The sequence below is a fragment of the Hippocampus guttulatus genome, chromosome 9 (assembly GCF_054856545.1).
Source record: "Hippocampus guttulatus isolate MCC_2025c chromosome 9, RoL_Hgut_1.0, whole genome shotgun sequence".
Classification (NCBI taxonomy): Eukaryota; Metazoa; Chordata; class Actinopteri; order Syngnathiformes; family Syngnathidae; genus Hippocampus; species Hippocampus guttulatus.
Genome location: NC_141269.1, coordinates 21,073,649 through 21,362,006, shown reverse-complemented (window position 1 = coordinate 21,362,006; position 288,358 = coordinate 21,073,649). Strand labels below are relative to the sequence as shown.

Sequence of the window (288,358 nt, the reverse complement as noted above, 5' to 3'; positions counted from 1 at the left end):
TAGAGTGTTCATTTAGCCCAGGGGTCGGGAACCTATGGCTCGCGAGCCATATATGGCTCTTTTGATGATTGCATCTGGCTCGCAAATAAAAATATATATATTCTCGCTTGTTTATTAATGCATCGATCGATCGATTTTTCACGGGTCATTTCCTGTTTGGGCTGCAGTTGGCTCCAGGAGCCATTTTGATTGGATGATATTGAACAACGTTGCCATTGCTGTGGAAACAGGTATACGCCCCCTTTTGAATCAACCCGCTCGGCCATTAGCTCAAAGCTAATCCTAAGTGAATAAGATGGCGAAAAGAAAAAAAGATGACGAGTTTGGTAGACTTCAGGACAAATGGACCGAAGGGTTCGCCTTTGTGGAGAGAACAGGTTCTGCGGTGTGTCTGATTTGCAATGACAAAATACCATCGATGAAACGGTCGATTGCAGAGTGGCACTTAGACATGCCCCATGCTACGTTCGTATCAAAATACTGTGCGAGAGATAGCAGAAAGGAAGCGTACAAGCTACTGAGCAGTGTTCAAGGTAGCCAGCAGTAACTTTGCGTATGGACCCGGCAAACTGACTTTCATTTCGATTGTTTTGCTGGATTTTTAGCAATCGTGAGGAACGGAAAACCATTCACATTAATGGTGAGTATTATCACAAACCTATTTTGAAAAATACATTCAGAGGCTTATTGTACTGAAATTTTGTTGAAATCACTTTTAAAATACGGTTATATATACAGTATATATATATATATATATATATATATAGCTCTCACTGAAATACATTTTCAAATATTTTGCTTTTATGGCTCTCTTAGTCAAAAAGGTTCCTGACCCCTGATTTAGCCTGTCATGCATGTTTTTAGAATGAGGACGGAAACCAGAATACCTGGAGAAAACCCATGCAGGCACGGTGAGTACAGTAAATATTCCCATCCCCGGAATTCTATGAAAAGGAATATCCTTCACCCGTAATAAAAACCTATGCATTAACATTTTGACTACGATATTACGTGTTACCGGAACTTACGTAAGCGGAAATTCCACTAGCCGTAACCCGGATGGAGGCGTAATGCCGCGGGAGCTTAAATACATGCAATGCCCACCCGATGCGACGGAAAAAACACAACGCTGAGACACATTTTCACTTCGCGTTTTTTGATCATCAGATTCGAAACGACGATGTGTAAGTGAGTTTTTATTGGCGTGCGCTTTACTGTAATTGTGAATGATTTTAACTTTATTCACTTACGTCCTGTAGAACGCGGCACTAGCTTAAGAGCAGCACCCACTCGACACGACCGAAGAAACGTGTTCGCTTCGCCGTTTTCATTCATCAGATTCGAAACGAAGACGTGTCAGTGACTTTTTATTGCCGTGCGTTTTACTGTAATTGCGAAAGATTTTAACTTTATTCACTTACGTCGTGTAGATCATGGCATCGATACGTAGAAGAACTGTAATGACTGGAGCGGAGCGAGTGAAATGCATCCGTTTGAGCTAGGCTGGACACAAAGTTAAAAACATCCAGCAGACACTTGGAGTCGGAAAGATGCAAATCTACGAAACTTTAAAAAACAAGGCATCGATTCAACTCCTGATGACAAGCCACCATCCAGCAAGGAAGCAATGCAAATGGCAACAAAAATCCTTCAGTATGCACAAGAATGACCAGACATCGGTGATCAACGGGACAGTTACTTGCAACTAGCAAGAAAACTGTATGACACGCAGGCAAACATTGTCATAAACCAAAGAATGCATCCAACAAAACAATCCAAAAGACACATTTTTTTCCCAAGACAGAAAAAAATAAACATTAAAATACTGTACGTATTTTACTGTTGTGATTCTTTTTGGATACACCTGTATTGCAGTTTTTGTTATATAAACAGGTTTTGGACAATATATTTTTGTATTTTATTGATTGTGTTGTCAACATACTTGCAAGTTCATAAAGGACATGTACCATGCTCATTTCCCATATGAGGAATTTCTTTTATCAGGACAAATTGGACAGCGCAAACACGAGTCCGTACTAGAGAATATTTACTGTACATGCAAATTCCACACAGGAAGGTCGGAGCCGGGATCGAACCCACAACCTCTGCACAGTGAGGTCGACGCGCTCAACACTCGACCACCAGGCTGCCAGTCTTAACATTAACAATATATTAAAGTTACATTATACTTTGGCTAACAATCTGTGTGAGTGAAAAATATTTGCAAACTGTATACAGCATTGGTCCCCAACCTCCGGTGCATGGACCGGTACCATGCCTCAGCCCATTTGGGACCGGGCCACTAGTGACAGACCTGTAAGCTGTGAGGAAATTTACTCCATCAGATGAGGCATAAATGTGTCTGACTCTCACTCATCGGAGTCCCCATTGTAATTGGTTTGCAAGTTGAAATAAACAGAAACCGCCAATCAATGAAAGAAGAAGCAGTACACAAAAGATAATAATAAGAAATTGACGATATCTCCAGAACGATGTGGAGGTAGAAGCTATTGTGGATTGAATGTCGTCAAAAACAAGGCAATACAAGAAACCTCTTGAATCTTCCGAACAAGTAGCACCCAAGGAAAGCATGAAAAAGGGAGCAGTTTGCCACCCACTTTGACTCAATGTCCCCTACTTACCTTGGGATTTGGGCAAAGTTCAAATATTTCCTGACAGGGGATTCTATATGTTTGGGCCTGCCAGGTCGCAGGGGCATCTTTCCGATTTCTTTATCAGTATGGTATGATCAACGGTATCAAAGGCATTTTCATTCAATGCCTGCCATTTTTCTCAAACTGGGAGAACCATTTTTTACCAGTTTGACTAATTTCTGAAGGCCTACAGAAAATTGAGTTCTTGAGGGTTTTTTTTTTTTTTGTTTGGCGCTTTTGGGATACCTCAAAGCTGTAAACAAGGCTTTCAAACTAAATACAGTGAAATTCCTCTACAACGAAATCATGTTTGCAGCATGAAATTTTTCACAACAGGGGTCTTTTCACTGTAGCAACATAACACGATGAGGTCACTTTAATTGCAAAATAACACTGCACTGATGCATGACCTAAGCATGAAGGTTTCATGAACGTTGAACTTTGTGTGTGTGTGTGTGTGTGTGTGTGATTGTTTTGTTTCTATTGCAACCAGAGACTCACGGTACACAAAATCAAAGTGACAAAAATGTACAAAAACAAGAGGCATTGTGTGGTTGAAAACATTTAGTCCTTCAGCTATTACTGTAGTTTAGAGAACAGAGCAGATGAGGCAAATTAGACCCACTTTCATTTTTTTATTTTTTTGTAATGAATACTCATTAGACAGTGCCCAGAGAGTTAAATGTGGTGATCACAGTGGGCACTCAAGTAGAAACTTAGATAACTACACCGAATGCAGGTCTGTGTCACATTTGCTCCAACTAATGAGGTCAGACCGAGTCTCACGGTTTCTGGAGTGGTTCAGCTGCCATATAATAAGATTTCGTGTTTGTGTATGCTAATGATCCCACTGCTAATAATCTCATTTGAAAACTGCCAACATGTCATCTTCTCAGATTGTACATTCTCAAATTATCTTTATCTATCTCTCTGTAACTCATCCTTTACAGTGTATACAGTCTTGGCCAATGAGATCATCTTTTACATGTCAAAATGTACAATTTGACGAAAACCCTGTGCCACAAATTTAGCAATTGATAAATATTGATCCTTTGTAAGCAACGAATATGTGTAGATTCGGGCTTTGTTTGTATCCTACAACTGATAAAGAAAAGTGCGCAACAGTACTGCATGTAGTGGGCCACCTTTAGATTTCATGGCTGTTATTTTCATTTGTTTGTACACAAAAAAAGAGCAGCTTTATGAAAAGAAAAAAAGACAGATGACACAAGAACACATGACATTTATAAAATAATCTGGGTAAAGGTGTGGCTCCAATTATTGTTTTCAACCTTTTTTTTAACCTTTTCATAGCACGATTGAATCAGTGCACGTCCCTCTCCACAGTACAGTGATGACAATGTCTGATCATCATCTTCCAAGTAGCAGGACACAGACTGCTTCCAAAAAGATGGACAAGCACAAATACAATGTTCTCATACTGTATTTGTTTTATTTTTGTTAAGTCTGGTTGAGGCTTTGGCAGACACTTAAACTTTGACTTTTCATGAACTTGACTGCTTCACTTGTGTTCAAAGTGCGTTACATTGCTTCGATAATGTTGGACAGTTAGTTTCCTTTCTTCAAAATCCCGATGCATGAGCAAACAACAGACGTGTAAAATAGTATTTCTTTTTTTTCTGACAAATACATTGCGCTGCTAACGCAAGCTGGTAGAGTAGAATCACTTCCAACGTGTGCCAAAGAGGTAAGTAAGCAATCATAACTGGGATCCTGGTCACAAAACACAACACACAACAGTGTTTGCAGTGATCCGGCCAAATAGCTATACGCTGGTCACTGTCCAGTTTCAGTTGACATACTGTTTGCTCTGCTATTTCAATACAATTTAGTAGATTGGACATACATCCAGGAGAGAATTCAGGCGGTGGAATGGCGTGCCCTACCTCTGTAAAATCTCGTGCATTGCAAAAGATCCTACAGCACATATAAAACATGTTTTATATGTTTTCCAAGATGGCGCCCGAGTAGGCAACCTTCGGCAAGTGCTCTTCAAGAGCCTTGCTTTTTTTGTTCTTTTTTGTTGTTTTTGTCTTTTGTTTTGTCACATGTTGTTTGATTTTTCATCGTGTGGACCTGATATGGACTGTTTTCAGTGTTTTTTGGCCACGACATTCGTCAAAGGAGAAGTATCTGTGCTTGGTGGTTGCGCCTTCTCGGCAGCACGCCTGTACCAGCACAGATTTTGATTGGGAGGAATGTCGGCGCCATTGACTGTCGGTGCTGGACAGACCTAGGGCGCTTGTGTTTTTTTGCGCCTGTAATGGGCAGCATTTTTCACAACCCCATTTTGTTCAGTGGAGATGTCGGTGCTGTTGGACAGTCGGCGTTGGTGCGGCTGGATGGATGGCTGCTGAAGTTGAGGATGAGGAGAGTGGAGCGTTGGCCCAGAGCGCCGATGCGTATTTGGAACCGAGAGTCGCCGCTTGGAATTGAAATGGATTTCCATGGGACAGGAGAAGTGAACCAATCTCTTTTTTCGTCAATGGATGCTACAGCTTCATGTTGACTTTGAAACTTATCTTGTAGCCGACGTGTGCACATTTTGAGCATGACGTCTCTGATCCACTGGTTAAAGGACACTTTGATTCTCTCCTCTTTCGTCTCAATCTGCTTCAAACAACAAAGCGTGTGACGGAAAACTTGTTAGGACTGCACGACTGTCCGTGTTTTATGTTATGTGTTGTGTTTATTATTTCACTTTATGTTAACTGCTTTGTTAAGCGCTTTGTTACAGCTGCCGCTGTTGTGAAAGCGCTATATAAATCAGCATGTATTGTATTGTATTGTATGTCACAACAGACAATAGAGAATGGAGCAAATGTACTTATCAATACCGATATCAGTGGTGTCAAATTTTTTTGTCAAAAGAGCCAGATTTGGTCAGTTGGTCATCTACTCACCTCCCAGGGGCTTTAATTTTTTGCAGCGTTTTTCCAATATACCTTGTTGTAGTATGCATGTTTTGTCTGGTTGTGGCTCTTTTGAATTCCAAAACAACAGTCACAGTCTTAGCAAATTAGGACAACAGTTGTCTCATATTTCAGTGAAAAAAATATGGCCATTTCTACATGTCCTGAAAGCAACAGCACTCTCTGTCAATATTCCTTTTGTTTGCAGTAGTCTTCATTTTAGAAATTGGCTCACTTTGCAAGTGGCAATTATGCAGCTTTTGTGGATGGAATTGCATCATACGACCTCTGTGAGCGAAAACATCAAATCTGTCCTCATCAACTCCACCAGCTGTGCTTCATCCGTCATACATGCAAATGACAAATATTTTCTTGGACCGTTGACCATAGAAGGGCAATGACTAAGTTTGATGAAAATATCTGAAAAAGAATCAGGCACATTCCTTGTCAGACAAGCTGTTTTCTTTGCTTATTTAACACATACAGTAATAGGGCTAGTTTTGAGAAGTAAATCGATTTTTCATGTTAAATTCATTTGCACTTATCTTTGTTGATGCTGAACCACTTTGTATCAGAGTATCATCTCACCGGTTGCTTCTTTACGTTTTCACCGGGAACTGTCACCCGAACATTATTCTGGGGAGGTAAGAGCTTGTGGCTAATTCCTGCTGAACTTTTCCTTAGTTTAAGAGCAGCAAGCTAGCATGTATTCAGACCATTGCACTGACAATTGGTCCATGTCATCAACTTGCTTTGGGGAAGAGAAGGGGGGTGGTTCAACTCTTTGTGAAAATCAGAGTCAGAGATGTTGGAATTGTGTAGTCTTGTATCAGGCCTTTATTAATCCGTCATCTGGCAAACAGCTATTGGCATTACGTCATGGCCCACAGTTGGCTGCAGACTATGTCATTAAATTTAAATTCAGGATTTTAGCCTCTGAGCTGGAATAAAGCCAGAGGAAAGAACACTTTTGCTTGTGGACTGAGGAGCTTCAAGATCAGCTGTCAACTCGAGATGTGCCTGAGACTCTCGAGTTACTCTCCCTGGTGATACAGATTGATTGTTGCATCACACATCGCTGCCAGAACACCACATCTACCCACCTTTCCTACCCTTGTGCCCCTGCTGCTCGATTAGACACCCAGCCGTTCACAACCCCTGAGACACGTGCTGTTGTGGGGGAAGAACCAATGCAATTCAGCCAGGCGGGTTGCCCAGGGTCTGTACAGGTTTTATGGAAACTCCGGGCATTTTATCAGTCAGTCCTTCCTCCAACCCAAGAGTCTCCATGCGACCACAGGAGCCAGTCTCCAGACTCGCTCTGCCCAGTAAGTGCCATTGACTTGGACCCTAGAGACTGTGGCATAACAGACTCCCTTTCCATCACCCCTTCCTGTTCTGGACGACCTGTGGCCTCCACTTGTTCCTGATCCTGTGGTGCACAGCATGCTGCATCCACCCGTTCCTCTTCCGGCAGCCCAAGACATGCGGCTGACACCCCTTCCTGTTCCAGCAGCCCAAGACATGCGGCCACAACCTGTTCCTCTTCCAGTGGCGCACAAACTGCAGGCACCAGCATTGCCTGTTTTTGCGTTGGAGGACACCCGAGTAACTATTTACAGTCCTGTATGCTCACCTTTGGGGCCGCCTGCTGGACTTGCCCTCCCTTTTCATGTCTCCTAGTCAGATGAGACAATTTTTTTAGCAAGACACATCAGCTCTATGCTTACAAATTCAAGAAAATGAAGAGAACACTGTCCTTACGATGAAATTGGATCTGTGTAGAGTACGATGAAATCTCAAGACTATCAAGGTATTCGACATAAAAATGTGCTTTGTGGACTTGGGGAAGGTGGTTGACACTGTCCCTCTGGGAATTCTGTGAGGAGTACCAAACCCCCTGATACGGGCCCATTTGGTCCCTATACCACTAATGTCAGGTTTTGGTTCGCATTGCTGGCAGTAAGTCAGATTCGTTTCCAGTGATGTTGGACTCCGCCAAGGCTGCCCTTTGTCAGCCTTCCATTAATAACCTTTATGTACAAAATTTCGAGGCGTCTGATTAGGATGCCTCCTGGACACCTTCCTTGTGAGGAGTTACCTACCGATGGGACATGATGGAGAGACTATGGTCAATGGTGAAAGTGTTGCCTCCCTGTGTAGAGTTTGAGTGTTCTCCCCGGGTGTGCGTGGATTTTCTCCGGGTACTCCGGTTTCCTCCCACATTCCAAATACATGCATGGAAGGCTGATTGAACACTCTAAATTGTCCCTAGGTGTGAGTGTGAGCACGGATGGTTTTTGTCTCTGTGTGCCCTGTGATTGGCTGGCCACCGGTTCAGGGTGTCCCCCGCCTACCACCTGAAGATAGCTGAAATAGGCTCCAGCACCCCTCGCGCTCCTTGTGAGGGTAAGGGGATCAGAAAATGGATGGATAGATATTTTAAGTCTATTTGTTCATATGACTTTGCTCAGCTACAGGTGGAAAAGAAAATTTGGCCTCATGGTTCCACTACTCAGTCTCCGATTACACGTTCCACACATTAACCTTTTGACCACACCCCCAACCATGTCAAATGTATGAGTAATTTGGAAAAGACTGCAGCACCTGGTTAGTGTGATATCACTGATGCACCCATTCTGTCGATGAGCTTGACATTTACATCCGACTGACAAGATGCGCTAATTATCAAGTTAGTTCATTTCACCACGATTAATCAGTTTTGTTCCAGACTTGATGAATGTACAGTGAAAAAAAACCTGTGCATCAAACAATGAGTCCTCATTGACTCAGACATTCATTAGCATAGTTTCAAAATGTTTAGAAAAGTAGCCAAACAAGGTGATACAAAAAATCATTTACAATGTTGACTATCATTCAAGGAAATTGAACACACTTTGTGATGTTTCTTCTTTGTGTGTCTATTTTGTATCTATTTGTTCTCTTCGACTGTTTTCCGTCTCTGAGAGCCTGTGTCTGCATAGGTCAGAGCTGTGGATTTGGTTTCCGCCCTTCTGTGGCTGCAATAACTTGGTTTGTATTCAGCGGGGTGACGTATGTCTGGCCATGCCTCGTGAGATGAGGTAGCTGGTTCTTAGGTTGGCTCATCTCAATTTTCTGGTTTACCGTGCTTGTGTGCTTTGTTAGCAGCTATTGTTAGCGTCCGTCTTATTTGCTATTGTGCTCTTCCATTGTTGGCTTTTCTCCAGCAAAGTTGCTTTGTGCTTGGCTGTGTGCGTTAATTTTTGATGTCCTTGCGCCCTGTCCCAGCTTTGATGAGTGTGGTGTTGCATCTTAAAGGCAAACGGTGCTGCATCTTTAAGGCAAACGGTGCTGTGTTACACAGCTTGTCTCTTTGTGCCTTAATGGCTGCCCCTCCCATATTTCCCAGCAATTTGCCTTGATTTGCCTCTGCTCTTTCATTTTTCACCCCTCTCCTCGCTTCAGGCGTTACGTGGTCGCCCTTGTCTCTTTTTGTTGGCAGTTCTGCTGCAGGCTCTCGCCAGCAAACTTGCCTTGTTGTTCGCTGCGAGCCTCGTCTGGTGATGACTGCATGCACGTCCTCTCTCCTGCCTGTGCCATTCCAGCTTCCAACATGGAAGTATTGCGTTTCACTTGGCATCTGCAGCACAGGTGGAATCTATACCCCCTTCCCTCAGCTTAACGCCATCTATTTCGTGTCAGGTCGCTTTCGGCACCTGTTGGCCGTGTGCCGCTAGTGGGCCTGTCTGCGTTTGGCTTTGCATGTCCTGGCCCTGAGAGCCATTTTCGCTATGGAGTCGACCCCACGTGTTCACTGTAGTTCTCTCGCTGAAGGCGTGGGTCACCGGGTTGAAGGTGCAGCATGTCTGCCCACGTTGATGCTTGCCTGTTTGTTTATTTGGATGTTGTCGATGATGCGCCTCAGGCACAAGAGGTTGCAAGGCAAGTATCTGCCTACTCCAATTTTGGGTACACCCGTTCCGCACACACTGGTGCTGGCCCGGGATGTTGTCGTCACCTTTTTGGCTGCCTCAGTCTTGTTTCCAGAGTTCGGGGGTTGAGTTGTCCTCCATCGTTTCAGAGATTGACCTTCCCACCCTCTCCGAGGAGCTCATTGTGTGGTGTGGAGCATGGCTCGATCGATGTTGGCTATTTTGCAATGTGCCCTGCAGAGCCTGCTGCTGGACATGCCTCAGCGGTCTCAGTCGCATCCTGAAAGTCCTTGCTTCTGGCCTTTTCTGTCCCTGCATCTTGGGATGATTTGACCAAGTGCCATTCCTGCTTGGGGGGGTAATACTGGGTCTTTCTCGTGGCTCATGCTGGATGGCTGGGATTTGGCGGCTCCATATGATGCTGGTGCTCCCAGCTTGTTTCGAATGCTTGATTTTTAGCCTGCTGTGGCATCGTTGATTGTTTTCCCAGAGGAGACTTGTAGTGACGGGGCTCTGCAAGCCTTTGTCCTCTTGTCTAGGGAACACAGCCGTGGGCTATACTTACTGATTCAGGTGCATCCCCAGGTTTAGTTGGCCATAACCACTGGCCCTCCATTGTGTCCCTGTGGTTCTTGGGGAACTTCTTGGTTCAGCTGTGGTGCAGGTGCTGGAAATGTCGGTTCACGCTCGAGAGACCAGACGACAGTATTCACCACCTGTAGTGATTCCATGTGCTTTTCTGCTGCTCCCCGTTCCCGCCCTACACTGAAATTTACGATGCCCAGCGGCCCCACTGAGACCTGTGTCTGACTTTCACTCGTCTGCCCGCATGCCTCCCAGGCAGTTCCAGCCTGTGGGTTCTGTCATTCTTCCAGGGCCCAGAGTGGCCGGAGGCCCAGGAAATGTGGCTGTCGGTTACTTTTTCCCGTCAGTACCTCAGTTGCGTGCTTCGGACGCCTGGGTAATGTCCACCTTGACCCATGTGTATAGGATTCAGTCTTACACTGGCCCCTTGTCTCCAGCCGGGTCAAGGAGACCATCATCAGCAACTCGGCAAAGCCATGGATCCTTTGGTGCATCCAGGAGTTGGAGCGCTTTGTTGTATATTTTTAACCCAACGTACCGGTAAGAGCATTAGAACATACAGTTTACATTTTTACCAGCACATACTAAAAGTTGGCAGCATTTGAGAGAATAATGGTTGTAGTGTCGAGCCCTGTAAAGGGGAAGTCAAGCCAAAATTTGTCTTTACTTGAATATGTTCTATGTGCCTCCACTTGTCTAAACACGGAATTCTAATTAATATTATGTTTGTGGAATATGAGTTCAGAAGCAAAATCCAACCGTTTTTGGCCATTTCAGGGGGGGGGGCACATTTTGCCACTTCTTGCAATCGGCAGCACAGTTGCTCAGGCTCACAACCAATCATGGCTCACTTGTTTTTGTTTTTTTTAAGCTGAGCCATGATTGATCATCGAAGAAGAAGACATTTTGGGCTTCCCTTATGTGTGTGCAGTTAAATAAAAAAAGGATTTTCAAAAACACTGTTGCTTTATTCATTATTTAATAGTGGCCCACTTCAGGGGAGAGACAAGGAGGAGATTGGTTACCCGGGAGCAGCTAACTCAATGATGCGGAAGGGTTTTTCTGTCCCTGATTCCCGGATTTTAACCATCTGTAAACCTTTATTTCAATTAAAACAGTTGGACTCGGTCGAGTCAATAAAAATATTTCCCGAGTCAATTGGCCACGTTCAAATGCCAAGGGGTCTGAGTCAAGTCCAAGACAAAAGAGAAAAATAAAAACGTGCCCAATTTGAGTACTACAGCCCCTGGTTGTAGTACTCGGTGAATTGTACACGAAGCAAACTGAATGAGAATAGTGACGATAAAAGATAGAGCGCAACAGCTCTGATCACAAGCTGCAATTGCAGACTGCTGAGAGCTAACAACTTCCGGGGATGTAATCACAGGCCACCGTAAATTCAAGATTTACCTGTTTTATTTTATTTTTTAAATATTTTTTTGTGAAAATGAGACTGATAGGATGGTTAGGGTGCAGCGTACATTAACACAAAAAGATATATTACTAACATGTACAAAGACACTCAAATGGTTGTTTTGTTTTTCTCCTCGACACTCCTCGGATCTACTTGGGACCTGTCTTAGATCTACTGGTAGATCAGGATCGACGTAATGGGCACCCCTGGGTTAGCACATCCACCTGGCAGTGCGATTTCGGGGCCCGGCCTTCCTGTGTGGAGTTTGCATGCTCTCCCGGTGCTTGCATGGGTTTTCTCCAGGTACTCCGGTTTCCTCCCACATTCCAAAATAAACATGCACTGTAGGTTAATTGATCACTCTAGATCAATCTAGAGTCTAGATCAGGGGTGTCAAACTCATTTCACATTGTGGGCCACAAATGGCCTCGATAGATGTCAAGTGGCCCGGACCATTAAAATTATACCATACTCTGCTATAAATAACCAAAATACTGTATTATGCCTTTCCTTTGTTTTTGTAGAAAGAATCACAAGAACATTAGGAAAATGTTGAAATTTAATGAACATACTGTATCTTTTACAAAACATTTGACAAAATGACTTGACTCTGTTTCAATTGTCTTTCTAAATCTGCTGATAGGTCCGAAATCCTTTCTGGTGTAGTATTCCTCATCAGGCTAATATTGGCAAAAGCTTGTCGCTTCTCGGGACATACAAGTTCAGCCACCTTCATCATGCATCGTTTAATTCGTCTTTTTTTTTTGTTAACTTCTTTTGATAGCAGCGCGTACGCCCGCAGCGGCTCCTCTTGTTTTATGTTGAGAGGGAAGAAATGTCATCTGTGCTGTATGTTACATGTTACACATACAGTACGTTTCACAATAAAGTTTTATCCAATCCAATCCAAATCCAATTAACAAAGTCACCGTCGGAATATGGCTTTAATGCTAATGCCCTTTCTCTAGCAATTTGGTCGCTGGCTTTTACTGCTGTGTTGGGTCTGTCTCAGTGACAGACTGAGACTGCTGATGTCTTCTTCTCTGATCAAAACAATGCTGTCTTCTACCGTGATCAAAACAGTATTCCCCTAGCAGATGATCCATGAATTTCAGCTCATTAAAAATATTCATTCTGTTTCTTTTATGTATTTTCTCACTTTTAAATTATCCTGCGGGCCTGATAGAACCTTCTTGGGGGCCGGTTCCGGCCCGCAGGTCGTATGTTTGACACCCATGGCCTCGATTGTCCTTTGGTGTGATTGTGAATGTGGATGGATGTTTGTCGAAGTGTGCTCTGCGATTGGCTGGCAACCAGCTCGATGTGTACCCCGCCTACTGCCTGAAGTCAGCTCGGATAGGCTCCAGCAAACCTGCGACCCTCGTGAGGATTAAACGGTTCCGATCATGTATAGATGGTCAGGTGTGAAAAACTATTTTTTGATAAATGAAGATTTATTGAAGCGCTGTGCGGTGCTATCGAACTTAGAATTGAGACGTGCTGCCTCATTTACTAAACAAGATTTTGAAAACAATGCATTGTAATGTCGTCCAAGGTTCACAAGAGACATTAAACTATTTTATTTGCAACCCAACACACACAGTTTTAATGCTGTGGCACGAGATATGATGCTGCGTGCACGGAATGTCGCTCTCTCTCTCTCTATTTCTCCCCCCCCCCCACTCATTGCCAAACTCATAAACGTATTCATAAATACAAGTACTCATTATGTTTGATGTTTGTCACAACCTCTCCACCTGACAGCAACACATAATAAAACATCCAGTTCATTACAATATATTGTTTTGTTACAGTGAAAAACGTTCCTTCAAATCTTTCAGAGGTTTTATTTCAGTTTCAGCGTACACACGACATTTGGAATATGTTGATCAATATTATTATTTTAATTTACACATACTAGTGAAATGAAGCAAACATTTTGTAGAAATAATGGTGTATACAAGTGTTTTAGTTTGGTTTGGGACAGTTCTTTCTTCTAATTTTACTCACCTGATTTCACTGTCCTCAGCATTAAAAACATGCCTGATACTTGAGAAGAGTTCAATATGTTTACGAGTATTTTTTTTTGCATTCATTTTATTCACAGTGCAAGTGTGCATCGTGATTGATTCCATTTTGAAATGCATAAGGTGAAGGTCACAGTCACGCCTTCAATTGAAGTTGCACCATCATTTAGAAACATGTCATGAATGCTTCGACAATTTGTTTTATCAAAGTTGAATGTACTATGTTCTTAATTGTCTTTAGTATAAATTTGTACATACCTGAAATATTTGGAGATGTAAGGTCATGATTGTTATACTGTACAAGAGCACCTGCTTGCTGGAGCAATATGCTGTGATTTACAGAATGAGACCCGATTAGACAACTAATTGCAATTATTAATAAGTAGTCAACAACTGAAATAATCTTTTGTGGCAGTCCGAATTGAGAATTGTTATTGAACAGCCGACACAAACCGGGTTAGTGCTCAACATTAAAGGTCGAGCATGAAGTAATTTTAGAAATGTGCAAAGTACAAACAAACAAAATACATTAAATAAAGAAAAAAAATAATTTCTGTTTCTTTAATTCGACAAAGTAATCATTTTCCCAAAGTGAGATCTGACAAGCGTCAAACTCGGAAGTGTGATGTCGCTTCATGGATAACAATAGGGCTCATGATGTAAAGTGTACAAAGCCAGTCAGAAATCGATTCGGAAAGCGATGGTTCAAAATTATCTGAGGGGGTCCAGTGTTTGAAGAGTTGGAGGAAGAGGAGGTTGTTGGCAAGAAGTATGCTGGACCAAACTTAGCCTCGCTTGGTGGGATGCCTCCACGTGGCGCGAGGGGGAACGCCGGGGGTCTCGAGCCCCTGCTGCGGCTAAAGACCTACCAGCTGACGGGGAAGGAGAAGGGACCTCACCGGAAGGAGAGACACCCGATGCTCGCCCCGCCGGAACGGAGGGAAGTGGGAGTAGCCGCCCCACAACCCTCCTTAAACAAAAGTCAGGCGAGGGCCCTTTCAGGACCCGCACGTGGCGCGACGAGGGGGGAAAAAGGTTCCCCAGGGGGTGAGATGGGGATGGTGAGGCGGGAGGTGTGGGAAGGAAATGTTGGCGGGGAACCTTGCAAGACACCAACGGGATTCGTGCCGGGTGTGGGACCCGGGAGGGGGGGCAAGTCCCTGACGGGGGCCGATTGCCCAGGATCGGATCGGACCAAACTTAGCAAATTGCTAAGATATGTCCCATTTTGACCCCTGGTGACGGCGAAATCGTAATTCATGCGTTTGTTAGGTCTTGCCTCGAATATTGCAACGTATTGCTCTCTGGTCTTCCCATGTCCAGTGTTCAAAGTTTGCACTTAGTACAAATACTGCAGCCAGACTCCTGACGAGGATGAGGAAGTTTGATCACATTACCCCAATACGAGCCAACTTGCATTAGCTTCCGGTCCATTTGAGATGCAATTTCAACCCTATCCGGTGGTGTCCTGCTCATTGGTCCCAGCACCATTAAGAACAGCACTTTCCTACTACCACCAACTCACGATCCACTTTTACAGAAGTATCCTTCCACCAATCCATCCATCCATCCATCCATCCATCCATCCATTATCCGAGCCACTTAGTCTCTCAGCTGTCTTGGGGTAGTGGGTGGGGTAGACCCTGAACCGGTTGAAGGCCAAACACAGGGCACACATAGACGAACAACCATTCGCCCTCACAATCACATCAAAGAACAATTTAGAATCAGAATCAGATTTATTGGCCACGTATGCAAGAAATACACAAGGAATTCACTTCCCAGTTACAACCCGTTCAGAGGAACATAGACAAGATTGACATGGGCGAGACAGAACGAGGAGTCTGGCAGGTCGCTGTTAAGCGCCTCGATATCATAGATATGGAAAGAGAACAGTTGGGAATATGAGGGGGGAAAAAACATTCTCTTAATGGGAGAGAATGTAAAAACCTCAACACATGTAGCGTACATTTAAAAATAGTACAATAATTCTCAAGACATAACATGAATACAGCAAAGGCTTTGAGATTGCATCTGCAAGGCCAAGACTTTATGAGTCACAGGCAGTGAGATGAATCTTTTCCATTTTGCGAAGCGACCCCAACACCACATCCACTTTGCGGTGGAATTCGGTCAACGCATGAGTCTGAGTGTTGATTACCTGCCACATACTCTCCATGCCGGCCACCAGGTTGTGATCTTCCAATGGTAGCTGCTCCCACCAGCTGAATTTTGCAATAGATCAGGAAACTGCTAACACCAAACAGCAGGATACCTGTGATCAAAAGTCCAATAATGTAGATGCCTTCCACATCCTCTACGGAAAATATTCTCAAGCACACCATTCTCCACTTCAGCCAAGGTTCTAAAGCAGGGGTGTCAAACTCATTTCACATTGTGGGCCACATACAGCCTTGGTAGATGTCAAGTGGGCCGGAGCATTAAAATTATACCATACTCGGTTATAAATAACCAAAATAATATGTCTTTCCTTTTTTTTTGGTCTAAAGAAGCACAAGAACATTAGGAAAATGTTGCAATTTTATGAATTTATATTCTACTAAACATTTCATGAAGCACCTTAGATTTCCTTAAACAAATGTGCAATTTACTTTTATCATTCACAAATATGCATTGCAACTGATCCCACTGATTGTACAAAGGCACAAAACTTAACAGTAAATGGTATTGAAAATTATAGTAATGCACATTAAGATTAAACGAGATTCATAAAGAAAGGAATTTTTAAATAATTTACACATGTGCATATATAATCTAAATATAATCCCTGCCTACACCTTACAAACTAAGGAGAGTGCTATTAAATGTGTAAAGCAGTGGTCCTCAACTACAAATGCTGTAGGTCCACTTTTTTTTTTTTAATAAGACCAAGGTGCGGTCCCATGCACGGGGAGCAGGGCTATATGCCCATTTAGTATGGTCAAGCCAAGCTTATACAAATCAACACTCCTCACAACCAACCAATAATGGCATGCATGAAAATAACAATTATTCCCTTTGCCAGTACACAGCAAATAATGAGAGGTACTGTATTGTGTTGAGGCAAAGGAACTCTTTTGTTTTGTTAAATTGTGCCTGCTTAATGATAGAGATAGCCCTTTTAGGGAAATGAGACATTTTTACTTTAACTTTGTTAAACAATAGTTGTCTTTTTTTTCCCTTAATTTAACAAAAACAAAACAAAATACTCCTTTTAATATTTTGACTCTTCACCAGAGCTACCGTCTTTAGGCATATTAGACACGTTGGCTTGGTGCTCGACAGAGGTAGAATGAAAGCATACTTGTCAGTCCATTCTTCATTGAAACGCCGATTTTCACTGTGCACCTTTCTCTTTGTAGCAAATTTAGAGGACGCCATTGTGATGTTCATTTACCATGTTGCGGTGTTCTGCTGTTAAACAGCTGCAAAGATCCCCGGGTAGACGGGAGCAAAACTGCACACAATCGAAACCTCCCGCGATTCGTCTTGTCTAATTGTCTGTGTGCGGCTCTCCTGTGCTGAAGCTGTGAGCACATCGTGGCGTCACGCATGCGTCTGTTTCTTGACACAATCATCCATTTTGAATGTGTGTGTATTGGGATAGACGCATGCTGAAGCTTATGTGTGGGCACACTTTAAGTTCAGAGGAGCCAATCAGCCCATCGTTATCGCCGACATGCCCTGCTCAGCCAGGGTCTCCAGTTAGTCAAACATAAAACACGCAGTCGCGCTGCTGCGGTCCTCTGCAATATATCTGTTAGTGCACGCAAAGAATACAACGGATAATTTTAACAAGTGATCGCGGTAATGCGCAGATTATAGTCCACAAATATAAAATGTATAACGTAAAAATCACTTTGTAAATTATTATTTTATACAATTTGCCGAGGGTGCGGACAGAGGAGGTCGGCGGTCCGGTAGTGGATCGCGGTCCGCCAGTTGAGGCAGGTGGGTGTAAAGAATAAAGTATTCACATGTCCTTGACAGCGTCTGCTGTGTTGGGTCTGTCTCACTGACAGACTGAGGCTCTTGTTGTCTTCTACTCTGATCAAAACAGTGTGTCCCCGAGCGGATAGTCCATGAATTGCACCTTATTAAAAAATTCATTCTGTCTTTTATGCATTTTTTCACTTTTAAATTATCCTGCGGGCCTGATGGAACCTCCTTGGGGCCCGGTTCCGGCCACGGGCTGCTTGTTTGACACCTCTGATCTAAGGTGTACCCAGCAGCATATGTCCCAGAGGGGCAGGAGGGCTCCCCACTGCCTGCTCTTTTTGTTGAATTTTTTTTATGCTTTAGTTTGGTTTTCAGAAGAAAAAAGAATAAGATAAGATAAGATAAGATATCCTTTATTTGTCCCACACTGGGGAAATTTACAGCCTCCAGCAGCAAGAATGTAGGCAGAAAGAAGAAGAAAAAAAACAAACAAACACCGTTCAATTAAGTGCAATATAAATACAAAATGGATAAATCGCAGTGCTATTTACAGTTGTTTTCCACATCATTTAATTATTATTAATATTATTGTTGCTATTTTTTATTCAGCAGCCTGACAGAAGTTGGTAGGAACGAGCGTCGGTATCTCTCCTTCTTGCAGCGCGGGTGTAACAGTCTCTGGCTGAAGGAGCTACCTAGTGCTGTCAGGGCGGGCTGGAGAGGGTGGGAGGGACTGTCCATCATAGCTTTTAGCTTAGTTAGCATCCTTCTGTTGCCCACCTCCTCCAGAGTGTCAAGGGAGCAGCTCAGGACAGAACTGGCCTTCCTGACCAGTCGCTCCAGTCTCTTTCTGTCCCGGGCTGAGATGCTGCCTGACCAGCAGACAATGCCATAATGGATGGCCGAGCCCACCACCGAGATATAGAAAGTCTTAAGGAGCGACCCCTGAACCCCAAAAGACCTCCGTTTCCTGAGTAGGAAGAGTCGGCTCTGTCCTTTCCTAATCTGGGTGTCCGTGTTTGTAGACCAGTCCAGTTTGTTGATCAGAAGAACACCTAGGTACTTGTAGGAGGTCACCCTCTCTATGTCCATACCCTGGATGTTCATCGGTGCTGGTGAGGACTGTTTCCTGCAGAAATCCACAACCAACTCCTTAGTTTTCCTAGGGTTGATCTGGAGGAGATTCTGCTGGCACCAGTCCACAAAGTCCTTCGTCATTCCCCTGTACTCCCGATCGTCCCCCTCTGTAATGAGGCCAACAATCGCAGAGTCATCGGAGAACTTCTGAAGGTGGCAGTTTGGAGTGGCGTGTCTGAAGTCCGAGGTGTAGAGGATGAACAGGAATGAAGCCAGAACAGTCCCCTGTGGCGCTCCAGTGCTGCAGAGAAGCCTGTCTGACTCACAGCTCTGCAACCTCACGTACTGCGGCCGATTTGTGAGGTAGTCTGTAATCCATGCTGTGAGATGGTGGTCCACTCCGGCGTTCTGCAGTTTGCCTCCCAGCAAGTTGGGCTGGATGGTGTTGAAGGCACTGGAGAAATCAAAGAACATGATTCTCACAGTGCTCCCAGCCTTCTCCAAGTGTGACAGCACTGAGTGGAGGAGGTAGATAATGGCGTCTTCCACGCCGATGCCAGGCTGATAGGCAAACTGCAGCGGGTCCAGTGGTCGAAGGTGTGCGAGGATGAGTCTCTCCAGCGTCTTCATCAGATGAGATGTCAGCGCCACCGGTCTGTAGCTGTTCAGCTCCTTAGGGTGGGGGGTCTTGGGCACTGGGACCAGGCACGAAGTTTTCCACAGCTGTGGAGCTCTGCCCAGCTTCAGGCTCAGGTTGAACATGTGCTGGACAATGTCACACAGCTGGCCAGAGCAGGTCCTGAGGAGCCGGGAACTGATCTTGTCTGGACCTGCTGCCTTCCTCACATTCATCTTCCTCAGTTGGTTCCTCACCTGTTCTGTTGTGATGGACAGGCAGGAACCAGGTGACAGACTGGGTTGATGAGAGCTGGTCGAAAGAGGAGGGGGAGGAGAAGAAGTCCTCAGTGAGAGTGGTTGCAGTTGGTGGTTGGGGGAAGGGACAGACGACTGGTCGAAACGGTTGAAAAAACGGTTCAGTCCATCTGCCCAGTTCTTGTCCTTCTCAGTCAATGTCTTTGGGCTGTCATGGCCTGAGATGGTTTTCAGGCCCCTCCAGACACCAGCGACATTGTTGGCCTGCAACTGGTCCTCCAATTTCATCCTGTATATTTTCTTCCCCTCCCTGATCTTTCTTCTCAGCCGAATCTGCACGGCTTTCAGCTCCTCTCTCTCGACATAAAAGCTCTCTTCTTCTCCTTCAGGAGGGCCTTTATGTCGGGATTAATCCATGGTTTGCTGTTGGAAAAACACCGCACAGTTCTGGTGGGTACGGTGTTCTCCTCACAGAAGTTTATGTAGTCCGTGATGGTGTCAGTGAGTGCATCAATGTCCTCCCCGTGAACCTCGCTGAAGAGTTCCCACCTGGTCGTGTCGAAGCAGTCCCGCAGAGCATCTTCAGCTTCCGTGGACCATTTCCTGACCATTCTGGTCACAGTTGGCTCCCTGTGCACCAGTGGTTTGTACACAGGCTCGAGAAATACCAAGTTGTGGTCTGCTCTTCCAAGAGCAGAATACGGAGGCTATACAGTATCAAGACAGAGGACAGCACATAAGACAAAGTCAGCAAAGCAGAGGAGTAAAAGGGAGGGAAGGAGTCGAGCAAAAATCGTCCGCCTTCGCCGAGAGCCAAAGCAGAAAGTGTATGTCCAATCAACCTACCATGCATGTTATTGGAATGTGTGATGAAACTGACGTACTCAGAGAAAACCCACACAGGCACGGTGAGAACATACAAACTCCACACAGGAAAGCCGGAGCCTGATTCAAATCCTTGACCTCTGCACTGTGAGGCGGACTTGCAAACCAATCAACCATCGTGCCACTTAAATGTATCCCTGGATAAATCAAAATATATTCCTCTAAATCAAAGGGGAATTCTGGGTTGCCGGGCGACTCAAATTGCTTTTTGTCAAGATGTATTTATTACTGTAGATGGCAAATGCTGATATAGTTAGCCCACATCGTGGAAAATGTATGACATTTGATATAGGTGCTGTCCCACAAATTCAAATTGAGTTGAAAATGTTACTTCGCCAGTTGCTTTAAATCTCAAGCATATTTCACTATTTTAATAAAAATCTCAGCAGATAAAAGTACAATTACACCAATCTGTGCTGCACTGTACAATATGGTCTCTGCATGGGTTTGAAAGAAGTAGAAATCAATACAGACAACCTCATGTTTACCTCTGGTGGTGACTTTCAAGATATGTTATGATACACAAAGACGTGAGATGACTCAGCGAATGAGTTTCTTGCACGTTACAAGAAAATTAATTCCCAATCCTACAGGACAAACTAACACACGCATGCACGCACGCACACAGACACACACACACACACACACACACACACACACACACACACATTTCAAATACACACCCTTGTTATTTGCATCCATCCATCCATATTCTAATCCGCTTCATCCTTGCAAGGGTCGCGGGACGTACTGGAGCCTATCCCAGCTGTCTTGGTGCCTGTGTGGGTTTTCTCCAGGTACACCGGTTTCCTCCCCCATTCCAAAAACATGCATGACAGGCTGATTAAACACTCTAAATTGTCCCTAGGTATAAGTGTGAGCGCGGATGGCTGTACGTCTCTGTGTGCCCTGTAATTGGCTGGCAACCAGTTCGGGGTGTCCCCCGCATACTGCCCAAGGACAGCTAGGATAGGCTCCAGCACCCCCCGCGACCTTGTGAGGAGAAAGCAGATCGGACAATGATTGAATGAATGAAAGTTACATCATTATACTAATAATATTGTGGTACTTGGATTACATTATGAAATGTATTTTGTGACAGGTAACTAGTCTCTGTACAATACATTTTTATAGTAACCTTCCCAACCCTGTACCAAGCAATGTCAACTTTTTATCGTCTACGTAACCCATAGAAGCTTTATCTTTCAGTCACTAAATATTTGTTTCTTTGTCTATTTTGCCCTCTGTGCCAGGATTCAGGCTAAAGTGCCAGTGATCAACAGATTCACTGCAAGTGTTTTCCTTTCAGGTGCTTTGCCTCCATCTTATTATGGTTGTATGTGACCATGTCCAGAGTGAGGGTAAAGGAATCCTTTAGTCCATCCTTCTTGGTGGGCTTTGAATTATTAAATGACAAAGGTGGGCGAGTGTGTTTGTGTGTGTGTGTATTTTAGTGGCCTTTTAAGTCGGAAAATATTTGTGTTGTATGCGAATTAAATATGAACCCAACAATTTTTTTTAAATCCAAGACCAACTTTTAATTACGGAATAAAGTAGAATTAACCCTCAAAAAAACATTTTCACCCTAACACCATTTGGTAAGGAGCAGGAAGAGACACAGTCATCACATTGTTGTACCACTAATACAAAGTGAACTCATTCTTGTGTTGACCACCTGACATTTGTTTGTCACACGTGCATGTGACTGTCCACATCAGTCTTTTCTTCTCTTATTGAGACAAAATACTGTATACTTAGCTAAGTCTATAATTTAGGGATATTGTTTATAGCTGTTTGAACGCTCACCATGTTTGTACTTCCCATCCATGTGCTCGCATATTCAACCTCAGCATTTGAACGGATGAAATGACCAACCACTGCACATACACTCACTCATGTGTGCTTCTCTAAGAGATGACTTATAATATGCCAACAAAGCTGACATTTTCAGTATTCAACTGTGATATTTAATGTCTAACTAGAAATTTGTTATGCCTTTGAAGGGCCTTTCAATTAATCTGCTGTGTCATATACCAGACAACTGAAATCCCTGTCTTCTCTCTGAATTATCTGCAGCCTCAAGTGCTTGTGAAGGCTGTTAGAGACTTTAAGGTGAATAATTTCCTCGGACCGACCCCATTAGCTCGATCTATCATACCTAAACGTGTCTTGTCAAAGGCCATTGGTTGACGGAGAGCCACAGTCAGCTTCTTTTGCTAGTTTTCATCTTGCATGCGAAGACCCTTTCAATCTGTTTTTGATCTGACCTGCTGCAGACATGTTATAGCACCTTGTAATTTCCTGCTTCTGAGGTATGTAGTATTAGATGTGCTCTAAGTTGGCAGCAGTGTGAAAGGGAGGAGCAGATGGACCGGGTTGTAAAGTTGACCGCCTGATACTCACTTTTCCCTCCCCTTTGAGGGTAAAGCAATTGCTGCTTGATTGTCGACAGTGCATGACACGAGAAACTGGAGTGGACTTCGTCACGCATCTAAAAATCGTTTTGCAGAAGTCATTTTGCTGTCTGAATGCACACACGGACTTGGCAATGTCAAGCTTTGTTGTGTGTGTGTGTGTGTGTGTGTGTGTGTGTGTGTGTGTGTGTGTGTGTGTGCGTGTGTGTGTGTGTGCGCACACGCAACGCACTACGTTTACGTGTAATTCAGGCTCTACTGTTACACCTCTGACAAATCACTTTTAAAGGATTTCTCCTGCATGTCCTAAAACAAAATCCAGTTTATCAGCATCCTGGAGCGCAAAGCTGGAAAGGTTTTCAAATTTTCAGCTACTGTATATTTAGAAAACAGACGTTCCTTTAGTCATAACTGCAGAATTGTATAGATCAGCTATTCCAGCACATATTTATCTGTCAGGGAACTCAAGTATGCAGAGGTGTCAAAAGTATTTGCATTCATTACTCAAGTGCAAGTATATCTATCCATCCCTTTTCCGATCCGCTTTATCCTCATAAGGGTCGCGGTGCTTGCTGGAGTCTCGAACAGCCGTCTTCGGGCAGTAGGCAGGGGGCACACAGAGACGAACAACCATCCACGCTCACACTCACCCCTAGGGACAATTTAGAGTGTCCAATCAGCCAGCCATGCATCTTTTGGGAATGTGGGAGGAAACCGGAGTACCCAGAGAAAACCCACGCAGCCATGGAGGAATGCCAGAGCCGGGATCGAATTTACGACCTCTGCACTGTGGGGTCGATGCACAAACCAGTCAACCACCACGCCGCCCACAGGTATATATATATATATTGGGATTTAAAATCACATTTGTAAAAGTTTAAGCTTTTTACTTTATTTTAAAAATGACTTAAGATATAAAGTTAAAAGTAACTACTTAAGGTACAAAGGTAAAAATAATTCAAGGGGTGTGGGGTTGGGGAATGTTCTTTTCAATGTGTTTGCCCAGATAAAACACGGTTTCAAGATTAATTTTGTGTTCCAGGAATAATAATTAATCAATCCCACCCCAAAATTTTAATTTAATTTTTAAGTTCAAGTGTGAAGTAAACTTTGCCAACCATCGTTTCAGTAATACTTACAGTGATAATTTTTGTAAAGTATGAGTCCCATTATGCATTTAGAGAGTCCCAAATTTCGAATTCTGAAATTTATTCAATTGCATATGATAACACAAACAAAAACAATATACATTGATAATAGGTTCATTTCTTACAAACAAATGCTGCAAAAATTTTAATAATTCAGGCATACAGATTTGCTGAGAAATAGGTTCTTATTTCATCCCATGAGTTCATATCTCCGCAATAAACCTCCGCAACACTTGTTCGTAACACTTGTTTTAATGTTACACAACTAACAACGAGGTGAAGGCCGATTTTTGCCAATCTCGTCACGCGAGATTACTTAACGCGAGAACAAAACAACAATGGCGGCGATTGACAAACTGCGTTCGTAGCGGGAAAAAAGATTTACCGTAGTTTTTTTCAACTGAGGGATTTCCTTGCGTCTCAAAAACGCACATTATTTGGAACTGTGCGTCTGGCGGGAAAATTATGCGTCTCGGACGCGGGACGCAGAGGTAACGAGATGGCTGTACTTATAGCTCAAACTATTTCAGGCACACTTTTAACATAACCCATCCAGATTCAAATAAGACCCATAGCAACGCCCTTAACAATGAATATGGTTTTGTTAGCAATATCCTGCGAGTGATGTTATTTACAAAATGCCGAGTTGCCAGTCAGCCATTGTACTGCATTGTTGATTGTCCCGTAAACTGCTCTTTGCTCTTTGTTATTGAGTTATTCGGCGAAATGCCTCAGTGTGTGGCGATGCACTGTTCACATTCAGGCAAGCTAATATATGAGTGCATGTATGGAATCCTCTCTCATGATTTGCAACAACAATGCTGCTGATATAATGTGCGGAGTGGCCGACAACGCAACAGAACTACCTGAGTAATGACAATTTAGGACACCAACCCACTACAACGTGTGCTATGAGTGCTAGCGGGAATACGTGGAAATTTTAGGTAAACATCGAATTGCAAATAATAATGCTCGGATAATGTCTGCAGCCTATACAGTTTACCGTTCTTCCAACCCCGATGGCTTTTGTCTCCACTCATGTCCGGGCGTTTGGGCACTACATTTTTCGCATCCTGAACACCTGGCTCGAACATGTATGGCCCAAGATAGATCTTGCCACCAACCTCATCTTCCTCCAACTCTTCAAACACCTGGATCCTATCAGATAAATGTGAAACACCGCTTTCCCAATCTATTTCTGACTGGCCTAGCACCTTTTCCATAATGACCACAGCTCCACAGCTATTGTTGTCTTGATGTGAGGTCACACTTCCAGGTGTGTCGCTCGTCAGGATCTAACATCGGGAGAACGATTACCTTGTCAAATTTACGAAATAGAAATTATTTTTTCATGCTTTATTTCATATATTTAGTTTATTTATTTTAATTGTGACATAAAAATATATAATTTGCGATTGTCTAAAACTACACAGTTGACATTGAAGGACAAAAGCTTGGGCCTGATAACGGGACATATTGTGTACTACCCCACTCAGGTGTGATTGAGAAAGAAAAAAACAAAACGATGCTGAGCCGTCAGAACCCTGTATTAGACAGAGAGACTTGATAGCAGTGGTGTACATACTGTGTGACATTTTGTGAGGGTGAATGCATCATAAGGATGTGTGTGGGTGTTCAAACTGTGAGGGCTTCTCATTGTTTGGTTCAAAGATGCAAATACCTCCATTGATAACTGTGTGCCTATGAGAGTGAAATGTGTGGCCTGGCGAAAGTTGAAGTGTGTGCGTGTGTGTGTGTGTGTGTGTGTGTGTGTGTGGGGGGGGGGGGGTGAGACAGAGATATCACTGCATAAATTATTCCAATCGAGGGTGCACAATCTGACTGTTGTTTGTGCCTATGCACCCAAAAGCAGCTCAGCGTACCCATCCTTTTTGGAGTCATTGGATGGTGTACTGAAGAGCGCTCCCGCTGGGAACTCCTTTGTTCTGCTGGGGGACTTCACTGCTCACGTATGCAATGACAATAAGACCTGGAAGGGTGTGATTGGGAGGACCGCCCACCACCCTCCTGATCAGAACTCGACTTTTGTTTTGTTATTGGACTTCTGTGTGTCATGGATCTGTTTGTGACCAACAGTTGGCACTGTAGGGCTCCGCCTGCAGCTGCACACCTGTTGATCATTGTGTCGTTAGTTGTCACTTTAAAAGACTTGATGCCCGACCGCCCTGTGTCGGGTCATTGTTTCTGTTTGTCTCGGTCATGGTTTAAGTTGCTGTGTCTGTTACTGTTAGGTTTTTTTTTTGCTTCAGCCATGGTTTTTGTTTGATACGTTGGACTCTGTTTGTGTTCAGGACTTTGTTTGTTTTGGATTTAGTTTTCTCAGCATTTTATTAAATACATTTTCAAGGTCAAGGTCATCTTTATTGTCAAATATGCCATGACATGCAGCATAGATGAAATTTCTTCCTCTCAATCCTCAGTGCAAACATGCTGTGCATTAAACAGACACAGCTAAGACAAGATAGCAGCTACACTGTATAAAAATATATAATATGTAATCTGAACAGTATAAACAGTATAAACAATATAAACAATATAACAACATAAACAATGGCACTGTGGCTATTGTGGGTAAAGTGAGGCAGTGCATTGTGCAATACGCAGTTGTCGGATGATGAGGAGAGGGTCATAGTCTGTGACAGGAGGCAGGGGTAGCACAGAGGCAGAGGGTGGGGAGTGTGGGCAGAGCAGGGAGGGAGTTGAGTCTCCTGACCGCCTGGTGGAAGAAACTGTTCTTGAGCCTGCTGGTTCCAGCACGGAAACTCCGCAATCTCCTCCCCGATGGCAGCAGGCCGCAGAGGCTGTGAGATGGGTGGGTGGGGTCACCTGCGATCCAGATGGCTTGGTGGGTCAGACGGGAGTAGTAAATGTCCATGAGTGGGGGGAGAGAGACACCAATGATCTTCTCAGCTGCTCTCACGGTGCACTGCAAAGTCTTTTGGCAGGACACAGTGCAAGCGCCATACCACACAGTGATGCAGCTGGACAGGATGCTCTCAATGGTGCCTGTATAACATGTCTGCATGATGGGGGGTGGGGCTCTTGCTCTCCTCAATTTGCGGAGGAAGTACAGGCGCTGGTTGGCTTTTTTGGCCAGTGATGAAGTATTGTGGCCCCAGGACAGGTCTTCAGAGATGTGCACTCCCAGGAACTGGGAGTGCACACAATAACCTGCTCTGCCAAAACATTCAGAAGTTTTTCAAAATTCGAGAAAGCAGCTATGATTTAAGAGGTACCAACTTATTCAAAAAACTCAAAACAAGAACAAACATCAAGCAAAGAAGTGTATCTATCAAAGGTGTTAATCTGTGGAATAATCTCGAAACGGACCTGAAAATGAGTAAATCGCTTGTTCAAAAACAAATTTTAAAAAATAGTACAAATAACCTACATCAATCAGAGTTAAAGTGATAAATTCAAAACATTAAATATAATGATAAATCAGAACTAAGTTGTTAAATAGAGAAAGGTATATAAATATCCATTATGAATACAAGAGAAAATTGACACAAGAGTGTCAGGGTGTGGAAGTATATAATCCCGATACAAACCAAAAGTTGTAAAAATATCACGGTTAAGGGTAAAGTATGAGCCTTAATGGAGACTTCTTTCTTCTTACTTTTTTCTTTTCTGATTGATATAAAAATGATTTATTACATATAAACACATAACGGGGTAGGACTAGATAAGTTTTTTACTTCTTCCTACTCCCTTGAACATAATAACTGTGTTGAATGAAGATTGATTTCTTTCTTTTTACTTTTTTTATCTACCTTATTTTCTGTCAAATTGCTACTGTATATATGTTTTATGTTCAATAAACAAACAAACAAACAAACAAACAAGGAACTTGGTGTTGCTCACCCTCTCCACTGTGGCACCGTTAATGGTCAGTGGAGCATGCTGCATACTGGGAGTGCATCTTTCTGAAGTCCATAACAATCTCCTTTGTCTTCTCCACATTCAGGTGGAGATTGTTGTCTTTGCACCACAAGGCCAGCCTGCTCACCTCACTCCTGTAGATTGTCTCATCGTCGTTGTTGATGAGACCCACTACAGTCGTATCATCCGCAAGCTTAACGAAGAGATTAGAGCTGGACGAAGGAGTGCAGTCATGCGTCAGCAGTATGAAGAGGAGGGGGCTCAGCACACATCCTTGTGGGGCACCTGTGTTCATCATGATGGTGCTGGAGGTGTTGCTGCTGACCCGAACTGCCTGTGGTCTCTCCGTCAGGAAGTCCAACAGCCAGTTGCACAGGGAGGTGTTGAGCCCCACGTGGTCCAGTTTGCGGATGAGCTGCTGCGGGATGATGGTGTTAAATGCTGAGCTGAAGTCGATGAACAGCATTCTGACGTGTGAGTCCTTGGTCTCCAGGTGGGTGAGGGCTGAGTGAATGGCAGTGGAGATGGCGTCTGCAGTCGATCTGTTCTGCCAATAGGCAAACTGGTAGCGGTCCAGGGTGGGGGGGGGGGGGGGGGGGGGCAGACGTTATGTACTGCATGACTAACCGCTCGAAGCACTTCATGAGGATGGGGTGAGTGCGACCGGGCGGTAGTCATTGTAGCTGGAGGGGAACGACTTCTTCGGGACCAGGATGATGGTGGTGGCTTTGAGACACCGTGGGAACACCAGCCTGGCTCAGGGAGGTGTTAAAGATGTCTGTGAAAACATCTGTGAGCTCCTCAGCACAGTCTCTCAGGACGCGACCAGGAATTTTGGTCAATCCACCCTGCTCCTCCCTGCCTCCCTGCTTTTTAGGGTCCTGCAACTACACCACCATCATGCAAACCGTGACAGAATGACCCGACCAACTTCTGGACCCCGAAGGTATAAAGGACTGGTCCCAGTTCCATCCTGTGCCTGGCGGAGCACTTCGGCAGCTGACACCCTTTCCCCTTCAGGCAGCACAGGTCAGGCAGCACAGGTCATGCAGCTGTCCCATGTTCTTCGTCTGGTCAAGCCACGTCCACGTGCACGTTTTAACTGAGTCACATCCACGTTGAGCCGAGCCACGTCCACATCAGGCCGAGCCCCATCCACGTCAGGCCGAGCCCAGCCATAGAGTTGCCGCTGCCCTCCGTTCTTGTTCCCCGACGAGGCATGGGTTGCCATCGCCCTCCGTTCCTGTTCCCCGGCAAAGCAAGCCTATGGGTGACTTTGGGACGTCTGGGATCCGTCCTTTGAGGGAGAAGTACTGTCATGTATCTATTTGTGACAAACAGGTGGCACTGTCAGGCTCCGCCTGCAGCTGCACACCTGTTGGTCATTGTGCCGATCGTTGTCACTTTAAAAGACTTAATGCCCGACAGTCTCTGTCATGGTTTCAGTTCCTGTGTCTGTTACTGTTATGTTTTTTGTTTGATACTTTGCACTCTTGTGTTGAGGACTTTGTTTTGGATTTAGTTGTCTCAGCATTTTGTTAAATACATTTTGGTCAATCCACCCTTCTCCTCCCTGCCTCCCAGCTTTTTGGGGTCTTCCAATGACACCACCATCATGCAAACCGTGACACTGTGCTCGTCACGCATTGTCCATAACGAACACCATGTTCAAACAATGGTGTCCAAATGTGTACTTGGTTACCAGAATGCCCTTGGCTGCAGTTTGATGATTGACTTTGGGGTTCTATCATCGGATTTGCGGCCACATGGTTTGGACACTCGGGTGAAGAGAGGGACGGAGCTGTCAATTGATCACCACCGGTGGTGAGTTGGCTCCGATCGCTGTGGAAGATGCCGGTCCGACTTGACAGACCCAAACGTATTGTGAGGGTTTGTTGGGAGCGTCTGGCAGAATCTCATGTCAGAAGGAGTTTCAACTCCCACCTCCTGGCAGAGCTTTTCCCACGTCCCGGGGGACATTGAATCCGAGTGGAGCAAGTTCCGTGCCTCTATTGTTGAGGCGTCCAATCAGAGTTGTGGCCACGGATTTCCTCCATGCTTTGGATGTTGTGGGGCTGTCCTGGTTGATACGCAACATTGTGTGGTCATCGAGGAGAGCACCTCTGCATTGGCATTGCATACACACACACACACACACACACACACACGCGCGCACACAAATATGCATATGTATAGTGGGAAGTAATTTTTTGGTGAATAAATACCTCGATTCTCATCGAACAAACATGTATGTTTAATTTGGAAGAAGTATTTGCTGTTGATATCACCTAAAATGCCTATTACTGTGTTGATCAGTCGTGATTTACCATATTTAAAATGGAGTTCTTAAATTGGTTGGCTAGCATACCATCCTTTCATTGCTACATCATCATTTGTGGTCATGAGATTTGAGTGCTCTGAAGACAATTGCTTCTGACAAGACATGGAAAAACTTCTAAGACGAAAGCAACAAAACACTCTGACTCCACATCCCGTTCCCATCTTTGATTCTCTATTTCTGTCTCTCCCTGTCAGTGAATAACCAAGCAGTCAACCCATCCCTGAACATCAGCTTCTTGTTGTCAAACAACAGCACAAGGGGAAGCAAAGGCAACCGTCACCGTTATAATTGTGACAAGAGCCCACAGTCTCCCTATTAACTATTCAAACAACAGTGTAAACAAGGCTCACTGCTGCATTTGACATCGTTTTTCGGAATTTGCCATTTTAAGCATGTCTGGCACATGAACCGAAGTGAATTCCAGTTGCTTCAAAGAGAAAGGTGTCTTGGCAAACTGTGTCGTTAAAATACAAAGTTTGAATATTTTTAGGAATAGTTTAAAAGTCGTTTTCATCCATTTAAAGGTGTTATAAATACCAGGGAAAGAGCTCCAAAATGATACCAGAACAAGATGTCACACTTTCATTTTTCTGAAGGACATTTTCAGACAGTGATTGTAAGATGACAATTACACACCAGGTGATGAGTCAATTTTATGCAAAAATTAAACAGCAGCTGCACAAGCATGGGTAGCTGTTGGACAGATTTGTTGAGAGCCAAAAGATAGAAAAAGCATGACTGAAGAAAAAAAAAAGAGTAGACAGAAAGTTGAAGTCAGTTTTGGAATGATTCTCATTATAATATTATACTGTAATGTCTTTGTTATACGGTGCTGCAATAAAGTCATATTTAATCAATGCTGTCTGCAGCTAGACGGATGCGTGGCTTGAGGAGCCGACGATGAGAGGAAAGGAGCGTCAGCGCAGAGCGCCGATGCTTATGTGGAACTGGAAGTCGCGGCTTGGAATTGAAGCAGATTTACATGGGACAGGAGATGAGAGCCAATGGACGCCACAGCTTCTTGTTGCTTTCATACTTAGCTTGTAGCAGACGTATGCATATTTTCAGCATGACGTCTTTGATCTACTGGTGAAAAGGACACTTTGATTTGCTCCTCTTTCATCTATAACTGCTTCATAGAGCAAAATGTATGCAGGAAAAGTGGTTAAGATTGCAGGACTGTCTGTGGAGGGTGTGTTCCAACTACAGAGGGATCACACTCCTCAGCCTCCCTGGTAAGGTCTATTCAGGGGTGCTGGAGAGGACCCTAGTGAGGATCAAGCGGTTCGGAAAATGGATGGATGGATGGATGGAGAGGAGGGTCCGTCAGGAAGTCGAGCCTCAGATTGAGGAGGAGCAGTGTGGTTTTCGTCCCGGCCGTGGAACAGTGGATCAGCTCTACACCCTTAGCAGGGTCCTCGAGGGTATGTGGGAATTCGCCCAACAAGTCTACATGTGTTTTGTGGACTTGGAGAAGGCGTTTGATCGTGTCCCTCGGGGAGTTCTGTGGGGGGTGCTTCGTGGGTATGGGGTACCGAACCCCCTGATACGGGTTGTTCGGTCACTATACCACCGATGTCAGAGTTTGGTTCGCATTGCCGGCAGTAAGTCGGAATCGTTTCCAGTGAGGGTAGGACTCCGCCAAGGCTGCCCTTTGTCGCCGATTCTGTTCATAACCTTTATGGACAGAATTTCTAGGCGCAGCCAAAGCGTTGAGGGGGTCCGTTTTGGTGGCCTCAGTATTGCATCCCTGCTTTTTGCAGATGATGTGGTGCTGTTGGCTCCTTCAAACAGGGCTCTCCAACTCTCACTGGAGCGTTTCGCAGCCGAGTGTGAAGCGGTTGGGATGAAAATCAGCACCTCCAAATCTGAAACCATGGTCCTCAGTCGGAAAAGGGTGGAGTGCCCCCTCCGGGTCGGGGGGGGAGATCTTGCCCCAAGTGGAGGAGTTTAAGTATCTTGGGGTCTTGTTCACGAGTGAGGGCAGGAGGGAGCGAGAGATCGACAGGCGCATCGGTGCAGCGTCTGCTGTGATGCGGACGTTGTATCGGTCTGTCGTGGTGAAGAAGGAGCTGAACCAAAGGGCGAAGCTCTCAATTTACCGGTCGATCTACGTTCCAACCCTCATCTATGGTCACGAGCTATGGGTCGTGACCGAAAGAACGAGATCCCGGATACAAGCGGCCGAAATGAGTTTTCTCCGCAGGGTGTCCGGGCTCTCCCTTAGAGATAAGGTGAGAAGCTCGGTCATCCGGGAGGGGCTCAGAGTCGAGCCGCTTCTCCTCCACATCGAGAGGAGCCAGATGAGGTGGCTTGGGCATCTGATTCGGATGCCTCCTGAACGCCTCCCTGGTGAGGTGTTCCGGGCATGTCCCACTAGGAGGAGACCTCGAGGAAGACCCAGGACACACTGGAGAGACTATGTCACCCAGCTGGCCTGGGAACGCCTCGGGATCCCCCGGGGAGAGCTGGAAGAAGTAGCTAGGGAGAGGGAAGTCTGGGCTTCCCTGCTAAAGCTGTTGCCCCCGCGACCCGGCCCCGGATAAGCGGTAGAAGATGGATGGATGGATGGATGGATGGATGGACTGTCTGTGTCCCATGTGTTGTGTTGTATTATTTTGTCATGTTATGTTAAATGTTGTTTTGATGGTGGCGCAGGCACCCGCAGCGGCTCCTCTTGTCTGGTTGAGAGGGAAGACATTTCATCTGTCAATACACTTGTACTTGACTTGACTCTACCCATATATAGTAACTAAGTGAAGTAACCAAATGACTGATGATGCTGTACACCATGGGTGTCAAACTCAGGTCCAGGAGGGCCGCTGTCCTGCATGTTTTCCAAGTCTCCCTGTTGCAACATCATCTCCTAGAATTGGAATACTCTTGTATTATTCCTCTCTTCTTAGTTAGGTTTGATGGTTAAAGTGTTATTCCTCTCTGTTAGTTGTGTTTGTTCAGACACTTGAAAGAAATAATGTAGAATGCTGTTGAAGGTATTTCCTGCTCACTGTTTTTACAATCACCTTTAGTGCCCCTCGACCCCCACCACTTTAGGGCCCCCCTCCACAGGACATGTTTAACTCATTGAATACCACCCCTTTTCACTGGAGCAACCCCCTCAATCCCTCACATTTTACTGAATTTTGACTGATTTGCAAGGCCCACAGAATTTTCTGTTCTATGGCTATATATACATGCAACCTGTCAAAAGAAAGGTGAGACTCTCTTCTTTCAGCAGAAAAAAAGTTTGTTTCTATCTTTCTCCGTTCGTTGGCAATCAGCATTAGAAAACTGCTAAGTTTTATGGCAAAGGCCGATTTTCTGCAGAAATCCACAGAAAATGAGCTTTTTGTAAAAGCATGCATTTCAAGCATCATTTCAAGTTTTACACTATTTTTTGCTTTTGTGGCAGCTCAAATACCTCAATAATGTGTTCCTCCCACAAAAGAACATTACAAATAATGTTTTTGTAGCAAAATAATTTATTTGCACACAACAAAACTATTGAACTATGAACAAAAGTGCAGCTGTGGAGAAGATGGTTTTTGGCTTCCATCCAGTTTGTCACCATCGATTCATCCCACCACGTCCAGATGCACGACCTATAAATTATAGAAACATAAAACGTTGCAAATATATCTTGCTGCAGAGTGAGGTACAATAATTTTATTCTTTCTTTCCACCACCAAAGCGAGGAGTCGTCATCTTTTGGCTTCTGGTTGGACAATCTGTAATGTATAGAAGTATGTACAATTACCACACTTTTATTTTTCTATTTATTTATTGTTGCTTTCCACTTACATTTCAACATCTCTCACACACACACATACATGCTCGCACACTGCTATTTACACTATTCATTCCACGTTGCTCAGCATCCAATTTGAAATGAAATGGAATATGAATTTAACACTAGTAGTTTTAGCAGAGCTGAGCGGACCAAATGTGTCCTGTTTTTTTTTTGTTTGTTTTTTGAAAACCTATGGCGACATGCAAGTCAGCGCATATTTTCATCCACATCTACAAGACGCATCAACCGTACATAATGATTAGTGTTACTGGCAACTTCATAGTATAGCGGGGAATGTAGCGGTACATAAAAGTGACTGATGAGGCATAAGAAGTGATGAAGTTTTGAATGGGAACTTGCAAGCTACTCAGCAGTTACCTCCTCGTTCCAGCGGCTCTGGCGAGGACTCTCAGCTGCTTTCCGTTATGTCCGAAGGCACACATTCGTCCGACATATCGGGATCCAAATCGCTCTCCAATTCATCGTTTTCGCCGTCGTCTACGAGACGATTCCAACGAATCGCTGACATGTGCCCGGCGTCGGCCATGCGAAGCAATGCAGCCTCTTTGCCGTCATCGCTGGGCATCGGGAGGCACAACATGCTCTGCCAAGCGATGATCGCTGACGTGGAGCAAGTTCATCTTCATCAGATGAACTCGAAACTCGGCGTGAGCTATGCGGGCTGCGTGTAGCACGCCATGTTTGTGCAGACCGACGTTCGTTTGACGGGTGCTGCTTTCGATTAGTGACCGAAGCGTCATTTTCTCTTCCACACAAACACCATCTCCTTTGTTGTTTTGTTTCGAGGACGCTTTTATACCGAAAAAAAATCATTTTTAGTTAGTTATTTCCTTTTCTCCATCGTTGCTAGTTGCTAATGTTCCAATCCATTATCCACATACGCCCCTCCTTCACTGTACGCCCTTCCTACTCCTTCTGCGGCGTGATCCTGGTTGATTTTTGCACCACTGCCACCCGATGGCCATCTTTTTGCTATTTAACATTGCCGTCAAGCCTAATCCTGTGGTGAGAAGTTGCATCAGACTCTCTTGCACCCTCCCCCATGAAAACACGTGATTGACGTATTAATATGTCATGGGGAGGGAACGGCTATGCGCAAATTGACGTATTTATACGTCAAAGGGTGTAAATGAGTTAACATTTTAACAATTTATTTTATTCAAATACAATTACAGTTAATTGAAATGATGCAGCAAATGCATGCCATGGCTGTGTGAAACTCTCCTCCCTTCCTTATGCCAAGGCTGTCCACGAAAGAACAGGTCTGCCAGCAGTTTGCTCCATGACCATCACCACTTTTTCAGGCTGTCAGCGACTGCAATGGAGTGACCCAAGATTCGGTGTGGATAATGTTGAGATCTATTGGGTTGGTATCGATGACTGGCAATTTACCTACAGGTGTTGAGTGTTGTGTCAGCCCTAATGTTTACACGCGACTCTTTCAATTTGTAGGGCGGCATGAGCTGTTTTGTGCTCAAGAACTTGAAAATTGGATGACCAGTGGCCAAGACCATTCAGGAGTCCAATAGTTGTGCGGAGCCAGTCATGTGCGGAACTGCAATCACCAAACAAACATTGTTTTGGCAGGAGCCACCGTGCTTTGGTTCTCAAGGTAATGATGTTCCGACAGGTAGAGAGCAGCTCTCCGCTGTCGTCTAACATTACCTCAACACGGTTACTGTCTAAGACAGGGGTGCCCATTAGGTCCTGATCTACCGGTAGATTTAAGACAGGTCCCAAGTAGATCCGAGGAGTGGAGGAGAAAAAAAACAAATTGTACATGTTCGTAATATATTTTTTGTGTTAATGTACACCTCACCGTCATCATCTTATCAGGCTCATTTTCACCAAAAACATATTTAAAAAATAAAATAAAGCAGGTAAATCTTGAATTTACGGTGGTGCGTGATTACGCCACTGGAAGTTGTTAGCGCTCAGCAGTCTGCAATTGCAGCTTGTAATCAGAGCTGTTGCGCTCTATCTTTTATCGTCATTATTCTCATTCAGAGTTTGCTTCGTGTACAATTCACCGAGGGCACGGGCAAAGAATAGGAATCTAGGAGGGCCCAGGGAAGCACTTTAAAACGGTACGTGTGAGCTACGATAGTTAACAGGCTGCAAAAGTGCATCGCATGCCTCAGTTTCAGGCTGTTTCTCATCATGGTGTGCGTGTGCGTGTGCGTGTGCGTGTGTGTGTGTGTGTGTGTGTGTGTGTGTGTGTGTGTGTGTGTGTGTGTGTGTGTGTGTGTGTGTGTGTGTGTGTGTGCGTGTGTGCGCGCGCGTGCCGGTAAGGGTAGATCCCGGGAGGTTAGTTGATCGAAAAGTAGATCTTCGATCCAAAAAGTTTGGGCACCCCTGGTCTAAGAGTTGCATTGAAATTCCACATGTGCATGCCACAAAGTTAAAAAGTTGGTCTGGCACTATATTTATGGCAATCTCAAGTGTCAGATCTTTTGCTATTGGAGGCCAAGTTTTAGCTCTGTTCCGAATGATGTCTGAGTGTAAGAACTTTGATCATGTTGCATGTGATGTGACCCTGCTGTGTTGCTTCATTGCCCTCAGCTGCTCTGTCGGATGAGGGGGAAGAAGAGAAGAAAATACACGAAGGTGGGTTTCTTTCGATCAATCTGACTTGTTTCACTTTCTTTTCAATTGCACTTATTTTGATGTCTCTTATTGTCTGAAACAGTGTTTTGCACCACGATTTTCCAACTACACACTACGAAGTTCAGACCAGTTTTCCTTTACAGTATCCTTTGTCACGAGATGAATCGACAAGAAAGCATTCAAGTCATTGGCCCCCTCGAACTGTGGAATACTCACCTGGTTATATAAGTTTGTCGTCTTTGCTCTAGATCAGTGGTTCTTAAGCTTGTTAGAGCTACCAGTTAATATGCACATTCACCACACCTATCTTTTGTGAAAAATAAAAATATGATTTTTTACAAATTCAAGACATTAAAAAAACATTTGTTAAAAACAGAAAAAAGTAAATAAAATTTCAAGACATACGTTTTTTTAAACTTTAGGACGTACTATCATGACAGTCACACATTGACTACTGGGCGAACTAAATTTCCTGCAGCACTGATTGGACAAGAAATGTAATGTGATCATCTGCAGCCAGTGATGGCCAAGCGGGCGTGTCCTAACTAATTGACACGTTAAGTCGGGTGTGTCTTAACCTCCATGGCAGAGGCTCCGTCGAACCCCGAAGACCAATTCACCGAACCCCAGTATCCAATAGTTGGAATGAGGGGTGGGTTGAAACTACAATCATAATGCAGATTTGGAATATATACAGAAAGTGGAGGGGGGCGAGGGCTGGGGGTGATAATCATAAAATGATTACTGATCATTTAATTTGGTTACTGACTTATCATTAGCTTGTTCATTTGGTGTTGCCTTATTCATGCATGAATGCATATGGAAAAAAAATAATCAGATTTCAAATAGCAACTCCATTAATACTTACAATTTACAATTTCTTTGTCTTGCAAGGAAAAGATGGTTGATCATGTATTACAATGAATGGGTTGAGTAAATTACTGCATTGATTATAATAATAATGAGGTATAGTATGGATAAGGGGTAGGAATAGGTAACTTATTCCCAGTCCTTTTGGATATGTAATTAATCTTTTTTTCTTCTTTTTTGTTCTGTGGGGCTTGCTCGCAATCATAATTTGAACAAGAAGGATGTTGTGTGTATGTATCTTGTTACACTTTTTTTGGAGATTGAAAAAAAACACGTGACTTCAAAAGTGGGAAATCAGTAATATTTATGTGCAAAGTTCACAATGACATCTTGAGTTCATTCTTAATGTTGTCGAAGACTTGAATTTTCAAAAGAATGGATGACAGTCGGCGGCCCGGGACTCCAGTGGTTAACACGTCGACTTCACAGTGCAGAGGTATTCCAGCTCCAGCTCCCTGTGTGGAGTTTGCATGTTCTTCCCAGGCCTGTGTGAGTTTTCTCCCGGTACTCCGGTTTCTTTCCAAATTCCAAAAACATGCATGGCAGGCTGATTGAACACTCTAAATTGTCCCGAGGTGTAAGTGTGGGCGTGGATGGTTGTTCGTCTCTGTGTGCCCTGCAATTGGCTGGCAATAGCAGGGCACAGCTGGGATAGGCTCCAGCGCCCCCCTAGTGAGGATAAAGCGGTTCGGAAAATAGATGGATGGTATGGATAGATGGCAGTTGGGACTATTTCCACTTAACCTTAACGACCAAATATTTGTTTTCTCTCTGAAAGTGAGTGGTACACCAGTGTTGTCATTTTAGCATTGTCTGTTGTGAGCCTGTTTTTCAACGCTTCAAAAGACTGTTGACACTGAATTGTCCAAGCTGACCTAAACAACTGGTTAGCCTGACCCGACTATTTTCTTCTGCACAAGTGCTAACAACGTCGTGAAGCGGTCCGGCGATCTCAGAGAAACCATCAACAAATCTCCTATAATAGCTACAGAAGCCTAAGAAAGACCTGAGTCCTTTACTGTAGCAGGGATAAGCCACTGCTTCACTTCACTTATTTGTCCGGATCCGTTTTTATGCCTACCGCGGAGGTTCACCTCAGTTTGGAGGAAGTGACATTTCTCAATCTTTACCTTTAGACCTGTGTCTCTCAATCATTTCAGGACTGTCTCTAGCCTCGCTAGGTGGTCATGGAAGGTTGGTGAGAAGACCAGCAAGTCATCCAAATAGACCAGTACGATCTGAAACGTCAAGTCATTCATCGTAGCCTGCATTAGTCGCTGAAAAGTGGCGGGTGCATTACACTACCCAAAAGGTTGAACCTTTCACACTGCGGATTGCCTTGGGGGTGATGGGGTGTGGTTCAGGAGGGCGTCCAATGATGCTGTAAGCATGTTGCTTGAACCTGGAAATAGCCAATTACCAGGAGGATTGATTGTGATACCAACAGTACTCTCTTCCCACAGCAATGTTTTCCCAGGTTTCCTCCCACATTCCAAAAACATGCATGGCAGGCTGATTGAACACTCTAAATTGTCCCTAGGTGTGAGTGTGGGCGTTGATGGTTCAAAAATCAAACTGTGACATACAATGCTTACGAGACCGGTTGGACATAGGTGGTACAACAAGCAGAACTTAGGGGGCTCCTGACAAAGTATGCGGATGTGTTTGCCATACAAGACGAGGACCTGGGATTTACTGATAGGGTTAAGCATGAAATCCCCGTTGTTGATGAAATCCCAATCAACCAAGCATACCGTCGCATCCCACCTCATCAGTATCAGGAAGTCAAATAGCATATATTGGAGTTTGAGGGAACAAAATACAAACTAGAATAAATAGCGCTATTTTAAAGTTAAGATGAGATACAACAACCGACTGTATCCAATCTGACACCGGCGCACTGAAAAAAAAAAGTTAAAACCCACATAAACAAAACATATTTCGAGTCATCCCATTGGATAATAACTCTAACTACGTCATGTAAGTCAAATCTCGAGCAGAGCTGCCCACTTGGTTTGCCGGACCCCGTAACCAACACAGAGTTACCCAGAAATAAAAAAAATATGCGAGTGGTAAGAGTTCCAACAATTTTTATTTCATCTGTTGAAAAATGAAAAGATGATGTGAACAAAAAATGAAATCCTCTCTCGATGGGTACAGCCAAATTCCTCTACAACAAAACCTACATGGGCGAAAATACCCCCTAATATGAAAAAATCTTCATGCATTAACAACATTCCCACTTTCCTGCCCCCCATACGACGAAGAACCCCCTGTTGCGTTATACGAAATCCTTTTCTCTGCTCTGCCTCGCGATGGCATTCACTCCAACAAAGTCTAATCCAACAGCGACATCTGCTGCTTCATTCAGAAACTGCAACAGCAACCACCACACTGGTTTACACATGCACAGTCATCCAGTAAGTATTTGTTATTGTTCGTTTCAGACGCAGCAAGAACGTTACGATAGCTAAAATGGCTCCAAAACGGACCTCTGGATGTCAAGCAGCTAAGAAAAGAAGAGCTCTGACGCTGGAAGACAGGGTAAAAGTCATTTTACCAAAATTAAAGACATTATCCAAGAAATTGATGTAAGTGAAAGTGAATGCTGATCGAAAATGTCGCAATTTCTTCCTTTTTCACAAATGTATAGAAAATTTCGAATTTTGCCTTACAACATAACCAACAAAATGTAACAGATTTTTGGGTGTATTTTTATTAGTTTTGTGTCATTAATTTATGAATTAACTCAATACAGTACAGTAGACATATTATTCATTACAGTACTGTTATGCTTCAGATGCATTTTATATAAGTCTGAAAACAAATGAGAGATTATGAAACTTCCTTTTTTATATTTTAGGCTGGCCAGAAACAGATCTATGCCATCCTGAAGGACAGAGAGAACATTCTGAAACTCTGGAATTCAGGAAAAGTGAACAGCAAAAGGAAGAAATTGACTGCAGGATGGCAGAAGTATCCCGAAATAAACCAGGAGACTTGGGAGTGCTATTGCAAAATCTATTACCATTTTTGAGGCAATTTATTGGCTTACCTTAGCATGGAAAACTGTGGAGACATCTACAATCCAAAAATCTTTTAAGAAATGTGGCTTTTTTGGTGAAGCAAGCCAAGCAACACAAGAGGAAGAAGAACTGCAGTTCTGCGATGATGATCTGCAGAACCTAGAAAAAGTAGCACCAGGGAGTACACCAGAAGACCTGCTGCAAATGGACAGTGACATCGCAACACATAACCAGGAATGTGGAGAGACTGGTGATGTCACAAAAGAGGAAGAAGAAGAGGGGGAGGATGCTGATGATAAAACACCTGAACCCAGGTCCCTGAGAGACAGTCTCAGCAACATTACAGCACTCATTGAAGATGCAAAAGGCAGAGGAAACATGGAATGGCTGAGTACAGCACTACAACTCAGAGACCTGATCCAAGAAGAAAAATTGAGAAGTGTTGGGAAGCAGAAGAGTCTAAATGATTTTTTAAAACCAACAGACAAAGTGGAGTGATTAATATAAAACAATTATATGTAAATGTTAAACAATATCAAATAAGTGTATAATCATATTTATGCACTATGTACAGTATTGGAATAAAAATAATGAGTTCACATATACGTTTTGTTTGTGTGTGTGTGTGTGTGTGTGTGTGTGTGTGTGTGTGTGTGTGTGTGTGTGTGTGTGTGTGTGTTTATATCTGAGATCAAATTTGCTACAGTGAAAACCCCCCTGTTGTGAAAATTTTCTTGCTGCAAACATGATTTCGTTGTAGAGGAGTTTCACTGTATCTTAAAAATGCACAAAATCTGTCCTGGCCCCATCACCTATTAAATGGATAACTTTCAAGTGGGAAATTCCCTTGCCATCTTGTTAGGTGCAAACATTTCCCTCTTAACAAGATTCCGTTTATATCCTGAAATATTCCCAAATGCCTCCAAGGACTGAGAGGGCTGCAGGAATGGAGTTACAAAGATCAGACATGAGCAGCAAAAGAATGTCAGCGTATAACACCACCTTCAGCTCAACACCAGGGGTGTCCAAACTATGGCCCGGAGACCATTTGCGCCCCATCATCCATTTTTCAGCAGTCCATGACATGACCAAAGAAAAAAAATCTATGAAACTAAAAATGACATTTGACATGGGCCACAAGGTTAGTTAAAAAAGGTGAAGGTGGGCAGAGTGAGAAGGGAGGGTGCACTCTAGAACTTTTCGCTACATTCAAACACAATATTATCTAGTGAATGAAGATAAAGATAATTAAATTTTAGAGGAAAAAAAGTTTCTTTCACGTTGTGTTGTATGACTGATTTATGAAGACATCACATTAATGGTCCTCAAGTAATTGAAAAATGGTCATCTGAGTACAGTTTTTTCTTTCTGGGATTCTGAATGTGGAGATGGGATTCAGCTACTGTTAAATGCAGAGCTTGATCTATTCTGTAAGATAGATAGGCTGTTGGCCACCCCAAAAACTTGGAGGAATCAACTACTATTTTCCTTCACACCTTTAACAGAAAGCTGATGAAATTAACTAGACTATTATATATATTGCTAACAATATATAATTGCTTTCTTGACTGACTTCAGCGTGTTTCATAAAGTTTAGCTAATATTTAAGTGCCCTGTTCATCTTTCTGTATTCGTCCCTCAAATGAAAACGTTTCAACACCCCTGCTCCACACCATATCAACGTATGCCGCGGATGCCAGGGTCAGTCCGTGAAGCAACGGATAAAGGTTCCATTATGATGGGGACTAAAGACAAAAGAGGACTAAATGGACACCCATGCCTTGTGCACCGGTGGAGTTGAAAATACTCAGAGGTAATACTGTTTGTTCAAACTGCACCCTACCTGTAGAGATGCATTTTACAACCCCACTCATGACACAATTTTTTCCCCCCAGAGTAAAAAATAAATGCCCCCACGCAACTCTGTTCAAGGCTGTTCCCGCATCAAGGCTTCCGCTAAAGCAATCCGAGAGGAGTTACAAAGAGAATTGAAGACCTTCCTAAGATTAAAAAAGAATGCCTATCACAAATGAACCTAGTTTGAGTTGAGCATACGAAAAAGGGAGCAGCTGGCCAATAATTTGGACAACAATTTAAAGTCGATGATCAGCATATTGATCGGGCAATACAAGCCAGATAATTGTCTTTCAAAGCAATGAGAATTTGGGGGAGTGCACCTAAAATCAAAGGACTCTGTAAACATGTCAAACAAGGATGTGGGGCAGCTGTTTTCGAAACGTTTTATAAAATCTAACTTAGAAACCGTCTGGTCAATGAACTTACCGCAGCCTCCAGTTCACCCATTAACATCGGTCGCTCCAACTCCGACTATATTCGAATCTAGGCATGTCACTTTTCTCGAAGAAGCCGATCATGTCTGCAGGCACAAGCGAACAGCCAGAATAGAGCAATTATATTGAGAACTCCATGTAGAAAACCCACTGCAGAGAAAACCCTCGCAGGCACAGGGAGAACATGCAAACGCCACACAGGAAAGCTGGAGCCTGAATTCAAACCTTGGACCTTTGTACTCTGAGGCAGACGCGTTAACCCATAACCCACCGTGCCGCCCCTTGCAAAGACATTGAATCCTTAGTTAAAAGTATCTGGGTGTCTCAAGGTGGCGTACAAAGAGTCTAAAAATACAATGCGCTGCGACAACTTGGCCAACTTCTCTTTCAAGTTTTTCCTCTGATAAGCCCCAAAAGATATAACCTCCTCTCTTATGAAAGCCTTCATGGTTTCCCACAACACGATGGCTGTCAACTCCGGCGCTATTATGCTGGGGAAAAAAATAAATAAATAAAAAATCAATGCATTCAGAAACAAACCTGACAAAGTCTTCACCTAATAATAGATGTGTATTGAGGTGCTGAGGATGTCTCGCATTATTACAATCCTGGAAATAAATATTCACTGAAACAAAATTATGATCTGACATGACATTAGAGTGCTGTATGTATCGTAGATCCAAGATGGCGCCCAAGTAGGCAGCAATCAGCAAGTGCTCTTTTGAGAGCTTTGCTTGTTTGTTTTTTTGTTGTTTTTGTCTTTTGCTTTGTCACATGGTGTTTGTTGTTTCGTCGTGTGGACCTGATGTGGACGGTTTTCAGTGTTTTTGGCCACAATTGTCAAAAGAGAAGAATCTGTGCTTGGTGGTTGCGCCATCTCAGCAGCACATGTGTACCAGCACCGATTTTGATTGGGAGGAATGTTGGCGCCATTTGACTGTCAGTGATGGAAATCCCGGGGGTGCTTGTTTTTTTGCACAACCTCGTTTTGTTTAGCAGACATGTCGGCGCTGTTGGACAGCCTCCACTGGTGCGGTTGGATAGATGGCTTTTGGAGCTGAGGATGAAGTGAGAGGAGCGTCAGCGCTGAGCGTGGATGCGTATTTGGAATCGAGAGTCGCCGCTTGGAATTGAAACGGATTTACATGGGACAGAGGCTTCAACTGAGTCACGCTAATTTTACACCAGCTTTTTCGAGGCGTTACTTGCATCACTCAAACTGCATGAGGCTCTTCACACTGACGTTAGTTCATTAGACGTTGTTTATCAATGAGTCTCATTTGCATAGAAATGGGCAATCGCCACAGATATGCATATTAACTCATTTAAAATACGTGCAAATACCACCGGCGCACTGAGACACATTCTGCTTGGTATCTCAGTTAGTGACGCATTTTACCATCTTTGTGGATTAGGCACCATCTGTTTACTCCATTTCTATGAGTTTGCACCACTCAAAAGCCACACAAACATTTTGTGAATTCGGCCTCGTCTTCTTTTTTTCCGTGACAACCAACACCTCCTCACTAAAGAAGAAAGCCCAAATAGTTCTTCTTAGTTCATTAACATGAAGTGAGAAAAAGAAATGCCAAAATGGCATTCACCACTAGATCACAACACCTCCAAAGTGGGCTCAGCTGCAAAGCTGCCTAAATCAAAAATCATTATTTACACGACACTTTGATGGCACCAATCACAGCAAACTCCCCTCAGCAATCAGCTGAATCACACTTGACCAGTTTAGTCACTCTGCATGGCCCAAGTCAGCAGCGCGATTCATTCACTGAAGGAAAAAAGGTTTGTATGGATGATAACAACCATAATTCCCAACACACAAAACAAAACAACCCCAGACACCTGCTTAACCAAAAACGAAACCAATTATATCTTCTAGAGCAGGCGTGCCCATTACGTCGATCGTGATCAACCGGTAGCACGCGGACTGGTCCCAAGTCGATCGTGAGGGATTGAAGGAGGAAACGGAGAGGGAGGTGGGAGAAAAGATTTGATGTCTGTAGGTTTCATTTTCATTCATTTATGGGGCTATTCGGGCTGTTTCTCATCGTGGTGTGCGTGCATGCGTATGTGCACGTGTGCATGGTTGTGCACCCACGTGTGTGCGTGTGTGCGTGTGTATGCTTGCATGCTCGCGATCGGGTCAATCGCGGGAGGTTGGTCGCTTCAAAAGTCGATCTTTGGTCAAAAAAGGTTGGTCACCCCTGTTCTAGAGCTTGACAAGCTTGAGGCCGCTGTGAAGCCCTCTCAAGTGAATCCACTCCACCTTGGATTCACTCCGAAAGTAACAAAAAAAAAAAAAAAAACAGGTATTCGATAGGGCAGCCCGGTAGTCGAGTGGTTAGCACGTCGACTTCACTGTGCAGAGGTATCGGGTTCAATTCCAGCTCCGGCCTTCCTGTGTGGAGTTTGCATGTTCTCCCCGTGCTTGCGTGGGTTTTCTCTGGGTCCTCTGGTTTCCTCCCACATTCCAAAAACATGCATGGCAGGCTGATTGGACACTCCAAAATTGTCACTAGGTGTGAGTGTGAGTGCGAATGGTTGTTCGTTTCTGTGTGCCCTGCGATTGACTGGAAACCGGTTCAGGGTGTCCTCCGCCTACTGCCCGAAGACAGCTGGGATCGGCTCCAGCAACCCCCGCGACCCTAGTGGGGATAAAGCGGTTCGGAAAATGAATGAATGAATGAATGAAAAGGTATTCGATAATGGCTGTAACAAACAGGCTGGACACCTTTTATCTAACTAGGAGAGCAATACTAAGAAATGTGCGGACCAGAAAAACACACACCCAATTAATCAAACAAGAGCATACACGCTCCATATCGACCTCTGCTCTCGGACGGGCCCCCAAATGCTATTGGCTAAAGGCGTGACTGGTGTAAACCAGTTGGGAAAGATGGCACAAGAGAGTGGCAAAAAAGGTGCAAAAATGATGACCATGAAGTAATTGGGTCAAAAATAACAGAAGGCAATAATGGAAATTAAACTCGGGGGGGCGGGGGGGGGGGGGGAACTGCGACAGTGGGTGGGGAGGACCTACTTAAGATTGATGACAATTGAAATTTTAGCCAGCACGGTGGATCATCTGGTGTTCATTGCATAAATGAGTATATTTTGAATTTTGACCTCTTTGTGTGTGGTTAATATATTCTCCTTGTTCTTGTTGGAATATGCTCTTAAAGCTTTGGTGTCCCCCAAACAGTCTAGAAAAACGTTGGGTTCGTCTATCAAGGCTTAGCACAGTGGTTCATTGCTCACTGTTATCACCACTGATCAGGATAAAGCAATTGTGCAATAGAAAAGTATTGCTTCCAAAAGTTTGATGTGTAGTGAATCTGTGTGCTAAATGCGGAGGAATCCTACATGAACAGTTCTCCTTTGTTAGTCACAAATATGTGAAAAAGTAATGAATGTCGCTGCTGGTGGGAGCACAACAGAGAGGATAGACGTGGATGAAATATGAAGACACGCAAGCATTGCTGCGGGTGTGCAAAGTTGCAGCCCCTCTGGAAGCCCCCACTCATTTATTTATGTTTTTGAGGTTGAAATGAGGGCACCATTGTGTAGAGGTTGCAGGCACTTTCTGTTTGCACAAGGGGAGATCTGTTTCTATAATATGCTTCTACAACACATCATCATATCTCAAAACCCAAGCTCAGTGATTCTCAACTCAAAACTGATCATCGGGTGAAATTTTCCAATGTTAATTATTTGGACGAAAAGTTATTTCTTTTCAATTAATTGACCAACGTGTTGTTGATGCTGTAGTGGTACACTCGCCTGACTTGCGAGCGGGCAGCGTGGTATCCGTTCCCACTCAGTGATGGTGTAGGTGCGAATGGTTGTTTGTCTCGTCTTGCGCCCGATGTTAGCTGGGATAGGTTCCAGCATCCCTGCAACCCTCTTCAGTATAAGCGGTGTTGAAAATGGGTGGATAGATGCGTGATCTACGACAATCGCGTGCAGTAACGGAGCATCGCTGTGCTGTGAAAAAACACGCATGTCCATTTTGGTCATTTAAAAAAAAATGTTTACATTAATGGAGTGTCTGTGGGGTGGCACTCTAGTCGCCTCACAGTGCCCAGGTGCTGGGTTCAATTCCGGCTCCGGCTTCCATGTATGGAGTTTGCATGTTCTCCCCTTGCCTGCGTGGCTTTTCTCCGGGTACTCCGGTTTCCTCCCACATTCCAAAAACATACCAATGAAATTAACAAATTTAGAAATTCGTTCTGAACCACTTTTTTCCACAACTCTTCTGATGTTCACATTTAACAATTCAAAAAAAAATGTTCCTCTGCTTTCAACTGACACTACGAAATAATACATACATTTTTTAAGCAACAGAACCTTCAATCTAAAAATGCACGCAGCATCTGTCACCTTGGCTCATGAGCCTCTTTAGAGAACGACGTGTATTTTAAGATAAGATAAGAAAACCTTTCATAGTCTCTCAATGGAGAAATTCCCACTTCACAGCAGCAAAGTTATGAGAGGAAGAAGTAGAAGAACAAAATAAATAGGAGCTGCTGCAAAGGCAGCCACTCTCGCGGCGCCATCTTGAAGTCAAAATAACACAACAAAACACATAAGACACAGACAGTCATGCAATCTTAATCACTTTTCCTGCATACACTTTGTTGTTTGAAGCAGTTCTAGATGAAAGAGGAGAGGATCAAAATTAGCTGCTTACCAAGACCAGCCCGATGGCCTCTGCTATTTATCAGGGTTTATAAACATTGATACTGTCATGTTCCTGTTCTGGGCCTGGCCAGCAGGTGGCAGACTGAGCGGACTTTCTGGCTGCACACCTGCTGCCAATCTTTCTATTACGGAACTGTGTATTTAAGCACCCGCAATCTGTCTTCTGGTTGTCGGAGTATTGTTTATGCCTTGCTGTTTCCATGCTCATAGACTATTCTTGCTATAGATCTCGTCGTGTTTCGCTTGTTGAACTCTCGGTACCAATGGTTTTGTAAGTATTGGATTTTGTTTTGTGATCTGGCTTTCGCTTGCGTGTATTTTGATACATTGTTTTTGTTTGTCTTCGCGGTCCTTATTTCCTCCCTTGCCTTTTGTGCAAGCGCTTTTTGTTATTCGTTTTTTGTGCCCTCTGGTCCTTGTTTCGAACAGCGCTTTATCTTATCTCTTAGTCGTTGCAATTTTTGTATTAAAACATATTTTTGCAATGGAGACCTTGTTGACGTCTACACTTTGGGGTCCAAACTTAATTCGGCTTGTCCGAAACGTAACAGATACAAAGGGTTTTATAGTTCAAGAACCTTTCATGAATCAGGTTACAACTGCCTTGAACGCTGAAGATTGCAGACATATTGTGAAAAAATTGAAATCTGCCTTCATTAATAAAAAAATACAATAATTTTTCTTTACCATCGTGCCTATAATGTGAGGCTCTCTTATACTGAAAATAGCAGTTCAGGAAGAATGACACAACTGAAAATGTTGGAACCTCCGAGTCTTCGTTTGTTTTAGACACTGGCACAACACCGCGATTGAATTGCACACTGCAACGTATGATAAATAGAGCTTACTTGAAAAAAAACCCCTCTTGATTTAACTTATCTTGTTGAGCATTTGCAGGAGAAAAATTGGTGAATGCCAGACGTTTTAAAAAGTCTACAAGAACCTGAAACGTATCATCAGAATCTGAATCAGATTTACTGGCCAAGTATGCAAGAAATACACAAGGAATTTACTTCCCAGTTACAACTTGTTGAGAGGAACATAAACAAGACAGCAATAATCAACATGGGGGAGACAGAACGAGAAGCCTGGCGGGTCGCTGTTAAGCACCCCGATATCTTCGATGTGAAAGGAAAACAGAAGGGGGGGGGGAGACTCCAACCATTCTTCTTAAATGGGAGGATGGTTTGAGCCAGAGAAAAAAAACTCGGCACAAGTCACGTACATTTAAAAAGACAGTACAACAATCATCGAGACTTAACATGTAATGAACTGGGTGGGGGAGGAAGGAGGGGGTGCATCACAATCTGTGAAACGGGGCTGTATGTAGGTGCGCTCAAGTCTCTCCAGGGAGCGAATAGAAATCCAGCAAAGACGACATTGCGCCTGCAGCTGCAGCTTATCAGTCACAGGCTTGGGGGGTAGTGTAGGGAGAAAGAGATGGGTATACTCGCGTCCGTGTGTTTTTCCATCATGGGGAAAGTCCAGATAATTATTTTGGGAACAGGCCGTCTACAATTTCAGACAGCCTTGAATGTCTTTTAGCACGTGACTCTCCGTGGCGTCAATCTGCCGAATTCTTGATCAACCAGTCAATCAATTTTTCATGTTGGTCCAACTACTCCCAGGTCTCTTCCATTTTGCGAAGCGACTCCAATACCACATCCACTTTGCGGTGGAGTTCGGTCAACGCATGAGTCTGAGACTTGTCACCTGTCCCACACGTTCCATGTCGGCCACCAGCTTGTGATCTTCCAATGGAAGCTGAATTTTGCGATAGATCAGGAAACTGCTAACATCAAACAGCAGGATACCCATTATCAAAAGTCCAATAATGTAGATGCCTTCCAAATTCTCGACGGAAAATGTTGTCAAGCATACCATTCTCCACTTCAGCCAAGGATCTAAGATGTAGCCCAGCAGCAAATGTCCAAGAGCTAGAAAGGCAAGAAGGCTGCCCACCGCCTGCTCTTTTCGTTGAAAAGATGTTGTCCATAGTGCTGAGAGTCCAGCTGACTAATGCCATGGATTGTCTATTTGGAAGAAAAAAAAATACGGAGGCTATATCAAAACAAGACAGCACATTAGACAAAGTCAGCAAAGCAAAGGAGTAAAGGGGAGGGAGAGGAACCAGAGCAAGAACTTGCTCAACTAATGGCCAAAGTCATTTTTCCATTTTCTTCAGAAAACATGAAAACTGATCCAAATGCTGATTATATTATGCATTTAAAAAAATACATTCAGGGGGAGAACTGGATGACTTGTTTAACTAAGGACACAGCTGATTTTAGCAGATGGCCAGCATCCTGAGGAGCTGGTTAAGGCAAAAAAAAAAAAAAAAAAGTTACAGTGTCTTATTCCCTTGAGCAGCACTCAATTGTGAGTACTGTATTTGCAAAGGCAGCGAATTTTGCATTCTCCTCATCAGAGTTCTTTCAAGGTAGCAAATGGTCTCCAAACCGTTGCGAGACATTCGGCAGACGTTCGCCTGTACTATTCCTGTCAGAAGGGCATTTTGAACATCTTCAAAATGTCCCTGCAACAAGATAAAAAACTCTAAAACTGTTGATGAACGTCTGGCGACCATTTAGCGAACATTTGCGACCTTGAACGAACCCTGATGAACAATAACATTCGCTGCCTTCTAAAACAATTCTTCACCGCTCAGTGGGATTAGAGGCTTTAGGCCATTCTTTTAAGAGTGTGACGATATTTCTAACCGTTGGACAATGACAGCTGATCTTCCCTTTTACTACTGCATTTCATTACTCATAAACATGAAAGTTCATGCTCAGTTAAAGGATTTTCAAATCTCTGCAACCTTTATTATCAGCAACTGAGGTGAAAAATGATAATTGATTGCTTTATTGAACAGCCGAAGCTCAGCAGGCTAAACTGTCGTCTTTGAGAAACGTCAGTTTCTCAGCAGTTGTCAAATTTAATTGGTCTATTTTCCGTTGAGAAAGAAAAAAAGAAGGCAACACAAACTAGTCTTCTTTCTTGGACCAGTAAATGCTGTCTCAAGGGTGCAGCAGTGAAAGCAAAGCGTTTCACTGCTGAATTTGAGTCCCATAGCAACAAAGCTTTAATTTAGCTTTCACGATATTTCACATACTTACACCACCTTTTGCCCGATTGACTCATCGCACACCATGGACTCGGAACAGACAAATCAGCAGTCGAAAATGAATAAATGATACTATCACTTGATGTAATTAAAAATATATATATATTTGTCTACCTTTTTTAAAATTCAGTTCTAAGAACAGCAGGTAGTGGGGAGCCTGCTTGCCCCTCGGGACATTTGCTGCTGGGCACACCCTTGATCCATGGAGGAAGCGTAGAATGGTGTGCCTGTCAATACTGTCCGTTGAGGAGGAGGAAGACATCTACATTATCGGCCTCCTGATAGCAGGTATGCTGCAGTTTGGTGTAAGCAGTTTCCTGTTCTATCGCAAAATCCAACCGACGGGAGCGGCTTTATTGGAAGTGAAGAAGCTGCCGGTCATTCTCGATGGTCTAGTGCAAATGTCCAACACTCAGACTCAAGCGGTGACTGAGCTCAACCGCAATATAGATGCGGTTTTGGAGCGACTCCGTACGATCGACAACAACAGGGAGAAGTTGGAATTCTCGCTTTGAAAAGGAATTGAGGATTTGGCTGATCTGCGCCAGTGAAGGGATACAGCCACGGACTCGAGGCCACCTGAAATTGTTGGCGGCCGTCCCTCCAAAAGAAACAACGCTATTTGGACCTCTTTCCCCTGGATGGAAGGTATGCACGGAAGCTAGTGCCCCACCATCACCCCCTCCTTCTCGGCCATGGACTGATAAGCCGGGACTGGCTTCATGAGCAGACCTTGACGAAGCAGCTGCGGCCTGTTCACGCATACACAACCAGACAATCACACGCGCATACACATCCTTATCATCACCGTCTTCATCGTTCCTCTTCTTTTCCCCCACGACGTGGAATGATCTGCGGAGCGCACGGCGGACCGTGCAGCTGGTCGGATGGACCGCGTCGCGGTCACACCCCTCCCCCCTTCCCATTCATCCTCCCCCTCATTACATGTTGTCTTGTGACTTGTTGTAACTGTCATATGCTTATTTATGTGCTAGGGTCTTTTTTTTATCCTGGACTTGAATTATACTCAGAAGAGGATAGTTCGAGCGTGTGTTTTTTTCCCTCTCCCTACCTTGTGGTTTCCTTTCTGAACTCTGACTGTAAATTTCCCCATTGCGGGACAAATAAAGGATATCTTAATCTTAATCTTAATAATCATGAAATAGTATAATTTGCAAATGGCGAGGAAGGCTAAAACAGTATGCCACGCATTCCTGTGAGGTTCTTCTGATCAAACCGAATAATGTTTTAGGATTCCACCCCCCCCCCCCCCCCAATAAAAAATGCAGGCTCAGACAAAGTGCAATCACAAACATATTTATTGAAGAAAATCACACCGATAAAGTATAAACTGAAGTCGCTGATCACAAGGTGCAAGGAAACCAATCCTTGAAATCAAACACACTTGCAAAGGCAAAGCTTCATTTGAAGATCAAGAATACACAAACAAAATAGCCCGAAATACAAAAACATGAAAACAAAGAGCAACACCACGATAGCAAAAAAACCTTCTCAACATGAATCTATGAACAAAACGAGATCAATCAATGTTATCACGAGGTCAAGAAAATCACACTTGAAGCACAGCAGCTGGAGCTGGAACACAATCAAGACAGAACATGACACTGTATTGATTAACGCGTACGGAAAGTGAAATGGGCTTATGCAATTATGTCTTTCGTTTGTTTTTTTTTAACTGTGGAAAATTACTCAACATTTGGTTGACTGTGTGCATTGAACTGAAGTTTTCACTTTTAGTTGCAACCACACAATTAACAACAGTATTTCCTGTATGGATTAATGAACATGCAGTTAAGCCATTAATTGTGGCTGCGGTCGCATGCAAAGCAAAGTGGTTTGGAGGCGGGTATGGGTCTGGGGCTGCTGCTATAACATATCACAGACCGATGCCCTTTCACATCTATTATCTCAGCAAAAGATTGTCAACGCAAGTGCTGCGCCGTGTGTTTTGACGGAAGATTTTTGAACTCTTCATCACACATCACTTCCAGGCGGTTGCCCCCTTCATGTTCATTCATGGCCCTTCATCGACAAACATCGGCGGTAGGGGGCGCCCTCCTATTCCAACTCTCACAGTTAAGAGCGCTCATGCCCAATGCAGCCACAGTTAATGGGTTAGGGTTGGTTTACAAAATTTGGGCTGCTATTGTTTTCCAATGTTTTCTTTATGCCAAAGGTTGCTGTATAATTGAACATTTTTAATCTGATTTTATGAGATGACTGGATTGGATTTATCACTGTAATATGGCAGACTGATCGAAACTCAAAAATGACCATGAAATTCTATGCTTCCGCAGGATTACATCGAGCCTACATAATTTGCAAGTAAAACGAGTATTTTTCACTATCCTTTGGAACAGGACATCACTATTGTGAGTATGTCAAAATGAGACTTTTTTTTTTTTTTTATGATCAAAAAAGGCTGACACCGCAACAGAAATTGTGCTGGAAACAATGGCTTTTCACAGGAGTAAAATGGATTACTAATGAAATCCCCTGACAACCACAGACATCATTACCCGGGAAAGCTCTACAATTATTCACTATGCAAAATGTCATGTTGATATCTTTATCTCTGCTGATTTGACTTTCTTTGCAAATACAAGAACTGCACAAAGCGTTCCCTATACAAGGATGAAAAAAAATCTGCCCCTGTGTGTGTGGTGTGTGTGTGTGTCGGTTTTGCATGGACGAATGGGTTGCTCATCATTGTCTACCAAATTTGAGTGTTGGCCCATGGCGAAATGAGGTCTCTCAGACAGGCATTCCCGGCAATTGTTGTGCTGTGCCATTGTTGTTTTATTGTCATTCCCCTGCTCCCATCAATGGAATCTTCCATCTTTCCACAGCTGCCAGTTTATCTCCCATTCAGTCTTCCCACATCTTCCCAAATGCAAAAATCTTTGCATCTTTTGGCTCCTTTGCAAAAGTTAATAACCGAAAGCACTTTCGCATCCTCAGAGCAAGAACGATTGATTTAATGACATAACTTGCTTCCCGTATCACACTCCCATACCTTTCGTTTTCCTTTTCTCATTTACTCTGTGTTCTTAGGATTTAACGGGCAAAAGCTCCAAGTCCTGATAAAAATTCCATGAGAAAATAGACATGTATTCTAGTCAAGGCTTCTTACATGTGTGTCTCTCCAAACAGACACACATATACATAAAATAAATGAATGCCCTCACGGACGTACTGGGAACAAAATTCAGCACAGGAATATTCGCCGACGGCGGCCAGCACACAGCAAATCGTAGTCGTCGACAGGCCGCCATGCGCCAAAAAGTAGTAGTAGTCGGCAAAGTCGTGGCAAATAGCCTTGACTAGTCCCAAGCAAAAGTAAACTTCTGGTCTCGATTGTTTTCACCTATTTTAGGGTGTGGTTGGAATATCACTCAGTTGCAAGCTTTATATCCAGTAAATGCTGCTGTATGGTGAAAGAAAATCGATACTCGAGGCAGCCAATCTGACATTGTTGATTCTTCTGTGGAGAATGCCTCTGCTGCAAAAATGTTGTTCCTTTACCTACAGTAGATTGGTTTGCAGTATTTGATTGCTACGGGATGAAAAGGTCAACATTTGTGTAGCCCTGGAATAACCTATTCCAATGGCCAACTAACCCTTTTACAGTTGTGCTTATGTATTTTTATCATGTACAGTGGTACCTCTACTTATGAAATGTATTGGTTCTGGAAGAAATTTCTTAACTCGAAAATGTAGTAAGTAGAGACACGTTTTCATGTAAATGCCCTAATCCGTTCCAAACACTCCCTCCCCCGCCCCAAATTCAGACATAAATGTTTTCTAAAGCATAAAAATGCATCAGAAAGATGGAAAAAAAATACATGTTACAATTAGATTATTACACAATAAATGAGAGTTGTGCATAATGTAAAAACAGAGAATATAGGGTAAAGAATATAAATGGTGGTCATTTATCTTTTGAGTGTGTCATTGTTATGCGCCTTCTTGTTTTTTGCCCTCTTTAGTCCATGTTCTCTTTCAGAAGTGGTTTTGTAAAGAACTGAGCCAAGGACGTTTGCTTTTGTCGACTTTTAACAATCCTTCGAAAATGTCCAAAGCATAGTGAGCGATAGCCCAACTGCTAAACAGTTTTGCTGGGTGATTCACATTTATGTAAAATTACTGGAACACCTCATGGTCCGAGGGGCTAATGACGAGGACGCTGCATAAACACATAACTTTCTATCGACACACATAGAAATATAAGTAAGGTCCCTCTTAGCCAATGGGATGCGAGGATGATTGGCAGAGCAGCTATGAGTATGTTGCGTTCAGGAAACTCAGAGCTGCGACTAGCAGCCCATACTGTATTTTTAACATTCGTATCTTGGAATTTCTTTCGTAACATGAGGTAATATTTTCCTGTTGAGACGTTTCCTAACTTGAAAATTTCATATGAAGAGACATTCGTAAATAGAGGTACCACTGTAAAATCATGAATCTTTTTATCACTAAGACGGTTTGCAAAGCAATACAGGTCATCAAAGTAAATATAGAAAGTACAGATGTGTATATTTACGAAGGATCCTCTTTGTATCATGATTTTGTACGCAAGTCTGAACACACAAAAAGCTTCTATCACAACCTATGCTAACACAGTAGCTATGTCTTAATTTCTTCCATAAATGTGAATCAGCGAGTGAAAAACAGTGAAATAAATAAATAGGATTTCCCCAATTTTATATTGATAGCTGTCTGAAATCAGAAAAAAAACCCAGTATAGAATTATATCGGTCCGCATCCAAACTCTCCGATATTAGCACTCATATACAAGCAGTCCGTTCCAGATTCCGCTCCTCGTCTTCTATTCAGCAGTGTTTGGGTTGCTCATATTTTCTCAGAGCTACTGTTGATGACTATTTGTTCTTTGTTTGAATAGTGTAACTTGATCAATTCTGTTCGAATATTTCATAATAAAAAAATAAATGAAAGCATGTACCATTGCTGTTGACATCGTATTGGATCTCTATTGGTATCGAACTGTACTCTGGGTTGCACTACCAGTACCATATTGGAGGTGAAAAAGTTCCATCGGGCGTTCTATGCTCATTTACAATGCTGCTAAAATTTCTGTATAATTGAAATCTCACAATATGAGTACCTAGCTGGTGCAGTTTATTTCTTTTGACTTTACCTTCTACTCACACTCTTTACCTTCTCGTTCATTAAATGCACTCACACTGATTCCTCCTCGCCGACCTCCCCTGAGATTTTCCCAGCAAATTTCAAGTTGCTTCTCTGCCCCTTGTCACTTGACGTTTTTTTTAAAATCCTCATTTCTCCTTAACTGTCTCTTGCTTTACCCACAATCATAGAAGTCTTATACACCCTCCTGGACCACTTTTAATTCTGCTACATCTCAGGGTTGTCTCTCTTCGATTAGCTAGCTGTGAGTCGTGCCTACGGGAAAGATTCACACTGAAGTCAGATTCTGTCTTTTTTTTTTTTTTTTTTTACTTTAATTTCATATTTGTGCTTTAAGTGCCTTTCTTTCATGAAAATGTGTGTTTTCTATATTCACCTCAAGATTACCGACATTTTCATAGCATCGTGTCCATATTTTGTTTGTTAATTGAACATCAGTCAAACTAAATCAGTTTTAACTTTCGGAAATGTTTAGGTAGTGCACAAATGCATTGTGTTGCCTGAATGTAAAATACATTTGATTATTATCATTGAATTATACTTTGTTCTGATTTCTTGATCGATTTGTGTTACTCATGGATTCCCTGTCTCAGTGTAGAGCTTGTTGTCAAATGCCAATCAATAATTTCATGAGGTCCATTTGTCTTACTGTTCCCTGCCACCTCTCATTCTTATCAATCTCACCTGTATCGGTTGTTCATTGCATTGTCAGCCACTACTCCCTTCTCCAATCCCCTCCTCCCTCTCTAATCCTGACTCGCAGATCCGCCAGTTTGGTAGTCTGAATGTTCGGCAGGGTACTTTCTAGGACCCGACCAGTTCATCAAGCGACCATTTAAATCGGCCTATTATGGCCTTCAAACATCGGCCAAAGTTATTGGTCAAGTGGCCGACGTTTAATTACAGGTTTTTTTTGTTTTTTTTATAATTATCAAGTCAAGTCAAATCCATTCTACTCGCCACGTGAGTTCACCTCCTTTTTACTAGTCGGTGTTTACATTGCGCCACAAGCTAACGCTAACACGGCGATACAAACGCTAGCCGAACAAGTAAACAAACTCGAACTAAAATACCCAGAGTCACCCCTGATAATTTTGGGCGATTTTAATAGAGCACATCTTAACTGTGAACTTCCCAGATATAAGCAGCACATCGACTGTTTCACCAGAGAAGGCAACATTCTAGACCACTGCTATACAACAATCAAAAATTCATACCGATCGGTCGCCCGTGCAGCATTGGGTCTTTCCGACCACAATTTAATCCACTTAATACCTATATACAGACAGAAACTCAAATGTGTTAAACCGGTTGTTAAGACTGTGAAAAAATGGACAGATGAAGCAAAGCTAGCTCTACAAGAATGCTTAGACTGCACTGATTGGGGCGTCTTTGAAACTTCAACGGGCACACTGGATGAATACACAGACACTGTAACATCATACATCAGTTTCTGTGAGGACATGTGTGTACCAACGAAGTCCTTCCGCTCCTTCAACAATAACAAGCCATGGTTTACTCCCAAACTCAGGCAACTCAGGAAAGAGAAAGAGGCCGCATTTAGAAGTGGAGATCGGGCACTGTACAAACACGCCCGAAACCAATTGACAAAGGAAATTAACATCGCTAAGAGAAGCTATGCAGAGAGGCTGAAAAAACAGTTCTCTGCTAACGACTCTGCATCTGTATGGAATGGCCTGAAAGCAATCACAAACTATAGAATGCCACCCCCCCCCCAAACAGTGAACAATAAGGGTCTTGCTAATGAACTAAACATGTTTTTCTGTCGATTTGAAAAGGTCACCCCCATTTCCCACACACACACACCTCTACCAGAAACCACTCTACCTACCCCCCCACCCTCTTTTTCTCCACTACAGATCCACGAACAGGACGTGAGACGGCTCTTCAAGCAGCAGCAGATCAAGAAAGCTGCGGGGCCCGACAAAGTGTCCCCCTCCTGCCTGAAAGTCTGCGCTGACCAGCTGGCTCCGGTCTTCACACAAATCTTCAACAGATCCCTGGAGCTGTGTGAGGTCCCATCCTGCTTCAAACAGTCTACCATCATCCCAGTTCCCAAGAAATCGGCAACATCGGAACTGAACGACTATAGGCCTGTCGCCCTGACGTCTGTGGTCATGAAGTCCTTTGAAGGCCTTGTGCTGAACCACAAAGAACGTCACCGGACCCCTGCTGGACCCTCTCCAGTTTGCCTACCGGGCAAACAGGTCTGTGGAAGACGCAGTCAACATAGGTCTGCACTACATCCTCGAGCACCTCGACAGCACAGGGACCTACGCAAGGATTCTGTTTGTGGATTTCAGCTCTGCGTTCAACACCATCATCCCGGAACTCCTCACCCCCAAACTTCTCCACCTCGGTGTGTCCCCTACGATCTGCCAGTGGATCCTCAGCTTCCTGACGGGACGGACACAACAGGTGAGACTGGGAGCAACAACATCATCAATACGCACCACCAGCACTGGAGCCCCACAGGGATGTGTCCTCTCTCCACTGCTCTTCTCTCTCTACACAAACGATTGCACCTCAACAGATCCAGCTGTCAAACTCATAAAGTTCGCAGACGACACCACGGTCATCGGCCTCATCAAAGACGGCGACGAGTCTGCGTACCGCCAAGAAGTGGAGCAGCTGGAGCTCTGGTGCAGCCGACACAACCTCGGGCTGAACACGCTCAAGACTGTAGAGAAGATCGTGGACTTCAGGAAACATTCTTCTCCACAGTTGCCCCTCACACTATCCAACTGCCCTGTGTCAACCGTTGAGACCTTCAAGTTCCTGGGAATCACAGTCTCCCAGGACATAAAGTGGGAAGTCAACACCATCTCCATCCTGAAAAGGGCCCGGCAGAGGATGTACTTCCTGAGGCTGCTGAGGAAGCATGGCCTGCCACAGGAGGTGCTACGACAGTTCTACACGGCAGTCATCGAATCAATCCTGTGTTCTTCCATCACGGTTTGGTTTGGGGCCGCCACAAAAAAGGACAAAATCCGACTTCAACGGACAGTTAGGACGGCGGAAAAAATCATTGGCACCGCCCTACCCACTCTTGAGGACTTGCACACTGCAAGAATCAAGACAAGGGCACGGAAAATCCTCCTGGATCCCCCGCACCCTGCCCACCACCTTTTCCAGCTACTCCCCTCAGGCAGACGCTACAGATCCATGCGCACCAAATCCAGTAGACACTTAAACAGCTTCTTCCCTCTAGCCATTAACTCCTTAAACAGTCACTGACGTAGTCACTCTTCTTGTACTACAAATACTGCTACTGGTTACTCTAAAATGGTTCAATGATTTGTTGTTTACGATGATACTAATGCAGCGTGTTATACCGGAGACAAATTCCTTGTGTGTTCTACATACTTGGCCAATAAAGATGATTCTGATTCTGATTCTAATTCTGATTCTGATCAAGTCAAGCTTTATTGTCAAATATGCTCTATGTGCAACATACAGCACAGATGGAATTCCTTTCCTCTCTCAACCACAGTGCAAACATACAGTGAATTGAAACACACACAGCTAAAATATAAGGGCAGCAAACTGAACTGCATAAAAATACATTAACTCAAGTCAACTCAACTGTATTTATAGAGCACTTTCAAACAGCCATCGCTGCATACAAAGTGCTGTACATGGAGAAACTAACATATACAGCAGTGGTCCTCAACTAGTAATGCTGTAGGTCCACTTACTCTACCATACTCTGTTATAAATAACCAAAATAATATGTCTTTCCTTTTTTTTGGTCTAAAGAAGCACAAGAACATTAGGAAAATGTTGAAATTTAATGAATTTATATTCTACAAAACATTTCATGAAGCACCTTAGATTTCCTTAAACAAATGTGCAATTTACTTTTATCATTCACAAATATGCATTGCAACTGATCCCACTGATTATACAAAGGCACAAAACTTAAAGTAAATGGTATTTAAAATTATAGTAACTTTTTAAGTTCACTTTTTTTTTTTTTTAATAAGACCAAGGTGCGGTCCCATGCACGGCGGTCATAGGGAGCAGGGGTATATGCCCATTTAGTATGGTCAAGCCAAGCTTATACAAATCAACACTCCTCACAACCAACCAATAATGGGGTGCATGAAAATAAAACATTTTCACTTTGCCAGTACACAGCAAATAATGAGAGGTATTGTGTTGAGGCACAGGAACTCTTTTATTTTGTTAAGTTCTGCCTGCTTAAGAATAGAAATAGCCCTTTTAGGGAAATAAGTCATTTTTACTTCAACTTTGTTAAACAGTAGTTGTCTTTTTTCCCCTTAATTTAACAAAAACAAAAGAAAATACTCATTTTACCAAAATAAATACTAAACATGAAAACAAAAATATCCTTTTCATTTGTACAATTCCCCTTTTCACATCCCCTCTGAAATCACTGAAAAATATATCAGAAGAGGAGTTATGAACCATTTTAAATACTGACACAAGGGAGCACAGGAATGTGCAATGCTGTTCTTCCACTGAAGGTGAATGCAATGTCTGAGGCATGCAAATATTATTTGAGGACGCCATTGGGATGTTCATCTACCATGTTGCGGTGTTCTGCTGTTAAACAGCTGCAAAGATCCCCGGGTAGACGGGAGCAAAACTGCACACAATCGAAACCTCCCGCGATTCGTCTTGTCTAATTGTCTGTGTGCGGCTCTCCTGGGCTGAAGCTGTGAGCGCATTGTGGCGTCACGCATGCGTCTGTTTCTTGACACAATCATCCATTTTGAATGCGTGTGTATTGGGATAGACGCGTGCTGACGCTTATGTGTGGGCACACCTTAAGTTCAGAGGAGCCAATCAGCCCATCGTTATCGCCGACATGCCCTGCTCAGCCAGGGTCTCCAGTTAGTCAAACATAAAACACGCAGTCGCGCTGCTGCGGTCCTCTGCAATACATCTGTTAGTGCACGCAAAGAATACAACGGATAATTTTAACAAGCGATCGCGGTAATGCGCAGATTATAGTCCAAAAATATAAAATGTATAACGTAAAAATCACTTTATAATTTATTATTTTATACAATTTGCCGAGGGTCCGGACAGAGGAGGTCGGCGGTCCGGTCGTGGATCGCGGTCCGCCAGTTGAGGAAGGCTGATATACAGTATACAACAATAAAGCAAAAAATCTGTAACTAAACAGTAAAACCAAGATCAAATCTGAGTCATGCTGAGTCAAATGCCAAAGAATACAAGTGAGAATTGAGGCGGGTTTTAAAGATGGGCAGCGAGGGGGCTTGCCAAATGTTCAGTGGGAGGTCATTCCTGAGAGAGGGACCAGCAACAGAAAAGGCTCGATCCCCTCTGAGCCTCCGTTTAGTTCTTGGTACTTCAAATAATGTCTGGTCCGCAGACCTGAGGCGCCGGGCAGGTGTGTAGGGGCGGGGGAGCTCAGAGAGGTAAGGTGGCGCGAGGCCATTTAAAGATTTGAAAACAAATAATAGGATCTTGAAAAGAACTCTAAAACGTATAGGGAGCCAGTGAAAGGATGCCAGAGTAGGAGTTATGTGCTCCCTCTTACGAGTACCAGTCAAGAGGTGAGCAGCAGAATTCTGGACCAGCTGAAGGCGCTTAATGGAGGACTGGCGGACTCCAAAGTAAAGGGCATTGCAGTAATCGAGCCGGGATGTGACAAAGGCATGAATTACTGTCTCAAAGTGTTCATGTGAGAGGAAAGGTTTTATTTTGGCCAGCTGTCTAAGATGAAAGAAGCTGGATTTAACAACGGCACCAATTTGCCGGTCAAGTTTAAAATCACTGTCCAGTTTAAGGCCCTGGACTGTTGACTTAAGATAAGGAGACAGGGGGCCCAAGTCAACAGGATGAGATGTACAAGGGCCACTGGGACCAAACAGTATCATCTCTGTCTTCTTTTCATTGAAATTCAAGAAATTTTGTGCCATCCAGGTTTTGATTTCTTCCAGGCAGGATAAAAGAGGCCTTACTGAGAAAGTGTCTTTTTTGCTCAGTGGGACATAGATCTGGCAGTCATCTGCACAGCAGTGGAAGGAAATACCATGTTTCCTTAAGATGGAACCCAATGGGAGCAGGTACAGTGAGAACAGCAGAGGCCCCCAGAATAGAGCCCCGTGGAATAAAAATATGAACAAATAAAACAATAAATAGCAAAACAAGAGACAACCAAGGGCACCTGTGATTATTGCGGGTTAAATCTTCGGTAGTGAATTTTTTTAAGTGCAATAATCGGATGTCAGATGCTGAGGGAGGGTCACTGTCTGTGGCAGGGGTAGAGGTGGGGGTTGTGCGGGCATTATGTCCTCTAACAACTGTTAAAAAGAAATTATTTTCAGCACAATTTGATAACATGAATGAATCCAATTACATTCGTTGCTTTTTACATTTGTATTAATTTTAAATATGCATTGCAAACACGTAGTGCCAGTGAAACACAAATAAATTATATATTAAAAAACATAGATGAAAAATAGCACAGATTTGGCAAGATACTCAAAAAAACATCAGCGTGAAGTGGTTCCACTGCCTCCTATTTAATTTTCCACCTGAAGATATATTGTGCATTGGTCAAACTGACACAAACAACTTGTGAAAGCTCTTTCACAATTGCTGATAGGTTATCATGCGGTCTTAAAGAGATGGTTCTTTCCGAAATTTGACACCTGTCCGATAAATGTTCATCACTGAATGGCTTATGTCTGGGCATGACAGCCATTAACACACCTTGGGGTGCTGATCAATTAACAAGCTGATGTGAAATGACATTTTATAGATATGAAGAAATGGGATCTTGTCCCCTTTTCTCCTTTCCAGGGCCCTCTCACTAAACTGTTCAAAGTGCTGTGGGTTTAGTTCAATACACATTCAATGGGAGTGGTGAAAAGGTTAACGAATTCAACACCGAAGCCATGACTCCCCTTACAGTGGGCAAAGCAAGACATGGGGAGTGCAAATGGCTTCAACAGAATGCTGATTCGGACACAGTCGTGAAGGAGAATGTCACTGCCCCCTGAAGGTACAAAGTAGCAGGTGCATCCTCATCCATGGTGCTAGTCAGCAGTGCCACTTCTGCACACATTTATATATATTGCATTTTATTGTCATGCAAATTGTTACTGTCTGTTCTTTTGTTTGTTTAACAAAAATATTTCAAACTGATGTGACACTGGAATATATGTATATAGAAAAATGAAATAGTATTTGACTTCTTCACAAATTGTTTTATCAGGAATTAACTGTGGCTAATAATATTTTTGGGAGTAAGCCGAGTTCCTTTTCAGTGAACAGATACCTCCAGATCACTTAAATCAACAAATCAGTCAAATATAGCCTATGTGACAAAATGTAGTTTGACAAAAGACATCAGAACGCTGCGAGAACATGCCGCTATCCAAAGAAATGAATGAACAGGTGAGAAATAAAGTCACATCTATAAGTCTGAGGCCATATAGTGGGATTGAATATCAGAGTCGGGAGCGAAATGTCACATTTACACCCGGCTTGTATTTAACCAATGGCATGACGTGATCCCATAAAGAGTCAATGAAGACGGCACACTGTGGGGCGAAATGGGAGCAGGCAACAGGGTTGACGCGTTGACATGACATCAATCGGAAGAACAAGCCAAGGCCTTACTATTTGCACAACATGATTACATATAAAGTCATACAAAAAAAATTGAAAGCAATGCACGGTATGTGTTTGTGTTGTGTGTGTGTGTGTGTGCGTGCGCGCGTGTTTCTTCATCAAAAAAGAATATATAAATGTACAGTGACCCCTTGCCACTTCACGCTTTAAGTTTTGCACCTTCAGTGTTTTGCAGCGGTTTTTTTCTCACCAACAGGGACACATTGCTTCAACGGCTGCGGTGGCAGGTGTCTTCGCAGACTTGACTGAGTCGGGGAGCCTTATTTTGAAGGTTTGCCGACCTGGTCAGCTTTTTTTTAAACACGTCACAAAGACGCAGTGACAGCTCAGATGAAGGCTGAAGTGACAGCTGAAAGTATCAGCGCGGTAAGAGATTTTTTTCCTCATAAAAAAGACCATTTTCTGATTTTTAAAAAAACTGAAACCTGTTCAACTACCGGGTAATAAGATGACAAGCTGAACGTCATGCCGCTACCCATCATCATGTTTTTCTCTAATTTGAAAACCTCAGCTACCGAGTCAGCACTTCCAGCAGAAGAGTGTCCGAGTGAACCTAGAGTCTGTATGAGTCTCGTCAGAGCCGCCTTCTACGCCACCAACACAAGCCTCTTTGCCTCTCTCAGAAGGCAATGTTAATCCATCCATTCATCCATTTTTCGATCCACTTCATCTCACAAGGGTCGCGGGGGGTGCTGGAGCCTATCCCAGCTATCTTTGGGCAGTAGGCAGGGGACACCCTGAACTGGTTGTCACCTATTCGCAGGGCACATAGAGACAAACAACCATCTGCTGTCACACTCACACTGAGGGACAATTTAGAGTGTTCAGTCAGCCTGCCATGTGGGAGGAAACCCGAGTCCCTGGAGAAAACCCACGCAGGCACAGGGAGAACATGCAAACTCTACACAGGAAGGCCAGAGCCGGGATCGAACCCACATCCTCTGCACCGTGAGGTCGACGCGCTAACCACTAGACCCCCGAGGGCGCCCAAGGCAATGTTGATGAATGTTAATTGCTCAATAACTTTTTATAACAAAATATTTGAATAAATATGTGTATTGTTGTAATCTTTGTTTCAAATATGTAAAGTAAAGATTCTGTTCACACATTTTTTAACATGCTGCTACCCACATAAATATACTGTATTTTCCGCACTAAAAGGCCCACCTAAAAGCCTTCCATATTCTTAAAAGCTCACAGCACGCCTTAAAATCCGATGCGCCGTGTATGGTTATTACGGTAATATGTCAACCCCAAAATGGCTCCTTGCTCGAGACATGCTTACAACGCAGAGTTCAAACTTAAGGTGATCGGGTTGCACAGTTGAACACGGAAATAGAGCTGCGGCAAGAGTTCAATGTTAACGAGTCAATGTTATCACTTGCTGTTGGTTAAGTGAACTGTGTCGCTGCTTGAGTCAGTAAGTTTTACTGTCATCTGATCGTTCTGTAGCAACACCACATCTTAGCTGTTGGCGTTTCAAAGCTTCTTTGATCTGTGACGTGGGTTGCGTCTGCGCTGATTGGTTGAACCACGTACGTACGTGCTCGCGCTCGCACGCACAGCAGAGGGCAGCGGACTATGGACTGCTGAGGCGCGCTTCACTCGAGTGCCGTTGCTACAGTTCTGTTGGCATTTCCTTGAGTGTAGCTCTATCTAATGGCATTGTAGTAGTAGCATTGTAGATTGCGTCTTATAGTGCGGTGCATCCAATGTATGAAAAAAAATTACAAAATAGGCCATTCATTGAAGGTGCGCCTCAAAATCCAGTGCGCCTTTTAGTGTGGAAAATATGGTCCATAAAAATTCCGAAGGCAGGGACAGATCCTACCTCACGGTTTTGATCTTTTGCGGGGTTGGGGTGGCGGTTCTGGTCCCCATTAACTGCAAAAAAAGGAGGGATTACTGTACTACAGAAAAAAAATGAATTTTGATGGTAAATTCTTTGCAAATATGGGGATATAAACAGATCTTCCTCACTCCGTTGTTGCTCAAATTGTGCAAAATAGACCCAAATGATGAAACTCACATGACAGCTGTGTAATCAAATGCAATCCGAGTCGGACGGACAACGGGTGCTACCAATTCACTGATTGTATGAATGACTTGGCTTTTTTCTTCTGAGATCTGCTGCAAAAAGAAAGTGCCTTCCGGACACTTGTTTGTCAGGTTGCCCTTCATTCAAAATATACCAGTTAAGGAAGAATAAAATAAAATTGTGGCTCGCTAGAGGTCCACAAATTTGGACGTATTTTTACAATCCTGCCTTCTTAGACCCCTTGGGTATGTACAGATGAAACCTTGAGAAAAGTCTGATAATTCTTTTTGATTTAACCAATGTTAAAATGGGATCCAATCTATCAACATGAGAATGAATAAAGAGGTTTACGGTTTATTTAATACTGATATTATTATTATTAGACAGGCCCAGACACTGCGTCCTTATAACTGATGTAGACTGCTCATTAAGTAGTTTGTGCTGTAGTTATGCATTATTTTAAAATAATTTTCAGCAATTTCATATGACAAAAATATGTTTCCATTTGCAGGTAAAAGGAAAACATCCATGCGCTATTCAGTCAGCCATGTGCCTCCAAGGATGACCTTTTTCCAAAAGCCTACAGTTTCCTTAACTGTAAATCAATGCCAGCTAGAAAGTAGTCAATTTAATGTTTTCAAATTATTATTTATGAACTCAGCATGATGTGACATCAGGCCCAATAATAGTCTTGTCTCGGGGATAGTTTGCACAAAAAAAAAAAAAACAGGTGAAGTAACTAAATGAGCGAGGATGAAATGCCTGCAGTTGTCCATCCCCACAATTGTGTACCAATTCCGGCTAACAGGTCTCAAAATGAGCACCACACTGGCAGCTTCATGTCACAGTGCCAGTGGCAGTCATCGACACAAAAATTCACAAGCAGTTGTGCGTTTTTGGGGGGTCGTAGTTGTTGGAACTTGTGGGACAATAGGAATAAAGCATAAGCGGTTGCGACGCCGGAAAGTGCATCTTTTTTCCCAATTTTAAACAAGTATCTAATGCACCACCTCTTCTCAGGTACATCCATGTGGCGCGAGTGATGGGTGAATGCATAATGAAACAGCCATTATAAAACTCTCGCAAGGCACTTGACACCACAGTTCATTTCAGGTCCAGTGTAATGTATCATAATAAAATCCCAGGTGAATGGCCCCTGCGACCAATTGGGAGAAGTAGTCGGCAACATACTTCTTGCCTCAGAAATTCCGGTGAGCTGACTTTGCTGATGAACAGACCACAGCTGTGAGGTCTTGGCCACAGCAAATGTCAGCAGAATGTGGTCCATGAAGGCAGGGAATCCAAGAGAAATCTGAAGTGTTAGATGGTGAGAAAGAAGCCTACAAGCTGATGGCCTCCATGGAGGGTCTGGGGGGGTGATGAACACTCAGGCTCATGAATTGACCGAACTCCATGGCAAAGTGTCTGCAGTGTTGGAGTCCCTTTGCAAAATGGAGACGAATGTGAATTAGTTGGCCCGGCCTGGAAAATTGATTGACTGATCGAGGATTCGGCTAAATTGATGCCATTGAGAATCACAAGTTTAAAGACCTTTAAAGTTTAAAGGCTGTCTGAAATTGTGGACGGCTTGTTACTAAAAAAATTATCTGGACTTTCCCCTGGATGGAAAAATACACGCAGTCGCTAGCATTCCTACTGGCCCCCTTACCCCTCCTTCCCGAGCCTGTGACCGATAAGGCTCGCCCTTGCAGCCGTGGGTGCCCTGAAATGTCAACGCCTTCATTGGATTCCTATTTGCTCCAGACCCCGGTGTCATGTCACTGAACGCTTCATCATTTAAGCTGCTCGTTGTACTGGTTGTGATGCCTTCCCCCTCTCCTCCCTTTCACTACATTTTAAGTCTTGAGATTTGTTTACTGTCTTTTGAATTTACGCTACATGTGCTAAGATTTTATTGCTCGGGCTCAACCCATCCTCCCATTTAAGGAGAATGGTTGGAGTCTGTCGGGGTTTTTTTCCCCTCCTCTTCCTCTGGTCACCGCAGCCAATCACCGTCATCCTTTGACCGTTTGCCACTTAGGACCTCGTACAAGGCTCGCATGATGTGAGCTTTGTGGAGAATTAACCTGTTGTAGATGTTCCCCAAGCCCAAGAACTCTTGCAGGGAATTCCCAGTGGAGGGTTTCGGAAAACTCGCTCCGGTGTCCACTCTGGCGGGTGTAATGATTCAGATCCCACAAACGTAGACAAGGATAAGATGTTGGCCCCAAAAAGGTTGATTTATTAACAAAATGCAAGTCAAGTCAAGTCAACTGTATTTATAGAGCACTTTCAAACAGCCATCGCTGCATACAAAGTGCTGTACATGGAGCAATTTAACATGCACAATAAACAGTAAGACAAATCAGTAATAAAGATGGTAGAAAGCACCAAACAGTAAAACCAAGAACAAATCTAAGTCATGCTGAGTCGAATGCCAAAGAATACAAGTGCGTTTTGAGGAGGGTTTTGAAGATGGGCAGCGAGGAGGCTTGCCGAATGTTCAGTGGGAGGTCATTCCAGAGAGCGGGACCAGCAACAGAAAAGGCTCGATCCCCTCTGAGCCTCAGTTTAGTTCTTGGTACTTCTAATAATGTCTGGTCCGCAGACCTGAGGCGCCGGGCAGGTGTGTAGGGGCGTATGAGCTCAGAGAGGTAAGGTGGCGCGAGATTATTCAGAGATTTGAAAACAAATAAGAGGATCTTGAAAGTAACTCTAAAATGTATGGGGGAGCCAGTGAAGGGATGCCAGAGTAGGAGTTATGAGCTCCCTCTTATGAGTACCAGTCAAGAGGCGAGTAGCGGCATTCTGGACCAGCTGAAGGCGCTTAATGGAGGACTTTCTGACTCCAAAGTAAAGGGCATTGCAGTAATCGAGCCGGGACGTGACAAAGGCATGAATTACTGTCTCAAAGTGTTCATGAGAGAGGAGAGGTTTTATTTTGGCCAGCTGTCTAAGGTGAAAGAAGCTGGATTTAACAACGGCACCAATTTGCCAATATTATAATTATAAGGCGAAAATATGTTTGGTCTGTTTTGGCAAAATTGTCTCTTGATTGGAAATGTTCCCTACCCCTTGGTGTAGTTAGCATATGTTAATTCGAAGTATATTAAGATTAAGATATCCTTTATTTGTCCCACACTGGGGAAATTTACAGTCTACAGCAGCAAGATTGTGGGTAGAAAGAAGAAAGAAGAAAAAAAAAACAAACACCGTTCAATTAAGTGCAATATAAATACAAATATGGATAAGGTCGCATTGCTATTTACAATTGTTTTTCCACATCATTTAATTAATTTTTTTTTTCAGCAGCCTGCCAGCAGTCGGTAGGAACGAGCGGCGGTATCTCTCCTTCTTGCAGCGCAGGTGTAACTGTCTCTGGCTGAAGGAGCTACCTAGTGCTGTCAAGGCGGGCTGGAGGGGGTGGGAGGGACTGTCCATCATAGCTTTTAGCTTAGTTAGCATCCTCCTGTTGCCCACCTCCTCCAGAGTGTCGAGGGAGCAGCCCAGGACAGAACTGGCCTTCCTGACCAGTCGCTCCAGTCTCTTTCTCTCCCGGGCTGAGGTGCTGCCTGACCAGCAGACAATGCCATAATGGATGGCCGAGGCCACCACCGAGTTATAGAAAAGTTATAAAAAGTCTTAAGGAGTGACCCCTGAATATGAGTGACATACTAATTAATGGCCAAGCACACAGCTGACGTGAGTACTCTGTCCCCTCGTCTCAGACAGACAGCTATGGATCATTTCAAAAAGCAAAGAAAATGGATGACACGACAAAGAACAAATTTGCTGAAGCCATCGCTAAATGTATGGCTACTGCATGCAAGCCTGTCAACATTGTCCACAGCTCGACTCAAGCTGAAATCATTCGCATTGCATCGAACGACTCCACAACGGATTGCTAGCGAGAGCCTCCATTACAAGCTGTGTACAGAGATTGTACGTAGCGGAGAAGGCTAAGGTACACCAAGCGGGAGAAGACACTGTTTCGGGAGAGAAATAAGAATAAAGAGCAGGTAGCCTGTCGAATACGATGTATGCCACTGACGCGATTGTTACTTGTTTGGAACTATTTTGTGTGGAGGTTACAGTGTTCGGTGGCCATATAAATAAAGGGGGTGGAGCTTCTCTGTGTTCATCTGACAGTGACGGTGCGCTGAGGTACGTCGAGAGTTTGATGTCGTAGCGAACACTGAAAATAAAACGTCTACAGCAGGGGTGTCAAACTCATTTCACATTGTGGGCCACATACGGACTCGGTAGATGTCAAGTGGGCCGAACCGTTAACATTATACCATACTGTGCTATGAATCACCAAAATATCATCTCTTTCCTTTGTTTTGGTCTCAAGAAGCATTGATTGGCGCTTTCATATCATTTGCTGCGTTGGGTCTATCTCGGTGACAGACTGAGACTGCTGTTTTCTTCCCCGATCAAAACAATGGTGTCTTCTCGTGTGATCAAAACAGTGTGCCCCCTAGCGGATAATCCATGAATTACATTTTACTTAAAATATTCATTCTGTGTCTTTAATGCATTTTTTTCACTTTTAAAAGATCCCGCAGGCCGGATCGAACCTCCTTGGGGGCCGGATGTTTGACGCCACTGGTCTACAGAGTTGTGTTGTGCCTCGAAACAAGTGTAGTCATCCGAAATGATGTCTACACAAAACCATCGAGAGACTTCCGCACAAGAAGCACCATCCAGTGTGGGTCCTTGGGCAAGATCTTTCACGCTAATGCCTACCTCATACAATGATGAGAGACAATAAAATGAATGACATGCCGGCTCAGACGTCGCCCGGGCAAACAAGGTCTGCGTCAGCTGCTGGGGAACCAGGGCACCTTGATGAAAGATGGGCTACTGGAACAAAGCAGAGATGGGCGAGATGCGATAACATGGCTCTGTTGGAATGCTACTACTCAAGCAACCCTAGTCAGAGGGGTTACATGCAGAGAATGTGGGCTAAATGGCTACTTCGAAACCCACAGTCACGGTTGACCACGAAACAACTAGTAGCTCAGTGTTCCAACATCCACAAACGGCAACTGCTGTCACAACTTGAGATTGATGAGGTACAACGCAGGTTCCATGGTGAAGGGCCCCAGGCTGCCAGATCATAGGAGGAGGTCATACCAGAGATTGGGAGGCAAGCCCCAATGAATGCAGATGATAAGATTGGGAGGCCAGCCCCAATGAATGAAATGCTGAGCGAGGCAGCAACTGACCTGAAAGCTAAGATCATGGCGAGAATGAAAGCTGGGCAACCTAGAAACCGATTACAACGGCTATGTGAAGTACCACCTGAAAGTCTCATGGAAAGTGTGAATGCAGCACTGAGGGCGATCCCTACCGTAACGATCACGGAACCAATGAGCTGATATACGCTTCAGCATCAGTGATCCTTGAGATGCTTGGCTATAAGAGCAACCATGGAAGCCATGAGATACGTTACCCACCATGGAAAAGATGGTTGGAGGCTAAGATCAAGGCGGCTCGGAAAGATGTTAGTCAATTGACGGAGGCCCAGAGACGTGCGATGAAAAGGCCGATACCTGAGAGGTACATCCAGATGACCATACCTGAATCACTCGAAACTGCCAAACAACGGCTCCAAGCCTTGTCCAGCCGCCTAAAGCGGTACACGAAAGAGAATGAGGCCAGACGAATAAACAGGCTGTTCGCAACACAACCTGCGAAAGTGTACGCTCAGTGGCAGGGTCCTAACAACAGAGCTGACCCACCAAGACTGGAAACTGAAAGGTACTGGAAAGGCATATGGGAGAAGGAGGTTGCACATAACAGCAGTGCACAAAGGCTGGTGACCCTGAGAGAGGAGCACAGCAACCTCCCTGAACAGAACCCAGTTACCATAACAGTGGCAGACATACAGGAAAGAGTCTCAGATATGAAGAACTGGACAGCACCACATGGTCCACACCTACTGGCTAAAGAAACTCACAGCACTCCATGAGCGCCTAGCAGCACAAATGAGCCAGCTGCTGAGGGATGGGACTCACCCAGGATGGCTAACCGAAGGGCGAACGATCCTGATCATGAAGGATCCCTCAAAGGGTGCAGTCCCATCCAACTATCGGGCAATAACGTGTCTCTCCACAACATGGAAGCTCCTGTCAGGCATCATTGCGGCTAAGATAAGTGGACACATGGATCAATACATGAGCGAAGCACAGAAGGGCATTGGTAGAGATACCAGAGGAGCCAAACATCAGCTCCTGGTTGACAGAACAGTCGCACAAGACTGCAGGTCCCGACATACCAACCTGTGCACAGCCTGGATTGATTACAAGAAAGCCTATGACTCGATGCCACATACATGGATCACTGAATGCTTGGAGTTGTATAAGGTGAACAGGACCCTAAGAACCTTCGTTGCGAACTCGATGAGGATGTGGAAAACCACACTGGAAGCCAATGGCAAGCCACTTACCCAAGTGTCCATCAAATGTGGCATATACCAAGGTGATGCACTCTCCCCACTGCTGTTCTGCATAGGACTGAACCCCCTAAGCCAAGTAATCACCAAGACAGGCTATGGATACCGCCTCAGAAATGGAGCTACAATCAGTCACCTCCTCTACATGGATGACATAAAGCTGTATGCTATGAACGAAAGGGACATAGACTCCCTGATCCACACAACCAGGATCTACAGCAGCGACATCGGGATGTCATTCGGGCTTGAGAAATGTAGTCGGATGGTGACTAAGAGAGGAAAGGTAGTCCGCACTGAAGGGGTCTCACTCCCTGAAGGAACAATAGCAGACATTGAGGACAGCTACAAGTACCTCGGTATACCACAAGCCAATAACAACCTCAAACTGGCAACAAGGAAAGCGGCTACGGCCAAATACCTCCAGCGAGTGAGGCAAGTACTAAGAAGCCAGCTCAATGGCAAGAATAAGACCCGGGCAATAAACAGCTATGCACTGCCAGTGATCAGATACAAAGGAAGAGATTCAGACCACGGACGTTAAGACCCGAAAGCTCCTAACCATGCATGGAGGGTTCCATCCCAAATCCAGCACCCTGAGACTGTACGCAAGCCGAAAGGAAGGAGGCCGGGGACTAGTAAGTGTGAGAGCCACTGTCCAGGATGAAACATCCAAGCCCCATGAATACATCAAGGAGAAGGCTCCAACGGATGACGTACTCAGAGAATGTCTCAGACAATGGGGAACAGAAGATGAGGCGCTGGAAGAGGGACCATCATGGGAGGACAAGCCCCTACACGGGATGTACCATATCTTGTATCTGATCTTTATTCACTTACGTCCTGTAGAACGCGGCACTAGCTTAAAAGCAGCACCCACTCGACACGACCGAAGAAACGTGTTCGCTTCGCCGTTTTCATTCATCAGATTCGAAACGAAGACGTGTAAGCGACTTTTTATTGGCCTGCGTTTTACTGTAATTGCGAAAGATTTAAACTTTATTCACTTACTGTACATCGTGTAGATCATCGCATCGAAACGTAGAAGAACTGTAACGACTGGAGCGGAGCGAGTGAAATGCATCCGTTTGAGCTAGGCTGGACACAAAGTTAAAAACATCCAGCAGACACTTGGAGTCGGAAAGATGCAAATCTACGAAACTTTAAAAAACAAGGCATTGATTCAACTCCTGATGACAAGCCACCATCCAGCAAGGAAGCAATGCAAATGGCAACAAAAATCCTTCAGTATGCACAAGAATTACCAGACATCGGTGATCAACAGGACAGTTACTTGCAACTAGCAAAAAAACTGTATGACACGCAGGCAAACATTGTCATAAACCAAAGAATGCATCCAACAAAACAATCCAAAATACATATTTTTTTTCCAAGACAGAAAAAAATAAACATTAAAATACTGTACGTATTTTACTGTTGTGATTTTTTTTTTGGATACACCTGTATTGCAGTTTTTGTTATATAAACAGGTTTTGGACAGTATATTTTTGTATTTTATTGATTGTGTTGTTACACGTACATTTTGTCAACATACTTGCAGGTTCATAAAGGACATGTACCATGCTCATTTCCCATATGAGGAATTTCTTTTATCAGGACAAATTGGACAGCGCAAATACGAGTCCGTACTAGAGAATATATACTGTATATATATATATTTTTTTTTTTGGGAGAGAGAGATGGCTCTTCTTTTCCTCCGCGTGTTCGTTCATTTCAGATGAGGAGGATGTTGGTTATCCAAATACAGGCTGGAGTCGATGAACAGTACTTTCGAAGGTTTTATTTGCAGAACGTTCCAGGCACAAGTGTGATCCAGACAATGGCTGCGATCAGAGCACAAGCAATATCTCAAGACAAGCCTTACATATTCTAAGCAGGGCATACCGGTAGTTTTAAAATGATACTTCACTTTCGTTTTCCGAATGACTGTTGCAGTGCTTTTGTTTCCCTAGAAATTGTTCCAGTACTTTCGTTTACTTAGAAACTGTTCCAATACTTTTGCTTATGAATAACTGTTGCAGTACTTTCGTCTCTAGCAGGTTCGAACAGGACTTGGGTGTGAAACCACAACTCAGTAAAGGGGATGCATTGCGTTGTCTGGTATTCATCTGCAAAGTTGTCTAAAATAGTCTCGTCGCTCAGGCAGTTCAAAGCAAAGTCACACCATAGTCAAAGTATGTCTGTTCATAATATGTCGTCAAGCTGATAATGCACATAGCTAAATAATGGCTTCAATCTATATTTATATATTTTTTTTTTTTGCAGGCTGTTTGTATTCAGGAGAGTGGGCATTGCTGCATTGGAAGCTCACACTCCCGCCTTTCCCTTGTAATCCTGTCTGTGAACAACAGCACATTCAAATTCACCAACAAGTAGAGTGAAATAAAGAGGAGAGACTTAGCCAGAGAGAAGCCAGGAGGATTTGTGTGTCTGTGTATTCCTCCGTCTCAGTAGCTGAACAGCATCTCACACTGCATCTCAACTACTGTACATGACAGAGGGTGTCAGCAGCAAGGGACCCGCACCAGTGACCAGAAACGATCCCCAGGCAAGCACTGGGTTTCTGCTTCTCCTTCACAAACTCTGTCCTTCAATCTAACCCACTTCACTTTTAAATCTAACTGACAAGCGGCAAAATATGCCACAGTACAAGTCTAATTTCTATCTATCTATAGGTATGTGTCTGTCTATCTGTAGTACGCCCACACACACGTATGAATACAATACAACATCTAAAATCAGCTTACAAAAATCCACTGGAGCAGAATAAACCTCTTGTTCTGTAATTGGCTGCAAATAACTTTCACGATGTATCCTATGCATCCCATGAGAAGGTTTGTTATTTTTCTGATGTGGCAGACGTTTCAATATTACAACCCAATGCCCTTAGTGGATTTGTTTTACTTACTGGTTATGTAGACTGACAGATGAAAGCCCTGTTTTCTATTTTCTACTCCCAATTCAGTTCCCCTTTATGAACTTTGAATGACAAGATTTGTATAAGATTGTAACTCGGAGCAAAAAGGCACTCAACTCACCAGTGATGTAGTTTGGTGGGCAGTGTGGATGAATCCACCATCTCTTATTTACAGCCCATCCCAATTCCTCCTGCTGTCTCAAATCCAGAAGACTGTCACAGACATTTACCCAAGCATCAACTCAGCCTGCTGAATGACATGTCTCCACATCTCAGTAATGCTTTCTTTGTGACTTTAACAGCAGGAGTGCTGTGCAATAGCACGTACAGTGGAATTTCTCGAATTCATGTGTTTCTCATAGCAAATCATGTAAATTGAATTTCTGATTGAAACTTTTTTAGATTTAATTTTCATAAAACCTTCGATAACTGCAATCATTTTCATAACATTTTAAGAATTCTTAATTGCCATAATTGTAAAAAGAAGTTCAATCCATCAACCATCCATCAATCCATTTTCTAATCCGCCAGTGTCGTTCCGTGAGGACCTAAATGGTTTTCTCTGCAGGTGCAAACACTATCAGAAACACAGACCTAGATTTACAACTGAAGTGGAAATAATTTATTTCCAACAGTCTTTTATCTTCATTTCATTGTGTGCGTCTTGGCCGCATTGCTTCCAGTCCTCTGTGGGTTAATTCTTTTTTTTTTTTTTGATCCAATCAGATTTTAGCTTCAATGTGTCGCCATGCACATATTATTTTGTCTCATGCCTTCATGACATAGAGTGCAGGCGTCGGCCACAGATGTACCACTGAAATCGCTGGTTCTTCTTTTAGCCAATTAGATTGTTGATTCATCACCCTATGACAAGTAGGTTTATCTGTCTTCTGATTAGTTCAGCTACTATCACGCGGTTTTCTCTCTGATCAGTGTCTCGTCACGCTGTTGTGTTTGCTACATGTTTGTACATTACAGGGGTCACAAAATGGCCACAGAGCCCTCACCTGCATCAACAGAATTCAGGACAACAAAAGCCGTCTCACCAGGTGACATCTCTCTTTGCAACCATTCAAGTTTACCATCCAGCATCAGGCGGGCGAGATAAATCTTATAGCAGACGATCTGTCCAGATTGCCGCACATCGTGAATCTCCGGCAGGAAGGAAATGATGTGACAGAGCAGCTCGTCCCTCAGGGCTGGGAAACACATGGCTATGGTGACGCTGACGTGTGCCACACACACTCATTGTATTTCCATACTGATTCTTTCATTTTCATGTCAGTTACCTTTTTCTTGTTTAGTTAGTTTTTGGTGTTTTATGTTTGCAATTACCTTTTTTCTTGTTTGCTAGGTTTTTGTTTTTTGGTATGTCTGAGATAACCTTTTTCTCGTTTTATTTAGTATTTTGTTTTGGCAGAGGTGTTTTTGATGATCTTTTTCTTGTTTGCTTAATTTTGTGTGTTTGCAATCACCCTTTTCCTTTTCTCTTTTGCTTCATTTTTATTTAATTTTTTTGCTTTTGTAATTTAGAACAGAATCCACTGTTGACATACACCAACTTCAGAAATGGAGACCTCGTGATTACATTTATGAGAGGTTGACCAAACAATCTAGACAAAGACTTTATGCCCTATAAACAGGAACAACATGAGCTGAGTGTGCAAAACGGTTCTGTGAAGTGGGCAGCTTGCATGATGAAACAGTTATGTCAGTCACATCCCAGGATGAACCACATCAAAGGATCGGCAAAAGGATATGGTGATGTATGCGGTGGCCTCAAATGGACACTGATGTAGAAAATAAGGTAAAATCATGCACGACACGCCAAGAACACAGAAAGGCACCTGCTTGTGCACCACTCCACCCTATGAAGTGGCCACAGAAACCCTGGTAGAGACATCACATTGATTATGCAGGTCCATTTCTGGAAAAAAAATAAGTTTTTAGTTTTTGTGGATGCTCTTTCCAAGTGTGTTGATGTTTATCCAGTCAATTCAGCAAAGTCAGCAGCAACAGTAAACTGAGAAACAGCTTCAGTCCACATTCCAGGAATGATTGTGTCTGATAATACCCAGTGCCTTGTGAGTGCACAAACGTAGGGATTTGTGATAAGAAATGCAATCACACGCCATGTCAGCGCCGTTCCATCCCTCATCTACCGGGTCTAGCAAAAAGAGTCGTACAAACCTTCGAAGAACTCATGAAAAAACTTACTAGGGACACTCGGGAGAAAAAAAACAAATCTTTGTTAAGTTACTGCATCACTCCACAGTCAACAAATGTCAAGTAAAAAAGTCTCTAAAACATGATAAAGCAAGACCAAAATGGATATTTGAAATCATAAAGCACCTGTGTCTGTCGTATTTAGTGCCACTGGGAAATGAGAAGGTAATTCGGTGTCACGTGGATCAACTATTCAACGGAAATAAGAATGAGTCAGATCTGTAACGAGACTCAACATGTAAGGAGGAGTGTGTTTTAAAGCCACCACTGATCTGCACAAGACAAGATGAGAGAACCTTACTAGTGGAGGACAAGGTTGTGCCCATCAGCAGCAAGATAAAGAAAGCGGAGCAACTTGCATTTTACCAACTAAATGGTTGTGTCAATCTCAAACAAACAAGAAATCACCTGATTCCATGAAGTAAAATACATGTTATAGTCACGAGGAGACACTGTTTTGTAGTTTAGTAGGGTTAGATTTTGACTTGACTCATCATTGATGTTGGTGACGACACTGTTCAAGTGTGTACATTTGCATACATGTTTAGTTTTACTGATAATGGTGCTTGGTTGTTATGCTTTGATGACGTAAATGGAAACTACAGAATACGGTCGTTCAAATTTAAGATGAGAAGGATGTCATATAGCATAGGTGTCAAACTCAGGTCGTGGAGGGCCGCTGTCCTGCATGTTTTCCAAGTCTTCCTGTTGCAACACACCTGATTCAAATGATCAGATCATCAGCAAGCTCTGCGAAAGCCTGACATTGAACCCGTTCATTTGAATCAGGTGTGTTGCAACAGGGAGACTTGGAAAACGTGCAGGACAGCCGCCCTCCAGGACCTGAGCTTGACACCTATGGCTTAGAGCAGACATGTCCAGCTCCGGGCCTGGAGGGGCCAACTGTCCTGCCTGTTTTCCATCTCTCCCGCCTGCAACACACCTGATTCAGATGATCAGCTCATCAGCCAGCTTAGAAGCAGCATTAGAATGATCCTGATGATTTGAATCAGGTGTGTTGCTCCTGGGAGAGCTGGAAAACAGGCAGGACAGCGGCCCTTGAAGACCGACTTTGGACAGCCCTGGCTTAGAGCATAGATGTCAAACTCAGATCCTGGAGGGCGGCTGTCCTGCATGTTTTCCAGCTCTCCCAGGAGCAACACACCTGATTCAAATGAACGGATTCAATGTCAGGCTTCCGCAGAGCTTGCTGATGATGTGATCATTTCAATCAGGTGTGTTGCAACAGAGAGACTTGGAAAACATGCTGGACAGCGGCCCTCCAGGACCTGAGTTTGACACCTATGGCATATAGCGACTCAAGTGATATACAGCGAAGTACCAAAAGAGGGTGCTAGTGGTATGCATATACAGTAGAGGAGTTAGCCAAGACCCAAATCAGAAAAAGGAAAAGTTCAACTTCAATGGGGACCTGTTGTAAATTAAAAGTCACTTGCATTAAAGCCAACTCAAATGAAGCTGGCATGCGTGCATATATTTATTAACATCTGAAGATATTAGAGAGAGGGCGATAGGGAGACACAGACAGACAGACGGGCAGAAGGTCATGTGAAACAATTATGTTGCATGAGGTAGGCTGTTTACAAACTGTCCCTGATGACAACAACACGCACACGCAGTTTCTTGATTCAAGAGGAAAAATAGATTTGCTTGCTGCATAAAGTTGCTGCTATAACAAGTGAAATGTAAAAATCTTAAAAGGGGAATATTTGCAGTGGTAGCTAAGATTTAAACCTAATTTCTCTCGCCCACATCAAATGACATAACACGCACATACACACACACACACACACACACACACACATTTTTGGCAATTAGTTTAATACACGAGCCTTTGTGGTTGATTTGAAATTTATTTATTTCGCTTTTACTGCACGGCTAATAACAATGAGTTTTAGTCCTCTGATTGTGTGTCGCACAGAAGCAACTTTCTCAAGCAACAGTTAAAAAAAGAGCCACCAGATGACGTTCCAACGAGAGGAGTTAACGTGTGGTTTTGGCTCAAGTGGTCCCTCACCTTTTGTTATTTAACTAAACCTGAAACACAACGCTCGGTAAAAAGTGTTTTCCTTTTCAGGGTCATACATGGGGGGAAAAATACAGTACTCTATCTAAAGAATAGTGTACTGTACACCCAGGTTTAATACTTCTCAAGAGGAATTCAAGCCACAAATCCACTTTTGAAGTTTGGCAACTTGGCAAACGAGGCATCCTAGCTTTACTTAATTTCATGCATTCATGCATCTAACTTTCGAAGCGGTGTTATGCACTGCACTGCTTGTAATTCAAAGTCTGTGGATTGTTGAACTCTGTATTATCAAAATGTTTTAAAGGCATATTTTTGTCGATTTTATACTACACAATACTTACCATCGTGTTTTCTGCACACAAATAAAAGAAACAAAAAAAACAAGAAAACTAAACGAAAACTGTGTTCCCCCCCCAAAAATTGAAAACCTTATGAATGAAATCCCATCTATATCCGCAGAGCTTGGGGGGGGGCTTGGACTAACGCCCAGTGAGGCATATAGTGCGTCTATCAAAATCACAAATATTCGGAAATCAAACATTGCCCTGGCACGAAATTGACAACAAACCTGTTTTCATGCCGAGAACAGATAATTTTCTGTGACCAAATTGTGGATGAGTCGGGGGCGAGGCAACTCCATGTGTCGGAATGCCCAGGGATGGCCAACATGGCCCCAACCACCAGTTTTGACACCGAACGCATGGGTGCCAGTCTCCCAAAATATATTTTTAAATATTCAAACTATTTTAAACACGAATGACTTGGCTACAGGCAGCACAGTGAGTAGCAGTTATTTAATCTGCCTCACATCACAGTAGATAGTTCCTTGATTCAAATCTTGACTCCTGGTTGGAGTTTGTATGTTCTCTCCATGCTTTCATGTTTTTTTTTTCTTCGGCTAGTCTGGCTTTCTCCAACATTTCACAAAACATGCATGTTAGGTTAATTCAGTGTTTTTCAAATAGTGAGGCGCGCCAGGCGCGAGGCTCCGTCAAGCGTTTGACCTCAGAGACATGCTTTTTTAATTTAGATTTTTTTTTTTACTGCCCTTGAATAAAGTGCAGTTGCACCCCCACTACATTAGGGGGCTTTGGCGCAGAGTTTGCGCAGGGAGCATTCGAAGGGAGGAAATATGACAAGGCGTATGTAGCGCTTGGCTTCACTGTGACGACGGTGGCAGACGAGGAAAGATCCATGTGCTTACTGTGTCTTAAAATGTTGGTAGCGGACAGCATGAAGCCAAATAAATTAAGGAGTCACTTAAAGGCATTACACCCCAATCACGCTGATAAGCCGCTTGTTTTTTTCAGTGAAAACATGCCGAATATTCCCAACAATCATGCCGCTTTGTGACTGCTACTTCAGTAGACTAAAATACAGGCTACACATTGAGCAGGAGCCGAGAGTTGCCGCGTCCTGCTTCAAACCTCGCTTCGAAAAGCTGTGCATTGCAAAACGTGCTCGTTGTAGCCATTAATCCAGACATCATCTTTGATTAAAAAAAATCATCACACATTATTTTATATATTTTTGTTTTGTTGGTGAAAGTTTTTTTTATATTGTGCTCCTGAGTTAATGTTGGTGATCAGTTTGAATGCATTATTATTTATTGATTTTATGTAATTTTTATTTTTCAGTATCATGTGGTTTGACATGGTCAGTCAAAAACGTTTACAGTTTAATTAAGGATTTTATTTTCAATTTCAGATGCACTTTAAATCCTTTCTGTTAGTTAATAAACTATCCTTTGTTGTAAGTTGGTCCATATTTCTTTTTTTTTTTTGTTCTCTTTTAGGTTAATAAGAATACAGTGTTATGCAGAGGTGTACTTATAACAATTTTATAGACAAATTATACTATTTATAGTCGCGGGAGGGGCGTGAGATGTTTTCTTCTTCCTAGGGGGGGTATGACAGAAAATAATTGAGAAGCACTGGGTTAATTAAAGACTCAATACTGCCCATAAGTGTGAATGCGCGTATTAATTATTGTCTAATGTGACTGCCCATTTGTTGGTCACAAGTAAATATTCAAGTAGTAAGTGAGAGGAGGCATCAATTTTAAAAATCCATATCCCCTGCCTGTGATTTCTTATCCACTTTCTATTATGATTTCCCAGAAGTCCTGTGACGGTAATCATGTGTGTGTGTGTGTGTGTGTGCGCGTGTGTGTGTGTGCGTGTTGGGGTTGTTGGCAGGAATTGTACAGGACACGTCCAACAATGTGGTGGGAGAGAAAGGAAGCAGCCCCCCTGGCCTGGTGTATGTTTCGCTGAAGGCTCGAACATTGTGAAACACAGCAATGTCCAAAACCAAAACTTTAACTGTATCTAACTTTGGCTTGCAACACAAAGCAAAAATACCAATGTATGCTGAAATAACAATGATCTCAATCTCAATTTACTCACAAATATACTTACAGTTTGAAATCTAGGCCTGTTCAGTTGAACATTCATTCATTCATTTTCTGATCCGCTAATCCTCACAAGGATTGCAGGGGGTCAAGGGAGCCTATCCCAGCCATCTTCGGGCAGCAGGCAGGGGACGGCCTGAACCGGTTGCCAGCCAATCACAGGGCACATAGAGACGAACAACCATCCGCACTCACACTCACACTAAGTGACGATTTTGAGTGTTCAATCAGCCTGCCATGCATATTTTTGGAATGTGGGAGAAAACCTACGCAGGCATGGGGAAAACATGCGAACTCGAGGCCGGATCAAACCCTCGACCTCTGTACTATGAGGTCGACGCACGAACCACTCGACCCCCGGGCCGCCCTCAGTTGAACATCCATCCATTATCTGAAGCGCTTGTCCTCGCGAGGGTCATGGGCATGCTTGAGCATTTGCGTGATGTTTGAGTTCATTGTTGCTAATGGCTCATACACAACGAAAAGACAATCAATATGCATTGTAGGATTACGTCACGTAAATCAAGGAGGAGTTCTAGGGATGTCCAGGCGACATACGAATGAAAATGAAACGTATTAGAAACACATGTACCTGTTCTTCAGTACCCTCTGCGGCACTGGCCGACTTCCTGCTCGTGAAAGCGTTTGTTTATCCTTCTTTTTCTCACCCTTGAACAAAAAAGTATTGTTTTCCTCGTCATTTCAAAGACACTATGATTTGACGGTCTGTGTCCCGATTAAATAGTCCGTCCGCATTGTCATTAGTTTTTGTTCTTGTTGGGGGATTTTCCCAACGCAGGAGGCGGGGGTTCTTCAAAGTTTTACCCGACACATTCTTGCGTCGCAATAGAAGTGCGCACTCACTAAATGCCCGCTAAAGTGCCGTCGCCGGTAGACGTAAATAATTCGGAATTACTGGTAGCTTGAAGCAAGGTTGTCATTATGAGCGCACTTATTGTATGCAATTTGTATAATGACATAATTTTTTTCATATGGACATTCATGCTTGGTAGCCAGGCTCCCCAGTGCAATTTTGACACATTGGCAAGTGTGGGGAATGTTGATCTTGTGACTACTCAACTCGTCATTGGCGAGGTGGTGAACATGGAACATGCACCTTGACACACACACACACACATATTCACAATGCCATGAAAAAGTCTTTGCCCCTTCCTGATTTCTGGTTTTTTTTGCATATTGATCACAAAGATTTAGTTCTTCAAACCCATTTGAATGTCATACGACAACCCAAGGAAATATTTAATGTAATTTATTTAGACACACAAGAAATATACAAACCTACCTGTCCCAATGTCAAAAAGTAATTGCCAGCTGAACCTACGACTGGGTTGTGCAATTACTGAAATCAAGTTGTTTGTGATAAATGATGATGAGTCTTTCCCATCGCTGTGGTGAAATTTTGGCCCACTCTTCTTCGCAGAATTGCTTCAACTCCGCCATATTGGAGGGTTTTCTAGCATGTACTGCCCATTCTGGATCACACCACAACATTTCAATTGGATTCAAATCCGGACTTTGACTTTTCTGGCCCAAGTACCTTGTTTTGTAAATGTTTTGGTTTTCCAATTATTCTTGTCTGTTTTAAGTTTCATGTGTTTGGGCTTTTGCCATTTCGTTTTGTGTATTTTTGGGTGTCAAATTTTCCTTGCCATTTGCAAGTGCCTTATATTCACATTTGGTTTTCCTGGCTCCTTTTCGGCAGCGATTCCTGTTTATATTTTGTCGGTCCTTCATTTTTCCATAAATATTTTTGTTTCATAATTTGTCAGTGTTTGTGGGATCCACACACCATCTGGTTCGTTTCTGAACCTTGTCATTATCTTTATGTATTTTCACACTGTCGCTCTCTTTCAGCTCTTTAAATCAACCACAGAGTATATGCGGCAGTATGTAACACTGCCAAGTCATTTACATATGTCAAAAATAATTTCTATTGGACAAAACAATGTGTTTTTGCTTGTTATCTGGTATTGCATCAATTCAACTTTGAACAGAAAAAGGCAAATTATTAACAGCCCCCCCCCCACTTTTTTAATGAATATTGGCTTTGCCCACAAATTCCAAAGAAAAGTGTTGAATAAAGCCGCTTGCCTCACTGCTCAACACATTTGCTTCTGGAATCCATTTAATCATTCGACTGCTCACTTTCGTTTCTTACTCGCCATGTTCCAGTGTGTGTGTCCTTGGGGAATGTGGAAATTCCTGCAAGTTTAGGTTCAACTTGACGGGAAAAAGCATGGACTCGGGGAAAAACCCACTCACTGCTCAGTATAAAACAGGAGCCTCCCACTCCTTTCTTCCACACTACCAAGTAGAGCTCTTATGAGGATATTGGGACAGAAAAATGGCTTTGGCTGTGAACAGTTTTCCTCTCCTGCTGTTTGTTGTGGCTGGATTTTGCACACAGCTCTATCGAGGTGAGTTCAAGAGCAATAGTGTTTTTTTTGTTGTTGTTTCCCCCCCCCCCCCCCCCCCCCCCTAATATCCGAATAATCTTGATTTCAGGTCATGACTTTCCTGGCCGTTGCTCATGTCACAATACAATCAAATTCATCAAAGGCAATATGTCAGATTTCCAAGTGCTTGAAAAGAGACCTGGATGTGATAAAATCGAATTGATGTAAGTGAATATTTGAAGCCTGAGTCACTTGATTCTTGTGCTGTGCTGACTTTGATTTCGGTTTCCCTTTGTGGTTTTTTTTTTTCAGTGTAACTATGAATAGGCCAGACAATGCCACTGAAAAGATCTGCATGAACACTGAGGGAAGGATGGCCAGAGCTTTTTTTAGGTGCTGGGAAAGGTAATAACATGCACATGGCAACTCAAACTTGAGAGTGAACTTTTAATGGATGCACATTCCATGCATCACATCATCTGAGTCTCTTAAAAATAAAATGCATCTGAGCTCCCAAAAGAACCCCCATAAGCAGCATGCTGTGACACAGCTTTCACAAGGAGCTGGGAAAACAAACTCCCACCAACTCCTCCAGATGTTTTGTATTAGTGCGTTGGCCTAAACCCAGCTTTTCCCTCCTCATTTTTTTCAAGGATAAACAAAGACGAGAACCGGAAGATGGAGTGCATCGAAAGAAAAAGAAAGGCAGAGTAAATGTCATATGCAGCCAATCTTCAAGGAAACAACTGCAACTGCAACATTTCATGTTCCAGAAGTCAGATGAAAACTGAGGCGCACACAACCCCAAGAATGCTGAGAATTGTGTTTTGAAAAAGACAGTAGAATAGAAAAGCCGCAAAAGGAGCCAGGAAGAATGCACTGTAGAATCAGGGCATTATATACACAAATGTTTGTTTGATTCCAGGAAGTCTGGCTAAAGTCCACCGTTGATATCCAATCACCTTGAAAAGAATAATATTTATGGGAATTTATTTATTTGTGTACAAATGTTATTTCTTTAATGTTGGAAAGTAAGTGAATAAAGTTGATTTTTATAAAACTGCGTCGATTCCACTCTGAAACAAATCCTTAGTGAGGGTCTAAATTAATGACGATGAAACATCTGTTTCCATCCGGCATATTTTAACTACCCTAATGAAACCCGCGGCTCAACAGCGCCCTCGCTAAATCACATAAATAGTCATTATCCTGTCGTGTGGGGACATCTGGCACTTGAGGATGTTGAAGTGACTTTGTGCAATTGTTCAAACAGAAGAACGCTTTCTCTTCGGTGTGAGGACGTCTTGCATAATGGCAGTTTAAAGATGCCCTGGAGAAAATCGTATTGCAGCTGCAAGCTGGATGAGACCTCTTTCTGAACCTCCCATCAGACTGTTGACAGGGTCAAGAATTACATCGGATTTGGAACAACTTTTCTCACTACCTTTGTATAAAGCCGCCCCGAGAAAACAAATTAAACATTTGAAAAACAAAACTCAAAATGAAATAAAACAATGACAATGAAAACTCAAAAACTACTGTATTACAATCCCGGCATGGTGGTTGTCAGGTTTATCCAATTTGACATTTAGGAATAAAACACAAGGAGGAGACAGGAGACTCAATTCTGGTACCAGGAACAAGGAGAAGCGTTCGGTTTTAGATCTCGGCACGTCACCCTCCTGATCTCCTTCTTCACCCCCTCATATATTGGGAAATCTACTACATAGGTGTGTCGAACCTAAAGGGTGGGGGCTGTTGAAGACACACTGAATTTGTTTGACTATGTGTGTATGTGAGTGTAAATTACGTACATGTGTGCAATTGTTACAAAAACATCACGTTACAGCTGGTGTTGATGGCTCCATTCACTGTCCAACCTTGCTCACTGTTTAGTCTTAACACTTATCTCTTCCCAAACACGTCCTCACAAAGGTGGCTGCGTCCCTAAACGTCCACACAGTGCACTAAGCATTCTTGAGTATATAATGGATAAAAAGGATTATAAATGTGAGTACATTTCTGATTAATATATACAATGATTAAGAAGCATTATATCTTTATTAAAAGCATAAGCGTTCTTCTTTGCAAGCATAATCAATTTATCATTGCAGGCATAAGCGTTCTTCATTGCGAGCGTAATCAACCAATATCAATATAACATTAATGATAAGTGAATGTATGATAACTAAAAATAATCAACCTATCAGTGGTCGACTGGTTGGCACGTCGGCCTCATGGTGCAGAGTTCCAGGGTTCGAGTCTGCGCTTCCGCTTTCCTGTGTGCAGTTTGCAAGTTCTCCCTGTGCCCGAGTGGGTTTTCCGGTTTCCTCCCACATTCCGAAAACATGCACGGTAGGTTAATCGAGCACTGTAAATTGACCTTTGGGAAGATTGTGAGTGTGATTGGTGCTTTGTCTGCGTGCCCTTGGCTGGCAACCAGTTCAGCATGTCCACCCGGGACCCTGTGAGGATAAGCGGATCAGAACATGGAAGGATGGATATCATAACACTCATAATCTCTTGGAGCCTAACAGAAAGTAAACCAAACAGAAAGTCCGCCATCTTGAATTTATTTTATAATTCTGCATCGCCTTGACTACAAAAGCACTTGAGCTACATGATCATATTTGGGCAACACAGTATGTGACATACCTGATGAGTCTTGGCCTGAAACTGTCACGTTGCGAGGTGGTGGTGGACCCCAAAAAGCAGGCAGGAGGGAGGAGCAGGGTGTATTTGAAGAATTGTATTTAAAACAAAGAAAACTAAATCCAAAACAAAGTATCAAACAAAAACTATGACTAAAGCTAAAACATAACAATGAACTAAACATGACAGAAACTAAGATCAAACAGCAACACACATGACAGTAGCAAGAAGCAACAATGACCCGACACTTTTAAAGCCCTAATTAGTTATGACCAACAGGTGTGCAGCTTCCGGGGGAGCCTTACAGTGCCACCTGTTGGTCCCTAAACCGAATCATGACAGAAACCATCAGCAAGCTTATTTTTATCATACTGGTAGTGTCATCTACTGGCTGAAGGAAATATAAGTTCTATTCTTTGGTTGTTAACCCTAACCCAAGTTTAAAACCCGCATCTGAAACCCTAACCCTATTTTAAAACCTTAATTTGAACAATAACAATAGTTACGGCACTAAATCTAAAGCCTAACCCATGTTTGAAACCCTAAACCTAGTTTAAAACCCTAATTTGAAATGCTTAGCCGACTTTGAAACCCTAATTTGAAACCCTAAACGTAGTTTAAAACCCAAATTTGAAACCCGAACCCTAGTTTGAAACCCTAACACTAGTTTAAAACCTTAATTTTCATCCTTGACCCAAGTTTAAATTACTCATTTTAATTCAAATTTAGGTGAAAAATCATGGCAATGCGCTGTTCAGAAAAGGGAAAAAAGAAAAAAAACACTGCTCTTGAGGGTCTAAACATACACAAAAACCTTGCATTGTCATCAATATTTTAAGAGGTTATGGTGTGATTTTTAAAACATGGCTCAACAACCCCCTCCTCTCCTACAAATTTTTTAGCTTAGTAGCCCTGGTTCTACGTGTCGCCAAGATATAGAAAACGGCCCAAGACCTCCAGAAAGGTTTCTTGGAGCTGCAGTACATGCTATAGAAAACAGGAAGTCTGCCATTTTGAATCTTTCAGGTTTGAATTTTGGACCTTTTATAGCGGTCACATTTCTAAAAACTCCCCCGAGGTTTTACCCAATTGTCTTGAAACTGTGGGTGTTTCACCCTAAGATCTTCAAGACAACCAGGAAATGCAAAGGTTTTTATTTTGCAGCATACTGTTGCCATGGCGATGCGGTTTGCCAAGAAAATGTATGCTGATTTTGATTGTCTTAGTGAAAAGAAGAACATTTGTAAACAAATTATGCCTTGCATATTAGTTCATTGTGCAGTTTTTAAAAATGGCTTACTTGTGCCCCCTATAACTTTTGAACGAAACAGCTCCAATTGAACGTTTCACCAAGACCTTCCAAAAGTTTAGACTTAGTTTTTCCCAACAGCGGTGGCCAACCCGCGGCTCGCGTGCGGCCCTTTGGCTGGCTCAATGCGGCTCCCGGGCTTTCAAATGACAAGCGTCGAAAACGCCTCGGCGGTGGCGCTGCCATTCAAACAACGGCGTTAAATACATAGAATTTACAACGTCAGCCTATCATCAATCCCGTTACTTGACTGACATAGAGGGCAACCAATCAGATAACAACTGAATCACCGCTCATGCGCAAACAACGGTGCTCAGCGCTAAGCTAGTCAGCGAATTACCTCAGATTTTAAGGCAGGGGTGCCCAATACATCAATCGCGATCGACCAGTAGCCAGCAGACTGGTCCCAAGTCGAGCACGAGCTTTGGGAGGACGAAATGGGGGCGAAAAAAACATTGTGTGTCTTTGTGTTTCGATTTCGTTCATGTTCGGTGACGTTCTTCGGTCAAATATGTAGCAAGCTGACCCAAGTCGTAAGTAACCACTGTAGCTCCTGTCTGTGTGTGTGTGTGTGTGTGCATCGATGGGATCACCACTTTATCGTGGTGAGGCACTTTGCGCGTCTCCATGACCCCTAGAGCTATGTCAGCAGGAGTCCCGTACTCCTGGCAGGGTCACCCAAGCCGAACAGGTCGAAGTGTAGAGGCCAGACAAAGAGTGATCCCAAACCAGCACCTGGAGGCAGGCAACAGACCGGACGACCGGCAGCCCCCTGAAACTCCTGCCAGAAGAAGGTCGTCATGGGTACCCTCATGCCACCGGAAGCCACCTGGCAGGAGTGAAGATGGTGGGAGTGAGGACTGCGCACCCACACCCTCACCTTAATCCCAACCTTTGCGCAAACTTCTTGCCCCAACCCCACACCCAATCCCCCGCCCTGCATCCCCCTAATCCCCCAAAACAAAGTGTGTACGTGAGAGAGAGAGAGAGAGAGAGAGAGAGAGAGAGAGAGAGAGAGAGAGAGAGAGAGAGTGATGTGACTCTTTGCAGTCACACAGGAAAGAAATTGGCTTAGTCTTAGACTGGTTGGGCACCCCTTGGTCTAAACTCTACAGGAAATCCACCATTTTAAAACTTCCTTTTACATTTTGCTTCATACAAGTGCTTTGATAGAGCTCATATTTTATCTAACTAATTTCTAATTTGATGTTCTTCAGTTTTCTAAAAAATCTACTTCCCGTGTGCCAGTGTCCCAATGTGCCAAAACCCCAACATGGTCCTTTATGGCTGCTCACAGCTTCAGTGATTCATTGTAATAAATAATATTGTACTCAATACAGCGAAATTGTAGCACTGTTTTTATTGTCAGAGATATGATAGTGGCATGACAATATTATTCAGGAATTCACCAAATGATCCGTAAACCCACTTAACAGTATTAATAGTATTAATACAATGGTCATGTTTTTCCACATGTGTTTTGTACAGTGCACAATTATTATAGAGTTGCACACCACACTCTCACATAAGCATAGTATCTTAATTTAGATAAATTAAACATAAGGAAACAGAATCAACACCAGATATCCAGACCTACATTTTATGATAACACTGAAGCAAATATGTCAAGACATTATTTCAGAAAATAAAAAAATCCTGGTCATGTGCAGTTTGAGAAATACCTTGGCTTGAAGATCACTAACTAGTTGCTGGTTACACAACTGGTGACTGTGTCTCTTGAGTACGTCTTTTTATTGTTCTCATATTAAATTCTTGCATTCATATTGAGGGCGTGTCATAACAGGTAGTAGGGATCAGTTCAGGATCAAGTAAAGATGTTATATTTTCTTGTATTTTGATTTCAGATTTCTGTTGCATGAAACAAAATGTATTCATCCATACATCAATGCAATTTGGACATTTTTCTGGGTTATGTGCCAGGAATAAGGCTTTGCCGTCAAAAATGACTTGATATTACACGTGATTGTCTAGTTTTGCATGTATGCACCGGAAACAACTTCACACACCACTTCAGTTTGCTAATTACTGTCCAACTAACAAAAATAAATAAATAATTCGACCTTTTCAGCTCATGCTAGATGTTTACTGGTCGTCATTCTTCGGCTACCATAAATGTGATTGTTTCAATTTTTAGACTGCATTCAGGAAGAAGCATTTAAAGTACATTCACTATGGCATGTGTAAAATGAAAGCATATTTTATCTGCCAATCCATGAATTGACTAAGTTGAAAAAAAAAAAATCCAAAACATCACTCTGTACCCAAACCCCTTCGAAATATAGTAACTGAAAAGGTTGACCTGCCAGGACTGGCAGGGCACACACGTTTCAGCCCCTCCTCATCTGCGATGTCCCTTCAATTTATTATTCCTGGCAGGTGTCTTGATCGGCAGACTGGCAGATCCGTTCTCCAGTGACTCAGGAGATGAAGCTATTGGGAGAGATGTGGGAGAAAAAAGTCCTGGCTCTCCATCAATATTTGACTTGAAGGGCCCAGCTGGGGAAAATGTCAGTGGACTGAAAAGAGAAAAAAAAATACAAAAGGGACATGTTCCCCCCACCCCCGCAAAAAGGGGGTAAAGAGAAAGGGACGATAAGTCAGAGTTAAACTGCAATGCTATGAATATGGTGTATCGCGTATATATAACAGATACTGTACAGCAGTGTTTTTCAAACCCTGTGCCGCTGTTGTCAGGTGTGCCGTGGGAAATTATCCAATATAGTATGCCTGTGTGATCTATCGCCTGAAATTAGAGATGCAACAGCACGAATGTTCCCTCTAAGCTGCGCAACTGCACACTGGTTGCACACTCTCAGCACACAACAAAACCTTTCCAGCACAGCGGACGCACTGCAAATGAATTAGATGTATAACTGTTTTTTCTGTATCAATTTTCCTGTGTAATTCAGTGAGTGACAGGTGTCCAGCCAATCACACGATACGATGCAATGACGCTTTGCAGCCAATCACGGCATTGACAGTACTTGCGCATGTTCTCTGCTCCATAACAATAAGAGTGCGACGGCGATAAGTGACGCTAATGCTAATCTTTATCATGGCGAAACGACCGGGCAGTGAACGTGATACGTCGACTCCCCCAAACCAAAATAAGAATGAACTGCGGTTCTTTCAAGTTGGAATGGCTGTTGGAGTATGTGCAAATAGAACAAGCACTGAAACTGGGTGAGATATTTTCTTTTTCGAGTGACAAAGGTATGCTCTGCAAAACATGCAGCAAAGCTAAAGTTATAAGTGAAAAATATGGACTAAATGGAAGCTGGACTACCTCAAGCGACACATTCAGCAGAAAAGTCATTTGAATGATGTTAGAATTATCCAAAGACTCGAGGGAAAAGGCATTGGTACAATATTGCGGGAGAGCGCAAACAACCGGGAGAAAAAGAACCGGCTGTCACACAGAAAAAAAATTCAATCCTGAGCAAGTTAAAGTTCTACTTGACTATATTTTACTTGCCATTAAAATTAATGCACCAAATATTGGATTGATGTTGATTTGATTCCTATTCAATGTGTTATAATATTGCATTAATTTTCAATGTTTAAAAAAAAACGCTTATAGTAACAATACAACACTTAATTGTTAAAATACACTTTTTAAAATTTTTCAGGTCGTGGTGTGCCGCGGGATTTTTTCAATGAAAGAAATGTGCCTTGGTTCGAAAAAGATTGAAAAACACTGCTGTACAGCAAGTAGCATGTGGATTCATGTCTAAGCTGTTCATGAGTATAAGTCACAACGTACTGGTGCTCTTGACAATAGTCCTGACACTAAAAAAGGAGGACATAACCCTATTTTATTACTTTATATACTGTACATGGACTGTAGCATTTGAAGAAAACAAAGAGACTATGTAAGGGAAGATGACGTTTCAGGAAAGTGTCCAGAAAATAGGCTGGGGCGATGAAAACTAAAGCGACGAGGCAGAATTACAAGCAGATGGAGGTGAAGAGGTGAAATGGTAAAAGCCAAACAAAAAATGGATAATGAGTTACACAAGCGGTTGAACACAAAGGTAGGAGAAAAAAAGTTGTATACATTGGCAAGGCAGTTAGGATCGTGCTGCGAAGGATTTGCAGCTGGTTATGGTGACTAAAGAAAAAGATGGAAATACTGTATACTGATAAGTGAGGAAAGGACACCAAGTACTTTGAGGAGTTGATGAACGAGAATGAAAGAGAAAGAGGGAGCTGGAAACGATGAAATGGAGCAAAGCCCGGTGATAAAACTGGGACTGTTTAGACCCTATTGACTGAGGTAATTATTTATCCATCCATTATTGCTAAAATAATATTTACAAAGAAAAGTATACACTGTCAAAGTCGCGGCCCACCACATGGCTGAAGTAGGTGTGTCCCAATGGTGGTTACGGATTAAACATGATACTAACAATGTAAGCGGATAAACTTGGAACTGACCATAACAATTTATCCAAATTTATATTTACATTTTTTTATTGTCAAAAACAATTTGGCGTTAATTTCATCTCATTCACTGATTAAATGTGTACTGTCCAGTGTCTTGGTAATAATGTTGGACGCTGCATTTCTTTTAAATATCGGGAACAATCAGCGTTACGGCCAGAATGAGTGGGAATTTTCATATTTCCGAAACAATTCGTAACAAGCCTGGTTGAGGGCAAAAAGGGGTGTCGAAGACTGGTGAAGACGATGGTACATGAAGGTGGAGGGGTTGAGGAATGCGCCAGGAGTGATGACATGTGACAAAAGAGCACCAGGTAAAGTGAAAGGAAAGAAAAGATTGATAAGATGGTCGTACGACCAGCCATGTTGTATGTTTTGGAGACTATTGCAAAGGGAATAAGACAAAAGACATAGCTGGACAAAGCAGAGTTAGGAGTGATGAGCATGGACTGATTTATGAATGCGCTCATCAGAGACCCAAAGGTAGAGTGGCCAGATTGAGATGGTTTCGAAATGTACAGACGTGGGAAAGTGGATACAGTATGTCAGAAAAAGGATGATGGAAAAGGTGCTGCCAGGTAGGAGGCAAGGAGGAAGCCCAAAGACAGCGAGGGAAGATATGGAAGATTTTTTTTTTCAGTGTTGTGAGCAAGAGTTGAAAGGGAAGGAAGATGACTCTAAACTTCGGTGCGTGATGACGGGACTAGTATACAAGCTGCGTCCACTAAATTGTCGATTATCGTTTCCTCTTGCATGTTAGCACAAAGAGACACTTTGTTAAAAGTACTTGAAAATACATGAAAATAACAGCAAGAACACTTCTCATTCGGACAACTGTTAGGTAATTTCAGAACTAAGTACTTCACATTCAGAGAGGACAGAATGCATGCAAACAGGAATTTTTGTCTCGCGGGGCTAAAGCGAGGCTTGACTGATACATCAGGAGGCAGAGAAAATCATTGAATAATATATTTTAGAATGTCAAATGAAATGCTGGACGGGCTTAACCGGAGCTACACTGATTTCTGATAGGGCGAGAGCCCCCCGGCAGCCCGGGGGTAGTAGCATGATGATTGAGGTGAGCAGATCTGTAATCTGAACTGCATTTAATTTAAACAGCTAAACAGTTAACCAATTGAACTCATCTAAAAATTCATGAACAGCAAACAGTATTTTGGTAAGTTAAAGACAAGCTAATACAAGGAGATTCTTCTGGGATCGGGAAAAAAAAAATCACAAATGACACAAATGTTATGGAAAGGGCTAAAGCTTGAGGCTAATTTGCTGCTTGCATGTGTGTTACCTGTTGGGTGTGTGAGGGCTACTGTTGTGTCGGCGAACAGGCCGCATTCGGGGTTCAAAGGAGAAACCCTCTTTTAAGCTGTCCAGGACCGAAGGAGCCACATAAGTGAAACCCTGTTGGAAATGAAATAAAAGTTCACCTCAAACACAAACGTTATCATGTTAACTCAGTACTACTAAAGCCATGAATCATAGGGCAAGTCTTTTGGGAGTAGAATTTCACAGTATCACAATGACTGTGCAATAAGAGTGACTGTGCAAAAAGCAAAATAATGAAAGAACTTTAATTTTGACATCTCTCTGAATAAAACAAAAAACAAAAAATGTCCTCCAAAGGTATTGGTAAGTCCATTTGTCTGTCTGAAAAGCTTTGGATTTGACATTGCAAGATGGCCAAAAAAGCACAACAATTCAGGATTTCTTTCCAGGTCGCATATTGTAACTTTTATTTGAAGCACAAAAAGCACAGAGGCAAATCTATAAAGAATCTTGGGAGGAAGTATTATGGACTGATGAGACATCGTATTTTACCACAGTGATGGATAGGCTAAAACGACGCGAAAATATTTGCTCACGATTCCAAACACAGCAAATATCTGTGAAACACTGTGGAGGTAATGTCAGGGCTTATACAGCCCCCATGGCCGCTTCTGGGATGGGCTCATTCATCTTTATCAATATAACACAGGACGGTGGCAGCAAAATTCAATCAGATGTCTACAAAAACTGTCTGTTGGTTTAAAGATAACAAAAGACTGACTGGGAGATCCAACATGCAGCAAAATAATGACCCTAAACCCATTGCCAAACGAACAAAGGAGTTTATCAGGTCCATGATTTGGCAGGTTTTAGACTGCATTTGACCTGGTAAAGGAGACTGAACTGTGGGAAAACCCCTAAATTAACTAGCAGCATTACAAAAGAAGAATTCACAAGTTTGCAGTTGGAAATGGTGATTATTGCAAGGACTTACAACTTATTATGTCTTCTTCACCTTTAAGTCCATGTGAAGCCCTGTGAGGAAAGTCTTCTAAATTTGACGCACCACAGACACGAGTATTAAGAACCTCGCAAATGTGAATGATAGCGAAAGAGAGAGAAATTGCTCATTTAAAAAGACGATGGATCAAATAATGCACCTGTTGTGAAAGTGCTCAATGAATAAAGATGTCTTGTATTGTATTGCACAGTGGAAAAATCAAGAAGTTGTCTCAGCTTTCAAATGCTGTAGGCATTTCCACGGAAAGCACAGAAATGCCTCACTGTACCGTCAACTGTCAATGAAATTGCCGATCACAGACATGACACAACACTAAAGTCATTTCAAATGGCAACCTTTTGGCTTTGATAAACACTAAAGGAACTCAAGAAAAAAAAACAATGGAATCATCCAATTCTAAGGAAGAAAATAACGGAATTACCCTTTTAATGTCCATTCCCAAAACTAACACCTGCATCAGATTTGATCTGCTCATCAGTGAACCGACATGAATCATGTCTCCAACACAAGAGATGTCAATTGAAACAAAGGAGAGGACTATCACACGCAATGTTGCAAAAAGGTGTTGGTTGCTTACTTTCAGCTGTGTCAAAAATCTGGACCAAGTAAAAACAACATGGGAAGTTTGTTCATGGCTAGCATACTGGTTGACCAAGGACGACATCCAAGCATCAAGACAGAAAACTTGTCTTGAAAACAGAAAATGCATAGCAAAAACAAATGAAGAACAAATGGGAGGACGTTTTTGACCCAACTGTAAGAAAATGCCTAAATGAAAAGGAATTTGCATACAGAAAAGCTCAAAGAAAGTGTTATTTTCGCTAGGACACTTGACATTTTAATCAATTTGAGGCCCCACACCCCCAAGTGACCACTAGATGATTTCAGAGAAAAACATTTGACACGTGTATATAGGATAGCCATAGCCTACTTTGACCTATCAATTATTTGTACCATTAATAACTACTCATAGAATTGATTATTCCATTGAATCCTCGATCAACGTAAAAAAGTAAAACAACACATTCCTAAAAAATCAAAACAAACAGCTTTTTTTCCCCAAAATGGCGCCTGAGTAGCAGCCGTCGGCAAGTGCTCTTCAAGAGCCTTGCGTTTTTTGTTGTTTTTTGTCTTTTGTTTTGTCACATGGTGGTGTTGTTACGTCGTGTGGACCTGATGTGGATTGTTTTCGGCATTTTTGGCAACGACATTCGTCAAAGAAGAAGAATCTGTGCTTGGTGGTTGCGCCTTCTCGGCAGCACGTGTGTACCAGCACTGATTTTGATTGGGAGGAATGTCGGCGCCATCTGACTCTGGTTGCTGGACAGCCCCTGGGCGCTTGTGTTTTGCGCCTGTAGTGGGCAGCATTTTTCACAGCCCCGCTTTGTTCAGCGGAAAGGTCGGTGCTGTTGGACAGTCTGCAGCTGGATGGATGCATGGCTTGAGGAGCAGACGGTGAGGAGAAAGGAGCGTCAGCGCGAAGCGCCGATGCCTATGGGGAAACTGGGAGTTGCGGGTTGGAATTGAAGTGGATTTACGTGGGACAGGAAATGAGAGCTACTCTCTTTTCGTTCATGGACGCTATAGCTTCTTTTAGCTTTCAAACTTAGCTTGTAGCAGATGTGTGGACATTTTGAGCATGACGTCCACTGGTGAAAAGGACACTTTGATTCGCTCTTACATCTATAACTGCTTCAAACAACAAAGTGTATGCAGGAAAAGTGGTTTAGATTGCACGACTGTCTGTGTCTCATGGGTTGTGTTGTATTATTTTGTCATTTTATGTTAACTGTTCTATTGATGGTGGCGCGGGCACCCGCAAGCGGCTCCTCTTGTTGTCTTGTTGTCTGTTTGAGAGGGAAGAAATTTCATCTGTGCTGAATGTTGCAGATACTGCACATTTGACAATAAAGTTGTACTTGACTTACTTTTAGTAGTTTGTACAAACCCGCTCCAGCGTGGACATTTTCTCTTCAACCTACCCTCGCTCCTGCTTTGCAGTAATTACATTACACTTTATTTTGTATCTTTTTCTTCTCTTTCAAGTGACCCCAAACCTTTTTTCTTTAAGTGTATTCCTCCATTGCAACCATATTCAATTGACTGAGTGCGTGCGTCTGCAATCAGCGCCCAAACAGGTGCAATGGCTGTACATGGTATGGATGGCATTTTTATTATACCTATAGGTGTTTCGAGGCAGACATTTTGTGTCAACAAATCTTTGTGGCTGACTTAGCCTTACTCACAGCAAAGGTGAGCTCTCCACTTTGGCCAAGTGACGCATCATCTGGACTGTCCACTGGTGTCTGTCTGGTAAACCTGGTATCAAATTGGCTCACATCTTCATCGGACTGCTACATGGACAAAGAAATGTTAACACAAACGCAACAATTCATTTCGAGAAAACAAATAAAGGTGAATAGGGGGAATTACTAGATTAAGGATTTGAAGTCATTGAGATGTGACAGCAGCCAAATGTCATATGTTTCAAATGTTTTACCAGCTGTGGCTTGTATGGTGGCTCAACTCTCATATTTAGTAGCTCGTCCCACTTGATTTGTTTGAAGAATGGATGTCTCTGAAGGGGGGGGGGGGGGGATACAAGAGCATGGTTAGACTGCTCTATAGCACATTTGTCTCATTGACAACTTTCATGGTTGCTATATTCAACCAGCCTGTGATGCACCGTTAATGTTCCTTTCAAAGAAAAACTTCTTGGTGACTCTGCTCAAACATTACTCAATGGTGACTGGATGAATGTCCAAATCACCTGGATTTTGTTAACCATGTAATTGTAATACAGTCAAACCTCGGTTTTCGAACGTCTCGGTTCTCGACCAATTCGGTTTTGGACCAAAAATTTCAAGTTTTTATGCCTCGGATGACGAACAAATTTCGGTTCTCGAGCAAACTGAGCGCACTTGAATGCGTCACTTCACTCCTCTCGACTTCGCTTCCTCGTGTAGCGTCCATTGTGAGCAGACGTTGTTGTATTGTTCAATAAAGACTTTTTTAAAAAAGCAGATGTGTTTGGTGAAACGCTTCCTCGTACAGCGTCCATTGTGAGCAGACGAGTTTGTATTGTTCAATAAAGATTTTTTTGAAAAAAGCAGACGTGTTTGGTGAGACGCTTCCTCGTGTAGCGTCCATTGTGAGCAGACGAGTTTGTATTGCTCAATAAAGATATTTTTTTAAAAAAGCAGATGTTTGTTGAGAACTACGTAATATCGGACTGTTATTTTCGCATCGTCATGGCACCAAAGAAAGCAAGTGGAAGTGGTAAACCTGGTGAAAAAAAAGAGGAAAATAGTGCGCAAAACTATAGAATTTAAGAAAGATTTGATCGCGAAATATGAGTCAGGTGTGCGTCCAATACGTGAAGCTCGCCACTCGAGGTGACAATACTATGGCCCATGTTTATTCCAACATCAAACAGGCTTACAGAGCAACTCCCCTCCCCCATCTTGCTGGATCTGACCATCTCTGCCCATCCCTCACCCCCACTTACACTCCCCTGCTGAGGAAGACGAAAACGTAAACAAAAACAATAAAAACTTGGCCTGAGGGAGCCCTCTCTCAGCTACAGGACTGCTTCTCAAGGACTGAATGGGATTTGTTCTCCAACCTCAACCTGCAGGAGTACCGTATTTTCACGACTATAAGGCGCCATTAAAAGTCTTAAATTTTCTCCAAATTGGACAGGACGCCTTATGATGCGGAGCGTCTTGTGTATGCGCTGAGTTCCAAAACCTGACTGACAGCCGACACGCTGTTTATATAGAGAAAAGGCGGAAGTGACTGTGGACAGGCATGCGGCAAAGAAGTCGGCCAATCAGTGAAGGGTGGGCGTGTATATATACATATATGGACAGAGAGAGAGAAAAGGCAGACGTGAGTGAGGACAGGCATGCGGCGAAGAAGTCCGCCAATGAGTGAAGGGTGGGCGTGTAAGTGGACGCTAAAGGGACTCCCCAAGCAGGTACCAACACCTGTATAGTGTGGCTATGTGCATTGTTGCAAAACAACTTCGGTTTTGGTTTCTAAGAACCCCCGAAAATAAATTCTACAAAGAGACACGCCTACGAAGCTCAGTTCAAACTTCAAGCCATCGGTTATGCTTTTGGCATGCGTGCCCATCTCACAGCAGTGGTGAAAAACCAAGTCAAGCAAATGAACTCTGAGCTTGCCGTTATTCCCGGAGGCTTGACTAAAGAACTTCGTTCAAAGTAAAGTTGCGACCGGGCGTTCAAAGTAAAGTTGCGAACGGCATGGGAACAATGGATGATCGATGGCAACTTTACAAAGAGTGAGAGGCAGCGCTGGGCGAGTTACGCCACAATTTGCGAATGGATTGTGGCTGCTTGGACGAACGTGTCTGCTTGCACTGTTGTTCGAGTTTTTGCCAAAGCCGGTATCATTTCTGTGGAGCCACATGGCAATGAGAGTGACTCTGACAACGAGAGGGAACACGGCGTTTTTGATGGATTACCGGTACTTGCACAATTGTTCAATTCTGATACAGAGGATGGGGACTTTGATAGATTTCTGGGTGATGATTGATCGAAAAACGTGAGTACATTGTACGATGGCTAAATAAAATACAACGGAACTCAGTTTTGCTTCCGTTGCCTTTTTAAAAACGTGTTTTTAGCTTCTATCTGTATGTCTTGGCATGCTACCGTATGCTTCAAGCTAGCGTGTTTTTAGCGTGCGCGCATGCATGCCGTATGTTTAAGCTGGCGTATGTTTTACCACTTTAAAACTGCGCCCAATAATACAGTGCGTTTTGTAAACTTAGCTTGTAGCCGACGTGTGCACATTTTGAGCATGACGTCTCTGTTCCACTGGTTAAAGGACACTTTGATTCTCTCCTCTTTCATCTCAAACTGCTTCAAACAACAAAGCGTGTGACGGAAAAGTGGTTAGGACTGCACGACTGTCCGTGTTTTATGTTATGTGTTGTGTTTATTGTTTTACTTTATGTTAACTGTTTTGTTAAGCGCTTTGTTACAGCTGCCGCTGTTGTGAAAGCGCTATATAAATCAGCATGTATTGTATTGTATTGTATGTGTAAAATACAGAAATAGCACCCATTAATGAGACTGCGCCCAACCATACGGTGCGCCGAATGGTCGTGAAAATACGGTACTCTGATACCGTACTCTCTTACATCAAAAACTGTATTGACGCTGTCCCCGTCAACAAAATGGTCAGGGTTTTTCCAAACCAGAAACCCTGGATGAACAGAGAAGTCCAGTCTCGACTAAAAAAAACGCAGCACCGCCTTCAGATCAGGGGACAGGGCCCTGTACAGCCCGGCCAGGTCAGACCCGAAAAGAGGCATCAGGGAGGCCAAAGCAGCCTGTAAGAGGAAAATAGAGGACCACCTCGCTGTGAATGACCCCAGGAAGATGTGGCGGGGAATAAATCACATCACGAACTACAAAAGCAGAAACGCGGTGAATGCTAGGACTGATGCCTCGCTGGCAGAGGAACTTAACAACTTCGTTGCCCGCTTTGAAGCAGCCAGAACCCCAGCACTTCCACACTGACACTTCAGGAGCACGAAGTGAGACGTGTGCTGAAGTCTGTGGACCCCAGGAAGGCGACTGGCCCGGACGGCGTACCTGGTAAGGTACTAAGGGCATGTGCAGACCAACTGGCTGGAGTTTTCACCAGGATTTTCAACTAGTCTCTGTCACAGGCCATCATCCCATCCTGCCTCAAAGCCTCCACCATCATTCCCGTCCCCCAAAAATCAGCAGCTGCCAGTATCAATGACTACAAGCCTGTTGCACTTACGCCTGTGGTCATGAAATGCTTTGAAAGACTGGTCTCACAGCACATCAGAGCCTGCCTGCCTCCCACTCTAGACCCTTACCAGTTTGCCTACAGGGCAAACCGGTCCACCGAGGATGCTATAACCATAGCACTCCACACCGTGCTGAGTCACCTGGAGCACCCGGGTTCACCTGGAGCACCCGGGAAACTACATGAGGATGCTCTTCCTGGGCTTCAGATCAGCCTTCAACCACATCATCCCGGAGATCCTGGTCCAAAAACGGACTCAATTGGGCATCTCCACCTCCATCTGCCATTGGGTTAAAAATTTCCTCACAGACACCTCAGATCTCTCAAACACCATAATCAAGTTTGCGGATGATACGACCGTGGTCGGACTCATCTCAGGGGGAATGAGTCTGACTACAGAGACGAGGTCACCGACTGACAGCGTGGTGCTCAGCAAACAACCTGCCACTGAACACCACAAAACAAAGGAGATGATCCTGGACTTCAGGAAGGGACGAGCAGACCCAGCGCCGCTTTACATTCATGGGGAATGTGTGGAAAAGGTGAGCCCCACTAGGTTCCTGGGTGTGCAGCTCGCTGCGGACCTCTCCTGGACAGCCAACACCACGGCGGTGGTGAGGAAAGCCCAGCAGCGACTCCACTTCCTGAGGGTGCTCAGGAGGAACAACTTGGAGGAGAAGCTGCTGGTGATGTACTACAGAGCTACCATCGAGAGCACCCTGGTGTACTGCACCACAGCGTGGTAAGCGAGGTGCTCATCAGCAGACAGAAAAGCGCTGCAGAGGGTGATAAATCTGGCCCAGAAGGTCACTGGCTGCTCTCTGCCCAGCCTGGAGGACATTGCCAGCTCATGTTACCTTAGCAGAGCTGCCAACATCATCAAGGATGCATCCCACCCCAGCAACCACCTGTTTGTCAAGTTACCCTTGGGCCGGCGTTACAGATCACACAAAACCCGGACAAGCAGATTCAGGGACAGTTTTTTTTCCTAGAGCCATTACTGCGATAAATAACCACCGAAAATAATCAAAGCTACTGCATTTTAAACCTAAACTCACTACCTCACTTGTGCAATAATAAGCAATATCTGAGCCATTTCATTGCATGTGCAATATGTGTCCTGTGTGCAATATAAGCCTCAGTCCACACTACCACTACTACTGCTGTTGTTGAGTTTTGCATTTATTTCATTCTATTTTATTTTTTTCATCGAAATGCACTAAGGAGTGGCACCCAAATTTCATTGTATGCTATACAATGACAATAAAGGCGATTCTGATTCTGATTCTGTGTGTCTGTGTTGGCTAAGGAGTTCGGGATGCCGAAATCCACCATCAGCAGCATCCTAAAAACGAAAGACCATCTGCCCGATGACAGCTGGGATAGGCGCACGCCCCACGACAGAAAGAGAGAGAGAGAGAGAGATGTTCCTTCAATTTTTATGTTACAATATTAATGTTAGAATTGGTGAAAATAAAACATATTACAGTTTGTTTGTACAGTATTTTACATATTACCTGCTCTCTTTTTACATGTGTACAGTTTATGGTGTAAAATTGTAAAAGTGGTTTAAAAAAGTTGTTTTCTTGACTTCGAACGGATTAAAAGATTTTACATTGATTCCAATGGGAAACATGGTTTCGGTTTTCGAATAGCCCTCTGGAACGGATTATGGACGAAAACCAAGGTTTGACTGTATGTCATTCTGCGTGATAGATCCACTAAATCCAGTCGATGTGATACGGGTTGAGTAGGAACACAGTATGTGAATACTACAAAACTGATGCAAAAAGACAATCCGCTCTGTAATTGAAAAATAATCTACATAGAACTTACCCCCTTGGGGGAATCAATTCATGTTATAGGATGAATTTCACATATGCTGTAGCAGCTTTGCAATTCTGTGTTAGGAGTTCTACAAACACTAAACTTTTGAACTTGTTATGCATCCATAAGAGTCTGGGTAGTTCTTTTCGTCTTTGGCCCGGAAGACAAGATGTCCAAAATTACCCAAAACAATCTGAAATGTGGACTCGTCAGACCACAGAGCACTTTTCCACTTTGTGTCAGAGTCAGTCTTGGATGAGCTTGGGCCGGCAGCGGTTCTGGGTGTTGTTGATAAACGGCTTTTGCTTTGCATACTAGAGTTTTAAGTTGCACTTGGAGATGTAGTATCGTACTGTATTTACGGACATTGGTTTTCTGAAGTGTTCTTGAGCCATTGTGGTGATATCTTTTACACATCAATGTTGGTTTTTGATGCAGTGCCGCATGAGGGATCAAAGGTCGTGGGCATTCAATGTTGGTATTCGGCCTTGTCACTTAAATGCCGTGATTTCTCCAGATTCTCTGAAGCTTTTGATGATATTACACACCGTAGATGATGAAATCCCTGAATTCCTTGCAAATGTACGTTGAGGAACATTGTCCTAAACTGTTCGACCGGTTATGGCCAACCTGTGAGCATGAGACACTGCTGATCAACCCTCTCCTAGTCATTCCCTCCATGTCTGGTCAAACGCTACAATATACAGTATAAAAGACTGTGATCGCACTGAGTGCTTTTAGCAGACTTGTGACTAAAAGGCGTTCGGTTCATTCCGCAGTGCCAACTGCGACTGCTTTCACTTCTGTGGAAATTAATCCTTGTGGTAATGTTTGAAAAATGTGCAATGAAATTTCAATCCACAATTTCACTAGAAAAGAGGTTGGCTTGATGGAATCAGATTGTTTATTCATTGCCATAAAATACAGTACATCAGGGGTGATCTACCGGTCGATCCTGATCGACCGGTAGATCTAGGACTCGTCCCAATTAGATCCGAAAGGTGTAGAGGAGAAAAAAAACAAAAAACATTTGTGTGTCTTTGTACATGTTAGTAATACATTTTTTTGTGTTAATGTACACTGCACCCTAATCATCCTATCAGTCTCATTTTCCGCAAAAAATATTTTAAGAATAAAATAAAATAAAGCAGGTAAATCTTTAACCTACGGTGGCGCGTGACCTACGTCAGCGGAAGTTGTTAGCGCTCAGCAGTCTGCAATTGCAGCTTGTGATCAGAGCTGTTGCGCTCTATCTTTGATCGTCATTATTCTCATTCAGAGTTTGCTTCATGTACAATTCACCGAGGGCACGGGCAAAGAATAGGAATCTAGAGGGCTGAGGGAAGCACTTTAAAACGGTACGTGTGAGCTATGATAATCAACAGGCTGCAAAAGTGCATCGCTTGCTTCCGTGTTTGGCTTCTCATCATGGCGTGTGTGTGTGTGTGTGTGTGTGTGTGTGTGTGTGTGTGTGTGTGTGTGTGTGTGCGCGTGCGCGGTAAGGGGCGATCCCGGGAGGTTGGTTGAACGAAAAGTCGATCTTAGGTCCAAAAAGTTTGGGCACCCCTGCAGTACATCCATGTGTTTTTTTGTTTGTTTAATGTAATTAGCTCATATAGTATACTTACAGGGTAGGCAATCACTTTCTTTCTTATACATTTAAAATAATTCTCATTAGTTTGTTAGTTCAGGAATGCAATTTTGGTTTTGAGAATTATCGCAGCACGGTGGCCAACGGGTGAGCACGTCTGCCAACAAATAAGCACATCCGCCTCAGTCCAGAGGTCCCAAGCTCGTTTCTGCTTCAGCCTTCCTGTGTGGAGTTTGCATGTTCTCCCTGTACCTGCGTTTTCTCCTGGTATTTCGGTCTTCTCCCACATTTCAAAAAACATGCATGGTAGATTGATTGAACGCTCTAAATTGTCCCTAGGTGTGATTGTGAGTGCAAATGGTTGTTTGTCTACGTATGCCCTGCGATTGGCTGGCAACCAGTTCAGGGTGTACCCCGCCTCCTGCCCGGAGACAACTGGGATAGACTCCAGCATGCTCACGACCGTCGTGAGGATATGCGACTCAGATAATGGATGGATGGATGATTTTGCACATGGAGAAAATGGAGTGAAAATACCTCCTGTAGATCTTCAAAAAAAAATTTTAAACTGGAAAACTATATTTTTTAATTCCAAATACACGGGACTCAAAGTTTTGCACCCTGATATAAAATCAGAGTGATAAGTTATGATGTAGATACTTATGTAGATGACAAAAGTGAAGCACATTATACATTTGTATCAAGAAATCTGAATAGGTTCTTAATGTTTTATAAAAAGACAGTTGATTTATTAATATTAGGATGATCCTAATGTACAGTTGCATTAAAATAAAAGAAAAACATCAAATGCTAAGATTTTACCGATCCCTCCTACAATCGGCTGTATGTGCCCCCTTGACCTAAAATATCAGATACCCCGCCACTTTGAAGGGGTGAAAATGCTACTTACTTTGATATCAGCGCAGTCTGCTTTACTGGACCCAAGTCTTTGAGCTGGATTCTTCTTCAACAGCTGGAAAATGAAAAAGAGAAACCAGATTAAATGTGGGAGAATCAATGACATGATATACAGGGTGTTCCAAAGGTTTTGGGCACATTTTGACATTGTATATCTCGGAAACTATTTCGGATGTAAAAACGCATCAGGTAAATTCAGAAAGCTTGTAATCTCAATTTTTACATGGAATGGTCAAAGATGTTCAATGTGAGCACCATTGGTCACACGACACACATCAAGCCGATAGTCAAATTCTTGCCAAACGCATCCCAGCATTGCATTGTCAATGGTTGCAACAGCTTCTGTTCTTCGTCCCGTTCTTTTAGCTGGGCATAAGCACCTATCCGTTACGAATTTACCATGCCATCTCACAATGGACTTCCTCTCTGGTGGCTCCTTTCCGAATTTTCTGCGAAATGCACATTGAACAACAGTCCATGATTCAGTTTTTGCAAATTCAAGCACACAAAACGCCTTTTCTGGTTGAGTGAACGTCATTAATGGGTCTGAAAAGAAATAAAAAAATCAATAGTCTTACGAAAAACGTAATGTAATTAGCTTTAAAATGGCCTGACTTTTATCTTACTACCATTCATAATTAAGGAGATATGGGGACTTCAAATGTGCCCAAGACTTTTGGAACACCCTGTATTTGGTCAATGATGAAAATCAACCCAGGACAGCTGTTGTATAAATTCTATTTTGCTTAACACAAAAGAACTGTGTGTGCATTTTATCTCCGTTTTTTTACACTTCTTTTTCACAGCTCTTGTGAATAAGACTGTACACCACTTCTGCCGCATTTGTAACACAAAATGGATCAGTGTTGAAACCACATGACCAAGAATTAAATATAAATACAGTTGAACATTTAAATTATACTGTATATTCTCATACGTCAAGTTTAATTGTCATTGTGTTTTGTCTTTCATGCAACATAGAGTCACTTGGTGGATATGAAAAACAACTGTTGACGTTTTATTCTCGCAGATCATGAACATGTTTGGTGACATTAATTAGTTTCCATGAGTTTTTTTTAAACTGGCGAGGCAAGAATAGTCCAGTGAATTGATTATTTGATTGTTCTAGTTTGATTTAAGTCATTTGGATGACTGATTGTGACTCTTGTAGCGTTTTTCCTCTCCTATTCTGACAATTACAGTGCTGTGAAAAAGTGATGAATTTCATTTACCAAGGGGGAAAATAAAAACTATGTGGCTCTATGTGAAAAATTTGCAAAGGTAAATTTGGCAAACTGTACAGAGACGAGGTGCGGAGACTGTTCACGTTGGTCAGTCCCTTAGCCAATCAGGATGCAGAACACAATTCACTGTTTAAAAAAAAAAGAATAAAAAAAACTGCACTAAAAAAATCCGTGAAACAGGGATGCCGCGGAAGGTGAACCACGTTACAGTGAGGGTTCACTGTAATGAATTCTGCTGTCAACCAGAAAATCCTGAAGGAGAACGTCCAACCATCAGTTTCCTCCGTCTAACGCAAACGCTCTAACATCATGCAGCAAGACAACGATTCGAAACACACCAGCAAGTCCACCTCTGAATGGCTTTAAAAAATAAAATTAAGGGTTTGGAGTGGCCAAGTCAAAGTCTGGATTTGAATCCATTTGAGATGCTGTTGAGTGGCCTTAAACATGCAGTTGATGCTCGTAAACCTGCCAATATGGTGGAGTTGAAGCAATTCTGCGAACAAGAATGGGTCAAAATTCCTCCACAGCGATGTGAACGACTCATCACCAATTATCGCAAATGCTTGATATCAGTTATTGCTGCCAAGGGTGGCACAACCCATTAGTAGGTTTAGGGTGCAACTACTTTTACACATAGGGACAGGCAGGTTTGGATTTTTTTTTCTTGTCTTAATAAATTAAACTGGCATTTAGAAACTACATTTTGTATTTTCTTGGGTTCTATGTGTGATACTGAATCACACAGAACTTAAATCTTTGTTTGTGATAAATATGCAAAGAATACAGAAATCAGGAAGTGGGCAAATACTTTTTCACAACACTGTATGTGCATTATTGCTTCTGTGTGTGATAACAACTCATTACAACCAACATGAAATCTGTATGCGTTAACATGTTACAGACCTTCTTGATGAGGTCCTTGGCATCGATGGTCAGATATGGAGGCAGATTAAGTTTACATTTCAAAATCTTATCAATGGTCTTTTTTCTGTTTTCCGCTGTGAATGGTGGCTAGGGAGAAGCACAAGAAGCATATTAATGGTGATGATCAACATTGCAGTTAATCAAGGCAAAAATCTTTTCCATCCCGTCTCAATCAATAGGTGCTTTGCAAGCTAATGTACCAAACAAACATGATTGACTGAAAAGAAAAAAAAATCGCAAGTACTGTACTGTAGGTCTATCACATTCATAGATACACAGTATTGCCAGATGCAATTGTACAAACTATGATTTGAAATTTACCAAATGTCTGAAAATCTTTTATCACTTAGGAGCTATACTCATTTAGTTACTACTAGGTTATACAGCAGGGTTGCCCACGATTTCAGCATGTGAGCTACTGATAAAATGTCCAAACAATCTACCTTCCATCCATCCATCTTCTACCGCTTATCCGGGGCCGGGTCGCGGGGGCAACAGCTTTAGCAGGGAAGCCCAGACTTCCCTCTCCCTAGCTACTTCTTCCAGCTCTCCCCGGGGGATCCCGAGGCGTTCCCAGGCCAGCTGGGTGACATAGTCACTCCAGCGTGTCCTGGGTCTTCCTCGGGGTCTCCTCCCGGTGGGACATGCCCGGAACACCTCACCAGGGAGGCGTTCAGGAGGCATCCGAATCAGATGCCCAAGCCACCTCATCTGGCTCCTCTCGATGTGGAGGAGAAGCGGCTCGACTCTGAGCCCCTCCCGGATGACCGAGCTTCTCACCTTATCTCTAAGGGAGAGCCCGGACACCCTGCGGAGAAAACTCATTTCGGCCGCTTGTATCCGGGATCTCGTTCTTTCGGTCACGACCCATAGCTCGTGACCATAGATGAGGGTTGGAACGTAGATCGACCGGTAAATTGAGAGCTTCGCCCTTTGGCTCAGCTCCTTCTTCACCACGACAGACCGATACAACGTCCGCATCACAGCAGACGCTGCACCGATCCGCCTGTCGATCTCTCGCTCCCTCCTGCCCTCACTCGTGAACAAGACCCCAAGATACTTAAACTCCTCCACTTGGGGCAAGATCTCTCCCCTGACCCGGAGGGGGCACTCCACCCTTTTCCGACTGAGGACCATGGTTTCAGATTTGGAGGTGCTGATTTTCATCCCAACCGCTTCACACTCAGCTGCGAAACGCTCCAGTGAGAGTTGGAGAGCCCCGTTTGAAGGAGCCAACAGCACCACATCATCTGCAAAAAGCAGGGATGCAATACTGAGGCCACCAAAACGGACACCCTCAACGCTTCGGCTGCGCCTAGAAATTCTGTCCATAAAGATTATGAACAGAATCGGCGACAAAGGGCAGCCTTGGCGGAGTCCTACCCTCACTGGAAACGATTCCGACTTACTGCCGGCAATGCGAACCAAACTCTGACATCGGTGGTATAGTGACCGAATAGCCCGTATCAGGGGGTTCGGTACCCCATACCCACGAAGCACCCCCCACAGAACTCCCCGAGGGACACGGTCAAACGCCTTCTCCAAGTCCACAAAACACATGTAGACTGGTTGGGCGAATTCCCACATACCCTCGAGGACCCTGCTAAGGGTGTAGAGCTGGTCCACTGTTCCACGGCCGGGACGAAAACCACACTGCTCCTCCTCAATCTGAGGCTCGACTTCCTGACGGACCCTCCTCTCCAGCACCCCTGAATAGACCTTACCAGGGAGGCTGAGGAGTGTGATCCCTCTGTAGTTGGAACACACCCTCCGGTCCCCCTTTTTAAAAAGAGGGACTACCACCCCGGTCTGCCAATCCAGAGGCACTCTCCCCGTTGACCACGCGATGTTGCAGAGGCGTGTCAACCAGGACAGCCCCACAACATCCAGAGCCTTGAGGAACTCCGGGCGGATCTCATCCACCCCCGGGGCCTTGCCACCGAGGAGCTTTTTAACCACATCGGTGACTTCAACCACAGAGATAGGAGAGCCCACCTCAGAGTCCCCAGGCTCTGCTTCCTCCAAGGAAGGCGTGTTGGTGGAGTTGAGGAGGTCTTCGAAGTACTCTGCCCACCGATTCACAACGTCCCGAGTCGAAGTCAGCAGCGCCCCATCCCCACTGTACACAGTGTTAGTGGTGCACTGCTTCCCCCTCCTGAGACGTCGGATGGTGGACCAGAATTTCCTCGAAGCCGTCCGGAAGTCGGCTTCCATGGCCTCACCGAACTCTTCCCACGCTCGGGTTTTTGCCTCGGCGACCACCGAAGCTGCGTTCCGCTTGGCCAGTCGATACCCGTCAGCTGCCTCTGGGGTCCCACAGGCCATAAAGGCTCGATAGGACTCCTTCTTCAGCTTGACGGCATCCCTTACTGCTGGTGTCCACCAGCGAGTACGAGGGTTGCCGCCACGACAGGCACCAACCACCTTACGGCCACAACTCAGATTGGCCGCCTCAACAATAGAGGCACGGAACATGGTCCACTCGGACTCAATGTCCCCCGTCTCCCCCGGAACATGGGAAAAGCTCTGTCGGAGGTGGGAGTTGAAACTCCTTCTGACAGGGGATTCTGCCAGACGCTCCCAACAAACCCTCACAATACGTTTGGGTCTGCCAGGACGGACCGGCATCTTCCCCCACCATCGGAGCCTACTCACCACCAGGTGGTGATCAGTTGACAGCTCCGCCCCTCTCTTCACCCGAGTGTCCAAAACATGCGGCCGCAAATCCGATGATACAACCACAAGGTCGATCATCGAACTACGGCCTAGGGTGTCCTGGTGCCAAGTGCACATATGGACACCCTTATGTTTGAACAAGGTGTTCGTTATGGACAATCCGTGGCGAGCACAGAAGTCCAATAACAAAACACCACTCGAGTTCTGATCGGGGGGGCCGTTCCTCCCAATCACGCCCCTCCAGGTCTCACTGTCATTGCCCACGTGAGCATTGAAGTCCCCCAGCAGAACAAGGGAGTCCCCAGCAGGAGTACTCTCCAGCACACCCTCCAAGGACTCCAAAAAGGGTGGGTATGCTGAGCTGCCGTTTGGTGCATATGCACAAACAACAGTCAGGACCCGTCCCCCCACCCGAAGGCGGAGGGAAGCAACCCTCTCGTCTACCGGTGTGAACCCCAATGTACAGGCACTGAGCCGGGGGGCAATGAGTATGCCCACACCTGCTCTGCGCCTCTCACCATGAGCAACTCCAGAGTGGAAGAGAGTCCAACCCCTCTCGAGAGAACTAGTACCAGAACCCAGGCTGTGTGTGGAGGCAAGTCCGACTATATCCAGTCGGAGCTTCTCTACCTCACACACCAGCTCGGGCTCCTTCCCTGCCAGAGAGGTGACATTCCATGTCCCAAGAGCTAGCTTCTGCAGCCGAGGATCGGACCGCCAGGGTCCCCGCCTTTGGCTGCCGCCCAGCTCGCATTGCACCCGACCCCTTTGACCCCTCCCACGGGTGGTGAGACCATGAGAAGGGGGACCCACGTTGCCTCTTCGGGCTGAGCCCGGCCGGGCCCCATGGGTGTAGGCCCGGCCACCAGGCGCTCGCCAACGAGCCCCACCTCCAGGCCTGGCTCCAGAGGGGGGCCCCGGTGACCCGCGTCCGGGCAAGGGAAACTGAGATCCTTTAATTTTTTTCATCATAAGGGGTCTTGGAGCCGTGCTTTGTCTGGTCCCTCACCTAGAACCTGTTTGCCATGGGTGACCCTGCCAGGGGCATAAAGCCCCAGACAACTTAGCTCCTAGGATCATTGGGACACACAAACCCCTCCACCACGGTAAGGTGACGGCTCACGGAGAGGACAATCTACCTTATTTATTTAAAAATATACTCTACTGAGAATTCTTTATATGTACAATATGGATTCACATACCTTGTGGAACTGCATGAACCCACAATGCACAATACAACTAGTGTACATTTTATGCCCTTACTTTGATGAATGGAATGGAATCAGCTAGAAATTTGGTGTGGACAGTGCCGCCTCCCGGTTGGTGTGGTAGTCTTGGGACGACCGGCTGACCGGTGCATCATGCTGGTCAGTCCGCCCGTGGCACTTTCTGGCCGGGCAAAGGAGCGGCATTTTTGATGAAAACGCGAAGCGCAATTACCGCTCCAACATGACTAATGTTCTTTGGGAGGTGTATATAAGGCTCGCTATCAGAACCTCCTGTTCAGACTTCATCCTTGGCTGATTCCATTCTAGTCACCGAAGTAAAGTAATGACAAAAAATGTACACTAGTTGTATTGTGTAATATGGGTTCACGCAGTTATGCAAGGTACACAAATATATATTGTACATGAAAACGATTCAAAGTACAGTATATTTTCAAATAATGTTTGCCCTTCATCTGTCCCTACACAAGTATCCATTATCTACATTTCTTGTCCTTACTAGATTTGTGCAAAAATATTTATCACATGTGACTCTGGGAGAGAGACGAGGTATAGCCCTGGCTGCTCCTCAGTCAATAACAGATGAGCTGCAGATTTTTTTTTCTTTCCAATCTTAGGATCAAAGCATTTACGGCTTATCCTGTTCAGAGTCAACTGTTGAACTTGGATTGTTCTTTCGCCAGTCGCAAAGCGATTGTGAAAGGGATGTTCCATTAAAATGTCCCCATCACTAATGGCAACAGCTCAAGAAAGGTAAACCAACAACATTGCTATCAGTAATTGCATGATAGGAACAACACAAACAACCTGCCTGTGAGCATGTTCTACTTCTCATAGCACAGCCACATTATGCAGCATATATGCAGTTGCATAATAATAACATTAATATTAATATTTTATATTTTATATATAATTTTAGTTATAAGCGCCTTTCAAGACACCCAAGGACACTTTACAATAACAAAAAACAGTATAATTAAAAGTATATGCTGACATCTTAATTTTATAATGCATTCTGTACTGTGTAGAGTTCATTTTAAAATTTTATTTTATGCATGCAAATATTTGATGTTTTTCTACTTTCTTCCCTACAAATTTTGCTACTGTAAATGAATCTCCCCATTGTGAGCCAAATAAATGTTTTCGTATCCTCCTGACTACCAGGAAAAAAAATGTTGCCCAATCACATTTATTTTGAAATTCCCCAATCTATGTGAAGTAATTGGACTACTCCAAAAGAAATGTTTTAAATCCCACTACATTTTTTAAACAGGCTCAAATACACTTAAAACAACTCAAACAACACTTTAACGTGTTCATAAGAGTCTTATAATTAAAATGCCAACAGCATTTCAAGACAAAATGTGTTTGATAAAAAGTATTACTTTTCCTCTTCCCATAAAAAGTGCTTGCACTGAGGGAAGCCATTTTCTTACTTTTTCTAACCCCTACAAATTTGGTATCATTGGAAAGCACTGAATGTCCTCTTTAGAGTAACAAAAGGAGTTAATGCGATTGGAGGCACTGGGTGGGAGATATTTAGGTTCACAAATGTCCTCTACAGAGGACAAATTTGAACTACTGGTAGTCAGCAGGGTATCTTATCTTATCTTCTCAATTAACATCGAAAACAGTTTTATCTTACCGATCCAGTCATCATATCAAACATCAGGGCCCCAAGGCTCCACCAGTCTACTGCTCTGTTATGGCCTGACCTTGTAAGGATTTCAGGGGCCCTGCAACAAAGAGGAAGATACAAAGTGAATGAAACAGCATACAAATGGTTCCTCCAAACAACGGGCCCTCTAATAAAGAAGCCATGGTCCAAAAAAGTGAGGGCACAGATTAGACTGATGTTTTTATAAGTGGAGTGGAAGTCTTGGTATGTGTTTTTTGTTTTATATTTATTTTAAAGCCTTTCGCATACACTCTATCACGGAAAATCAGTATGCATGTGAGGTGCAGGTATTGCTTTTGTCCACTTGAGGTCAGCATTTATACATTCTACACCAGGAGTCTACACCGTGGTGCCTGTGGGAAGCATGAGTCGCCCACTGTCATATTATAAAAACAGCTGACCAGTGATGGGACATTGTGATTTCCTAGGAATGTGAGAGAAGTACATGATTAGATGTATGTACTGTTTATGGTTTATATTGTTTAGAATTGTTTTAAAATGTTCTTAAAAAAAACAATGTTGTGTTTGATAAAAATACCAATAAGCATGATATTGCATGTTCTCCCCCGTGCCTGCGTGGGTTTTCGCCAGGTTTACTCCCATATTCCCGAAACATGCATGGCAGGTTAATGGAACACTCAAAATTGTCTCTAAGTGTGAATGGTTGTTTGTCTAAGTGTGCCCTGCGATTGGCTGGCAAACAGTTCAGGGTATACCCTGCCTACTGCCTAAAGACAGCTGGGAGAGGCTCCAGCATGCCCACTACGCCTGTGAGGATATTGATAGAGAGATGGATGGATTGATAGATGAATAGATTGATTGATATACACACGAACACACACACACACACACACACACACACAGCAGATACAGGGTATCCATACATAGGAGAAATTATACACATACTATATATATATATATATTAGAGCTGTCAAACGATTAGAATATTTAATCTAATTAAAAATGCAACTGTCAAAATTAACTCAAATTAACACATAATTAATCGTGATTATTCACACATTTTTTTTATGGTTACTGAATTTCCTTTGATGCTTTTTGTCCCATCATTTCAATGCTCTCATCAATATGGAATCATGGATCAGTCTTCTATGTGCAAAATGCAAATATTTACCGAAACAACAATTTCGATTTTCAATTTTACATGAACATTTTTCACTTGGAGCAGTTATTCACACATAATCTCTCACACAATATTACTGACCATCAACAACAGTGAAAAAAATATTTTGTCACACAACAGCTCCTTTAACAGCTCTTTTTATGGAATCAAAACAGAGCAATATAAAATTATTAAATGCACATCTAAGGTAAACTAGTACTCAGCCTATTGTGGATTTAAGCCATGGTTGCATCCTTCGTTTTTCTCAAGTTTGCTTTGAACACAGCAGTCAGGCTATGTTGATTCTGTTGGTCCTTCTTGCGCGGAAGACTCTCGATGGTTTTGTGTCGACATCATTTCGGATGACTACACTTGGTTCGAGGCACAACACTAGAGACGTTTTATTTTCAGTGTGGTCGCTAGGTCACTACCACTGCACCGCTGAACTCTCGACGTGCCTTAGCGCACCGTCGCTGTCAGACAAACACAGTGAAGCTCCACCCCCATTATTTATATGGACACGGAACACGGTAACCTTCCACATCAGCTGTGTGCTTGGCCATTAAGTGGTATTTCAGACTCGACGTGCTATGATGATAGCTCAGTTTACGACTGCAAAACATACAGGTAACTTTGGTCTTGTCAGTGGAACAATCTGGCAACTTTTTAAAAGTAAACTTTCCATTCATAAACACTTTAAGTATCCGTTTTCGATGTCGCGCGCTGCCGTGGCTGGCAAAACAGACATGGGCGTGGACATCTGCAGCGCGCTTGTTGTTTTGTTTCCAGTTTATTTACAGAGCAACGTAAAATCCGCTGTGACGTGTGCCGCTATGACGTGTACCGCGTTAAAAAAAAAAAATTAATCACGTTAAAATTAATTTAAATTAATGCCGATAAAAACGCGCTAAACTGACAGCTCTCATATATCGCATCTCGCCCATGGCAGTGACCCCCAAACTAGATGAGTGGTTGCAACAGATCCCGGGAACAACATCGGACATCTCAGTCCAGAAATGTGCAGTGCTGGGAACAGCAAGGATACTGCGCAGAACCCTCAAGCTTCCTGGCCTCTGGTAGAGGACCCGAGCTGAATGAGGGACGGACACCACCCGAGGGGTGAGACGAGGAAAGAAAAAAAAAAAAATACAGTATATACAGTATATACCGTATTTTCCGCACTAAAAGACGCACTGGATTATGAGGCGCAACTTCAATGGATGGCTATTTTGTAATTTTTTTTCCTATATTAGACGCCTCGCACTAAAAGGCGCAATCTACAATGTGTCCACTAGATGGTGCTACGCTCCTTCCATTCAACTCGAGATGCGTCCGTTCAACTTGAGAGGCGTTCATGACCGCCTCTGAAAAATGTAAATTAACGCTTACTGTACTTAAATGAAACTACGAAAATTGAAAATAATGCATCTAAACAGAAAATCAAGCGAGGAAATCACAAAATAAATTCTATATCCCCCCTACAGAATTTATTTTGTGATTTCCTCGCTTGATTTTCTTCGTAGTTTCATTGAAGTAAGAATTAATTTACGCACGTTTTCCGTAGGCGGCCATGAACGCCTCTCGAGTGGAACGGAAGAAACCACGGAGACAGACAAAGACGTACAGTACCTGTACTTGCTGAGACTGTGAAAACCATTAATAAAGTCTGCGTTAAAAAACAAAACAAAACCACAACCACGGGTCTCATTTTTTTTCAACAAACACAGGTGTGTCTTTGTCCGTCTCCTTCCCTTCTTTTCTTCCGGTCAACTCGAGAGGCGTTCATGGCCGCCTCCGAATAACGCATTGGCATTTCCCTTATCGTCGCTCCAACAGTAGGATCAGATAAGATAAGAAAACCTTTAATAGTCTCACAATGGAGAAATTCCCACTTCACAGCAGCAAGGTTATGAGAGGAAGAAGTAGAAGAACAAAATAAATAGGAGCTGCTGGAAAGGTAGCCACTCTCGCGGTGCCATCTTGAAGTCAAAATAACACAACAAGATGTCAGTCGTAGTAATTTATTCCTTTGTTGTGTATTCACAAATGAGGAAATCACAATATAAATTCTGTAGGGGGGCTATAGAATTTATTTTGCGATATCCTCGCTTGCTTTTAGCTTTGATGTATTATTTTCAATTTTTGTAGTTTCATTGAAGTAATCGTTAGTTTACGTTTTTTCAGAGGCGGTCTTGAACGTCACTCGAGTCGAACGGAAGAAGGCACGGAGACAGACAAAGACGTACCTGTATTTGTTGAGACTGTTTAAAAAAATTAACACCACAGCTCTCCTTTTTTCGGAGCTGCAACACAAACTTATTTAATAAAGCAGCGACTCAGTTCACTGAACCAACAGCAAGTTATAACATTGGAAGCATGTCTCCAGGAAGGAGCCATCTTGGAGTCGACGTATTATCGTAATGACCATACAAAAGGCGCACCGTATTTTAAGGCGCTCGGTGAGCTTTTAAGAAAATTGAAGACTTTTTGGTGCGCCCTATAGTGCGGAAAATACGTTGTGTGTGTATATATATATAAAACACACACACACGGTTCTAACGTTTTTCTTTATATTTCAGATAACCCAGAGAAAGCATTTGAAATAAAGAGCAACAAATTACACACGCACACACGCGCGCACGTTATATTGTCTTGAAATTACTTTACCTGTGTTCTGATTAATGATACATAATGTAATATGAAAATGAATTTCCTGGTATGGCTGAGCGAGTTCGTGAGTGAGCAAGTGAATGATACTCACATGTACTCAATGGTGCCGCAGAAGGTGTGTGTGACGCTTCCATCATGAATTGATTCCTTGCAGAGGCCAAAGTCAGTTAGCTTGATGTGTCCTTTAAATACAATTGTAAGAATTTTTTAAAAAGCACAAAAATTGCACTGATTCCATTACAATTAAGTCTACTCAATTGTGGAAATTGACATTGCGATGAATAAAAGCTCATGTTACATCAATAAAGGTACAGCTATGCATGACAAATATTTTCAAAACCTTAAGCTAAATAATGCAGAACGGTTTAAAAGGCAATATGACATGCAAACCCTCCATGAGAAGATTTGAACAATGATAAGGTTCATTCAAATACTGGTACAATTTTTTTTTAATCTATTACATGCATGCACTCGAGAGCAAAAAACATTTTGTCTGAATTTTACCTTGGTGATTCAGCATGACGTTCTCAGGTTTGAGGTCTCTGTAAATAATTCCATTGGAGTGAAGGTGACCAAGAGCCAGTATGATCTCTCCTAGATAGAAACTGCCCATGCACAAATGGCTTGAATCAATGACCAATATCGAGATTTCCTAAATGTGCAAATGGATCGATATCTTGCAACCTACAATGCATACCAAGTGACGGAAAAGGACTAAAAACAAAAATGGGCTTGGACTGTTGATCAGTCGGACCATTGTATGCCTTCTTCTTTTCTTTTCTGTTGGTGTTGTTGCATTGTTAATTAAAAAATATCGTCTGTACAGAGTGAAAATGGCTGTGATTTGCTATCAGTTTTGTTTTTCCGGACAGAATATGCCATGTCTTAGCAGCAAAATAAAGCTGCATAAAAGACTAAGTTCAAATTTTCTGCAACTCAATAGAGAGTCCTCACCAAGCAGTGTCCTCCATGAATATGCCTTCCTTTTCCAACTGCATGAATAGCTCTCCTCCTGGTGACATACAACTACATATCAGGTATACAGTCCAGCTACAGTGTGACCTCTAAGGTTGATCACAACAAGGACACTGGTTAACAGCCTATTTGTTCACATTTTGAAAAACTGTCTCACACAGAGAAATAACAGAAAATGTAACATTCACATAAGTGTAAAAACTGAAAAAGATTCATAGTGGCTCATGGTAAATTGCTAATAAATAAATATTAAAAAGTGTCATACACATCATGAGTGACAGTTGTAGTGAGCAAATGTAGATTACTGCTTGTGGTTGGGAGGGACACCAAAAGACTATATTACCTTTTTTTTCCCATCCTTAATATTGTTAATGTCTAAAACTGAGTAGGCAGGACAAAGGTGTGGAGACACAGCTTTACTACATTGCAGTAACTTTAACTTATGGTGAGCTTTATCTAGACTTTGAATGTCAGTCTCACAAAAGTAAAAGGGGCAAAACACAAATGAAGAAATAATTGTGTCGCTGTTCACTGAGTCGACATCTCACAAGATATTGTATTGCGCTTGCGTGACAGCATGCATGACAGTGGCTCTAACTCTGAATTTTTATGCAACAAAAGGGTTGTATTTTTACTCTAATATTTTGGTTAAACTTTGAATTGTACAATGCCTTGGTGTCTCGCCTAAAGAGAGTACGCTGTATTTTATACATATATGGTGCGTGCTATATTTAGGGATGGGTAACTTTCACATTCAAATTGGTATTGTACCGATTTTTGGTACAAATCGGTACTGGTATATAATGATACAAATTTTCAGTACCATTGTGAGCGCGCGCAGCGCGCGTGTGTGTGTGTGGTAATAAATGTAATTTATTTAATAATAAAACAATCACACATCACAAGTTTAAAACAAATGAGCAAAAGAGCATGGATGAACAAAGTTAAAACATTTTACAAATAGTAAAGTAGAAATAATTCATGCAAACAATAAATAGTAGGTGATGTGAGCCAGCCCCCTGCACCGATTCCTGAGAGGAAGCCAGCCCCAAAAGTCAACCTCCCATGCTAAATGAAGAATGCTGGGAAGTGTGCGGCTTTGTTACAATATTTGTGTGGTTTGGCCGCAGGCGGGTTGCATTTGGTCTTGCTCGCTCAACACCTGGAAATGTACTTTTGTGGATGAAAGTGTGCGTCGAGTCATGTCATTCCGATGCTGCGTTGAAATGAAGTACGCCATGAAAAGGCAACATTTTCACTCCCACATAATCACAACCTAAAATAATCGGCTTGGGCACAGAAACATGGTACCGTTTGATTTCATGTGAATCGGTACTTGGTGGTACCGACCCAAATCGAAAAAAGTGTTGCCTTACCCATGCCTCGTTGTAATTACATTCACAAAGCCCATACGGGCTTCGTCCTTGATTTTAAGAACATGTGACGTACATTGCTTCAGTATCTTACCACTTAAGTACTCCAGGATGAGGTAGAGTTTACCACCAGTCTGAAAGGCGTAGAGGAGATCCACTATGAAAGGATGTCTCACTGTCTCGAGGATCTCCCTCTCTGCTCGCGTATGGGCAGTGTCTTTGGCATTGCAGACAATTTTGGCCTTCATATGAACATATGGAAAAGGCCAATGGTTAGGGACACATTTGGACTGCTTCTGTTTTATAGGAGGTTCAAGGGTGTATTCAAAAGTACCTTTCTGAGAACCTTCATGGCGAATATTTTTCCCGACATGGCACCTTGAACCTTCCTCACCTGAAAAACCTGTAAAGATATTGGATGTTGCCTTGAGGTCACGAACACAGAACATGTGTTTGTATTATTCTAAACGGTATCCCCAAAAAAGTCATTTTCAGACTGATTAAGATTTTTAATTTTCGCACAAATGAGATGCGGTTGTAAATGGAAGGAAGACACCAGAACGACACAAAACATTTTTGTTTTAAATCTCTAATTGCCGATCAACCCAAACTCTTTTGTGAGAAGAAAGAAATATTACTGATAAATTTTAAATATTTCATACTATATTAATATACTGTTGGGTCAGTCCTCGTCACTGATGTACACCATTATGGAAGTTACCGGTAAATTATTTGTTGTTCCAGTTCAATCTAGCATTATTTTATCTGTAGAATTTTGACATGTATTAATTATCATGCTATTTTGTTGTGGTGGGTATGCCAGTCATCATTATTTCGGGACGCTCGAGTCGGTCTCAGTTGTTGGTGTTGAGAACGTACTTAACAGTTACAATACAATAAAATACATCCTGATTTATATCGCACTTTCACAACTGCTGTAGCTGTAACGAAGCGCTTTACAAAACAGTTAACATGTAGTAAAATAATAAACACAACACACAACATAAAACACGGACAGTCGTCCAATCTTAACCACTTTTCCCTCATACACTTTGTTGATTGAAGCAGTTCGAGATGAAAGAGGAGAAAATCAAAGTGTCCTTTCACTAGTGGATCACCGACGTCATGCTCAAAATGTGCACATGCCGGCGACAAGCCAAGTTTGAAGGTAAACAAGAAGCCATAGCGTCCATCGACGAAAAAAAGGGATTAGTTCACTTCTCCTGTCCCATGTAAATCCGTTTCAATTCCAAACGGCGACTCTCAGCACCAAATACGCATCCGCGCTTCGCGCCGACGCTCCTCTCTCCTCATCCTCAACTTCAGCAGCCATCCATGCAGCCGCACCAACGCAGACTGTCCAACAGTGCCGCCATCTCCGCTGAACAAAATGGGGCTGTGAAAAATGCTGCCCATTACAGGCGCAAAAACCACAAGCGCCCAGGGGCTGTCCAGCACCGAAAGTCAAATGGCGCCGACATTCCTCCCAATCAGAATCTGTGCTGGTACACACGTGCTGCCGAGAAGGCGCAACCGGTATTATGTCACACGCAGGCACAGCAAGCAGGCAGTCAGCCCAGTAAAGGTACCATAGACTGCAATGACGTTGTCCCATTTGGTTTTATTTCACATACTTCCTGTTTATAAAAAATAAATAAATAAAATAAAAACTATGTGGGTGTGTGTGTGTGTGCTTGTGCTGCGCCTGCGTGTGACCTACTGAGTACATTCGGCACCAGCTGGCTGTCGCCCGTGACGAACAAACTGATGATGTGTGAAATGATGACGGAATTTTGACTCCTGACCAGCTATTTTGCTGATCAAAATTGGATGGGTGACGCTTAAACGCAGTTGCGGGCCAAAGGTCTTTGAAAAGTGTCATTCATCACTTAAGCACTTAATTGCTGTATCATTCTTAGGTTAGCTTAGCATTTAGGATGGCTTCTCCGTCTGTCACAGATAATGTTAATTTGACAATAGTCTTCTGTTGTGATTCTCAAAGTCTCATTCATGTGGTACGCGAAAGAACTAATACCGAACTAGTTCTTGGGGGGGGGGGGGTTGGTTTTGTTTTGTTTTTTCGAAGATGGCACCGTAGTTGGCAGCCGTCGGCAAGTGAAGAGCCTTGCTTTTTTTTTGTGTTTTTGTCTTTTGTTTTGTCACATGGTGTTTGTTGTTACGTGTGGACCCAATGTGGACTGTTTTCATTGTTTTTGGCCACGACATTCGTCAAAGGAGAAGAATCTGTGCTCTGTGGTTGTGCCTTCTAGGTAGCACGAGTGTACCGTTGCTGATTTTCATTGGGAGAAATGTCGGGGCAATTTGACTGTCGCCGCTGGACAGCCCCGGGGTGCTTGTGCTTTTTGCGCCTGTCGCAGCATTTTTCACAGTGCTTTTTTGTTCAGCGGAGATGGCGGCGCTGTTGGACAGTCAGCGATGGTGCTGCTGGATGGATGGATGGCTTGTGGAGCATAGGATGAGGAGAGAGGAGCGTCGGCGCGGAGCGCGGATACGTATTTGGAACTGAGAGTCGCCGCTTGGAATGGAAATAGATTTACATGGCACAGGAGTGAACCAGTCTCTTTTTTCATTAAATGGATGCTACAGCTTCTTGTTTACTTTCTAACTTAGCTTGGAGCAGACGTGGGCACATTTCGAGCACGACGTCTCTGATCCACTGGAGAAAGAACACTTTGATTCTCTCCTCTTTCATCTCGAAATGCTTCAAAGAACTAAGTGTATGCAGGATAAGTGGTTAAGATTGCATGACTGTCAGTGTTTTTATGTTATGTGTTGTGTTTATTATTTTACTTTATGTGAACTGTTTTGTAAAGTGCTTTGTTACAGCTGCAGCTGTTGTGAAAATGCTATGTGAATAACGATGTATTGCATTGTAAGAACAGTTCCGTTAAATGTATTTTTTAGTAAACTTGTCCAGAGTTAACATTCAAACGGTGCAAAATGTTATTGACTTGCAAAAATAATTTCTGCACAAACAGTTCTATCTTCTAAGCCAATGATTCCCAACCAGTGTGTTGGGGGCACATTAGTGCCGTGAGAGCTCTCATCGGGTGCCGCAAGAACTTATCAAATTTCATTACTGGTGAGACAATTAATTAATAACAAATAATGTATCTTTGTCCATCTATGTATACCAGCAACCTATAGTGAGAGAAAGAACAAATAAATGATCTTATATTAGATAGCAAAAAGTGTGAAATTGACATCCTCTTTTTGTGACAATTTTGTTTGGTAGTGTGCCATGCGATTTTTCTAACTTAAAAAATGTGCCTTGGCTCAATAAAGGTTGGGAATCACTGTACCAAGCGACTCTTACTTTAATGTTGGTCTTTATGGTGGTACTTGGAATGCTCAGTAATTTTTTTTAGGTTGTGTAAAAGATTTGAGAATGGCTGGTCTCCTGGATGCTTATTATCGTGTTGTAGTGATGGTAAATCCACTACTCCTAGCATTTTAGTGTCCAATCAAAATTGGATGTTTGTTACATAACACTGCACCTCATTATTTATATGGCACTTTACAAATTCTTCTTCTTTTTTTTTTTAAAGAGTTCATAATTTTGCAGCTAGTTGTGTGTATAGGAAATTGTTTCAAGCACATGTCAATCCACGACAATGACTCTTGAGCATGCTTTCAGGGGGGTGGGTTTTCAATGGGTTTCAAAAGATGGAACCACAGCATTTTGTTTAAAACATGGAACTGGAAATTACTGAGTCAAAATTTAAGTACAACCAAAGTGAGCGTCATCAAATCTGTGCCATATTAAAAAGGGCAGATATCAAAATGATTGCTCATGAAATTGTCATCTCATGCCCCCACTCGCACACACACACACGCACACACACACACACACACACACACACACACACACACACACACACACACACCTTGCCATAGGCTCCTTTTCCAAGCACCGTGAGAAGCTCAAAGAAATCAGGCCCTACTCTCTCGCTGTCTCTATTGACACATTCGCTGGTCAGCTCCACCTCTTCTTTCTGCACACTGGATTGGAAGAACCAAAGCAGAAACAACACAGCAATATGGGAATTAATATGTATTACCCATTTTGTGCAAATTTAATTTTTAACCCACCTTGCCCGCAGCCATTTGAACATGAACAATATTAACTGCGTTATCTTAATACACATTACACAGTGCCCTCCATAATTGGCATGACTGGTTAAGATGTTTTGTTTTTGCTTTTTCCCCCTATATAATGTAGGACCAAAGTTTTATATATATACAGTATTTATATATATATTTATAAAACACCCAATCTTTAATTCAATTGCATTTCTTATGATAATTTACGCATAGCTCTGACCATGCGTGCACATAAAATTATACGGAACAGCAGTGAAACTACAGGCAAAACATCCACAAAAAAAAAAATCACCAACAAGCTGAAATTAAACAATGGGTTCCCAAACATACCAACCCAATTCCAGTAAAGTTGGGATGCTATGCTAAACCTGAATTAAAAACACATGACAATGATTTACAATTCAACCTATATTTAATTGAATACAATATAAAAACAAGATATTTAATGTTCAAAGTGGTAAACTTTTGTTTTCGGCAAATACCGGCAGTCATTAAATTTGATGGCTGCAACATGTTCCCAAAAATCTGGGACAAGGGTCATCTTTACTGCTGTGTAACGTCACCTTTTCTTTTAACAACATTCAATAAAGTTTGGGAACTGAGGACACAAATTCTGAAAGCTTTACAGGTCTTTCCCATTCTTGCTTGATGTACAGCTTCAGCACTTTTAACAGTCCGTCATATTTTACGTTTCATAATGTGCCACACGTTTTCAATGGAAGACAGGCAGGCCAGGCTAGTACCCGCATTCTTTTACTACAAAGCCACACTGTATAAGATGTGCAGAACGTGGCTTGGCATTGGCTTGCTGAAATAACCATGAAAAAGATGTTGCGTGGATGGCAGCATGTTTCTCCAAAACCTTTTAGTACCTGTCAGCATTAATGGTGCCTCCACAGATGTGTAAGTTGTAGTGTATTCAATTATATGCAGGTTGAACATGATTTGCAAATCATTTTATTCATTCATTCATTTTCCAAACTGCTTTATCCACACTAGGGTCGCAGGGGGTGCTGGAGCCTATCCCAGCTGTCTTTGGGCAGTAGGCGAGGGACACCCTGAATCGGTCGCCAGCCAATTGCAGGGCACACAGACGAACAACCATCCACGCCCACACTCACACCTAGGGACAAGTTGGAGTGTTCAATCGACCTGCCATGCATGTTTTTTGGAATGTGGGAGGAAATCGGAGTACCCGAAGAGAACCCACGCAGGCCCGGGGAAAACACGCAAACTCCACAAAGGGAGGCCGGTGCACTGTGAAGTCTACGTGCTAACCACTCGACTACCGGGCCGTCTTCATTGTATTCAGTTTTTTTTACATTTGTTTTTTTCTACAACAGCTCAACTTCATTGGAATTGGGTTTGTAGGTGGAATACATACTCAATTTCAGTTGTATGAACGAATTTGCTCTCCGCACACAGAGAAATGAGGATCCTGGGCCTGGCATAATCAAACGTGTGACACTTATATATATATATATATATATATATATATATATGAAAACCTTTATTAGTCTCGCATTGGAGAAACTCCCAATTCACAGCAGCAAAGTTATGAAAGGAAGAAGTAGAAGAACAAAATATAGGAGCTGCTGGAAAGGCAGCCACTCTTGGGGTGCCATCTTGAAGTCAAAATAACACAACACAACACATAAAACACAGACAGTCGTGCAATCTTAATCCCTTTTCCTGCATACACTTTGTTGTTTGAAGCGGTTATAGATGAAAGAAGAGTCCTTTTCACCAGTGGATCAAAGACGTCAATACATATTATATATATAATAATGTATTTTATTTATAAGCGCCTTTCAAGACACCCAAGGACACTTTACAATAACAAAAAACACAAAACAATACGGGTTGATATACATATACACACACACACACACACACACACACACGTAATATATATACAATATATATATATATACATATATATATATGTGTGTGTGGAGATTTGCAACTCGATGTTATTGTACTTGAATTGCACCATGACTTCAAAGGGGTTCAAGTTTATTTTGTATATATGGTTAAGTATCATGATGAATTGAACTCACTTGTCCGGTTCTGTTACGGTGCCGTCACAAACATCATCCTAAGGAAAGGGGAACAACAAACCCAAGTAGTTAAAGTTATGCCAGTACATTCTTACGTTCATTAATGTGCAAATGTCTTCAGCCACCATTGTGTTAGTTGTTTTAGCCATGTCATAATGACCAAATTAAAATTTGGCCACCTGGTGGAGCACCAACCTCCACCAAGGCTTAATTATTTTTTTGGTCGTTTTTCCTTACGAGCAAGCTACTTCCTGTTCATGGAGAGTAAAGAACAGACAGGGTGCCAATATGAGTCTGAAGGCTGGATGGTGCTAATGGTTACACTGGCACTTATTTGACTCAGGTGGTTGTGGGTTCGTGCACCATTCATCTCCACACGTTTGTTGACATTGGTTTTGTAATTAATTTGTGTAAACCTGTTGTGTGTGCTATTAGTTATTGTTTTAAAAGTCATATTGACTACTGCGAAAAAAGGGTAATTATCAGAACAAAGGTAGTGGTGCCTTAAGACCTTTGCACAGAACTGTATATTTGAAAGAAAAGATTAGAGCATTGACAGAACAGCAGTCTTCAAGGGAAAAGTGCTTAAGACAGACCTCTGCATCACTGACATCCTCAGTCTCCAAGTCTATGTCGAACACTCCGGCCATCCTGAAACCGATACTAGTGTCAGGCAATGTACTTTATTAACTGGATGTACAATTTACAAAACATCCTCACAAACGTGTAAGTAGAATGTGCCTCGGCATTTGTTAAACCATTGAAAAAAACAATGACTTAACTTTTAAATAGTTAAGTTTGTATCGAATATTCGTATCGATATCATAAAGCAATTGCACCCTGAAACGCACCCCGATGGTGTGCTTCAACGCTTCGTCAAGAAAATATGGTTGAAGAAGGTCACGAGCAATGTGGCAACCAAAACACGTGAGGTACACACAGTCCTTCTTAAGTAAGTGCGGCTCTCCAGTGAACTAAAAGCTTGTTGAGTGACAATTTCTTACCCGCGACGAACGTCTGACTTGTTTGCGATCGTCACTAAGGATGACAGTTGTGTTGACAAATAGCTTAGCGCACTGCATGAAAATGATAAGTTAACTAGCTCACCTGATAGCACTCTTTCATCCGGGGATTTGGTACCTCACTCTATACAGCTGCAACGTATAAATCAGATTACTTTTAGACTAAAATAAAGTGTTTCTGATTATTTCGTCCTTCTTTAATGTAGACAGCTCCTCCTCAGTTGTGTTTACTCCAGTCGGGACTCTAGCTCCCCTCGTGCAGGCTTCCTGGTGTTGTTATTCCGGCGTCATTGCAGACGTCATCGGGCTTCTCTTTTCCTTTTTGTTTATTGGCAGACAGCAAACCATTACGTCAACGTCAGGAGAGAAGTACGTGCGGCGTACTGCCTTATACTGTACGTATATCTATTGTTGAGTATTGAAAGTGAGGTTATGTCGGAATACAGTATTGTAAAATGAAGGGACCTGATTGATTTATATTCCGTTTTCATCTGTTTGCCAAGTAAGCATAAAACCTTGAATTTTGATAACCTATGCAAAATGTGTTGTTGTGGTTTTCGAAATCTGACAAAGAACCTATTCGTGAAAACCTGTAAAATAAAAGGCAAAAAGGTAAAAGTGAGTTTACTCTTGGGTTAACGTTCAGCAAAAAAAAAAATACGCCCGAACAGGGACTTGAACCCTGGACCCTCAGATTAAAAGTCTGATGCTCTACCGACTGAGCTATCCGGGCTCTGCTAATCATGTCACGTAATAATTTGAAATGTTGTAAAATGCTCACGGGCTAGCTAAAGGTGGCTTGCTTAGTATTGCACGTTTTACAATGTTGCCTTCATCGAGAAATAGCGTTTCACTTGCTCAGGCGATAAAGTATTTGCTTTGTATTTAAGACAATCGACGCTTTGTTCTGAAGAGCTGCAACTACAAGTACTGTAATTCAAAAGGGAGCCGACCGTCAAAACTATGCTCTACTCATAGTTTTGACGGTCTACTTGACTGCATTTGTAGAGCATTTTAAAACAACCACCGCTGGATACAAAGTGCTGTGCATATAGCAAAAATAATTCAATCACAACAACAAAAATAAAAAATAAAAAGACAATAGAAAGGACAAAAATAGTCAATCTAAAAATCAAGTCTTATGTTGTCAAGAACCAAAGAATAATGAGTAAGAATAAATTAGTTTTAAGACGAGTTTTAAAATGGGCAGCGAAGGGGCTTGCCGAACGTCCAGTCGGAGGCCATTCGAAAGAGGGGGATCAACATGAGGAGTCAGAGTCAAATAGAATAATTTATGAAATGTAACTGTTTGACACGTTGTGTTTGGACTTGAGTTCTTACCAAAAAAAAGCACTGAAAAGAAAATTTGCAGGCCCCAGCGAGATTTGAACTCGCGACCCCTGGTTTACAAGACCAGTGCTCTAACCCCTGAGCTATGGAGCCATCGGTAAGAATAAAGGGTGACAAATTCTTTCTTAAAGTATTATCTCCGAGCATTTGGGGAGAATTGTACCATACTGTGGCTTCCACCAGAGGCGGCACAGAACGTCGACTTTCCACATCCCTGACACTGGCCTTTCGTCCTTTGTACTAAGAGACCAAATTGTTTGTGTTGTGGAACTGATATCCTGTTGCTAAAATGCAAACCTAAGGCTAATATAGAGAAAATTTGACAGAGCCAACATGAAAGCTGACCAAACAACCTGCTCAATTCTTTTGCTTCGAATTGTGCCTTAGTTGATGATTGGCAGTGGGGGCGTGCAGTGCCGGCCAGTTTTCACCTTACTCACATTTGGGTTTGCACACTGCAGTGAAAAGCTGGGCACGGGAGCAAACATGAAGGACGAGTGATTCCATTTCGTGATGATGATTAATGTTCGCCTTTTCTACTGGATCACTATTGGATTGTATTCCTACATGGACACCAGTTGTTTTTACACCCAAAGGGACGTGTTTGCTTTTGTTCGAGCCCTTGTGGAAGCGAAGGGAGCAACGGTGGAGGCAGGGGCACACACGAGCGAAGTTGCCTCATGAAAAGCTGTGCGTCGATACAGGGTTGCATCCGAATTTTGGATGGTGGACCCGGGAGATCCCATCAGCAGGTGAGTCGGGCCAAGCGGCTGAAATCATTAAAAAGCAGAAAATGCAATAAAACTTGAGTTTGCCGTCGAGTTATTACGCGTTAAAGCTGATGTTTTAAGACATTATTTTTAAAAAAACAGTTTGGGAGGGAATGCAACATGTCCAATTTCTAAGTTATTTACCAACGCAAACGTTGCAAACTACCGGGGGAGAAGACCCGTGGAACCTGTTCTTGGATCCAGGTTGCACCCGGGAAGGAGAGACGTTACTACTGAATCTCCGTTTTGGTGGGAAGCTCGTACTTTTTTCGACAGCTACGCCCAAACAGGGGGAAAACACTTTAGCAGCCTCCACATACATCCTATCGGATTTGAATGAGGAAAATGTAGTACGTGTTTTCTTCTACGGCGAAAAACAGCCAAAACGCTGCCCCATTTTAATGCCTTATCCCGCATCAACACACTCCTATGTACAGGACTGATTACCACATTATGTTTAAAGGCCTTCGCTTTGAGTCAACGACTCCTCAGAGATAACACGGCGTGTCTGTAGGGGTTGGTAGCAAAATACGCCTTTTCGTGAGTGCGGTTCTTTGTTCGTGTTTTCTTTGTTACCGGTTCACCGAAATCATTACGGCGGTGTAGCATCAACTCGCTACACTAGGCTACTGCGATTTTCCTCGCTGTGTGGCCATGCGAGGAATTTGGCTATTTGTAGAGGAATTCTTCTCTTTCTCTAGGCATTAGCTCTGCAGTGGATTCATGTAAGCTTACATCACCTCGTCTTGTTATTGTGATTATATATGCTAATTATGTCAGTCAGTTGATCGAAATTGATCATTCCTTCGCAGGGCCAACAGTAACAACATGCTCGTGGCCTCTGCTGTGGTGGTTTGGGAATGGCTGAACGAGCACGGTCGGTGGCGGCCCTACAGCCCGGCCGTCTCCCATCAAATAGAGGCGGCCATTCGGAGTGGAGATATCCGTGGGGGGAGTGTGGTCCTCGGCCAGGTGGAGAGTCGCCTCTCTCCGTACATCATTGATCTCCAATCCATGCACCAGTTCAGACAAGATACAGGTAAGGCTCCATGTTAATGTGTAGGCTCAAGGTTTATGCCACAAAGCATGTCATCTTTGTTCTGTGTGCTCAGAGCACAGAATTTTTCGCAATTGGACACTGGCTGTCTCAGTGTGTATTCACACTAGCACCGTTTTTAGTCCACTAGAAACGAACCATGGTTTGTTTCCTACGCTGGTTTGAACCTTTAATGCAGGTGTGTACACACAAACGAATCCTGGTGCAGAATAAACAACTGGACCAAGACCAGCTTTTTGAGATGGCTTCGGTCTGCTTTCAAACAGATTCTGTACGGTTTGCTTCAGGTGTGAATACAAACCAGAGTCCATCTGAACCAGCTGCATGATATATGGGCCATTTTGGGCTTAACAAGCTACCGTAGGCAGGCATTATGGGAAGAAATGGCCCACAGTGAAAGTTATTCAAGATATTCATACCTGATCCACTGTCTTCTCTGTAGACATGCTGCTGCCATCATGTTGTGGGTCATGGCATGCAGAGCACATTGTCTCCTTTAGCTTAATGTACACATTCGCGGACGCTGTTCCAAAATGAGAAACAATGCCGCGAAACCTACATTAAAATGAGCTGCTCTTGACACTCGGTTTTATTTGAGCTCTGATAAGGGCACAAATATGCAGAGTTCATTTGCCAAAAGTGCAGGATGAATATGAACAGCACCCCAAAAAAAAAAATTAAATCCGCGTTTGTTCTGCTTTTCTGGTGTGAATATACCATATTCTCCGCACAATAAGGCACACCGAAAAGTCTTTCATTTTCTTAAAAGCTCACGGCGCACCTTAAAATCCGGTGCGCCTTGTGTATGGTCATTACGGTAATATGTCGACCCAAGATTGGAGACATGCGTACAATGTTATAACTTGCTGTTGGTTCAGTGAACTGTGTCGCTGCTTTATTAAATACGTTTTTGTTGCACCTCCGAAAAAAGGAGAGCTGTGGTGTTGTTTTTTTAAAACACACACTTTATTAATGGTTTTCACAGTCTCAACAAATACAGGAATGTCTTTGTCCGTCTCTGTGCCTTCTTCCATTCGACTCGAGAGGTGTTCATGACCGCCTCCGAAAAACGTAAATTAACGATTGCTTCAATGAAACTACGAAAATTGAAAATAATGCATCAAAACAGAAAATCAAGTGAGGAAATCACAAAATAAATTCTATAGCTCCACTACAGAATTTATTTTGTGATTTCCTCGATTGTGAATACAGTGAAACTCCTCTACAACGAAATCATGTTTGCAGCAAGAACATCTTCACAACAGGGCGTTTTTCACTGTTTTTTTCACTATTCACAAATTTGACCTCAGATGTAAACACACACCCACACACAAATGAATGTGTACACGCACACACAAACGTATGTGTACTCTTTATTTTTATTCCAATAGTGCATAAGTATGAGCATACACTTATTTGACACTTCATATAGTCAGTGTAGAAAGAAAAAAAGGGAAAGAAATTGCGAAATTTACGATCAGCATTCACTTTCACTTACATCAATTTCTTGGATAGTCTTTTATTTTGCTTCCTCTGTCTTTCATTTTGATCACTTTTACCCTCTCTTCCAGCGTTGGAGCTCTTCTTGTCTTAGCTGCTTGACATCCAAAGGTCCGTTTTGTACCCATTTTAGCAATGCAATGTTCTTGCTGCGTCTGAAACTAACAATAACAAATACTTCCTGGACTACTGCGCATGTGTAAACCAGTGTGGTGGTTGCTGTTGCCGTTTCCAAATGCAGCAGTAGAGGTCACTGTTGGATTAGACTTCGTTGTATTGAATCTCGTCGCGAGGCAAGAGTAGAGAAAAATATTTCGTATAACACAACAGGGTTTTTTTTCGTTGTATGGGGGGCAGGAGAATGGGAATGGTGTTAATGCGTTCAGATTTTTTCACACTAGGAGGTAATTTTGCCCATGTAAGTTTTGTTATAGAGGAGTTTCACTGTACAGTACACAACAAAGGAATAAATAAACACTTCTGAGACAGTCACGTCTCCTCCAATTTACTGACATCTAATCGTTCTGTTGCAGCTATGCTTAAGGAAATGCCAAAATAAATTCTGTTGGGAGGGGCTATAGAATTTATTTTGTGATTTTCTGTTTTGATGCATTACTGTATTTTCAATTTTCGTAGTTTCATTGAAGTAATCGTTAATTTACATTTTTTGGAGGCGGTCATGAACGCCTCTCGAGTCCAGTGGAAGAAGAGAAGGCACGGAGACAGACAAAGACGTACTTGTAGCTCCATCTAGTGGCTGCATTGTAGATTGCGCCTTATAGTCCAGTGCGTGCAATATATGATGAAAAAAAAAGACAAAATAGGCCATTCGTTGAAGGTGCGCCTCATAATCCAGATCGCCTTTTAGTGCGGAAAATATGGTACCCTTATTTACGCTCATCTGAGCTGGCTTCAGAAATTGCATGCGCGTAGACTAGATGTAACAGCTGTCGACTGAGGATTGTTTTCTTAAAGGTTAGAGGTATGTCCCAACACCAGTGATATTACTCTTGTGATGAAGAACGCCAGTCGTTGAAATACATTGCAGCAGTTGTTTAGGTTGATGATTTGGTGACGTATGCAAATGACTATGGCCAGACCAAGTGTAAATCCGCCCCAGTACCGACAATTTGCCAGTGTTAGATGAACACTAATAGGAAATAAAAACACCTGGACAAAATATAAGTGCCTTAGCGAGCTAATTGGAAGACGCAAAGAAACGGTTTGATGAGAACAGGTGAAAACAATAGATCCAAAGAACAGGATAAGACATGAACCACAAGAAAGCGAGACATAATCACACCAAATATACAGTCTAACCAAACACATGGATCATAATACATAGATTTTAATGCTTTTTCTAAAATGGTGCCATTTGGAGAATGATCTCTGTAATGGGTTAATATGAATAGTACAAGATTGTTAACCACTATGACACACCAACAGAACCTACTGAACAATGTGTAAATGAAAGCACCTCACAAATACTGTATTGTATTTTCCCACCGTCACTGATGTGCAAAATGTGTTTAAAACAATAAAATCCAGATGGCCAGTCTCTTTCCACCTGCCTCGATTTGCTTTACATTCTCTTTCTTTTCAAAATTTTATTTTCACCAAATTAGCCACCGACCCTGTATATATGGTACATATTTGCAAACAAGCAGTCAAAAAAGACACTCGGTACCCTTTTCTCATATGTGCGTTGGATTTTGTGCTGTGAGATGCAATTGAGGGAATTGTTTGACGGTTTTAGATTCCGATATGTCCATAGCTGGGAAAGAAATACCCCAGATCTAGTATGATCAAAATTCCCAATTACGGTGGTGGTTAAGAGAGGTAGCACAAAGAAATAACGCTTATGGTTCTGTGTGACACTACATGACACATACTTAATTTGAACTCTCAACAATCGCTTTGAGTGCCAGTTGAAGCCTTCCAACCAAATTGCCCGTTTTCCAAATTGCCAGGTGGGAGATGTTTTTTTAAATTTCAGTCTACTGCTAGAAAGATGGTTGGATTCATAAGTTCTGAATCATTTATCTCTGCATTTTGGAGCATCGGTGTATCAATTATCCCATCCCTTATATGTTGGTGACCGTCATGCCATTAACAAACAAAAAAAGCAAGACAGAATTATACTAGAATTGTGGCATTAGAAATAACACAAACAACTATTTTGTAATGTCCTATTATGTTGAAGTTGTAAAACGTGTAGAATCCAAAGACTTTCATTTTCTGACCTTTTCAGTTTCTCAACCTGAGCCATTGTAATACTGCATTGAATTGAATACTGCACTTGATAAAATGAATATTCTGTAAAATAGGAATATTTAAACAAAAACAATCGAAAATGATAAAAACACAGGATGTGCTATTTTAAAAAAATCCATAGGAAATAATGTAAATGAGCTTGATTTAAAGAATTTCCTGCTTCGCTTACAGTCCGGTTGGTACATGGCCATTTGTATATGTCAATGGCAACAATGAAACTTCTGCAAAGGGCACATCGGTGGTTCTTTGGTTATAGCTACTCGGTGAATAGCTAGTCGGTGAAGGCACCTTGATGCTCCTTCCCTGTACCACACTGTAAATCTGAGACAGTTGAGATTGTCGATAATGGGCTGACCTGAGAAAACCTTCCAGTTCACGGAACAAACTTTGGGGACCGAGGAGTGCTGAAATAAGACAGGAAACACTTGTGTGTTATCTGTTTTTGTGGTGTGCAACAAAAATATTGGCTGCAGAATATGCACAAATGTATACAAAAATATTCACTTGTACTCAGCACATTTTGAAACAAGCTCATATCCTCACATTTACTTCTTTTTTCTCTTTTGATCTTAGGAACTATCCGTCCAGTGAGGAGGAGTTTTTATGACCCGGCCTCAGCCCCAGGACAAGGCTGGCAGTGGGAGTGGGAAAATGATGCAGGTTCTTGGACACCGTATGACATTGAGGTGGCGATAGCCATCGACAATGCTCATAGCCGCCAGCAGCCCTGCCTTGACCTGACAACCCTCGGCTTCTGCTACCTCATTGATTTTCAGAACATGACACAGGTGTGATTGATTTTTTTTTTCAAACATACCTAAGTTGCAAACGTTTTACTTACTTGATGCCCTGGGCCAGTTGTGTCCACCTCCCTTTTTCCCGAACCATTTGGGCAGTGTGAGTGGAAATGTAATGAAAAAATGAAAATTCCCAAATGTCTGGATTTTCATCTGAATTTGTTCTATTCAACTCCGGCTCTTTACATACATCAATAAGACACAGTGGAACCCCGCTACTTGTGGGGTACAGGGACAGGGACAGCTCACAAATAGTGAAAATCTATATTTTTCCGACCATAAGGTGCACTTCAATGCCTATTTTCTAAATAGGTGTTTAACGGCTTACCTAATGCACTCCAATAGAGCAAAAAAAATGAAGCACTTTTGATTTTAATAAGTGGAGATGCCTTCTGCTGACCATGGAGAAACATTACTTTGTACAGTAACTCAAGAATTTCCCTCTGCTGACTGGAGAAAGACTCTATTATTAGCAATCTAAGGAAAAAGACAGTACAGTGGTACCTCTATTTATGAAATTAATTGCTTCTGGAAGAAATTTCTTAAGTAGACCTTTTTGTAAGTAGAGACGCATTTTCCATGTAAATTCCCTAATCCGTTCCAAGACATCCAAAATTCAGACATAAATGTTTTCTAAATTGTAAAAATGCATTCAGATATGTAACAAATAAGATAAGATATCCTTTATTTGTCCCGCAATGGGGAAATTACAATCAGAATTCAGAAAGGAAAAACGCTGGGTAGGGAGAGGGGGAAAAAAACCCACGCTCGAACTATCCTCTTCCGATGATAATTTAAGTCCAGGATAAAAAAGACCCTAGCACATGAATAAGCATTAGACAGTTACAACAAGTCACAAGACATAACATGTATAAGGGGGGGATGAATGGGAAGGGGCCGGGGGGGTAGGGTAGGGTAACCGCGACGCGGCCAAAAATGACCAGCTGCACGGTCACCGTTGCGCTCCGCATTATCGAACCACGTCACGGGGGGAAAAAGAATCGGAGCAATGAAGACGGTGATAACAAGGATGTGTATGCGCATGTGGTTGTCCAGTTGTGTATGTGTATGCGTGTACAGGTCATAGCTGCTTCGTCGAGGTCTGCTCATCATGAAGACAGTCCCGGCTTATCAGTCCATGGCCGAGAAGGAGGGGTGGTGGTGGTGGGGGCCCTAGACTCCATGCGTATTTCCATTCAGGGGAAAGGCCAGATAGCGTTGTTTGTTTTGGAGAGACGGCCGCCAACAATTCCAGACAGCCTTGAGTCCTTGGTCTGTATCTCCTCACTGGCGCCAATCATTCTGATCCGAAAATTCTTTCCGCAGCGTGGATTCCAACGTCTCCATGGTATTATCGATCGCGCGGAGTCGCTCCAAAACCGCAACAATATTGCATTTGAGCTCAGTCACCGCTTGAGTCTGAGTGTTAGACATTCGCGCCAAGCCATCCAGAGTGACCGGCAGCTTCTTCACTTCCAATAGAGCCGCTCCCGTCGGTTGAATTTTGCGATAGAACAGCAAGCTGCCAACACCAAACAGCAGCATACCTGTTATCAAAAGGCCAATAATGTAGATGTCTTCCACATCCTCCACGGACAGTACTGTCAGGCACACCGGTTTCCACTTTCTCCATGGATCCAGGGCGTATCCGGCAGCAAGTGTCCCCGGAGGGCAAGCAGGCTCCCCACTGCCCGCTCTTTTCGTCGAAAAAAATTTGTCAATTACATCGAGAGACCAGCCAACTAATTCCATGGTTAGTTCTTCGGATGAAAACACGGTAGGAGGCTAGGGAAAAAAAGTTAGACAAAGACTGCACAAAAGACTAAGTGGCGAGCAGGGAAAAAAGGTGGGAGGGCAGGGGAGCTGTGCAAAAAGCGTCCGCCTTCGTCGAGAGCCAAGCAGAAAAAAAAAAGAGCGTTGTTTTTTTATGTAATGCATAAAAAAAACAACGCTCAAAAGGACGCTCACTAACCATACAGCGGCCCAAGGCCTCAGCACTCACTGCCTCAAAACCCTTGAATCCACCCAAATCAGCCACACTGGGGCGTGGACAGCACTTGAAGTCCAATGGCAACACCTATCAAACGCTACCACATGGCCTTGCCATCTCTAAATACATGTTACAATTAGATTATTGCACAATAAATGAGAGTTGTGCATTACATAAAAAAACAAAGAAGAATAACAATGATGGTCATTTAACTTTTAACTGTGCCTTCATCATTTTTTTTTTTTGCTCTCATTAGTTCACATTCTCTCTCAGAAGTGGTTTTTGCCAGGAGTTTTGTAAAGAACTGATCCAAGGACATTTGCTTTTGTTGGTTTTTAACAATCCTTCGAAAATGCCCAAGCCAAATATCAGCATAGTGAGCGATCGGCCAAGTAGTGATCACTTTTTCTGGGTGATTCACATTGACATAAAACTATCCGAACATCTCATGGCCCGAGGGACGAATGACGAGGACGCTGCATCGACACATATTTATCTATTTACACACATAGATACATACGAGATCCCTCTTAGCCAATGGGTTGCCAGGAAGGTGCTCGGTAATAGCCAATGGCAGAGCAGCTATAAGTATGTTGCGTTCAAGAAACTCTGAGCTGCGAGTTCAGCCCACACTGCATTTTCACTTTTCGTATCTTGAAATTTCTTTCGTAACAAGAGGCAATATTTTCCTGTTGAGACGTTTCGTAACTTGAACATTTTGTATGAAGAGACGGTCGTAAGTAGAGGTACCACTGTGCTGAGAATATATATATTTTTAATCCGAGTTTGTTTTAACACCTCTGCTCTGTGAAATCTGAAGAGCTAAAATTAAAAATGAGTTTATTTGTTATACTCGTGACATAACAGATGTTCGTTAAATACTGCAGTAAAAGAAGGGGCACTGAAGAGTAGTAAAATCGAACAAGGCATGGCAGGAGTATTGCAATGTGTGTTGGAGGAGTTCGTCCAGAAAATTTACAAAAACAAAAATTGACAGAACATTTTTTTCCTGTGTACTATAGGTGAATAGACAGAGCCAAAGGTGCCGAAGGATTCAGCGACGTGCTGACACGCCCTATCCACTGGTGTCTGGGCCTCTTCCATTGCCAAAAGGAGGAAGTGGAGGTGTAGGAGGGGGATTGACAGGTGCCCTGCTAGGTGTTGGGGTATCAGGGGCCAGCATGGGAACTGGAAGCTCTGTCTACCCGAATGGGGCCATAATGACGACTGGACTGGGCCAACCTTGCTCCTGCCAGCAGTGCATGCTTGTCTTTAGTGTCAAAACCAACACTGGAGGACCAGGACGCTCACTAACCATACAGCGGCCCAAGGCTTCAGCACTCACTGCCTCAAAACCCTTGAATCCACCCAAATCAGCCACACTGGGGCGTGGACAGCACTTGAAGTCCAATGGCAACACCTATCAAACGCTACCACATGGCCTTGCCATCTCTAAAAACACCGCATCTCCAAGAAGGAACGCCCAGCTCTTTGCTCAGTCTCTAGCTGTGCTCACAACAGGGACTTCCATGCTCGGTATTTCCTCATCTTCCAGGCCTCCTCCTCCGTCACTGCCGCCCCCTCAGCCACCATCATCCAATATGACTGTGAATCCTCCGCCTGTTCCAGCCAAACAGTCTTCATCTTCAGCCAACGAATCAGTGCCAACTGCCACATTAATTACCCCGGCTAACACGGTGACCACGCCCCCGTCCCCTGTGCCATCTCCATCTCCAGCAGTAATGAAGCCACAACGTGCGCCATCGTCCGCATCCAAAGTTTGCCATGCCCCTCTACCACAGAGATCAAGCTTAGCTGGACTGAGTAGACCAGCGTTGCAAAGGATTGCCATGGCCCAGTCGAGAGCACTAATTGCGTCGGGGTAAGTGAAGGTGTATATTTCAACTCAGGAATCTTGAACTCGAGTTTAACTGAAAAGTTTGTCGGATCTAAATAACAAAAGTCCTCATCTTTGCACTTGCCGTATCTGCTTAAAACGTGCTTTCATAGGTCAAGGTCAAATTTATTTATATAGCACATTTAAAATACAATAAACACTGCCCAAAGTGCTGCACATATTAAAGATAACATAATAAAAATACATAACAAGAGAGAAAAAAATAACAATTAGAGACAAAAAGATACAAATGTCCAGCTCAGCTCGTGTTAAATGCCAGCGCAAATAAACATTTTTGAGAGTGACTTATAACACTCAATAGATGACGCAGCGCAAACACAACACATCTTTTTTTATATAGCGCTTTCACAACATGTGTGGCATCATGCATGCTGTGAGGATGACTTCTCTAACCACTGGTGAAAGGAGACTTTGATTCTCTACTCTTTGGTCTGTAACCACTTCAAACAACAAAGGCGCACATAGGAATAGTTGTTACGATTTTATGTTCAGAGGGAGCTCATTTCAAAGTTTAGGTCCTGCGACCACAAACGCTCTTGCCTCCGCTGGTTTTCAGCCTTGAACATGGACAGATTCTCTCAGAGATTTTCTTGGACAAAGTTAAAGAAATGACTCGGCACACAGGAAAATTGTCTTCAATATCGGCGGGAGCGGATCTCTGAGAGCGAAGGACGGTTTAGTTGCTCCGCGATCACACTCAGAGTCCCGCCCTTCGCGAGTTCGACATTTTATTGTAACAAATACAAAATACAAGAAAAACACTGCCCCCGATATTTGCATGCCCCTCGGTAGTGATTGGTTACCTGTTTTTTAAACATTGAACCACCAGTACGTTGGCGCCTTTTCTGTCTGGTCTACATCGAATTAACATGTTGCAGACTTTGCGGATGGCCAATGTCGCCTGGGCGCGACGGGTGTTCTCAACTCGTCTTTTGTTGTTCAACCGCTGTTCCCGAATTATTCATTCCCCTTTTGTGACCGAGTTTCGCTCTCTCCCCTGTGATCGCCCACCTGCATTGACGTGCTAATTGTGGACTTCAACAGCCCTCCGGCCAGGTGGCCGGCACCTTTGTGTACAGGCATTTGGGGGTGCTGGATACGCACCCAATCGTTTAGATGTGCCCAAATTAAATGAAACTTTAAACATGATACAATTTTGCTCATAGATTCCTCTAACAGGTTCACAAAAACTGGTCACATTTCCACAGGGCTCCTACTACAGCGTGCAAACACAACATGCTCCCGCCATCAGTTATTCTAGCTATTGTATTTGGATAAAATGTATTTTTGCTTGGTTCTAGAGTAACTATGAATACATAAGAGAAACTAAGAAAGTCCACATAATATTGAATGACTCAAACGGACACGAACGATCGGGTTGGAAGGCAGTCTCAGAGTGCCTAATCTGTAGCGGTGATCTGTGATCGCCTTGGTCAACTTTACATCATCCAGACGTGAAGGTCTGCTTGCAATTCCTTTTAAGGTACTTTGTACACTTCGATCTTCTGCCTGGACTTCAGCAAGTCAGTTTTTGCTTCTGCGATGTCCAAGTCTGTGCCCCTCTCACATGCTGAATTGAAAGTGAATGAGAGGAGCTGCAAAGCTAGTCCGCTATGTTGATACCCATAAGGGTGCAAAAGGTCCATTTCACTTTGTGCACATTTTCCAAAATACCAAAAGAAAGGAAAATCTATCCACGCACACAGGTATGCTGGTCTGCACATTATGCTAGAAATGTGCTGGACATAATAGACAAAATAGAGCCCCAAGTCTTTTACTCTTTGAATATCACCCCTTTTCCCCCTCAATCCCTCACATTTTACTGAATTTTGACTGATTTGCCAGGCCCACAGAATTTTCTGTTCTATGGCTGTATATACATGCAACCTGTCAAAAGAAAGGTGAGACTCTCTTCTTTGAGCAGAAAAAAAAGTTTGTTTCTATCTTTCTCCGTTGGTTGGCAATCAGCATTAGAAAACTGCTAAGTTTTATGGAGAAGGCCGATTTTCTGCAGAAATCCAGAGAAAATGAGCTTTTTGTAAAAGCATCATTTCAAGTTTTACACTATTTTTTGCTTTTGTGACAGCTCAAATACCTCAATAATGTGTTCCTCCTACGAAAGAACATTACAAATAATGTTTTTGTAGCAAAATAATTTATTTGCACACAACAAAACTATTGAACTATGAACAAAAGTGCAAATTGAACAATGAACGAAAGTGCAGCAGTGGAGAGGATGGTTTTTGGCTTCCATCCAGTTTGTCACCACATCGATTCATTCCACCACGTCCAGATGCACGACCTATAAATTATAGAAACATAAAAAGTTGCAAATATATCTTGCTGCAAAGTGAGGTACAATAATTTTATTTACCTTTCTTTCCACCACCAAAGCAAGGAGTCGTCATCTTTTGGCTTCTGGTTGGACAATCTGTAATTTATAGAAGTATGTACAATTACCACACTTTTATTTTTCTATTTCTTTATTGTTGCTTTCCACTTACATTTCAACATCTCTCACACACACATACATGCTCGCACACTGCTATTTATTTATTTACACCATTCATTCCACGTTGCTCAGCATCCAATTTGAAATGAAATGGAATGGAATATGAATTAGGTTAGGCAGAATTAATTAGGTTAGGTTTTAGCAGAGCTGAGCGGACCAAATGTGTCCTGTTTTTTTTTGTTTAGTTTTTTTAAAACCTATGGCGACACGCAAGTCAGCACATTTACGGCGCATATTTTCATCCACATCTACGAGACTCATCAACCGTATATAAATGATTAGTGTTACTGGCAACTTTAGAGTATAGCGGGGAATGTCGCGGTGCATAAAAGTGACTGATGAGGCATAAGAAGTGATGAAGTTTTGAATGGGAACTTGCAAGCTAGTCAGCACTTACATCCTCGTTCCAGCGGCTCTGGCGAGGACTCTCAGCTGCTTTCCGTTATGTCCGAAGGCACGTATTTGTCCGACATATCGGGATCCAAATCGCTCTCCAATTCATCGTTTTCGCCGTCGTCATTACGAGACGATTCCAGCGAATCGCTGACGTGTGCCCGGCGTCGGCCATGCGAAGCAATGCAGCCTCTTTGCCGTCATCGCTGGAAGTCGCCGGGGAGACGATTTGTGGGCGATGTGGGGCATCGGGAGGCACAAAATGCTCTGCCAAGCGATGATCGCTGACGTGGAGCATGTTCATCTTCATCAGATGAACTCGAAACTCGGCGTGAGCTATGCGGGCTGCGTGTAGCACGCCATGTTTGTGCAGGCCGACGTTCGTTTGACGGGTGCCGCTTTCGATTACGTGACCGAAGCGTCATTTTCTCTTCCACACAAACACCATCTCCTTTGTTGTTTTGTTTCGAGGACGCTTTTATACCGAAAAAAAACAATCATTTTTAGTTAATTGTTTCCTTTTCTCCATCGTTGCTAGTTGCTAATGTTCCAATCCACTATCCACATACGCCCCTCCTCCACTATACGCCCTTTCTACTACTTCTGCGGCATAATCCTGGTGGATTTTCGCACCACTGCCACCCGATGGCCATGTTTTTGCTATTTAACATTGCCGTCAAGCCTAATCCTTTAGTGAGAAGTTGCATCAGACTCTCTTGCACCCTCCCCCATGAAAAAACGTGATTGACGTATTAAGACGTCATGGGGAGGGAGTGGCTATGCGCTAAATGAGAACTTCAAATTTCAAGTCAGGTGTCAAGCTTTTTAGTTTTTGTCAAGTTACAAGTCATCAAAACAGTGGTTCCACTCAACTCTAGTCGAAGTCGCAATAACTTAGGTCCACGTCTCTGTGAAACACCATCAAATGTCTTTTTCGAACCAAGGCACATTTCTTACATCAATAAAATCCCGCGGCACACCACTACCTGAAAATGTGAAAAAAGCTTATTTAAACAATTGTTATATTGTAACTATAAGCGTTTTTTTAAACATTGAAAATTAACGCAATATTTCGTTTCGTTTGTTTATTGAACATAAAACATATACAGTAATAATTTGACAGAAAGTAAGGTAAGTAAAATAGTAAAAAGGAAAGACATCATTCAACACAATTATTATGTTCAAGGGAGTAGGAAGAAGTAAAAAACGTATCTAGTCCTACCCCGCAATATTATGACACATTGAATAGGAATCAAATCAACATCAATCCAATATTTGGTGCATTCGTTTTAATGGCAAGTAAAATATAGTCAATTAGAACTTTCACTTCTCAGGGTCGGATTTTTTCTGTGTGACAGCCGGTTCTTTTTCTCCCAGTCGTTTGCGCTCTCCTGCAATATTGTACCAATCTCTTTTCCCATCTTGAGTCTTTGTACAATTCCAACATCATTCAAATAACTTTTCTGCTGAATGTGTCGCTTGAGTTAGTTCAGCTTCTATTTAGTCCGTATTTTTCCATCGGAAAATTTGCTTCCAGCTTAAGCCTTAAGCTTTGCTACTTATTTTGGTTTGGGGGAGTCAACGTATCACGTTCACTGCCCGGTCGTTTCGCCTTGATAAAGGATTAGCATTAGCGTCACTTATCGCTGCTGCATTGTTATTGTTATGGAGGAGAGAACTTGCGCAAGTGCTGTCAATGCCGTGATTGGCTGCATGGCGTCATTGCATCGTATCGTGTGATTGGCTGGACACCTTTCACTCACGAATTACACAGCAATTTGATACAGAAAAAAGTAACGTATATAATTCATTTGCGGTGCGTTCACTGCGCTGGGTAAGTTTTCTGGTGCGCTGAGTGTGTGCGACCAGTTTCGTAGCTCAGAGGGAACATTGGTGCCGTTGCATCTCCAATAAACGTAAATCTAAATAAAAGATACCTTTCATTGTATTGCCTCGCGTCGGAAACTTTGCTTGTCTCGAAGCATAAGGCAATTTCCTAGCTGCTGCTGCTCCCTACCGGTATGGAAGAGTACTTCATGATTACTCTTCCAGGCGATCGACCGCACAGGCATACATATTGTATAATTTCCCACGGCACACATGACAATATTTCGCGGCACACTGGTGGTTTGAAAAACACTGCTTTAACCAATGCTGAACAGAAACCACCCAGCTGAAAAACTCCAGTTTTCATGAGTTGAACAGAATTTACCAATGTTTTCATATATACTTAAGATTGTTCTTTTTTTCCAGCATCGGGATGAAGTTACAGTTCTGGTGCATCATAAAAAACATTTGCAAATGAATTTACCATGAAAATAGAACGATCTGGAAAGTCAAACTAAGTATGAGCAAATGGCATCACAACTACACAGTCCAAAGAGAACTGATTTTGAGAATGCATATTAATCGAACTGAACAGAGTTTTTGGGATCTGACAAGAAAAAGAAAAACAAGTAAATTGATAATACCATAGAAATAGAAAACATAATTAAATCTGTCACACCCATTATATTTGCTTCTCTGATCAATGATTGGACTCACGTGACCTCAAAAGTGAGGGTTTCTCCGGCCTGAGACACAGGCCAGTGTTGAAATAGCAAACGCATAGGAAGAATCCTACTATTTAATTGTAAAAAGGCAGCAAAAATCATCTGAAGAATTGCTGTTTGCAACTTTTGTCTTGTCTAGTGGTGAGTGATGTCATGTCGCACAGTACATCTTTGTTTTTATGAGAAAAATCCCACGTGTTGATTGAACACCAAGCTAACGGAGGCAAGTGTGCGCACAATGGACAAAGGTGAACACAGTCATAGTATTGAATACAGATTATTAAAAGGACAGAGTCAAATCATATTGATTTGTCTTGCCCTAAATCACAAGAGACCCTCAAAGGGTTTCACAAGCCCACAGTTGACAAATATTAATGACATCCCCTGATCTTAAACTCCACCGGAGGGGAAGTAGAAACTCCAAAAGAAAGAATGTTTTTAAAATAACAAAGGGTTGGTGTTAATAATCATTTTAACCATATAACCACATGGTTTTGAAATGTTGTGTGTGTGTGTGTGTGTGTGTGTGTGTGTGTGTGTGTGTGTGTGTGTGTGTGTGTGTGTGTGTAGTCCTGTCCTTGAAACTTTTGCTTTCTTTACCCTGTGGTTCTCTCCCTCCTCCTGTCTCTTCACTTCCCGGCAGTCTGGGCCCCTCAAAGCCTCATTGTTGGTCTCCACAGTAACCTTTGTTGGAGTACACAAGCCTGGGCCACATTAGCAGCACAATACTGAGTCTCTGCTACTTTTTCCCCTTCCATCCCCCCCTCTCCGTTTTGTCCCACGAATTCTTATGATTTTTTATTTTTTACATTGTATTGTCTTATCTACTGCCACCCACTGCTATAATTTTCACTCATCTGTGTTTTTTTTCTCTGCTTTTATCCGTTTAATGACGTTTTCAATGCTAGAGCTATACAATCGTTACTTTCACACTTGGCTTTTCAGTCTTGGTGACACATGGATGTAGTGGGGTGGGGGTCGTGTGGTGGAATGGCCGAGCGGTGCTCTGTGAATTATCATAATGAGGATGTCTTTCTGATATATGGGGTAGACACTATTGTCTACACCCCCCTCCCTTACAATTGTGCAAAGGGGATGAATATACATATGAAGCCATGTGGGCTTGTGCGTGTGCATCTTAGAACTAATCTCAGACAGCACCCAAGACCACAGCTCACGGGTGGATGGGGTGAGAGGTTTAAAACAAAGAAACGAGTCCACAAACACTCAAACAGATCACATGATACAAATCAGAACAGAAAGATATTGCATTCACACACCATTTATTGCGCTCATGGCCACATTGCCCTTTTCTCTCCCGCAGTAAGCGTAAATATTGACAGTCCTCACAGGAGATGAAGTGAGGAATGTGTGCTTTCCCTGCAATTCATCATTCTGGGAAGCAAACAAAAGCAATGAATGAGTGTGAGAAAGGACTATTTTGTTTGGACTCTGATGCATGCAGACTAGCTGCAAATATACCTCTGAGAAGTGCCTTGATTTTAATTTCCGACCACATTTGCTCAGAATCCAGCGTTGAACCATAGTTAGCTAGTTGCCTGTTGGTCCACCTTACCATTTACTATTTCATTTGAGTCACTGAGTGTAGTGGTTCACTCGCCGCACATATGTGCAAACATGGGTTCAGTTCCCACTTGGTGATTGTGTGAATTGTTTGTCATTCTGATTGACTGGCGACCAGTCCAGGTTGTAAACTCCAGCTTTCTGCGACCCTAAACAAGATAAGCAGAATAGAAAATGGATGGATGGATGGCATTTTGTTTGTCTTGCAAATAAAATAAATTATCCTCGAACTTGAATATAATTTCTCTCGTGACTGCAAGATCCACAAACAAATGTCATACAAGCTCTGTTGGTACCGTGTGGTGGAAAATTAAGTTCTCAAATGAAACATGAAATTACTTGTATGTATTCAAACTGATATATATTTGAATCCAAAATCAGAGGAGCAGAGGTGGAGTTAAAGCTCATAAATGTAGTCAAAAGAATCTGTTGACTCTTTGTGCATGTGTGAGAGCGATGTTCAGTAGGGTGTTATTGTCTGGCATCTCCGTCAGTCCAACTGATGTCCATCTGGGCCGGAGGGAATAAAGAAGAGTGTAGGGCATTGGGATTGTGGGAGCGTGACAGACAAAGCTGAGGTAGTATGTGGGTTTTGACAAAAGGTCAAGAGACTCAAGCTCCTTTCTGTCCCATCCCCCTACAGCAAGAAGATGATTTTTTTTTTACATTGCTGTAGTGCTTCTCACTCAGTGTTGCTTTCTTTTTTTTTTTTTTTTTGCAGCTGTAATTACCCTTACAAAACATCTAAAGACACACTTTATTTTTGCGTGTTGTCAACAGATCTCAAAAAAGCATGGCCAAGGAACAAACGTTTCATTTTGCTGTTATTTATATTTAGATATGGACGTTTGACAATTTACCGATTATTGTATTTTTTTTCATTTTAGAAAATCTAATAAATGCTATTAATATTATTCTTAAAGGATTGGGAGAATCTCTGTGAATGGTCTGAAGTCCTATTTCGATCCGATTGTTGTCTTGAGCAATCATCTGTGAATGTGCACACAGAGTTCAGTAGAGAATTATGTTTTTAGCGCTGTTTATCCATCTTTGCTCTCAGTTCTAAGCCCAATTCCAATGAAGTTGGGATGGTGTGATGAATAAAATCAGAATTACAGAGTTAAAATAATTTGCAAATCATGTTCAAACTATAATTCATTCAATGCATGACAAAGACAATTTTTAAACTGATAAACTGTATTGTCTTTAGCAAATAATCATCAACTTAGAATGTTATGGCCGCGACAGACTGAGAAAGGTGAGGAATGCTCATCAAACACCTGCTTGGAACATCCCAGTGGTGACCAGGCTAACTGGGAACAGCTTGTTGCAATGATTGGGTATAAAAGGAGCTTGCCTGAATTCCTCCATCATTTTCCTGTCTCAATGAAACTATATTAGACTTGTCGAAGAATGTTTATAAATGGCCTACATTGGTGGCAGCTTTGGGATTTGTGCCCTGGCATTTCTCTTTGAGCAAACACACTCAGGAACATGTACTCTTTTTAAGCAAACCTGCTGGCCCTGTTTATTCGGCACGATTCCAGGTGAATACTGCCTTGTACTTCCTGTCATTCCCGGTGCAAGTCAAGTGCTTTGTGTGCATGGGTGGAGATTTCTTTCTTTTGGCATTTTGCTCGATTTTGCACAGGTAGACTTGAGTGTAACAGGGCGTTTGCGCCTTTGTGCCCTGTCGTAGGATGAAACAGCGTTTTCCTGGCCAATCATAGGCTTCCCTCATTTGCATTAAAATGAGCGTGTTCGGAGTGCATGCCAGCTCGGCATTGATGAAACAGAAATAGACTCTCTGTAGTCCGTGCATGACTTGGCACGTAAACTGCATGATCTCTCCTTGCGGATGATGTAGTTGGCCACGCATGCGACAAGTGCAATGAGGGACCGCCCGTTGGTGAATATAGTTGTGCCATGCAGTCAGGGCAGTACTATTAAGATGGTAATGAACAAAATTCATGAATGAACTGATTTCATAGTGAACTGATTGCAAGAGTGATTCAAAAGTATTATCCCACGCTGGTGTCATTTTTAAAAAAGAAATGGATGACATCCAGCAACATCGCTAAATCGTTGATTGACCGCAGAAGTAACACAGAGTGAGGCATAGCTTGTCTACCAAATGACAAACCCTCTTGACTTGTCGCGGCCCGAAAATAGAGATGCGCCTGTTTTTTAGGCCAGACTTTCGCTTACCAAATTAGCAGGTGCGTCGGGGGGGGCGGCAGCTTCTTGCGCCGGAATACCCAGTGACGCACATCGCAGTCCCCAACACACGTGACCAAACTTGCACAACCAGCCCAGCATCAAGGTACTGAAATGATACTCAAAGATGCCAAGTGGCGCCACACAATATCGCATTATCGATATTATTGCGATATTTAACATGTCCCTTAAGAAATGACATGTGCATGATCTAATGAAAGAAATGTTTGTTTTTTTCGTACGGAAAATTATGAACGTATTCTTATCTAATTACCGTATTTTCACGACCATTCGACGCACCGTATGGTTGGGCGCAGTCTCATTAATGGGTGCTATTTCTGTATTTTACACATAGACAAAACGCACTGTATTATTGGGCGCGATTTTAAAGTGGTAAAACATACGCCAGCTTAAACATACGGCATGCATGCGCGCACGCTAAAAACACGTTAGCTTGTAGCATACGGTAGCATGCCAAGACATACAGATACAAGCTAAAAACACGTTTTTAAAAAGGCAACGAAGCAAAACGGAGTTCCGTTGTATTTTATTTAGCCATCGTACAATGTACTCACGTTTTTCGATCAATCATCACCCAGAAATCCATCAAAGTCCTCATCCTCTGCATCAGAATTGAACAATTGTGCAAGTACCGGTAATCCATCAAAAACGCCGTGTTCCCTCTCGTTGTCAGTCACTCTCATTGCCATGTGGCTCCACAGAAATGATGCCGGCTTTGCCAAAAACTCGAACAACAGTGCAAGCAGACACGTTCGTCCAAGCAGCCACAATCCATTCGCAAATTGTGGCGTAACTCGCCCGGCGCTGCCTCTCACTCTTTGTAAAGTTGTGTTTGCCATCGATCATTCATTGTTCCCATGCCGCTCGCAACTTTACTTTGAACGCCCGGTTGATGCCGATGTCCAGCGGTTGGAGTTCTTTAGTCAAGCCTCCGGTAATAACGGCAAGCTCAGAGTTCATTTGCTTGACTTGGTTTTTCACCGCTGCTGTGAGATGGGCACGCATGCCAAAAGCATAACCGATGGCTTGAAGTTTGAACTGAGCTTCGTAGGCGTGTCTCTTTGTAGAATTTATTTTCGGGGGTTCTTAGAAACCAAAACCGAAGTTGTTTTGCAACAATGCACATAGCCACACTCTATACAGGTGTTGGTACCTGCTTGTAGCGTCGCTTTAGCGTCCACTTACACGCCCACCCTTCACTCATTGGCGGCCTGCTTCCCCGCATGCCTGTCACTCACGTCTGCCTTTTCTCTCTCTTTCTCTCCATATATGTATATTTACACGCCCACCCTTCACTGATTGGCCGACTTCTTTGCCGCATGCCTGTCCACAGTCACTTCCGCCTTTTCTCTATATAAACAGCGTGTCGGCTGTCAGTCAGGTTTTGGAACTCAGCGCATAGACAAGACGCTCCGCATCATAAGGCGTCCTGTCCATTTTGGAGAAAATTTGAGACTTTTAATGGCGCCTTATAGTCGTGAAAATACGGTAATCTCCCCTCCTTCACTGCTATTCACACGACCCACCATGCGACACCGTTCCAACTCCCAAACGACGATATTTTACTCTTAACCCATTTAATCCCAAAATTTTCCCAGACATTTAAAAGTCAAGGTGTCATTGGTAGCCCTTTTAACTAATCAGTAATAAAAAATTTTAGAGCCCTGTAAATTAAATCTTTGTTGTCCTTCACAAATGTGACCAGTGGGATAAAATGGGTTAATATCACCCGGGTTACAATGCCGATTGCAGACACATCAGCTCAGCGTTCGTGTCCCTTCACTTTGTGGTCCCAGTCTTACGAGATTATCCAACGCTCCTTTTAAAGTGGCAGTGCCCCATTTATTAAACGAGGCAGCATTCACTACAACAGTCATAGTATTGTTCACCTGGTTACATACGCCAAAAGAAAACCTCCCGAAAGACATTGTCTTGAAAGTTGACACAAAAGCATGGCTGGTAGAAAGCCTAATGAAGGAATAGTTGACAGAGTGTTACGGCAGGGAATGGCGCCTTTTATTTTTTTAAACCGGCCATGTGAGTGCTCGTTTACTGCCGTTATGCTGTCGCGTTACAGGCAAAGAAAAGTTAAGGTGTGTTATTAACTCATTGAATACCACCCCTTTTCACCGGACCAACCCCCTCAATCCCTCACATTTTACTGAATTTCGACTGATTTGCAAGGCCAACAGAATTTTCTGTTCTATGGCTATATATACATGCAACCTGTCAAAAGAAAGGTGAGACTCTCTTCTTTCAGCAGAAAAAAAGTTTGTTTCTATCTTTCTCCGTTCGTTGGCAATCAGCATTAGAAAACTGCTAAGTTTTATGCAAAAGGCCGATTTTCTGCAGAAATCCAGAGAAAATGAGCTTTTTGTAAAAGCATGCATTTCAAGCATCATTTCAAGTTTTACACTATTTTTTGCTTTTGTGGTAGCTCAAATACCTCAATAATGTGTTCCTCCTACAAAAGAACATTACAAATAATGTTTTTGTAGCAAAATAATTTATTTGCACACAACAAAACAATTCAACTATGAAAAAAAGTGCAGCTGTGGAGAAGATGGTTTTTGGCTTCCATCCAGTTTGTCAACATCGATTCATCCCACCACGTCCAGATGCACGACCTATAAATTATAGAAACATAAAAAGTTGCAAATATATCTTGCTGCAGAGTGAGGTACAATTATTTTTATTTACCTTTCTTTCCACCACCAAAGCGAGGAGTCGTCATCTTTTGGCTTCTGGTTGGACAATCTGTAATGTATAGAAGTATGTACAATTACCACACTTTTATTTTTCTATTTTTTTATTGTTGCTTTCCACTTACATTTCAACATCTCACACACACACACACACATACATGCTCGCACACTGCTATTTACACTATTCATTCCACGTTGCTCAGCATCCAATTTGAAATGAAATGGAATATGAATTTAACACTAGTGGTTTTAGCAGACCTGAGCGGACCAAATGTGTCCTGTTTTTTTTTTGTTTGTTTTTTGAAAATCTATGGCAACATGCAAGTCAGCGCATATTTTCATCCACATCTACGAGACGCATCAACCGTACATAAAAGATGAGTGTTACTGGCAACTTCATAGAATAGCGGGGAATGTAGCGGTACATAAAAGTGACTGAGGAGGCATAAGAAGTGATGAAGTTTTGAATGGGAACTTGCAAGCTAGTCAGCTGTTACCTCCTCGTTCCAGCGGCTCTGGCGAGGACTCGGCTGCTTTCCGTTATGTCCGAAGGCACATATTCGTCCGACAGATCGGGATCCAAATCGCTCTCCAATTCATCGTTTTCGCCGTCGTCTACGAGACGATTCCAACGAATCGCTGACGTGTGCCCGGCGTCGGCCATGCGAAGCAATGCAGCCTCTTTGCCGTCATCGCTGGAAGTCGCCGGGGAGACGATTTGTGGGCGATGTGGGGCATCGGGAGGCACAAAATGCTCTGCCAAGCGATGATCGCTGACGTGGAGCAAGTTCATCTTCATCAGATGAACTCGAAACTCGGCGTGGGCTATGCGGGCTGCGTGTAGCATGCCATGTTTGTGCAGGCCGACGTTCGTTTGACGGGTGCTGCTTTCGATTAGTGACCGAAGCGTCATTTTATCTTCCACACAAACACCATCTCCTTGGTTGTTTTGTTTCGAGGACGCTTTTATACCGAAAAAAAATCATTTTTAGTTAGTTATTTCCTTTTCTCCATCGTTGCTAGTTGCTCATGTTCCTATCCACATACGCCCCTCCTTCACTATACGCCCTTTCTACTACTTCTGCTGCGTGATCCTGGTTGATTTTTGCACCACTGCCACCTGATGGCCATTTTTTTGCTATTTAAGATTGCCGTCAAGCCTATTCCTGTGGTGAGAAGTTGCATCGGACTCTCGCACCCTCCCCCATGAAAACACGTGATTGACGTATTAATACGTCATGGGGAGGGAACGGCTATGCGCTAATTGATGTATTTATACGTCAAAGGGTGTAAATGAGTTAAATGTTGAAACCTCTTTCTGTGCGTATACACGACTTGTGTGTGTACAAAATGTTTTTTCCTTTAAAAATGTAGTGGGCGTGGCTTATAATCAGGTGCGCTCTATAGTCCGGAAATTACGGTACACAAAATCTCACAATTTCCTTGAAACTCTTGGCAAGCTTCCAAAAGCAAGAAACCAGGTGTTACCTGTTGGTGCTGATCTACAAATGCTCTCTTCTTACAGCCACGTGGTCTGAATGGCCACATTATATATAATAGTGATTAGTCTACTACGGTTATAAATTTAACTTTTTGAAATAACAGCCAATTATGCCCAATTTTATTGGTATGATGTTATTCATGGTTGGGGCTGGGGTTTGCAATGCTGTAGCACTGCACCACGTAATACCGATAGTTGAAACATTTTGGTCATAACTTGAGACTATAAATACAGTATTTTCAATTATGTGGAACAAATCCTCTGATCAAAGTCTGTAAATGTGATTTGTCACTGAGAGGTGAGGTGATTGGCTTTGTGACGATGCAGGTAATCCTCCAAAGAAAGGCTGTATGACGTCCATCTCTGAGCAGATGAGAAGTCTGTGGATTAGCTTTGAAAAATACACGCACACAGAGCCCTCCTTGATAATTCCTAGGCTCACCAACCATACCGTGTCACTGTGTTGTCAGACACAGTGATACAAATAGAGCAAAATGGGACGACAAAGACGGACGGAAGACGGCATTGTGCTAGATGTGTTTTTTTTCAAAGCCCCAATTTCATTTTGGATGCTGTTTTCCCCCTCGAGATACTATCATTAGTTTTTCGTACTTGCGGGACCAACAGTTGTTGTTCTTGTGAGGTTGTAGAGTCAAAATGACAGTCATCTGTTTTTCAAAGTGAGGATCTTAATTTCTTGAAAATATTATTGAAAAGGTTGCCACAAAGATACATGGTAAGTCACTGGAAACAACTGTAAACAATGTCTGCCTCTTTTTGCAGTGTTCCTACTGTGCCCGTGAAGAATCTCAACGGATCGAGCCCTGTTCACCCTGCACTGGCAGGTGAGCTCTTACCACATACACATGCTGCGGCATTTGGCCGTTCTCATCAAAAATAATAGTACTGTATATGACAATCAATCAACAACCTTTTTCAACTCAATTCATTCAATTGCCTTGTATTTCAGGGATCACGGGCATTCTGATGAGTGCTGCTGCTCTGCCCGTGTGTCTTACAAGACCTCCGAAACTTGTACTACACCCTCCGCCTGTCAGCAAGAGTGACATCAAACCAGTGCCAGGCTTTGGCCACTGCTGCAGAAAGACAACCAAGAAGCAGGCTCGTAAGGGTAAGCACTGTGTTCAAAGTAAACCGGGGATATGCTCACAACAAACACATGTGGATTCATCCAGTCCCTGTGCTTTAATATTTATCTCATCAATTGTACTTTAATCTTATCGGCAGGTAAGACTCCAGAAGATGTGGTTAAGAAGTACCTGCAAAAAGTCAAGAGTCCACCAGATGAGGTTAGACCGGCTTTGCTTTCAGAACACATTCATGAAAAGATCGGGGAAGGGTGAGTTTTTAATTTCTTCTCTCTTCATGACTGCTCTACCAGGATTGTACCATATGTATGGAGCCTTTAGGGGGTCCTTCTGGATACAAAGGTCCAGGGGTGGGACCTGTTTCCAGAGCAGAATCTGTTGGACGACTCGCGCAATGTGGACACCTGTATCATTTCCAGTGTCTGGTGGCCATGTATAATAATGGCAACAAGGATGGCAGGTGGGTCAGAAAATAGGGAAGAAAACAGACTCCGAAGCTGGATTTTCACTGCAGGTCCAATTGCACAGTTACGATTTAATGCCCATACGTGACACACATACTTTGACTCTTTTTTACATTCAGGGAGCAAATAAAGCAATGCACATACACAGATGCCCAAAGTACATGTAAATAACTCCACAAGTGACAACTCTGAGCAGAAACAATACAATAACAAATGAAGACCATAATACTCGTTTATTTTCAGTTTTGTTGCCCTGGACTGGACTGCCTCCCCGCTCCTCCATTGAAATCAATTCCATCAAAGTCCGTAAATATACCAAATGTCTTCCTTTTGTACCAGCCTTCAGTGTCCCACCTGTAAAACTATCTATGGTGTAAAGACTGGAAACCAACCAGCAGGGAAGATGGAGTACCACATCATCCCTCACTCACTACCGGGGCATCCCGACTGCAAAAGCATCCGCATAATCTATAACATCCCACCAGGCATCCAGGTATTTGAAAAGAAGTTAGCACCCCTATGTGTTAGTTTGAATTACATTGATATTTTTGGAACAATGATGTTGATCTTTGTGGGATTTCATCTCCTCGCGTTTAATCAGGGTCCAGAGCATCCAAATCCAGGGAAGCCCTTCACAGCCAGAGGCTTCCCAAGACACTGCTACCTCCCAGACAGTGACAAGGGACGCAAGGTAAACGTCCTTCACCCTACTGTAACTGCTGCTTCCACACACGACTTTGTCGGAACACCTTTTGCTGTTCTATCATGATTGTGCCTCACAGCATGAATCAAGGACGGTTAAAGGTGTGACCGGAAGTATTTGGTGTGTTCGACCTGATATGTCTTGTCTTGTCCTTTACTAATATTCCTGTCGTAGTAATGGCTAGGCATCCATCTACTCTCCGGAGTTTGGCAATTTTCCTGCGCATGATTTATAGTGTCATCCTATCCTTTATTTATAAGGCCATTTGTTACCAGGTATTGAGACTGCTCCTGGTAGCATGGGACCGCAGGTTGATCTTTTCAGTTGGGACTTCAAGCACTACGGGAGAATCTGACACGGTTATATGGAATGAGGTACATTCTTGAGATCGTCGATTCATTGCTGAAATATACTAGAGCAGTCATATCTGATTCCAGTGAATAAATTGTCCCTTTTTTTCTTTAGGTCCACCACAAAACAGAGTTTGGCTCTAACCTGACAGGTCATGGTTTTCCTGACCCTGGACACCTGGACAATGTTCTGGACGAGCTCCGCGCTCAGGGCATCACAGAAGATGACGGATTGACAGAAAAGTGATCAGTTGTGCAACCGGTGAGGACATTGATGAGACACTTTTTTGAGGGAAATGAAATAGAGAAGAGGAATGGAAAAAGGAAATGACGTCAGTCTGGCACTATTTAAAAGGGGTGCAGCAAACATTTGGAGCATTTTTTGTTTAAAAAAAAGACTTTAAAAAATATTGTTTCTGATACTTTTCCTGTCATCGTCATTCCAATACTGGATGGATAAATCCTCATTCAAGGAATGAGTAGATGGCGGAAGAAGGTGTTATTTGCTACTCAGGATCTACATTAGGTACGAACAATCTACAAGTGGAGTGAAATGGTACTAATAACAAAGAACAAAAACAAGTTTTACTTTACTGAGTGCAGTAGTAGAAGATGGTATGTTTGAGCAGGGAAAAAAAATGGAAGGGGCCAAGAGAGAAAGATGTCTGATGCAGGGGAGAGGAATGCAGGAAAATGGTGGCCGCAAGAGAGAACAAGGGTTTCTGAATGTAGTGTAGGATAAGAGTAAAACTAACTTATATGGTACTTCACAGTTGCTAGTCTGGTCACCACAAACACGACAAAAATCAATCAATAATGGCCAAATGGTGGGTTGGAAGTGAAACTTTGGTTTGTGTCTTGTCATTGACGCTTTGCTATGTTGCTCCCTCTTGTGGTTTTTATGCTGGACTACACTCAGCTTGCAGGTACCGAAGGCGCATTCATGTTGCCACCTAGCGGTGGTTCTCGTCATTGTCACTGTATTGCTTAACTTTTTGGGGGCCAAGTGGAGCACAGTTGTCAATGTGTACTAAATGACAAACAACTCAACCAAGGACCATTCCCCTGACCGTCTTTTGTGTCCTACAAATGACAAACTGAGGTACTTGCAAACCTTCATTACTCGAAGATACCACAATTGATGTGTAATCCTCGAATATGTGTTGAAATGAATGAATATCTGGACTGTAGTGTTATTTCCTCCTGTGCGGCCGCTTGAACTCATCAAATGAGGTATCTTTGGAGCACAATGTGTTTTTTTTTTCCTCTGCTGACAGCAAATTAGCATATTCAATACTGTGAGAGTTTCATTCCGCACATTTCTTATCACTTTCGCTCTTCCAGCAGCAAGTGATCATGCACTGCCCGCCCACTTCCTGTTTTGGGTCTGTCTGGTATCTTCACGGTTCGAGTGAGTGCATGTGTGTTGCGAGAGAAAAGCTGTGTACTGTTTGTACCACCAACATGCTCTTAAGTCAAGAGTATTTTTATTTTCTATTTTCTGTAGTCATGATATCGTTTGGAAACTCAAAGAATGACGAGAATGATAACTCATTGTATGGTTACAGGTTATTGTTTTACTCCTCTTATTATGTCTTAATGTGAAGTGTAGCGGCAACTTTTATGTACAATAGTATATTCCTGACATGATCATAGCGGTAATAGGTTTTGTTGGACATGTGTATTCATTATGTGGTTTTGTTTTTGTTTTTTTGTCACTTTGGTTTACAATTTTAATACAATGGCTTTTTCAATTTTCATTGCATACAGTGAAGTACGGCTGGTTTGAAACATCTTTTCTTTGGAAAAGGAATGTGATGATATACTTTTATTTGCGTGTCAAATGAATTTATAATGCACCTAAAATCCTTTTAAACTTTCATTTTTTTGGATGGTTTGAGAATGTTCAAAGGTGATTATTTAGGATTGAAATGTTTTTTTTTAGTATCCTTGCATTTTGTTCAATCTCTTGCTCTGACGACCTAAACATGTGTTCATTATATTGTTGAGATCTAATGTCTTGATGAAGAGTGATATTCTGATGTATTATGTGCAGTGTTTGAGCTATTTGAGCAAAGTGGAAAAAGGCAAATACCTCATTCATGTTTTGTTCCTTCTTTCAGAGCAACATTTCTTTGCCATTAGCGGTTTGTCCAGAGTTCATCCTCCTGATGTGAATTTTTGGGATTATGTTGGTCTGATGGGAGTCAGAAAAAAAAGTGTGTCCCCCCTACATGACAGACACCATGTAATTACAAAAATGCTTGAGTACGACTGATTAATACTGTACATGTAAGAATAAACAATATATGAAACCCTGGCATCTTTCTGATTTAATTCCATATTATTTCCTTGTATAATTTTATTGATGCTACTTAGAATCACTCAAGTGGAAACAGAATTTACATTGTGCTGTATATTCTACCACGCAAACAAGGAGCCATCTCTTGTCATTTTTCTCGACATCGATTAAGCCCCCTGTACCAGTGAGACATTAAATAATCCTGGAGTTATATATGTCTGGAAAAAGTCTGGAAGTGACATGTTGAGCAACTCACAAACTTAATTTTTAAATCATGGAATTTTGTGTCATAGAAATATTAATAAATTAAATTAAAAAGCTAGGATACTAAGGTTTGCCTACAATATGATGATTTATTTTTTTAAACAGAGTTGTTTTCCATTAAGGTACCTAAATGTGTCGATAGCATATATTCCACTTCAATAACCCTAACCGACTTTCTTTTCTTTACACAGTTCACTTTTTGGGAAGTGACATTACAGGTTTTTAAAATGCTTGATACAATAACCGTTGGTCCACCAGCAAATCAAATCAGGAGAGAATCAAGAGGAGCGTACTCGTCCGCGTCCGAATGCGTGCTCGTTCACGTCATGTCCAAACGCACGTTCACGTGAACGTAACGAGTGCGTCACTCGCGCGCTGTTTCACTGTTGATGCGGCTACCTACCCTGAAAGATGTTTCGATTTCAGGTGAGTAACCCGAATATTAAATGCTGTGTTTCGGGAAATAGCTCACATTTTAAAAATCAACACTAATGGCAGTTATGTGGATGTTATATGGAATCTTGCGACTGCCCCTTTGGCGGCCTGTGAAGCAGCCCACTTGCCTGCTGTACTGAGCCGCAGGAGGAAGAACAGCGCGGCACTGTCTGCCTGTGCACCGCGGAGGTTTACGTCAGCTCTGCTTTCCCCCCTAAATCATATGGTTACCCAACCTCTGTTTGTCGTTGTTGGTAAAGGATGCCCAAACTACACAGGGTTGGTCAAGTTTAGGGTTGATATTGGAGGTCGTGCGTGATGCAAGATAACGTCAGGATTAGCATTGTTGCTAATGGTTTGTCCTGTGTGGTGACAGACAAAACACCCAAAGAGAATGCACAGATTCTCACTGTCTTTACTATTTGTAGCCTCGTGCTCAGGTAACTGGGAAGCCACTAACTTGGAGGTGAAACTGCGGTCACACCTTGGACGTACATTTTAAGTCTGCGTTCGATAAAATTCACGGACGTGCTCAGTCATCGCAGACTCCGTTATCTAACCCGTCGTTATCCCAATATATATTTTCCATCTTATTGGCAATCTTCGTGCTGCCATTAATTACGCACGGGAGCTTTAGTTGTTTCAACAAATAATTATCTCTCACATTTAAAACATGAACTTGTTAGCTTAATGCTACCCACAAGAGAAACGTAGCTAGCAAAGCTACAATAAATTGGCAAAAGTAGCTAGCCTACCCTAAAGCTCCTACAGTTGGGTAGAGCCTTAAAAGAAAGACAACATAACCTTTTGGGTGTGATTGTACGATAAAAAAAAAACATTGAAACCTACAGTACATCTTTGGATAATCATGCTTCTCACTGTCATTGTAATGCAGATGACTAATGCAGTGGCAGCACTATGTTATTAACTCAACATTATTTACTAAAATAAAGTAATTATATATTTGGTCGTCGTTCTCTTCTAATTTAGCGGTTTTTTTTTAAATATGTAATGTCAAATGAATTATTTAAGTAGACCACAACAAATTTGCTTTATCAAGAAATCAAACTGCAAATTGCTGTAATAAATAACAACTTGAAGTTATATTTTTCCAGCTTCATCTGTCTTCTCTTTCTTTTATCTCTTGTCTAAATTCCTTACACACACACACACACCATTTAATTCGATTGCTGCCAAAATCATGTTGCCGTGTCGTGCTATGTCAGCTGTTGGTGTTTGCAGTTGTGATGTCTACTTTAGCTGTTAACTGTTATGTGTGTGAGTGTCTGTGTCCTTAAATTGAATGTTGGAGGAGCTTCTTGGGTTTACACAGTAATTCCTGGCAAGTATTCTGTGAAGAGGAGACTTGATAAGTAACATGAATGTGTGAAGGCAGGGGTGGGCAATTATTTTCCCAGGGGGGCCAAATGAGAAGCAGAAAATATTGTGGAGGGCCAGGCCAAAAGTTAGAAATTTACTGCTGATTTTGATTTTATTTCTACATTGAAATAAGTTAATGACATTGTTTACAGAAGCTGATAAGAGTATGTATTATTGCTAGATAATGAAAGTACAGTTATTTTACAGAAAAATGATTTCTTCAGTGAAATTATGCAAAACAATTCTAATTGTGCAACACTTGTAACTCTTTTTCAGTAAGATGAACACTACAATGCTTTCTGATTTTAAATTTCCCATGAAGATAGCACAATGTCTTTGTATGCCAGTAATAATGTAACAGAACTCACATTTTTTTGTCCCAACTGCCAAACAATGTAGAAAAAAATATAAGCAAGCATGTTTCAGTGTTTTGATTTTTCTTTCTTGTTCAGGAGAGATCAATGTAGCCCAGGGGTGGGCAAACCTTTTGGCTCGGGTGCCACATTGATTTCTAAATTTGACAGGTGGACCGGGTCAGCACAAGATACTGTACATATAAAAAAATGTATATGTTGACAGTCCATACCAAACATCAACAGAACCAAAGTATTAAAGTATTACCATACTTTTTTATTTTATTTTAATGAGAACAGTGAAACAACTGTGATGAACGTCCAAGTATGTTAACAACATACTGTACATATGTGACAACACAAGCAACAAAGTGCAACAATATATTGCCCATAAACTGCAGCATACAGTACAGGTATATGACAAAATATAACAAATTTAGCACTATTTTCTCCAAAATGAGACAAGTAAAAGACCTGGTGGCTTTCTTTGTAAATTTCCCCAGTGTGGGACAAATAAAGGATATCTTATCTTTCCACTCACTGTCTCGAACTTGACCTCCCCTCGATCACCACACAAGACAGCGTTGCTCAGCTGATGTCATGCAACGAACTTTTGAAGCCAGCCACGGGACGCTTCGAAGTCTTCGATGCCCATACCGCTATGGAAATCGATTGCTCTCTTATTAGCGGTCCAGTTTGCGTAAAGTTTTTAGCACGATAACAGTCAAACCATTTCAGGAAACGTTTATTTACTCGACTGTCCGTCGAGCCGCATACAATTCACCCTGAGCATGGAAACACCCAGAATCGGACTGAGCAAGAATCGCTTCCTTGTTTTTCAAAGTCTCGTAGATTTGAGTCTTTCAGACTCCAAGCGTCTCTTGAATGTTTCGTACTTTGTAACCCGCTTCGTTTAATCAGATGCACTTCACTTACTGTTCCTCTTCGTTTGGATGCCATGATCTACAGGACGTAAAATGTTCGCAATTCCAGTAAAACTCACTGCAATAAAGAGTCACTTGCATGTCGTCGTTTTGGAATCAATGATTGAAAATAGCGGCGCGGAGTTACTTGATTTAGCGCTACTACTGCGGGCTTCCGTATCGTCTCCCCCTCCCTCCCTGTGCTCTACAACTTCAAGTAACTGCGCCACCTGGCGTTGAAATGCCTGTCATTACAAGTCCAAATGAAATGAATACAATCATTTACATCGAACCTTAATTGTGTAGTGTGCCGACCAGCGGAATGTCATGCAACGAACTTTTGAAGCCAGCCACGGGACGCTTCGAAGTCTTCGATGCCCATACCGCTATGGAAATCGGGTACCGCTGGATCCGCGGGCCGTAATTTGCCCAGGTCTGTGTTAAGGTATGGCCATTCGGGCATCTTTGCCCCCTCCTCTGCTATTTACCCAGCCAGCTCCACACATTTGGCTGTTACCGTCTAATACCGAGGTCAGACAACACAAATGTAGTCTGATTTTGACCCAACAGGCATGTCTCAGACAAACGTAGTGTGTCATGGCAGATGTTGAGTTGTCTTGATGCTTCGTAGCCCGTGTCGTGTGACATACTCAATGGTTGGTGATCTGGGATCAGAGACGCTTCATGTTCACGCCGCAGAAAGTCGACAATGTCAGAATTTCTGTTTGTGTTGTTGCATCGTACAGCTTGTCCCATGTCATTCTACGATTGATTCCTCATAGACCAATAGTGAGATGTAGCGGAGCGCCCATCACTGATCCTCTGACCAGCGCACTGAAGCTCCTTTTTCTGCCTGAGATATCTTGCGGGACTCAAATGTGTGTCCATACAGGTGTTGAGCCATGATGATGATCAAATGGAGTCTGGTCAGTGTCAGACTTGTAGTGTGGCCATCTGCCTGGTCCAAGCCACAGAACAAATTTATCTGTTGATCTGGCAGGTAACGAAATAGGCATACGTGCTGTAGATTTCACAGGTGGTGCACAACCAGCACATTGAGATACGGTATTTTTCCAATAGCTAAAAGCATTTACAACCAACCAACCAACCATTTTACATCATATTCTCAGTTTTGATTTCAAAAATCTAAATTTCAATTCCATTCTCTGTCTTATTTTCCAGTCCCTGGATGAAGACTGTACGTTGGAAGAGGAAGATGGCGGATTAGCAGAAGAAGAAGAAGATGAAATTGACCAGTTTAACGATGACACCTTTGGGGCTGGGGCTATAGGTTAGTTATGCTGTTTAGTACATCAGTTAATTACCCACCTTGGAAATGTACTGTGCTTTCTGGACAATAAGCCATTATTTTTGGAAGAAAAAAAATTAAAAACACTTGTGAACAATTGAATATGAAACATTTTAATTAAAAATAAAAACTAAACATGTAACAGTTTTTTACACAGTAGCAAGGCTCGAAATAAACGCTTTGTGAACATTTAAATTTTGAAAAAAAAATACTAGAAAGCACCATTAAGTGTCTAGAGTCTAGAAGGAAAATCATATGTGCTAAATTGAACCGGAACCAAAAATTCACTTGCGTCTCGGTTTACATCAGCAAGTAGGAATATTCTAATTTTGAAAGTATATTAATACAGTATGAAATATTTAGAATTGATTCGTCTTGTTACTTGTTTGTTTCACAATAGAGTCCTGAGTTTTGATTTTAACTTTTGAGATCTCCTATACATACCGCCACTCGTTCCTACCGACTGCTGTCAGGCTGCTGAATTTAAAAAATAAAATTAAATGATGTGAAAAACAATTGTAAATAGCACTGCGACCTTATCCATATTTGTATTTATATTGCACTTAATTGAACAGTGTTTTTTTTTCTTCTTTCTTCTTTCTACCCACAATCTTGCTGCTGTAGACTGTAAATTTCCCCAGTGTGGGACAAATAAGGGATATCTTAATCTTAACTTTAGAAATAAAATCTGTTGATTCTTTAAAAAAATAAATCCAATTAAGTCATATTTTTTATCTCAATAAAACCCTTGCTTTAGTTCCCTGGCAATATCATGGGGGGAAGAAAATTGAGACAAAAAATTAAGAAAGTCGCTCCTCAAATTAAGTCATTGATTTGCAAAACTACTCTGCAAAGAAAAAAAATGTATAATTTTGAGCTTTGCGCTACTGGTATTTTTGTGAATATCCAGTATTGTACAAAAGTATTGTTGCTTCTTATTCAAGCCTTCGGGTGATATAAAATCTCATTGAATATTTCATATTTGTCATTCCAACCGCTAATACTGGCAAGCTGGAAGCCCAGTTATTTGAATATAAATTGTAACACAAGTGACCAAATGGACCACTGACATCCGATTAATGTAAAAAAATAAAATTTAAATGACAGTAATGGATATACATGTTTTTTCACCAGACAGCGACAATATTCTGCTTTTCGATGACAGATTCTAGCCCAGACACTTGCGCATTTTGTGTAGATGGGGTGTGCTGCAGTGCGCACCAGCCCAGCCTGACGCAGAGTTGCTTTTTTTTTTTCTGTTTTCATTGCCCTCAGGTACTAGTATTTGGAAATTATGCTATTGTCATTTTCGATGGCTAATATACAAGATATGGCATTGTACTGGTACTCAGTGCAACACCACCCCATACAATATGTTGTACTGTATCACTTTCTGAATCCATAAAAAAAATAGGGTCAGTGAATGAACACCTAATATTCCACAGAGAGAGGACATGCGCGAAAATAAAGATGAAAAATGTATTATAAAAACTTGTATGAATATACTGAAAGGCGGGCCTCGGTCCCATTCGCTGGTGCGAAACATACGCTACTCGTGTACATTTTTACCACAAGCTTTGCTATTTCATCCACAGGTACATATGAAATGATAAATTATGATGAAGTATTGATGTTAAACACATAAAAATCCATCTGTGTGACCTATTTCTTTGCAATATTACATTTGACTGTATAATGTGGAGACTTGCAGCTAGTAAATAGATGCAGACAATATATGTACATACTTGTTTTTGTCGCAAAATTTAGCTGCGGCTTTTAGTCAGGTGCGCTTTGGAGTTTGGAAATGTTACTATTTATTTGCAAAAGGAATGTCTGTGAAAGAACTGTTTTGTGAAGCACTTTGTTACAGCTGCAGCTGCAAAAGCACTATGTCAGGGGTGTCAAACTCATTTTTGTCACGGGCCACATTGTAGTTACGTTTTTTTCCCTTGTGGGGCCGATATGCATTTTGGGAAACCATATAAATGTTTAATCACATATTACATCCACAGCGCACAACAAATTGATGGATAACTAGTTTTAAAATCTGAAGTCAAGAATAATGACTGTTATTGTGGACTACATATGGCAATTTGAAATTTTGGTTCAGACTTTAGCAAGCATCATGGAATTTGACATGCTTGATTTGCTTTTGCGGGCCACATAAAATGATGTGGTGGGCTAGATCTGGCCCCTGGGCCTTGACTTTGACACCTGTGCACTATGTAAATAAAGATGTCACGTTTGCGAGGTGGTGATGGACCCCAAAAAGCAGGCAAGAGAGAGGAGCAGGGTGAACTTGACAAATTGTATTAAAACAGAGAAAACAAAATCCTAAACAAAGTCCTGAAAACAAAAAGAATCCAAAGTAGCAAACACAACCATGACTGAAGTAAAACTATCGCAAACCGAAACATGACGGCAGCAAACAGCCACAAACAAACATGACAGTAGCAAATAGCAACAAACAATGACCCGACCATGAGTGTTCGGGCGGGAGTCCTTTTATAGAACTAATTACCTAAGGGCCAACAGGTGTGCAGCTCTAGGGGGAGCCCTACAGTGCCACCTGTTGGTCCCAAACTGAATCATGACAGTACCCCTCCCTCAAGGGACAGATCCCAGACGTCCCAAAGTTGTCCAAAGGCTTGCCTCGCCGGGGAACAGGAACAAAAGCGACGACGACCTTCACCTCGCTGGAGAACAGGAACAAGGAACACGGCAACCCTTTGGCTGGCCGTGGCCTGACGTGGCCGGAGCTCGACGTAGCGGGGGACATGGGACAGCCGGACGTGAACAGGGGCTCGGCCTGACGTGGGCGTGGACGTGGCACGGCTCGTCATGGACGTGAATGTGAATCCGCTCGAACAGACACGTGACGAGTCTTGGCTCAACGTGGACGCGGACGGGGCTCGGCCTACCGTAGACGTGGCTTGACGAGACGAAAACATGGAACAGCCGCATAACCTGCGCTGCCTGAAGGGGGAACATGGGACAGCCGCATCACCAGCGCTGCCTGAAGGGGAAAAGGGTGTTGGCCGCAGACGTGCTCTGCCAGGCACATTGTGGAATAGGGAGGGACCAGTCCTTCGTACCTGCGGGGTCCAGGTGGTCGGGTCATTCTGTCACGATGCAGGGTGGTGGTAGATCCCAAAAAGCAGGCAGAAGGAGTCGGGTATACTTAAAAGTTGTATTAAAACAGAGAAAATTAAATCCAAAACAAACAAAAAGAATCCAAAGTAGCAAACAAAACCATGACTGAAGTAAAACTATCACAAACCAAAACATGACCGGAACAAACATGACAGTAGCAAATAGTGATGGGACGAGCCACACTGGTGCGTGAGCGCAGTGCCGAGAGCTCAAGAGTGAAACCCCGTATCGGTGCGTGTTCTGCTTTAAGAAAGAATCACGTGACCAATACAGGAACTGAATCGTTTGAATGTGCTGCGCCAAAGTGTGTTAATAAGGACACAAACTGTAAACACGTCGTGGGTTTTTTGGCTGGAGTTTTGCGAAATTATGGATTGTTCTAAGAAGTTTTCCCCAGTGTGGAATAATTTTGATCTTGGTAAATCTTTTTCTCCTTTGAGCATTGTTTACTGTTATATACATTTGTTTTTTACGGTGGCGCATTGCACCTACTTTATCAGTTTATCAAGTGAATGACCTGTTATACATATGATCGTCTGTTAAAGAGCCTTACAGTTGCTTTATTCATTTTATCTTATAATTGCGAGATCCTCCATAATTGAAGTCCAACGCTGCTTGTCAGAAGCAAACACACCCAGAAACCAAGACCCTTTGCAATATTCGAAATGGAACCAGAAAACATATCCACATCTGCATCAACTTTCATTTAAAACTCTCTGCTCACTATCGTCATCTGAACCATGTGAAAGAGTATTTTCTGAGCCTGGGGAACTGGTGTCTAAGAGGAGAAATCGCCTTGGAGCAAAGACACTCCAAAAACTTTTGTTCCTCAATATAAATTCATAAACTAATCACTTTTTTGTCTTTTATTTCACATGATTTAACAAAATTTTTTTACATAAGTTAAAAATCTGAATTGTAACTCAAATTTGCTATATTTTACATACCAACTCAGTTCAGCATTTACACAAACAAATTTATAAAAATGTATTAATTTATAACTACTGCAGGGGTCACTATTGGGTGACCAAAACAGTGTCAATACAGTGCTGACACAGTTTGTGAAGTGGGTCAATACACTCCTTGAGGTATCATCGTCCCAACACGAGCAAATAGCAACAAACAATGACCCGACCATGAGTGTTCGGATGGGAGTCCTTTTATAGAACTAATTACCTAACGGCCAACAGGTGTGCAGCTCTAGGGGGAGCCCTACAGTGCCACCTGTTGGTCCCAAACCGAAACATAACAGATGTATTGTATAACAAACCACTAGTTTGGCTTATCTCTTTTTCCAGATGATGACTGGCAAGAGGAACATAAGCGCCTTGCTGAGCTTGATGAGCGAGATGAACTTGGAGAGGGACTTGGGGTAGGAGTTGGGGTGAAAGATGAATCAAATTTCGGAGCATCTGAGGATTCATCATCTACCCATGTCACATCTACAGCCGGCCAGCTTCCCTTTCACTCAGCGTTGTCTTTACCCCACCACTCCTCTTCCTCTGGTAGACATCAGTCAGGTTCGTAACATCAAAACAAATGTCATTGATCTGTAAATCTTGAATACCATTTTACATGAATATGTAAATCTTGTTTTTAAATTTCAAGTTTGAAGAAGTTGAGTTAGAAATAATTGGTTGAACTTTGAAATGGACCTTGTATTTAAGCTAAAATGGAACAAATTATGGGAATTTCACTTTTTAATTTCTTTTACATCTCTGGAGTACTTGCCCATCCACCAAGTGTGAAATTACACTAACACTGATCTTTATGAGATGCCTTTTTCTGAAAATATGACAATGGCTTTCAGCAAGTCATTGTGAATTTGGCCTTGCGACATCACGTACTTGTTTGCCAATGTGTCCGCAACATAGACTTCATGCATGGTGTCGCTACACGAATAGACAAGTACAGGTATAACAGTCGGGTCCCTGAATAATCAGACATCGACACAATTCTCATCATTTTGGCTCTAAACGCCACAATGGATTTGAATTGAAACCAATAAGTTGGTCCTTAATTGCAGACATACCGCTTTAATTATAACATGTTTACATCCAAATCAGTTGAACAGTGTAGATATACAACAGCTTGTATATCTGCCTCCCACCTTTTAGGGACCAAAAGTAATGGGACAAATGAAATCAAACTTTTGGCTTTTTTATCCTTGGTTGCAAATCCTTTGCAGTAAATTACAGCCTGAACTCTGGAATGCATAGATATCACCAGACACTGGATTTTGTTGCTCTGACAGTCCTGCTTGTTCTTCGGGCATATTCACTTCAGTTTTGTTCTATAACAAGTGAAATGCAACTTCAGTCATTTTCAGGTCAGATGGCAGACTTTCTGATTGCTTTACATTCCACTTCTTTGCCCTAAAAAATGTTTGGTTGCTTTTAGGGCTGAAATGGGTTCTCAAGTCGTTTAGGTAGCTCAGTTAAAAAAACAAAATGCTGGAGGCATTTTTTTCTGCATCGTGTTCCCATTTATTGTATTTACATGTATACTATCAAGAAGAAGTCGCGCGAACCACAGCAACAAGGGTTCATGCTATACCTGACAGTAGCATGGCACAAACATGGTAAGACTGCCAACTTCCAAATAAACATTATTTACCAACTAATATAGGGACATTAATGCCAAGGCACACTTTTATTTTGAAGTTGTTCCCGGCAGTGTGTCATGGCATAACAGCTGACTGGCCTCATTTTCTATTTTGGTTTTGGGGGGATTGTTTATTGCCGTCAAAAACTGTTGCTTCTGACGGACAACAATATAATGCTGTCCTGAAAAAATGTTTTGTTTATTCATTTCTATCTATCTATCTGTCTATCTGTCTGTCTGTCTGTCTAAAATATATTACTAGATACATCTATCTTTCTATCTGTGTGTGCGTGTGTGCGCGTGTGTGCACTGCACAGAAATGTGTATACCTGTACAGAACAAATGGATCTAAATCGCAATCTCAGACAAAGCTGTCAAAGCGGCTCTTATGCCGCATGCTCACAAATGCTATTGGAATGCTACTGTGGACAGGTTACACTAGCCAGCTCTGAGCTTAAAAAGAAAAAAAAGAAAATAGCATCGCGTCTACTGTATGTCACACTATCGCCCATACTCACTATAGGTTCTTTCTCTCGTGGCTGCTTGAGAACGCTGGACGCTAAGCTTGACTGCTCCGCACCACACAGCTCTCGAATCCGGCGTGACAAATAAGCTACTCCTATAACAAGTACAGTCAAACCTCTTTTCAACGTACCCCATTTGCAACATTTTCACCCCTACAAAGTTCACATATCAGAGTCCCGATTTGACATAATTAATTATCCATTTGCCGATTTTGCTTACAACGAACACCTTTATAATGTAAACTTCAATATAACGACCATATTTTTCCCCACAAAATAGTGGCAAGACCTTCATTACAACGAATCGTGGGAAGCCAACTGCCGCTGCGACCTCGCTTCTGAACAAAATATACAGTGCGGCATTAGCAATGCTACTGATCGACTTGTACATTGGTGTACTACCGATAGGCAAGGCACGGTCCTGAACACATGCTCTGAAAACCCGTCTGGTAAACGTAAGCGAATCTCGCTGTCTGTGAAAGCTGAAATTGTCTCTCACTTTCGAAAAGGAGTCTCCATAGGAAGCTTAGCCGAGACTACGAATTGGCAAAGTCAACGATTTCGACAATCATCCGTAGTGGCAACAAAATCATGGCTGAGTTCAAGGCCAACAGATTGAAAGATGATCGTAAATGGCTTCACAAAAAAGTTAGCCTCATGAAAAGTATTTGGAAATTTGATCAAGCTGTGGCTTATTTCCAATGCATGGCTTTGCCTTCTCTGGGAACAAGGGTTTCACATTTTCCTGGGTGAAAACCTGGTAAAAAAAAGTTGAAAACTTGGGATATTTTTGATAACCTAAACCGGCTTCCCCACATCTTTCAGTCTGACCCTTTTGGTGAGTACCTTAGTTTTCTGTTGTTCATGAGTGTTCTCTGAACACACCACTGAGCCATGCACAGAGCAGTTGTATTTGTACTGAGAGCAAATTACAAACAGTTGGGCTAAATTTACCATTTAGGTGACTTCCAAAGGCAATTGATTACACTGAATTGTATCGGGGTATCAGAGTACAGGGGCTGAATACAAATGCACACCACCAGTATCATTTTTGTTTCCCTTTACAATTATGAGCTGCTTTGTGTTGGTCTATCACTTACAATCTCAACAAAATACATTTAGGTTTGTGATTGTAAGGTCAGAAATTGTGATCAAATTCAAGAGGTTTAAATATTTTTTTCAAGCACTGTATAGAAGCAAAAGACTGGACCCTAACCCTGTATTTCTCCTGTCAGATGTGGAAGATGGAAGAAGGGAAGGTGACTTGGCTGAATCGCTGGCAAGACTTGTCCTGGAAGCTGACCCGGCTATTGCAGGAGTCGGGGCAGCAGAAAGGCCTGTTTTTCCCCAAAACCAAAGGTTGGGACATGAGACAAGGCCCAGACTCCTGCACCAAGCTTCCCCCGTTTCTCATTCACCTCACCCACACCAGCACCCCCAGCGGCACCAACGGCCTCCTGGGTCCTCCACCTCAGGTGGGTGTAAAAACAAACATACACAGTCTGTTCTTAGTTCCCGTGTCACCCATGACACTTTCATTTTTGGAAAATAGTATGATGTTAAGCTTAGAAAATGTACTGGTAGTTTAATTCTATAACCTGCTTGACTGCAAGTTTTTTTCTACCCCAGGCCAGCCTCCCTCATCAATGCTCACCTACCAACAGCAACAACATTTACTTCGTTCATTACCTGGTACCATTGGCCAGGTTAGTGTTTAATTCTTCTTATTATGCAAATTGTCACATTGCAGATCAGTGAAAATTTTCACTTATTTGCAGAATACGAAACAATGATTCTACTGCATGTAAAAGTTTGTGACGAAGCAAACAATGAAAATGTGTTTTATTTGGGTCACTCATTTACTGCCACAACATTGATTGCATGATTACTTCTGCATAGAATACTGTCTTTTTCGGTCTGCAAGCTCCACTTGTTTTCCATAATTTGACTACTCTGCGACTTATACTGAGTTGCAACTTGTTTATATTGTACATATAGAGCTCAGACTGGCACCCCAAATTTCCCTTCCCTAATCTTGTTGACTTTCTGTGCGGAACCGCCACCTTCTTTCCACTGGCAGTCATGCACCAAAAGTATTTACCAAAAGACACCAGAAGAAGAAGTTGTAGTAGTTATGGTAGTCATGCCACCTTCTTTATAGCATGCCATTAAAGGTGGTGGTAATGCACTAACAAAGAATTTGCCAAAAGTCAAAACAAAATTAAACAAGAAATGGACAGAAAAGAAGAAGCAAGACTTGTTGTCAAGGCAACAAATATGTTTTGGATAGCGAGTTTAACATGCAAATTCATCATGCCACAGCAAGGATTTACAGCACTAAAAGTTGCAATAACCGACCAGAATTCTACCTATTGCCACAATGCGATGCAGGATTCGAGTTAAGGGTCACCCATTCTAAACTAAAAAGAAAAACTTTTCCATATAATCAGAGGTTTCATTCAACCAGAACTCCTTTGCTGCCGTCAACATGTGATGCATTCGGAAAGTCACTCTGACTTGAACGTCAGTATTCTGCCCCCAGTGATTGTATTACAGTGCAGTGCAGTGCCCCTAGTGGGGGAAGTAGTTAAAACCACCCAAAATTGCATTGCATTACAGTGCAGTGGGGCGGCCCGGTAGTCCAGTGGTTAGCACGTCGACTTCACAGTGCAGAGGTACCGGGTTCGATTCCAGCTCCGGCCTCCCTGTGTGGAGTTTGCATGTTCTCCCCGGGCCTGCGTGGGTTTTCTCCGGGTGCTCCGGTTTCCTCCCACATTCCAATTGGACGCTCTAAATTGTCCCTAGGTGTGATTGGCCCTGCGATTGGCTGGCAACCGATTCAGGGTGTCCCCCGCCTACTGCCCGAAGACAGCTGGGATAGGCTCCAGCACCCCCCGCGACCCTAATGAGGATCAAGCGGTTCGGAAAAATGGATGGATACAGTGCAGTGCAGTGCAGTGCCCCTAGTGGCGGAAGTAGTTCAAACCACCCAAAAAGTCAGTGGGGTACCCATTTTGTTTGTTTGTTTGTTTATTGAACATAAAATTTTGAATCATAACAGTGGAGAGGTGTGATCACATCCACTTCCATCCTCTCTCTTTTGACAAGTTCAGGCACAATTTTTTTACAAGCTAGACTTCCATAAAAATACCAAACGGTGGATTCCCATCTTCGTGTTTTTATTGGAGGATTGATTAGCTCGCTGTCTACACCATGCTTTCATGTCAAACGCATGGTTAGGGCAGAAGAACCACACTGAAAATGTTTTTGCTCAGAGTTCAATCAAATTAAGGGGAGTGCTCCTCCCCTTAATTTTCCAGCGTTCATATGCGTCCTAGAAAACCTGGAAAATTATTTATCTATTTTTCAGTTGTGGAAACCACGTGGAAAATGAGAAGAAAAGTAAAATGTCTAGGAAAAGCTTGAGTTTTCCTGGAAAATTATTGTTCCTCCCTCTCCTTCTCTTTGCCGTGTGGGTGAACAGCAATGGGTTAAACCGGGGGTCGGCAACACGCGGCTCTTTAGCGACATCTAGTGGCTTAATAAAACATGTTTGAAAATGGAAAAAGATTTTGATAGTAGGCTAATATAGCTCAAATAGATATATATGCATGCATGTTGCAGCTACAAAAAAGGAGAGCTGTGGTGTTGGTTTTTTAAAACGTACACTTTATTTATGCTTTTAACAGTCTCGACAAACAGACACGTCTGCGTCCGACTCCGTGCTTTCTCTCTTCTCATTCGATTCGAGAGGCGTTCAAAGACAGCCTCCGAAAAACGGAAATTAATGATCACTTCTCTGACACTAAGAAAAGTGAAAATAATTCACCAAAACAAAAAATCAAGCGAGGAAATCACAAAATAAATTCTATGGGGGCGTTTGTGAACACACAACAAAGGAATGAAGAACATAAACAATTCAGAGACAGTCCAGTACCCTACATACATAGAGCATGTGTTTCCTTCATTGTACATTTTATAGAAGGCATTTATTTTTTTACGGCTCCAGACACATTTGGGGTTTTTTTTGTTTTTTTTGTCCGAGATGGCTCTTCAATGACCAACATTGAGCTTTAGTGCATTTCTGCTTCTACCCGGCACAGCACCCCACTTGATGCGATCAACCAATCAAACTGCTTATTCCCTGAGACCAGGGGTCAGCAACCTTTTACACTTAAAGAGCCATTTCGCCATGGCGAAATTTTCTGTGTTGTCCACGGAAAAGACAACACTGGGAACCACAAACACCTTTTGAGAAAAAAAAATAATTCATTTTTTATATATATCTATATATGTGGATGGATGGATGGATATACATACATACATACATACATACATACATACATACATAAAAAAATTCTCGGGTGGTGTCCGTCCCTCATTCAGCTCGGGTCCTCTACCAGAGGCCAGGAAGCTTGAGGGTTCTGCTCAATATCCTTGCTGTTCCCAGCACTGCACATTTCTGGACTGAGATGTCCGATGTTGTTCCCGGGATCTGTTGCAACCACTCATCTAGTTTGGGGGTCACTGCCCCGAGTGCTCCGACCACCACAGGCACGACTGTCACCTTTACCTTCCAGGCTCGGAGAGCTCCTCTCTGAGCCCTTGGTATTTCTCGAGTTTCTCGTGTTCCTTCTTTCTGATGTTTCCATCACTTGGGACCGCTACATCCACTACAACGGCTTTCCTCTGCCCTTTATCTATGATCACGATATCTGGTTGGCTCGCCATTATCATCTTGTCAGTCTGGATCTGGAAGTCCCACAGGATCTTCACTCTGTCATTCTCCACCACCTTCGGAGGTGTATCCCATTTTGACCTTGGGGTTTCCAGTCCATACACCGCACAGATGTTTCGGTAGACTATGCCAGCCACCTGGTTATGGCGTTCCATGTAGGCTTTCCCTGCCAGCATCTTACACCCTGCAGTTGTGTGTTGGATCGTCTCAGGTGCCTCTTTGCACAACCTACACCTTGGGTCTTGTCTGGTGTGGTATATCTTGGCCTCAATGGCTCTGGTGCTCAGGGCCTGCTCCTGAGCAGCCAGGATGAGTGCCGCTGTGCTGGAGGGCCACAGTCCTGCCTGTTTTTCAGCTCTCCCGGCTGCAACACACCTGATTCAGATGATCAACTCATCAGCCAGCTCTGAAGCAGCATTAGTACGTTCCTGATTATTTGAATCAGGTGTGTTGCTCTTGGAAGAGCTGGAAAACAGGCAGGACAGCGGCCCTTGAGGACCGACTTTGGACACCCCTGCTATAGTGGATTTAAGCCATGGTTGAATACTTCGTTTTTCTCAAGTTTGCTTTGAACCCAGCAGTCAGGCTATGTTGATTCTGTTGGTCCTTCTTGCTCGGAAGTCTCTCTATGGTTTTGTGTGGACATCATTTTGGATGACTACACTTGGTTCGATGACAACACTGGAGACGTTTTATTTTCAGTGTGGTCGCTAGGTTACGCAACAATTTCTGAAGGTTAAAATAATCTCCATATTTTTATGAGCATGATAAATGCATTTGTACAACGAAATTACGCTGAAACACATAATAAGAGGCCAGACAAAGAGAGATCTTGATGTGCATTTGCTTAATTATGAGGAGAAATACTGCAGCCCACTCGGCTTTAAATAGAATAATGCAAATCATAGAAATGGGAAAAGATATATGAAATTATTTCTCTAGTCAGCCTCTTAAAAATGATCATCGGTGGCAGCTTTAGGCCTGATGCTGCGCAGCTCAAAACACAGGTAAAATGTGTTCTCTCGTGGCCACTTGTTTTCAGTATGACGGAGGAGTCACCTTTTTTTATTTACAGTCCAAGTGAGGGGCAAATCAAATGTGCATGGGTCCTTTTGGTTGTCTTTTTACACTGGCTCAGTTCTTCTTGCCGGAGCCTCCACCTTTGCACCATCGACTCATCTATGCCAAGATTACGGGCAGCAGCTCGATTTCCTTCTTTAACTGCCAGAGTGATCGCTTTTAGTTTAAAAGCTGCATCATATGCTTTTCGTCTGGTATTCTCCATGTTGATCAGGGTTAGAAGAAAGACTGAAATAAGGAAGTTGCGATTACCGGTAATCATACAATTTCATTGGACCCCTGTGTACTACTCATTCATTTTATTGGTCGACTGTTGCCAGGTAACACATTTTTCCCCACTATGGCGAGAAGAGCGGAAGTTGTGATTAGTCATACAATCTCATTGGACCTCAGTGAACTACTCATTCATTTTATTGGTCCATGTTTTTCCCGCGATGAAAAAAAAATTATGAAAAAGCCGCTTCATATTACACACCGCAGTGTTGAAAGTGTGGGAAAAAAAAGTAACGGCTTGTAATCCGGAATTTTAAAGGGGTTTAATTTTGCAAGCGCGCTGCAGAAGTCATGTCTGTTTTCCCAGCCACGGCAGCGCGAGACACCGAAAACGGATACTTGAAGAGTTTATGAATGGAAAGTTCACTTTTAAAAAGTTGCCAGATTGTTCCACTGACAAGACCAAAGTTACCTGGATGTTTTGCAATCGTAAACTGAGCTATCATCAAAGTACGTCTAGTCTGAAATACCACATAATGGCCAAGCACACAGCTGATGTGAGTACTCCGCCCCCTCGTCTAAGACAGACAGCTGTGGATCATTTCAAAGTGAAGAAAATGGATAACACGACGAAGAACAAATTTGCTGAAGCCATAGCTAAATGTATGGCTACTGCATGCAAGCCTGTCAACATTGTCCACAGCTCGACTCAAGCTGAAATCATTCGCATTGCATCTAACGACTCCACTACGGATTGCCAGCGAGAGCCTCCATTACAAGCTGTGTACAGAGATTGTACGTCGCGGAGAAGACACTGTTTCGGGAGAGAAATAAGAGACTAGATTGATGAGCCTCTGTTGAATAAAGAGCAGGTAGCCTGTCGAATACGTTGTATGCCACTGACACGATTGTTGCTTGTTTGGAACTATTTTGTGTGGAAGGTTACCTACCGTGTTCCGTGTCCATATAAATAATGGGGGTGGAGCTTCTCTGTGTTCGTCTGACAGCGACGGTGCACCGCTGAGGCACGTCAAGAGTTGAGCGGTGCAGTGGTAGCGACCTAGCTGAAAATAAAACGTCTCCAGTGTTGTCATCTATCCAAGTGTAGTCATCCGAAATGATGTCTACACAAAACCGAAGAGAGACTTCTGAGCAAGAAGGACCAACAGAATCAACACAACCTGACTGCTGTGTTCAAAGCAAACTTGAGAAAAACGAAGTATGCAACCATGGCTTAAATCCGCTATCGGCTGAGTACTAGTTTACCTTAGATGTGCACTTTATAATGTTATATTGCTCTGTTTTGATTCCATAAAAAGAGCCATTAAAGCAGCTTTTGTGTGACAAAATATATTTTTTACTGTTGTTGAAGGACAGTATTATATAGTAGTATATATTGTGTGAGAGATTATTAAGATATCCTTTATTTGTCCCGCAATGGGGAAATTACAGTCAGAATTCAGAGAGGAAAACACTGGGTAGGGAGAGGGGGGAAAAAACCACGCTCGAACTATCCTCTTCTGAGGATAATTTAAGTCCAGGATAAAAAAAAAAGACCCTAGCACATAAATAAGCATATGACAGTTACAACAAGTCACGAGACATAACATGTAATAAGGGGGAGGATGAATGGGAAGGGAGGGGTGGGGGGGGGGGGGGTGACCGTAACGCTGCACGGACCACCTTGCACTCCGCAGATCGTACCACGTCACGGGGGAAAAGAATCGGAGCGATGAAGACGGTGATAATAAGGATGTGTATGCGCGTGTGATTGTCTAGTTGTGTATGTGTATGCGTGTACAGGCCACAGCTGCTTCGTCAAGGTCTGCTCATGAAGACAGTCCCGGCTTATCAGTCCATGGCCGAGAAGGAGGAGGGTGATGGTGGGGGGCACTAGCTTCCATGCATACTTCCATCCAGGGGAAAGGGTCCAGATAGCGTTGTTTGTTTTCGAGGGACGGCCGCCAACAATTTCAGACAGCCTTGAGTCTGTGGCCTGTATCTTTTCACTGGCGCCGATCAGCCCAAATCCGCAATCTCTTTCCGCAGCGCGGATTCCAACTTCTTTCTCCGTGTTGTTGTCGATCGTACGGAGTCGCTCCAAAACCGCATCTATATTGCGGTTGAGCTCAGTCACTGCTTGAGTCTGAGTGTTGGACATTCGCACTAAACCATCCAGAATGACCGGCAGCTTCTTCACTTCCAATAAAGCCACTCCCGTCGGTTGAATTTTGCGATAGAACAGGAACCTGCTAACACCAAACAGCAGCATACCTGCTATCAGAAGGCCGATAATGTAGATGTCTTCCACATCTTGAACGGACAGTATTGATAGGCACACCATTCTCCACTTTCTCCATGGATCAAGGGCGTATCCGGCAGCAAATGTCCCCGAGGGGCAAGTAGGCTGCCCACTGCCTGCTCTTTTCGTCGAAAAAATTTTGTCGATTGCATCGAGAGACCAGCCAACTCATTCCATGGTTAGTTCTTCGGATGAAAATACGGTAGGAGGCTAGGAAAAGTTAGACAAAGACAGCACAAAGACTAAGTGGCGAGCAAGGAGAAGGTGGGGGGGAGGCCAGGAGCTGAGCAAAAAGCGTCCGCCTTCGTCGAGAGCCAAGCAGGAAAAATTTATGTGTGAATAACTGCTCCAAGTGAAAAATGTTCATGTAAAATTGAAAATCGAAATTGTTATTTCAGAAAATATTTGCATTTTGCACATAGAAAACTGATTAATGATTCCATGTTGATGAGAGCATTAAAATTGGGAAAAATAGGACAAAAAAATATAAGAGGAAATTCAGAAACAATAAAAAATGTGTGAGTAATCACGATTAATTTTTAGTTCATTTGAGTTAATTATGACAGTTGCGTTTTTAATTAGATTAAATATTTTAATCGTTTGACAGCTCTAATATATATATACTGTGTGTGTGTGTGTGTGTGTGTGTATATAGATAGATAGATAAACTCCTTAAAAAATGAAAGGAACAAAATATTCCCTTCAGTTTTTTTTTTGAGGAGGGCAACATTGTAGGCCTTTATTTTATTTACTCATGCCGTTGCAGCAGCTTGTTCATTTGATGAAACTATATATAGTCGTGATCATGTTTCTCCCCCCCCCCCCCCCCCCCCCCCCCTCCTCGCTCTTAGATGAACTCACGTAATATCTGGGAGAACAGTATGGGTTTTGGACCAGTCAGTGGTTGCCCCGGATTAGTTCCACACATGGAGGTGAGTCATTTTTTTTTCTTTGTCTTTTTCTTTTCTTTCCTTTCCTTCAAAAAATGTATGTATTTATTTTTTTATTATTAAATTTCAACTAAATATTTTTGACCACTAAGAATTTTGTGTATCATATGGGGTTGAATCTATGAAGACTCATAATCGAGGTCAGGCGAAACTATCTCCACTATAAGACAGCATTAATGGTGCACTGCCACAACTTGGCTGCCTCAACCGTAGAGTAGTAGAATATGGTCAACTCTGACTCTATTTTCCCTCGCCTACCCCAGAATGTGGGCAAAGCTCTGCTGGAGGTGGGAGTTTAAACTCTTTCTGACAGGAGATTCTGTCAGACGCGCCCAACAAACCCTCACAATACGTTTGAGCCTGCCAGGTCGGACCGGCATCTTCCCCACCATGGGAGCCAACTCACCACCAGGTGGTGATCAGTTGACAGCTCCGCCCCGCTCTTCTGTTTGGGGAGGCCGTTCCTCCCAATCACACCCTTCTGGGTCTCACTGTCATTGCCCACGTGAGCATTAAAGTCCCCCAGCACAACAAGGGAGTCCCGAGCAGGAGTACTCTCCAGCACACCCTCCAAGGATTCCAAAAAGGGTAGGTACGCTTATCTGAAGTTGAGTGCATATGCACAAACAACAGTGAGGACCCGTCCCCCCACCCGAAGGCGGAGTGAGGCTCCCCTCTCACCCACCGGTCTGAACCCCAATATACAGGCACTGAGCTGGGGCAATAAGTCTGCCCACACCTGCTCTGCGTCCCTCACTGTGGGCAACTCCAGAGTGAAAGAAAATCCATCCCCTCTCGAGAGAACTGGTAACAGAGCCCAGGCTGTGTGTAGAGGCAAGTCGGACCATGTCAAGTCGGAACTTCTCTGACTCACACATCGGCTCGGGCTCCTTCCCTGCAAGAGAGGTCACATTCCATGTCCCTCGAGCTAGCTAGCTTCTGCAGCCGGGGATCGGACCACCACCTTTGGCCACCGCCCAGTTCACTTTGCACCCGACCCCTTTGGCCCTTCCCATAGGCGCTGAGCCCATGGGAAGGAGGATCCATGTTGCATCTTTGGGTTCAGCCCAGCCGGACCGCATGGGCGTAGGCCTGGCTAACAGGCGCTCGCCAGTGAGCGCCACCTCCAGGCCTGGCTCAAGAGAGGGGCCCCGGTGACCCACATCCGGACAAGGGAAGACGCCGTCCTATCTTTTTGTTCATCATCAAAGTCGATGGGCCTTGCTTTGTCTGGTCCCCCACCTACGATCTTTTAGCCATAGGTGACCCACCAGGCGCATAAGCCCCAGACAACTTGGCTCCTAAGATCATTGGGACACACAAACCCCTCCATCACAGTCAGGTGATGGCTTTTTATGCATATTTTTAAATTCTAATTTTATGTTCAAGGCAACATACTATGTATTTTTATCTTTAATTTAAGTTCAAACAAGTTAAAGCCTGAGAATTAAATGTGAAAATTAAAGAAACAAAATAAAATTATTTTCACGTAAACGCTTCAGTGGTGCACAAGCCAAAATGTTGGGAAACACTGATCTGGAGTTCGCCCAAATGAAGTTATGTTCTACTGTTTTGGTACATTTGTCACTATTACATTTCACTTCTTTTGCATTAGCAAAGAGCACTGGCTTATTTTTTGTGAATGGTCAAGAAACCCTTAACACGTCTCAATAGGAAGAGTGCATACTTCAGATGGGACAACTTTTGTCAGAAAAAGATTTAAATTGTAAATTATATATTTTTTCTCTGTCTGCAATTCTTGGAAGTGAACAAAGTCAGGATAACAAGCTTGGATATTGTTATTCTAATTATAAATATTAGTTGTTGATTTAAGAAATTTACTCTCTAAAGGCATCGATGTCAAACATACGGCCCGAAATTCCAACCCAAATTAGGGTGCAAAATAGAACACATTATCTGTAATTGACTGATTTGCAACAAGATGGTAATTAATGTTTTTTTCAGTATATACTTTCAGTTATTTATACTAAAACATTGAGAACATTTTAGACTTAGTTGTTATTCATGGCTTATTCGGCCTCCAATATACTGCACTCGAAGGGCCCAGTTGAAATCACATTGTGGTGATTGAGGCCCCTGAAGTAAAATGTTTGACACCACTCCTCAAAACCAATCTGGCACAGGTTCTTTGTGTTATTAGATTATGGTTATTTTTGTTTCAATACCCTGTACCTGCTTTTTGCCGCCTCTTCAGGATAGTCCATTAATGTCAATAATAAAAGAGGTGGGACTTCCAAAACGTCCGTCTCAGGGGAGGAATGACGAAGGACGGGATCTGTCAGAAAGGGTTCCACCTCCACGCTCGTCTTCTCCTGTGATTGGCTCCCCTCCAGTAAGGGCAGTGCCGATTGGAACTCCACCGAAGCAACCATTGGGTCACTCCTTAAACCATCAGGTACAAACTTTGAACAAGACAATGTCTTAGGAACATGCACAAGTCTACATGTATGAGCTAAATAAAATATTTAGTGACAGAAATTGTCTAAGTCATGTGATAATTTGGATGTGACTGTCTTTAGCTCGCCAAACCAACCTATCGTCACATTCATATTTCTTGTTCTTGACAGACTCTTAATTTATCGAGATTCCAAGCAGCTTTTCACAATCCTGTGGTATGAGTTCACTACTGTATGTTCTATTCGCACTATAACTGTCTTCTTTTTCTGTGTTTTGAAGATTCATCATCCCACTGCAGTTCACGTGAGAGCCCCGATCCAACACCGATACCCTCCTCCTTTTCCTGAACGTTTGTCACCCAACACTCTCCTCAATTTCGCTGTGAGTTTTTTTTACCCACCTTCTCTTGATGGGTTTAAATGTTTCTCTGACATTATTCAATTTTAACAAAAAAAAACTATTTAGGAAAATAATCAATTACTACATAACATCGACGTTCCACTCACATTGTTTTGCACCCGAGTCAGAGTCACTTGATTTTGAGTATCTGACGAAACCAAGTCCCGATCTAATACCCCAGTAACGCATTACTACTACTACTTATAATAATAATAATAATACTCAATTTTATTTTTCGGCGTTTGTTAGGGCATTCAAGGTCACCGTACAACATAATTAAAAATCAGTGCAACAAAATAATAGAACATAAAACCTAAATTAAAATGGCAAATGATATGGGCAACATTAAAGTGAATGAACAATCCTGAATAGATGTGTTTTGTGACTTGTTTTAAAGAAGGATAATGAGTGTGTGTTACTGAGGTTACATGGTCATGAGATGTGGGGCAGAGCGGCTGAAGGCTCTGTCCCCGACTGTGATCAGATGGGCAGAAGGAACAGAGAGGTAGAGGGAGGATAAAGATCTAAGGCATGGGTGTCAAACTCAGGTCCTGGAGGGCCGCTGTCCAGCATGTTTTCCAAGTCTCCCTGTTGCAACACACCTGATTCAAATGAACAGGTTCAATGTCAGGCTTCCGCAGAGCTTGCTGATGATCTGATCATTTCAATCAGGTGTGTTGCAACAGAGAGACTTGGAAAACATGCAGGACAGCGGCCCTCCAGGACCTGAGTTTGACACCTATGATCTAGGGGAACAAGGATAGAGCAATGTGAAGGACCTCAAAGAGATATGGCGTTGAAGGTGCAAATCAATATTTTTTTTTGATGCTGTACCGGACAGGCAGCCAGTGGAGTTATTGTCCAGATTGGAGTGATGTGGTGGGTATAAGGGGTGCTTGTGACAATACCAGCAGCAGAATTCTGGAGAGGTTGTAAAATGTTATCGTGACTTGAGGAATTGCAGTAGTCCAGGCGGGACGTGACGAGGTTGTGAACAAATATGGCGCTAATGTGAGGGCTGAGGAATGGATGGAGTCGATTAATGTTACATAAGTGAAAGTATGCAGATCGGGTTGTTAATTGTGATTGAAAGGACAATGTGCTGTCTTGGATGATGCATAGACTCCACCTGGGGGGAGGGGGGGAGGAACGGCGGTATTGTCAAGTGTAATGGAAAAACTGTCAGTTTAGGCTAGAGTGCACCTGGAACCTATCAAAAAAGGATTTCAGTTGTATCACTATTGAGTTGAAGAAAATTGGATGAGAACCATTGTTTGAGTTCAGAGAAATACTCAGTAAGGTAGGAAGAGTGGCAGTGGGTTGGGAGGAGAGGTAGAGCTTGGTGTCGCCACAAGAAAGGACAAAATCCAACTGCAAACATTGGTTAAAAATGACGAGCCATAAGCACACCTGTCAGAAATCGTCATGGCAACTTACCTTTTCTGTGCACAATAACAAAACAAGGATTTCAAAGATTTATTAATCCACCAAAATCGTATCTTTGGCTACAGTGCGACATGGGATTTTTAGTTAAGGTGAACTGTTTTAAAGATAAACTTTAACATAGTTATTTGCCGACGTTTCTTCATCCCCATCCTCATTTGCTGTTGCAGGCAGCGTACAGTCCATTCACAAATTTAGTATCTGGCTGGTACTGCTTGCATTGGGCTCTGTTTTTTTGGGGCCACCCTGAATAACGGAACAGCACATATAAATGTTCTGAGTTTCTGAACAGAACATTGTTCAAAAGTACCATTCATTTAATCAGAATGCACCAAAAACAGAAGTGCCTGTGCATGCTGTAGATACTCCAACTGGGGACACGGTGCGCCAATGTTATTTCGTCATTGTGGGGGAAAAAATCAATCAATCAATCAATGTAGCCTTTTTTACAGTACAGGGTGACCCAAAAAAAAAAACGGGCCCCAACTCTAATTCGGCCCCGTTTCTTAGTGTTTTGTCCGAATAAAATGAAACTTTGGCCATAACTAGTTTATTATATTCAAAACATCACATCAAAACACTTGGGTCTTTGGCCTTTTTTTCTCCGTTCTACAGCATATGTTCTACATGGCCTCCATTTAGCTCCGTGCATTTCTTGAGGCGCAGCACGAAGTTGTCCATGACGTTCTTACAGACTGAATTGGTAATGGCTCTCATCTCCTCCCTGATGGCTTTCTTGAGTTCCGTGATGGTTCAGGGTTTCCCTGCGTAGACTCTGTCCTTAAGATAGCCCCAAAGAAAAAATCTGGGGGCTTAGGTCCGGGCTATGGGGTGCCCACTCAAAATCAGTCTTGAGACTGATCACTCGGCCTCCGAAGTTCTCTTTCAGCCAATCTCGGGACAGGTTTGAGGTGTGAGAACTTGCTCCGTTTTGCTGGAACCAGAAATCTCGGCCAGAGGCATCATTGGACCAATCTTCATCGAAGAATCTGGCGCAGCAGTGACAGTCACCAAGGAGCGGTATGTGGAGGTCCTCAAAACCTTCAAGAATGAGCTCCAGACCATCTACCCATCGCTCATGAGCAAGTTCTGGTTCCAGCAAGACGGAACAAGTTCTCACACCTCAAACCTGTCCCGAGATTGGCTGAAAGAGAACTTCGGAGGCCGAGTGATCAGTCTCAAGACTGATTTTGAGTGGGCACCCCATAGCCCGGACCTAAACGGGAAAAAAAAGGCCAAAGACCCTAGTGTTTTGATGTGCTGTTTTGAATATAATAAACTAGTCATGGCCAAAGTTTCATTTCATTCGGACAAAACACTAAGAAACGGGGCCTAATTAGAGTTGGGGCCCGTTTTTTTTGGTGCACGAAATTCATATGGACAAAGAACCCGATCAACTTTTTATTTAGTTAACATTTCAATTGTTTCATTTTGTCACTTTCTATAATAAATACACTATAATACATGTCCCATGGGTTTTTTTCTTATCTTTTTTTTTTTTTTTTGCCTCCCCTTCATGACCCTCCACCACAAGAACTCACCACTGTGTCGTGGACCATTTTCTCCAAGAGTCAGTCCAGTGCTGTCACAGATTCAACGGGCCCAGCTTCTCAACTCTCAGGTCAGTAATACAGCTATACCAGCATATGGAATTTTTTTTTTTTTTTTAATAGCTAAATAATGTGTTTCCTGGAACATTTTTAATTGTCTCTCTCTCTCTCACACACACACACACATGATTGGCTGTCATTATGTTTGGGCTTATTTAGCATAAGCTGATTGGCTCCCATTGGAGTTGGGCGCGCTAAGTAAGCAGCGGTGAGGAGAAAAGAGGTGAAAATGGAGGAGCATGTGAGAGTTCTCGGAACAATGAATGGACAATTTACATTCCAAAAACGCCCTGACGGCACTATTGATAAAGAGGAAGAAGGAGTTTGCTTACCACAGAAGCAGCTCAAGTTTAGCCTACCACATCAATGCAAAGCACCCAGTCACTAGTGCAGCCACGGCTAACGTTAGCAACGAAAGCATTAGCAATAGAGGGAGCCATAGCAAAGCTCTTCGCCAAACTCCCCTATTTTCACGACTATAAGGCGCCATTAAAAGTCAAAATGGACAGGACGCCTTATAATGCGGAGCGTCTAGTGTATGCGCCGAGTTCCAAAGCCTGACTGAGAGCACTTCTGGCCGACACGCTGTTTATACAGAGAAAAGGCGGACGTGAGTGACGACAGGCATGCGGAAGTCCGCCAATGAGTGAAGGGTGGGCGTGTAAGAGGACGCTAAAGGCACGTCCCTAGCAGGTACCAGACGCCAATGAGTGAAGGGTGGGCGTGTAAGAGGACGCGAAAGGCACGCCCCTAGCATGCCGTATGTTGAAGATGCCGTATGTTTTACCATGCCTGGCTGCCCCAATAATACAGTGCGTTTTGTGTATGTGTCAAATACAGAAATAGCACCCGTTACTGAGACTGCGCCCAACAATACGGTGCGCCGAATGGTCGTGAAAATACGGTAAACTCGAGGAGAACGCACCGCGTACGAGGCATGAAGTCAGCATAGCTGCTGTGTAGCCTATTAGGAGTGGTTGATGTTTATTTCCGCACTTCATTTTGTCATAATGAACAGTGTTATTTCTGAAGTGCTAATTTACAGCACTGTGCTTTAAGCGTCTGTTTTATTTATTATCTGAAGCAAGTTCTGTGTTCAGTACTTGTCTTGCTCAGAAAATTGTTCTTACTGTTTTTAATATGTTAACCTAAGCACTTTTTATGGACCTGGTGTTCTCTTTTATTTTTATTTTGTAATTATTTGGAGATTTACAAAAACAAAACAGTGATATTCTCCCTGGTGGTCGAAACTAAAGGTTGCAGGTAGGATTTGGGATTAGTCTCAAATAAAGCAGAAAGTAAATGGCTTGGACTGCATCTGTTCAAGTCTGTTTAAAAACAATAAAATACTTTACAATACCACTTTTTTGTGATGTGAATCTTGATCTGCCTCAATGCTCAATAATGTAATGAATTTAAAACGAAAATAGGGGTTTTCTCTGCAATTTTTAGATGACATTAAAATATTGATTAAGTAGATCAATTAATTACAAATCATAATTAATATCACAATTTTTTAATCTCTTGACAGCACTAATATATACAGTATACCTGTATATATATATATATATGTATATATATATATACAGTATATATACACACACACACACACACATCTATATATACAGTATACATACATGCATACATACACACACACGCGCGCACAATGGCATGGAAAACTAATTGTCTGGAGATGGGTAATGAAGCCTGGTACTAAACTGTTTTATTTTTTTGTTGGGGTTTTTTTAACTGCAGTATCAATAAGCTATAAAATTTTGAAGCATTGGTACTGACAACAAAGAGAATTATAAAGTGATTCAACATTTTATTAGCATAAAACATGTTTCATTCATTTGTATTTAACAATACAACAAATGCACTGTAGAACAATATAAAATAACACAGTGAATGACTAACAATGAACCCCTCAGGAATAATTGGTTGATAGTAACAACAAGTAACAAGTCAGATTCCTGACCTCAACACAATTTGGATGCTGCGGCATGACGTTCAGAGAGTCATTCAGAATCAAAATGATCTTTATTGGCCAAGTATGTAGAACACACAAGGAATTTGTCTCCAGTAGTACAGGCTACACTAGTATCATCACAAAGAGAGCCCAAGAATATTGCCTAAATTAGTGTTTTGTTTTGTTTTGGGTTTTTTTTTAAGAGAAACGTTCCAAAATTTATCCTGACTATTGTGCAGGTCTGAACCACAGTCAAGGTTTGGTTGAGGATATTGCTGCAAGGATGCTCAACTAAATCTGATAGTTTATCAACTTTTTCCACCCTGCTTTGTGATATCAATATGTTGTGTTCAGTAAAAACATGGATTTGTGTAATTATTTGGTTTATTGTTAATTGAGTTTATTGTTGTGATGAGAAAATGAAGACCAGATCATACTTTATGACCATTAAAAAAAATCCAGTTAATTCTAAAGGGTCCATGTGTTTTTGTTGTTGTTTTTTTTCTTGCAAATTGTATGCGTATAATGACCGCACTGTATCTACTGACCTGTATGACTTTATTTACATCACACACTTCCCTGTTTTTAGGTGGCTGGAGTTCCCCGTGGTGGTCCGGTGCCTACTTTGTTACCAGCTGGTGGTGGTTTCAGACCATTTTTCGGTGGCCCACACCCAACACTCGGTCATCGAATGGGCCCCCCGCATCCTCATGGTCATCCCAACCACATGCCACCAATCGGGCACAACGCCACTCATCTCCATCCTCAACACCGGCGCATACTTACCCAACGCATGCAAAACAGGGGCGGGTATGTTCTTGTCTGAAGTGCATTTGTATTTTCAACAATACCAGGTCTCATAAAACCAATCCGATTTATACCATTTGATTGCCATGAAGAGACCGAAGCAGAACCGGAGGGGACTGGCGCAGCAGAGACCCATACAGTAACCTGATGACTCAGAAAGAGAAGGAATGGGTCACCAAAATCCAAATGATGCAGCTTCAAAGCACCGACCCTTTCCTGGATGACTACTACTATCAGGTTTGTTAGGATGTTAGTGTTGTGTATTCTGTGTTGAAACTTTGAATCGTCTAGTTTTTATTTATTTATTTCATACACTGGAGCCTCTGCAGTTTTATAGTTGAGCAGTATAATTTGACTACATTTTCTGGGAATATATGCCTCTCAAGTCACACAAAACTTGGTGATTGGCCCGCATCACAGGAGACATCACATTGTAAGCATAAATGGCTCAACACGGTGTGTGTGTGTTTTTTGTTTTTGTTTTGTTTTTGGCAACTGTTTTTCCAAAACAATTTGCTCCACATGTGTGACATCATGCACAACTTCAGTGAGCATTAATTCAGATTGAATTACTTTCCTTCCATTCCTACAGTCTAAATAAAATACCAAGTCTAAAAGCAAACAAAAGAAAAGGTCAACCAGGATTTGATTATGTTCAATCTCAAGAGTTCCACTGTGGAAAAAAAAATGGCGCACATTTATGCCGTTGAATACAATCGAAGTCCAAGCCAATCAAACTATGCTTTAATTTTGTATTATGATTCTCTGATTATAGTCCATCCTTATATTTTTACGTAGCACTACTACGAAAAGATGGAGAAACGTCAGGAAAAAGAGAGAGACAGCAGTAAAAAAGAGCACACTACCAAGCTCATCACTCCCCAAGTTGCCAAGATTGAGCACACCTACAGACCAGGTAAATGTGAACACGAGCAGAACCGGAACATGGGCCTGTCCTGCGGGTACACTCACACTCTCTCCCACACTAATGCCCCCTCGGGAAACAGGCACGGCAGTTATACCATCTTAATTAGTTTAATTACTCTTGCCAAAGTCGTTTGTTCATATAAGATGTACAATGACATTTAAAGATCACAAAAATGTTGCTTTTGAGCGATTTGCTCTATGCTCATACTGTAGTTCAGTGTTGCTCAACCAGGGCTATGCGGGAACATTGCAGGGGTACACGAAAACTTTTAATATTTCCCAGATCAATAATCTGTGCCACAGCTGCTCCAAAATCGCATCAGCTGCGTATCAACACTTAAATCCAAATGGCTGATTAAAACAAAGGCAACATTGATATTGTTGGTCTGAATGTTATTCTTGTTCGGTGGTGTGGCGATACTGCAAGAATTTGCTTTGCGATGCTTTGTTGGATCGGAGGAATCCAGGCCTGGAGTTTCCCAATTTGTAGTTTGACGATGTTTGAGATCCAAACCCAATTTCAATGGAGTTGGGACGTTGCATCAATAAAAACTGAATACAACAATTTGCAAATCATGTTCAACCTATATTTAATTGAATACACAACAGCAAATAATCTTTGATTTATAATTTTGTGGCTCTAACACGTTCCAAAAGAAGTTTGGACAGGGTCTTGTTTAAGACTGTGTGACATCAGCTCTTCTTTTGACAACATTCGATAAACATTTGGTAATTTAGGACACAAATTGTTGAAGCTTTATTGGTGGAATTCTTTCTCACAATGGGAGACAGGCCTGGATGGTTGCTTTTCCTTTGCTTTATTACGCGCTTTGTCCATTTTGGAGAAAATGTAAGACTTTTATGTGTGTCTTATGGTCGTGAAAATACGACAGATCTTTGTAATTTTTTATAGATATACAATAATTATGAGCTCTATTTAATGCATTTTTTTCTCACAGTTCAATTTGCAGGATCTTTGGGTAAATTGACAGTGTCAAGTGTCAACAATCCACGTAAAATGATTGACGCAGTCGTGACCACGCGCTCGGATGACGAGGTACGTTTCATAGTGTGTCTGCGTGCACTTCTTTTTGATCAGTCACTCCATCGTTCTCAGTTGGTAGAGTTAGACCAGGGGTGTCCAAACTTTTTGCCAAGGGGGCCAGATTTTATGTGGTAAAATGTCAGGGGGCCGACCTTGGCTGACATTCTTTACATTGAACAACAATATTGTTAAACAAATTTTAGTAAGACAGTCTGTGTTTCACATTTCCATTTTTATTTTAATTTCAACAATCTTAAGAATTTCTTTTGGTTCATTTGAAACAGGTATATCACATGCACCTGATTATTCACTTGACTTTTTCTTAAACATAAGTCTCCTGAGTGCAAATTGCAACATTTGAAACATAAAATGTATCACCATGACTTTTCAATAGTCACAAAACCTTTGACTCGAACAACAGGGAAATGAACAAGCAATACACATACACATACAACTGCAGGGATCATTTGAAATATGACATATTAGTCATTATAAATGTTGATTGAACTTTTTAAATTTTACTCTAGAACGAAACTTAGGACTGATGTAGATCTTAACAAACATTTATTCAGAGACTTATTGCCAGCTGACAAATGATCTTAATGTGACGGGTGATATTGAGATCTGGATTGATGCACAAAGGGCAGGTCTGGCTCAAAAGCAGTGGTATTGATGCGCAAAATGTCTCGCAGGTGATCGTCCGTTAGCCGTGTCCTCACACAGCTTTTATTTATGTTCATAACCGAGAATGTCTTCTCACACAAATACGTCGACCCAAACAAGCTCAGCATTTTCTTAGCAAACGCTCGAATCTCTCTGTACCTTATTCAGCCGTCTGTAAAAGTTGGCGAGAGAAAGTTGCTGGTGCAGACTCCGGTTCTTCACTTACTTTGTTACTTATTAGTGTTGCTAGTCCACTTCGATCGCCGGTCATGGATGGTGCACCATCAGTAATAATCCCAGAAATTTTATTCCACGGGAGTTTCATGTCATTCACGGCAGCGCAAACAGAAGAGAATATGTCCATTCCTCTTGTTTGGGTTTTCAGGCTCTGGAGGTCCAGTAGTTCAGTCACGTTCATTTCATTGTCCACTCCCCTCAGAAAAACAAGTAACAGTGTCCGAGGCGTCTGTGCTTTCGTCGCAAGCCAGCGAAAAAAAAAATCAAACTATTTTCCTCTGTCTCCCAATTGTCGTTTGATGTCCGCTGAGAGTTCGTCAATCCTGCGTGCCACAGTGTTACGTGCCAGGCAGACTTTGGCAAACTCTTGCTGCTTCTCAGGGCATATTTTCTTCACCATCGTCATCATGCAGTCTTTGATAAATTCACCTTCGTTGAAAGGTTTGGAACGTTTTGCGATCAGCGTTGCTACCGCGTAACTCGCCGCTGTGGTGTTCTCGTTTGACTCTCGAGCGCTTGCAAAATACTGCTGCTGTGAGATTAAACGAGCTTCAAACTGCTTCAATTTCTCGATGCGTTCCTTGCCTGTAATCATGTCGTACATGTCAGCGTGTCTTGTTTGGTAATGTCGCTTGACATTATAATCTTTAAAAACAGCCACTGTCTCTTGGCAAATGAGGCAGACACAGTTGTTGTGTATTTCAGTGAAGAAATAGTCCAATTTCCATCCATCCTTGAATCGTCGTCCCTCGCAGTCAACTTTCCTTTTTCTGTTGATTATCGCCATTTTAGTAAACTGGGAGGTTAATATGTGCACGGAGTGATGTCTCGTTGACTCGTGAGTGATGTCTCGTAGAGTGCTACTGACCTCTAGTGTCTAAATGCTATTACTCATTTAGTGAATGCTATTACTCATTTAGCCACTAGAGGGACGAAGCACTCTATGAAACATCTCACCAGTCTACGAGACCTCACTCAATGCAACACGTGTCCCATTGCGCCCAACCTGCGGGCCAGACGGCACTGATTTTATGAAAGAGGCCGAGGGCCGGATGAAATTCGACCGCGGGCCGGACTTTGGACATGCCGAGCTAGACGAAGAGCCTTGCTTGTCCTGCATATACATTAGATACACACCCATCAATCAAAATCCCATAAAGATGGGCACCTCTCCAGGAAGCAAATCCACTCCGCTGTGATCATTTGAGGAACGTCATCAAAAAGTTCAAAAGATACACAGATAATTTTGCACCCAAATGGATGACACATTGACGGTGTCTGTTTTAGTGTTGATGAAATAACAAATTGTTAGTTCCCTTCGGAAACACCATCTTTCATATCTCGTCGAATAATTTTTCTGACATTCTGTATGTTCTCATGACCAGGAGAAGAGGGAAAAGCAGGTTTGGAATAAAAGACGACAGATTCTCTACACTGTGGAAAAGGTGAGATGACAATTGGTTAACCTTCCACATATTCACCCCGAGTGCTGAAAGTATAGTTTTGCTCACCCTCTCCAGATTTACAGTTTGCTGCTCGAGGTTCAAGACTTTGAGAAACGGTTTGTCCATGCACCAGAGGAGGACAGGGAGGCTTTACTGGAACAGCACAAAACCAATACCCTGCAGCTTTGTAACTCTCTGCAAGAGAAGGAGTGGGACGACAGGTAGGGATAATTTACAGTCAAGCCTGGCTATTCGCGGGGGTTCGGGACCATGACGACCATGAATAGAAAACAATTTTGATAAAACCGTTTTGAATAGTAGACAGTCGTGAAATGTATAGACTTGCTTCTATCATTCATTTGAACCCCAAGTGACTCCATATTTTTGGCTTGGCATTGGTAGAAACCATGGTCACTTTATAAACTGTTCAAGGTTTTTTTTTTGTTTGTTTTGTTTTGTTTTTTATCCCAAATGTTTTTCTTTTTTTTTTTCTTGATTTGAAAAATAGATTTTAAAACTACCTATATGCCTCAAAGCGATACAATGTACTTTAAGTAGTGTTTTGAAAACAAAGGCTTAAAATTAAATTTGCTCAGTTTATGTTCCAAGCCGACAGAGCAAATGCGGTTGGTCCAGCTACATCTAAAGCCGTGAATAAATATTCGGCTCACGTTCACTGGTGCGATCTATGGCGACTGACCGCCGTTCACCTAACAAGGCCATTGACTGACATCAGTTAGCTCGCTAATTCCTTTCAACAAGGCATTGTGACTGGCTGAAGCTTTGAAACGTTAAATCCGCAGATGTGAGCATAGACACAGTGACCCCAATCTTGTGCGTTGGTTTTCATGGGTCAGATGTTTGAAGAAAAGGCTGGTTCACTTTGAGAAGGAAATTGCGATTCTTGTACACATTTATTTCATATTTTTTCTGGAGATTGTTTCAAAGAAGTACTTGGCGGTGAAATATTTTGGTGTAAAGCAGAGTTAGATAAATAACACAATTACTCATGAAGATCTTAAGAAAACAAACGAGGCATACAATCATGCAATCCTTTTATAAACAACACGCAAAGCAGTGCCAGCATAGCACAGATATTGTTTACTCAGCAATCTGGAGCTTCTGAATTATGTACTAGCTAATTTGGAGCGAGTCACAAAGAATAATGCAACCCATGACAAAACTCTTGTCAACTCTGCATTTCCGTGCATCAGGGTTATTTTAATAATAATAATAATAATAGATTTTATTTATAAGCGCCTTTCAAGACACCCAAGGACACTTTACAATAACAAATAACACAAAACAATACGGGTTGAGCAGCGGCAGCCAAAACGCGCCAGCGTTCACTCAACCCGAAAGTCAGAAAGAAACAAGGGAGGGAGAGGGGGAGAAAGTTTACTATATATTCGTAGTTAAACCGGGATCCATTGTGGGGGGGGGGGGGGTTACACAAAGAAGAGTTCTGGACCTATTGAAGCTTAGGCAGCCGTCGGCAAGTGCTCTCATGAGCCTTGCTTTTTTTGTTGTTTTTGTGTTTGTTTTGTCACTTTGTGTTGTTGTTGCATCATGTAGAGCAGATTTGGATTGTTTTAGTGGACTTGGACAACAGGGCTGTCACTATCGAATCATTTTAGAATTGATTATCCTCACGTCTCTTACAGCGAATAACAAGAGTACACAGTGGGCCACATTTCAATTCACAGTCACTAATACTCGCATCCTAAAGCAGGCATGTCCAGCTCCGGGCCTGGAGGGCCACTGTCCTGCCTGTTTTCCATCTCTCCCGGCTGCAACACACCTGATTCAGATGATCAGCTCATCAGCCAGCTCTGAAGCAGCATTAGTACGTTCCTGATTATTTGAATCAGGTGTGTTGCTCCTGGGAGAGCTGGAAAACAGGCAGGACAGCGGCCCTTGAGGACCGACTTTGGACACCCCTGTCCTAAAGGGTATACTAGAGCCATTGCCTGTGTGAAAATGAGTGGGATGCATCAGGAAGGGCATCCAGTGTAAAAACTATGCCGAACATATTACAGTGGCGACACGGGATGAGACATGCCTCTAATAGGGAACTCTCACTGACTGCAGTGTCAATTTTCCACCACCCTAATGAACTGAAAAGGTGGTTTCGATGGAGTACAAATGGACTAGACTGAGTGGCCTGGAAATGTCTGTGTGGGAGGCGTATAATGGTGGAGGCGAGACCTCACGACAAAAAAAACGTTTTTTGACTTTTTTCCAATTGCCACACACCTGGGATGAGTTTAATGAAACATAACATTGCTTTCCCAATATTATCAACGTAATAGATTTCCTTTCTGTAATGTTAGTTTTCTTTCACTAACACTTTGCCACCTGAAGCACAAAAATGTGTTTTAAATAAGGCTACTGGGAAAATAGTAAATGATATTTTTATGTATTGGGAAGCAGCGATAGCTCCCTCCTATCAATGGCTGCACAAAAATAAATTTGCAATATTTTTTGTGGTCCTCAGATGGGCGCGTGTTTCAGAAAATTGTTTTGTTATACAAATGGTGACTTGCGAATCAGTGATGGTTGACTGTATACTTGAATGAATGAAAAATGTTAACTTACCTACATAGTGCGTAGCACGCACTAATGATTTTCCTCCTGCTCTGTGGAAAGGGTGAGTGATGAGCGGTGTGTCATGATCATGTCGGTGAGGAAAGGCAAGCGGCTCATCTCCAGGCTCATCCCCTACCTACCCCCCTCTCATGCTGCCGCTGTTGTCATGGCAATTGCCCGCAACCTTCCGACCCTGGCCAAGAAGGACAAGCAGGACCAGGTAATTAAAACATTTTATCAGCATATTGCAATAGAATAAGGGTATCAAAGAAGTGGCCCTCCAGTCCAAAACCCACCCACTCTGGTTGGAATTTGAAATTGAAAAAATACTGTAGCGTGTGTTGTGTTAAGAGTTCCATCATTTCGGACTGGCTGTGAGGCTGTGATTGTGTGAAGGCTGAGTTTTGTCTTGAGAGATGATGACAAATCTAGGGGATGCGGGCCCGCGGCAAATAAGAGGTACTCTGTGCCTATTTCATATTACCTTATACTTTTAAACTGATAGGCCAGTCCACCTGGCTGTCGTACACTGTAACAGAGGTTTTTTTCCAGTTCAGTTAAGCGAGTATGATTTTCTCTACTGAATCTTAGACTGAATAATCTGTCTGCTAGTTTGGTTTTCAAAATTTGACATTCAACAGGGTGCCAGCCAGACATCTGTGAAAAGTGTCATCGATCACCCAAGCACTTACTGTCTGTGTCACTCTTAGGTTAGCCTAGCATTTAGCATAGGTTTCCCATCTTTTCTTGTCATCCCTTCGTGAGTATGACATTCGTCAAACGTTTATTCGCCACCACACAGGTGAGGATTAATTACTTAGAAGCAACTCCAAAACCTTTTTAGGCGCAATAGTAGCCAGCCGAAGCTGTTTGCTAGCTAGCTGCTTTTGCATAAGGAGTACAAAGGTAGGTAACATTCAGGCCAACAATATCACTTTTGCCTTTGTTTTTTGACAGGTAGTGTATATACACATCAGGACTTGTATATTTCTGCTCTTATTAGGTGCTGTGCTGGTTAGTGGAGCCAGTCTCAGCAGTGATCATGTCCATGTCGAGCACCGCCCTCACAGACTTGCTCCAGGAGCTTCAGGGCAGTGAAGGTCAACTTGCTACAGTACTGCACAACAAGGTACACACAATTGTATATAACATGCCAAGACTCAACTGATTACGCATTAAATGCTGCACAATAATTAATGGGACTCCCACATGTTGAATTAGATTCAACAGGACAATAACTATACTGTAGTATTATTGTCATCTTGAATTTCAGTTTTTAATCCTAAATTATTTTTGTCTTGGTAAAATGGAGTGAGCCCACGGTCTTATCATTGCATAGAATTTTTTTCAAACACATTCGTAGAGTGAATTATACATTTGTAAATAGTTCTACTACAATAATGTCTCCATAGTGCCTCATTGTCCACTCTGCAGACGGTCCACTCAAAGGGGAGTTTATCTGTCTGTCTTTACGTTTCCAATCTTTGCTTTGGTGAGTGCAGGGTTTCCAAGGGGTCTTACAAAGTTTTCAAAACACTGAATTTATGAATTTGGAAATAATACCTTAAAAAAAAATCTGGATGTATTTATTAATTATCTATCTATCTATCCATCCATCAAATCAGTCTTAAATTTTATGCTCTATATAGGCCATAAGGCCTTTTTAAGATTGGCCGTCCTTGCATTTCACCATTGGAATCCCTATTTGAGTCAACATTATTTTAATACTGCCAGTAAAAAAAATTAAATAAAAAGAAAGACAGAAAAAAGTCTACAACAGGTTAGCACACAAAATCATATACATAAACAGAGTGAACAACATTACACACAAAAGAAATACTTTTTTCGTGTTGGGCCACCTGCTGCTGCTTCTCCTCAAACTGCCCCTTATAGGTGGGATACCCCAAAAATAAGACCCCTTTGTCAAAGGTGGCACTGGCCAGAGCGGTCCTCTTTCCATTTCCATTTTCCATCTTTCCCAATCCATTTTGCCCAAGTTGGTTGAAATGAACTCTTGGCCACCTCGCGTCTGTGTTGAAAATGGACATAGTACGTCACATGCAGATGGATCAATAAGCAGAGGCAGCGAATAAAGTAAAAAAAAAAAAAAAAAAAAAAAAAACGCGCCCACACACACACGGTGTGGGACGGGACTGAGAAGCATACAACACAGCCAGCTTTCTCAACCAGATGGATTGAATTGTGTACGATTGTTTAACTGTCAACCTAAGCATAATTTACCTGCCGACACAACCGTCGGTCACCAGACTAACTTGCGATGTGTAAATCTTTAAGACGGAGGACGAGTGCTCCTCTTCCTGTCAGCTTGAAGCAACATTAAGTCACTCCCTCCCCCATACAAACATGGTAAACACGCACGAGGTAAGCGGCGCATCACAATCATGTATTGGCAGATTATACGCATAAGACAGACTTGCTCGTGAAATGGGCGTCAGTAAGTACCATATTTTCCACACTAAAAGGCGCACTGGATTTTGAGGCGCACCTTCAATGAATGGCCTATTTTGTAATTTCTTTTCAAATATTGGACGCACCGCACTATAAGACGCAATCTACAATACACCCACTAGATAGAGCTACGCTCAAGGAAATGCCAACAGAACTGCAGCAACGCCACTCGAGTGAAGCGCGCCCCAGCAGTCCATAGTCCACTGCTCCCAGCTGTGCGCGCGTGAGCGCGAGCACGTACGCACGTGGTTCAACCAATCAGCGCAGACGCAACCCATGTCACAGATCAAAGAAGCTGTTGAGTGGCATTGCTACAAAACGATCAAACGTCAGTAAAACTTATTTAATAAAGCAGCGACACAGTTCACTTAACCAACAGCAAGTTATAACATTGACTCGTTAACATAGAACTCTCTTTCCGCTGCTCTATTTCCGTGTTCAATTGCGTAACCCGATCGCCTTAAGTTTGAACTCTGCGTTGTAAGCATGTCTCGAGCAAGGAGCCATTTTGGGGTCGACATATTACCGTAATAAACATACACAAGGCGCATTGGATTTTAAGGCGCGCTGTGAGCTTTTAAGAAAATGGAAGGCTTTTAGGTGTGCCTTTTAGTGCAGAAAATACGGTACTAGACTCGCTTAGGGACGGACGAAATCCCACTTTGTCCTTACTTTTAAAAAACTTTGCGTCCTCTGTCCCCAAAATGGGTCCCGAACGGACAGACGGTTCCATCGCAGGGGTGGAATAGCCATCTCTGGTACTGCACTGCCATACTTGTAACAGGCCACAAAGGCTGAATGTGTCATTTTGTTTCTTTTCAGTTTGGTGTGACGCTGCTATATCTGATCTTGAGTGAAGGAGAGAGAATGCAAAGCTCCGACCCCAACTGTCAGCTCATGGATGACAATCGATGGTGAGATAGATCTCTTCTGAGATGTCACTTTCATTGCTCTTATTTGTTTGTACTCTTGTGTATTACATGTTTGGCCATGCCTTTTTAAATGTATGTTTGTTGTTCTTTTTGTCCTCACCACTTGTTTCAACCCCTTTCTCCTTCTCTAGGACAGAGCTGGTGTTTTCTGTCACCAGGGAATTGCTCAGCATCCCCGCTTCATCACTTTCATCTCCTCTCTTCACACCTACCAACCTGATCACCCTCTTTTCACGCTTCATTGACCGACAGCGCTTGGACTTGTTAGAGGAAAAGCTACAGTGAGTCAGATCAATGTACACACCACATGGATGGAGAGCTTACGGTTTTTATTCATTGTGTCAGTTCTCCGGTCGACGGGACAGTCATTTCGGCCTCATTGCGGCGCGTCTTCGATGAACGTCAAAATATGTGAAAGGCTCTGTCTGTGGTGCAAAAAAACTTAAACTGTGCTAAATCAGCTAGTAGCAGCACATGGTCTCATATTCAAAGTCGGTGGTGGGCAATTAATTTATCAAAGCTACTATGTGGAAAAACTAAAACGGTTGTTGCTTTTGATTTGTTTGTTTTCAAGCAGTCAATTTTATCGTCACATGTGTAGCCCTGGTATAGCTTGTTGTAATTAGAAAATTACAATCCAAAACTGGTGGGGGAAAAAAAACTGCCACAATAAAATAACCGTTTCCCACATCACATTAAATCTCTATTTAATGAACATCCATCCATTTGTCCATTCTCTACCATTTATCCGGAGTCGGGTCGCGGGGGCAACAGCCTGAGCAGGGAAGCCCAGCCCTTCTTTCAGCTCTTCCCGAGGGATCCCGAGACGATATCTTCCAGGCCAGCCGGGAGATATCGTCTCTCCAGCGTGTCCTGGGTCGTCCCAGAGGCTTCCTGCCGGTGGGGCATAGTACTATGACAGTTATGAAAAAAATGCAAAAGGTTTCTCCCAAGTCGGTTGTACATCAGTAAGTGTGGGTTTTCTTTTATTAACCCATTTAATCCCGCCGGTCACATTTGTGAAGGGACAACAATGATTTAATTTACAGCGCTCTAAAAAATTTTTATTACTGATTACTTAAAAGGGCTACCACTGACACCTGATTTTTACTTTTAAATGTCTGGGAAAATTTGGGATTAAATGGGTTAACAGAGGGATTCCAACCATTTTGTCCATGTGCGTCTGTGTGTGTTTTCTTCATTCGGAATGCAGGCCACACGTTTTACAAACAGACAGTGTTACCTTGACTTACAAGCCTGTAGATTTGTTTTTCTCTCTCTATTTTTGTCTCCTGACCCAAAATATAAAGTATGAACAGTGTTGCTCAATGGCAGCGGCAAACAACACCACCAAATCTGCCCAGCATTCCGCATCTCACTAGCAATTTCAGACATGCGTAAATTGAGTTATGATTTGTGTCACAGGATGAGTAAAGCTCATAAGTCAAGGAACCGCTGCGTTATTTTTAAGAAATCTCCATTTAGTGGACATGATATTGTTTTGTTTTTCATCACTCCAGTTTCTAAGAAAATATTTTCTGTTTTTCTCAGGATCTCTGACTTGTCCAGGTAGAAATTTCTACATCATCAATCCAGCCCACCCCACACTTGAAGACCTGTGTGTGTGTGTGTGTGTGTGTGTGTGTGTGTGTGTGTGTGTGTGTGTGTGTGTGTGTGTGTGTGTGTGTGTGTGTGTGTGTGTGTGTGTGTGTGTGTGTGTGTGTGTGTGTGTGTGTGTGCGCGCGTGCGTGCGCGTGCGTGCGTGCGTGTGTGTGTGCGTGCGCGCGCACAGACATGCGCGTGCGTCTGCCTGTGCGTGCATGCACGTGTGTAAGCGCATGGTATCATTGAGTCATTTTAATCCTGTGTGTGCGTGCGTATGTTTATGGGATAGAGAACGAGGGGTGCATTTGAATGAACGGACAGCAGTTTTATGAATAATGAAATCTGCATTTTTAAAATCGTAAATCTTGTTTACAATTATGCCTATGTTGAACCTTCAAATTAAAAATTATTTCTATTATATAAAACGTGCCCTCATATCTTCTTGTCCAGTTCTTTTAGTGCAACCATAATCCCAGGCAAACCCACAAATATTTAGTAAGTAGGAATTAGAAAAAAATTAGGAAATTAGGTTCATTAGGATGAGCTAAATTTATCCACGTTTGTAAATTCTTGTTGGAGTGCATATTAGGAGTAACACCTTTGAAAGGTAATCGGTGTCTGTTTTTTTTTTTTGTTGTTTTTTTAAATGGAAAGGTGTGGTTATACCTTTTCTAAGTTGACATCATTGGAGACTTAAAGTTGTCTCAACCTTAGCCGTGTAATGAAAACAAATCGGAGCGCTTCGTACTCGACTCCAGGTTCAAATGTTGGTGTGGACACTTGGAGGTTGGTTGTCAACCTGCTCCTCATCAAAAGTGCCTTGGGATAACCTTTGGTTTGACGCTTTATACATGAATAAAATTGGCTTACTCATAGAAACCGAGCCTTGAGTTGGTTTTGTTTTTTAGTCTCTCACCTAAATCTAAAGTGCACATCTTGGGAAAAAAAAAACATTTGATGAGACAATGCCTCACAGTCAGTCACTGAAAAAGCACTGCATCAATTCGGAAGGAAGGCTCAAAATGAAGATTCAACCGTCTGGCAGTTTTCATTCATGCTTTTTATACTCAATAAAGTTACAATAACTGATATTCAAGCAGATATTTTGTCTTAAGACTCTTTAAACAATTTTATTTGGATTGGTTGAGAGGATAATTTTGCACACTTGATTTCTGTTTTAGTGAGAGGCCCAAGGGAAGACCCTGTATAATGTCGGTAAGGATCCAGGAATTTATTTTCACTTTGGTGACAAAATGGGGGCATGCTATCTGTGAAAGGTCCACAAAGGTGCACAATTTGATGCTGTAATACTGTGATCAACTTTCCAGAGAGGTCCGTCAGGTGTTTCTTGTCTAAGTCCAACAGTAATACAAGATGATATCAAATGTTTACTGTTTAGTACAGGCTAAACCGTTTTAAAAATAAATCACAAGTATCTCATCGTTTTATTTCTGAAGGGTTTCTGGAGCTAATTAACACTATTCTACATTCTCACAACTATTCTAGTTGTGGTGAACTGCTTAAAAATACAAAATGTCGACAAGAAATGCTCCTTTGAGTCATCACTCAACATTTGTTACCTCCTTTATTTCCCCTGAAAAGGCCGGGCATAGACCAGCTAAAATTGTCTCATCACATTTCACTTGGTTCTAAACAACGGTACCCAAGATAGGAAGAAGCGGTCGATAAGGATACGGCTCCTTGAGCCGCGTGCCGATGGGGACGCTCCCTTCCTGGAGGCAATGCGTCAGCACATTGTGTGTGAACAGCTCGAAAACCAAAATAACAAGGATGTGTTGAATATGCTTGCAGCTATCATGGTACAATCACAACAGGCAAACTGGGACCCTTACATTAGTTTGTGTGTGCGTGTGCATATATTTATATGCGTCTTTTTAACATGTCATTAATTATGTGTGGCCTGGCCTGTGGAAAGACTTGACCGAACACAAAATAATTTATACGTGGGCTTTATTCCCGACTGTACATAGAAAATGCACAGCGTTAATAAGATAAAAGACTGAGATAGGTCAATTGGACGAAAAGTATACACAATAGACAACTGTCATGGCTTGTGAACACTTTCCGGCGTGTTGGGTGTACACGAGACATGCGGAAAAGCAACAACTAATCTCCCCTACTGCACGGCTGTTCACACGATTCGTGCCACCACGCGGCATTATTCAAACTTCCCAAACGACAATATTCTGAACAACCATCCACGCGCACACTCACACCTCGGGAAAATTTAAAGTGTTCAATTAGCCTGCCATGCATGTTTTTGGAATGGGGGAGGAAGCTGGAGTACCCGGAGAAAACCCACACAGGCCCAGGGAGAACATGCAAACTCCACACAGGAAGGCCAGAGCTGGAATCAAACCTGGTACCTCTGCACTGTGCGGTCGATGCACTAACACATGGGTGTCAAAGTCGAGGCCCGGGGGCCAGATCTGGCCCGCCACATCATTTTATGTGGCCCGCGAAAGCAAATTAAGCATTTCAACTTCCATAATGCTTGCTAAAGTCTGAACTAAAATTTCAAATTGTCATGTAATCCATAATCATGTGGAGATACGGCAAGCTTGGTTTTTTTGTTTGTTTGTTTCCAAACCCCTTATTCCATTAAGGTAAGCAAGTCATTATTCTTGACTACTGATTTCAAAACTAGGTATCCATCAATTTGTTGTGTGCTGTGGAGGTGATTAAACATTTATGTGGTTTCACAAAATTTACAGCCCTCCAAGGGAAACCGTGACTATAATGTGGCCCACAACAAAATGAGTTTGGCACCCCTGCGCTAACCACTCGACCATCGGGCCACTGACTTCCTAATTGTATGATGAAAATGGTATGCATGTAGCAAGCCTTGTTCAATCAAAGTGGTAGTTGATTAAAAACGATCTAATTAGCTTTTGTAATGACATCATCTTGAATAATTGCATTTTAATCCGACATTTGTCCTAAAAAATGTGTGGGTGGGTGAGTAGTGGACAACTGAATCAAATAATCGATGCAGATGTAATATATTTAACTGTGTGGGGGGAGGGGGGGGGGATTGAATTTCAATGTAAAACAAGAAAAAAAATAACACCAGGATTGTACAGATGGCTGCTGAGATCCTCTGGCAGGCCATTCCACAAACGTGGGCCTTGACATACACTTGGTCTACTCTACTCCAATCATTTAGTTGGTTGCCGGAGTTAGCAAAAAGAGATGGACGACCTGCTGCGTATGCGCGCGCAGACCGTGCACGGAACGCAAATCGTCCTTTGGCAGTCTCCTGTACCCCTCGATGAAATTTCGGGTGGGAGGAGTTAGCGTGTTACGTTGTGTAAAGCGTTGTGTAAAGCGTGTTGGGATGTCAAAAGGATATAATAGAGAAATTAGGTCAGTTGGCAGTTCCGGAACAAGACCATAAACCCTTTTCAATAGGCTCTCAGTTTGTATAACGAATGTAATACTTGCTAAATTGTGTAGCAACAGGTGGCTCCGTGGCGCAATGGATAGCGCATTGGACTTCTAGACGTTGCGAAGTGATTCAAAGGTTGTGGGTTCGAGTCCCACCGGAGTCGCATTTTTTTTTTTGCAGCTTTGAATTTCTTTCCTTTACTCCACATTTCTCAATACAGTACTGTAGAACGTAACCGAATTCGCTTTCAAAAGAGTTAACGGCTTCCTCATGAATATTACCTTCGTCGTATTTTGTATTTTATGTTCACATTTCATTCATTGTAGTTGTGATTTTAATGAAATGAAATGCAAACCGAAGAATGTAATTGTTTGAGCAATTTGGGGGGCGTGTCGCAGAGATACCAGCAAGATTGTAAAATGAGTGAACGTGAGCGGGCAGGAGACCCCACCAAGACCCAAAACGTTCGTGTTTATTCTCACCAGTAGATGGCGTAAATACAAAGGTGGGACAGAGCGGCACCGGGTTATGCCGCTGAACACGAGAGAACAGGAGGACAGAGAACAAGACAGCTGGTCGGGAGAAGACTGAAATGATGAGAATGCTGATGAAATCATTGTATTTTCTTTTTCACATGGCTGTCACGGTGGGGGTAAGAAATCCCATCTCATTCTTAAACGCTGTTGCATGAGTGCATTTTTATTGTCATCCGGGAGGGGTCGCCACAGCTAATTGCGCGTATGATTTGTTTTAAAGCTTATACATTATAGCACAATGCAATGAGATCCGATAGAATTGATCTTTGACAAATGATAATGCTTTGTCGTGACTTTCATTAACCAGGTAACAGTCATTCTTTTAAAAATTTACAGCAAAAATAAAACCTGGTTAATAAAATAAAATCAGTAGTGGGCCGTCAATGGATTAATCGGACAAAGATCATCATATTTCAAATGGACTTACTATTAATTATTATTGTTTTGTTTTTTTAAATTATTGTCTGTTTTGGACCTCCTCATGTGACCAAACAATGTCTAACTAATGTATGATAGTAGTAACAGCCACATAGAGAAATGGGATCACTATTTGTGAAAGTCCATTAGTTGTTGGTCTACTCTCAGGTTGATGAGCTTGTGCGGCCTGATTCCTTGTCCAGGTACCTGTGCCATGTGAAGTGGCGGTAGTCCGCCTTCAGGCAGAGATTGAGGAGCTGACAAATGTGATCAATGAGCAGCACCGATACATTCAGGTGCTCCACAACCACCAGGCTCAGCAGCTAGAGCACATCCCCAACTCACATCTGGGCACCCAAAATCTCTATCGAGGTACTCATTTCTTTCTGCATGCTCACGCCCAAAAATACAAAATAACTGGATGACAATTAAATGTCTTATTACCATAAAATATCACATGAAAATAGTCTGAGCATCTTCGTAGTATGATTTGGCATGTTTGGTCCTCTGAAGAAATTGCAGAACCATCATAAATTCAAATTCAAGTTCAAATCAACTTTGTCAAATGTGCTCTATCTACAACATACAGCACATATGAAATTTCTCTCCTCTCAACCACAGGAGAGAGAGGAAGAAAAACTTTCTTAAATAATGCGTCATAAAGCTGGCAGCACTTTCTCATTTAAACAAATAAACAAACCAAACATTTTTTTCATTGTGACTTTAACCTTTCCATACACGCTTAACATGATAAATTGTCCACTGTAGTAACCGCTGTCCTTGAAAGGGTTAATGACATAAGTGTGAAAAAACTTGTGAAAGGTCTGCTGTTATTATTATTTTGTTGTTGTTTTTTTTACTTTTACACCATGGTAGCCTTGAATCTAATCCAAAACGTATCCTCACAAACACACACACACACGCACGCATGTTGCGGTCGCGCTGGAAGCTATCGCAGCTGACTTCAGTCAGGAGATGGGGTATCCGCTGAACTGGTTGCCAGCCAATCGTTGGGCATAATCCAAAACGCTCTTGTCAATTATATGATTTAGAATATATGTTGAAAAAAAATATGAGTAACTTTAAATATGAAAAAATAATGAACAAAAAAAGATTTTGCATTCGTTTTATATTAAAATATATATAAAAAATACTATTGATGTCAATCATATTTTCACTGGTATCATTCCAGCTAAAACACTCCATTCAATACATCATTTCAAAATGTGATCTGCAGGGAATACATTTTGGGCTTATCTGTATTTCCTCAACTTGATGTGTGTGTGTGTGTGTGTGTGTGTGTAGACTGCTCCGAGGTATTTGCTGATGGAAACGCGGCCAGTGGCTTGTATGTGATTCGCCCCGATGGTTTCCCCACAGCGCTGAGCGTCTACTGTGACATGAACAACGGAGGAGGGTGGACAGTTTTTCAGAGGAGGAGGGATGGCAAAGAGAACTTTGATCGGTGTGTGCATGACTTTGCGAATACTGAAAAAATTGTAACACCGATCATTGATGTCGTAATAATTAAATGGTCTTTGAATGCAGAGCGTGGGTGGAGTACAAGCATGGCTTCGGGGACCTGCATTCTCCGAATGGAGAATTCTGGATGGGCAATGATGCTCTACATCATCTCACCTCACAAGGTGTGTTGCTCGATAGTCTGATTTGTCACACGTCAGAAGCTATCTAATAAAAGCTCCTCTAGGAAAATATGACCTGCGCATCGCTATGGAAGACTTTGATGAGAAAGCAAGCTTTGCAGAGTACAAGAACTTTAAAGTGGACAGTGAAAAGGTAAAGTTCACATTCTCCGTTTCAAAGCACCTTATCTTTAACCTCACCCTTCCTTCTTTTCTCACAACAGCGCTGCTCTTATTTAGTCGAAGCGTTGCTGTTTCTGAGCACACGCAAAAGTGGATGGTTATGGCCTTGCTATCTGTGTGAATTCTTAAATGGCAGCTTCCTTTTTTTGTTTTGTTCATCTCCAAAGATGGATTCGAGGTCCAGGTGGTACCACAAAAGAAACTGTGTATTTCAGCTACTGGTTTTCCCAGTCAGAGTAATCCATATGGAGTCTGAACAATTTTTTCCCAGCATTCTCTGCCTCACTTTAACGCACTCCTGGAATGATTCTTCTTCTTGGATCCTCTGCATTCTTCTCAGCCAGGAAACGTCACGGTCAAATGCATGCCCTTTCTCAAGCACTGAACAAAACAAATGCTGCGGGATCAATTGAATGGGGAAATCAGTTTGGGTTTGAATATATACATATTGTGACGACGTTTCTGATACGCAACCTCTTCTGCCACTTTTGAATCCACTCCTACGCTCGTTTTAATGATCTCATTTACCGTATTTGACCATTTTCACAAATGTTGGATGTGTGGTTCTGTGCCCCGTCACTTCCCGGTTATGACATCAAGTTCTGACCCTGAACTTTATTTTTCCTTTTTCCTAACTGATCTGGCGAAGGACTTGTACCGCTTGCACTTGGGGGAGTACAACGGGAATGCAGGGGATGCTCTGGCCGACCTGCACACCACCAAGCAACCATCCGCTGGCAGCAGTTTGGCCGGGGTCAAATTCAGTACCTACGACAAGCAGCCTGATGGAGATGGCAAGTGCATCAGGCACAGCAAGTCAGGCTGGTGGTTCAGCAGGTCAAAACGTTTTCTCATTTCCGTGAATGCACCACGCAGAAAAACGTAAAACGGGTTCCACTGTATTTTTCTTCTCGTGTCGTAAATTCTTGTGGTCAGGTGCGATTCAGGGAACCTGAACGGCCACTACTACAAAGAACCGTACCAAGCGATGACCAACGACGGGATCGTGTGGTACACCTGGCACGGGTGGTGGTACTCCATCAAATCAGTGGTCATGATGGTACGGGCTGCTGACCTTGAGCATCCACAGGCCATGGTCCCGGGACAACTGGAGCCGAAGAAAGCGGCAGGCCCTGATCACCCATTTGGCCAGTAAGCTGAAAAACATGCGAACTTTACAGTTCCAATGTAGTAGTCTGTATTATGTAGACCAGGGGTGCCCATTACGTCGATCCTGATCTACCGGTAGATCTAAGACAGGTCCCAAGTAGGTCCGAAGAGTGTCGAGGAGAAAAAAAACAAACAACCATTTGTGTGTCTTTGTACATGTTAGTAATGTATATTTTTTGTGTTAATGTACGCTGCACCATAATCATCCTATCAGTCTCATTTTCACAAAATAAATATTTAAAAAATAAAATAAAGCAGGTAAATCTTGAACTTATGGTGGCGCGTGATGACGTCACCGGAAGTTGTTTGCGCTCAGCAGTCTGCCTTTGCAGCTTGTGATCAGAGCTGTTGCGCTCTCTCTTTTATCAACATTATTCTCATTCAGAGTTTGCTTCATGTACAATTCACCGAGGGCACGGGCAAAGAATAGGAACCTAGGAGGGCCCTGGGAAGCACTTTAAAACGGTACATGTGAGCTATGACAGTTAACAGGCTGCAAAAGTGCATTGCCTGCCTCAGTTTCAGGCTGTTTCTCATCATGGCGTGCGTGTGTGTGTGTGTGTGCGTGCCGGTACGGGTAGATCCCGGGAGGTTAGTTGATCGAAAAGTAGATCTTCGGTCCAAAAAGTTTGGGCACCCCTGATGTAGACTGTTGTACTTCTGTCGTTTAGTGAACGCTGGCGCGTCTGGCTGCCGCTGCTCTCCCACAAACTTTTAGTGTTTTTCTGTGGTTTTATTGTTTGCTCTTGGTTGTAAAGTGTCCTTGAGTGCTGTGAAAGGCGCTTACAAATAAAATGTATTATTATTATTATTATTATTCAGTTTTTGCCATGACAGCATCATTATAGTTGGTGTGCAACAATTAAAACATTACTCCAATCGGATGCCAAACTGTATTTATCCTGTTTTCAAAATAAAAGAGAACATTGGGTACTGAGGCATTGTGGGTGTGTGTACATTTGAAGTGTTTGAGGATGAAGAGAAAAGGTCAAACTTAAAAGGCCAGTGATTTTAAATAAATGTTTGCACACCGTGGGTAAGGTTGGTCAAGTGTGACACTTAGAAGTGATCAGCTACTCCATCAACGAGGGCTTTAGTTGATTTTACAAGGTGTCAATCTGTGCTCTTCCCCGGCGTTTTGGGAACGGCGGGAATTATCATTTTCAGCATTTTGCTGATCGGAATGGGAGTTGCTAGGGTCTAATCTGGCCTGCACAGACATAGTGTAACATCCGAGGAGAATTACATTCCACACATAGGAAAGAAAGGATGGAAGATTACATTTAAAGCAAGTTCAAGTCTTTGGGTCTGGGGTCTGTTGAACAAAACCGAAGTACAATTTCTCATCTGCTCACGTTAGCGTGAAAAAGTTCATTCACTTCTTCCAGAGATCTGAAGCAGACCAGTTGAAAAGAAGAATCAAGGCTAACGATCCTTGTCAAACCACAAACGTGGCAATGACAGATTATGCTTCGCGGACCAAACACAACCCAAGAAACTTTCCCAGCTTCCTCCTCATCGGGTATAGAACAGAAAAAAGGTAGCTAGCCAAAACACTTGAGCGCTGTGTTACAGTATATACAGACCCTGAGTCATGCCCGCAATTTTCTTGAGGGGGGGGGGGGGGGGGAAGAGGACGTTTGTTGGCATTTGGTAGTCAGGAGCTAAACAAGCCCCATGCTCACATCGAAGTGCATCTGCGATGCCTCTGCTTTCAAAGCAAGAGTCTTTGACTGCAAACAGTTCAAAACGCTTGGGCGATGCATCCAACGCCGTATGTACAAGGTTTGGATCATCCCCTCCTTCCTCGAGGCATTTAGAGGAGAGGAGGACGGCGTTATCTCGGCGATAAGGGCGCGGCGGCAGGGAAGGAGGCAGAGTTCCGCGGCGAGCCGAAGGGCGACGTGGGGGAGACGCGGCGCGGGCTCCCCAGCAGGTCGCCGTTATGCAGCTTCCACAGCAGCTCCTCGTTCTCCATCGACAGACGCTTGTTGACCTTGGACTCTTTCTGCAACGTCTGCTGGAGTTTGGCCTGCTCGCTGGACAGTTGCCTGCGGTCACAGCGGCGCAACACCGGTTTTCAAACGCTCATCGGCAGTTCGGTGAACATACTGGAGACCAGGTTAACATGCGCAGGCGTTGATCATTTTTCTTCGCTGGTGAATATCGACATTTTTTTTAAACTATGTCGCAGACAGAATGATACTTACAGTGTGTCTCTGTCATTTTTTTCCTAATACACTCATCGCCCACATATTTACAGTCGAGGCCCATCTGGAGGCGTCGTCTCGCCAAGGAACTGTGAAATTGTATTGACGGGCTCCATTTAGACAAAAGTAGTCCTTTGCTACCTTATTCTGGCATCTGTGACCGATTACATGTTGAAACCTTTCTTGTAGATTTTCCCGAGTGATTGTTTTACGTTGCCTTTTCCAAACCTAACTTTCTTCAGGAATTTATTGTAAGAGTGTCACCTGTTGGCTTACTTATGAGGAAATATGTTCAAGTGAAAAAGTTTATTCATGTCTTTTTTTTAATGTACTTCATACAGTATTCTTGGGCATATGGATAGCCATCCCCTCGCATGAAATAAGTGTTGATAAGCCCCGTGCAAGAGTACCATTTAAGACACGCTGGTTTATCAAGCCAATCACTAAGTAAGTGACAGTGAATATCCGACACACAAAATAGTGACACAAACACACGTATGAACCCACTTCGAGAGAGCGGCATGTTTGTCCATCCTGGCTTTGTAGTCCTCGTTCTCCTGTTGAACTTTGGTCAGACATTCCTCCAGTTTCACATTTGTCTCCACCTGGGACAGACACACACACACACACATGTTCACCCCTCACCATTTTTTCTTTTGGCATGACGATCAGCCTCAAGCGTGAACACCACTAACCAGTTTGTCCATTTCCATGAGCTTCTTTTCCTTTTGGTGCAGCTGGTTATTCTTGATTTCCAGCACTACCTTCAAACTTTCAAGCTCTTGCTCCAGGTAAAGAGTGTGAGAGTCCTTCTGCAAACACACGCGCACGCATAGCATATCATCAAACAGTACAAAATGTTGCCCTAATGGAGCCGCAAGTATGTATGGGAAACCCCTGTAATCTTTTACCTGTATTGGCTTTCATTAGATAGTGCATGAGCACCTAACGTTTTGATTTTCCGTCACTGTCAAATGCACGTCTTCCATTCTGGTCGGTCGCAACGTCATTTTCGTCAAGGAGTTGAGCTTTTGCGAAGCTGCTGGCAAGCGCAATTATTTTGCGCACCAGCAGAGGGCAGCTGCGTTCATATCTGCTTCCCCTTGGTTCTACTCATCGTGTGGGTTATTCACTTAGAGGAAAATTGTCCCGTTCGCGTTTAAGTCGATTCTTCACGCGCCTTTCTTACGCAGTTTCAAGGTGCAGGGTTTCTTGCTCCTGACACACGCACGCATGCCGGTGAAGTGCGACCCATTGAATTCTGAGGATGCCCAAAGTTCCATGTTTTCCTTTCTTTATGTGTTCAGTACTAAATCTGATGAGACACATTGATCAACTGAAAACATCCCCAAAATGTGTATTGGACCATCCCATACTTTTTTGCTTTTGTACTGCAACTCTGTGGCTTTTCAGCATTAAAATGATCAAATCCAGGAACTACATTTATTGTAATTGAATGTTAACTTTAAACACATCAGTGTGCAGGACATTTCTCAAAATGTAATTTATTTATGTGCCGATAATTGCTTGGTGACACGAATGGCACCAATTTGCGCATATAAGCCTGACCATAAAATGAGGGATTCCTCTGTTTGACACACTAGATATGTTCAATGCTAAACAATACAATGACATTGTCATTTATAAGCTTGTACGTGCTAAAATGACAAGTCCGTGCAGCTACGTAGTTGTTGGGGACGTGCGTGACTTCTCTCATCAAGAAAACGACACAATTGATTTATGACCTCGTTAAATGCAACCAGTGGGGGAACAAGCTTGCTTGTCTCCAAATACTTCGTCTTGAAGTGAAGTCGTTCGGATGTGTCGCACCTACCACAAACCTGTGCGGTGCCCTCTCAACTCTTTGACGCTGCCGTTTAGCTAGGAGGCTTCTTTATATTAGGCCAGGCGGACGTGTTCAGGAGTATCTTTTTTTTTGCCTCTCCCTCCAAACGATCTATAAAGTCAAACCCGCCGCTCTGCCGCTGCCTGGAGGGGAGCTGACGGCAGGGGAGGAGATGTCTGTCTGTCTGTCTGTCTGTCTGTCTGTCGGTGTTTCTGTGTAGGTGTGTGTGTGCCTGCAGCTCCGTTAGAATCACTATACAAAAAAATAAAAAATAAAATCAGTAATATAATATTGCGAATATGAAATGAGGTTATGATGTTGTATTTCACAAGATACTTGCACAAATGCATTATTTTGTAGCTGTTTGATCTTTAAACGTTTAGAAAATGAAAAAAAGCGATCTTGTTCACCCGATACCGAATCAGTTGAAGGTCATGTGATCGGATCGAGGCTTCTCCAATATTTGGAGCTAGTGAGCCAGCTGTTGTTTAGGCGTTGCCTAACAACACACACACACACACACACACACACACACACACACACACACACACACACACACACACACACACACACACGTGCAGCACTTCTATGGCTATCACAACCGGCATATGTCTAATTACAACGAATGATTCAAAATGTAACTCGCCATTGCCACCCTTAAAACAACTGCATTTGTTGTGAGCTGCGCTTTCAGACAAACTTTGAGACACCTGCATCAGTCAGGAGCCACTCAGTCACTATCAGCGGGGCATGGAAGCAATTCATGGAATAAAAATGTGCAATATGATGTTTCACCTTCAAGAGGCGCTAGTTCTTAGTCGAGCCTCCTGCACGCGGAAGAGGAAAGATGCTTAGTTAAGTCTGTGGGAGAATACGCTCAAACGCGAGATTTGACAGGCGACACCCTCATTTAAATGAGCTCAAAAAGTGCCCACAGCGGTGCGCCTCTTCGGAATCAAAGTACTCGGGAGAATGCGCCCCTCAAGAGTGAAATGACAAAGCAGAAGAGTCATGTGATGCCATGTTTTAACGCTGGGAAAATCATTACCAGATTCTTGTCTGTGAGCATCCGCCTCTCTTCCTCTGCTTTCAGCTTTTCATTCAGGGCGGCGTTTTCTGCTGACAGCTCACATATTTTGTCCTGTTAAGAGGAAGAAACGTGGATGAAAGGCACGCGGAAAGAAGAATTTACAATTAAGTCTCAGTGAACTGTTCCTGTGCGCTGCTATAATGACAGGCTAGTGAACAAGTTGAGTAAAGTTGTTACGCAACATCATTGCTTTGACATGCAGCATTTAGGTTGCAGAATTTGCTTAGAAAAACAGAAAAATTGGGTTAACCCGCCCCCAAAAAAACCTAAATTCAGTTAGTCTTACAGAAAAAGTCGTTTCTGTTTCTTTTAATGTTTTGTCCAGGTTCTCCAGATCCATTTCCTGAGTTCTCTTCAGCTCTGAAATGAACATTTGGAGGAACACACATTTTATAGGAGTATAAATCTGAAGCGCTTGTTATCTGTTTCGTGTTGCGGATTGATGGACACACCTTGGAGCGAGCTCTCATGCTGCTCTTTGAGAGACTCAATCATTTGCCTGTGACTTACTTCCTGGTTCTTCCTCTCAGCTTCCTGCCTGGTCCTCATCTCCTCCACCTAAAAAGCAGAGGCACAAATTAAGTAGTCAATGATTAATGAGCTCCTCTCAAAATATACAGTGAAACTCCTCTACAAGGAAATCATGTTTGCAGCAAGAAATTTTTCACAACAGGGGGTTCTTCACTGTAGCAAATTTGATCTCTGATGTAAACACACACAAATGTATGTGTACACGCACGCACAATCGTACGTGTACTCTTTTTTTATTTCAATAGTGCATAAGTATGAGCACACACTTATTTGACACTTCATATTGTCAGTGTAGAAAAAAAAGGGAAAGAAATTGCGAAATTTACGATCAGCATTCACTTTCACTTATATCAATTTCTTGGATCATGTATATAAGCAAAATAGCTTGCTCTGTCTTTCATTTTGATCACTTTTACCCTCTCTTCCAGCATCAGAGCTCTTCTGATCTTAGCTGCTTAACATCCAAAGGTCCATTTTGTCGCCATTTTAGCAATGCAACATCCATGCTCGTCTGAATCTAACAATAACAAATACTTCCTGGACCCGGTGGCTTTTCTTTCCACCATCTCACTGTCTCAAACTCAGTGGTTCTCAATTATTTTCTGTCATGCCCCCCCCCAAGGAAGAGGAAAACACCCCCCCCCGCACGACTATAAATAGTATAATTTGTCTATAAAATTGTTAGAAGTACACCTTTGCATAACACTGTATCCTTATTAACATATAAGAGAATAAAAAAAGAAAGAAATATGGACCAACTTTATGGGCCAACTTACAACAAAGAATAGCTTTAGTAACTGGAACAGTAAAGATTTAAAGTGCATCTGAAATTCAAAAATAACATTAAATCCTTAATTTAACAATAAATATGTTTTGACTGACCATGTCAAAACATACGATACTGAAAAATAAAATTACATAAAATCAATAACTAATAATGCATTCAAACTAATCACCAACATTATCTCAGGAGCACAATATTAAAAACAACTTTAACCAGCAAAACAAAAATATATAAAAGAATTTGTGCTTTTTTTTAAATCAAAGATGATGTTTAGATTAATGGCTACAATGAGCACATTTTGCAATGCACAGCTTTCCGAAGCGAGGTTTGAAGCAGGACGCAGCAACTCTCAGCTCCTGCTCAATGTGTAGCCAGGACCTGTATTAGTTTACTTAAGTAGCAGTCACAAAGCGGCATGATTGTTGGCAATATTCGGCACGTTTTCGCTGAAAAAAACTTAAGCAGCTCATCAGCGTGATTGGGGTGTAATGTCTTTAAGTGACGCCTTAATTTATTTGGCTTCATGCTGTCCGTGACCAAAATGTTTAGACACAGTAAGCATATCAATCTTTCCTCATTTGCCACCGCAGTCACATGAAGCCAAGCGCTACATACGCCTCGTCATATTTCCTCCCTGAGAATGCTCCCTGCGCAAACTCTGCCAATGAGAGCGCCACCGCCCCCTCACATAGTGGAGGTGCAACTGCACGTTATTTTAGGACAGTAAAAAAATAAAAAAGCATGTTCCTCGAGGTCAAACGCGCCCCCTTGACGGAGCCTCGCGCCCCTCCGGGGGGGGGGCCCACTATTTGAGAAACACTCCTCTAACTCGACGGACCCTCGATCGCCACCCAAGACAGCGTTGCTCAGCTGATGTCATGCAATAAACTTTTAAGCCAGCCACGGGACGCTTCGTAGTCCTCAATGGCCATAGTTAGCTCTCGAAGGCTAAAAACCTTACGCTAACTGGAGCGCTGCTCTCTCATTAGCACTCCAGTTAGCGTAAGGTTTTTAGCATGATAACAACTAAAGCATTTCCGAGCAAAATGCTTTACTTGTAATACGACGAAATGTTTGTTTATTTGAATGTCCGTCGAGCCATAAGCAATTTACTCTGAGCAGCTAATCGGATGCATTCCACTCTATCTTCTACGGATCTAGCTTCAGTATCTACACACATAGACAGCGAGGTCCCTCTTAGCCAGGATGATGCTCGGTAAGCCAATGGCAGAGCAGCTATGAGTATGTTGCGTTCAGGAAACTCGCAGCTGTGACCGAAATAAACATCGTTCACTATGTAAACCAGTGTGGTGGTTGCTGTTGCCAGTTCCGAACGAAGCAGTAGAGGTCGCTGTTGGATTAGACTTTGTTGTAGTGAATGTCTTTGCGAGGCTGGAGCAGAGAAAATGATTTCGCAACAGGGTTTTTTTTTTCGTCGTATGGGGGGCAGTAGAATGGGAATGGTGTTAATGCATGACAATTTTTTCACATTAGGGGGTATTTTCGCCCATGTAGGTTTCGTTCTAGAGGAGTTTCACTGTAATAGAAGAGATAACAGAAAATGGAGAAACGTAGTGACAATCTGGAGAAAAGTGGGTCAAATATCGGCCAGGTTAACCGGCAGCTGAGGAGAAGTTATGATGTCATTTACATTTCAAAAACCAAAAGCTATTCATTTACGAATGTGATTGCACTTTAGATTTGAATGAGGCAAAATAACGTGCTTTTTATCTCAAATATATTGTTATAATCATTTGTTTCAGATGCACTGTAATTGATTTCCGTATTAAAAATTAATTTGGGGTTCAAAAAGTCTTTTTTCAAACTTGAGTCTTGAAAAAGAGGGGGTCGTCTTATAATCAGGGCCGTCTTCGGACCATTACTGAAAAGATGGTTGTCCAGGTTTACGTCACACCTGACCTTAAGATACTACAGTCAAAAGACTCAGCTTTCGGATTTGGCTGAGATGTTACCAACAGCTGATTGGTGTTATGTTCTCTGACCTGTTGTTCCATGAACATGCGACATTTGTCAGCCTCCTCCTGATACGTTTGATGGACTTTGTCCCACTCTGTTTGGTAAAAACTCCTCAATCTGACACACACGCACACGCACACACGCACACACGCACACACACACACACACACACACACACACACACACACAATAAGAATCCGTTTGGATGTAAAAATGAGCAATTTTCTGTGTTGAGGGGCTGCACCTGTCCTCCAGTTGCACCAGTTCCTCCTTGTGTTGCTCATCAACCTTTTTCAAGGCCTCCTCCAAATTGATGCGTGCCTCCTCCTTCTCCTTGTGCAAACGGTCACAGCACTGAGACGAGGCCACTGCGCAGACACGAGAATGAGTTGCGTTAGACGTTCAGTGGTACACTTCGACAACACTAATTCATTTGCATAGTGGACTTGTCTTGACAAATTGTCGCCAGTGGCGGGTGTGTGGCTCATCTCAACAGGCCACTTTGAAGAAGTTTTGACATCCTGTTTTTAATCAAGCAAATTAAAGCATTTCATTGGGAGTACTGCACTTTTGAAAAGCGAGTGTTAGTCGGCCATTGTCTCTAAGTATTGGTACAATTGAGCTGCACACAGAATATTCAAGAATCTTTGAAAAAAAGTGGGATATTTGAGACTTGTACAGAAAATTATAATCAAGGTTATTATTTCGCACCACAGACACAATCAAAAGTCATTGTTTATCCTACCATCCACAACCAGGATTTCATGAAATAAAATGTACACACAGGCGACCAATCATGCCCAACTCACTCGAAATACAGGCCGGAACAAATCAAAGTGAAAAGCAACGTTTTGAATTGTCAAGGTTTAAGAGTTTGATGTGTCACTGTACTTCTTGAATCTAATTTGAATGAGCCATCAAACAGCGGTTATGCAAAATGGCATTGGATGTCAGTGACAATTCATCACTCTGATTGGCTGTTAGCTAGCGAATCAGGAGGCCATGAGATAGTACATGAAAGCAAAACCAGCAAAGAAAAAGTCACCGTCTTATTAATGAAGCTTAGCAAAAGGCTAATTTTTACTTTGAGTGTGTTGAACAAGGGTCTGTATACATTTACATGTTTAGTTCATGAAACTGACTGTGGGTGGTATGATAAACAATCACTTCTCTGCCATGTGCGTGGTGTAGTCAATGTGAACTTTACAAGCTCTGAGTTGTGAGAGACTAAGAATCGGGCACTCTTTCAAGAACCACATTTTTCTTCCCGTAATTAAATCAAGTGCGTGGAAGAGCTTATAAGCAATTTGTGAAAGCAGGTGTGAGGGGAGTGCGGCCAGATGTCAAAGGAGGAAGAGCATTCAACAGGTAACAAAACTGGCTTTCTATGCGTGTCAACCACATTCCAGTTTCATGACTCTCATCGACGACGGGTGATCCTGACCGAAACATTCGACAGCGAGCGAGGAATAATGAAGCAGAACTCATCCCTTTTGTGACTAATTCAACTCTCCCAAGCAGATACGTGCCTACCTCTCTCTCTCTCTTACCTGTCGGCAAGTGACACACTTAATTATGTACATTCCATCTCAGAAGCTGGAACAGTTTGAATTGCCCTATATTACACCGGTCAACAGCAAATTTTAATCAGAGATGGCTTTATGTGTCGCAAAATGTATTTTTGACACTGAAAAGACAAACAGTCTACCATCATCCCAGTTCCCAAGAAATCAGCAACATCGGAACTGAACGACTATAGGCCTGTCGCCCTGACGTCTGTGGTCATGAAGTCCTTTGAACGCCTTGTGCTGAACCACCTAAAGAACGTCACCGGACCCCTGCTGGACCCTCTCCAGTTTGCCTACCGGGCAAACAGGTCTGTGGAAGACGCAGTCAACATAGGTCTGCACTACATCCTCGAGCACCTCGACAGCACAGGGACCTATGCAAGGATTCTGTTTGTGGATTTCAGCTCTGCGTTCAACACCATCATCCCGGAACTCCTCACCCCCAAACTTCTCCACCTCAGTGTGTCCCCTACGATCTGCCAGTGGATCCTCAGCTTCCTGACGGGACGGACACAACAGGTGAGACTGGGAGCAACAACATCATCAATACGCACCACCAGCACTGGAGCCCCACAGGGATGTGTCCTCTCTCCACTGCTCTTCTCTCTCTACACAAACGATTGCACCTCAACAGATCCAGCTGTCAAACTCATAAAGTTCGCAGACGACACCACGGTCATCTGTCTCATCAAAGACGGCGACGAGTCTGCGTACCGCCAACAAGTGGAGCAGCTGGAGCTCTGGTGCAGCCGACACAACCTCGGGCTGAACACGCTCAAGACTGTAGAGATGATCGTGGACTTCAGGAAACATTCTTCGCCACAGTTGCCCCTCACACTATCCAACTGCCCTGTGTCAACCGTCGAGACCTTCAAGTTCCTGGGAATCACAGTCTCCCAGGACATGAAGTGGGAAGTCAACACCATCTCCATCCTGAAAAGGGCCCGGCAGAGGATGTACTTCCTGAGGCTGCTGAGGAAGCATGGCCTGCCACAGGAGGTGCTACGACAGTTCTACACGGCAGTCATCGAATCAATCCTGTGTTCTTCCATCACGGTTTGGTTTGGGGCCGCCACAAAAAAGGACAAAATCCGACTTCAACGGACAGTTAGGACGGCGGAAAAAATCGTTGGCACCGCCCTACCCACTCTTGAGGACTTGCACACTGCAAGAATCAAGACAAGGGCACGGAAAATCCTCCTGGATCCCCCGCACCCTGCCCACCACCTTTTCCAGCTACTCCCCTCAGGCAGACGCTACAGATCCATGCGCACCAAATCCAGTAGACACTTAAACAGCTTCTTCCCTCTAGCCATTAACTCCTTAAACAGTCACTGACGTAGTCACTCTTCTTGTACTACAAATACTGCTACTGGTTACTCTAAAATGGTTCAATGATTTGTTGTTTACGATGATACTAATGCAGCGTGTTATACCGGAGACAAATTCCTTGTGTGTTCTACATACTTGGCCAATAAAGATGATTCTGATTCTGATTATTATTATTTTTTTTTTTAACGAGCATCAGGGATTTGAGATGTCATTTGTCATTTATAGATATGACTGTTCAGACAAAATGTCCACCTGTTCCTAAATCCAACCCTTAATTCATAAATATTTTACATATATCATTATTATTATTATTATCATCATTATTATTATTATGAAAACCTGAAAAAAATTATTTAGAAAAGTCTACTCGCCTCTCCGATGAAAAAAACTTGTTGAGTAGTCTTACTGACTAATACTGCCTGCACACTGCAGATTATGCAGCAATGGCTTTCACTTCAATGTGTCAGCTCGAACACGACAGCTGTTTGTACGGACAAAGATAGCTCGACATCAACCACGTACAGTAGCTGTGATCAAAACTTTGGCTACGACTCGATGTAGGAACTACCGGCTGCAGTTGGGACAGTTGCTGCAACCCTTTGAATGGAACTCGCAGTGTGTGTGCTTTGTGCGTGTGCAGCTGCTGCAGTGGTGATGGAAACAAAAAGTCCATAACAGCTGAGGCAACCATAAACTTCAACTCGTGCTTCACCTCTCAGGATGGGCGACACGCTGTGTATGAACGCGTGTATTATCGCGGCCGGTGATTGTATCTCCCAAATAGAAACACGTCTGCTGTGGCGCTCATTCAGAACTATTCATCCCAGAATAGGCCACACAAAACAAACTGCCTAAGTGCGTCGCATGCCTCAGCATCAGGCTATTGCTCATCATGGCATGCGTGTGTTCATGCGTGCATATGTGCGCGGCAACAGGTCGATCGCGGGAGGTTGGTTGATCGAAAAGTAGATCTTCGGTCAAAAAAGTTTGGGCACCCCTGCCTTAGGCTGCAACATGTCACAGGAAAACTATTAAAGCGCTGAACAGGATACGACAGGTTGTTCCTGTTAAAACTCACTGCACGATTATAAAGGTTTTACTGACAGCTTGATCTGTGTGTGTGCATGCGTGTGTGTGTGTGTGTGAGACAGCAGCGCTCTATACACTGCAAACATTCTTCAGCCCCATGTGCAAAGACATGAGTCAAAGGTCAAACACCGCCGTACAAGAAAGATGAGAGCCAGTGGTGCGACAAATGATGGAATGAAAGTGGGAAGATTGCAGTGTTTTTGCACGTAAAATGCTTGAGAATCAGTGTTTACTTTTCTCGCAAAGGTTTTGAGTGCGAGTGAATGCTTCATACTCGTAAAGCCGTCATACAGTTTTTGGGAAACACTTGTTGCATTTGTGCATGTTGTACATTCATGCAAAACAGATCATAAATCATAAATGAAGCAAAAGCATCCATGATCCAAGATGGCGCCCTAGTTGGCAGCAGTCGGCAAGTGCTCTTGGGGAGCTTTGCTTTTTTTGTTTTTTTTGTTGTTCTTTTTTTTTGTTTTGCCGCATTGTGTTTGTTGTTAATTTGTGTGGACCCGATGTGAACTGTTTTCAGCGTTTTTGGCCACAACATTCGTCAAAAGAGAAGAATCGGTTCTCCATGGTTGTGCCTTTTCAGCAGCACGCGTGTACCATCATTGATTTTCACTGGGAGGAATGTTGGCGCTATTTGACTGTTGCCGCTGGACAGCCCCGAGGCGCTTGTTTTTTGCACCTGTAATGGGCAGCATTTTTCACAGCCCCGTTTTGTTTAGCGGATATGTCAGCACTGTTGGACAATCTGCGCTGGTGCGGTTGAATGCATGGCTACTGAAGTTGAGGATGAGGAAAGAGGAGCATCGGCGCGAAGCGCCGATGCGTATTTGGAACAGAGTCGCTGTTTGGAATTGAAACGGATTTACATGGGACAGGAGAAGTGAACCCAGCCATCTCATTACTTCTGCGTCCCGCGTCCGAGACGCATAATTTTCCCGCGGGACGCACAGTTCCAAATAATGTGCGTTTTTGGGACGCAAGGAAATTTCTCAGTCAAAACCAAAAATAAAAAAAATAAAAAATAAAAAAACTACGGTACATCTTTTTTTCCAGCAACGATCGCAGTTTGACAATCGCCGCCACTGTTGTTTTGATCTCGCGTTAAGTAATCCCGCGTGACGAGATTTCCGTTCTCGCGAGACGAGATTGGCGAGATTGGCAGACGATTGCCAAGTTGTGGACGTCAAAACAAGTGTTGCGAACAAGTGTTGTGAAAGTTTATTGTGGAGATATCACAGAGGAAGCAGCTAAAGTTGGATAGTTTTTTTGCGATAATGAGTTGACTTTGAGAAAGCCTTGAATCATTGGAAGCAGAGTAAAGAGAGGAGAATTTATGAACTCAAAGACTGAACCATGGGATGAAATAAGAACCCATGTCTCAGCAAATCTTGTATGTCTGAATTATTTAAATTTTTGCAGCATTTGTTTATAAGAAATAAACCTATTATCAATGTATATTGTTGTTGTTTTTGTTATTATCATATGGAATTGAATAAGTAGACCATTTCAGAATTCGAAATTTGGGACTCTCTAAATTCATAATGGGACTCATACTTTTCTAATCAGCGAGGGACTCGCAGGGCTCAAACTGTAAAATGATCAATGTGAACCAATCTCTTTTTTTGTCAGTGGACGCTACAACTTCTTGTTTACTTTCAAACTTAGCTTGTAGCAGACGTGTGCACATTTTGAGCATGACGTCTCTGATCCACTGGTGAAAAGAACACTTTGATACTCTCCTTTCATCTAGAACTGCTTCAAACAACAAAGCGTATGCAGGAAAAGTGGGTAAGATTGCATGACTGGCCGTGTTTTATGTTCAGTTGTGTTATTTTATGTTTACTGTTTATGTTATGTTCATGTTCAGAAACCTCCCTTGGGACTACATCTGAAAAATAACATTTATGCTCAGTCTGGCACACTCACACGGTTTATTCTTGTGTTGATTAATGTGCACTGTCCCAATGAAATGAATAAATACCGTATTGGCCCGAATATAAGACAGCCCTGATTCTAAGACGACCCCCTCTTTTTCAAGACTCAAGTTTGAAATAAGACTTTTTGAACACCAAATTAATTTTTATACAGAAAATAATTACAGGTACATCTGAAACAAATGATTATAACAATATATTTGAGAGAAAAAGCACATTATTTTGCCTCATTCAAATCTTAAGATCTGAACATTTAAATATGTAAACTAAAGTGCAATCACATTCATAAATGAATGGCTTCTGGTTTTTGGAATGTAAATTACATCATAACTTCTCCTCAGCTGCCGGTTAACCTGGCCGATCTTCGACCCACTTTTCTCCAAATTGTAGCTATGTTTCTCCATTTTCTGTTATCTCTTCTATTATTTTCTTCTCTTTTCTTTCTTACCGCTATTTTTTATTTTTCTTCTTCGTGCTATCCCTATTTTTATTTTTATTTTTATTCTTCGTGACAGGAGTTCACTTTGGCCTGGAGAGTCAAGTTGAGCATTCGCTTCAATGATATCTGGCGCCATCTAGCGTCGTGAATGGGTATAATGTCTAGACCCCGAATATAAGACGATCCCCACTTTTTCAACCTTATTTCAATGCAAAAAACACCGTCTTATATTCGGGCCAATACGGTAAATGTGTAAAAACCAAATAAAAAAAACAAACAAAAATGAAACGGTGTGGTACTATAGATTCCAACCAGTATGACTGGATGAATATGAATCCCCAAATTCGAAAACGACCCTTCCTCTGCACAGTCTTATGAGGTTTGGCATGTACTGTCCATGCCGTCTTTTCAAAATACACAGCTGCATCACTGCCACTTTCCTGACTTTGGATCATTTTTGAGTCTTTTCAATATCAAAGACTAAATAATTGGCGGGAGGAAGGATTGCATTCACTAATAGGACATGTCTCTGTTCACAGCATGCTCCAAAGTTCCCAATGGCCTTTTGACTATGGACTGCTTTCTCTTCATGTCTGTCCTGCAAAGTGGCAATTATGATCATATCCAATTTGGGCGAGCATGCACGCGCTTGTGTCTGGGCAACTTTGCCGTGCCCACGTTCACCTCTTCCAACTGGCAAGTGCAGGGTGCACTTGAGTGCTGTACCGAGTGCTCAGATTAGCCCAATGAATGAGTGCCGATGTGCGGAGGGTGGCATCTACTGATGCAGAGCAAGCCAGAAATAACATCTGCATTTGGTACCCTGGCACACAACTTTAGGTTCATGTTGCATTGGCTGTCAATCTAAATAAAACAACCAGAAAGGACAGCGTGCAGTCAGTATGTATGGATTTGACAGATGGGTTAAGAGCCTGCGCAGGTGCACCACAGCTCGCTTTTCCCTTTTCTCAGAGATGTACAGAATTGCACCTCACCACTAAAAACAGAAATAAAGGGCACACATTGTGCATCATTTGTACATATTATTGATTTGAGAGTGCTTACCCAGCTCGTCTTTGAGCTTTGCCAATTCTAGTGACAAGTCCGTCTTCAGATTGAAGGCCTCTTCACGCTGCAGAAAAGAATGAAACAATCCAACATGAGAAAGTGTCTTCATAATAACAACAACAATCCCACATTAGACTTGTTTGCTCGCAACACGAGGTTACGTGCAATGTAACCCTATTCTATTGGACAGATAAAAATGTAGTCTCGATTGACGCTGCGAAAAACATTTTGGTTTGTATGCTTTCTAGTGGCAGTGATTGCAATTTTGTTGCTAAATATGGTCGCCACACCCCACAGCAAGATGCAATGCCACACACAAGCCATATGTATGCCACAATAAGACACACATCTTTAAATGGATCTCTCTCTGTCCATGGCAAACTGAGCATTCCATCGGCAGAAGCAGGATTGTGTTCATCGCTTTTGTCATGGATCTCATTTGATTGTTTCAACGCACCAATAAAGTGGGTAGACTGAACAAAATTTGGAGTGATATTTATTTGAAAAAAAAAAGAAGAAGAAAGAAGAAGAACAAACAAACACCGTTCAATTAAGTGCAATATAAATACAAAATGGATAAATCGCAGTGCTATTTACAATTGTTTTTCACATCATTTAATTATTATTATTGTTATTATTTTTATTCAGCAGCCTGACAGCAGTCGGTAGGAACGAGCGTCGGTATCTCTCCTTCTTGCAGCGCGGGTGTAACAGTCTCTGGCTGAAGGAGCTACCTAGTGCTGTCAGGGCGGGCTGGAGGGGTTGGGAGGGACTGTCCATCATAGCTTTTAGCTTAGTTAGCATCCTTCTGTTGCCCACCTCCTCCAGAGTGTCAAGGCAGCAGCCCAGGACAGAACTGGCCTTCCTGACCAGTCGCTCCAGTCTCTTTCTGTCCCGGGCTGAGATGCTGCCTGACCAGCAGACAATGCCATAATGGATGGCCGAGGCCACCACCGAGTTATAGAAAGTCTTAAGGAGCGACCCCTGAACCCCAAAAGACCTCCGTTTCCTGAGTAGGAAGAGTCGGCTCTGTCCTTTCCTAATCAGGGTGTCCGTGTTTGTAGACCAGTCCAGTTTGTTGTTCAGAAGAACACCTAGGTACTTGTAGGAGGTCACCCTCTCTATGCCCATACCCTGGATGTTCATCGGTGCTGGTGAGGACTGTTTCCTGCAGAAATCCACAACCAACTCCTTAGTTTTCCTAGGGGTGACCTGGAGGAGATTCTGCTGGCACCAGTCCACAAAGTCCTTCGTCAGTCCCTTGTACTCCCGATCGTCCCCCTCTGTAATGAGGCCAACAATCGCAGAGTCATCGGAGAACTTCTGAAGGTGGCAGTTTGGAGTGGCGTGTCTGAAGTCCGAGGTGTAGAGGATGAACAGGAATGGAGCCAGAACAGTCCCCTGCAGCGCTCCACTGCTGCAGAGAAGCCTGTCCGACTCACAGCTCTGCAACCTCACGTACTGCGGCCGATTTGCGAGGTAGTCTATGATCCATGCTGTGAGATGGTGGTCCACTCCGGCGTTCTGCAGTTTGCCTCCCAGTAAGTTGGGCTGGATGGTGTTGAAGGCACTGGAGTCGAGTACATTTTATCTTTTACTAAATTTTTATTTAGTAAAAATCGAGTAAAGTTTAACAATACTCAGAAATTCAAAGTAGAGAGTTTTTGAGTAAAGTTTACTTGCATTGTATTTATTTAATGAAAGACGACTCACTCGAGGGATGAGAATTTCTGAGTGAACTAAAGTAAATATCCATCCATGTTTTGGTTCAGACAGAAAACAATTCAAAGCTGCAAAAGAACAAAAGTTGACACCTGGTAGGAATGACAAAATAAGAATGTGCCAACAGAAGAAATCTTTTGGTGAACATGAATTCCCCAACGCACATTTCCTCGCACACGTGGCTGCCTGCACCAAGTCAGTCACACAAGCACATAAACGCAGTGCACACACCAGATGAGCCCATTCTGTGAGTTTTTCTACGCACTCACATCTGTCACTGACATACAAGCACAAAATAACAACGTAGCTGCAGTGCGACTTTAGAATGGGAAAAAGTGGATCTCTGCGCCTGCCTACACACACACAGACACACGCACGTACGTACAGAAAGGCACACATGGCCATAAAGTCCATCTGTTGCTCATGAGAGGGTGGGGGGGGCAGTTAAGTGAAATATCAGACTGAGGTCAAAGACAACAATGACAAAGGAAACAAAGTAAAAAAAAATACAAAAGTCCAACTGCCCCCCCCCCCCACCCGCCTTCAAGCAAAGTGATACACATCTGGTAGTAAAAGCACATGTAATAAAATGATAAGCATAGTTCAAGCTTCACATTACTTCAACGCATTCATGGTGAAAAGCTGCAGAAACACTCCAATACAATCCTCGCAGTCCTTCTTAAACCCGGATTTTGTTTTGAGACTTTCGACCGGGGTTCACAAAGAACACTAACTGCAGTGAAGAACATTAAAAAAGACACACACACACCTTACGTTTCTTCTTGCGAACACGAGGAGCCTTGTAATGGGCTTTGCTGGCCGTGGAGCCCATGATGGGGGTTTAATTCAAGACACAGTCATGCGCACAAACACTCACACATACAAACACACGCACACACACACTCTTGTCTTCTCAGTTCATTTCTCACTCCCTCATCCTCTCAGCAGCATATGACAAAAGATATCATGTCTATCAACGTCCTCTCTGTCTTGTGGATGGCTCACTCAGTCATTTGAACTCCACCCACACCCTACCTGTTCCCCAGAGAGCTCTTTGCTCTCCCTCCTCCTTCTCTCGATCCCGCCCCCTCCAATCTGGAATACTGTACCATGTAGGAATTCAAGTTATTTTGACACCCACTTCTCTCTCACCCTCTTTGAGTACTCAAGTATTCGTAACTCTCTCTTCTTAACTGGTCCATTTGTCATTTGCATACAAAACTGGAAAATCTGCACTAAATGTAGCTCATGACTTTATCTGCTGGTTCATCATTATTGCTCAGAAAGGACAAAACGCAATAACGATGGCATAAACATGACTTTTATGCACAAACTTGATGTTTCACAATGTCAAATTAACCCTTTTAGGGACAGTGGTTACTACAGTGGCCAGCTTATCATGTTATCAGGTTACAGGTTATCATTACTGGTGCATGAAAGGGTTCAGAGCACCACTTGTGCCTGGCGATTTTCTTGCTTAAAACAGCTTGATTTTCTCAAGTCAACTATATTTATAGAGCACTTTCAACCAACCACCGCTGTACACAAAGTGCTGCACATGGAGCGAAACAAATTCACACAACAACAAACAATAAAACAATAAATGATTAACAAAGACAGTAGAAAGCACAAAAACAGGACAACTAAAAATCAAGTTTCATGCTGAGTCAAAAGCCAAAGAATAGAAATTTCTTGCCAAATGTTCAGTGAGAGGTCATTCCAAAGAGAGGCAGACGGAAAAGGCTCAATCGCCTCTGCTTAGTTCTGAGGCAACAGGCACGTGTGTCGGGGCAGAGGAGCTCAGAGATTTTCAATTTATATAAAGGTTAATAATTCACTTTCAAATATTAACTTATTTACGTATATGTAGCAGAGGCTCAAATGTAAATGAGGATATCTTCCATCATAAAATATAAAATAAACCCATGGCGGGGGGGGAGATAGAATATATGTATAATTTTTTTAAACTTCAGATTTAGCATAAATTGATATTTTGAATAGCCACACACTCATTACAAAGAAGAATCCAGTGTTTTCTTGAATAATTAAGGTGGCATTATGACAATGTGCTTCAGTAAAGTGGGGGGAAAAAAAGATTTGAATAGGACACCATTAGGAATGATAAATTAAACATCATAATGGTGCAATAATCCTGTAATTTGGAGTTAAAATTTAGAGTTTCATTCAAAGGCTGAAGCATTTACTGCCCTTTTATGGACGCAAATATTTGGAAAATAAAACAAACAAGGCAACCAATACAAATAAGTCTTGAAAGAACAATGTGGATGTTAGGAGAAGAGTACCCGGACAACATCACCCACCCTAAAAAAAGCTCCAAGTCTTGCGACCACAGGCAAAGAGCACCACCCCCAACTGAAAAAAAAAACCCTCAGGGGGGAAGGTGGAGCTCAGTCGATATTCACTAGTCACCTTCCGAGTGCAGGAGCCAGATTAGATAATCGCGGAATTCATGGACACTTTATCTCACACTAACAAATCAAAGAGGGATTGGTGCGACGGCAGCTGCATTCCTCGACTAGACTAACAGTAACACCCTCCACCCTCTCATCTACTTTCCACCATCAATAAACCAGTTGGGAGCGAACAGGCAAAACACTTTAACAGACATTTTATTGCTGGTGTGGGAATTTTTATTTTTCCTTTACAGATAAAGAGATACTTTTCTTCAGAAAAGCCAAGGTACATACGACAACAGCTGTGGTGTCCTGCTTACGTGTGGTGTTTGTACAGGCTATGGCTCACCTCATTTAGATCGGCACGGATTGTGTTTTAGGTGAAAGAACATTCTGAAACTTGGCTGTTACTCGGGATTTGATGCCTGAGATTGATGTACTTGGGAAGGCTAAAAGATTCAACGTTTCAGGAGCAAAGTAGTTTTCTTTCTTTTGGTATTTCCTCAACAGGCGCAGCTATAAAGGGGCGTTTGTGCCGTTGTAGGCGTGGACATAGTTGGATTCTTTCCCGGCCAATAAAAGCAGCTCCCCTCAATTCCTATAAAACTAACGCAGGAGAGGCACATGGTCTACATGGAAGAAGGACACGCTGGAATCCAAAATTGAATTGAAAAGGAACAGTGGATGATGTAAAGTTAGCCGCTGTGAAGCAGGCACATGGAAACTGTCTTCCATCCCCGATTGTGCGTCGTCCGTGTGTGACAACCTCACCCAGAGTTGTGTTGCGGTCACGGAGGCACTTTAAAAAAATATATTAACAATAACAACAACAATGATAATAATCATGTGGTCAATTAATTGATTTCTACAATGATTCAAAGGGATTAGTGCACGCTATTGTCATATTTACGATTGAACGACGATATCATCCACCACATAAACCCACAGAGCTCAGAATCGGTCTGCCTGTGCCTGGATCAACTCCACCAAAATTGAACACCACCACTTGCACCACAACTTAGACCTAGTCTCACCTAGTCTAAAGTCTAGTCTACTTTCTGTCACCAAATTGTCAGGTGCGGCTGGGGCGTGTTATACAAAACGCCCATTGTCCGTCGGAATGCCTAGAACGGCGCAGCACGGTATGCCAACTTCCCAAACATGGCAAACTAGATTTGTCCTGACACGAAAATGAAGATGCACCAGTTTTTATGCCAAGCGTACATCTGCCCTTGTAATCGCATTTGTTTTTGTAATGTGAACGAGTACTTAAAAAGATTCGATTTAATAAAAAAAAAAGAAGAAAAAATCTGAATTGGGCATCATGACCTGCAGTGTAAATGGAGCGCTGTGTGCCTCTGGATGCGAGTTTTGGCTGCTGGAGCTTTTTGCAGGTGTTGTCATTTTTATTTGTGCTTGGCGCTATTTAAAATGCATCGCTGTTTGTCGCCCCACCTTTTTTATTTTCTTTTGAGCAGAGTTGTATCTGAGGCTCATTTGGAATTTTAATTTAATATAAAGTGTTTCATTGCACAAAATAAATGTTTAATAATATCTAATAAAACTATAATACATATAATTACAAATACAATTAAACAGGTAAGACTGATTATTTTATTATCAAAATAAAGTATTCTATCCGTTGGGTTTTGTTCCTGAAATTGGTTGAGTCATCTCATTTGCTACCAGGAATTAGATTATGGCCTTTAGTGATGGTGTTTGTTCCCAATGGCCCTTGTACACCCCATCTCAAACTTTGGTCTTAAACTGGACAGTGATTTTAAATTGGACCGGCAAATTGGCCATTGTTAAATCCAGCTTCTTTCATCTTAGGCAGCTGGTTAAATAAAGTAAAACCTCTCCTTTCTCATGAGCACTTTGAAACAGTAATACATGCCTTCGTCACATCCCGACTGGATGACTGTAATGAACTTTACTTTGGAGTCAGCCAATCCTCCATTAAGCGTCTCCAGTTGGTCCAGAATGCTGCTGCTCGCGTCTTGACTGGTACTTGTTAGAAGGAGCACACAAGTCCTACTCTGGCATCCCTCCCGATACATTTTAGAGTTCTTTTTAAGATCCTATTATTTGTTTTCAAATCTTTAAATGGCCTCGCTCCACCTTACCTCTCTGAGCTCCTCCGCCCCTACAGACCTGCCAGTGCCTCAGGTCTGCGGACTAGACATTATTAGAGGTACCAAGAACTGAGCGGAGGCTCAGAGGGGATTAAGCCTTTTCCGTTGCTGGTCCCTCTCTTTGGAATGACCTCCCATTCGGCAAGTCCCCTCCGCTGCCTATCTTTAAAACTCATCTCAAAACTCATTTCTATTCTTTGGCTTTTGACTCAGCATGACTCAAGACTTGATTTTTAGATGCTTTCTACTGTCTTTGTTATTAATATATTGTTTTATTTTTTATTGTTGTATATATGTTATTTGCTCCATGTACAGCACTTTGTATACAGCGGTGGTTGTTTTCAAGTGCTCTCTCTATAAATACAGTTAAGTTGAATGGGTTGAATTGAGGATTAGCAGTGTTGGAAATGGAAAAATAAAAATCTTACAAAACTATTAAAAATATGACATTTTTTCTATTTATTAAATAGTGCACATTATAAATAACTGAAAATTAAATCAACATTTAAAAAAAAAGTGTCACTTTAAAATAAATTTTACCTTTAAATTGTCTATACACATTTTCAATATTTATTTACCAGTATTATCTTTTTACCTCATCTCTGAATGACATGACCGATTTAAAAAAATCGAAATGTGACCTGTGAGAAGAAGGGTATTCCCAAACCTGATATACAAGATGGTCCCTTCTCCTCTTTGTTTACCTCAGAAATAAGAATGAAGCACAAGAAATGAAACGTACCTCATTGAAGAGATGTTGAATCACCGTAGCAAGAGCCTCCACTTTTTTGTTTGCTTGGATGAGCAGTTTCCCAAGCTGGCTGGCCTGGTTTTTCTTCTCCGTAAGTTCTTTACTCTGGTTCTGTTTAGCTGCGACTGCACCAGGTTTGGGTCCACTTTGCAGACGTATTCCATGTTTGGGGCTCGACCGAGAACCTGCTCTTGCTTTGAATATGAGTGCAGGTGGTCCCGTGCTTCCTAACGCAGTGTTGGTGGAAAAAGTGACAGGCGCTGGGGAAACTGGTGCCACTGACGCACTGGCATTCGCAACACCTGGCACCTTGAAAAAACAAACAAACAAAAAAAAAATACATGACTCCTTTCCAATTCAAAGGATTCAAGAGGCAAACACAATCAAATTAACAGACACCATCACATGAATCGATAACAATCGGGACTGCTTACCAGTGCTCGTGATGGATTCTGCGGCTTGTTTCCTGCTGCAAGTGCTGGAACTGGCGAACTGCTGCGAATGTTAGTGGCTCTTGCATGGACGTCCCTGGGCTTGTTTTTGTCAACTGCAAAAAGACAACATCCTCTTATTTTGTGGTTGACTGGCACAACATTCAACATGGCGTGAACCCTCTTCCACACACACACATATGCACACTGGACACTCAGTCAAGACAATTACAAAAAATTGCTGTCAAATGAAACTGACTCTAAGGAAAGAAGAAAAGGAATCCCTCAACGAAGGGACAAATTTGTCCAGACAGAGGAAATTAAAACCAAACAAGCAACACATACACACACCAAACTGTCTCATTCATCCACTGCCATCAGAGAATACGCCCTTCTAGGCTTAGAGTGATGCATCATGGGATTGTGTGGTATTGATGGCAAAAAATGTGTCTGTGTGTATTTGTGAGTGCTTGGATGTGAGATGGACTCTGGATGTGCATTAAGGAGTGCATTACGGAGACAAAAGCAATCAAGAAGCAACTTTAACGTCTCTGCCTTTGCTCATATTATCTCCCAATAGTCCATCTCTGTACTCTGCGTTCCCTTCTGTTTATTCCCTCTCTGATGGTAATTATTTATTGGCTCTTCTGGTTCCATTAGGCAAAGAGCTGATTCTTGACTGGAAATAAAGCTCACTTTCAACAACATAGCCTGAAGAGCACCACACGTGCCACAATAAGCAACAAAACACATTGCTGCTCATTCGGAGCACAAGGGATCTTAACAGCTACTACTGAAAAGAGGAACGCAAAAAGGCTGCATGCATTGGGGTAGCTCCATGTAAACAGTAGAAGTGAGCTGGACAGAAGAGAAGAAGAAAGGATTGTATTGTCATTGTATTCTGTTCCAGTTCCAGGAAAAACACGTCATAAGGTTACAGGTACATTTGTGAAAAACTGGTATTATTTTGGAGGACTACATTTTGAATACAGGGAGAGACATGGCGCAGTTGAGTCCTTGATCGCTTTCTCAATTGATTGAGCAATTTCCTCCGAGTTAAGTGGACAACAGCGCACAATGTAGTTCAATGGTTGCCCCACATATAGGTGTTTGCTGGCTTGGTACGTGTTGGTTTTAGCGTGGTCTGTTTGGACAGTTACTGGAAGGGATGCATGGTGACTGTTTTGGATCAAATGGAGAATGTATTCTACCATTTTAAATAACATTTACAAAGAAAGGCGTAAGCTCACAAACTCATCCGGACGGGTTGTTACTGTACGTTGAGAGGTTCGTTGTTTTTAACGGATGGCTCTACTTTACGAACGGCAAAAGGAGAGATGGATTCCGTTTGAACGCAGCTTTATTGAAGGAGAAAAAAAGGACGTCTGCACCGCAGTACGATCGAGAACACAACTTTCGCAACTAAAATCACTTCCTGCTTTTCCTTACTTCAACAGCCTATCATAAGCTATCAACATAAAAACATGTCGACGCAATTATTAAACAACAGGATGCAATTTAGGGTAATCTTAACATGAAATAATAAAATGTTCAAACATAAAAAGATAATTAATAACACAACATAAGCTTACATCACCAAAGGAGCAGCTAGCAGGCTAACACCACGGCAAATCACCCACATCTTTACTATTTAAACGTCATATTGTCATCTGCTAAATTTGTCTCGTATCAAAATTGCAAACGTGTGAGAAGGGGAGATTGACGCTAACGCCTCCTTTTTGCCTTTCGCTGGTTATAACAAACAGTGGACATAATATCAAAACAAATTTCCCTCATGAGATTGAGCGGTCTACTCTTTCGAGCTATGTGAGGTGTTGCCTTCGGGCACAGTTCGAAAAAAAGCCATTGCTTCACATGCATAGCCAGGGGTCGGCAACCCAAAATGTTGACAGAGCCATATTGGACCAAAAAAAACGAAAAACAAATGTGTCTGGAGCCGCAATAAATTAAAAGCCTCAGAAAGAAGGCAGCACACGCTGTATGTATCTATACTAGCTATGTTAGCCTACTATCAAAATGACTAAATTGGCCACAAATACACAATGAGCCTTCCCGATTACACTCCCCCTGCAGTGCATCCTGTAGAGCAGGGGGGGCCCAACCTCTTTTTCGATCAACCAGCCTCCCGTGATCGACCCGTGACCGCACACGCACACACTTAAACACGAATGCCATCATGAGCAACAGCCACAAAAGCGGCTATGATGAACGAGGCACGGGACGCACTTTTGCAGCGTGTTAACTTTCGTAGCTGACGTGTACTGTTTTAAAATGCTTCTCTCGATCATTCAGATTGTCATTCTTTGCCAGTTCCCTCGGTGAATTGGACATGAAACGCCGTTCCTTCTTACAACAGCCACTTGCCTGGCATCCCGCTCTGCTAATATAAACGTGTGTCGCAGGCTATGACGCAAATCTTCGTTGACAGAAATGTTCAAATGTAATATTTATTCGACATATTTTTACAGCATTGGAAAATGTTAAGTATGTTTGTCCTCCTACAGAAACCATATTCAAACAAAAAATATATTTTCACTCCCCCATCTTTTTCCATTTTCCAACATTTTAAAACGCTCCAGGAAGCCACTAGGTGGCGCTAAAGAGCCGCATGCGGCTCCGGAGCCGCGCGTGTTGCCAACCCCCGTGCATGGCGTTCAATCAATACAACCATCCATCCATCCTTCCAACATGGAACCCAAGTGTTTAGCACGTCTGCCTCACAGTTCTAGTGCTTTAGATTTGAATTACCGGTGCTCAGTCTTGCTCCGGAATCGAAACCATGCATATTAAATAACCATGGGACAAATAAGGCCAAACATGAATCGTATTGATTTGATTTCTAAAAATAGATTTGGTTTGGAGTCATACAGAAGTAATTGAAAGTATTCAAGTTACATCCATTTAATATTATGGTATTTGAACTATGATACTAAATACATTTTAACAGGTAACTAGTAAGCCTGAATGAGTCGTTTGGAGATGAAATAAGTGAAATTTAAAAAAAACCTCACATTTTCATTTGACCCAAATCAGATAAAATAACAACTCAGAAAATGCACAAATTTATCAGAGCTTTGAAGAACCCCCCCCACCCCCCACAATTTCACTTATGTATTACATACTGTATATGGACCAAATAAAAGGTGGTCAGCGGCGTATGGCAAAAGGACAATGTGCATAAATACAACACTAGAGTTCCTATAATCTTGGATTCTGCATTAAAAAAAAGATAATAATTTGAATTCAAATGTCAACAAATGTTGAACATTCTATATGTGAATCAAAATGCACCTGCATGATTTATTCCAAAATTCCTACGTGATAGATGGATCGATGGAAATAGGAAAGTTGCATTTGTTGTGGCTTCTTTTGTACTGCCACCTGCTGGCAGAAACAAGAAAGTGGGGAAGTACTGGTCTGAATCCAGCGAATTTTAACCACACGCGTTCCCAAAACCATGTTACTGAAATGAAACTTGGTCTTTTTCCGTATCAGTTAACACTACACAGCTAAACTACATTTTTTGTAGTATTGTTGTGTGACTGTGTTACAGCTGTCGCCACATGGGAGAAGAAGAGCCACGTCTGACAGTACTGTAATGTATAAAAAACAAAATTCATCATCCTGTTGTTTCCTGATGACGCTGGATGGTGGTGTGAGGAAATAATTCGCCAATGACATGTAAGCAATGATGGAAAAGTGACCATTTAGACTTCAAAAGCAGCTGAAATGGCTGATTGATGAAATCAAAAAGCAAACTCAGTTGCTGTTAAAAATATAAAACACAATATTACCGTAACCTAATTGCATTTTGTCTTTTCAGAAACGTGCTCTTTAATTAAATTTTATTAGGACAACCATTTGTTGAATTGGCTCATATGTCGCGAAAAACACACTTTGTATTACTGTCTGAAATCTATGACAGCAACTATCACTACATCGTGGTGCAAAAAGAATCAAGCTGGGAATTTTTATGTTTCTCATTTTATGTCTGGGCGTGGGATGGGTCTTGTACCTGGAGTTTGCCATTCAGTGACACAGTCCTGCTGAGCCATGATTGAGAGAAATTATGGTTAGCATGCATTCTAGGGTCTGGGAGGTGTTCTTTATGTCATGAGAATGAACATATCGTCACAGTTCCAAAATACTGTATTGGCCAAAGTATTTTCTCGGTTTTGTCACAAAATACGAAAAATGGAACCAAATTCTGATTACATTACTGTAGATTGAAGAATTACGTCTCAGGGGTAGAAATGAATGATATGTTTCGGTAAGGATGTAGCTGGTCGGTTTTAGTTCAAGGTGGCCAGCATTCTGAGGACATGTTTAAGGCAAAAAAAAAAAATTGGAAAAGAATTAATCAATAAAGTTTAGTGATTTTCTTTTATTTCAGTGACCATTGTGAGTTCTTCTTTCATTAACAGAAAGAAGGCTACCCACAACATTTTTCATGCAGTGAAGATGAAAAGTTTTTTCTGTTCAGATGTGCAAAGTATTTACAATATTTTAAAAAATGACACTACTAATCATTTCAAAACTGTTTCCACCATTAGTGTAACCTCTATATTGTAAAACTCAACCAAAAAAAAGTAAAAATACAAGCTGAGATGACACCTTACCAATGAAGATAAAGCTGTGTACAGAATCAGCCGCCTTCAATCAGATTCCAAAACATATTTAATAGGAGTTGCCACACACCTGCCGCTATTTTAGTCATTCATGTTAAACAAAGTTAATTTGTTCTTGTAGTCTTCAATTGACATTTTTGTCGGCTCGTCGACAAACCGTGGTGCACAGAGTGCTTCCACAGCATCGGAGCTGTCACTGTTCAAAGGTATCACTCAGGAGGAAGATGCAAAAGAATTTCCAAGCCATTAAATACACCACAGATCGCAGAGAAGACTGTCATCATCAAGTGGAGAAATATGGCACAACAGTGACATTACCAAGAACTGGACTTCCCTCCAAAATGAATGAAAAGATCAGAAGAAAACTGTTCAGTGAGGGTGGCCAAGACGATAGTGGCAAAATGAAGGCGTTCCAGGAATTTTTGGCAAGTACTGACTGTTTAGTACATGCGAAAAGAATTTCCCGTCTTTTTTGTACGTCCGGACTATGAGGTCAGGTGGGCAGACGGAAGCCTTATCTTACAAAGAAAACCATCCAGGCCTGGCGACGTTTGCTCAAACACACCAGAAATCCCCCAAACGCACGTGTTATGGTGTAAGTAATTGACACTGAATTTTTGCAGCCATAATTCCAAAAGGAAGCCAGCACTAAACACAAGACGACTCAAAAGAAACACCATACCTGCAGTGAGGCATTGTGATATCCGTATCATGCTTTGCAGCTGTTTTTCTTCAGCTTGAACTGGGGCCTCAATCAAGGTGGAGGGAATTACAAACGGTAACAAATAGCAGTCAGTGTTGGCACAAAACCTCCAGGCTTATGCAACAAAGCAAAATATATCAGGAAAATCCTACTAGAACATCTGAACTTTATTTGGGGTTAAACAGAGGCACCGTAAAATTCAGACTTATCTTGAAAATCACTCCCATTTAAACGGGGGTAGACTCCATATCCACTCTGTGTGCATGTATAAAGTCGACCAACCCCTGTACAGTAAAAGTATACGCAAAGCATTTAAAATGTATAGAAATGCAACTAAAAAGTCATTTATGAAAATTATCCCATGAGAGTTTCTGCATTAAAAGTGTGATAAACGTGTGTCTCCTGATGACCTTGATAAGAGTAATGACAACAGCTTACATTGGCTGTGCATTCAACAATCAGTTCCCACACGCCACAAAGGGAACAAGTGCTGCCACTGTCTTTCCACACCGTATCCCGTATATGGCCTGTCAAAAATCAAGATGATTCTTTATGCGAATCAAACCACATAATGGCAGACAGCACACACTTGTGAAAGCTAGGCATTTTGAGTATTTAACAACACGCATTGGGGTCTGTCAATTAACCCTTTCAGGGACAACGGTTACTACGGCGGACAGCTTATCGTGTTATCAGGTTTAAAGGTTTACAAGTGTGCACGAAAGGGTTAAAGAAAAAATAATAATTAAAACCAAAACACACTATGGCCCACTTTAAAGGTTGATACACCCCTGCAGATTTAATCATTCAAAATGCACTAAATTAGAAAAGGCTTCAGCAAGAGACGTTTTTTAGGAATGATGCTGACATTTTAGCTCCAATTCAAAATTTTGAACTGGGTTTTAGATGAGAAGCGATAAACCTTGATGGCCTTGATCTTCGAAGGGAACCTTTCCAACTAGTGGCCAAAATATTAACAGCTCTCTGGTGAGATTGGAAAATATTCCAGTCCCTTAAGCACATACATCCTCTCATGTCCTCATTTGCAACGGCATTAGAGAAAACTCGATGTCAGATTATAGCTTGCACCAAAGCACAGTGCACCGCCCGGGTGCGTGTGCGCGTATGCACATACACTGACTCAAGCCTGTAACCTACATTTTAGGGGGACAGCAAGCAGCAGTGGGGAAGTGGGTCTGTGGAGCTCAGACAGAGAACAACATCGTAGCCAAACACGTGCCGCTGAGATCAGATGGCTCAAGACGAAAGACAAACAACAGCAACACGATGATGATGTAGCGCTGTCAAAGATTAAGGAGGGAATTATCACGTAAGATGATGCACTAACCCTTTTTTTTTTTTTTTACATTTCTTCGCAAACTGAATGAATACAAAATATAGGGATGTACAACTCTATTACCGACATGATACACATCTCAAGATACTGCCAAAGATGCGATATATTTATCTGAAACTACATAATAATTCCTTACATTACCATAATGATATTGGCAAAGCCGAGTGTAATATACATACAGTACATAATGATATATATTCTGATATCATTATATATATCCGAAACCCTGAACCTCTGTAATTTGACCTTGCAAATGAATGAGGCAATAGTGTATTTGGCCTACAGTATAGCCACGCAACAACAGCTAGATTAGACATCAACCTTGCACAGTAAGAAACCCTTTTTAATGGACGGGTTCATAAAAGCCAGACGCAGAATGCTGGCGAGTTAGTAGTGCATGTGTGTGAGTCACGTGGCTGATGTCCCTCTAGGCGTGGGTAGCGCAGCTAAAAGGAGCGCAGGGTCATGGCTATTCATCATGCCACCGCCGAAGCATTCGTGCAGAAAGCTTAGAAAAAATTTACGCAGGCTGGTGCAGACACCCGAGTGGAAAGACAACCGATGGCCCTATTGTACCCGCACAGCCACATCGGCTACAAATGCTGGTAAATAGAATAATAAAAAGCCCCAGAGCTCGGATTGGAGCAACAATGGCTGCCGATGTGAAAGCTGCACAACAGGAGAGGGGAGGCAAGTGGCTGTTTTGAAGGCAGATTTCAACCGGAGACAACAAATCACTCCAGCCACATTATGACAAACATCCGTCCAATAAAGAGTTGGAAAAATAGCATATGAGACATGCAGATGTAGTCTGAGCTACGTATGTACAAGATGGGTTGTTTGTGGCGCGCGCGGGCCACTGGCTTGTACTGCATCGTTTTGATTAGGAAAATGAAGAGATGCTCCAGGTTCTTTAAAAACAATATGAGTTTCACGTCTCCCTCAGCATCAAACTATTTTATCTCCTGTACGTATGGTGGATAAGGGCGAACTGAAGGGACGCTTTGCAATGGTTGAAAACAAATGGAAAAGAGACATCATGGGAAAAGGGTGGGAGAGATGAAGGACAGGAATGAGTGGTTGGTGTTGGGTGGGGGGAATCACAACTTTCTCAAATGGTTTGGACTTTTGCAACATCAACAACATAATGGCTGATGGGGATGATTAGGGGGACACAGAGGACAGTGTCATCTCCAGACCTGCGTGGAAGACCACTGTATTCTTCCTGCATCCTGACAGCAGCTGAAGATTTTGGAAAAGTCCTTTGGCTGTCAGCTTCACATGGAAGTCAGACAGCGATAATCTTGGAGACCATAACATCTTCCGTGCTTGTCCTCCAGAAGCGAAAGTCCTCCTCGGTGAAATTAAAGCTGCTGGAAGATTAAGCAAATTTTCTGCTCCTGGTCAAAGGTCACGGCAAAAGGCAACCCTCATCTGTTTGATTTTGTTAGTCGTAGTCCTTGTTGACTTCCTGTTTCCCAGATGAATTTGCATTAATGTAATTGCACTCTAAAAAAAATGTCTAATTTCTGAGATGAAGGACCTGAATTAAATTGTTGCAGAAGAACCCAGGGTCTCAGATTTTTCTGTACCAAAAAAAAAATTTTTTTTTAAATCACAGATTAAGAGAATAATGTAGAAATAAAAAGTGGCAGTCATTTACTGAATCCTTGTCGAAGCCGCATAGTCCTCATTTAAAAAAATTAAAAATAAATAAAATAAAAAAACAAGACCAAAAAGAAAGACCCGTCGGAAAAATCGGAGCTGCGCTGACTTAAAGAGGAAATGGCGCTAAACGAGATGTAGATTTCACAGCTGTGAAGGTGGTTGCCAACCACCCGGCGACAAAAGATGGAGTGTGTGAGAGAGAGTGAGAGAGAGACAGAGAGAGAGAGAGAGAGAGAGAGAGAGAGAGAGCAAACGAGAAAGGAGCAAGGTAGTAGTGATGTACTATGAGGGAGGGGTAAAGGGGAGGAGAGAAAATCTTCCATGCTGCAGCTGATTCGTCGTCAGTCTCCACTTCTACACACTGAACACAAACATCCACCAACTCAACGTACACTTAGCCTCAAAGAATATAATGCAAGCTCTGTGATCGAGCAATACAATCATGTACAGTCCATAAAAGCTATTTTGCAGCTGTTCGGAAGGTATGGAAAGCCGGTACACATGGAAACATACAGAGGGGAACGCTGCATGGGAAGGAGGGGGAGGGGAGTGGGTGGAATGTGAATTATCTTCCCCGCTCATTTCCTCTCTCCCTCCCTCCCCCGTTGCATTCATCCTCTGAGATCTTTTGCGTGCTGTTGGCTTACACTTCTACATCTACAATCATATACTTACTTGTAATGACAGATAGAGGAAGTAAATATATCTGGAATTTAATTATACCCATGGAGATGAGTCAAGTACGATTTTAGTAAATAGTCGCAGTAAGAGAAAAACATTTTATGGAACAACATTAGCGATTCAGGATCAATCAGACACAGTACAAACAATATTAAGTCAACTGGAAGTGTTGTGTTGGCTGCTTAAAAGGAACCGTGGCTGTTTTGACAGGTTTACTGTACATGGCTTATTTGGTTTATCGTAACATCCATCCATCCATCCATCCATTTTCCGCCACTTATCCGGTGATTGTAACAAATAATAAGATTATTGATCCATCCATCCATCTTCTGATGCGTTTTTCCGAAAAAGGGTTGCGGGACATGCTGGAGCCTATCCCAGCTGTCTTCGGGCAGTAGGCAGGGGACACCCTGAACTGGTTGCCAGCCAATCGCAGGGCACACATAGACAAATAACCATCTGCACCCACACTCACACCGACGGACAATTTGGAGTGTTCCATGAACTTGCCACGTATGCTTCTGGAACGTGGTAAGAAACTGGAGTACCCGGTGAAAACCCACGCAGGCACGGACGGGGAGAACGTGCAAACTCCACAAAGGAAGGCCGGAGATCGAACCCTCTGCACTGTGAGGTTGACGTGCTAACCAGTCGAGCACCGAGCCGCCCGCATTTAAAGATCCAGATCTTTGGATCCGCATTTAAAGATCCAGATCCAGACACTCTGGTTCAAACCACAGCTAACACGTGGAGGGACGCTGCCAGCACAGGTCCACGCTTCACGAACACACAGCGTCATAAATGATTGCCAAGATATTTTAAGTCATCCTTGGGGCCAGGATTACTTTTTGCAATGATCAAATTAGTCTTCCAGCAGCATAAAGTAGTTTCTCAAATGACATAACATCAAAGATGTTAAGATTTAACCACAAAACTATAAAACAGCATGCGAAGAGAAATCCAAATTAAATATTACAGCAAATGTGGTCCGCTCTAAACTGTGGCTGCATGAGTGTGTCCCGGCAGGAGTTACATAATTACAGAGGGACTGTAGAGGGGTAATAATTACGTTTGTATAAACTTCCACTTACATGGAACATACAGCGTTGTGGCTCAGGTTTAATGAGGAACTCGTATGAACTGACAGAAAAAGCAGAAAGTGTGTCATCTCCATATAACACAGTCAGGAAAATTCTTTCAAGTGGTTCCCTGAAGAGCACGAACAGAAATGTGTCAAAGCTACCTCAAGCATCTTGGTTAGGACCGAAAAACAGTCAGGCTCTTGCTCTGAATAAATGACACACCTGAAGCATTCAAAATTGGAACAAGGGAAAATAATGAGAAGACAAAGTTCATTAACCCTTTTGAGGACAGTGGTTACTACAGTGGAGAGCTTATCATGTTATCAGTTTACAGGGTTCATGAAAGGGTTAATTGTATTTGCTTTGTTGTATCAGTGACACTGTCAATCACAATAGCCTTGACAAATGCCTGAAAGAGGCATCCAATGCTATGCAGTCACACTGTCTGCAAATCTAAATTTAAAAACATGGTAAAATAACAATGAGGTCATGATCACTCTGCATCTCTGATCACACACATCTTGACAGTCCCACTAAAATGAAAATACAAATGTCATAATGGTGTGAACAAGCCTGTCACGTTTCGCGGTGGTGGTGGACCCCAAAAAGCAGGCAAGAGGGAGGAGCAGGCTGTACTTGAAAGATTGTATTAAAACTCAGAAAACTAAATCCAAAACAAACAAAGTCCAAAGTATCAAAGAAAACACATGACTGAAGATAAAACTTAACAATGACCTAAACATGACTGAAACAAACATGACAGCAGCCAACAAACAGCAACAAACATGACAGTAGCAAACAGCAACAAACAAACATGACAGGAGCCAACAGCAACAATGGCCCGACCATGAGTGGTCGGGTGGCAGTCCTTTTATACAATTACATAATGACCAACAGGTGTGCAGTTGCAGGGGGACTCCTACAGTGCCACCTGTTGGTCACAAACAGAATCACGACAAAGCCTGGCATATGTGAAGGAATGTACAAGTAGATGTCAATCGGGCTTGAAAATGGTGAAAGATCAAGACATTCCATCACCTTCAGATGCTGTGGGTGTGTCCACTAAATGCAGTGAAAACACCCCCCCCCCCACCACAAACACCATGTTCATATTAGGGGTGGAACTTTAACTAATTAATTAGTATTCATCAAGTAAATTAACGCATTACAAAAAATAAATGCATTTTAATCACAGTTTGCATTACAGACAATGCAGAACTTTTGTTCCAAACAATGCGTCATCTTTGTCAATGCATCCATTGCTGGTAGTACGCCCATTACACTGTCAGACGCGTAAGAGCCCGTCTGAAGTGTCATGGATCTGTTTGTGACCAACAGATGGCACTGTAGGGCTCCGCCTGCAGTTGCACACCTGTTGGTCATTGTGTAATTTGTGCCACTTTAAAAGACTTGATGCCCAACCACTCTGTGTCGGGTCATTGTTGCTGTTTGTTTGTTGCTGTGTGCATGTGTCATGTTTTGTTTTCTGTCTTGGGTTTTTTTTGCTACTTTGATTTTGCTAGACTTTATTTTGAGTGAGATTTTGGAGTTTGTTTCTCCTACGTACTCCGGTTTGTGTTCTTGTAAAACACATTTTGGTCAATCCACGCTGCTCCTCCCTGCCTCCCTGCTTTTTGGGGTCCTCCTATCAACTACCACCTTGCAAAACATGACATGAAGGCTGTAAAAAAGAAGAATCGACCTCGTTGCTCTGACTAATCAGAGGCAAACAAAAAACAAAACAAACAAAATGTGGTTTTGTGCAAACAAAAATGTGTTTGCATTCCACCGAGGTGCTTTAACTGTCTGGTTCCATAAACAGGACATGCTTCTTTTTTTTTTATGTGTGTGTGTGTGTGTGTGTGTGTGTGTGTGTGTGTGTGTGTGTGTGTGTGTGTGTGTGTGTGTGTGTGTGTGTGTGTGAGTGTGATTTTTTATATAAAATTAAAATCCTCGTCTCACCCCTCGGGTGGTGTCCGTCCCTCATTCAGCTCGGGTCCTCTACCAGAGGCCAGGAAGCTTGAGGGTTCTGCCCAGTATCCTTGCTGTTCCCAGCACTGCACATTTCTGGACTGAGATGTCCGATGTTGTTCCCGGGATCTGTTGCAACCACTCATCTAGTTTGGGGGTCACTGCCCCGAGTGCTCCGACCACCACATGCACGACTGTCACCTTTACCTTCCAGGCTCTCTCCAGCTCCTCTCTGAGCCCTTGGTATTTCTCGAGTTTCTCGTGTTCCTTCTTTCTGCTGTTTCCATCACTTGGGACCGGTACATCCACTACAACGGCTTTCCTCTGCCCTTTATCTATGATCACAATATCTGGTTGGTTAGCCATGACCATCTTGTCAGTCTGGATCTGGAAGTCCCACAGGATCTTCGCTCTGTCATTCTCCACCACCTTCGGAGGTGTTTCCCATTTTGACCTTGGGGTTTCCAGTCCATACTCCGCACAGATGTTTCGGTAGACTATGCCAGCCACCTGGTTATGGCGTTCCATGGAGGCTTTCCCTGCCAGCATCTTACACCCTGCAGTTATGTGTTGGATCGTCTCAGGTGCCTCTTTGCACAACCTACACCTTGGGTCTTGTCTGGTGTGGTATATCTGGGCCTCAATGGCTCTGGTGCTCAGGGCCTGCTCCTGAGCAGCCAGGATGAGTGCCTCTGTGCTGTCCTTCAGGCCAGCCCTCTCTCGCCACTGATAGGACTTCTTGAGATCAGCCACTTCAGTTATGGTCCGGTGGTACATCCCGTGTAGGGGCTTGTCCTCCCATAATGGTCCCTCTTCCAACGCCTCATCCTCTGTTCCCCATTGTCTGAGACATTCTCTGAGTACGTCATCCGTTGGAGCCTTCTCCTTGATGTATTCATGGGGCTTGGATGTTTCATCCTGGACAGTGGCTCTCACACTTACTAGTCCCCGGCCTCCTTCCTTTCGGCTTGCGTACAGTCTCAGGGTGCTGGATTTGGGATGGAACCCTCCATGCATGGTTAGGAGCTTTCGGGTCTTAACGTCCGTGGTCTAAATCTCTTCCTTTGGCCACCTTATTATTCCTGCAGGGTATCTGATCACTGGCAGGGCATAGCTGTTTATTGCCCGGGTCTTATTCTTGCCACTGAGCTGGCTTCTTAGGACTTGCCTGACTCGCTGGAGGTATTTGGCCGTAGCCGCTTTCCTTGTTGCCAGTTTGAGGTTGTTATTGGCTTGTGGTATACCGAGGTACTTGTAGCTGTCCTCAATGTCTGCTATTGTTCCTTCAGGGAGTGAGACCCCTTCAGTGCGGACTCCCTTTCCTCTTTTAGTCACCATCCGACTACATTTCTCAAGCCCGAATGACGCTGCTGTAGATCCTGGTTGTGTGGATCAGGGAGTCTATGTCCCTTTCGCTCTTAGCGTACAGCTTTATGTCATCCATGTAGAGGAGGTGACTGATCGTAGCTCCATTTCTGAGGCGGTATCCATAGCCTGTCTTGGTGATTACTTGGCTTAGGGGGTTCAGTCCTATGCAGAACAGCAGTGGGGAGAGTGCATCACCTTGGTATATGCCACATTTGATGGACACTTGGCCATTGGCTTCAAGTGTGGTTTTCCACATCCTCATCGAGTTCGCAACGAAGGCTCTTAGGGTCCTGTTCACCTTATACAACTCCAAGCATTCAGTGATCCATGTATGTAGCATCGAGTCATAGGCTTTGTTGTAATCAATCCAAGCTGTGCACAGGTTGGTATGTCGAGACCTGCAGTCTTGTGCGACTGTTCTGTCAACCAGGAGCTGATGTTTGGCTCCTCTGGTATCTCTACCAATGCCCTTCTGTGCTTCGCTCATGTATTGATCCATGTGTCCACTTATGTTAGCCGCAATGATGCCTGACATGAGCTTCCATGTTGTGGAGAGACAGGTTATTGGCCAATAGTTGGATACTGGTGCTGTCCAGTTCTTCATATCTGAGACTCTTTCCTGTATGTCTGCCACTGTTATGGTAACTGGGTTCTGTTCAGGGAGGTTGCTGTGCTCCTCTCTCAGGGTCACCAGCCATTGTGCACTGCTGTTATGTGCAACCTCCTTCTTCCATATGCCTTTCCAGTACCTTTCAGTTTCCAGTCTTGGTGGGTCAGCTCTGTTGTTGTTAGGACCCTGCCACTGAGCGTACACTTTCGCAGGTTGTGTTGCGAACAGCCTGTTTATTCGTCTGGCCTCATTCTCTTTCGTGTACCGCTTTAGGCGGCTGGTCAAGGCTTGGAGCCTTTGTTTGGCAGTTTCGAGTGCTTCAGGTATGGTCATCTGGATGTACCTCTCGGGTATCGGCCTTTTTATCACACCTCTCTGGGCCTCCGTCAATTGACTCTTGAGTCTTGTACTCAAACCCCCTCTGCCTACTTGCTCGGATTCTTCACCCGAGATGTGCAACAGATTCCTTCAGTTTTTCATTGATAAGGTCTCTACAGCTAGGACTCCGGTCTCAAATACCGCATCTGACCCCTCTGTCCATGTTCCATGTTCAGCTGTGCTAAATTCTTTTGAAACTGTGTCCTTGGCGCTTTTGGAGGATGTAGTTCGCCAGACGAAGCCATCTGGCTCCCCTTGCCTCTTCCCCCGCACTTCTTTCAGGAGGTTCTCCCGAGTGTTGGCGCATCGGTCTTGGATATCATCAACAGCAGCCTCTCTTCTGGTGTAGTTCCCCAACAGTTTAAACATGCTGTGGTCCAACCCTTGATCAAGAAACCTGGTCTTCATCCAGATTTGCTGTCAAGTTTCAGGCCCATTTCCAAACTGCCTTTCATTTCCAAAATTCTGGAAAAAGTGGTGCACATGCAGTTGAAATTTTTCTTGGATGAACATAACATCTTGGAGGTCTTCCAGTCAGGTTTCAAGACGATGCATAGCACGGAGTCAGCCCTGTTACGCGTTTCTAATGACATCCTCCTGGCAAATGACTGTGGAGACCACGTGTGTCTAGTTTTATTGGACTTAACTGCAGCATTTGATACAGTGCATCACAGTATTCTGCTGACTCGTTTGCAGCACTTGGTGGGCATTGGCGGCAGTGCTCTTGAGTGGTTTAGGTCCTATTTAGCTGACAGAACCTTTTGTGTCAGCCTTGGCTGCTCTGAGTCACACACTGCTCCCCTGTCATGTGGTGTTCCACAGGGCTCAATTCTGGGGCCTCTGCTGTTCTCGCTGTATCTGCTCCCATTGGGTTCCATCTTAAGGAAACATGGTATTCCCTTCCACTGCTATGCAGATGACTGCCAGATCTATGTCCCACTGAGCAAGAAAGACGCCTTCTCATTAAGGCCACTCCTATCCTGTCTGGAAGAAATCAAAACCTGGATGGCACAAAATTTCTTGAAATTCAATGAAAAGAAGACAGAGGTGATATTGTTTGGTCCCAGTGGCCCTTGTACATTCCATCCTGTAGACTTGGGCCCCCCGTCTCCTTATCTTAAGTCAACAGTCTCAAACTTGGGCCTTAAACTGGACAGTGATTTCAAACTCGATCGGCAAATTGGTGCCGTTGTTAAATCCAGCTTCTTTCACCTTAGACAGCTGACCAAAATAAAACCTCTCCTCTCACATGAACACTTTGAGACAGTAATTCATGCCTTTGTCACATCCCGGCTCGATTACTGCAATGCCCTTTACTTTGGAGTCAGACAGTCCTCCATTAAGCGCCTTCAGCTGGTCCAGAATGCCGCTACTCGCCTCTTGACTGGTACTCATAAGAGGGAGCACATAACTCCTACTCTGGCATCCCTTCACTGGCTCCCCATTCATTTTAGAGTTATTTTCAAGATCCTCTTATTTGTTTTCAAATCTCTGAATAATCTCGCGCCACCTTACCTCTCTGAGCTCATCCGCCCCTACACACCTGCCCGGCGCCTCAGGTCTGTGGACCAGACATTATTGGAAGTACCAAGAACTAAACTGAGGCTCAGAGGGGATCGAGCCTTTTCTGTTGCTGGTCCCTCTCTCTGGAATGACCTCCCACTGAACATTCGGCAAGCCTCCTCGCTGCCCATCTTCAAAACCCTCCTCAAAACTCACTTGTATTCTTTGGCATTCGACTCAGCATGACTTAGATTTGTTCTTGGTTTTACTGTTTGGTGCTTTCTACCGCCTTTATTACCGATTTGTCTTACTGTTTATTGTGCATGTTAAATTGCTCCATGTACAGCACTTTGTATGCAGCGATGGCTGTTTGAAAGTGCTCTATAAATACAGTTGACTTGACTTGTTTACTTGTCAAAGGGGGATTCTCATGATTTGATTTTATTGTGACTGAGCTTTTATCTCAATCCACTGCTATCTTACATTGTGAGTGGGATGGATATTTTATTTGAAATGGGGTGGATATTTTGGTGTTCGCAGTCACACATTGAATTTTAGCTGGCAACGCAAGCAAAAAAACAAAAAAAAACAAAACAAAAAAAACACGATTGAGTGAAGGCTCGAAACTCAGAATATGATTACATTTGATGCACTTCATAAGTGATGATGGTGCCACTGTCATTTTAAAATGGAATATGCATTGATCCATCGTGTAATATGTTTTACACGTACAGTACATTTACAGTGAACCTCTGGCGATTCATGATTCGCTATTCACCAATTAATCTACAGGATTCACTTTTTCTGCAGTTATGTGTTGGATCGTCTCAGGTGCCTCTTTGCACAACCTACACCTTGGGTCTTGTCTGGTGTGGTATATCTGGGCCTCAATGGCTCTGGTGCTCAGGGCCTGCTCCTGAGCAGCCAGGATGAGTGCCTCTGTGCTGTCCTTCAGGCCAGCCCTCTCTAGCCACTGATAGGACTTCTTGAGATCAGCCACTTCAGTTATGGTCCGGTGGTACATCCCGAGGAGGGGCTTGTCCTCCCATGATGGTCCCTCTTCCAGCGCCTCATCCTCTGTTCCCCATTGTCTGAGACATTCTCTGAGTACGTCATTCGTTGGAGCCTTCTCCTTGATGTATTCATAGAGCTTGGATGTTTCATCCTGGACAGTGGCTCTTACACTCACTAGTCCCCGGCCTCCTTCCTTTCGGCTTGCGTACAGTCTCAGGGTGCTGGATTTGGGATGGAACCCTCCATGCATGGTGAGGAGCTTTCGGGTCTTAAGGTCCGTGGTCTGAATCTCTTCCTTTGGCCACCTTATTATTCCTGCAGGGTATCTGATCACTGGCAGGGCATAGCTGTTTATTGCCCGGGTCTTATTCTTGCCATTGAGCTGGCTTCTTAGGACTTGCCTCACTCGCTGGAGGTATTTGGCCGTAGTCGCTTTCCTTGTTGCCAGTTCGAGGTTGCCATTGGCTTGTGGTATACCGAGGTACTTGTAGCTGTCCTCAATGTCTGCTATTGTTCCTTCAGGGAGTGAGACCCCTTCAGTGCGGACTACCTTTCCTCTCTTAGTCACCATCCGACTACATTTCTCAAGCCCGAATGACATCCCGATGTCGCTGCTGTAGATCCTGGTTGTGTGGATCAGGGAGTCTATGTCCCATTCGTTCATAGCATACAGCTTTATGTCATCCATGTAGAGGAGGTGACTGATCGTAGCACCATTTCTGAGGCGGTATCCATAGCCTGTCTTGGTGATTACTTGGCTTAGGGGGTTCAGTCCTATGCAGAACAGCAGTGGGGAGAGTGCATCACCTTGGTATATGCTACATTTGATGGACACTTGGGTAAGTGGCACTTGGGTAAGTGGCTTGCCATTGGCTTCAAGTGTATATATATATATATATATATATATATTTGAGCTGTCAGTTTAGTGCGTTATTATCGGCATTAATTTAAATGAATTTTGACGTGATTAAAATTTTTCTCTCGAGATTAATGCGGCAACACGTCACAGCGGATGTTATGTTGCTCTATAAATAAACCGGAAACAAAACAAGCGTGCTGCAGAAGTCCACTCCATGTCTGTTTTGCCAGCGCGAGTCACCGAAAAGGGATACTTAAAGTGTTTGTGAATGGAAAGTTTACTTTTTAAGAAGTTGCCAGATAGTTCCAATGACAAGACCAAAGTTACCTGTATGTTTTGCAGTCGTAAACTGAGCTATCATCATTGCACGTCGAGTCTGAAATACCACTTAATGGCCAAGCACACAGCTGATGTGAGTACTCTGCCCCCTCATCTAAGACAGACAGCTATGGATTATTTCAAAGTGAAGAAAATGGATAACACGACGAAGAACAAATTTGCTGAAGCCATAGCTAAATGTATGGCTACTGCATGCAAACCTGTAAACATTGTCCACAGCTCGACTCAAGCTGAAATCATTCGCATTCCATCGAACTGGATTACCAGCGAGAGCCTCCATTACAAGCTATGTACAGAAATCGTACGTAGCGGAGAAGGCTAAGGTACACCAAGCAGGAGAAGACACTGTTTCGGAGGAGAAATAAGAGACTAGGTTGATGAGCCTCTGGTGAATAGAAGAGCAGGCATTCTGTTGATTTCGAGGTATGCCACAACACACGATTGTTACTTGTTTGGAACTATTTTGTGTGGAAGGTTACCGTGTTCCGTGTCCTTTTAAATAAAGGGGGTGGAGCTTCTCTGAGTTCGTCTGACGGTGACGGTGCGCTGAGGCACGTCAAGAGTTCAGCAGTGCAGTGGTAGCGACCTAGCTGAAAATAAAACGTCTCCAGTGTTGTCATCGAACCAAGTGTAGTCATCCGAAATGATGTCTACACAAAACCGTAGAGAGACTTCCGCGCAAGAAGGACCAACACAATCAACATAGCCTGACTGCTGTGTTCAAAGCAAACTTGAGAAAAACGAAGTATGCAACCATGGCTTAAATCCACTATAGGCTGAGTACTAGTTTACCTTAAATGTGCACTTTATAATGTTATATTGCTCTGTTTTGAGTCCATAAAAAGAGCTGTTAAAGGAGCTGTTGTGTGACAAAATATTTTTTTCACTGTTGTTGATGGACAGTAATATTGTGTGAGAGATAATGTGTGAATAACTGCTCCAAGTGAAAAATGTTCATGTAAAATTGAAAATTGAAATTGTTGTTTAAGTAAATATTTGCATTTTGCACATAGAAAACTGATCCATGATTCCATGTTGATGAGAGCATTAAAACGGGAAAAAATAGGACAAAAAAATATATAAAAGGAAATTTAGAAATGATAAAAAATGTGTGAGTAATCACGATTAATTATGAGTTATTATGAGTTAATTATGGCAGTTGCGTTTTTAATCACATACTACTAGGGAGGAAGTGCCACAGAGCTACGAGGAAGTGTGAGTTGCTACGCATTGCAGAGCGGAAAGAAGGAGCAGCAACAGCAAAGTCAACATTTCTCTCGTGTGAAGCTTTCCCACATTTGAAAGTAAAGAACAGAGCGAAACTTGGTGGCAGCGCGTGTGTAGAAATTGGCGACGTGAAGAGGGGGTTGGACGAAACACTAGCTCGTTAGCACGGAAGCTAACCGCGGACGTTAGCACGGAAGCTAACTGCGAAAAGTCGCTACGCAGCTGGAACCCACCACCAGAGACCAACCAGCCGAACCCCAGCGAGCGTGAGGGAGCCGGCAACCCCATTTGCCACGTTAGAAACACCCAGCAGCAAGCCCACTGGACACGTCACAAACTACCATACAACTGACTAGCAACGAGACCCGACAAAATGCCACCCAAACAGAAGCAAGACACAAAGCAGGATGAGGATTTCCTGACCCTCACTCAAGTAAACGAATTACTCCAGCAACAAAAAGAGCTTTTTACGGCACTCTTGCAACAACAACAGGAATTGTCAAGATGATAATAGACTCAACAAACTCACGACTTGACACTTTTACCAGGGAAGTCCAAGAAATAAAAACCAGCATCAACTTTACCCAAAAAGAGGTAGACGACATTAAAAAAAATCTAATCTGTCAAACTGGCCATTCCAAAGACATGCAAACAGAATTCTACAAAATATGTGACGGCATGCTTGTATTAACAGACAAGATGGACTACTTGGAAGGACAGTCAAGAAGAAACAACTTGGTAATTGATGGAATTGAGGAAAAACCGGGAGAAACGTGGACTGAAACAGAGGAAAAAGTTCAAAAAATCCTCAAGGAGAAGCTGCTGATACAGGGGCAAATTGAGGTGGAGAGAGCTCACCGCACAGGAAGACAAGAACCTGGAAGACCTCGACCGAGGCCAGTTGTGGTGAAATTTCTCAAATACAAGGACAGATCAAGGATCCTACAAAAAGCAAAATACTTAAAAGGCTCCAACATCTACATCAACGAAGACTTTACAGATGCCGTACGACAAAAAAGAAAAGAGCTCCTCCCAAAATTAAAAGCTGCACGTGACAGAGGGGAAACTGCCTACTTAAGACATGACAAACTTATCGTCCACCCCCGCACCAGTACTCCAACACAACAGGCTCGAGTTCAACACCATCAAGCAGCATACTGAGAATTATTCACCACCCGAAGATAAAAACTCTGACCCTACTGAAGCAGGAAATTCACATACCAAAAACATGGACTTCGAACCCTTTGATGACCCTTCCAACCCTTTGATGACTTCCAACCCTACTGACCACAAGACATTTGACCCTGAGAACAACTTGGACCCGGACAATAACTTTTTCAAGACCGACCGACCGCGAGGGAGCCAGCGACGACCGACCGTGAGGGAGCCAGTGATGACCGCGAGGAAGCCAGCGACGACTGCAGGGAAGCCAGCGACCGCGAGGAAGCCGGGAGACAACCAGCCAGCGACCACCGCGAGGGAGCCAGCGACGACTGCAAGGGAGCCAGAGACGACCGAGAGAAAACCAGCGACGACTGCAGGGGAGCCAGTGACCGCGAGGGAGCCGGGAGACAGCGAGCCTGAGGGAGCCGGGAGACAACCAGCCAGCGCGCGTGAGAGAGCCGGGAGGCAACCAGCCAGCGAGCGTGAGGGAGTCGGCGACGACCGCAAGAGAGCCAGCGACCACGAGGGACCCAGGAGACGTCCAGCCAGCAACCGCGAGGGAGCCAGTGATGACGGCGAGAGCGAGCGACGACAGCGAGGGAACCAACGACGACCGCGAGGGAGCCAGCGACGACCGCGTGGGAGCGGGAAATTCACATCCCAAAAACATGGACTTCCAACCCTTTGAAGATATTGACTATAAGCCATTCGATCCCGAGAACAATTTGGACCCAGACAACAACTTCTTCCAGAACAAACAAAGGGTAACAAACTCTGACTATTACCTGGATGAACAATTCAACACTAATATAAAATTGGAAAATGCACTTTCAGTAATAAGATAAGATAAGATAAGATATCCTTTATTAGTCCCACACTGGGGGACTAATACACTTAAACAGTAGAAGTCTCTATAAAAACTTCACAAAAATCAAAGAATACCTGACTAAATTCAATAAATTTAAAATAATTGCCATATCAGAAACTTGGCTTGATGAAGATAAAACAACTGAAATGGAAATAGAAGGTTATGAAATGTTTGCAACTAATAGGGAAAACAAAAAAGGAGGGGGGGGGGGTTGCAATATATGTAGACAAAGCACTTAAATGCAGTAAAATCGAGAGATTGACAAACACAATAGAAAACCTAATGGAATGTCTAACCATTGAAATACATAATAAAAATGCATCAAATATCATCATAAGTTGCATCTATAGGACACCAGGATCATGTATTGACACATTCAATAAAAAACTAACAGATATGCTCAGTTACAACAACGATAAGAAAACACGAATAATATGTGGTGACTTTAACATTGACTTATTAAACCCAAATGGACACAAAAAAACAACCGACTTCTGCCAAAACATTCAGAGGTTTTTCAAAATTCGAGAAAGCAGCTATGATTTAAGAGGTACCAACTTATTCAAAAAACTCAAAACAAGAACAAACATCAAGCAAAGAAGTGTATCTATCAAAGGTGTTAATCTGTGGAATAATCTCGAAACGGACCTGAAAATGAGTAAATCGCTTGCTGAGTTCAAAAACAAATTCAAAAAAATAGTACAAACAACCTACATCAATCAGAGTTAAAATGATAAATTCAAAACATTAAATATAATGATAAATCAGAACTAAGTTGATAAATAGAGAAAGGTATATAAATATCCATTATGAATACAAGAGAAAATTGACACAAGAGTGTCAGGGTGTGGAAGTATATAATCCCGATACAAACCAAAAGTTGTAAAAATATCACGGTTAAGGGTAAAGTATGAGCCTTAATGGAGACTTCTTTCTTCTTACTTTTTTCTTTTCTGATTGATATAAAAATGATTTATTAGATACAATCACATAACGGGGTAGGACTAGATACGTTTTTTACTTCTTCCTACTCCCTTGAACATAATAACTGTGTTGAATGAAGATTGATTTCTTTCTTTTTACTTTTTTTTATCTACCTTATTTTCTGTCAAATTATTACTGTATATATGTTTTATGTTCAATAAACAAACAAACAAACAGCTCTAATCTCTCTCACTCTCTCTCTCTCTCTCCTCACAAGGGTTGCTGGACCCTATGCCAGCCGTCTTCGGGGAGTCGGCAGGGGACACCCTGAACCAGTTGCCAGCCAATCGCAGGGCACACAGAGACGAACAACCATCCGTGCTCACACTCGAACAAAGGGACAATTTTGAATGTTCCATTAACCCGCTGTGCATGTTTTTGGAATGTGGGAGGAAGCCGGAGTACCCGGAGAAAACGGAGTACCACGCAGGGCCGTATATTAATTAAGATATCCTTTATTTGTCCCGCAATGGGGAAATTACAATCAGAATTCAGAAAGGAAAACGCTGGGTCGGGAGAGGGAAAAAAAACCACGCTTGAACTATCCTCTTCTGAGGATAATTTAAGTCCAGGATAAAAAAGACCCTAGCACATAAATAAGCATATGACAGTTACAATAAGTCACAAGACATAACATGTAATAAGGGGGAGGATGAATGGGAAGGGGGGGGGGGGGGGGTTACCGCGATCATATTTGTGCCATGTACGTCTAACGTCCCTATGTCCGCGGAAAAAGGGCCAAGAATCATTCAAGCGGAGCGCTTACCAAGTTACTCAACAACATTATTACAGATTTTGGAATTTAGTGCACATAAAGCACACTGCATTATTAGCCACATAGATGATGTTTGAGAAAACTTAAGGCTTTTATGTGCGAAAAATACGTGTGTGTGTGTGTGTGTAGTTATGGTTAGCCTGTGTGAGCTAACCGGATGCTGATCTGGGACCAGTTCATCCAATAAATTACTGCTTCACTTGCTTTTCTGTCATTTGTGGGTCCACATAACACTCCTGGGAAAGCTCACTGGGAAAACACATCGGCACACGTCATTCAGACTGTGGCTCACAGATGTTTCATCACATACTTTTACTGCTAGTTCTATAAAGAATACGCACAACGCTTTGCGTTTCAACAGTTGCCCGGACAACACAAGACATTGTTCTTACCTGTTCCGTTCAGTCCACTGAGCCTTGCAGAGCCAGTTCTTTGCAATGGATAATGAGATGCCTGCTTTGGCATAACCTGACTGACAGTGGAAGATGTCTTGGTTGTCTGATTTGCCGTTGCTGTCTTGATGGCGTTGTAGTTGTTAATTGTTGGGATCTTCAGACCTATGGTGAGAGCACAGAAGACGTGAAATCCCATTGCAGGTTTTGTCCAAATGCTGGGGCTTAAGGCAGGTGGATTAGAAAACATATTCTCACTGAGTTATGAGATCTGACTGAATCTCAGACAATGAAAACAATCTTTCTAGCTTCCTTGTCTCTTCCGGTCTTCAAGTTTACTACAAAATAAGACAGCAATAAATATTTTGGACTTTGCCTTGATGAAACTCGTGACAGAGTGCGCTGACATATTTGGGGGGGACTTTAAGTGCATGTTTTGGTCCAACAGAAGGAATAGTGTATTACTTGTTGACAAAACTCTAATCTTATCAAACAATTATTAAGCATCAGAATGTGTTCTGACCCCGACGCTAGGTACATACCAATATCCAAATGTTACAATGTGATATTATCACAATATAAATCTCAGGATACGATAATTATCACGAAATTATGGTGAGGTTGGAAATTCAAAAAAGCTCACGATACTGAATAAAAATTCAGGGACAGCGGTTACTACAGTGGAGCTTACCATGTTATCAGGTTACAAGTTGCACAAAAGGGTTAAAATAACTAAATAAATTTTACTGGGAAAAAAAGCATTGTGTATTTGTTAAAAAAAAGCAGTGACCAGTCATTTTATTGTCATGTGTTCCTGGCTCCAAACAGTGTCCCATCCTACTGCCCAAAGACATCTGGGATATGCTCCAGCACGCGCCACAACCCTTTTGATGATAAGCGGATCAGAAAATGGATGGATGGATGGATGTTCCTGACTCAGCAGCACAAAGTCTCATGGTCTATGCAGTTCACAATGCTGTGTTCGGCTGAAGCGGGCAAAAAGTAATGTTTTGCTGCTTTTAATATCGTAACGTTATGATGACGATATCGTAGCAATTTTAATGTTGTGACATCGCCATTATTGTTACATCCCTACCCGAACCTGTTCAGAATCCAGATAAACAATCCCACAAGTGAGCCTACCTGTAGCTGTTGTTCGAGACTGCAGGGACAGCACTTTGCTTCTGATTGCAGGAGACTTTGGAGCAGAAGTAACACAAGTGCTGTTCAAACAGGTAACAGTGTCACAGGAACTACTGGGACCCAAGTTTTTTTTCCCACTCTGACTGCCTACGGGAGGATTGCTTCGGCTGGCTCTCTCATCTGACCTGGTACCGATACATGAAGATTTTGGAGAAGCTGAAAAAGACACAGATCGTTGAACATTGTTAATGTTGCAAAACAATCTCTTAACTGAAGGAGCCCTCTCATGAAGGACATGGATAGGACAATGAATAAATCCTTGCATTACTATGCTCTAATACTGACAACAAATATTTTACACAGCAAAAACAGTTTATTGTGGTGCTGTGCAGAAAGATGCTAAAGAGACAGCATTAGAAAGAAAGCACATTTTAAAATGAACCATCTCACAGCAGCAATTTCCAAAATGCCTGGCTTTTTCAGCAAGTCATTTGAACAAATTGTTGGCACTTAGGCTGGCCGTTGTCTTCATGTGAATAGTTTAAATACAGTGTATATATATATATATATATATATATATATATATTAGAGCTGTCAAACGATTAAAATATTTAATCTAATTAAAAATGCAACTGTCATAATTAACTCAAATGAACTAAAAAATTAATCGTGATTACTCACACATTTTTTATCGTTTCTGAATTTCCTTTTACATTTTTCATCCTATTTTTCCCCATTTTAATGCTCTCGTCAACATGGAATCATGAATCAGTTTTCTATGTGCCAAATGCAAATATTTACTGAAATAACAATTTCAATTTTCAATTTTACATGAACATTTTTCACTTGGAGCAGTTATTCACACATACTCTCTCACACAATATTATTGTCCACCAACAACAGTGAAAAAAATATTTTGTCACACAACAGCTGCTTTAACAGCTTTTTTTATGAAATCAAAACAGAGCAATATAACATTATAAAGTGCACATCTAAGGTAAACTAGTACTCAGCCTATAGTGGATTTAAACCATGGTTGCATACTTCGTTTTTCTCAAGTTTGCTTTGAACACAACAGTCTGTTTCTGTATGTTTGTTCAAGAATAACGAGACACTGGACACCAGTGTTCGTTATGTGCCGCTGTATTCAAAACTGCCGGCCGTACAAACAAGCGCACGCACTTCCCCCATGCTGCTGGGGCAAACCATTCTGAAAGAGGGGGGTTTCACTCCCCCTAACACAGTCAGGCTATGTTGTTTGTGTTGGTCCTTCTTGCGCGTAAGTCTCTCTACGGTTTTGGGTAGACCTCATTTCGGATGACTACACTTGGTTCGATGACAACACTGGATACATTTTATTTTCGCTAGGTCGCTACCACTGCAGCGCACTGTCACTGTCAGACGAACACAGAGAAGCTCCACCCGCTCTATTTATATGGACACGGAACACTGTAACCTTCCACACAAAATAGTTCCAAACAAGTAACAATTGCGTCAGTGGCATACATCGTATACCTGTATGATACAGAGAGAGAGAAGAACAGGTAACTTTGGTCTTGTCAGTGGAGCAATCTGGCAACTTTTAAAAAAAGTAAACTTTCAATTCATAAACTCTTTAAGTATCCGTTTTCGGTGTCTCGCGCAGCCGTGGCTGGCAAAACAGACATGGGCGTGGACTTCTGCAGCGCCCTTGTTGTTTTGTTTCTGGTGTATTTATAGAGCAACGTAACATCCGCTTGTGACGTGTGCCGCGTTAATCTCGCGAGAAAAAATTTAATCCCGTTAAAATTCATTTAAATTAATGCCAATAAAAACGCGCTAAACTGACAGCTCTAATATATATATATATATATATACTGTATATATATATATATATATATATACTGTATATATATATAAATTATATTCCATTTTAGTCCTATGGTAGGTGCTTTCCACGAATTATCAATGATTTAATCATTAAAACAGATGAATGATCAATAAAATAATACCTGCACACATTCATTCCCTACTCCAGGGCACGTTTTGCCGTCTTTCTATCGTCGATAAACGTGTTGTATCACACATGTACTGAAAATGCTGACGTTCAACAGTCCGTCTAATATATTTAATGAATGTCCATACATCCATTTTCCGAACCGCTTGATCCTCATTAGGGTCGCGGGGGGTGCTGGAGCCTATCCCAGCCGTCTTCGGGCAGTAGGCGGGGGACACCCTGAACCGGTTGCCAGCCAATCGCAGGGCACACAGAGACGAACAACCATCCACGCCCACACTCACACCTAGGGACAATTTAGAGCATCCAATCAGCCTGCCATGCATGTTTTTTTTGGAATGTGGGAGGAAACCGGAGCACCCGGAGAAAACCCACACAGGCCCGGGGAGAACATGCAAACTCCACACAGGGAGGCCGGAGCTGGAATCGAACCCGGTACCTCTGCACTGTGAAGCCGACGTGCTAACCACTGGACTACCCGGCCGCATTTAATGAATGTGTGTGACATATTTAGTCACTCGTATGGCCAGAAAAGAGTGAAGAAAGACACTGCCAGCATGTATGTGGTAGTGCTGCGCTCCATTGGCTCAACACGAAGAAGCTCGCTGACAAATGTACCATTAGAGCAAACCACGGCTGGCTGCGGACGTGCAAACGTAGCCGCCATCTTTAACCGGGAGTCTCCAGCGATAGGTTCCAGCTACTAAGTAACTGTGTTTAGCTCCAATAAAATCATAACTCGTTGAATTATTTGCCAATTTTGAAACAAACTGGTTAGTTAGAAACGTCAGACATGCATTTATGATACCAAATATCTTCGTCATTTGATAATCAAGTTGTTCATAGCATATTAAAGGCAAGACCAAATGTTAAAAATAAATAAATAAATAAATCTGCCAAAATGTATCTAAATAAATCAACTCTTGATTGGCTTGCTATCACTTTGTTGAACCGTGTGGAATTAATCGAAACATAATTATACGCTTCGAAAAGATTATTTATATCCAGAAGAGCAGTGCCACATCAGTCAAGAACCTCACCGCATGCCACAGAACTCAACATCCTGTTTGAAGTGTGGAGACATGAGTATCAAACTCTTGCATTTGCTAGTATGTTTTCCTCCAAATTACACCACTCCATCAAAGTCCAGTGTTGCCACAATGTTGTCCGGATTGTTAACAGTCTCTGACACAGATGTTGAACACTTCTTTTTCAACGAATACATCACATATCGTGCAAGGAAAATATGTCGTGTATCTCGGTGGCTTCAACTCACTAGTTAGGTATATTGGATAATGTCAATTTGTTGAGAATGCACCTTCACCGTTACATTTTAAAACTGTGAAAACACAACCACACCACAAAGTGTACAAATTAAGGGCAGTATTTTGATATCTATTCTTTGAGTGAATTTATACAAGGAATTTGCTTCGATTTCAGTATTTGCTGTGTTTTACTGCGAACAAAAAGATAGTGTTTTTGCTGCGAAGTGTCATTCCCGAGGATATGTTTTATTAATATTTTGGGCCACTAATAATTCACCAAAAAAAAAGCCAAATTCTAACACAGTGAACCCCCCCCCCAATTGTTTTGCTAGTAATCTGTTTAGAGCAGACAGCATGTTTCAAAGAGTTCCCAAGTTGTCGTGAATGAAGTGACTGTTTGATTTCCAGATCAAGCTATTCCACAATTATGAATGTTCAAAAGCCTCAATTCATTATCGAGTTTTCTCCATCCTCTGCAAGACAAGTTTGACATTCCAGCCCTCGAGGCTGACATTCCTCTGGCGTCAAAGACCACGATCTCTCATGGGACAAAATAAATGAAGGAAATGCTCATAAGAATGATACAATTTGGGTTATTAATAACAAAAGGTATGTTCTTATGCCACTTTTGTGATTGTTGCCCGATAATTGTAATATTCTTTTCGGGTTCCTTTGTTTCTTTGGCATGTGTAAAAGATGACACCAGTATATTACACTTATTGTGGAAAGCATTTTTTTAAACGCCAGAATTGCCTGATCCGAACACAACCCAAATTTTAATCCTTGATAATGGACTTGCTTGTTGTGCTCTCAAAGTAAGACTGGCGTGTGTCTACCTGGTGTTCATGTGGTATGGCTGTACATTTCATTTACCTAACTGTAGTTTGACTTACTGAAAACACGATCAAAACATTCTCTTGTTAAAAACCGTATAACCCTTCATGTTGCCAAATAATGCGGCCTTATTGTCCTGAAAATGGTTAACAGTGCTTCACGTGTGTCTGCGTTCTCGATATCCTTTCCAGATGTGCCCCTTGACCTCAACAGAGGAAGACAGAGTGTTGATGTCAGCGCGCACACAGGCGCACAAAAACATGTGCGCAACGACACAGACAGACACACACACAGGCAACTGCATGAAAGTGGTGAACTGCATCACTAGCTCACCTTTGTGTGTAGGTCCATTATTCTCATTGCATCCCAGTGATGAAAATATAAGACTTGAAGGTAAGCCTTTCACAGGAAGCTTGGATGCAGCATTTAATGCAGGTCGCCCACACACCGCAGAGGCTGGCTGGAGACGAGCAGTAGATTTTGAATTGGAATTTGAAAAGCCGGGGGCTGTTGGTGAAGCCGGCTGCTCTGGTGTGGTGCTAGGTTTGGAGACACCTGCAAGTGCGTATTGTTTATTAAAGGTTGTGATGCTAACTTACTTTTAATAGGCAATGAACAGATTAAAAAAGAAACCTTTCCATTCGGTTGATACATGGACAGCATTTTCTTACAAACACGTGGATGCTTCAATGGAAAGAATATCAGAAGTCGAGCATTCCTATATGATGAATGGATGAGGCAAACTTGTACTGCAAGCGCATATGATAGTGATGTGTCGAATGAAACGGCTCTTTGAAACAAATACCGTGAGTTTCAGGAGTCGCTTTTTTTCCTCCCGCCCCCTTCTCTCTCTCACGCCCCCAACACTGCATGTGATTGGTCAATGGTTTCCATCGTTTGTGTTCTGCACTAAGCTGACCAGCGGAATGGTGTGCTGTCATCCTCCCGAATGAAAGAACAGAGCAGGGAGGGAGAGATACAACACCAACATTGGAAAGGAAAGTTTAGAAAATTAGTGAAGAGTCCAATCTGGACCTATGTCAATTTTCTTGACAATACAATGGCAGAGTGTAGAATCTGCAAGAAAAAATATATATTATCTTGTCAAGGTGGCTCCACAAACAACCTGCACAGGCCCCCATACAAGCACAGGGAAGAAAAAAAAGACCAGCAAAAAACCTGATATGAAGGTGCCAATGTCAGTCCCCTCAAATCTTCTCCAAGCTAGCTAACTTCCGACCGGTGAAAACGGATTGTATACTACTTACTCATACTTGGCCTTTCTCAATGAAAATCTTAAAGACAAGTTATTTGGATTGCAGATTTTTTTGTAATACTGTAGATCAGGGGTGTCCAACCTTTTCTGACCGAAGATCTACTTTTCGATCAATCAACCTCCCGCGAACGACCTGTTCCCACGCATACGCACGCACTTACACATGCATGCCATGGGCAACAGCCAAAACGGCCCCTAAGATGAACGAAACGGAAAGATAAAGTAGACACAAGAGTTGATGAGTTGGTGACAAGGAAATCACTGCCTACCTTAGTAGGAGACCTGACATGCAGGCATGCAACGCACTTTTGCAGCCTGTTCTATCGTTCAACCGGTTTAAGCTGTTTTCAGGGGGTACACCGGTGTAACTTTGTATGTGTGAACACTCTACGGGGGCAGCCCCGGTGGTGCACAATAGTTGCCGTGTGAACACCCCTAATGAAACAAAGATAATACCAAAAGCATATTTAACTACTGACTAAACAAAGGAAGGAGACAACAGGTATTTAGCCCTTTGTGGATGTTAGTCCACTAGGTTTGTGCGCCATTTATTGTTTTGTAATGCTATTTGTATTTCTATGTTTCATGTCCCATTTTTGTGACCAGTTCTAATCGCTTGGTTGCAGCTACAGCAGTTGTGAAGGCTCTATATAAATAAAGCTGTATTGTATTGTATTCCCTTGAGTGTATTTCCATCTATTGGATGCATAGCTCAACCACAGCCACTATTGTAGCTTCTATTCTATGCGCCCAATAATGCAGTGTACCCTATTTATGAAAACAGTTTTAAAATAGCCCATTCATTGAAGGTGTGCCTTACAATCCAAAGTGCCTTACAGTGCAGAAAATATGGTACGTGGAAGGCCAAATCTGACAGGGAATGTCCATATTTCAGGGGCCTTCCACCGAGACTCCAAATCTGGCATGAAGATATGACAGTATTGTGCTGTGTGTATTGTATTTAATTACCTCACCATGCACAACAGTAAACTTGGTGCTTTCCAGAACCCGTGAGCTAAATGTGATCATTGGAAGATATGGTGGTCTATAGGATGTAATGCTAAAATATGAAATTAAAGTAACCACAGTGACCATATGAATGTTAATTTTATAGTTAAGATAGATTGGTTATTATCTCATCACTCGCACACATTAGGAGCCTTTGCGCGCACACAAAAGAATCTATTGATGGACATCTTAGTCTGTGGTCAAAAGGCAGTGGTTTCTTCCTGTGGCTCAGCAAGGCCAGGACAGACAAGCCATTGTCCCTAAGAATGTGAGCTTTATGACAAATAACTTTCATCATACCAATGTACGACAATTTTTTTTCCCAAAATGTAAATAACAGCCTCCAGTAAGATGCCACGGTAAACAAGGGCCATGTGACACACACGGACGGGCGGAATTACAGGCTACGGGACACCAAGCAGGGGACACTGTGCTCAAGTTGCGAGTCGCAGTATCTCATCACATCACATCGCTTCCACTATGTTTACAAAGACAGAGTGAAACATTCACAGAGGCGAGAAAAACACCAAGGATGAATTAGCGGGGCAAAAAAAGTCGTGGGCAAACGAATTTGTTCTTACTTGCTGTTCGATGATGAGTCCTACACACCGCAGATATGCCAACTACAAACCCATTTCCAATGAAATTGAGACATTGTGTTAAACATCAATAAAAGCAGAATACAATGATTTTCAAATCATATTCAATCTATATTTAACTGAATACACCCAAAAGACAAGGTATTTAATGTTCAAACTGATAAACTTAACTGTTTTTAGCACATAATCATTAACTTGGAATTTTATGGCTGCAACACGTTCCAAAAAAGCTGGGACATGTCGAACATGACTTTATTTCTGTTTAACACAGAGTCCCAACTACATTGGAATTGGGTTTGTAATTATAGTGTAAATGCTGACAGAGACTTCAGCTTGATCTCGATCGACACTTGTGTAACACCGTAGCTTAAAAACTACAGCAAGAGGAGATCAAATGACCAGCCGCGTATCTAAACAAACTCATCAAAGTTGTTTCTCTCTATATTGTAAGAGCTGTCTGTCAGCGTCAGTCCACAGCTTGTGTCGCGTGTCTAAGAAGTGTAGCCATCACACATGCTGCAAGCCGCAGGCGGCAAAACAATGTGTACGGCTGTGTGGTTGAGTGCTATGTGGAAGGTATTTTAACTGTCAGCTCCATTGTGTCAGACTGTTCATTTCCTGAACCGGCTCCAGAGAGGAACTTGAATTTTTGTTCCATTCGACACACGCACACACACACACACACACACACACACACACACACACACACACAAGCACACGCACACACACAAGCACACGTGCATGCACACCATGTACAAGAAATACACACACACACGAAATACACACACACACACACACACACACGCACACACACACGATGCATGCAGCGATGGCTGTTTGAAAGTGCTCTATAAATACTGTTGACTTGACTTGACTTGACTTGACACACACACACACACACACACACACACACACACACACACACACACACACAGAAGTTTTGTTTGACTAGCGTACTGTTGTGGTTGTGATTTCAGGTTTCATACAGAAAATGGTGTGTGCAGAAATAGCTCAACTTTGACTCACCGTGGCTCTGACTTTGAATGTGTCTCACTTTCACTGGAGATCCATCGCAGGCACTCTGACCAACTTCTTTTAACAAAGGTCCATTAATGTGGCTTTGCCGGTGCCTGGGGCCCTCTGGTCCTGAAGGTCCAGTCCCTGGAGGTGGAACTAGTCCCTTATCCACTCTAATGCTTTTCCCTGGTTGCCTTACAGTGGGTCCTAATTTGGAGACTTTCTGCAAGAAGAGTTTATGCTTAGTGACAGAGTTCCAGCCAAGGGGCCCGAGCTCAGAGCTGTGCAGTGAGACCATAGTGTTAGCCATTCCCTGCTCACAGTCCGAAATGAGGACTTGGAGAAGAGGGAAGGGAGGCAGTCAAGGAGCAAAGGGGAGGAGTGAGGGAAGTGTGTATGTGTGTGTGTGTGTGTAAAGTGAGAAAAAGGAGGAAGAAAAAAGAGGAGGAAAATGGAAGCGGGGAACAAACACAAGAGGGATATAAAATACATCTAATTGAATTAAACATTCTGGCCCTTACCTCACAGTTTTTTCTTTTAATCATAACTCAAGCAATCCATGCCCCTCTTCCCCCCTCCGCCTCCTCTCACCCTTAACTCCACCAAGACCAACCACACATGGAGTGAATTTGTGGATGAAAGGCCCGTGTGTGTGTGTGTGTGTGTGTGTGTGTGTGTTCGTGTGTGTGTGTGGGGGGGGGGGTGTCAGAGACACTCAAAAATTGTTCACACTAATCATTGCTCAATTGTGAGCGAGAACAAAGTGGTCAGGGCCCTATTTCTGTCAGGTTAAGTGAATTTCCTGAAATTCCTTTCAGATTAAAAAAAAAACATTAAAAAAAATACAGACAAAAGAAAAAGCATGACAATGTAGGACACATATCCTACGCTTATAAATAAAATGTATTATTATTATTATTATTAGTTCAAAATGTCTTTTTAAAAATCCGCATCATTGCACATCTTACCTTTGCTTCAAACAACAAAGTGTATGCAGGAAAAGTGATTAAGATTGCACGACTGTCTGTGTCTTATGTGTTGTGTTGTGTTATTTTGTTGTTTTGACTTCAAGATGGTGCCGCGAGAGTGGCCACCTTTCCAGCAGCTCCTATTTATTTTGTTCTTCTACTTCTTCCTCTCATAACTGCTGCTGTGAAGTGGGAATTTCTCCATTGCGAGACGAATAAATGGTTTCTTATCTTATCTTATCTTATCTTTCCTCACCAAAAGCTTCACATCAACTAACAAAGCTGAGACACACTTAAACACTTTCTGGACATATTTGTAGAATACCTTGACTTACAAGCTTTAAATGATATGACCTGTTGCTCGTCCATTTTTTTTTTTGCATTGACTTGTGTGCACTTAAGATGTAACGCCAGAGTTAACATTGGTTCACTGAACAAATTGGTTCACAAGAAACACAAAAGTGTCACTGGTAGTCTTATTAAGAAGCTGAAGTTTTTGTTGAAGTTCTTGGAAGTTTTTTTTTCCCCCTGCATTCCATACAAGCCAAATCACGTGTCAGCATGCAAGATGGATGTGTCTAACTGTAAATGGTGATCTGGTAAAGTGAAATCACATTCAAAGATTTTCTAGACATCATTTCATTCTCATGATCATGAAAGTCACTCCTAAAACAGTTGTTGCATGGAGTAGTTTGAGTCAAGCACACTGTAAGCCAGAACGTTCAAATTAATTTAAAAAAATCGAGTACACAATACGGTACTCCAATTTTTACAAAAAGTAGTATTGACTTAACTATGTCAAGTTGGTGGATGTTATATTTTATGAGTAATTTGTACTTTTACTTTGTAATTTGTACTATACTAGTTTTGGAGTACAGTATGCATTTCTTAAAAACATCAATTAACTTTAACTTCATAAAACTGCGTTATTTAATGATAATCTTGTTTCTATTTTTCCAAAAAAGGTCATATTTACAAATAAAATTAATTTATACAACACATGCTAAAATGCAACTTAATCTCAAAGTGCTTTACCAAATTGCACAAAATCCTAAAAATGATATTGCAATCCAATGTTTTGGAATTGATTTATAGTTTTGTTTAATAGAGATTTGAATAATGATCTGTTCGCATTTAACAGCCTTAAAATAACCCTCAAGAATTGATAAGATTTTGCACCCCCTCAATACCAATCTGATGGGAACTATTGTTATTTTTATTGTAAAGCGAAATTTTGTTTGGTCTTTTGTGATTGTATTATTTTATATTTTGTGCACATATTTATATTACGTATGTACACATATAGGTTCGCGCGTGCATAAATGACTGCCAGCATGTTTTGAACACATACTTTGCTGACACAACCCTAAGGCTCCATGTGCTACGCTGGGGCAGGTTTTAAACATGTCAGGTTTTTAAAGGCATGCACCAAAGGGGGCACATGCACACAGTGAAAGTTGTCTTGGACACAAATACGTGCTCTTTTCGCGGTTCCTGTTGGAAATACGTATGTACTGTACTGGACGGCTATGGAAAAAAATCATCGTCACAGGTATTTTGACAGAGGTTGAAATCACGATTGTTAAAACGATTCTTCATTTCAAAACGTAGTATTTATTCAACTAATCAAAACTATTCTCATACTGTAACCTCGTGCCCATTCATCCCTGCGTGTTGAACACTTTCTTGCACACTATTCTTTTTGTCAAGTACAAAATACCTGTATGTGAAATTCAAACGTCTTAGACTTCCATTCTGCTACGCTCATACCTTTGAAGCCTTGAAGAAGCATGACCCTTATTTATTTTATTTTGTGTTATTTTCACAAGTCTTGTATTTCGTGCCATGTCAGGTGGAAATGTCTGTTGGCAGGACAAAAAAAAGTCATTTGGATCTTTGCATTCTTGAATTGTGAGGAAAGGAAACGTTCTTGAAAACTCAACTTTAAATATAATTTGAAATGAAAACAAGAAAATAAATTAATAAGAAAGTAAAATAAGTAGAGCTGTCAAATGATTAAAGTATTTAATCTAATTAAAAATGCAACTGTCATAATTAACTCAAATTCACTAAAAATTAATCGTGATTACTCACGCATTTTTTATCGTTTCTGAATTTCCTTTTAGATTTTTTTTGTCCGATTTTTCCCCATTTTAATGCTCTCATCAACATGGAATCATGAATCAGTTTTCTATGTGCAAAATGCAAATATTTACTGAAATAACAATTTCGATTTTCAATTTTACATGAACATTTTTCACTTGGAGCAGTTATTCACACATCTCTCACACAATATTACTGTCCATCAACAACAGTGAAAAAAATATTTTGTCACACAACAGCTGCTTTAACAGCTCTTTTTATGGAATCAAAACAGAGCAATATAACATTATAAAGTGCACATCGAAGGTAAACTAGTACTCAGCCTATAGTGGATTTAAGCCATGGTTGCATACTTCGTTTTTCTCAAGTTTGCTTTGAACACAGCAGTCAGGCTATGTTGATTCTGTTGGTCCTTCTTGCGCGGAAGTCTCTCTACGGTTTTGTGTAGACATCATTTCGGATGACTACACTTGGTTCGATAACAACACTGGAGACGTTTTATTTTCGCTAGGTCGCTACCACTGCACCGCTGAACTTCACCGTCACTGTCAGACGAACACAGAGAAGCTCCACCCACTCTATTTATATGGACACGGAACACTGTAACCTTCCACACAAAATAGTTCCAAACAAGTAACAATCGCGTCAGAGGCATACATCGTATAGCTGTAGTTGGTCTTGTCAGTGGAGCAATCTGGCAACTTTTTAAAAGTAAACTTTCCATTCATAAAATCTTTAAGTATCCGTTTTCGGTGTCTCGCGCTGCGGGCTGGCAAAACAAACGTGCGTGGACCTATGCAGCGCGCTTGTTGTTTTGTTTCTGGTTTATTTATAGAGCAATGTCACATCCGCTGTGACGTGTGCCGCGTTAATCTCGCGAGAAAACATTTAATCCCGTTAAAATTCATTTAAATTAATGCCAATAAAAACGCGCTAAACTGACAGCTCTAAAAATAAGATATACTAAAATAATTGCAATAGAAAAAAAACTAAATTAAACAAATACCAAATTTCCTGTGTGTTTTGGCCTCTTTGGGGCAGTACTTTAGCAATAGCATGGATGGAGTTCACATTTGGAATTTAGGTTCCAAAAAAATTGAATCAAATCGATTCATAAAACCATAAATCGATCCTTTTTATGTGTGTTTTTCCCATAAATTGATGTGACATCTCGCGAGCTCTGGTCACCATGCGAGAGTAGCATATCAAAACAACATGGCGGAAGCACTGGAATCAGCGTCAACAAGCTTGAAGGCAGATGTCTGGAAGTTTTTCCATTTTACAAAACACAAAGACAGCGTTCATTAAAACATGCATCATTAATGTAACTGTGTCAGGTTCAATTCTTAATGTAAATTGATATGTTTACTCATGCACCAAGTTAGAGCAAGAAGCTTCAAGTATTTGCAGCATTGCTTCTTCTGAGATTGTCTTCCATATGAAAGTAAAATTGTTACTGTGTGATATCCTTAACTGAATTGAAAATCAAAGTGAATCGTGAATTGAATTAAATCGAATTTGGAAATCTAAAACGGTGCCCAGCCCGAGTGTGTGCGCTTTCCAGTTTGTATGTGAATTTTCGCTCTTTGAAGGAATGTCACTCCCTAAAATCGATGCTAATTCACGTTAGCATTTGAATAGGATATTGACTTTAGCAATAGCGCTAGCGATGTTTTAACAAATATTATTTGAATTTATGGCAAAATTGCTACATGCAATATGTAACATGGTGCATTCAAGGTACTTTCACAACATTGGGAACTTGTAAACGCACTGCACCGTTCTGCATATTAATCGTCTTTTCTTCAATTATAACCTTAAAGATCGAGGGAGGCCAAAATAAAAACCACAATTCGATTTTAATAACTCGTCCGGCCATACTGCACCTCTACCTTGAGTGGACATTAAGCAATTGTATAATTGATGTTGTTTATGAAGTTGTAAGTTTTGAATAATGCTTTTCATTTACTTTTCTTCCAACCCACAACTCTACTTCATACAGCCAGACTTAACAATACAAGAATAATTTCAGAACAGTGACTGTTGAAAACTAACAACCCCCTACAAGAATTTCAAACTTTTAAGGCCCATCATGGTGCCAAGAATTGTGGGAATGTCACAATGAAAACCACAATGAATATCACCCCACCCAGAGCGCAATTTCCACACGTTATCATCAATAATAATAGGTTCCAGCTGATGGCAACACAAAAGTAATTCACATCGACTATACATAGTCCATAACATAACATCTGCAGCCAGATCTTTTTTCCTGGATCTCATTTGATGAAAAATAAAAACCATCAAGTTTAGCACAAGTCTGAAGTGGATGAGCTAATGTGAAATCACTTTATTAAAAAGGGGGCTTACCGAGGTGTGATTCTTTGGTTTGTCCAAATTGGCCAGAGTCAGAGGCGCCTCACCAGTCCCCTCCCAATAGTCCTCCACACATTCTTCACCGGGTTTTGAACTCTGATGCTGAGACTCTATGCTTACTTCTTCTTTATCAGAGACTTCCTCGACTAGCTTTCTGGGTATAACCTGGCGTTTCTCCTCAGTCACCTCTGTGTGCATGACACTGGTGCAATGTGAAGGTGTTCCACTGTAGCCCACATGTGGCCTTTTTGACTTTTTTGAATTACCGGTTGCTGCCTTATGGCTGGTTTTGATGTTTGTGCTCTGTCCTCCTCGGATGGGTTTCAGAACCAAAGCCACTTTGACAGTACCAGCAGATGGTGTTTGCCTTTTACCTCCATAAAAAGCCTTCACTTCCTCCTTCCTCGGAGCAGCCTTCCTTTCAATTTCTGAAGCAGATTTATTCTACAACAACAAAAAGAAAAGGGTGAGTTCAGAACAACAACTAGTGAATTATGACAGTAGATGGATAAATCAAAACCACAGTACTTGGCCAGTAATTTTGGGTGGCGACAGGGTGGGTCGTGATCCAACTTTAGCTTTGATGTTTTTCAAATCCACTTTGGATGGCCTATTTTTGCCACGATGTGACATTTTGAAAGCTCCAGCCAAGGGGACAACTGCAACGTCTGTTCTGAGTTTTAGTCTGCTTGGGACCTTGGTAGGTTTGGGGACCATCACAAACTTCTCTGTGCAAGTTAGTAGACGTGGAATGTCCTCGGCATCTTGGACCGCAGAGGGAGTAACAGCTAATTTGCTGGTGGTGTCACTGAAGTCCTCAGATGTTTTTCTAAGTGAGGACAGCGGATGCAGAATCTGTTCTTCTAACGCTACCTCTGATCTATGAGGACTCACAGTTTCATCCCCATTTATCTGGTATTCAGACACTAGTCCAGAGTTCACGCTGCTATCGAGGCTTGGATTAGGTGAGCTTGTGTAGGCTGAGCTGGTTCTCCAAACACCAATGTCTGAGCCAATTGAAAAATATAAAGCTTCATCTTCAGCATCATCATCATCATGAATTTCCGTTGCTTCGGAGTCTGGAGTTGATGAGCCGTGTCTCTCTCCATTCCTGTCGTCACAAATATTACCGTGGTCAACAGTATCGAATGCCGGCGAGAGGGACAGTGCAAGGTTGTCATTCCTGGTTTCTTGGGGATCACCAGCGCTGGCATCGAGGTAAACTGATATGGAGTTGTCGATTGATTCTGACATCCTATTTGCTGTTTTATTTCTGTCAAGAATATGTTTTTCCTCTTGCTCCCGGTTGTAAATGGCATCCTCTACAATTTCTTTTGTTTCCGTTAACAAAGTAGTTGTCAGGGTGACTTCGAGCATGTCATAGTCTTGTGGGCTGTCAGTATATCCACTGCTGACGCTGCTCTGACTGCACAATGACTCTGGAGAGGCTTCCTCCAAACAGGAGGGTGAGGAAGAAGATGAGGAAGTTGGAAATTTGTTTCCATTGTGGTCTCCTGCACTTTGAATGGGGAGTGTGATGCTGGTGTCGCCCTTCTCCTCCTTGGCGACAATCTCGCTGGGCTTACAAACACTCATTTTATTGTAAGGACCATTAAGTCACGCCACAATGCCGCAACGGTATTCAAACACCTTGAGCTGAACAAACAAACAGAGCCTGAACATCTTAAGACTCTAAATTGCTGTTTGATCAAAAGTCCAATCCATTGCCTGGACTCAGGAGGTCTGGAGCGTCACTTCAGTATCCAAAAGGGATGCGTGTTATTGCTTCATTGTCTGACCAAAACATCTGAAAAGGAGCAGAAGAAAGGAAAAACAATTAATTGTGTGCAACACAGACTTAAACAAAATAAAGCTGTCAAACCTATGTAGACTTTTGGGAAGCACAACGAAATAGTGGTAAGCGCAGTTGAGAAGTTCTGGCTTTGAATCATTGTCCTCTTGCATTGAGCCCAGCTAGGACCGTTTCCAGTTCATCTACCACAGTTGTGAGAACAGGTGGAACGGATGGCTGGATGTATAAAATAAACTCCTTCCAAAAATTTGTCTTTCAGAATGTGTCAAGGGGATTCTTCAAGCCAAAAGCCCGTATGCTGCAAAACCAGCGACAGTACAGGACATTTGAACCTTCCCAGCCTGCATACCGACGAGACTGTGATGAATAACTAGACCTGTGCTGCCCCTTGCAGGTGAAAGTTGATTAAACGAATGCATGGTTCAATGCAACATCGACTCCACAAATAGATTGATGGAAAAAGTGCAGATTTAGTTGGCCAAACATCTTTTGTAAGCAATTGAATGTCAGATCCCTAACATTAATTGTCCATCTGAGACTCTCAATTAGTATTGAAGGTCAGACATGCTATTTTTACAGCATCACTAATATTAAAAAAATTCACCCAATAATAGTTATTTGATTATATGAATATTTAACTTGTACAAATTTTATATATATATATATATATATATATATACACACACAGTATATAGATGATCAGACAGCGTGCCATTTTCATAGTCTTGCAATGACAGTCGGGCCTCTGGGTTAATGAAAAACAGAATACTGTATACACTTGGCAATTGATCACCTTGCTGGAGCAAGATCCCCTAACCTTTGGTGCTGTCCAAATTGATGTTGTATGTAATACACAGTGGAACAAAGCAATTTCAACCGCAACTGCTGTGAAAAATACAGCTCTAAATGTGCTCAGAAGGGCCATCATGCGCAACGTTGTGCAAGACTGCAGCATATACAATATCCTCCAAAAAGATTGGAACAGCGTTTATTTTGGCTGTAGAGAGAAAAAAAAAGGGAAAACTTGTGTATGATGTGAAAAGATGAATATCTCAGACAAAAGATTAACAGTAGGATATTTATTTCCAGTCCTTGACTCTACTTTACATATTCAGGATGCAAAGTATAATATGGCAACAATAGGACTAGTATTGGTAGTAGTAGTAATCATGATAGTAAAAATAATAATCATGCAATTCAGAAAACTGATTGACTAACAACATGAACAAGATATACAGGTTGGTGTACTTTGTACATGTGCAAAGAAGTGTCTCAGCGTATTTATTGACACTCATTTCCCACAATCAGTCAAGGAGTGTTTTCCAATAAAGCATGTCCGATTATGAGGTTGACATGATCGCTTGAATAATCTGATAATGTACTTGCAAAGATGCTTAACTGCAAAGTGAGCTGCATTTAGTCTTAATTAGCCCTCAGTGAGCCTCCCTCTGAAAAAAAATCTTTCCTTGCGAGTGACAAGTGAGCTGCTTTAAACTATGCATGACTGTTTGGAATGTTAATAATATGTTACGTAAAACATTGGCTGTACAGATTTCTTTTTTTTTTAGTTCAACCCTGGAACAGATGATTTGTATTTTTGTTATTTCTTTGTATTCCTTTTGCTAATTTATTTGGAATCAAAGCAGGTTCACAATTATGGTTCCTACAAATTAAGAGTGAATCACATTAAACGCAAAATGCTGCCCAATTCTCACGAGAAGAGGCTCTGAAACACTAATGCCTTTGACATGAAAGGTGGTTTCACTAGCGGAGGATGCTTAAGCCAATTAGGGTGTCAACTCACTTGACATCTCGATTAGTTTTCTTCTGTGCACAGAAATGAACCATCCCAAAGAGCAAGGAGCAGCGAATCACCAGCGCATTAGGGTCATGAAAACGGGACTGCAGCTACCTTCAGGCAATGGCTGGGATGTCGTCATCCAACTATGTAAAAAGATGCTTGAGGCAAATCTTTGAGACGCCACAACCCGTCTATCCATCCCTAATTGCATTCCAAAGAGAACTTGAGGCAGTGCTGCAACTACTTCAAACTTTCATTTTCATCTCTGATTATTCTGTTTAGCTTCCACGAGCACTTCAACTACCAGGAGAAATTTGTCAAATCTATTGTGAGGGATAATTTCAGGTTCGACTCAATGCTGATTCCTTAATTTCCATGACACCAGCATTATGAGACAATTTTTTTAAAGATGATTTCAGTGATATCAGTAGAATAATTCCAGCAGTAGTAATCATTTAAAAATCGTCATTTAGAAAAAATATGTATATTTCCATTAAATAAACTCAAGACAAAGTAACTTCAGATTTTGTGTCTGTATCATTTCAATATTCAACAGATATGTACAGATCTAGAACACTTTTTCCCCAAAAGACCAGTAAGGGAACAGAAGGCTCACCTTTCCTTCCTCAAAGGATTTGGCAATCACATCACTGCGTCACACATTACAGCAGCACCTCTGCAGTCAGCAGAGACGCAGCCAGGAGTAAAAGAGGCAGTGGACCAAGCAACACAGTCTTTTGTAGAATCACATCCACAGCAAAAGTGGTTGCCATAGAAATAACAGCATTCTCAGTCACTCTCAAAAACGTGTGTGAGTGTGTATATGTGAGCGTGATGAACATTCTACCCACAGCTGAGGGCATGTCTATTTTGGCTTGTTCCAACGTGACAAAAAACACTCAGTGTTTAATGTACTGGGAAACGACCGATGACAGCTTTGTGACAGGGTGTGCTTGAATGAAGTGAAGGACTCCAGAGAAACGATTGTGGATCAACATGGTGATTACAGAAATACGGGGAAATGATTCATTGACATTCAAATCTGGTCTTCGGAGTATGTGAAAATCTTACAAATATCTTGAGTGACAAAGAACACAACAAGACATATGGAGCTCATGGATAAATAAATCCACAAGGTCAGGGAACGCTCAGACTGGCTCTTTGCCACTCCAATCACAAATTTGTCTCGTGGGAACGATAGTGCGGATCTTGTTTTTACATAACCATCTCGCATGTTCTTTAACTTTTGCACCATCATTCTTAACAAACAAAAAAAAAACACCTGAATTCACAGAAATGAATAGATATTTCTTCCAACTATGAGAGAGAGCTCAATGATGGTGTGTTGCTCCCTAAAGGAATAGTTGCCCTCATGTGAACAAAAGAGCCAGAGCACATCAAGTGGCCATACATGGTCAGAACTCAGCACACAGTCTGAGCAGCAGAGGGGCATTACTGCTGGAACCAAGCAAAAATGACCACAAATACAAGACCTTCTACTCAGTCCTGCAGTGTTTCACCTTGACTATGGCAGCAGTGAAGCAAGTTTCTTTGAGCGGTGCTTGAGATTTTCATTTATGACAACCTAATCCAAATGTATGAAATTGAGGAGATTTCTCTTTATCTGTATGATTTCTCAATATCTGTATGACCAAATTGGAACTATCCAAACCATCCATCCAGCCCTGGGAAACAAGGACTGAACTGTACAGGAGGAGGATCCCAAAATTTGGCACCAAGCAGCAGAGAGAGACTGAATTAACCACATTTTATTGATCATCAGGATCTAAACCAAAAAAGTTTAATTCTGAAAATCGGGATCATCGAATACCCTTGTGGTATGGGATGTCAGTAAGATCACAAAAATTCAAAATTTGTGTTAAAAAAAATGCACCTTTGCATCACTTCTTGAAAATGGGCAACTAGCAAAATGAGACAAAGAGCATACAACTTCCAAGAACAACAAAAAAAGCTGCTACTGAGACAATATTGGCGGTTTTACTCAAGCTACATGGTGACAACTTTGTTCGTTTTCTACGGACACCCATGCATGACAAAGCAAAAACTTAAACTTAAAAACGTAAAAAACTAATTTGTGCACATGGTGTAACGATTCTGTACGGGTGAGGAACTATTTTGTGGGCACAAACTACTACTTTGTGCGCATGGACACTTTGTGCACAAAATAGAAAGTGCGCACAAAGTAATTGTTTGTGCGCATGAAGCAGCTGTGGCTTCTTACAGGTCACTTGAAAAAGAAAATCGAACACACATTTCTTTCAAAGTTGGAAGGTCGAAGGAAAGCGACACAATGGACAGCGACGGCGTGACTGAATTTTATTTTAGACTTGGGATGAATTACAAGGACATCATGAAAAGACTGGCATTGCAAGGAATCATCATAACCGAGAGACATTTGATCAGACTGTTGAGAGCCAGATTGCTTTACAGGCGGAGGTATTGATGCCGGGATTGCTTTTATTGTTCAGCAACTGCGACGCTCTGGGAGAGATCATCCGGTGGATGTATACAAAATGCAAACTTTTTGTCATAATAGCACTACTTAATTTTCCTATCAAATAAAAACATCCGATGCAATAATTTCTGGATCTTTGAAGGCACTAATTAGGCCAGTGAGAAGCAAGTCTGTGAAGGTGCGCTTGATTTGTTTACCCTCTTGTCCAATGAGGAATTGTGTGCATGCTGTAACTATTTAATGCGCACGCTGTATCTATTCCATGCGCACAAAGTAGTAATTGGTGTGCAGAAATAAGTAGTTTCCTGCGCACAAATTTGTAGTTCATGCGCACAAGTTTGTCCCCCATACCCCGCCCCCTCACCAAAATGTCATGTCTGGGGTTCCGGAGTGCGCAAACCTGTGCAATATGTAGTGACACAGCTTGCAAATGAGGCAATTAAGTCAAAATTACTTGGGTACATGGGCTCAAGCACTCAGCATTAAAAGACAATCCAATGAAGTTTTTGAACAGAATAAAAAGATTCTCCCATGTGGAAACGGCTTCTTGTACAGTGCTTCCACTAATTACAACTACCGGTACATCCAGTGTCACGGTTTGATGTATACTTAATCTTTTTTTTGTTTGTTTGTTTCTATGCCGTGCTATGCTTCTCTTCTCAGTCAGAACACAACACTGCGCAATAGTCTGAGGCCACCGCTAGCTTTGCTTTGATGAGACTTTGTCAGAGTTTTCAATATGAATTGTTAAACATGAAAGAATAGGACACAGATGAATAGACAAAACCTTGTAGTAGAGGAATGTTTGGTAACTGAACAACAAATGGACCTTATGCATGGCAAAACATTAAACATTTCCCGTGGGGAGGTCCACTAGGTCAGATAACAGTTTCAGCTGTCAATATGTTACCAGCTAGTGGGAGGCCATCTGACCGTGAAATAGGCTCTGTCATTAAACGGGTGATAACCGAGGGTTGTGTAATAGGTAGATAACATTCAATAGTCCAGTGCTGTTTCTTTTCAATGTAAAAATTGCATCAAAGGTTTTTATTTTTCAAAGACGCAGAGATAGCTCCTCCAGCCAATGCTGTAGTGTGCTGCTATATTTGGCCTCAACTTTGTTTTGACTATTAACATGTATGCATTGGTGTCATTATGCATTGACATGCCCACGGGAAGTGAACATGCCACCTTAGACCAAACATGGAAGCATGGTAGAGTCTTATTGCATTTCATGAACTAGTTTTTATTATTTGGGAATTATCTGGATAAAGGCATCATTTGTTTATATACCTGTGAGTCGACATATGATTGGAACTATCAAGCCCCCAGAATCATTTTAGCATCGCCAGTCTATTACCCATCCTTGATTAAGGAGAAAGTAGCCTACCAAGTAACAAACAAAACCAAATGCAGAGCTCTTTGAATTATTTCCATATTTATAATTGTAAGTCCTTATGGAGGTTTAAGCTCGACTTATTGGCATTCTATTTTTTAATGATCATTATGGCATTGCGAGACAGCAATCCTAATGGTGGCCAATGACAGAATGGTATGTCAGTTCATGAAGCCAATCCAGTAGGAATATTTTGAATGCATTATTAAGTTCATTATAGACCAGGGGTGTCAAACTCATTTCACATTGTGGGCCACATACGGCCTCGGTAGATATCAAGTGGGCCGGACCATTAAAATTATACCATACGCTGCTAAAAATAAACAAAATAGCATGTCTTTCCTTTGTTTTGGTCTAAAGAAGCACAAGAACTTTCGGAAAATGAACATATTTAATTTAATGAACATATCTTTTAAAAAACATTTCATTCAGCACCTTAGATTTCCTTAGACAAATATGCAATTTACTTTTATCATTCACATATATGCATTGCAACTGATCCCACTGATTGTACAAAGGCACAAAACTTTAACAAGTAATTGGTATTGAAAAAAATAGTAATGCACATTAAGATTAAACGAGATTTATAAAGAAAGGAATTTTTAAACCATTTACACATATGCATATAAAATCGAAATGTAATCCCTGCCTACACCTTACAAACTAAGGTGAGTGCTTTTAAATGTGTAAAGAATAAAGTATTCACATGTCCTTGATAGCGTCTGCTGTGTTGGGTCTGTCTCAGTGACAGACTGAGGCTGCTGTTGTCTTCTTCTCTGATCAAAACAATGTTGTCTTCTACTCTGATCAAAACAGTGTGTCCCCTGGCGGATCCTCCATGAATTGCACCCTATTCATTCTGTGTCTTTTATGCATTTTTTCACTTTTAAATGATCCTGCGGGCCTGATCGAACCTCCTTGCGGGCCGGTTCCGGCCTGTGGGTCCTATGTTTGACACCACTGCTATAGACTGTACAGTACATAAGATATCCTTTATTTGTCCCACACTGGGGAAATTTATAAGCATGCTATTCATATACATGTTCACTAGTTCTGTTCAGCAACAGGACCATCATACCATTTTCGTCTTCGAGGTCCCAATCTACTTAACACTTAAGATCAACATTTTAAGAATGTGTCCTGGGCTTTACAGGAATTCATTGAAAAAATTAAACTTCCACACTATAATCAAAGGCTTAAATCTAACACGAGGCTACATTCCAAGATCAAACATAGTTGCAAAAAGCATTCAGAAAAATGTTTACCTTTTCCACCACACAGGTTATTGTTCAATGACTAGCATTGCACAAGTCAACATTTCAAAGTCCACAAACCATTCACTTTCCAAATGCTCTGTATGCACACCTATCTATTCATACAACCATATGCACATGCAAACTAGCGATGCCGAAAGCATAGAAGCACGAGTGCTTTTCAAGAACATAACTTACCAGACCTGTAACTTCAAGTTCAGTAGTCCTTTAAAGCTGCGCAGTCAAAAAATGTGTGTTGTGTGTGTGTGGGGGGGTTATGGAAGCGGCATCAGATCGCCTCCTCTCCCTGCTTCAGTCTGGCATGTACTTGACTATGTGTCCTCACATACACAAACCTCTACACAATTGTTCCTCCTCCTCAGACACACACACACACACACACACACACAACCCCCACGCTGCACTGCACGCTCGTGCGTCACATCACATTATCACTGTTGTGGGTAGGCACAGGAGAGGGAAGACTGCGCAGTACGTGACGTGGTCATAAGAGGGAAGGGGGGTGGCAGGGAGCCCATGGCCCCCTCGTTATATGGCTTGCTTCTGGCACTTCGGACCTTGCAAGAAAATTGTGCATGCCACAGTCAGTGCACAGCAATACACAAAAGTGAGAAGAGAGTGGAAGGTTTGACTCAGTCATGTGTTTATGCAAGATGGAGGTGGGTAGTGAATGCGTGACTACTTGATAACCTGTACTGCGTGGTAAATTATGGCCAACTTCCCCTGTACCTGGTCACGTGAGGTAAAGTAGAAAAAGAGTACAAAGCTCAGCAGGGTTTGAGTGAAGACAATCTCTAATGTGGTCATTCAGAATGGGACCGAATTGGCAACACAAATCAGTGCCCAGAAAATGAGCAGCTGCTCACAATTAAGGGTGCGGGAAAAAATGGATTAACTCAACAACTGTGATTTTACATGCCAAGCTTCAATAAATCGATGTCAAAAGTTCAGAATCGATTATCCTGATGTTTCTTTCTTCCAGCAGATGGCAGCGAGGAGCCAGTATGATGTGGTGAGTCAGCAGGCTTAACGTTTAGCAGAGTCACATGTTGTCATCTGAATGAGCCAGTGCCTGAGGCACGCAGCCTGGTCTTTCTGAAATCAATGGCAAATTGATTGAGGTACATGATTCAACTTATGTATTATTTATGGCTTGTATTGTTTAGAATTGTTTCAAAATATTGTAAGAAAACAATGTATTGTTTGAGAAAAATACCAAGAACAAAATGAAGTACTCTGATAATGAATCACAAATCGCAGTACAATAAAAAAATCAACCATGTTATAAATCTAATCGTCACACAAGTATTGTGATTTGAATCAAATTAGGAGGTAAGTGAATCGCCCCACCCTGGCAGTTATGCATACCTGTCAACTCATACGGTTTAGCCATAGTTCATGCGGATTTTGTGGTGAATCTTACGTATATGGCCGTATTGCACAAATCATACGGATTCAGAAAATTTCCGCCCCCCATGACAGGTAGTTCCGTTTGCTTTTGCCCAGAACGGTGCTCGTCTACTCGAATGCTTTCATTTCCGGAATCCAACTCTGAACACAGTAATGCCACTAAGTAGAATGATGATTAGACATTAACCAGACATTGTATTATGGAGATCTACAATAAATATCATTGAAAATTTCGTGGGTTTTTTTCTGTGCCATTATTTTGACATAAAATGCTTTGGTATGTTATAAGGATTTTTTGCTCTTTATACGGATTTTTTTGGTAGTTTATACAGGTTGGCGCTCCGAAAGGTTGACAGGTATGGTTATGTATGGTTGCAAGGGGTGGCAACTGCCACCTTCACCAAATGCTTCGTCACCCCAGTTACCAATGAATCTATCCATCCATCCATTTTCTGATCCGCTTTATCCTCACAAGGGGGGTGCTGGAGTTTCTCCCCGCTGTCTTCAGGCAGTAGGCGGGGGACAGCCTGAACCGGTTGCCAGCCACCAATGAATCTATTAATTCTAAATTTAAAATGTTATTATAAATGGTCCTGATATCCTCCGATTGGCTGGCAACCAGTTTGGGGTCTCTCTCGCCTACTGCCTGAAGACAGCTGGGACGGGCTTCAGCATGACCCTTGTGAGGATAAGCGGTTCAGAAAATGGACGGATGGTCCTGATATTATCTCCACAGTGTGTATAAACATTTTCATCACTAGTTTAGAATTCACTCCCCCCATAATGTGAATGTTGGTGATCCCTGATCTAAATTATTCTTAAGTGTGATTGTGAGTGGGAATAGTTGTTCGTCTACATGTGCCCTGCGATTGGCTGGCAACCAGTCCGCCGACTGCCTGAAGTCAACTGGGATAGGCTCCAGCACACCCCGCTACCCTTGTGAGGATAAGCAGATCAGAAAATGTATGGATGGAAGGTGTTTAATGAGGCGCCACGGCAGGGCCAACTATTTAGCTTATGACGAGGCTTGCTGCCTAACTATACTAAACGTTATGTTGAAACCAATACATTTTAACATCTTCCAAGGGTCACAGGAACTGTTAGTAAACTCAAATTTATACAATACGGATCTACTATATGACTGTAGTGATGCCAGAACACGAACAGAACTCTCTCTCTCACACACATTCCACACTCATGATCAGAGTGACACATTCACAACCTCGAAAATAGAAGTACTCGAAGCAACAGACCATGACACGTTTGCCACAACGGCAACAATACAATGCACGTAACCCAGTTGATTAAAATATAGCAATATGTTTGTGTTAAAAAAATGTTCCTCCTCATCTTTAACTCTTTGAGCGCCGTTAACTGAAGTGATATCAACGGGTCACCTAACAATTGTATTTATATTGCACTTAATTGAATGGTGTTTGTTTGTTTTTTCTTCTTTCTTCTTTCTACCCACATTCTTGCTGCTGGAGGCTGTAAATTTCCCCAGTGTGGGACAAATAAAGGATATCTTAATCTTAACAAGGAGCGCCATCAACGTCAATTGCCATCCAGCCATCCAGGGTTTCCCTAATCGCCAACAAACCTGATGGCCCGCCAGGAAACACAAATCATTGTTGCATTTCATTAACTCATTCAGTACCAGCCAATTATAGACCAAGTCTGAAAAGACGTTTAAAAACGTCTTTGGGAGTGAATGAGTTAAGGATGGAAACCTGACTACATGCTGACATTCCCCATGCTTCAGTGCAACTGTACTTGAGGCTAACCGTGCCACAAAGTGAAGTTTCATCGCCAGATAAAGATGTCCAATAACGCGCAGACTATAACTAACAGCAATCAAACGTATGTATGTATGAATTGACCAATAAATATCCTGGTTCAATTAGAGCTGATGTTTAAACAGTCGCCATCAGGCTGTTCATATTTTGACCGCTATTTTGTGAACAATGCCCTAAGAAACAGGATGATGAATGCCACCCAACTCCAGGCATGTTTAAGGGAGGTGAATGGCACCCAAGTGTTACGTCGGACCATTGGAAACAGCTTACATCAGGGTGGTGTGCGTGCTACAAGACCAGACGACCATACAACCCACATACTGTAACATTATTAATCCTGTGATTGTGCCCCGACATGAACAACACGGGCCTAATTTCATTTTAATGGACGATAATACTCCAGCTCATCGAGGTCGCATCATCAGGGAATGGCTGTTAGAGACTGGTGTACCTCAAATGGAATGACCTGCACTTTCTCCAGACCTGTATCCTATTGAAAACGTGCGGCTCAAACCTCTGCACGCCAGAACCTCAATGACCTCAGGGCTGCCCTTTAGAAAGGGTGGGATGCTATGCCTGAATGGACAATAAGTCAACTTGTGAACAGCATGAGCTGTGGTTGTCAACCTGTAATTGATGCTCAAGGGCACATGACGAGCTATTGGGATGTTGAAATTTTTTGTTGTGGTGTACCCACCATTGTTAAGTTTTGTTACAATGAATTGAGATGAGGAAATCACCAGGGCATCCTTCTACTTAAATGTCGCATTTTCATGATATGATATCACTGTAGCGTGGAGTTTTTATATTTTCCATACATTTCAACTGAAAGCCAAATATCCCTAACTTGTGAGTACTGTATACACAGTAAAACACTCCCACGCGCAGTCCAGCTTTAATGTTCCTGACAGAATTTTAAAAATAGGAAAATTAAGATAAATTCTCCAGGAAGGAGGAAAGGAAGGAAATAAGAGACATTATTTTCTTCTGCCACCACAGATAGTACTGTATGTGGTGTACAGCAGTGGCCAAAAGTTTTGAGAATGACACATATATTAATTTTCACAAAGTCTACTGCCTATTTTTTTTTTATGATGACAATTTGCAAGTACTGCAGAATGCTTTGAAGAGTGATCAGAAGGATATTAATAAATTGCAAAGTCCCTGTGCCATAAAAACAAGTTTAATTAAGCTTTTAAGGAGAGCATTACAATTGCTGTGAAAAAGGCTTCCGGGCCCAGAAATTAATTGACAGCATGCCAGGGCGAAGTGCAGAAGTCTTGAAGAAGAAGGGTCAGCACTGCAAATATTGACTTGTTACAAAAACTTTATGTAATTGCCTGGAAAATCCTTTGACGCTCATGAAATGCTGGTAATTATTTCAGTTTATCAGATCACATCTTAGAAAAACATCTAAAAACACTGAAGCAACAAACTTTGTGATAACCAATACCCATTCTCAAAACCAATGGCCATGACTGTAAGTCGTGTTGAATGTTGTTAAAAATGAACAAAGCTTGAAACTTTTCATTTGATTGAATTTTTATTTATTCATCCAAGATATTTTATTTCTATATCTCAATGGAGATGTACCATATCCCTGAGAATGAAAAGATCATTGTATTTTAAAAGGATGTACACACATTATTTTTGCTCTATTATGACTCAGAATATGGAGTTCCTCAGGGGTCAGTGCTTGGTCCAAAACTATTCATCTTATATATAAATGATATCTGCAAGGTCTCAAAACAATTTAAATGTGTCCTATTTGCTGATTATACAACTTTCTACTGTTCTGAAATAAATCTGAAACAGCTCCTGACAACCGTAGAAAACGAATTAAACAAATTAAAAAACTGGTTCGACAGAAATAAATTGTCACTTAACCTGAAAAAATCGAAGTTAATTGTTTTTGGCACAAGATTAATCAAACACCAAGCTAAAATTATGGTAAACGCAATTGAGATAGAAAGAGCGTATGAAGTCAAGGTTCCCGGATTAGGAATAGACTCAAAACTATGTTGGAAGCCACATATCGATAACGTAAAAAGAAAAATAGCCAAAACCATAGGGATCCTCGACAAAACCAAGGATGTGTTAAATAACAGATCTTTGTATACATTATACTCTTCATTATTATTACCATATATGACCTATTGTGTGGAAATATGGGGAAATGCCTGCAAAACAAACACACTCCCTATTCTAAAACTACAAAAAAAAGCAATTCGAATTATTAATAGATCAAAATATACAGAACCCACAAATCCACTATTTATCAAATTAAATACGATGAAATTTTATGACCTGGTTGACTTTAAAATCGCCCAATTCATGTACAAAGCACACAATAACCTGCTCTGCCAAAACATTCTGAAGTTTTTCGAAATTCGAGAAAGCTGCTATGATTTAAGAGGTACCAACTTATTCAAACAACTCAAAACAAGAACAAACATCAAGCAAAGTGTATCTGTCAAAGGTGTTAATCTGTGGAATAATTTCGAAATGGACCTGAAAATGAGTAAATCGCTTGCTGAGTTCAAAAACAAATTCAAAAAAATAGTACAAACAACCTACATCAATCAGAGTTAAGGTGATAAATTCTAAACATTAATTAAATATAATAATAAATCAGAATTAAGTTGATAAATAGAGAAAGGTACTGCAATATCGATTCTGAATACAAGAGAACACAAGAGTGCCAGGGTGTGTATGCATAAAATCCCGATACAAACCAAAAGTTGTAAAAATATCACGGTTAAGGGTAAAGCATGAGCCTTGAAGCGGATTACGTGGGACAGGAGAAGTGAACTAATCTCTTTTCGTCAATGGACGCTACAGCTTCGTGTTTGCTTTCAAAACTTAGCTTGTGGCAGACGTGTGCACATTTTCAGCATGACGTCTCTGATCCACTGGTGAAAGGACACTTTGATCCTCTCCTCTTTCATCTAGAACTGCTTCAGACAACAAAGTGTATGCAGAAAAGTGGTGAAGATTGCACGACTGTCTGTGTCCTATGTGTTGTGTTGTGTTATTTTTGTTATTTTGACTTCAAAATGGCGCTGCGAGAGTGGCTGCCTTTCCAGCAGCTCCTATATTTTGTTGTTGTACTTCTTCCTTTCATAACTTTGCTGCTGTGAATTGGGAATTTCTCCATTGCGAGACTAATAAAGGTTTTCTTATCTTATCTTATCTTAATGGAGACTTTCTTCTTATTTTCTTTCTTTTCTGACTGAGCATGGAATTTGCCAGAGTCGCTTTATTGTTTTTCAAAGTCTCGTAGATTTGAGTCTTTCCGACTCCAAGCGTCTCCGGAATGTTTCGTACTTTGGAACCCGCTTCTTCGTTTAATCAGGTACCGTATTTTCCGCACTATAGGGCGCACCAAAAAGTCTTCCATTTTCTTAAAAGCTCACCGAGCGCCTTAAAATCCGGTGCATCTTTTGTATGGTCATTACGGTAATACGTCGACTCCAAGATGGCTCCTTCCTGGAGACATGCTTCCAATGTTATAACTTGCTGTTGGTTCAGTGAACTGTGTCGCTGCTTTATTCAATAAGTATGTGCTGCAGCTCCGAAAAAAGAGAGCTGTGGTGTTAATTTTTTAAAACAGTCTCAACAAATACAGGTACGTCTTTGTCTATCTCCGTGCTTCCTTCCGTTCGACTCGAGAGGCGTTCAAGACCGCCACCGAAAAACGTGTACTCACGATTACTTCAATGAAACTACAAAAATTGAAAAGAATACACCAAAACTGAAAAGCAAGCGAGGATATAACAAAATCAATTCTATTTCCTCCCCTACAGAATTTATATTGTGATTTCATCATTTGTGAATACACAACAAAGGAATAAATAACTACGACTGACATCTTGTTGTGTTATTTTGACTTCAAGATGGCGCTGCGAGAGTGGCTGCCTTTCCAGCAGCTCCTATTTATTTTGTTCTTCTACTTCTTCCTCTCATAACTTTGCTGCTGTGAAGTGGGAATTTCTCCATTGTGAGAGTATTAAAGTTTTCTTATCTTATCTTATCTTATCTGATTGTACTGTTGGAGAATTGATAAAGGAAATGCCAATGGGTTTTTCGGAGGCGGTCATGAACGCCTCTCGAGTTGACCGGAAGAAAAGAAGGGAAGGAGATGGACAAAGACACACCTGAGTTTGTTGAAAAAATGAGAGCTGTGGTTGTGGTTTTCTTATTTTTTTAAACACAGACTTGATTAATGGTTTTCACAGTCTCAGCAAGTACAGGTACTGTACGTCTTTGTCCGTCTCCGTGCTTTCTTCCGTTCCACTCAAGAGGCGTTCATGGCCACCTACGAAAAACGTAAATTAATTCTTACTTCAATGAAACCACGAAGAAAATCAAGCGAGGAAATCACAAAATAAATTCTGTAGGGGGGATATGGAATTTATTTTGTGATTTGCTCGCTTGATTTTATGTTTTGATGCATTATTTTCAATGTTCATAGCTTAGTTTAAGTACAGTAATAGTTAATTTACGTTTTTCAGAGGCGGTCATGAACGCCTCTCAAGTTGAACGGACGCCTCTCGAGTTGAATGGAAGGAGCATAGCACCATCTGGTGGACACATTGTAGATTGCGCCTTTTAGTGCGAAGCGTCTAATGTATGAAAAAAATTACAAAATAGCCATTCATTGAAGGCGCACCTCATAATCCAGTGCGTCTTTTCGTGCGGAAAATACGGTACATATCACTTTCTCTTCCGCGATCATGACCTCTTCATTTGGATGCCATGATCTACAGGACGTAAATGTAAATGAATGAAATTAAAAACTTTCGCAATTCCAGTAAAACTCACTGCAATCAAGAGTCACTTGCATGTCGCTGTTTTGGATCCAATGATGGAAAATAGCAGCGGCGCGGACACACTTATTCCGTCGTATCGAGCGGGAGTTGCTGGAGTTGGCGCTACTGCGGGCTTCTGTATGACTGCCTGAACTTCCGTTGTTATGAATCGATCATTAATGTAATATAGTAGGAGAAAGTTTAATGCATAAGTTTTGTTTTTACCGGGTTCCGAATTTTTCGTTTGACAGAGGTCCGTAGGTGGTAGATAAGATTTCTCTCTCTTTCTCTCCCTGTCTCTTCGTCTCCCCCTCCCTCCCTGTGCTCTGCAACTTCAAATAACTGTGCCACCTGGTGTTGAAATACCTGTCATTACAAGTCCAAATGAAATGAATGCAATCATTCACATCAAACCTTAATTGTGAACCAACCTTCGGCGGGCCGGATTAAAAAGAGCAACGGGCCGGATCCCGCCCGCGGTCCGTAGTTTGCCCACCTCTGCTCTAAATTGTCCCTAGCTCATTCAATGCCAAGGATGTGTTTTTTAAGAATCCAGGCATTCAATCCCAGGTATGTCTTTAATTATTTTCATACGTGGTAGGGTAAAGAAGGGTCTGAAAATGGCTGGCACTGAATGAGCAAGTTGCAATTGTGAGTGTGAATGTTTTTGTTTTTTTGTCTATGTGTGCACTGCAATTGGCTGGCAACCAGTTCAGGGTGTCCCCCGCCTACTGACCAAAGACAGTTGGGAGAGGCTCCAGCATGCCCACGACCCTTGTGGCGATAAGCGGATTACAAAATGTTCTAATTTTAGAATTATTTTATTAGATATTAAAATACAACTGGCATTATTTAACAGATTTCAAGTTCCCAAATATTGGGCGCTAAATGGTGCATTCACTTACTGTAAGGCCCGTCGCACACAGTGCAGCTGAACCCAATTGAACTGTCGCGCAACGTGCAGGTTTTGGCAACTAGTTTCCATGGATGACCCACTGTCAGCCGTTCACAGGTGTATGGCGTCGCACTTTCACAGATGTACCAGCCAATCAAAAATGACCTGTCACATAACTCGAGCTTTCACAACGAAAATATGCACTTCCAGGTGTAAGCGAAATTCAGCCAGCCGCTGCCATTGCAACTCTGTAAAACAATTAAGTAAAATTAAGTTTAAAAACTATATCGTGTTTAACAATAATACTCAGCTACAGTTATCATGTCATTATGTAATTAACTTGTCATTACAAATAGAGTGCTGTTTTAAAACCTTTTCTTTTGGAAGGGAGGAAGATTGAGAGGCAATGTTGGACTTTAGAACATGACAGTTTTTCTCTATCCACTATTTTTCTGCATACTCAAGCTCCATCAATCATCACAGCAGACTCTAGCTTCAAATTGCAAGTCTGAGCAGAGAGTGCAAAATAACTCCATCCACATTCAGGTGCAAAAATGTCACTCCCTCTCACCGTACCAACAACTCTACACACACACATACACACACAAACACACACACACACACACACACACACACACACACACACACACACACGCAGGTTGAATTGCACACTTGAACTGAACAAGCAACGGCTCGATTTGACTTGGAAAACACATTTGTAGCTTCGCTTGCAGTAAAGCGACATTGAACATGGAGGTGATGGTGGGGGGTTTAAAAACTTCAGCACTGCAATTCAGTGCACCTGGGTCATTTTGCCGCACTGTGGCAATTGGTGTTGGCCACTCCCATAGCACTTTTGCTGTGGGTTTTAAACGCAGTGTTATGCAGGATAGACGTGTTTGGGAGGTATCAAAATTAGTTGAGTATTAAATTAATTAAGTGAGCTACAACTATTTTAATTATCAAGTAATAGTTAAGAGCCGTTGTTTAACTTAAAAAGTGTCCATCTGCTCTCATTTTGGCCTCTCAACAGTAATTATTCTCGTATTTTTGTGATATGTCATAAAAGCAGACTGATTATCTTTTGAGTTTAAGAAAAAAAAAGACATTTGTGAACATCAGTTTTTACTTTGGAAAACAATGACTGAACCAAAACTGAATCAAATTTCAAAACATTTGAGAAGTACAAGATCAATCCCACTCGTGTGATATTACTGAATTGTTGTTGAGCTGTTTTTATCGCAACACAATATTTAATAGGCAATAATAATCCGTTAATAAACAGTAATCATGAAAAATGGTTTTCTAATAAGCTTTGATGCAAAATAAAATTGTATCTGATTTTTCAATTAATTGATGGAATAATTAATTACATTGCTCAATTCTACAATTATTAGATCATGACAATCCTTGTCATATCTTTACCCCACATACAGAGTTCAATTACACAAAACATGGCTACTATGCGGTTGCTAGTTTTCCAAATATTATCAGAGCGATTGATTTTCTGTGGCACATTGACACAACATTTTTGTTTGCCTCTTCCACTAACACAACTAATTCCATCACTTAAAACTTCATTTTCAATTGTCACACCTGGGGACAATTTTGAGTGTTTCAGTAACCTTGCCATGCATGTTTTTGGAATGTGGGAAGAAACCGAAGTACCCGGGGAAAACCCGAACAGGCACAGGGAGAACATGCAAACTCCACACAGGGAGGCCGGAGCTGGAATTGAACCCGGTACCCCTGCACTGTGAAGTCGACGTGCTAACCACTGGACTACCGGGCCGCCCACAGTATATACAGTATATAGTATATATAATTGATTAATAATTATTTCAGACAAAGTGAGGTTGCAGAATTTCCAGATTCGCACTTGATCCCAGATGATCTCTCTCAAGTGTGTCACGCCAGCCTCGTTGGAAATCACTGCCTTACAAAACACAACGCCACAGACCTCAGCCATTCTCATTTGCAGACAACATTGATTTGAAAGAATGTATCAGATGGACAGGACAGCAATATAGAATTGCATTGAGTGAGAGCTGTTTCTTCAATGCTAACATTGTCAGAAAGGGCTTTATTGAATCTTCGCTGGACATATCATTCGTTGACATATCCTGACAAATTGGGGACCTCTGGGAATTCAAATATCTCACAAGAGCAACACAACTGTCGCCTTCATACAGTAGGTCTTCTTTGGCATTGCATCGAGCACCATAGCGACCCCAAAACAATTATTCATAATGTCGCCACTCATAAGTACAGTACACCGCCATACCATTCGATTAATGACGTGGTTTTAATGTATTCCAAATTTTACACGTAAAGTTACTTAATTTCTAAACATGAACTGTCGAGTGTTAACACAGCCCCTACCTTTACCGACAAACAGCAAAACGCACATTTCCATCGTCACATTTTCCAGCCGATAATTTGAGGTTTGGTAAAATATATGGTTTCTTTGACTTCACATCATCTTAAAGAGTTATACCACTTTGCGTCAAATCTTTCGTAAACCTTTATTTCCATATCAAAGAGGGGCCGGAGGGGTTGTAAAAGATTTATTGACATAGTGTCATTTTCAATTACAACACGGCTCATATAACGTCACAGGTTAAGTATGAATCGCTGTTAAAGTTATCCGTGTTCAAAAAGACAACATTAGCTAAAGTAGTAAGAAGCACGTGAGGTTGAACTTACCGTCCTCAGCAGACCTAAGAAGGATTTATTCTGAGCAAGCAGCTGCACGCGGCTTTCACCTGCTCCGGCTCGGGCGAAATGTAAACCACTTCGACAGCCTTTCTCCAAGCGCCACCTGAGAAATGCAACACGCACACATTGAGACACGCCTACGCTCTCCCTATCTCTCAAACCCACTACACGCACAAGCAGACAAGTCAGACTCCACACTGAAGACTTCAGTCAAGATTCGAAACCAACTCGATTGTGTGCAGGCGCTCAAGAGGTGGTTGGGGGTACGGTTTAGCCCCTATCAGCAGGGGCGGAGCTACAGGGTGACCCCCATACCTGGGGCAAATTTAATCCTGTACCTGGTACTGTCCTGCTATTTTCACATGGATGCAGTATTCTTACACCCCTTGATACTCTGACACATTTTTAAAAATTTATATCAACTGCATATTTAAAGAATAAATGTACAATTGGGCGGCCCGGTAGTCCAGTGGTTAACACGTCGGCTTCACAGTGCAGAGGTACCGGGTTCGATTCCAGCTCCGGCCTCCCTGTGTGGAGTTTGCATGTTCTCCCCGGGCCTGCGTGGGTTTTCTCCGGGTGCTCCGGTTTCCTCCCACATTCCAAAAACATGTATGGCAGGCTAATTGGGCGCTCTAAATTGTCCCTCGGTGTGAGTGTGGGCGTGGATGGTTGTTCGTCTCTGTGTGCCCTGCGATTGGCTGGCAACTGATTCAAGGTGTCCCCCGCCTACTGCCCGGAGATGGCTGGGATAGGCTCCAGCACCCCCCGCGACCCTAGTGAGGATCAAGCGGTTCGGAAAATGGATGGATGGATGTACAATTGACTGCAAACTCTAAAATAATTTGTTTTAGGTCAAGAACATTCAATTTGTCCAGTCACCATTAGTCAAAATCATTACTTCCACATCACAGCAAGTAAGCAACATGACAGAAAAGTAATTTTTTTGATCATACAAAATACAGTCATAGTTTCATGAAATAAAATGCACACAGGCGGCCCGGCAGTCCAGTGGTTAGCACGTCGACTTCGCAGTGTGGAGATCAATTCCAGCTCCCGCCTCCCTGTGTGGCGTTTGCATGTTCTCCCCGGGCCTGCGTGGGTTTTCTCCGGGTACTCCGGTTTCCTCCCACATTCCAAAAACATGCATGGCAGGCTGATTGAACGCTATAAATTGTCCCTAGGTGTGAGTGTGGGCGCGGATGGTTGTTTGTCTCTGTGTGCCCTGCGATTGGCTGGCAACCAATTCGGGGTGTCCCCCGCCTACTGCCCTAAGACAGCTGGGATAGGCTCCAGCACCCCCCGCAACCCTTGTGAGGATAAAGCGGTTCGGAAAATGAATGAATGAATGAATGAAAATGCACACATATACCAATCTTGCACACATACTCATAATACAAGCAGGAATAAACCTACGTAAAAGAAGCGTTTAGAACCATTAAGAGATTGTGTGTCATTGTGCTTTCTAGATATGATTTGAATGAATGAGCCATTGATTGTAATATGCAAAATGGCATCAGCCATCTGTGACAATTGATCATTCTGATTGCCTGTTCAGTGCATGAGATAGATATAGACAATAAGGTAGTACATAAAAGCCACTGCAAAGAGAATGGCATTATATATTAAATTAAGCTCAACAAATTGTTGCTTTTTACATATATTTGTTCCTGCTTGATCAGGAGTGTGATGGGCATTGTTGTGGATATTAATATTATTTCCTGATACCCCGAATATGGATGGTATGATTAGGAATGGCGGACGCACACACCATACCCCCTCACTGAGGTGTTGTGTCACCCTTGCCACTCCTGCCTGTCAGTAATAGGTGTGGCCCCTGTTAAATCCCTCCAGCATTTTATTGTATATTCCAAATTATATTTATATATGATTTTTGACACACACACACCCCTCGCCCCCTATGTATCAGTCAACCCTCCCGCCCCCTTTAGCCCCAGGAGAGAAAAAATCCTGGAACCGTCCCTGATTGTGAGCAAATCGTAGTGCTGACATGTCCTACACACGCTGTACTCGCTAAACTTGGGAACTACAATACAGTGTCAGTTCTGGGAAATGTTGCTGCATGTATAAATAAAAATACAGTAATCCCTCGTTTATCGCAGTGGGGACCAAAACCACCCGTGGTAAACGAAAATCCACAAAGTAGCGACCAATTAACATATACAGGTTAAAAGTCTGCAAAAAGTCCGCAAACAGTCCGTGAGAAGCTGCAAAACAACAGCGAGTCACATAGAGCAACATATACAGTACTGTACTCCATGTATATGAATTATTATTATTTTTTTTTTAATGAATATGTTTGAAAAAATCCGCGATGCACC

At 42.4% G+C, this 288,358-nt stretch overlaps 6 protein-coding genes, 1 long non-coding RNA gene and 3 other non-coding genes across 16 annotated transcripts; 5 read left to right on the top strand and 5 right to left on the bottom strand.

Moving 5' to 3' along the window:
• Positions 1-33,569: 33,569 nt before the first annotated feature.
• On the bottom strand, positions 33,570-34,601 carry LOC147200745 (uncharacterized). 2 transcript variants are annotated; one of them, XR_015101908.1, is made up of 2 exons: positions 34,276-34,601; positions 33,570-33,835 (listed from the first exon to the last, which is right to left on the bottom strand). It is a non-coding gene; the product is annotated as an uncharacterized LOC147200745 (long non-coding RNA). The 2 variants fall into 2 exon arrangements; XR_015101907.1 differs by having other exon boundaries at positions 33,570-33,822.
• A 49,131-nt stretch (positions 34,602-83,732) lies between these two features.
• Positions 83,733-84,999, top strand: LOC147200744 (uncharacterized). The gene is made up of 4 exons (XM_086120221.1): positions 83,733-83,960; positions 84,049-84,163; positions 84,252-84,344; positions 84,593-84,999. Exons 1-4 carry the CDS (start codon positions 83,888-83,890, stop codon positions 84,651-84,653), a joined length of 342 nt encoding a protein of 113 aa, XP_085976347.1. The 5' UTR covers positions 83,733-83,887; the 3' UTR covers positions 84,654-84,999.
• Positions 85,000-89,245: 4,246 nt separating this feature from the next.
• Positions 89,246-126,203, bottom strand: LOC147200743 (ribosomal protein S6 kinase beta-2-like). Its single transcript, XM_086119750.1, has 16 exons — positions 125,995-126,203; positions 125,484-125,538; positions 124,888-124,925; positions 122,611-122,725; positions 119,037-119,105; positions 118,797-118,944; positions 117,309-117,366; positions 116,859-116,959; positions 116,446-116,536; positions 112,532-112,622; positions 106,964-107,071; positions 104,806-104,868; positions 97,167-97,244; positions 96,913-97,020; positions 93,668-93,780; positions 89,246-90,437 (listed from the first exon to the last, which is right to left on the bottom strand). The coding sequence occupies exons 2-16, from the start codon at positions 125,535-125,537 to the stop codon at positions 90,260-90,262; spliced, it is 1,413 nt and encodes a 470-aa protein (XP_085975876.1). The 5' UTR covers position 125,538; positions 125,995-126,203; the 3' UTR covers positions 89,246-90,259.
• A 366-nt stretch (positions 126,204-126,569) lies between these two features.
• Positions 126,570-126,642, bottom strand: trnak-uuu (transfer RNA lysine (anticodon UUU)). Its single transcript has one exon. It is a non-coding gene; the product is annotated as a tRNA-Lys (tRNA).
• A 637-nt stretch (positions 126,643-127,279) lies between these two features.
• Positions 127,280-127,352, bottom strand: trnat-ugu (transfer RNA threonine (anticodon UGU)). Its single transcript has one exon. It is a non-coding gene; the product is annotated as a tRNA-Thr (tRNA).
• Positions 127,353-127,458: 106 nt separating this feature from the next.
• Positions 127,459-155,996, top strand: LOC147200740 (E3 ubiquitin-protein ligase DTX4-like). Of its 2 annotated transcripts, none has more exons than XM_086119727.1 (12): positions 127,459-128,011; positions 128,842-129,068; positions 133,434-133,648; positions 136,670-137,529; positions 151,834-151,895; positions 152,021-152,182; positions 152,299-152,360; positions 152,453-152,619; positions 152,963-153,116; positions 153,225-153,314; positions 153,602-153,700; positions 153,792-155,996. In XM_086119727.1, the coding sequence occupies exons 1-12, from the start codon at positions 127,983-127,985 to the stop codon at positions 153,921-153,923; spliced, it is 2,259 nt and encodes a 752-aa protein (XP_085975853.1). In that variant the 5' UTR covers positions 127,459-127,982; the 3' UTR covers positions 153,924-155,996. The 2 variants fall into 2 exon arrangements, with proteins under 2 accessions (XP_085975853.1, XP_085975854.1); XM_086119728.1 differs by lacking the exon at positions 127,459-128,011 and adding an exon at positions 128,268-128,754.
• Positions 155,997-156,575: 579 nt separating this feature from the next.
• On the top strand, positions 156,576-197,189 carry patl1 (PAT1 homolog 1, processing body mRNA decay factor). Of its 2 annotated transcripts, XR_015101803.1 has the most exons (21): positions 156,576-156,668; positions 160,516-160,624; positions 165,094-165,315; positions 168,159-168,398; positions 168,553-168,629; positions 176,108-176,188; positions 178,422-178,622; positions 178,904-179,005; positions 182,001-182,087; positions 184,635-184,855; positions 184,945-185,089; positions 185,651-185,768; positions 186,739-186,836; positions 189,110-189,169; positions 189,245-189,390; positions 191,819-191,978; positions 192,762-192,887; positions 195,050-195,141; positions 195,291-195,440; positions 195,914-196,059; positions 196,711-197,189. XR_015101803.1 is itself a non-coding variant. In XM_086119673.1 (20 exons), exons 1-20 carry the CDS (start codon positions 156,654-156,656, stop codon positions 196,730-196,732), a joined length of 2,472 nt encoding a protein of 823 aa, XP_085975799.1. In that variant the 5' UTR covers positions 156,576-156,653; the 3' UTR covers positions 196,733-197,189. The 2 variants fall into 2 exon arrangements, 1 of the variants encoding a protein (XP_085975799.1); XM_086119673.1 differs by lacking the exon at positions 195,914-196,059.
• Positions 197,190-200,249: 3,060 nt separating this feature from the next.
• trnar-ucu (transfer RNA arginine (anticodon UCU)) lies at positions 200,250-200,336 on the top strand. Its single transcript is given in 2 exon segments — positions 200,250-200,286; positions 200,301-200,336. It is a non-coding gene; the product is annotated as a tRNA-Arg (tRNA).
• Positions 200,337-200,768: 432 nt separating this feature from the next.
• On the top strand, positions 200,769-204,964 carry LOC147200737 (fibrinogen-like protein 1). Its single transcript, XM_086119376.1, has 7 exons — positions 200,769-200,825; positions 201,330-201,498; positions 202,432-202,591; positions 202,675-202,772; positions 202,835-202,923; positions 203,602-203,789; positions 203,889-204,964. The coding sequence occupies exons 1-7, from the start codon at positions 200,769-200,771 to the stop codon at positions 204,106-204,108; spliced, it is 981 nt and encodes a 326-aa protein (XP_085975502.1). The 3' UTR covers positions 204,109-204,964.
• A 37-nt stretch (positions 204,965-205,001) lies between these two features.
• LOC147200736 (uncharacterized) lies at positions 205,002-286,106 on the bottom strand. Of its 4 annotated transcripts, none has more exons than XM_086119372.1 (18): positions 286,005-286,106; positions 266,155-267,433; positions 265,621-266,070; positions 260,189-260,402; positions 256,613-256,834; positions 252,185-252,400; positions 251,042-251,206; positions 227,453-227,565; positions 227,010-227,327; positions 219,994-220,060; positions 212,805-212,928; positions 212,587-212,677; positions 209,721-209,826; positions 209,555-209,628; positions 209,227-209,319; positions 207,028-207,144; positions 206,840-206,937; positions 205,002-206,173 (listed from the first exon to the last, which is right to left on the bottom strand). In XM_086119372.1, exons 2-18 carry the CDS (start codon positions 267,220-267,222, stop codon positions 205,960-205,962), a joined length of 3,750 nt encoding a protein of 1,249 aa, XP_085975498.1. In that variant the 5' UTR covers positions 267,223-267,433; positions 286,005-286,106; the 3' UTR covers positions 205,002-205,959. The 4 variants fall into 4 exon arrangements, with proteins under 4 accessions (XP_085975498.1, XP_085975497.1, XP_085975499.1 ...); XM_086119371.1 differs by lacking the exon at positions 286,005-286,106 and adding an exon at positions 274,564-274,794; XM_086119373.1 differs by lacking the exons at positions 209,555-209,628; positions 286,005-286,106 and adding an exon at positions 274,564-274,794 and having other exon boundaries at positions 209,779-209,826.
• Between the last annotated feature and the right edge of the window lie 2,252 nt (positions 286,107-288,358).

What these genes read in the sequence shown, in the direction of transcription:
- LOC147200737 (XM_086119376.1), top strand. Translation starts at nt 200,769, where the DNA reads ATGAGAATGCTGATGAAATCATTGTATTTTCTTTTTCACATGGCTGTC. An exon ending in ACATGGCTGTCACGGTGGGG is followed by an intron (nt 200,826 to 201,329) that starts GTAAGAAATCCC and finishes TTCCTTGTCCAG; the next exon opens with GTACCTGTGCCATGTGAAGT. An exon ending in TCAGGCTGGTGGTTCAGCAG is followed by an intron (nt 203,790 to 203,888) that starts GTCAAAACGTTT and finishes TCTTGTGGTCAG; the next exon opens with GTGCGATTCAGGGAACCTGA.
- LOC147200743 (XM_086119750.1), bottom strand. Translation starts at nt 125,537, where the DNA reads ATGGCCGGAGTGTTCGACATAGACTTGGAGACTGAGGATGTCAGTGAT. An exon ending in CCATGAAGGTTCTCAGAAAG is followed by an intron (nt 118,945 to 119,036) that starts GTACTTTTGAAT and finishes GTTCATATGAAG; the next exon opens with GCCAAAATTGTCTGCAATGC. An exon ending in TGCGGCACCATTGAGTACAT is followed by an intron (nt 112,623 to 116,445) that starts GTGAGTATCATT and finishes TCTTTGTTGCAG; the next exon opens with GGCCCCTGAAATCCTTACAA.
- LOC147200740 (XM_086119727.1), top strand. Translation starts at nt 127,983, where the DNA reads ATGGTGGACCCGGGAGATCCCATCAGCAG. An exon ending in AGAGCACTAATTGCGTCGGG is followed by an intron (nt 137,530 to 151,833) that starts GTAAGTGAAGGT and finishes CTCTTTTTGCAG; the next exon opens with TGTTCCTACTGTGCCCGTGA. An exon ending in ACACGGTTATATGGAATGAG is followed by an intron (nt 153,701 to 153,791) that starts GTACATTCTTGA and finishes TTTTTTCTTTAG; the next exon opens with GTCCACCACAAAACAGAGTT.
- LOC147200736 (XM_086119372.1), bottom strand. Translation starts at nt 267,222, where the DNA reads ATGAGTGTTTGTAAGCCCAGCGAGATTGTCGCCAAGGAGGAGAAGGGC. An exon ending in GCATGTTCATGGAACAACAG is followed by an intron (nt 209,827 to 212,586) that starts GTCAGAGAACAT and finishes TCTGCTTTTTAG; the next exon opens with GTGGAGGAGATGAGGACCAG. An exon ending in AAACAGAAACGACTTTTTCT is followed by an intron (nt 209,320 to 209,554) that starts GTAAGACTAACT and finishes TCCTCTTAACAG; the next exon opens with GACAAAATATGTGAGCTGTC.
- patl1 (XM_086119673.1), top strand. An exon ending in TTCTCTACACTGTGGAAAAG is followed by an intron (nt 189,170 to 189,244) that starts GTGAGATGACAA and finishes CACCCTCTCCAG; the next exon opens with ATTTACAGTTTGCTGCTCGA. An exon ending in AGAAGGACAAGCAGGACCAG is followed by an intron (nt 191,979 to 192,761) that starts GTAATTAAAACA and finishes TGCTCTTATTAG; the next exon opens with GTGCTGTGCTGGTTAGTGGA.
- LOC147200744 (XM_086120221.1), top strand. Translation starts at nt 83,888, where the DNA reads ATGGCTTTGGCTGTGAACAGTTTTCCTCTCCTGCTGTTTGTTGTGGCT. An exon ending in TGTGATAAAATCGAATTGAT is followed by an intron (nt 84,164 to 84,251) that starts GTAAGTGAATAT and finishes TTTTTTTTTCAG; the next exon opens with TGTAACTATGAATAGGCCAG. An exon ending in TTTTTTAGGTGCTGGGAAAG is followed by an intron (nt 84,345 to 84,592) that starts GTAATAACATGC and finishes ATTTTTTTCAAG; the next exon opens with GATAAACAAAGACGAGAACC.